This window comes from Carcharhinus amblyrhynchos, chromosome 14 (genome assembly GCF_965287045.1).
Source record: "Carcharhinus amblyrhynchos chromosome 14, sCarAmb.v2.hapA, whole genome shotgun sequence".
Classification (NCBI taxonomy): domain Eukaryota; kingdom Metazoa; phylum Chordata; class Chondrichthyes; order Carcharhiniformes; family Carcharhinidae; genus Carcharhinus; species Carcharhinus amblyrhynchos.
In genome coordinates, this window is record NC_137337.1 from 55,950,487 (window position 1) to 56,238,844 (window position 288,358).

General features: G+C 43.4%; 2 protein-coding genes across 5 annotated transcripts; one reads left to right on the top strand and one right to left on the bottom strand.

Moving 5' to 3' along the window:
• Window positions 1-272: 272 nt before the first annotated feature.
• zfyve1 (zinc finger, FYVE domain containing 1) lies at window positions 273-130,406 on the top strand. The gene is made up of 11 exons (XM_080202911.1): window positions 273-940; window positions 5,515-6,019; window positions 28,821-29,035; window positions 50,319-50,425; window positions 53,389-53,497; window positions 65,289-65,386; window positions 95,766-95,883; window positions 100,631-100,801; window positions 107,190-107,370; window positions 125,850-125,960; window positions 128,490-130,406. Exons 1-11 carry the CDS (start codon window positions 434-436, stop codon window positions 128,720-128,722), a joined length of 2,355 nt encoding a protein of 784 aa, XP_080059037.1. The 5' UTR covers window positions 273-433; the 3' UTR covers window positions 128,723-130,406.
• A 26,571-nt stretch (window positions 130,407-156,977) lies between these two features.
• Window positions 156,978-276,463, bottom strand: wdr21 (WD repeat domain 21). Of its 4 annotated transcripts, XM_080202912.1 has the most exons (15): window positions 276,381-276,444; window positions 267,734-267,837; window positions 263,411-263,519; window positions 262,364-262,467; window positions 250,713-250,867; window positions 247,395-247,477; window positions 243,689-243,785; window positions 238,817-238,963; window positions 232,949-232,998; window positions 205,538-205,617; window positions 197,859-197,954; window positions 191,527-191,624; window positions 189,506-189,682; window positions 175,273-175,387; window positions 156,978-159,573 (listed from the first exon to the last, which is right to left on the bottom strand). In XM_080202912.1, exons 3-15 carry the CDS (start codon window positions 263,515-263,517, stop codon window positions 159,332-159,334), a joined length of 1,551 nt encoding a protein of 516 aa, XP_080059038.1. In that variant the 5' UTR covers window positions 263,518-263,519; window positions 267,734-267,837; window positions 276,381-276,444; the 3' UTR covers window positions 156,978-159,331. The 4 variants fall into 4 exon arrangements, with proteins under 4 accessions (XP_080059038.1, XP_080059039.1, XP_080059040.1 ...); XM_080202913.1 differs by lacking the exon at window positions 267,734-267,837 and having other exon boundaries at window positions 276,381-276,463; XM_080202914.1 differs by lacking the exons at window positions 267,734-267,837; window positions 276,381-276,444 and adding an exon at window positions 266,826-266,844.
• Between the last annotated feature and the right edge of the window lie 11,895 nt (window positions 276,464-288,358).

Sequence of the window (288,358 nt, forward strand, 5' to 3'; positions counted from 1 at the left end):
TTCAATACCTGGTTTGGGCCACTATGTGTGCAGAGTTTACATATTGTCTCTGTGGGTTTTCTCTGGGTGCTCTTAGAACCCGAGTCCCAGCGATCAGCCGAGAGGAGCCGAACCCGAGTCCCAGCGATCAGCCGAGAGGAGCCGAACCCGAGTCCCAGCGATCAGCCGAGAGGAGCCGAACCCGAGTCCCAGCGATCAGCCGAGAGGAGCCGAACCCGAGTCCCAGCGATCAGCCGAGAGGAGCCGAACCCGAGTCCCAGCGATCAGCCGAGAGGAGCCGAACCCGAGTCCCAGCGATCAGCCGAGAGGAGCAGAACCCGAGTCGGATCGATGAGCTGAGGGAAACTGAATCCCAATTTTGATGAAGTATCTGTTGGTGGCTTCATTCAGAAGCGGAGAAGTCTGGGACTAAGTGTTTGATTGTTAAGAGAGAATGAGCGGGCAGAATTGGGCTGAGAGGCCGGGTGGAGGTTCCACTGTTTCCTCGGGCTCTACTGCGGGGACAGGCGGGCCGCTGAGGTGTCAGGAGAGTTATGCATGTAGCGGCTCGGAGGCGGCCTTCGAGTGTGATGAGTGCGGGAGCCTACAGTGTGTCCTCTGTGAGCGGGAACTGCACACACAGCCCCGATTCCGGGATCATGAGCGGAGTCGCCTGCAGCCCGGGCACGTCCCATACTGTGATCAGTGCAGCAACAACTCGAGCCCGGGGTCTGGGCCTTCTGTCCGGCACAGGGCCGCCTCCCGCTGTCTGAGCTGTAAAGTTAACCTTTGCACCGAGTGCCAACGCCGGAGCCACACCAGCAGGCGCAAACATCCTCTGAGCAGCTACCCACAGCCAGGGCCCGGAGAACAGGGAGAGGCACAGACTCAGCAACTGGACAAGAGGCTGAGCCAGGCTGTCAGCAGCTTTCTGTTGGTCGATGAGAAGGAGCAGATCCAGGTAAAGAAAATGGGGAGAAACTGTCCTGTAGGAAAGCCAAACACTTAGGGTTCATATTGGACAAATAATATAGTGAGAGTGATAATCCAGAAACTAAAAAGTAGATATTAAAATGTTTAGCGACATTAATTGGGGACAAAATTTAATTAGCACTTGGGGAAAAATAAAGGTTAAAGGTTAGTTACAAGCAGATCATGTTTGATTAACTCAATCGAGTTCTTGAAGCAACGGAGAGAGTTCATGAGGATCGGGCACTTAATGTGTATAAGGACTCTTGGATTTAAAAATACAAACCCATGGGATTCAAGGGACAATAAAATGAACGAAAGGATATAAAACAATACTGAAATGTTATTTTTCAAACTCGAATGTAGTAAACAATGAGGAGGACGGCAACAGACATCAGGAAGATGTACTGGTGAAATGGGCAGACACCTGGCAGATGAACTCGAAGGTGGAGAAATGTGAGGTGATTCACTTTGGTGTAAGGAATGAGGAGAGGCAACATAAACGAAGTGTCATAATCTTAAAGGGGCTACAGGACAGAGGCACATGGGCATATACGTTCAAAAATATTTGAAGGTGACAAGATAAAAAGGCATTATTACCTCCCCTCCCTGCCATTGAACAACCTTGTTACCTCATGTAAGTTCTCTGTAGAGTAATCCACTCAGTCCTATACCTGGCTTTGCTCCTATTACTAGGCAAATTTATTACTCTCAAGTGCCCACCCAGTTGCCTCTTGTAGGCAAGAGTTCCACATCTCTTTTCTGGGGGTGGGGGGGTGTGGTGTGTGTGTGTGTGGGGGAAGAGTGGTGCTGGTGGGGTAGTGCTTTCTCAGCCAGGCATCCCCATCTCTTGCCCACAATCTTAAATCTTTGTCCCTTAGTCTTTGTACCATTGGCTAGTGACAATAGATTTTCTTTGTCTAACGTGTCTAACCCTATCAGAATCTGTACACACCCAGTAATTGACTCCTCAATCTCATTTGCTCCACAAACAGCCTTGGTTCTATAATTTAACATTATAAAACTAAAGTCCCTCACCCATGGAATCATTCTGGCAAAGCTCCTTGTGCATTTTCAAAATGTCAACATCTTTCCTGAAGTATGGTGACCAAAATTGGATGTAATACTCTAGTTATGGCCTAGTTAGAGCTCCAGAAAGCTTTAGCATCATTTCTCACTTTTCCAATCAAGCTCAAGATCCCATTATCTTGATTTGATTACATTTATTATTGTCACGTATTAATATACAATGAAAAATATTGTTTTATGCATACCATATAGGCAAAGTATACCGTACAGAGGGAAGGAAAGGAGAGAGTGCAGAATGTAGTGTTACTGTCATAGTTAGGGTGTAGAGATAGATCAACTTAAAGCGAGGTAGGTCCATTCAAAAGTCTGATGGCAGCAGGGAAAAAGTTGTTTTTGAATTGGTTGGTACATGATCTGACTTTTCCCCAATGGAAGAAGGAGGAAGAGAATATGTCTGGGGTGTGTGGGGTCCTTGGTTATAGAACATAGAACATAGAACACTACAGCACAAACAGGCCCTTCGGCCCACAAGTTGCGCCGACCACATCACCTACCAACCTACAGACCTATCTATAACCCTCAATCTCATTAAACCCCATATACTCATCCAGAAGTCTTTTAAAAGACCCCAGCGAGTTCGCCTCCACCACCACTGACGGCAGCCGATTCCATTCACTCACCACCCTCTGAGTGAAAAACTTACCCCTAACATCACTTCTGAACCTCCCTCCCCGCACCTTAAATCTGTGTCCTCTCGTAGCGACCATTTCAAACCGGGGAAATAGCCTCTGAGAGTCCACCCTATCTATTCCTCTCAACATTTTGTAAACTTCTATCAGGTCGCCTCTCAACCTTCGTCTCTCCAGGGAAAAGAGTCCCAGCTCCCTCAACCTAACTTCATAAGGCATGCCTCCCAGTCCAGGCAACATCCTTGTAAATCTCCTCTGCACCCTTTCAATAGCTTCTACATCTTTCCTATAGTGAGGCGACCAGATGTTGACTGCTTTTCTGAGGCAACGGGAAATGTAGATGGATGACAGTCAATGGATGGGAGGCTGGTTTGAGCGATGGACTGGGCTTCATTCACGACCCTTTGTCGTTACTTGTGATCTTGAGCAGAGCAATAGCCAGTAGTCCACGGTCGTGGACGTGCCAAATTACCTTACTCTCCTGAGAAAGTGGAGGCATTGGTGGACTTTCTTAATGATAGCGTCTGTATGGATGGACCAGGGCATCTCCTTTCTTTTGTCGACATTGAGAGAGAGTTTATTGTTGTCGCACCAGTTCACCAGATTTTCTATCTCTTTTGTGTACTGTACTGTATCTCAAAAGAACTTGAGATATGTGCTTCAGCCATATCTCAAGTTCTTTGACAAGAATGACATTTGGACTATGGCAAGCAAATTCTTGAGTGCTGCCAAAAACTTGAATCTCTAAATCAACCAAAGGTGTTTAGCTAGCACCAGCTACAGGCTGTGAAGCAACAGACAAAACCATTGATGGCACCAGTTTCAAGACTGCCATGCCTTAGTAAGTGTGATCTCTAGGGGTACCACTTGATAAAAATATACATGCACACATCCAGAAAACAAGTTTTCATGTGGCTGACTCCACGTTTTTGTCTGGAAGCAATGTGGCATTAAACTGAAAACTAAAATCAAACTCGAATAGATCATTGCCCTCAATACCCTATTATATGGTGCAGAACCATGGATCTTCTCATGGTGCCACATCTGAGCTCTGCAGTGCTGCCATCAAAGACACATGAGGTCGTCATGATAATTTCATAGCAGGTTCAAAATCACAACAAGGTTCTCCATCATACTGGCTGCAACAGCATGGAGATCACCCTGCAGAATTTTCATCTTGGATGGGCAGGTCATGTTTTTTGCCTGGATGATTACAGAATCCCCAAGCAGATCTTCTATGGTGAATTGCCTTGGAACAAACATTAACAAAATGGTCAGTACAAATGATGTAAGGACACCATAAAAAGAAACCTCAAACTCCTGCATTGCAGATTGCCTCTCTTGAAGTCAAAGGTGATGGGCCTTGACAATATTCTGGCAATAATATTAAAGACTTGTGTTCCAGAACTTGCTGTGCCCCTAGCTAAGCTGTTCCATATAACTACAACACTGGTGTCCACCCGATAATGTGAAAAATTGCCCAGGTATGTATTGTACATAAGAAACTGGTCAAATCAAACACAGTCAATTACTGCCCCATCAGTCTACTCTCTATCATCAGTAAAATGCTGGAAGAGACCATCAACAGTGGTGTTGATGGCACTTACTCAGCAATAACCTGCTCACATACATTCATTTTGAGTTCTGCCAGGGTTACTCCATTCATTACCTCGTTACAGCCTTTGTTCAAGATGGACAAAAGAGTTGAACTCCAAAGGTGAGGCTCATTTGACTGAGTATGGCATCAAGGAGCCCTAGCAAAACTGGAATCAGTGGAAATCAGAGAAAATCATTAGAGTCACACCTGGCACAAAGGAAGATGGTTGTGGTGGTTGGAGGTCAATCATCTCAGCGCCAGGACATCACTGCAGGAGTTCTTCAGGGTAGTGTCCAAGTCCCAACCATCGTCAGATGCTTTATCAAAGACCTTTCTTCCATCATAATGTCAAATGGAGGTGTTCGCTGATGTTAGTACATATTCAGTACCATTTGTGACTCCTCAGATACTGAAGCAATCCTTGTCCAAATGCAGCAAGATCTGGACAATACCCAAGCTTGGGCTGACAAGTGACAACTAACATTGGCACCATACAAGTGTCAAGCAATGACCATCTCTAGCAAGAGAGGATCTAACCATTGCCCACTTGACATTCAGTGGTATTACCATTGTTGAATCCCCCGCTATCAACATCCTGGGGATTACGATTGACCAGAAATGAATAGAACTAACCATATAAAAACTGTGGCTATCAGAGCAGGTCAAAGGATAAGAATCCTGCAGAGAGTAGTTCATAATGCAGGGGATGGACAGGGTAGAGGTAGAAAGATTCTTCCAGCTTAGAAAGGATAGCAGAACTAGGGGACACAGCCTCAAGATAAGGGGGGGGTTGCGGGGGGCAGTTTAGATCGGAGTTGAGGAGGAACTTCTTCACTCAAAGGGTGGTGAATCTCTGGAATTCTCTGCCCATTGAAGTGGCTACCTCACTAAATATATTTAAGTCGCGGGTAGATAGGTTTCTGATAGACAGGGGAATTAAGGGTTATCGGGAGAAAGTGGGAAAGTGGAACTGATCCACTTCAGATCAGCCATGATCTTATTGAATGGCGAGGCAGGCTCGAAGTGCTAAATGGCCTACTTCTGCTCCTATTTCTTATGTTCTTATGATTGAAAGATTGCTGATTGGATAATTTTTTTGGGGGAAGAACAAAGGTACTGTTTTCTTCCAGAAATTAAATTGCTATGTCTGAAATGCATTTGTTCTGTATTGTTTTCTTGTCCGTGTATTAAATTTTGTAACTTTCGTTGAATTTTCCGTAATTGCAGTTTGTCAAATATTTTATTTATTAGGTGGCAGATGAAGAAGAATTTATTCAGAAACTTAATTGCAAAGCTGATGAAAACCTCAAGGTTATTTCAATCTTTGGCAACACTGGTGATGGTAAATCTCATACCCTTAATCATACATTCTTCTATGGATGCGAAGTTTTCAAGACCTCTCCAGCCCAGGAGTCATGCACTGTTGGAGTGTGGGCAGCGTATGATCCTGTTCATCATGTTGTTGTCATTGATACTGAAGGTTTACTGGGAGCGACTGTCAACCTAAGTCAAAGAACAAGATTGCTACTTAAAGTACTTGCTATATCTGATATAGTTATCTACAGAACTCATGCAGACAGATTACACAATGACCTCTTTAAGTTTCTCGGCGATGCATCTGAAGCCTACCTTAAACACTTCACAAAAGAGTTGAAAGCCACTACTGCAAGATGTGGATTGGATGTTCCGTTATCGACTCTGGGACCATCAGTTATAATTTTCCATGAGACTGTGCATACTAAATTATTGGGATCTGGTAAGTTGTACAAAACTCTTTCATGTTAATAGATCTAAATATTCAAGTGCATCACTTAACTAAATCTTGTTGTTCCCCCCCCCCCCCCCCCCGCCCACCCTGAAATGTAGTTAGTATTACTTATCTTAAAGTATCTATGCAGCAAACTAAGCACATTTGACGTAGCAGAACATTTTGATCATAAATTCTTCCTGCTCACCCCAATATTTTTGTATTACTCAATGGTTTCTGGCCTTTCTATTCTAAAGTAAAAATAAATCAACTTGAAGTAATGCGACATGCAGGGTAATTTTGAACTTCAGTCAATATGTTGTTGTATGGAAGAGAAGTTTAAATTTAAAGATACGTGAGCATATATTTTCTTTTGCTGATTTCCTGCTGTTCACTCTGGTGCAAAAGGAAAGTTGATGGCCAATTTCACAATTATCAGTTGCGTCTTGTTAGGTTCTTATGATTTGCATTTAAATCTAGAAGATGAGTATCAGTAGATTGGTTAACCACAGAGCATGCTTGAGCATTGGTCAAAGTCTTTGTACTGTTGCAGGCCCAATTTCATCTGGTCCACTAACACAAAATGCTGCACTGGCCTAGCTCCGTATTTTCTTTTCCATGTTCATTCATAATTCAATAAAAATTCAATATATAAAGTATGATGCAAGGCCCAAAGACAAGTTATCTGAGATTGGTCAAGTGTGGTGTCTCAATGTTTAGCAAGAAGGACATAATCAAGTTGCAATATCCACTCCAAGAGGACCCATCAATAAGGTCTGGAATCTAGACTGCCTTCACTAGTGACTATCAAGGGATGTAGAATGCCCAATTGACTGAACACAAATAGAACATAGAACACTACAGCACAAACAGGCCCTTCGGCCCACGAGTTGCGCCGATCACATCAACACCTATCTATAACCCCCAATCCCATAAAACCCCATATACTCATCCAGAAGTCTTTTAAAAGACCCCAGCGAGTTTGCCTCCACCACCACTGACAGCAACCGATTCCACTCACTCACCACCCTCTGAGTGAAAAACTTACCCCTAACATCACTTCTGTACTTTCCTCCCCGCACCTTAAATCTGTGTCCTCTCGTAGCGACCATTTCAACCCGGGGAAATAGCCTCTGAGAATCCACCCTATCCATTCCTCTCAACATTTTATAAACCTCTATCAGGTCGCCTCTCAACCTTCGTCTCTCCAGGGAAAAGAGACCCAGCTCCCTCAACCTAACTTCATAAGGCATGCCTCCCAGTCCAGGCAACATCCTTGTAAATCTCCTCTGTACCCTTTCAATAGCTTCTACGTCTTTCCTATAGTGAGGTGACCAGAACTGCGCACAGTACTCCAAATGAGGCCTGACAAGGGTCTTATAAAGTTGCAGCATTACCTCCCGACTCCTAAACTCAATCCCTCGATTAATGAAGGCCAGTACCCCATACGCCTTCTTGACCACCTCTTCCACCTGCGAGGCCGATTTAAGAGTCCTGTGGACCCGGACCCCAAGATCCTTCTGCTCTTCAACACTACTAAGACTCCTGCCCTTGATAGTGTACTTGTTCATCCCGTTGGTTCTGCCAAAATGGACGCATTTATCCGCGTTGAAGTCCATCTGCCACTTCTCCGCCCAGTCCTGCATCCTATTTATGTCCTGCTGCAACTTTTGACATCCTTCCAGACCATCCACAACACCACCGACCTTCGTGTCATTAGCGAACTTACTTACCCATCCCTCCACTTCCTCATCCAGGTCACTTATGAAAATGACAAACAGCAAGGGTCCTAGAACAGATCCCTGGGGCACTCCACTGGTGACTGACCTCCATTCAGAAAAAGACCCATCCACAACCACTCTCTGCCTTCTGCAGGCAAGCCAGTTCTTGATCCACAAGGCCAAAGGCCCTTGGATCCCATGCCCTCTCACCTTCTCAAGAAGTCTTGCATGGGGGACCTTATCAAACGCCTTGCTGAAGTCCATGTACACCACGTCCACGGCACTTCCTTCGTCAATGTGTTCAGTCACATTATCGAAGAACTCAACTAGGCTTGTAAGGCACGACCTGCCCTTGACAAATCCATGCTGACTATTCCTGATCATGTCAAACCTCTCCAAATGCTCGTAAATCTTGTCCCTCAGAAGCCTCTCCATCAGCTTACCAACCACTGAGGTCAGACTCACCGGTCGGTAATTTCCCGGGCTATCTCTGTTCCCTTTCTTGAAAATAGGGACTACATCCGCAATCCTCCAATCTTCCGGAACCTCTCCCGTCTCCATTGACGACGCAAAGATCATCGCCAGGGGCTCTGCAATCACTTCCCTCGCCTCCCACAGTATCCTGGGGTATATCCCATCTGGTCCCGGCGACTTATCTATCTTGATAGAATTCAAAAGTTCTAACACATCCTCCACCTTAATATCCACAAACTCAATCTTTTCCATCTGCTGCAAATCCGTAGCAAAATCTCCCAGATCAGCTTCCACCGTGAATACTGAGGCAAAGTACTCATTAAGCACCTCTGCCATTTCTTCTGGTTCCACACAGACCTTTCCCCCTTCACCTTTTATAGGTCCTATCCCTTCTCTTCTCACCCTTTTACCTTTCACATATTTATAGAAGGCCTTGGGATTCTCCTTAATCTTACCCACCAAGGTCTTCTCATGACCCCTTCTGGCTCTCCTAATTTCCCTTTTAAGCTCCTTTCTACAGTCCTTATACTCCTCAAGATCCTTAACCTCTCCTAGTTCCCTGAACCTTTTGTACACCTTCCCTTTCCTCCTGACTAGGTTCAACACAGCCTTCGTGCACCACCAATATGTCAAGTAGTGACAAATGTTTTATTCAGAATGGCCAACACTTACATCAGAGGAGTGTTCTCAACCTAACTGTCTTGAGCTGATTTTTCAACTCGTTTTCCTTCAGTACAAAGTTTCATGTGTTTAGTTCCACCAGTGCAGCAGACCAGTCAGATTGTATGAGGAGTTGACAAGTAGTTGGAAAATTTATATCAGTTAAGTGCCCGGAAATTACCATCTCAAGTGGAGAAATGTTCAGTCATCTCAACTTATTTGCACGGCACCACATCATTGAGTTTATAGATTGGAGGTTACCATTGACAAATAGCTTAACTGGACTAGCCATATCTATCCATGTTGCTACAAGGTAAGTACAGAGGCTGAACACTTCAGTGAGTGTATTACTTCCTAATGCTGCAAACTTGCATGACAATCGACAAAGATGGCATACTCACCGCTCATCTGAGTGGGTTTCTTTTATCCGTTTGTGGAATGCAAGCGTTGCTGGCAAGGCCAGCATTTGTTACTCATCCCTAATTGCCATTGAGAATGTGGTGGTTAACATCTTTTTGAATCACTGCAGTTCATTTGTTGTAGATGCACCAACAATGCTGTTAAAAAAGAAGACCCAGAATTTTGGCCGAGTGACAGTGACGTAACAGCAATTTAGGGCTGTTGATGCCACATTTGGCCAAGTGTTGCCTTGATGCTGAGGACAGTCACTCTTTCCCCTGAGCCAAAGCTGCAGCAAATCTCAGTTCTCAAAACACTGAATAGTACCTGGGATAGAGTAGTCCACTGTCTGGAGTTTGCACATTCTCCCCATGTCTGTGTGGGTTTCCTCTGGGTGCTGTGGTTTCCCCAAAATTCAGAAAGATGTTCTGGTTAGGCACATTGACCCGAACAGGGCCGAACTGTGGCAATTTGGGGAATTTCACGGTAACTTTATTACAGTGTTAATGTAAGCCTTACTTGTGACTATTAAATAAACTTTTTAACATTTTTTTGTCCCAGTGTTCCTGCTGCTCCATTAATACTTATTCCTATAGCATGTCACTAGTTGCAGAGCATTATGAACGGGGAGGGCACATATACACATACCAACGATATAGGTAGATAAAGGGGATAAGATCCTGCAAGCAGAATTTAAGAAGCTAGGAAGTACATTTAAAAAAAAGTAGAATCCAGAAGGTAGTAGTCTCTGAGTTACTTCTGGTGTCAAGTGCTAGTGAGTTTAGAAGGTTAGTCCAGTTGAATAGAAGGTTAGTCAATTGAATGTGTGGCTGGAGAGATAATGCAGGAGGAAGAGCTTTAGATTTTGGGATGTTGGGACCGTTTTTGGGGACGTTGTACAAGGTGGGTGGCTTATGCCTGAATGAAAATGGGGCCAGCATTCTTGCAGGGAGATTTGCTAGTGTTGTTGGGGACAGATTAAACTAACTTGGCAGGGGCATAGAATCCTGAGCAACAGTTCAGCAGTGGTGGATGTACAGCCAAGTGAGTCAGGAAGACATAGAAGTTATAGACCTGTTAAGGCACAATGGAATTTGGCAAGTTTGGATGATATTTATTTTAATGCAAGGAGTCTGACAAAAAACGCAGATGAGTTAAAAGCACAGATTAAAACATGGGCATATGATGTCATTGATGTCACTGAGACATGGTTGAAAGAGGGCAGGATTGACAGTGCAATATTCCAGGAGATAGGATCTTCAGGCGAGAGAGGGAAGGAGGTAAAAGAGGAGGGGATGTCACAATTTTGATCAGGGAATCAATTGCAGCAGTAGGAAAGTGCAACATCTTAGGCTGCTCAAATGAAGCCATATGGATAGAACTTAAAAACCAAAAAGGAGCAATGACATTGCTTGGAGTGTTCTACAGGTCCCCCACATTTCTGAGAGAAATAGAAGAGTAGACAAGTAGGCAAATTTCAGAGAAGAGTACAAGTAATAGGGTAGTGATCCATTATCCCCAAGAGGAAGCTTATGGATTACAGTGAGGATCAAAGTAGCAGAGGACCTGAACTTAAAAAGGAAAGTAGGAGAGCAAAAAGCGGATATGAACCAGCAGGTGGAATAAAGGAAAAATCCTAAATTGTTTACAAATACATTAAGGGTAAAAGGATAACTAGGGAAAGATCCCCAATAAGGATCACAGTGGTAATTTGTGTGTGGAGCCAGAGGACATAAGTAGGGTTCTAATTGAATACTTTGTGTCAGTGTCGACCAGTGAGAGAGGTAATCACAGAGAAGAGCTGTGATACAATTAAACAAATGCTCTGACTGATGAAGGCAGTGTACCAAATGCCGCCTTCATCAACCACCCTGTGATTCCACTTTCAAGGAACAATGTACATGCACCTCTAGGTCTCTCTGTTCGACAACAGTCCCCAGGGCCTTACCATAAATTGTGTAAGTTTCACCCTGGTTTGTCTTATCAAAATGCAACACCTCGCCTTTATCAGAATTAAACTCCATCTTCCATTCCTTGGCCCACTGGCTCAGTTGATCAAGATCCCGCTGTAGTCTTAGATAACCTTCTTCAACGTCTATATAGAAACATAGAAAATAGGAGCAGGCTGATCATCCCACTCAATAGCCTAATCCTGCTGTTTCCTCATAATCTTTGATCCCATTCGCCCCAAATACTATATCCAGCTGCCCCTTGAATATGTTCAATGTTTTGGCCTCAACTGCTTCCTGTGGTAATGAATTCCACAGGCTCACCACTCTTTGGGTGAAGAAATGTCTCTGCACCTCTGTCCTAAATGGTCTACACTGAATCCTCAAGACTGTCACTCCTGGTTCTGGACTCCCCCACCAACCTCCCTGCATCTACCCAGTCTAGTCCTGTTAGAATTTTATAAGTCCCTATGAGATTCTCCTCCTCCACCACCACCACCAAACCACCCCCCCGCCCCTCTTCATTCGTCTGAACTCCAGTGAAAACGATACTAACCTAGTCAATCTCTCCTCATACATCAGTCTCGCCATCCCTGGAATCAGCCTGTGCTGCACTCCCCCAAGAACAAGACAGCCCTTCCTCAGAAAAGGAGACCAGAACTGCTCACAATATTCTAGGTGTGGCCTCACCAAGGCCCTGCATAATTGCAACAACACATCTCTGCCGTATTTGAAACATCTTGCAATGAAAGCCAACATGCCATTTGCCTTCTTTACTGCCTGCTGCACCTGCATGCTTACTGTCAGTGACTGGTGCTCAGGAACACCCAGATCCCACTGCACACTCCCCTCTCCCAATTTACAGCCATTCAGGTAATAATCTGCCACCTTATTTTTGCTCCCAAAGTAACTAACTTCCTACTTCTCCAAATTATACTGTATCTGCCATTGATTTGTCCACTCACCCACCTGACCAGATCATTCTAAAGGATCTCTGCATCCTTGTCACAGTTTACCCTCCCACCCAACTTGGTATCATCTGCAAACTTTGAGATGTTACATTTTGTTTCCTTATCGAAATCATTAATATATATTGTGAATAACTGGGGTTGCAGCACCAATCCCTGTGGCACCCCACTAGTTACTGCCTGCCAATTTGAAGAATACCCATGAATTCCTACTTTTTGTTTCTTCTCTGCCAACCAGTTTTCTATCCACCAATTTTGGTGTCATCCACAATCTTAGTAACTGTGCCTCCTATATTCCCATCCAAATCATTTGTATAAGTGACAAATGACAGTTGATGCAGAACTGATCCCTGTGACACACTGGCCTCCAGTGTGGAAAACAGCCCTCTACCACTACCCCGTTTCTCCCAAAGGCAAGTTAATTTTGTATCTAGTTACCTAGCTCTCCCTGGATGCCATGTGATCTAACTTTATTGACCAGTCTACTATGTGGTATGCTGTCGAAGGCCTTGCTAAAGTCCATGTAGACAATGAGTACCCACTGCTCTCATCTATTTTCTTGGTCACCCTTTCATAAAACCCTTCAAAGATCAACTTTTCAAGACATGATTTCCCACACACAGAGCATGCTGACTACTCCTCTTCTGTCCTTGCCTTACCAAATGCACGTAGGTCCTACCAGTCTGTAGTTCCCTGACTTTTACCTGCCCCCTTTCTGCTGGCTCCTTTCTAGGGAATTTTGCAAGCTTACAATAAATGCTCATCTTTACCTAACTGATTCTATGTTTTGATCTTACAAACTAAGATTATTTCCCAGTACAAATCTCATCCCTTCAATAACTGGGTTACCCCACCTCTCTTTCCTTTCTGTCCTTCCAAGATGTGCAGCTTCCTCTTTTTTCCAAATCACTCTTTGAGCTTCATATTCAAATTCCTGATCTTAGCTGCTGCTTGTAGCTGTTCCTATTGGGAGACATCCTGTCATGGTATGTCACAGTGGTCTGTCTTGTGTCATCCTCACATCCACAGTAGCTTGTTTGCAACTGCATTGTAATGCCCATCGTACATTTACACCTCGGTCAACCATTCTTTCTGCTGCCCTCTGCTTTGCCTTCTGGAAGTAAATTTTACAGGTTTTCAGTTCTGATCAAATGTACTGGGAGGCTGGGAACACAAAACAAGTGTGGAGTACGAGGAAAGTAGAAAGAAACTTAAGCAAGGAATAAGGATGACTAAAAGGGGTCACGAAAAGTCATTGACTAGCAGCACTAAGGAAAATCCCAAGACTTACTATGCATACATAAAGAGCAAGATGGTAGTCAGAGAGACGGTTGGCCCACTCAAAGACAGGGGAGGGAATCTATGCATGAAGCCAGAAGAAATGGATGAAGTATTAAATGAGACTTTGCATCAGTATTCATCAAAGTGTAGGACTTGGTGAATGATGAGTCTGGGAAAGAGTGTGTAGATAGATTGTGCCATATTGAGATCAAAAAGGAGGAGGTATTGTGATTCTTGAGAAACAGTAAGATAGACAAGTCTCCAGGGCCTGATGGGATATAACCCAGAATACTGAGAGAGGCAAGGGAGGAAATTGCTGGGGCCCTGAGAAAAACCTTTGTATCCTCACTGGCTACAGAGGAGGATGTGGAGATGCTGGCGTTGGACTGGGGTAAACACAGTCATGACAGGTTTATTTGGTACAAATGCCAGTAGCTTTTGGGGCTTTTCACCTGACAAAGGGGAAAAGCCCTGAAAGCTAGTGGCGTTTGCTACCAAATAAACCAGTTAGTCTTTAACCTGGTGTTGTGGGACTTCTTATTGTACAGAGGAGGAACCAGAGGACCGGAGAATAGCCAATGTTGTTCCTTTGTTTAAGAAGGTGATCCTTATGTAAGTGGTTGGGAAATTATTGAAGAGGATTCTTCGGGACAAGATTTACTTCCGCTTGGAAATAAGTGGACATGTTAACGAGAGCCACCGTGGTTTTGTGAAGGGGAGGTTATATCTCACTAACTTGATCAGGTTTTTCGAGGAAGTGATGAAGACAATTCATGAGGGCAGTGAATGTTGTCTATATGGACTTCAGTAAGGCCTTTGACAAGGTCCCTCAGGGCAGACTGGTACAGAAGGTGAAGTCGCATGGGATCAGAGATGTGCTGGCAAGATGGATACAGAACTGGCTCGGTCATAGAAGACTGAGGGTAGCAGTGGAAGGGTGGGTTTCTAAATGGAGGGTTGTGACAAGTGGCGTTCCTCAAGGATCAGTGCTGGGACCTTTGCTGTTTGTAATATACAGAAATGATTTGGAAGAAAAAGAAAACTGGTTTGATTAGTAAGTTTGCAGACAACACAAAGGTTGGTGGAATTGCGCATAGTGATGAGGACTGTCAGAAGATATAGCAGAGTATAGATCGGTTGGAGACTAGGGCGGAGAGATGGCAGATAGAGATTAATCTGGACAAATATGAGGTCATTTTGGAAGGTCTAATACTGATAAGAAATATACAGTTAATGGCAGAACCCTTAAGAGCATTGATAGACAGAGGGATCTGGGTGTACAGGTACACAGATCACTAAAGTGGCAACGCAGGTGGAGAAGGTAGTCAAGAAGGCTTACGGCATCATTGCCTTCATCAGCCAAGGCATTGAGTTTAAAAATTGGCAAGTCATGTTGCAGCTTCATAGAACTTGGGATATAACATTCAATTGTGGTCGCCACACTACTAACAGGATGTGGAGACTTTGGAGAGGGTACAGAAAAGATTTATCAAGTTGTTGCCTGGTATGGAGAGCATAAGTTATGAGGAGAGGTTGGAGAAACTTGGTTTGTTCTCACTGGAACGATGAAGGTTGAGGGGTGACCTGATAGAAGTCTATAAGATTATGAGTGGCATGGGCACAGTAGATATTGGAAGCTTTTTCCCAGGGTGGAAGAGTCAATTACTAGGGGGCATAGGTTTACGGTGCAAGGGTTAAGGTTTTAAGGAGATGTACGAGGGAAGTTCTTTGCACAGAGGGTGTGGGTGCCTGGAACTCATTGCCGGGGGAGGTAGTGGAAGCAGATATGATAGTGACTTTTAAGGGGCATCTTGACAAATACATGAATAGGATGGGAGTGGAGTGATATGGTCCACGGAAGGGTAGGGGGTTTTAGTTCGGTCAGGCAGAGTGGCCAGTGTAGGCTTGGAAGCCCAATGGGCCTATTTCTGTGCTGTAATTTTCTTTGTTCTTTGTACAAAATACTGATATTTCCATTTCCAAGAATCATGAATAGGTATAGAATTCCTACAGTGCAGAAGGAGATCGATTGGCCCATCAAGCCTGCACTAACAAGAATCGCACCCCAGGCCCGATCCCTGTAATCCCACATATTTATCCTACTAATCTGCCTGATACTAAGGAGCAATTTAGCATGGCCAAACAACCTAACCCACACATTTTTGAACTGTGGGAGGAAACTGGAGTACCTGGAGTAAACCCACGCAGTTACAGGGAGAATGTGCAAACTCCACACAGCCACCCTATACTGGAATTGAACCCAGGTCCCTGGGGCTGTGAGGTAGCAGTGCTAACCACTGTGCCATCATGTTGCCCCGTGTCTTTTTGCTCTTGCAATTTCAAACTCCTCTTCATTTATCTTATGGACTGTATGTTGAATTTTAAACTTGTCACTTGGTATCCAGATTTCAAAGGCCTCTATTTCTTCCACAGATTTTTATTTATTGTTTACTTATTTATTGATCTTATTCACCCTAATCCAATTTGTTTGTGGCTCAGGTAGTAATCTAGAGATGATTATGTTTCTGGTCCTGCTTCTGAATTTGGCCCCAAGCTGCTCATACTCCCTCAGCAGACTCGATCATACTCCTTCTTTCTCAGTCCTCCTTAGGTCTTTTCTACCCAAATGGATCACAACAACTGCATTCTTCCCCCTCACTCCAAGTTCCTTTCTAGTTCCAAGGCACCGGACAAGCCACACAGCCTTTGGGATTCATGTTTTTGTCTGCAGAGAACAGTATCTATGCCCAAACCATACTGTCCCACACTAGAACTATATTCCTTTTAATTCTTGTCTATTCCTCCATGAATGGCCCCCTGCACTACTGTGCTGTGGTCAGTTTGTTCATCCTCCCTGCACTTTTGCTGCTCTTGTTCATACAAGCTGCAAGGACACAGAATGTGTTGGACCAACTCGTGTTGAAGAGCAGAAGGATCTTGGGGTCCGGGTCCACAGGACTCTTAAATCGGCCTCGCAGGTGGAGGAGGTGGTCAAGAAGGTGTATGGTGTACTGGCCTTCATTAATCGAGGGATTGAGTTTAGGAGTCGGGAGGTAATGCTGCAACTTTATAAGACCCTTGTCAGGCCTCATTTGGAGTACTGTGCGCAGTTCTGGTCACCTCACTATAGGAAAGACGTAGAAGCTATTGAAAGGGTACAGAGGAGATTTACAAGGATGTTGCCTGGACTGGGAGGCATGCCTTATGAAGTTAGGTTGAGGGAGCTGGGACTCTTCTCCCTGGAGAGACGAAGGTTGAGAGGCGACCTGATAGAAGTTTATAAGATGTTGAGAGGAATAGATAGGGTGGATTCTCAGAGGCTATTTCCCCGGGTTGAAATGGTCGCTACGAGAGGACACAGGTTTAAGGTGCGGGGAGGAAAGTACAGAAGTGATGTTAGGGGTAAGTTTTTCACTCAGAGGGTGGTGAATGAATGGAATCGGCTGCCGTCAGTGGTGGTGGAGGCGAACTCGCTGGGGTCTTTTAAAAGACTTCTGGATGAGTATATGGGGTTTAATGGGATTGGGGGTTATAGATAGGTCTATAGATTGGTAGGTGTTGATGTGATCGGCGCAACTCGTGGGCCAAAGGGCCTGTTTGTGCTGTAGTGTTCTATGTTCTATGTTTAACTCAGCAATCATCTGGGTCCTCTTATCTGCATCAGTGAAGTTACCCACTCCTATCCCTGACCATGAGCTAAATTTGATGTACCTACTTGAAGGAATCTGACAACTGGATAATCTTTCTCCCCCTCCATTAACATTCAGTTTTTGAGCTGCAGACGCGTACTGCTGATGTGGTTGCCGTGGATCACACTGATGTCCGCTAAGGGTGGGAGGAAGGTCAAGAAAGCAGTTGTCAGAGAAGATTAAACAGTTATCGGAACTTGCAAGTGCCTCTGCACTTAATATGGGGAGTTGGCAGCATAATGGTATTATCTCTGTGTACAAGTAATCCAGTGACCCAGGTTAATGCTCTGGGTTCGAATACATCATAACAGATGATGAAATCTGAATTCAATAAAAAATCTGTCATTAAAAGTCTGATGATAACCATGAGTCCATCGTTGTTGTTGTAAAAACCCATCTGGTTCATGAATGTCCTTTAAGGAAGGAAATCTACCACTCTTACCTTGTCTGGCCTGCATGTCCAGATCCACAGCAATGTGGGTGACTCTTAAATGCCTCTTAAAATGATCTAACAAACCACTCAAAGGGTAATAAGGGATAGGCAATAAAAGCTGGTCAGCCAACAAATAAAAAAAGTGTGTTCCTAGGATGGTATGTTGCTCCCCTGGTGTCAGAATCAAGGATGTCACTGGGTGACTTACCAGGGTGTTGCCAGGACTGGAGTGTTTTAACTATGAAGTTAGTTATGAAGAGAAGTTGGTTAGGCTGGGGTTGTTTTCCTTCGAGCAAAGAAGGCTGAGACAGGTCTTGATTGAGGTGTACAAAATTGTGAGGGACACAGGATAGTCTTTCTGTTCCTATCACACCTTTGAATGGAATATTTCCAAATTTGCACATGATACAAAGTTGGATGGGAGGGTGAGCTGTGAGGAAGATGCAGAGATGCTTCAGCGTGGTATGGACAGGCTGAGGGAGTGGGCATATGCATGGTAGATGCGGTATTATGTGAGTAAATGTGGAGTTATTCACTTTGGCAGTGGCAATAGGAAGAGAACTTGTTACTTGAATGGGTGTAGATTGACGGTGGTAGATACGTAGCGAAACCTTGGTGTCTTCATGCATCAGTTGCTGAAAGTACGTGTGCAGATACAGCAGGCAATAAAGAAGGCAAATGGTGTGTTGGCTTTCACTGCGAGAGAATTTGAGTATAGGAATACAGATGGGCCGAAGGGCCTCTTTCTGCACTGTGGGGTTCTATGATTCACTGCAAATGCATTGGCATTGGTGAGGCCACACCAATTGTGAGCAGTTTGGTATCCTTATCTGAGGAGCGATGTCCTTGCTATAGAGGGAGTATAGCGAAGGTTTACCAGGCTGATTCTTGGGATGGCAGGTCCGTCATATGAGAACAAAGTATAGCACACAAACAGGCCTTTCGGCCTCCAAGCCTGTGCTGATCATGATGCTCTAACTAAAAAAAAACCTGCCCTTATTTGTTCCACATCCCTCTACTCCCTCCCTATTCATGTCCCAATCAGATGCCTCTTAAATGTTGCTAATGTCCCTGCTTCCACAATATCCTCTGGCAGCACGTTCCAGGCACTCGCCACTCTCTATGTGAAAAACTTCCCCTATGCATTTCCCTTAAACCTTCTGCCCTCATCTGCCCTTGTAATTCTCATTTCCACCCTTGGAAAAAGCCTCTGTCTATCCATCTTGTTTATGCCACTCACAATTTTGTAAACCTCTATCAGGTCTTCCCTCAGTCTCTGTATTTCCAATGAAAACAATCCTAGTTTATTCAATGTCTCCTCATAGCCAACACCCTTGAGGCCAGGCAACATCCTTCTCAGTCAGGAGGAGCTTCGACGTCCATCTGATAGTGTGGTGTCCGGAACTCCCAAATTCAGTCTAACCAAAGTTTTATAGAGCTGCAACATGATTTCTCAGCTCCTGTACCCAGTGCTTTGGCTGATGAAGGCAAGCATACCATAAGACTTCTTAAACACCTTGGCCACCTGTGTTGCCACGTTTGGGGAACTGTGGACCTGCACGCCCAGATCCCTCTGTATGTTAATGTTCCTAAGGGTTCTGCATTTACAGTATAATTCATACCTAAATTTGATCTTCCAAAATGCAACACCTTGCATTTGTCTGGAGTAACTCCATGAAGGGAGATTAAGTCGGTTAAGACTGTATTCATTGGAGTTTAAAAAATGAGAGGAGATCTCCTAGAAACTTACAAAATTCTAACAGGATTAGACTTGCAAAATTCAGAAAGAATGTTCACCAATGGTGGGGAAGTCCAGGATTAGGGAGTTATAGTTTGAGGATAAGGGATAAACCTTAAAGAACTGAGGTGAGGAGAGGCTGAGGGATTTGGGGTTGTTTTCGCTGGAAAGAAGGCGGCTAAGAGGGGATCTTATTGAAACATCTAAGATGATTAGAGGTTTAGATAGGGTGGATAGTGATAGCCTTTTTCCTCTGATGGAGAAATCTAGCACGAGGGGGCATGGCTTTAAATTAAGGGGGGGTAGTTATAGGACGGATGTCAGGGGTAGGTTCTTTACCCGGAGGGTGGTGAGGGATTGGAATGCCCTGCCTGCTGCAGTTGTAAATGCACCTAGTTTGGGGGCGTTTAAGAGATCCGTGGATAGGTTTATGGACGAAAAGGGATTGGTTTAGGTTAGTGGGTCATTGTTTTGTAACTGGTCGGCGCAACATCGTGGGCCGAAGGGCCTGTTCTGCGCTGTAATGTTCTATGTTCACCCAGAGGGCAGTGAATGTGTGGAATTCACTACTACAGAAAGTGGTTGAGGCCAAAATGTTGTGTGATTTCAAGAAGAAATTAGATACATCTCTTGGGGGCTAAAGGGATCATGGGATATGGGGAGAAGGAGGATCAGGATATTATAGATGATCTGGAGGAGGGGGCTGAGTGTAGAGAGATGAAATTTGCTGATGACATGAAGTTGAGTGGAAAAGCAAATTGCATGGAGGGTGTAGAAAGTCTGCAGAGAGATCTGGATAGGCTGAGCGAGTGGGCGAGGACCTGGCAGATGGAGTATAATGTTAGCAAGTGTGAGGTTATCCACTTTGGCAGAAATGATAGTGGGAGGGATTATTATTTAAAAGGCGAAAAGCTGCAGCATGCTACGGTACAGAGGGACCTGGGGGTCCTTGTGCATGAGTTGCAAAAACCCAGTCTGCAGGTGCAGCAGGTGATCAAGAAGGCGAATGGAATGTTGGCCTTTATAGTGAGGGGGATAGAATATAAAAGCAGGGAGGTCTTGCTGCAACTGTACAGTGTACTGGTGAGGCAGCAGCTGGAGTACTGTGTGCAGTTTTGGTCGCCACACTTGCGCAAGGACATATTGGCCTTGAAGGGAGTGCAGAGGAGGTTTGCTAGGCTGATACCGGAGATGAGGAGGTTGGACTATGAAGAAAGGCTAAATAGACTGGGTCTGTACTCGTTGGAGTTTAGAAGGATGAGGGGGGATCTTACAGAGACATATAAGATAATGAAGGGGATGGATAGGGTAGAGGTAGAGAGATTCTTCCCGCTTAGAAAGGATAGCAGGACCACGGGGACACAGCCTCAAGATAAGGGGGGTGGTGGGGGGCAGTTTAGATCGGCGTTGAGGAGGAACTTCTTCACTCAAAGGGTGGTGAATCTCTGGAATTCTCTGCCCATTGAAGTGGTGGAGGCTACCTCGCTGAATATATTTAAGTCACGGGTAGATAGGTTTCTGATAGACAAGGGCATTAAGCGTTATAGGGAGAAAGCGGGAAAGTGGAACTGATCCACTTCAAATCAGCCATGATCTTATTGAATGGCGGGGCAGGCTCGAAGGGCTAGATGGCCTACTCCTGCTCCTATTTCTTATGTTCTTATTAAATTTGATAATCAGCCATGATCATAATGAATGGTGGAACAGGCTCGAATGGTCTGCTCCTGCCTCTAGTTTCTATCATATCTATCATGGGCGGCACGGTAGCACAGTGGTTAGCCCTGCTGCTTCACAGCTGCAGGGTCCTGGGTTCAATTCCTGGCTCGGATCACTGTCTGTGTGGAGTTTGCACATTCTCTTCGTGTCTGTGTGGGTTTCCTCTGGGTGCTTCGGTTTCCTCCCACAGTCCAAAGGTGTGCAGCTTAAGTTGATTGGTTATGTTAAGAAATTGCCCATTAGTGTCCAGGTATGTGTAGGTTAGAGAGATTAGAGGGCATAATATGTAGGGATTGTGTTCAGTGCAGACTCGATGGGCTGAAGGGCCTCATTCTGCACTGTAGGATTCTATGATATAGTAAGCTGATCTTTCTCTTCAGCCTATCTGTAAATGCAACACCATATTCTGCACTATCCTTTCTCCCTTTTGAACAATCTGTTTTGTGTGTCTAGTATGCAAGAAACAACAGTTTTCACTATATCCCAAAACGTGACAATAATAAATCAAAACTGATACGAAGGAACCTTTCAGATTCATAGAGGAATCACTAACCAAGGACCATCAAATTAAAATGAAAGCAAATTACTGTCAATTTTCTGTGAGGGGATTGTTAACAAAACAGCCTGGTCCACATTGGTACCAAATGCACAAATGGGATGAAGTTCTGCAGGCAGATTTCTGGGTGCTTGGAAAGAAATTTAAAATACCTTGAGGGTAGTAATCTCCACACAGGTGAATGCAGAAATAGGAGGATAATGCAGTTGAAAATGTGGCTGGAGAGTTCGTGCAGGTGGGAGGGATTTTGGCTTTCTGGGACTTCGGAACCAGTTCTGGAGATGGGACATGTACTCGCTGGACAAGTTCCACCTTAACAAGCCAGGACCAATGTTGTAATAGTGAGGTTTGCTGGTGTTGTTTGGGAAGATCTAAATGACTAGACAGGGGGATGGGAACCTGACCACAGACTGAAAAGGTGGAGAAGCAAAGCTTGAAATCAGAGACTTAAAATTAGTAATTGAGTGTGGTTGGCTGAGGAAATAAAGGCTGTGAAAAATAAAGGAGTTGTTTAATGGTTAACATTTGGACTCCAATGCGAGGAATCTAGTGACCAAAATGGATGAGTGGAGGACAGGTAGATGCTTTTAAGTATGATGTCATAGCTATTACTAAAACATGACTGAAGGAAAGATGGGAATGGCAGCTCCAAGTTAGAGAGTATTCAGTTGAGGTAGAGAAGGGGATGAATAAAGTTAAGAGTCATGATATTGGTTAAACAATGTCAGGAAAGATGATATGATAGAAGGAGCTGATGTCTTGTTAGTCCTCCCAAAATACAAGAGGATGCACAATGAATGGTTGGACACTAGAAAATGTGGAAGACAAATGGGACCTTGAGATGCATGTCCTGAAAGCAACAGAATTAGTAGATAAGGTGATTAAGAAGCCAAATAGGATACTTGCCTTTATTGATCAAGCCATCGGATATAAAAGCAGGGAGGTTATGAAGAAGCTGTATAAAATGCTTGCTTGGCCACAGCTAGAGTTCTATGTGTAGTTCTGGTCACCATACAACAGGAAAGATATGATTGCACTAGAAAGGGTGCAGAAGGAAGTTACCAAGATGTTGCCTGAACTGGAGTGTTTCAACTATGAAGAGAGGCTGGTTAGACTGAGGTTATTTTCCTTGAAGCAGAGAAAACTGAACAGGGGATTTGATTCACAGATCACAGAATACTACAGTGCAGAAGAGGCCCTTTGGCCCATTGAGTCTGCCCCAACACATGATAGGCCCTGACCTGACCACCTAATCCCACTTGCCAGCAGTTGGCTCATGGCCTTGAATGTTAAGGCGTGCCAAGTACTCACCCAGGTACTTTTTAAAGGATGTGAGGCATCCCTTCTTCACCACCCTCCCAGGCATTGCACTCCAGACCGTCACCACCCTCTGGGTAAAAAATGTTTTTCCTCAAATCTTCCCTAAACCTCCCAGCCCTCACTTTTAATTTGTGTCCCCTTGTAATTGACCCTTCAACTAAGAGGAACAGGTGCTCCCTATCCACTCTGTGAATCCTTCCTAAAATGTGGCGACCAGAACTGCACACAATACTTTAGCTGTGGCCTCGTTAAAGTTCTATACAACTCCATCATGACCTCTCTGGTTTTTAATCTATACCCCAATTGATATGCCTTTTTCACCACCCTATTAACCTGCCTTCTGCCTTCAGAAAGCTGTGAACAAATACGCCAAGGGTCCCTTTGTTCCTCAGAACTTCCTAGTGTCAGACCTTTCACAGTATACTTCCTTGTCAAATTACTCCTTCCAAAGTGTATCACCTGACACTTTTCAGGGTCAAGTTCCATCTGCCATTAGAGTCATAGTCATAGAGATTTACAGCATGGAAACAGGCCCATATCCCTCTATACTTATCTTACCCACATAACTGTCTAAATGTTTTTTAAAAGACAAAATTTTATCTGCTTGTTCCAGACACTCACCACCCTCTGTGAAAAAATTGCCCCGTGGATACTTTTGTATCTCTCCCCTTTCATCTTAAACCTATGCTGTCTAGTTTTAGACTCCCCTCCTTTTGAGAAAAGATATTGACTAGCTGATCTGTGCCCCTCAGTATTTTATAGACCTTTATAAGATCACCCCTCAGCCTTCTGTACTCCAGAGGAAAAAGTCTCAGTCTATCCAGCCTCTCCTTATACCTCAAACCATCAAGTCCTGGTAGCATCCTAGTGAATTTCCCTTCTGCACTCTTTCTAGTTTAATAATATTGTTTCAATAATAGGGTGATAAGAACTGTACACAGTATTCCAAGTATGGCTGTACCAATGTCTTGTACAACTGCAACAAGATATTCCAAGTCCTGCATTCAATGTTCTGACTGATGAAACCAAGCACGCTGTGTTTTCTGTGTTTCTTTTAGATTCCAGCTTCCCCTCTAATTTGCTTTTAATTTAAATCTATGTTCTCTGATTATTGATCCCCCACCAAGGGAAAAGGTTCCTTCCTATCTACCCTAAAAATTTTGTACACCCCAAGAACAGAGACTGTGAGGCTCTAGAGAAAATTATCATAGGGAGTGACAAGGCCTTTTTTTACGAGCTCTGTCCACATGACTGCATTTTCAAGGAACTATGAACATGTACCCCTGGATCTCTTTGTTCTGCAACACCCGACCATTAACTGAGTAAGTCCTACCCTGATTCAATCACTAATCCATCCATTTGACTATCTCACCTATATCTTCCTTTAACCTAAGACACTGAACCTCACTGCTAACTACCTGGCCAATCTTTATGTCATCAGCAAATTTACTCATCCTATCCTCCGAATTGTCATCTATGTCATTTATATAAATGATGGAACAATTGGGGGAGCAACACAGATCCCTGTGATATGTCATCTGTCATCACCCCCTATCTCCTACCGCTAAACCTTTGCGATCACCCTGTATCTCATGGGCATTTACCTTCTTAAAAAGTTTCCCATGTGGGACTTTGTCAAAGGCTTTGCTGAAATCCATGAACTGCACTACCCTCATGCACATGCTCGGTTACATGGTCAAAAAATTCAATCAAATTTGTTAGGCATGACCTCCCTCTGACAAAACCATGCTGATGATCTCTGATCAAACCTTGCCTCTTCAAATAGAGATAGATTCTCTCCTTCAGAGTCTTCTCCAGTAGTTTCCCAACCAGAGACATGAGACTCACCAGCCTGTAGTTTGCTGGCGTGTCTCTACAACCTTTCTTAAATAGTGGGACCGCATTAGTTGTTCCCCAGTCCTCTGGCAATTCCCTGGCCGCTGGGGAAGAATTAAAAATTTGGGTCAATTTCCTCCTTTGCCTCTTTGGGACACAATTCATCTGGACCTGAAGATTTGTCCACTTTTAAGCCCACCAATACCTTGTCACTCCATATGATGAAGCTGGAATCTAAAAGAAACACAGGAAGTGCTGGAAATGATTTAAAATATGGAGCAGGAGATTCAGAGGGCATTTAAAGAAAAACATTTTCATTCAGAGGGTGTTCAAGATCTGGAACTCGCTGCCTGAAAGGGTGGAAATAGGAACCCTCAAACATTTAAATTTCTTTGATCTTTATGGCTACAGACCAAGTGCCGAAAATGGGATTAGAGTAGATAGGTGCTTGATGGCTGGTACAGACATGATGGGCCGTGGGGCTCCTCAATGCTGTAAAACTCTATGAACATCACAATTAAGCCCTAAGGTCAAAGCGGGTTCAATTCAAAAGTCACACTTGGAGTCTTTCATATTTTTCCAGCCAAACATCTGAGGGGGCAGAAGGGCAATGTGTTGCCATATCAGCTTCTAGCACCCCACCCCAGCAACCTTTTTCGCACCTTCCCTTTGCATTCCCCCTCCCTATTAACCCAGGAGTGTTCCCCCACCCCTCCCTAGCCTGGCGTGTTCCTGCATCCCCCCCCTAGCCTGTAGTGTCGCCCCCACACCCCAGCCTGGCGTATCGTGCCCCCACACAGCCCCCCTCCAGCCTGGAGTGTCGGCTATCCTATTCTGCCCCGCCCGAAGTGTGGGGCGTGCCTCTGTGGCTTGGGGCGTGCCAGCCCCTCCCCTACCCGTTTTGAGGCGTGCCAGCCCCTCCCTTTGGCTTGGGGTGCACTGGCTCTGCCCCTGCCCCCCAGCTTTGGGTGCGTCAGGGTGCTCCAAAGGAGCTCAACCCTCTGAGAGAAGAAAATCCTTCTCATCTCAGTCTTAAATTGGTGCACATTTATTCTGAGACTCTGCTCATTTGTCCTAGATTCTTCACTGAGGGAAAACATCCTCTCAACGTTTACCATGTCAAGCCCCTTAAGAATGTTATATTTTTCAATGAGATCACCTGTCAATCTTCCGAATTCCAGTGCGTAGAATCCTAACCATTTTCCTCCTAAGACAACCCTTCCATACCAGGGATCATCAAAGAACAAAGAAAATTACAGCATAGGAACAGGCCGTTCGGTCTGTGAAGCCTGCACCGACCACGCTGCTTGACTTAACTAAAACCCTCTACCCTTCTGGGGACCATATCCCTCTATTTTCATCCTATTCGTGTACTTGCCAACTCGCCTCTTAAAAGTCAGTACTGTATCCGCTTCCACTACCTTCCCCGGCAACGGGTTCCAGCACCCACTACTCTGTGTGTAAAAAATCTGCCTTGTACATCTCCTTTAAATCTTGCTCCTTGTACCTTAAACCTATGCCCCCTTGTAATTGACTCTTCCACTCTGGGAAAAAGCTTCTGTCTCTCCACCTGTCCATGCCTCTCATAATCTTAAAGACTTCTATCAGGTCTCCCTTCAACCTCAGTTGCTCTAGTGAGGAGAAACCAAGTTTCTCCAACCTCTCCTCATCTCGAATGCCCTCCATACCAGGCAACATCCTAGTAAATCTTTTCTGTACCTTCTCCAAAGCCTCCACATCGTTCTGGTACTGTGGCAACCAGAATTGAACACTATATTCCAAGTGTGGCCTAAGTAATGTTCTATAAGGCTGCAACATGACTTGCCACTTTTTAAACTCAATACCCCGGCTGATGAAGGCAGGCATGCAGTATGCCTTCTTGACTACCTTCTCCACCTGCATGGCCACTTTCAGTGACCTATGTACCTGTACGCTCAGATTTCTTTGTCTATCAATACCCTTAAAGGTTCTGCCATTTACTGTATATATCCTATCAGTATGAGATCTTCCAGAATGCATTACCTCACATTTGTCCAGATTAAACTGCATCTGCCATCTCTCCGCCCAAGTCTCCAGCTGATGGTCCTCATCGCACTCCACAAATCCACCAACCTTTGTGTCATCTGTGAACTTACTAATCAATCCAGTTACTTCTTCCTCTAAATCATTTATGTATATATTTCACAAACAGCAAAGGTCCCGGCACTGATCCCTGAGGAACACAACTTGTCACAGCCCTCCATTCAGAAACACACTCTTCCACTGCTACTCTCTCTTTGACCGAGCCAGTTTTGTTTCCACATTGCCAGCTCGTCTCTGATCCCATGCAACTTCACCTTCTGCACCAGTCTGCTGTGAGGGATCTTGTCAAAAGCCTTACTGAAGTCCATGTAGACAACATCCACTATCCTACTGTACTCAATCATCTTTGTCACTTCCTTGAAAAACTCGATCAAGTTAATGAGACACAACGTCCCCTTCACAAAACTATGTTGCCTCTCACTAATACGTACACTTATTTCCAAGTGGGAATAAATCCTGTCTTGAAGAATCTTCTCCAATAATTTCCCTCTCACTGATGTAAAGCTCACCGGCCTGTAATTACCTGGATTATTGTTGCTACCCTTCTTAAACAGTGGAACAACACTGGCTATTCCCCAATCCTCTGGGACCTCCCCTGTAAGAAGTCTCACAACACTGGGTTTATTTGATAGTAAACCCACAAGCTTTTGGATAATATACTGGTTGGACTTTAACCTGGTGTTGTGAGACTTCTTACTGTGTTTACCTCAGTCCAACGCATCTCCACGCCATGACCTCCCCTGTAGCCAGTGAGGATACAAAGATTTCCCTCAAGGCCCCTAGTGAACCTTCTCTGAACTGCCTCCAATTAAATAATATCTTTCCTTAAATAAGGGAACCAAAACTGCTTCCTCCAGAGGTGATCTCATCAGCACCTTGTCCAGTGACCATTCCTTTTTTTTGCACATCTGTGGTGTTCTCGCATTATTGCTCCCTCTCTATTTCGAGCTCTGTGGAATCCTACCTTTCTGTTTCTTAAATCTAATCACTTGGATTCCTTTTCAAGGATATTCTACCTTTCCAACACTACAATTTCACCCCTAGTTGTTAATTTTAAATCTGTGTTTATATTCTTGTTAATCAGAGTATTAACTGATGTGAGGTAAAAGCTTATATGAAGTTAGGTCACAGATGAGCTACGATCTCACTGAATGGCAGAAGGTAAGAGGTTAACTTGATTTATGTCCGTTTGAATTGGTAGATTAAGTGATCTAAGTGTCATTTTTGGAATTGTACAGAGACATAATTGGATAGGTAGAGAGCAATTAGTTCCTCTGGCAGGGGAATCAATGATGTGGAGATGCTGGCAATGGACTGATGACTCGCATTCCAACCATATTTTGTAAATTGAGTTTTATGTCTTTATATGCTCTGTTTGTGAACTGAAATCCCACTCACCTGATGAAGGAGCAGCGCCCCATAATCTCGAGGCTTGTGTTACCAAATAAACCTATTGGACTTTAACCTGGTGTTGTGAGATTTCTTACAGGGCAATCAATAACAGGAGGGCCTAATGTGAACATTAGACCTAGGCCAACTCTCAGTTTGTGAAAAGTTAGTACAAATCTAGAACTTGTTCTTCCAAATGGAAGCTGAGACAGTTTCTGTTTGCTGTTATTAATATTTCAGGTTGGAGTGTTGAAGTCCATAAAGTTGCACTTTGTTGGAACTACAGTGCATTGTGCAAAATTTGAACCTTGAAATTTAGTTCTTCAGGCAATGTACTTAGCGCAATGTCTTGTCATTGTTCCTTGTTACGATTTAAGGACTGATTCTATTAACCTAATAATGTTTAAGGGTAAAATAAAAGCCTTCTAACTGTCTGATCTCAGTTTTGGCTACTCATAATTAGTCCAATGTGATTGCACTTTCAAAATCACTTCCTGACTATTGTACTGTTAGTTGAACTGTAAGGTGATAAATGTATGGCGACAAACCACAAACTTACTGGAATATTAAAATACTTCATTCTCTCAACATTATCACAGATAGACCTGCAGAGGTACCAGAAAAACTGCTACAGGAACGATTTCGCAAGCTAGGCAGGTTTCCTGAAGCCTTCTGTTCCATCCAATATAAAGGGACCAGAACATATAATCCTCCAACGGATTTTTCAGGACTGTTACGGATGATTGAACAGCAATTGAACAATAACACAACTCGATCACCCAGACCTCCAGCAATCATTTTCAAGGCTCTGAAAGTAAGATATTGAATTAATATGATTTAGTTGGAAGTATTAAAATCTTGTTTGATTTGGGAGGCTCAGCAGCACCTGCTATCAAAACAAGTGCAAGGATTCAGTCAGATTGGTCACTTCAGATTAGCTAGTCTCACAAGAGAATGCATTTTACTTGTGGGAGTGAATCCTGCCAAACTTTTTATTAACATATTGCAGTGGAGCATATGACACATTTGATTGTGACAAAAGGAGTTTTGAAATGTGAAAAAAACAGCCTATCATGCCACGATTGCATTGTTGATCCAGTAATGTAACTAGTATGCTACCATACTTGGTTTATATAAATTGTTTGAACAGTGCCACTCAAAGAATGTTGGTTAATTTGCTGCTATCTGGTGGAAACTTGGTCCAGATGACAACCCCCTTACCTTTGAACAAGAGGTTTGTAGGTTAAAAAATCTGCCAGTGAAGTTGAGCACTTAACATTTTGTCTTTGACCCTGTATCAAACTACCCTTCTGAACAGCTAAGTAGGAAACCCACAAAGTCACTGGAGACTTTCTTTACATAGGCAAATCAAGTCTCATTCAAGTCATTATGCTCTGATGTGCAATGTTAGTTGAAGGCTTGGGAGTGGAATGATGGCTACACTGCCAGGCAGAGATGTCATGATTCAGCTCATGGGCCAAAAGTGAGTCTTAACCTACCCTCAGCCTTGACTACAAAGACTCTGGGAATGTGTTCTAGACTAATCCAAAAACAAAAGGATAGTCCCAGTTCAATCTGGACAACTTCCAGCAAAACATACATTTACAAAACCAAAATAGCATAATTGTGGAACTATACTGCCCTTGGGCTTGACTTGTGCTTAGCTGAGAATATAGTTAGAACATTTGAGTTTCATTCACTGCATTGTTGATATTGAATAATTGCCAGGCAGCATGGGCGGTGGTGATGCTTTAATGTTTTGATTGAAAAGAAAATCTTCCTAGTCCAAATAGCCTCCTGACCAACCTCACTGTCCCAAAACTAACTGCTGGGTACCTTCCCCTCAGGTTTCCAGCTGACGTCTTCTGACACTCAATAGTTAGATACTGATTCTCGCTGGATGTTGGGCTGGCCTTCAGGAAGAGTTATTTAAACAGTGCCCTATCTTTATGGTTCATAGGGCCATCCCTGTCGTAAGTACATGTGAAATAGGAGTAGCTTGCTCTGCCATAAGTAAGATAATGGCTGATCTGATTATGGCCTTAATTTTCTTGCCTGTCACACACAATGGAGGGTGAACTGTGATGAGGATGCAGAGATCCTTCAGCATGATCTGGACAGGTTGGGTGAGTGGGCAGATCAGTGGTAGATGCAGTATAACTTGAATAATTGTGAGGTTATTCACTTCGGAAGCAAAAACAAAAAGGCAGGTTACTACCTGAATGGCTGTAAATTTGGAGAGGGAAGTGTGCAGTGGGACCTGGTTGTCCTTGTGCACCGTCACTGAAGGTAAGCATGCAGATACAGCAGGTGGTAAAGAAGGCAAATGGTATATTGGTCTGCACTGGGGGAGGTTTTGAGTACAGGAGCAGGGATGGGTTGTTGCAATTATGCAGGGCTTGATGAGGTTACACCTAGAATATTGTGTGTAGTTTTGATTTCCTTTTCTGAGGAAAGATGTTCTTGCTCTTGAGGGAGTGCAGTGAAGGTTTACCAGGCTGATTCCGGGAGTGGTGGTATGAGGAGAGATTGACTAGGTTGGGATTGTTTTCACTGGAGTTCAGATGAATGAGGGGAGAATCTCATAGAGACTTATAAAATTCTAACAGGACTAGACATGGTAGATGCAGGGAGGATGTTTACGATAGTGGGGGAGTCCTGAACCAGGAGCCACAGTCTGAGGATTTGGGGTAGACCATTTAGGATGGAAGTGAGGAGACATTTCTTCACCCAAAGAGTGGTGAGCCTATGGAATTCATTACCACAGGAAGTAGTTGATGCCAAAACGTTGAATGTATTCAAGAGGTGACTAGATATAGCACTTGGGGCGAATGGCTTCAAAAGACTAATGTGCAGAAAAAGTACTTTAGAACATCAGACAATACAAGGTTCTTGTATTGTACTCTTCCCATATCCCACATCACTGTATTAGGTATCTGAATATACAAGTTTGGTCTAACATAACTAATGGAATTATTAATGCCTGTAATTCTTGACAAAGTGAAAATCACTTCATTTAATTGAGGAAAGTAAAACAAAGCATGCAGCAACAGCTCTCATACACACAAGGGAGAAAGCAGGATTCGGCTACAGAGTTGGATGATCAGCCGTGATCATAACGAATGGCGGAGCAGTCCCAAAGAGCCATTTGGCCGCCTCCTGCTTCTATCTTCTATGCTTCTACAACCTTTAAATCCTTGTATTTCATCCTTTCATGAACGATCAAGGCAATGCTGGCTAAGCCAGTATTTATTGCCCAACACTGCCCTGGAGACAATGTTGTGAGCTGTTTTCTTGAACTGCTGCAGGCTATTTGACATATGTGCCCCAACAGTGGTGTTGGGAAGGGTATTCCAGTATTCCAGTGACAGTACCATGCTGCCTTTGTCAATCTGTCCAATGCAGCCTTGAATGTATTCAATAACCCAGCCTCCAATGCACTCTATGGAAGGGAATTCAAAACGTTCTGAGAGAAATAGTTCTCCATCTTTCTGAGAGAAATCTCCATCTTTCTGAGAGAAATAGCTCTTCATCTGCCCGTTGAAGTGGTGAAAGCTGCCTCGCTAAATATATTTAAGACGCGGGTTGATAGGTTTTTGATAGGCAAGGGGATTAAGGGTTATGGGGAGAGGGTGGGAATGTGGAACTGAGACACGACAGATCAGCCATGCTCTTATTGAATGGCGGGGCAGGCTCGAGGGGCTAGATGGCCTACTCCTGCTCCTATTTCTTATGTTCTTATTATCATTGAGCTGTGTCTTCTAGCTTTAGATTCCCTCGTGAGAGGAAACATCCTCTGTATCCACTTTGTTATGGATCTTTCAGAATTTTATTTTCATTCATTCATTTGTTCATGATATTTGGGCATCACTGGCTAGATCAGCTCATCCTTAATTGCCCTTGAGAAGGTGATGGTAAGCTGCCACCTCCAACTACCAATTCAGCCTCTGAACTTTGGGGAAGTGCTCTCCAAGGCGGCTTTCATGACACACAACAGCACAGAGTCGCTGAGCAGACTGATAGCCAATTTCTGCAAACATGAAGATGGCCTCAACTGGGATCTTGGGTTCATGTCACACTATCTGTAATTCCCACAACTTGCCTGGGTTTGCAAAATCTCACTAACTGTCCTGGCTGGAGACAATACACATCTCTTTAACCTGTGCTTAAACCTCTCTCCACTCACATTGCCTGTACCTTTAAGATTTGATTACCTGTAAAGACTAGCATTCCAACCATTATTTTGTAAATTGGGTTTGTGGCTTTATATGCCCTGTTTGTGAATTGAAATCCCACTCACTTGACGAAGGAGCAGCACTCCGAAAGCTAATGGCTTTTGCTATCAAATAAACCTTTTGGACTTTAACTGGTGTTGTGAGACTTCTTGCTGTGTTTACGTACAAGTACTGCGTCCACATGATGTAGATACACCCAGGATTTTGACCCAGCAACACTGAAAGAACAACAATATATTTCCAAGTCAGGATTATGAATGGCTTGGAGAGGAAGTTCCAAGTGGCAGTGTTCCCATTTGTTTTGCGGCCCTTGTCCTTCTAGATAGTTTGCAAGCTGTTGTTGAAAGAGCCTTCATGAGTTTCTACAGTGCATCTGACAGATGGTATAAACTGTTGCCGTTGTGTGTTGGTAGTGAATGGAGTGAATATTTGTGGGTAGGGTGCCAGTCAAGTGGACTGCTTTATCCTGGATGGTATCCAGCTTCTTGAGTATTCTTGGAGCTGCACTCATCCAGGCAAGTAGAGAGCATTCCATCACAGTCCTGACTTCTGCATTTTGATGCTGAACAGACTTTGGGGAGTCAAGAGCTGAGTTACTCACTGCAGAATTCCCAGCTTCAAACACACTCTTGTACACATTGTACACAGTATTCTGAGTGAGGCCTTACTTACACCCTGGATAATTGCAACAAAACATGCCTATTTTTAAACTCCAACTGCTCTGCCATAAAGGTCAAAATGCCATTTGCCTTTGTAACTACTTGTCGGACCTGCTTGCTAGTCTTTTTTGATTAATGCACCAGAACACCTAGGTCCCTGAGTACTTCACTCACCTGCAGTCTCTCTCCATTTCGATCATAATCTGCATTTTGATTCCTCACGTTTCTCCTGTTATACACCATACCCCATTGCAGAATCACAACGTACTCGTCACAACCTGTCCTTTCATCTACCTTCATATCCAGGTCATTAATGTAAATAGAGAACAGTTGCCGGCTAAGAACTGATCCTTACGATACTCCACTATCTTTCCACTACTCTACCTCTCTGTTTACTCTAACTCTCTGTTTACTCTAACTCTCTGTTTACTCTAACTCTCTGTTTACTCTAACTCTCTGTTTACTCTAACTCTCTGTTTACTCTAACTCTCTGTTTACTCTAACTCTCTGTTTTCTATGTGGCGCCAGTTTTCAATCCATGCTAATACACTTCCTCCAGTTCTGTAGACTTTTACTTTATGCACCAGCCTCTTTTGTGACACCTTATCAAATGCCTGCTGAAAATCTAAATACACTACATCTTCAAATTCACCTCCATCTATTCTGCCTGTTACATCCTCAAAGAATTCAAACAAATTTGTCAGATGTGATTCATCTTTCATAAAATCATGTTGACTAGGTTTGATTATGTTCATCTTTCCTAAATGATTAGCTGTTTCCTCTTTGATTATTGACTCCAGCATCTTGCCAGTAATAGATGTTAAGCTAACTGACCTATAGTTCCTTGCCTTCTGCCATTCTCCCTTTTGAACAAGGTTGTCACATTGGCTGTTTTCCAATTTCTGGTACCCTCCCGGAATTTAGTGAGTTACAAAAAAATTTAAACCAATGGGTCCACTATCTCTACAGCCATTTTCATTTAAACCCTAGCATGCAGTTTATCGGATCCTAGTGACTTGCCCACTTTTAGCACCTTGAGATTCTTTAATACTCTATCCCTTGTGATTGGGATTATTGTAAGTTCTGTTATGTTATTTGAAATCAGCCCCCCTGATAATTTAGTGGTATTTGCAATGTCTTCCACAATGAAGATTGATGCAAAAAATTTATTTAGCATTTCTGCCATTTCTTTGTTTGCTGTTATCAATTCACTTGCCTTGTCCAGTAGAGTGCCCACATTACCTTGGCCGCCTGCTTCCTATTTCTATATCCATAGAAACTCTTACAGTTTGTTTTAATGCTGCATGCAAGCTTTCTCTCAAAATTCATTTTCTTCCTTATGGACTTTTTAGTTTGATTTGAATTTTATTTGATTTCATCAAATAATTAAGTCTTTTGCTGCTAGACCCTAAAAGCTTCCGAGTCCTCTAGTTTATCACTACCCCTTGCCACTTTGTATATTGTGCTTTTCAATTTAACATTATCTTTGACTTCCTGCGTTAACTCTGGATTATGTCCCTTCCTCGTGGAATCCCTCTTTTAGATTGGGATAAACTCTTGCTGAGCATTTTGGACCAGCTGTTTGAACTTGATTTGATTTGGTTTTTGATGTAGATAGGGGCATGTCCTCCACTATGCTTTCTGACAATCTCCGTTGTTTTGTTGACATTGAGGGAAAGATTATTGTTGCACATCACTTCACAAGATTCTCTGTCTCATCATTGTTTGAGGTCCGACCCACTACATTGATGTCACCTGCAAATTTGAAAGTTGACTTGGAGGGGAGTTTGGCCGCACAGTCATAAGGAGAATAGTACAGGGCAGAGGACACAGTCTTGTGGGGCACCGGTGTTGAGAGTGATCATGGAGGAGGTGTTGTTGCCTAGGAAGTTCAGGATCCAGTCATGATTAAATGGCGGAACAGACTCGATGAGCCAAGTGGCCTAATTCTGCTGCTATGTCTTATGGTGTTTGGTTTTTGTAGTTAAGGACCCATATGATAGAATTCCAGACTCAGTTTGAGAGTGAATGCCATAGGTCCGTAACAAGTAATTTCAACTTAAATAAGGGCAATTGTAATGGTATGAGGAGGAGTTATCTGAGGTGAACTGATAAACAAGCGATAATACAGGTCTGTATATGAGCAGTGGCAGTTCTTTGGAAAGTTAGTCATGGCGCAAATCATTTCCAGCCTCCTGGATTGCCTGGATCCACTACAGTTAGCCTATCGTTGCAGTAGGTCAACAGCAGATGCCACCTCCCTGGCCCTGCACTCAACCCTGCAATATCTAAATAACAAAGACACCTATATCAGACCAAAGTTATTGACTATGGCTCAGCCTTCAACACCATTATTCCCATGAAACTCACCTCCGAACTCCATGGTCTAGGGTTCAGCAACTCTGTGACTGGATCTTGAACTTCCCAACCCACAGACCACAATCTGTAAGGATAGGCAACAAAACCTCCTCCAAGATCATCCGCAGCACTTGTGTCCCACAAGACTGTTTCCTCAGCCCCCTGCTATACTTTTTATATACCTATGACTGTGTAGCCAAATTTCTCTCCAACTAGTTTTTCAAGTTTGCTGATGACACTACCTTAGAGGGTTGGATTTCAAACAATGATGAGATGGAGTACAGGAGAGAGATGGAAAATCTGGTGAATTGGTGAATGACAATAATCTCTCCCTTGATGTCAACAAAATGAAGGAGATAGTCATCAACTTTAGGAAGCATAGTAGCGAATATGCCCGTCTACATCAATAGGGATGAAGTGGAACAGAGAACAGTAGAGTACAGGAACAGGCCCTTTGGCCCTCCAAGGTTGCACCGATCATGATGTCTACCTAAAATACAACTGTAAAACTGTCCGGAGTCCGTATCCTTCTATTACCATCCTGTTCATGTATTTGTCTAGATGCCCTTTAAATGCTGCTATCGTATCCGCTGCCACCACTTCCCCAGGCAACATGTTCCAGACATTCACCACCCTCTGAGAAGCTTAAGGAAGCTTGGCATGTCTACTACGTTCTCACCATCTTTTACAGGTACACCATGTTGTATCACAGCTTGGTCTAGCTCCTGCTCTGCCCAAGACTGCAAGAAACTACAAAAGGTCATAAATGTAGTCCAATCCATCACACAAACCAGCCTCCCATCCATTGACTCTCTTTACGCTTACTGCTGCCTCGGAAAAGCAGCCACATAATTAAGGACCCCACAGGCCCCGGAAACACACTCTTCTACCTTCTTTTGTTGGGAAAAAGATACAAAAGTCTGGGGACATATACCAACGGACTCGAGAATGGCTTCTTCCCTGCTGCCATCTGACTTTTGAATGGATTACCGTATATTAAGTTAATCTTTCCCTGCACCCTATCTATGACTGTAACACGACATTCAGTACTGTATCGTATGCTTTGTCTGTCTTGTGTGCAAGAAACAATACTTTTCACTGTATACTAATACATGTGACAATAATAAATCAAATCAAAATCAATGTCATAACTCAGCACTGCTTTGAAACCTTCCTTGATAACAACGCTACCCCATTTCGTTTCTCTTTTGGCCTCTTCTTTTGGAACATGGTATACCCTGGAATCTTGAGTACCCAGTCCAGTTCATCCTGCAAGCACGTTTCTGTGAGAGCTAATACATTGTATTCATGTGTTGCAATCGGTGCTGTCAACTCATCTATTTGTTATAAATGCTTTGAGCATTCAGATAAAGTAAATTTAGCTTTGATTTTTTACAGTTGTTTACAACTCTGGATTCTGTGTTGCATATTTTTGTTTGTTTCCTGCCCCATCCTGTCACACTGTGACAGACAAGTCTCCTGTGCTACTGCTCTCTCATATAACCCTGATTTTTAAAAAATACTTACTGTTCTTAGACCCTTCCCCCCTCCTAGTTACAGCTCTTGTATGAGCCCTTGCTGTATTGTAATGTTCATATGATCTGTTCCTACCTGTTGTTTTCTGTTGATATGCACGCAGACTGATTGCTAATATGCCGTCCTAACTTTAACTTTGATTTCCCAATTTTCTGAACAACTAAAACCTCACCCCCACTCTTTAAAGCCTCCTGTCCTTTCCCAGTTATACAGTCTGCCAGAACACTGGTTCCAGCATAATCCAGATGTAGGCTGTCCCAATAATACACCTCCCACTTTCCCCAGCACTGATGTCAATGGCCCATGAACTGATACCCACTTTCCCCACACTTGTCTTTGAGCAACACATTCATCTTTCCAATCTTACATATTCTTTGCCACTTTGCGTGGGCTCAGGTAATAATCCAGAGATTATAACCTTGGAGGTTCTGCCCTTTATTTTAGTGCCTCCCTCTTCAAACTTCCTACACGGAACATCCTTCTTCGTTCTACCTTTGTCGTTGGTGCCTGCATGGACCATGACCACTGGATCTTCCCCCTCCCACTGCAAGTTATTCGACAACTGAGAGCAGATGTCCCAAATCCCGACACCAGGCAGGGAATACAGCCTTCGAGATTCTTAATGCCGGCTACAGGGATCAGTGTCTATTCCCCTGACTGTGCTATCAGTGACTACTCCTCTTCTGCCACTTAAACCGCTCCCTGAACCATGATGCTGTAGTCAGTTTGCTCATTCTTACTACAGTACCCTCTCTCATCCACACATGGAGCAAGGATTTTGTATCTGTTGGACAATGGCTGATGCTCCTCCAGTTCAATCGGTTGGATCCCTCTACCTGCCTCACTCACAGATGCACCCTCTTGTCCCTGACCACCTGTCAAATTCGAGGTAGTTCATCTAAGGGGTGTGACTGCCTCCTGAAATAGTGTCCTAGTATTTTTTCCCCCCGCCTGATGTGTCACAGCATCTGAAGCTCCAACTGCGGCACAGCCACCCTGAGCCACAATTCCTCAAGCAACCCCACAATTGCTATAGACCTGTAGAAGTGGGACAGTCTACATCTGAATCAGAATTGGACTAACATCCTTGCTGGCAGGTTTGCTAGTACTGTTGGGAAGTGTTTAAACTAGTTTGGCAGGGAGCGGGGACCCAGACTGTTTGCAGAATGGTGACACAGTATAACATAGAAAAGCAGTCAGATCAGAGGGAATACAGCGGTAGTATGTTTCAAGGGAGTAAGATGAGGCCTGAGGGCCTCTATTTTAATGCCAAGAGTGTTAAAAGTAAAACAGATGAGTTGAAGGTGAGAATTGACACTTGTAATTATGATATAATAGCTATCACAGAAACATGGTTGAGTGAAGGGCAGGATTGGCAGCTGAACATACTGGGATATAGAATCTTCAGGCAAGAGAGAAGTGGGGGTAAAAGAGGAGGAGGCATTGCATTATTAGTTAAGGAGACAGTTACTGCATTAAAGAGAGATGATATTTTGGTGGGTGCATCAAATGAAGCTTTGTGGATAGAGCTTAGGAATAAACAAGGGACAGCTACATTGCTAGATGTTTGTTATAGACCTCCAGACAGTCAACGGGAAGTTGAAGAGCAAATATGTGCACAATTCACGGAGAGGTGTAAAAGTAATGAGGGCAATTACATTAGGTGATTTCAATTTTCCCAACATTAATTCAGATAGCCATCATGTTAAGGACTTAGATGGGGTAGGGTTCTTAAAATATATACAGGATAACTGTTAGGTCACTAAAAGAATCCAACAAGGCATGGCACAGTGCTGGACCTAATTCTGGAGAATTAAACCTGACAAGTGGTTAATGTGTTGGTGGGGAGCATTTTGGTGATAGCGATCTCAACATAGTTCAGTTCAGTTTTGTTATGGACAAAGAAATAGACAAGTTGCAGGAAAAGTTTTGGATTGGGGGAGAGTAGATTTAACAAAATAATACAGGATCTGGTCAAGGTAGACTGGAAGGAGTAACTTGTGAGGAAATCTACAGAAGAGCAGTGGGGGATGTTCAAAGATTATATCGGGAGGATACAGCCCAATATATTCCCTTTAGGGTAATAGGAAGCTGTAACAAACCCAGAGAAACATGGATGACCAGAGACATCCAGGATGGAATGAGAAGGAAAAGAGAGGCTTTTAACATGTATAAGGGGAGTAAGTTAACATGTATAAGGGGAGTAAGTCTGTGGAGACATTAATGGAGTACAGAAAGTGCAGGATGGAGCTTAAGAAATCAATTAGAGCATAGAAGTAATATGAGAAAGCTCTGGCTGGCAGAAGTAGGGAAAATTCTAAGATATTCTATAAGTATATAAATGGGAAGAGGATAACCAGAGAAAGAATAGGGCCAATTAATGATCATGGGGTAAATCTATGGGTGAAGGCAGAGGACATTGATAGGGTGTTAAACAAACATCTGTCTTCACCTATGAGAATGAGGAGGTAGTTACGGAACTCAGGGAATGAGACTGCGAGGTTCTAGGACAAATTGTCATAGGGAGTGACGAAGCATTGGAGGTGTTGGTGAGTTTAAAAGTGGACAAATCTCCAGGTCTGGATGAATTGCATCTCAGGGCATTGTGGGAGAGAAGGGAGGAAATTACAGGGACTCTGACCGAAATTTTTAATTACTCCTCTGGCCACAGAGGGGTGCAAGAGGACTGGAGAATAGCTAATGTGGTCTCACTAATTAAAAAACGTGGTGGAGACAAGCCAGGAACTACAAACCAGTGAGTCTCATGTCTGTGGTTGGGAAACTATTGGGGAAGATTCTGAAGGAGAGAATCTATCTCCATTTGGAGAGGCAAGGTTTGATCAGGGATAGTCAGCATGGTTTTGTCAGAGGAAGGTCATGCCTAACAAATTTGATTGAATTTTATGAGTAGGTGATGGTAGTGTGGTTCATATAGTTTACATGGATTTCAGCAAAGCCTTTGACAAAGTCCCTTATGGGAGATTTATGAAGAAAACAAATGCACATGGGATACAGAGTGATCTGATAAGATGGATTCATAATTGGCTTAGTGGTAGGATGATGGTAGTCATGTTTATTCCCTGTTTGTAAACACAAGTCTTCACTCGCCTATGAAGGAGTGACACTCTGAAAGCCTGTGCTGCCAAATAAATCTGTTGGACTTTAACCTGGTGTTGTGAGACTTCTTACTGTTATTAGTGGTAGGAAGATGTGGAGTTGCCGGCGTTGGGGTAAACGCAGTAAGAAGTCTCACAATACCAGGTTAAAGTCCAACACGTTTATTTGGTAGCAAAAGCCACTAGATTTTGGAGCGCTGCTCTTTCGTCAGGTAAGTGGGAGTTCTGTTCACAAACAGGGCCTATAAAGACACAAATTCAATTTACAAAATCATGGTTGGAATGCGAGCCTTTACAGGTAATCAAGACTTAAAGGTACAGACAATGTGAATGGAGAGACGGTTGAGCACAGGTTAAAGAGATGTGTATTGTCTCCAGCCGGGACAGATTTTGCAAGCCCAGGCAAGTCATGGGGTTACAGATTGTGTGACATGAACCCAAGATCCCAGTTGAGGCTGTTCTCATGTGTGCAGAACTTGGCTATCAGTCTCTGCCTAGTGACTCGGCATTGTCGTTTGTCGCGAAGGCACCTTGGAGAATGCTTACCTGAAGATCAGAGGCCGAATGCCTATGACCGCTGAAGTGTTCCCCAACAGGAGGAGAACAGCCTTGCCTGGTGATTGTCGAGCAGTGTTCATTCATCCGTTGTCATAGCGTCTGCATAATCTCCCCAGTGTACCGTGCCTTTTCTGCAGCGTATCAGGTAGACAACTTGGCTGACTTGCAAGAGTATGTACCGTGTACCTGGTGGATGGCATTCTCGTGTGAGATGATGGCATCTGTGTCGATGATCTGGCACATCTTGCAGAGGTTGCTGTGGCAGGGTTGTGTGATGTCGTGGTCACTGTTCTCCTGAAGGCTGGGTAGTTTGCTGCAGACAATGGTCTGTTTGAGGTTGTGCAGTTGTTTGAAGGCAAGAAATGGGGGTGTGGGGATGGCCTTGGCGAGATGTTCATCTTCATCAATTACATGTTGAAGGCTCCGGGGAAGTACTGGACGGCGAAGGGTACTTTGTCTGCCACGTCCTATGTTTGTATTTAGAGGAGGTTGGTGCGGTTTTTCACTATGGTGCGTCGGAACTCTCGATCGATGAGTCGAGTGCCATATCCTGTTCTAATGAGGGGATCTTTCAGCATTTGGAGATGTCTGTTGTGATCCTCCTCATCTGAGCAGATCCTGTGTATACGGAGGGCTTGTCTGTAGGGCAGAACGTGTTTAGGGCAGAAGCTGGAGAAGTGGACTATCGTGAGGTTATCCGTGGGCTTGCTGTACAGTGAAGTGCTGAGGTGACCATCCTTGGCAGAGATGTGCGTGTCCAAGAATGCAGCCGATTCCAGAGAGTAGTCCTTGGTCAGTCTGATGGTGTGATGGAGCTTGTTGATGTTATCATATAGTCGTTTGTGATTGTTCACCATGAGTCCAAAGGAAGAGGGCAGCAAGGTAACACAGTGCTTAGCACTGTTGCTTCACAGCTGCAGGAAGCTGAGTTCGAACCTCGACTAAGGTCACTGTCTCTGTGGAGTTTCCTTAAAAGAAACCAAAGGAAGAAAATGTCATCGATGTATCTAGTGTATTGCATCGGTTGAAAGTCCTGTGCGGTGAAGAGGACTTGTTCGAAGTATGCATGAAGATGTTGACATATTGAGGTGTGAATTAGATCCCAAGGGCTGTTCCGTGTGTCTGGATGAAGAACTGGTTGTTGAAGGTGAAGACATTGTGGTCCAGGATGAAGTGGATGAGTTGTAAAATTGCTTCTGAAGACTGGCAATGTCGGCTTTGAGTACTGAGGCAGTTGCAGCAATGCCATCGTTGTGGGGGATGTTGGTGTAGAATGCCGAGACATCCATTGTGACGAAGAGTGCTCCTGCTTCAACTGCTTCACATGTGCTGAGTTTCTGTAGGAAGTCCATAATGTTACGACAAAAGCTGGGGTTCTTTGTACAATGGGTTACAGAATGTCCTCAATGTAGCCAGAGAAGTTCTTGCACAGGGTCCCGTTGCCCAATGCGATGGGACGGCCGGGTGTGTTGCCTTGTGTATCTTTGGAAGGCAGTAGAGATCTTCAACGCGGGACATACGTAGGATGAGAGCACGGACGGTGCTCTGAAGGTCTGGATCAAAAGTCTTGATCATTCTGTTGAGTTGACGGCGTGTTCTTTGGTCAGATCTCTGGGTAACTGTCTGTGGTGTTCGTCATAGTTTGGTTGTCTGTACACTTTTTTGCAATAATCTGTTTTGTTCAGTATGACGATGGCCCTCCTTTGTCTGCTGGCTTGATGATAATGTTATGGTTGATCTTGAGAGCGCTTTGACGTTGCTTTGGGCTTGGGTGATGTTCGGGGCTGTCTTGTGAGTGCAATTGATGAATCTGGTGTTGATGCATCTCCTGACGGCTCGGGCATACATGTCAAGTCGAGGGCAGTGGCCTTCCAAAGAAGTCCAATTCAACTCCTTCCTCTTCAGTTGCTGCACTGCGGATTTCTCTATTGGCTGTTCTGGTTCATTGGCTGTCTCATTTTGTTCACTGTTGGCCTCTTGGGGTTTGTGGAAGAACTCCCACAGCCTCATTTGCCTGATGAATTCCTCTGTGCCTGCTGCGAGACTGATGAGGATATTTTGGTGATGGGGCAGAAGTTGAGCCATCAGCTGAGAACTTCGATTTCATCTTGTTGAAGTGTGTAGTCTAATAAGTTGACAATGGACTTCCCTGCAGTGATATTGTTTTCTACAGTGATAGGAAACAGAGGGTGATGACAGACAACTGCTTCAGTGACTGGAGGCCAGTGACCAGTGTAGCACTACAGGGATTCGTGCTGGGCCGCCTATTGTTTGTCATTTATGTAAATTACATAGATGATCACATGGGGTAGGATCAGTAAGTTTGCCGATGACACAAAGATTGGCCAGGTGGTTAAGTAAGGTCAAGTGACTTGGGTTACAGGAAGATATAGACGAGATGGTCAAATGGGCGGATAAGTAGCAGATGGAATTTAAACTTGAAAAGTGTGAGGTGACACACTTAGGAAGGAGTAATTTGACAAGGAAGTATACTATGAAAGGTTTCACACTGGGAAGTTCCAAAGAACAAAGGGACCCTTTATCTAAATGTCTCTGAAGGTGGAAAGGCAGGGTGCTGCAAAAGGCATATGGCACACTCACCTTTATCAATCGGAATATAGATTACAAAAGCAGAGAAATCATGATGGAGTTGTATAGAACTTTGGTTAGGTCACAGCTGGAGGAGGGTGTGCAGTTCTGGTCACCATGTTATGGGAAGGATGTGATTGCACTGGAAGGGATGTAGAAGAGAGTCACCAGGATGTTGCCTGGGATGGAACATCTAAGTGATAAAGAGAGATTGGATAGACTTGGGTTGTTTTCTCTGAACCGTAGAAACCATTGAAACCCTACAGTGCAGAAATAAATTTGATCCATTGAGTCTGCACTGACCACAATCCCACCCAGGCCCTATCCCGATGTCCCTACATATTTACCTGCTAATCCCTCTAACCTGTGTATCTCAGGACACTAAGGGGCAATTTTAGCATGGCCAATCAACTCTGGAGCAGTTCAAAATTATGAGGGGCTTGGACAGGGTGGATAGGGAGCAGCTGTTCCCCTTAGTTGGAGGGCCAGTTTCTTTTAACTTCAGCCCCCTCGTAAGTGGTGGGAGGTTTAGGGGGATTTGAGGAAAAGCTCTTTTACCCAGAGGGTGGTGATGGTCTGGAATGCACTGACTTGAGGGTGATGAAAGCGGGATGCCTCACATCTTTCAAAAAGTACCTGGATGAGTACTTGGCATGCCATAACTTTCAAAGCTTATTGCCAAGTGCAGGCAAGGGGGATTAGGTGGGAAGGTCAGGATCGTTCATGCATCAGTGTAGACTCGATGGGTTGAAGGGCCTCGTCTGCACTGTAGTATTCTGAGATTCTGTGTTCACTCGGAACCACAATGGGGTCCACCAGCCCCCACATCATGCAGGCACAACACATCACCTGGCCCCCCATTCCTATTTTATTCAATTAGGTTTTAATCTGGTTATTAAAAAAAAACTGGTTTTTAAACATTTTCATCTGTAAACTATTTTCCCTTATTATCTTTAATCTGAAAGCAAATTAAAGCAGGTAATTCAAATTAGCAGATACTAACCAGCCAGTTAAATTTTCATTTTCCTGTGATGTCACAGTGCGTCCCTCGCAGGTCCAGCACTGTCTGCCAGCATAAGGTGAGTCTCGTGCTCTTCACTGAAATCTCACCTCTTTCCTCAATTTTGTTACTGATATCTCGCCCCTGTCCCCGCACTCTTTTTACAGAAGTCTTACCCCTTTCCCCACGCTGTTTATTGAAGTCTTGTTTCCCTCTGCACTCTTTATTGAACCAGGCTTCTTCCTCTAGTTTGATGGTATTGGTAGAGTGGGGATTGTGCCAGGCCCCAAGATTGCAGATGATGATTATGATTCTATTGCTGCAGAAGGCCTATGGCAATGTCATAGTTGCCCAGTCTTGAGTGCTAGATCTGTTTGAAATCCATCCCATTTTGCATGGTAGTAATGCCATACACTGCAATGGATGGTATCTTCAGTGTGAGGACGGGACTTTATCTCCACAAGGTCTATGCAGTATCCTACCCCCATACTGTCAGGGACAGATGTATCTGCAGCAGGCTGGTGAGGATGAGGTCATGTATGTTTTTCCCTCTTGTTGGTTCCCTCACCACCTGCCACATGCCCAGTCTAGCAGCTTTGCCCTTCAGGACCCAGCCAGTTCAGACTGTACTGGTGTACCAAACCTCTCTTGGTGATGGATACTGAAGTTCCCCACCGATAGTACATTCTTTGCCTTTGCATCTTCAGTGTTTCCTCCAATTGATATTCAACATGCATGAGTACTGATCATCAGTTAAGGCAGACGGTACATGGTAATCTGCAGGAGGTTTCCCTGTCTATGCTTGACCTACTGCCATAAGATTTCATGCAGTTCAGAGTTGATGTTGAGGACTCCCAGGGCAAATCCCTCACGACTGTACATTACTATGCCACTGCTTCTACTGGATCTGTCCTGTAGTGGGACAGGGCAGACCCAGTGATGGTGGTACAACGTCTGGCACATTGTCTGTTGCGTATGATTCAGTAATATGCCCATATCTGGCTTTTGCTTGACTAGTCCGTGAATCTCCCACTTTCTTAATTTTGGTACAAGCCCTACCCCAGTAAGGATGATTTTGCAGGGTTGACAGGTCTAAGTTAGCTATTGTTGTCACATGTAGGCCAGATCAGGTAAGGTCAAATAGACATTAGTGAATCAGGTGGTTTTTATTAAGCTTTTAATTCTAGATTTTTATGGAATTCAAATTCCACCACCTGCCATGGTGAGATTTGAACACTCAGAATTACTGGACAATACCACTGTACCACCACCTCTGCAGGAATCATACCTGATGTTTGAATAAGATTGCCCCCCATTCTTTTAAACTCTGAAGGATATAGGCTCACGTGCTCAACCTTTTCTTGTAAGACAGCCCCTCTATCTTAGGAATCAGCTGAGTGAATCCTCCCTGAACTGCTTCCAATTTAATAATCCTTTCTTGAGTAAGGAGACAAAATTTTATATTGCACTCGAGGAAGAGTCTCACCAATGTATTGAATAGATGTAGTGAGACTTACCTGTGTTTATACTTGTTGCGGTAATCTTTTATGTGTGACCTTATCAAATGCCTTTTGGAAATTGAAATACCACTGCATCTACTGGTTTCCCTTTATATGCCATATAAAGGATCATTACATCCTCAAAGAATTCAAATAAATTAATTTTGTTAATTTGTCAAACATGATTTACCTGTCAAACTATCATGTTGATTTTGCCTGAGTGTACTATGATTTTCTGAATGTTCTGCTACTATCCATTTCATATTGGATTCTAACAATTTACCAACGACAGATTGGCCTACAGTTTCCTCCTTTCTATCTCCCTTCTCTCTTGAATAATGGTGTTTCATTTGTGGCTTTCCAATCCACTATAATCTTTATCCAATATAGGAAATTTTAGAAAATTACAACCAACACATGCACTGCCTCTGCAGTTATTTTGTTTAAGATCTTGGGTGCAGGCCATCATAGCCAGATGCACCATCTGACAGTGACACTTTGTGGCCATAATAAAGTTCTGGTCAAAAATCCTTTCTCAATTCTTGCCAATAAAAATGGATTAATTAACCACTTTTTCATTTGTGGGTCTTTCTAATTTCCTGACATAGTTACAGTGAAACTTTTGAAGTTAGATTAAAAATGCGCTAGTTGTCACATAGAGCCAAATAAGGATATTGATTAAAGGGAGGGTAAAATAATGGCAAGCATGGTTTAAGAGATATGTAACACATTTTGTGAAAATGTTTTCCTCTTCAGTTGGAAGAACATTTTTCTAGACATAGATCTTTAATGGAATTTCTGGATTGTCCTGAATCAGGCCATTGAATATGAAAGCAATGAAATCATGGCATCCTAAAATCCCTAGCGTGCAGAAGAGTCACTGTCATACCCAAAACCTTGCCCATTAGCGGAACTGTTTACTGTAAATTAAAATCCATAAAAAATAGAAGGATGACCTGACAGCATTCCTGTTCTCTCAATTAGAGAATTCACGATTGAATTTAGTGCATCGCTAACACAGATTGTCAACAAATGATATCACCTTGGCAAGTTCCCATGCAGTGGAAACATGTCACTTATAAAAGTAAATGTGCAATGGAGCAAAGGAGAAAGACACACTATTCCACAAGTGAATAGGGACGGCATAGTAACAAGTGGTTAGCACTGCTGCTTCACAGCACTGTCTGTGTGGAGTTTGCACATTCTCCTTGTGTCTGTGTGGGTTTCCTCCGAGTTCTCTGGTTTCCTCCCTCAGTCCAAAGATGTGCAGGTTAGGTCGATTGGCCATACTAAAATTGTTCCTTAATGTCCTGAGATGTGTAGGTTAGAGGGATTAGAGGGTAAATATGTAGAGAGATGGGGGAAGGACCTGGGTGGGATTGTGGTGGGAGCAGACTCAATGCGCTGAATGGTCTATTTCTGCATTGTAGGGTTTCTGTGATCTTTCTGTGATCTTCTAAGAGGCCGTTCCGTGTATCGATTTGCACTAACTCTCTTCTGACAGTGTACCTTACCCAGGCCCACACCTCTGCCCTATGCCTGTAAACCCACACATTTACTATGGCTAATCCCATCTAACCTATACATCTTGAGACACTAAGGAGCACTTTATTATGTCCAATCCAGGTAACAAGCACATTTTTGGACTGTAGGAAGAAACTGGAGCACTGGAATATAGAGAGAGCAGGAGGGAGCTGAAAAGGGGAGTTAGAAGGGCGAAAAGGGGGCATGAAATTGCTTTGGCGGATAAGATTAAGGAAAATCCAAAGGCATTTTACTCTTATATTAGGAACAAAAGGGTGGTTGGAGGGAAAATCGGTCCTCATAGGGACAAAGGAGGGGAACTGTGCATAGAGTCTGAGAGAATGGGGGAGATCGTGAATGAATACTTTGCGTCGGTATTCATGAAGGAGAGGGGCTTGGTGTCTTGTAATGTCTTGGAGGGAGTTGTAGACCAGTTGAAGGAAATATCCATTACGAGGGAGGAAGTGTTAGGGTTTTTAGGCAGCGTAAAAACAGATAAAGCTCCGGGACGTGATGGCATTTATCCCAGGCTGCTTAGGGAGGTGAGAGATGAAATTGCTGGGCCTCTGACACAAATCTTTGTCTCTTCTTTGGACACAGGTGAGGTCCCAGAGGACTGGAGGATAACTAATGTGGTACCGCTGTTTAAAAAGGGCAGTAGGGATAATCCTGGTAATTGTAGGCTGGTGAGTTTGACATCAGTGGTAGGGAAGTTGTTGGAAAAAATTCTTAGGGATAGGATGTATAAGCATTTGGAGCGTTGCGATCTGATTAGGGATACGCAGCATGGCTTTGTTCAGGGGAGGTCTTGCCTTATGAATCTGGTAGAATCTTTTGAGGAGGTGACAAAAATGGTTGACGAAGGACGAGCCGTTGATGTCAGTAAGGCGTTTGGCAAAGTCCCTGGTAGGCTGGTAGAAAAGGTTAAGGCTCATGGGATACAGGGACAGGTATCTAGATGGATAGAAAACTGGCTAGGCAACAGGAGACAGAGAGTAGTAGTGGAAGGGTCCTTTTCAAGCTGGAGGTCTGTCACCAGTAGTGTGCCGCAGGGCTCAGTACTGGGACCTCTTCTATTCGTAATATATATAAATGACTTGGAAGAGGGCGTACGTGGTGTGATCAGCAAGTTTGCAGATGACACCAAGATGGCAGGATTGGCGGATAGCGAGGATGAGTGTCAGGTGACACAGCAGGATATAGATAGGCTGGTATATTGGGCAGATAAATGGCAGATGGAATTTAATCCTGATAAATGCGAGGTGATGCATTTTGGAAGGAATAATGTAGGGAGGAGTTACATGATAAAGGGTAGACCTATTAAGAGTATAGAAACGCAGAGGGACCTGGGAGTGCAAGTGCACAAGTCTCTGAAGGTGGCAAGTCAGGTGGAGAAGGTTGCAAAGAAAGCTTACGGTATGCTAGCCTTTATAGGAAGGGGTATAGAGCATAAGAGCTGACGTCTAATGCTACAGTTGTACAGAACGTTGGTTAGACCACATTTGGAGTACTGCGTCCAGTTCTGGTCACCTTACTACCGGAAGGACGTGGAGACCCTGGAGAGAGTGCAGAGGAGGTTTACCAGGATGCTGCCTGGTATGGAAGGACTGGGTTATGAGGAAAGATTGGGTAAACTGGGGCTCTTTTCCTTAGAAAGATGGAGATTAAGGGGGGATCTGATAGAGGTGTATAAAATAATGAAGGGTATAGATACAGTAAACAGTGGCAGGCTTTTTCCTAGATTGGAGACAAATATCACGATGGGCCACGAGCTTAGGGTGAGGGGGGAGGAGTATAATTTGGATACTAGAGGGAGGTTTTTCACACAGAGGGTCGTGGGGGTATGGAATGCACTACCAAGTAAGGTGGTGGAGGCAGGCACGCTGGACTTGTTTAAGGTTTACTTAGGCACATGAGCGAAACAGGGATGGAGGGTTATAGGAGACGGTTTTAAGTAAGGGTCAGAGCCTCGGGACGCTCCTGGAAATCTAATGCTACATGTGTTGATGTTTTGTCTCTTTTACTCCGCAGGTGCGTCGGTCCACCTTGTTGTCTAATGAGGGGCATGCACACGGTGGGTCGTGCGTGGGCTGCTCTTGGATATTTCGAGAGTGGCCTAGTACTTCGTGTCGTTTGTGTATGCTTAAAACTGGACCAATAGATGGGCACCACAACAGCTCAGTGACTATCACTGCTAGCTGTGCAGATACATGGATTTGGGCCAGTGTCTGTGGGAGTTTGCGCATTCTCCCTGTGGTTGCGTGGGTTTCCTCCGGATGCTCCAGTTTCCTCCCACACCCCAAAGATGTGCTCTTAGGCTGATTGGTGTAACAAATTGTCCCTAAATTATTCTCCCCTGAATCAGGTTTCCAATGGGGGTACCATAAGCATAGACACGGGTCAAGGGAGGTGTAGGAAAAATACATTGTTAAGATGGCGGCGCGGGCTCGTTGGGCCGGAGGGCCTGTTTCCTGTGCTGTTTTGTTCTTTGTTCTTTGCACTCAGAGAAAACCCATGCAGACCCATGGAGAATGAGCAAACTCCACACAGACAGTCACCTAGAGCTAGAATTGAATCCAGGTCACTGGAAATATGAGGCAGCAGTGTTAACTATTGTGCCAGCAATACTGCCCTGTTGCTAACTTCAGTATTTGTTTGTGAAATGCTTTGTAACGTTTTGAGAAAATGAACAGGATTTGCAATTCAGGGGAGCCCAGTTAAATAAAGGATGTAGGAGAGCAATGACAAAGAGTACATTCAGATCCTGTGGATTACCATCAAGCATGGGAGTTTATTGTTGTAAATTAAAACTCAAAAAATGGAGCTATTTTTCACTAGATTCTAAAATTTTAAAACAAAAGGATCTAATAAAGGCTGTCAAACTCGTGCAAAATTTCAATTGGATAAATAATGGAAATTATTTTCACTGGTTGATGAGTTGTAACAATGGTCCAGCATTTTTGTACATCTTAGAGAGGAGAAAACCCTGCTGGAATGTTAAGTTTGCAAAATCTTCTCTTTAGGCTTTGAGTGAACGCTTTAGTGGAGAAATTGCAGATGACCAAATGGCTCATAGTTGCTTCTTCCCCGATGAATATTTTACTTGCTCCTCCACATGTCTCAGCTGTGGGTAAGTGATTTTTAAAAAAGTTGTGGTAAATTTAGAGGGGAGGCAGAACTGGTTTTTGACAATGCATGTAGAATTGTGGCCATGCACAGTAATGGAAGCTGAGTTTAGTTAACCTTTTAATAATCATGGGTGAACTGGGTAATCATGGGTTGGAGGCATAAATTATCAGGATTATATTGATTATTAGTCCTAAATGCTGTGTCACATTGATTTAAGAAAATATTAACTCCCTATTTAAATCAACATATTCACTACATATTAGTTATGTTAACACGTTTAAAATTCATAATGTAACTAGGTTGAGGACTAAACCCAGCAGAAGCTTCAACAATGGCGAGTTTGTAATATTACTATAACTGAAGTGATAAAAAAAAGTCCTGGGGAGCTGGAATTTCCTTTTTCGGCAGTCTGACAGCATCTGTGGAGTTTAATGTTTTAAAGCTTTGGATGACCTTTCATCCTTTGAGCTTGGGTGCAGTTGTTCAGTGAGCATGACAGAAATAAAATCAAAATTGCTGGGAAATATTCAGCAGGCCTGGCAGCATCTGAAGGGGGAAAACAGGGTTAACAGTTCAGAATTGGAGAAAATTAAAGATGTAACAGTTTTTAAGAAAGGCATGGAAAATAGGACAGAGTTTGTAGCAGGGTAGAGGGAGGGTCAAAATCCCTGTACCTCTACCAAAATTAATAGTGACATGGCCAAATGCATGTTAATTAAGGAAAGCCAGCATGGTTTTGTTAAGGGAAAATCATGTTAAACTACTTGCTGGAGTTTTTGAAGAGGTAATAGAGGGGGTTGATAAAAGCAATGATGTTGATGTGGTGTACATGGACTTCAAAAAGACATTTGATACAGTGTCACGCAGCAGACTTGTGTGAGTAAAGTTATAGCTCATAGAATAAAAGGGACAATGGCAACATGAATGTGAAATTCGCTGAGTGACATGAAACCAGGAGTAGTTAATGGATGTTTTGCAGGTTGGAGGAAGGTTTGTAGTGGCATTTCCTAGGTGGAGCATTGGGATCCTTGCTTTTCCTGATATGTATTAATGACCTGAACCTTGGTGTACAGGGCATTATTTCAAAGTCTGCAAATAGTACAAAGCTTGGAAGCATTGTGAACTATGAAAAGGTTAGTTCAGAACTTCAAAATGGCATAGACAGGTAGGTGAAATGGGCGGACAGGTGGCAGATGAAATTCATTGGAAGAGAAATGTGAGGTGATTCATTTTGGCATGAACATGGAGAGACAATGTAAAACAAAGGGTAAAACTCTAAAGGGGGTGAGGGACTTGGACATATATGTGCATAAGTCAATGAAGGAACAGGGCAGGTTGCAAGAATGGTTAAGAAGCTTACAGGCTTTATTAATTGGGGCATAGGATACAAGAGCAAGGATGTTGTGTTGAACCTCTATAATACATTAGTTCGGTCTCAGCTGGAGCATTGCATTCAGTTCTGCATTTCAAGCTTGAGGAAGGATGTTAAGTTAGTGGAAAGAATGCAGAGAAAATGCATGCAAATGATTCCAGGAATGAGGAATTTCAGTTATGAAGATGGATTGGAAATGTTATGACTGTTTACTTTGGAGAAATGAAGGCTGAGATTTGACAGAAGTATTCAAAATTGAGGCGTATAGACAGAGTAGATAGAAACTCATTCCATTTGCCAAAGAATCAAGAACGAAAGGGCACTGATTCAAAGTAGTTGGGAATGCACTGATGAGTGTGTGATAGGGGTAGGTTCAATTGAAACATTCAAAAGGAAATGACACCATTGTCTGAAAAGGCACGACATTCAGAGTTATGGGAAGAGTGGTACTAAGTTAATTGCTTTTTCAGCGATCAGTTTCAGATATGATGGATTGAATGATCTCCTGCAATGTAACAATTCTGTGATGCTGTGATTTTGAAATGCGAAGAGACATTATGAACTAAAATTCTAAAGGGGGAGCAGGAGCAAAAAGCCATGAAAGCATATGTGCACAAATTTTTGGCAGAGCCATTGAGAAAGTGGTTGAGATGTCTTATGGGATCCTGGGCTTTATACTAAAGAATTGGAGCACAAAAGCAAAAAAAAGATATGAACTACCTTTACAAAACATTGGTTCAGCCTCAACTGGAATGGTGTGTCAGATTCTTAGGATGAAGGCTGTAGTGAGAGTTCAGAAACTCATTATGGGCACGTTTCCAGGGATGAGGAACTTCAGCTATGTGGATGGATTGGAGAAGCTGCTGCTATCTTCCTTGGAGAAGAAAAAATAGAGAGGAGATTTGATAGTAATGTTCAAAATTGTGATGGGTCAAGACAGAATAGATTTAGAAAAACATTTCCATTAGCAGGAGGGTTGAGAACAAGAGGTGATTGGCAAAAAACCAAAGGCAATGTGAGAAAAAAGTTTATATGTAGTGAGTGGTTGAGTCTTGGAATGCATTGCCTGGGACTGTAGTGGAGGAAAGTTGAATCATGGTTTTGTGCAGAAAAATGGATGAGCACCAGAAGGGAAAAGAAATTACAGGGTTACAGAGATTAGGACTAGCTAAATTGTTCTTGCAGAGTATTGGCAGGATCTTGGCAGACAAAATGACAACTTTTGTGCTGAAAGCTGTATAAAGTTTGGAATGTATATTTCCTTGTCATGTTCTCAGGTACTATATTCTTAATTGACTTGAATTTCAAGATGGCACAGAGCGGCTCAGATGGTTGCTAAATCCAGGTTGCTGTTCAGACCGCCAAGAAAATGGTATTATACTTGTTTGGAAAGATTTTGCATTCTTCTGTATAGATGTTCAGTGTCTAGCTGTCAAGTGATGTCAAATAAATTAAAAATTGATACCTGCTGTTTCAGAATTAGTGCCCATTTCCTTCATTCTGATTATTCAAGTTCTATCCTGTCAATTTGGAATAATTTTAGTGTCTAGATTTGCTGATACTTTTGACGTTGTAATGTTGCCCTTTTTTAGGATTGGCTGCAAGAACAGTATGAATCATGCAAAGGATGGCATTCCTCATGAATCTGAAAGCCGCTGCAGCTACTCACACCAGTATGATAACAGAGTGTATACCTGCAAGGTGAGTGCATTTCATATATTGACGTTGATTTTACTACACTGATAATAAGAACATAAGAAATAGGAGCAGGAGTAGGCCATCTAGCCCTTCGAGCCTGCCCTGCCATTCAATAAGATCATGGCTGATCTGTCGTGGCTCAGTTCCACTTTCCCGCCCTCTCCCCATAACCCTTAATCCCCTCTCTTATCAAGAACCCATCAACCCGCTTCTTAAAAATATTTAGCGAGGCAGCCTCCACCACTTCAACGGGCAGAGAATTCCAGAGATTCACCACCCTTTGAGTGAAGAAGTTCCTCCTCAACTCCGTTCTAAACCGCCTCCCCTTTATCTTGAGGCTGTGCCCCCTAGTCCTACTGTCTTTTTTGAGCTGGAAGAGTCTCTCCACCTCTATCCTATCCATCCCATTCATCATCTTATACGTCTCAATGAGATCTTCCCTCATTCTTCTAAACTCTAACGAGTACAAGCCTAGTTTATTCAGCCTCTCCTCATAGCTCAACCCCCTCAACTCCGGTATCAGCCTAGTAAACCTCCTCTGCACTCCCTCCAAGACCAAAATATCCTTGCGCAGGTGCGGCGCCCAAAACTGCACACAGTACTCCAGCTGCAGCCTCACCAATGCCCTATACAGCTGCAGCAAGACCTCCCTACTTTTATATTCAATCTCCCTCGCTATGAAGGCCAGCATCCCATTCGCCTTCCTGACCACCTGCTGCACCTGCAAGCTGGGTTTTTGTGACCCATGCACAAGGACCCCGAGGTCCCTCTGCACCGTCACCTGCTGCAGTTTTTCGCCACGTAAGTAATAGTCCTTCCTACCATTCTTCCTACCAAAGTGGACCACCTCACACTTGCCAACATTAAATTCCATTTGCCATTTCCTGGCCCATTCGCCCAGCCTATCTAGATAGAACATAGAACATTACAGCGCAGAACAGGCCCTTCGGCCCACGATGTTGCGCCGACCAGTTTAAAAAAAAACAATGACCCACTAACCTAAACCAATCCCTTTTCGTCCATAAACCTGTCCACGGATCTCTTAAACGCCCCCAAACTAGGCGCATTTACAACTGCAGCAGGCAGGGCATTCCAATCCCTCACCACCCTCTGGGTAAAGAACCTACCCCTGACATCTGTCCTATAACTACCCCCCCTTAGTTTAAAGCCATGCCCCCTCGTGCTAGATTTTTCCATCAGAGGAAAAAGGCTATCACTATCCACCCTATCTAAACCTCTAATCATCTTATATGTTTCAATAAGATCCCCTCTTAGCCGCCTTCTTTCCAGCGAAAACAACCCCAAATCCCTCAGCCTCTCCTCATAGGATCTCCCCTCCATACCAGGCAACATCCTGGTAAACCTCCTCTGCACCCTCTCCAAAGCCTCCACATCCTTCCTGTAATGTGGGGACCAGAACTGCACACAATACTCCAAGTGCGGCCGCACCAGAGTTGTGTACAGTTGCAACATAACGCCACGACTCCTAAATTCAATCCCCCTACCAATAAACGCCAAGACACTGTATGCCTTCTTAACAACCTTATCTACTTGATTCCCAACTTTCAGGGATCTATGTACACATACACCTAGATCCCTCTGCTCCTCCACACTATTCAAAGTCTTCCCGTTAGCCCTATACTCAACACATCTGTTATTCCTACCAAAGTGAATTACCTCACATTTCTCTGCATTAAACTCCATCCGCCACCTCTCGGCCCAGCTCTGCAACCTGTCTAAGTCTTCCTGCAAACTGTGACACCCTTCCTCACTATCTACCACACCTCCGACTTTGGTGTCATCAGCAAATTTACTGATCCACCCAACTATACCCTCATCCAGATCATTAATAAAAATCACAAACAGCAGTGGCCCCAACACAGATCCCTGAGGCACACCACTTGTAACCGAACTCCATGATGAATATTTACCGTCAACCACTACCCTCTGTCTCCTATCCGCTAGCCAATTCCTAATCCAGTTCCCTAGATCACCCCCAATCCCATACATCTGCATTTTGTGCAGAAGCCTACCATGGTGAACCTTATCAAACGCCTTACTAAAATCCATATACACCACGTCCACTGCCTTACCCCCATCCACCTCTTTGGTCACTTTCTCAAAAAACTCAATAAGGTTAGTAAGGCACGACCTACCCGCCACAAAACCATGCTGACTATCTCCAATCAACTCATTACTCTCCAAATAACTATAAATCCTATCCCTAATAATTTTTTCCAAAACCTTGCCCACAACAGAAGTGAGACTCACCGGTCTATAATTCCCGGGGAAGTCTCTGTTCCCCTTCTTAAACAATGGGACAACATTCGCTAACCTCCAATCATCTGGTACTATACCAGAGGCCAACGATGACCTGAAGATCAGAGCCAGAGGCTCTGCAATCACTTCCCTTGCCTCCCAGAGAATCCTGGGGTAAATCCCATCCGGACCAGGGGACTTATCTATTTTCAGATCCTCCAGAATATCCAGCACATCCTCCTTATCAACTGTAACACTGTCAATTCTACTCCCCTGCAACCCAGTGTCCTCCTCAGCTATATGCATGTCCCCCCGCGTGAACACCGAAGAGAAATATTGGTTCAATGCTTCACCAATCTCCTCCGGTTCCACACATAACTTCCCTCTGCCGTCTATAACTGGCCCTAACCTTGCCCTAACCAACCTTCTGTTCTTGACATACCTATAGAACGCCTTAGGATTCTCCTTAACCCTATCAGCCAAAGTCTTCTCATGTCCTCTTTTAGCCCTTCTTAGCTCGCTCTTCAACTCCCTCCTAGCCAATCTAAAGCTCTCTAGTGCACTATCCGAGTGCTCACGTCTCATCCGAACATAAGCCTCCTTTTTCTTTTTAACCAACGAATCAACTTTTTTGGTGCACCACGGTTCCCTAGCCTTACCAATTCCACCTTGCCTGACAGGGACATACCTATCACAGACTCGCAGTAGCTGCTCCTTGAAAAAACTCCACATTTCGGACGTTCCCAATCCCTGTAATCTCCTAGTCCAACCTATGTTTCCTAATTCTCTCCTAATAGCCTCATAATTACCCTTCCCCCAGCTAAAACCACTGGCCCGAGGTTCATGCCTATCCCTTTCCATCACTAAGGTGAACGTAACCGAATTGTGGTCACTATCACCAAAATGCACACCAACTTCCAAATCCAACACCTGATCTGGCTCATTTCCCAGCACCAAATCCAATATAGCCTCACCTCTAGTTGGCCTATCTACATACTGAGTCAAAAAACCTTCCTGCACACTTTGCACAAAAACTGACCCCTCTAACGAGCTACAGCTATAACAATTCCAATCAATATTAGTAAAGTTAAAATCCCCCATAACAATTACCCTATTACTTTCACTCCTAACCAGGATCGTCTCCGCAATCCTTTCCTCAACCTCTCTAGAACTTTTAGGAGGTCTATAAAAGACTCCCAACAGGGTGACCTCTCCTCTCCTATTTCTAATCTCCTTCTGCAGACTCTCCACACCCTCCGCACAATTTGCCTTTCCCCCAATCTTGGTGTCATCAGCAAATTTCGACACCCTACACTCGGTTCCCTCCTCCAGATCATCTATATAAATGGTAAATAGCTGAGGCCCCAGCACCGACCCCTGGGGCACCCCACTAGTCACCAACCGCCAATCCGAATAGCACCCATTGACCCCCACTCTCTGTCTCCTATTTGACAACCAATCCTCTATCCATGCTAACACCCTACCCCCAACTCCATGTCCCCTGACCTTCTGCAATAACCTCTTGTGAGGTACCTTGTCAAACGCCTTCTGAAAATCCAGAAAGACCACATCACCGGCTCTCCTCTATCCACTGCCCTAGACACATCCTCATAGAACTCCAGTAAATTTGTCAGACACGACTTCCCTTTAATGAAACCATGTTGCGTCTGCCCTATCAAGCAATTCCCTTCAAGATGCCTCGCAATTTCCTCCTTAATGACGGATTCTAACATTTTACCTACCACAGACGTTAAACTAACCGACCTATAATTCCCCGCCTTTTGCCTGGCACCCTTCTTGAACAACGGCGTAACATTAGCCGTCCTGTAGTTCAAGTCTAGGAAGCATTTATAGAGAAGGCAATCCACAGTAACATAACTCTACAAGATTAGCATATTTCATCAATTCTGCTGGAAAAAAGATTTAAGTCTTAATGTATATTTGTATAACATGTTAGTGCAGCAGACATCTTAACTTTGATGGCAGACCTGAGGAATTCAGAAAGGTGGCTGAAAATGTATCAAGGTGATGGCTTTAAGAACAGTTATTGGAGGTGAGAAGTTGGTTAGGGCCTTTAGATTTAAGGGAGAAAGTTCCAGAGAATGGAGCATGGTGACTTAAAACTCGTTATTCATTGTTTAACACATTATTTCTAAATTGATTTGCACCTTACAGCAAAAGATTTTCTTTTAATTCCTTTTTTGAATTATTACAGAACCTATATTTTCATGGATTTGCAGTTTATGTCAGCTAGACTGTGGCAGCATTTGTTCACTTATCATCATTCTTGGTTAGTTAGGAGTTGATAGAAATTTTATAATTTGGATTTTATAATCCCTGCCTCTGGAGGACCATCCAGTATTATGAAGTCCATCATTACTTGAGTCAGTAGTGGACTTGGATTGAGCTGTTCTCAGATGATCTCTTGAGCTTGAAATAATTATTTCTCCATTAGATTGACCTTATGAGCCAGATTGCATCTTTGTGTAATGTTTTATGGCATATAAATTTATTGCTAACTTCCATTAATATTCTCCTTTTCAACTGGACACATTTAACTAGTGAGTTACTATTTAAGAACTCCCCTAACTATATTAATGGATAAAAAATGAAAATATTGTTGAAGTTGGAAACATTACTTACACTTTTATGAAAGCCCTTCACAGAAATCATAGAAACCCTCCAGTACAGAAAGAGGCCATTCGGCCCTTCGAGCCTGCACCGATCACAATGCCACCCAGGCCCTACCCCCATATCCCTACATATTTGCCCACTAATCCCTCTACCTTACACATCTCAGGACACAAAGGGCAATTTCTAGCATGGCCAATCAACCTAACCTGCACATCTTTGGACTGTGGGAGGAAACCGGAGCACCCGGAGGAAACACACGCAGACACGAGGAGAATGTGCAAACTCCACACAGACTCCCTTAAAAGTTGATAAAAATAAATAAGATTTGATGAAGTGTGTATTCCAATTTTAAAATTACATTTTACATGTTGCATTAAGTTTCAACGTACATAAGCAAGTTTTGGAATTGAGAAACACCAAATCAAAGGTGAAAGATGAAGGAAGGGCTCTGAATATAGTTTATAAGGACTTTAGTAAGACGTTTGGCAAGGGCCCACGTGGCAAATTAAAATCATGTGGGATTTGATGTGGGCTGGCTAGATGGATACAGAACTGGCTTGATCATAAAAGACAGAGTGGTGGTGGAAGGGTGTTTTTTTCAGGATGTAGCTAGTGCTGTTCCGGAGAGATCATTGCTGGGACCTCTGTTGTTGGTAGTATATATAAATGATCTAGAGGAAAATGTGGGTGGTCTGATTAGTAAGTTTAAACACAGAAACATGGAAATAGGAGGAGGCCATTTGGCCCTTTGAGCCTGTTCCACCAGTAAATGCAATGATGGCTGATCATCCAACTCAATAGCCTAATCCTGCTTTTTCCCCATAACTTTTGATCCCATTTTCCGTAAGTGCTATATCCATCCGCCTCCTGAATACATTCAATGTTTAGGCATCATCTACTTCCTGTAGTAATGAATTCCACAGGTTCACCACTCTTTGGGTAAAGAAATGTCTCCTCACCTCCATCCTAAATAGTGTATCCTGAACCCCCAGACTGTTACTCCTGGTTCTGGATTCCCCCCACCATCGGGAATATGCTCCCTGCATCTACCCTGTCTAGTCCTGTTAAAATTTTATAAGTCTCTGAGATCCCCCCCATTAGTCTGAACTCCAGTGAAAATAATCCTAGTCAATCTCTCCTCTTACATCAGTCCTGCCACCCCTGGAATCAACCCGGAAAACATTCATAGAAGTCATAAAAACCCTACAGTGCAAAAAGAGGCCATTTGGTCCATCGAGTCTGCACCGACCACAATCCCACCCAGGCCCTATCCCCACATATTTACCTGCTAATCCCTCTAACCTACACATCCTGGGACAGTAAGGGACAATTTAGCATGGCCAGTTAACCTAACCTGCACATCTTTGGACTGTGGGAGGAAACCCACACAGACACAGGAAGAATGTGCAAACTCCACACAGACAGTGACCCAAGCCAGGAATCGAACCCAGGTCCCTGGAGCTGTGAAGCAGCCGTGCTAACCACTGTGCTACCGTGCTGCCCAAAGAGCAAGAATATCCTTCCTCAGAAAAGGAGATCAAAACTGCGTACAATACTCTAGGTGTGACCTCACCAAGGCCCTGTATAATTGCGACAACACATCCCTGCTCTTCTACTTTAAACCTCTCACAGTGAAGGCCAACATTCCGTTTGCCTTCTTTATCACCTACTGCACCTGCATGCTTCAGTGACTGGTGCACAAGGCCACCCACGTCCCGCTGCACACTCCCCTCTCTGTTTACAGGCGTTCATCTGCCTCCTTGTTTTTGCTTCCAAGGTGAATAACCTCACGCTTCTCAAGTTATATTGCACCTGCCATTGATTTGTCCACTCATTCAACCTGTCCAGGATTCTGAAGGATCCCTGCATCCTTGTCACAGTTCACCCTCCCACCCAACTTGGTATCATCTGCAAACTTTGAGATGTTACATTATGTTCCCTTGTCCAAATCATGAATATATATTGTGAATTTGTGGATGACATGAAGATTGATGGATGTGCTGATAGTAGAAAGGATTGCCGTAGGATACAACAGGATGTACAAAACATGGAGTTATAGAATTCCTACAATACAGAAGGTCCAACAAATCTGCACCGACGACAATCCCATCTTGGCCCTTTCCCCGTAACCCCACATATTTACCCTGCTAATCCCTCTAACCTACGCATCCCAGGGCACTAAGGGGCAATTTAGCATGGCCGATGCACCTAACTTGCACATCTTTAGACTGCGGGAGGAAACCCATGCAGAAACAGGGAGAACGTGCAATCTCCACACAGACAGTGACCCAAGCTGGGAATTGAACCCTGGTCCCTGGAGCTGTGAGGCAGCAGTGCTACCTACTGTACCACTATGTTGCTCTATATATAGATAGATTGAAAACTTGGGCACAGAAATGGCAGATGCAGATTAATCTGGACAAATGCGAGATGGTACTCTTTGGAAGATCACATTTAGGTGTAAATTAGACAGTAAATGGCAGAGCCCTTAAGAACATAAAATCCCTACAACACAGAGTGGCATGGTGGCACAGTGGTTAACACTGCGGCCTCACAGCACCAGAGACCTAAGTTAGATTCCCGGCTTGGGTGACCATCTGTGTGGAGTTTGTGTGTTCCCCTCATGTTTGCATGGGTTTCCTCTGGATGTTCCAGTTTCCTCCCCCAGTCCAAATATGTGTGAGTTATTGGGTTGATTGGCCATGCTAAATTGTCTCTTTAGTGTCATGTGTTAATAGGGTAAATAAGTGGGATTATGGAGATAGGGCCTGGGTAGGAATGCAACTGGTGCAGACTTGATGGGCCAAATGGCCTCTTTCTGCACTGCAGAGATTCTATGAATATACTGAGGGATCTGGGTATGCAAGTCCACAGTTCCCTATAAGTGGCAACCCAGATGGCTAAACTGATAAAGAAGACATACGGCATGCTTGTCTTCAGCTGCGCATTGAGTATATGAGTTGGGAAATCATGTTGCAGCTACATAAAACGTTGATTTGGCTGCATTTGGAGTATTGCATGCAGTTCTGTTTGGCACACTACCAGAAGCATTGGAGAGAATGCGAAAAAGATTAACCAGGATATTGCCTGATTTCAAGGGCGTTGGCTATGAGGAGAGGTTAAATAAACTAGAATTCTTTTCATTAGAAAGACTGAGGCTGAAGAGAGATCTGTAAAATGTCTACAAAATTATGAGAGGCATAGACAGGGTGGAAGGGGGCACAGGTTCAAGGAGAGAGGGGGAAAGTTTAAGGGAGATGTCTGGGGGATGTTTTTCATGCCAAGAGTGGTGGGTGCCTCGAATGAGTAAGTGGTGGAAGCAGGCAGATTAGCAACATTTAAGAGGCACTTGTATGGGTACATGGATATGAAGGGAATAGAGGGATACAAACCGAATAAGGGCAGAAAGTATTTTTTGGAATTTAGTTAGGGCATCATGATTGGTACAGACTTGGAGAGCTGAAGGGCCTGTTCCTATGCTGTGCTTTCCTTTGTTCTTTGAATCTTATTTTCTGTACTGTATTTATCACCTGTTGTTCATTGTTATATTTTGAAGTTTATGAACGGAGTCCCCCTTTGCCCTCTATGTCTGTCATCACCTTATTTAAGAACCTTATTGAAAACCCATCTTTACAACAAAGCTTTCAGTTATGCAGTCATACAGTCATAGCTATTTACAACACAGATAATTCTCAGTGTGCTGACAACATCCACTTCTGCCTCACCACTACTTGGCTCAATTCCTCCATTATCACTAAATTATCAGACTGTGTATCCAACATTCAGTCTTGGATGAGCAGAAATGCCCTCCAGTTGAATATTAGGAAGACCCAGCTACTGACTCCATCCTCCTTCCTGCCGACTGAGGTTTAACCAGATGGTTTGCAACCATGGTATCATATTTATGCTTTTGTAAATTTGCCATTAGCACATCTGTTGCTAAAACCCTTTCTCATGCCTTTATCACCTTAAGCCTTGACTACTCTAAAGTATACTTCCTACATTCTATCCTCATTTTGTATACACAGGATCAATGCTGCTTATATCTATACTCACGGCAAGTCCAGTTCATTCATTACCCCTATGCTACATTGGCTCCAAGTTAAGCTTCAGTTTTAAAAATCTTATCTTTACATCGAAATCCCTCCAAGGTCTCCCACCTCTCTATCTCTATAATATGCTCTTATTCCACAACCCTATAAGATATCTGCATTGACTAATTATGATCTCTTGAACTGCCCTGGTCCCAAGCTCTAGAATTTCATCCCCAAACATCTCCACCTCTGTAATTTTTTTTAAGACGTTCCGTATGTAGGCGACACGGTGGCACAGTGGTAGCACTGCTGCCTCACAGGGACCTGGCTTCAATTCCTGGCGTGGGTCACTGTCTGTATGGAGTCTGTATGTTCTTCTCGTATCTATGTGGGTTTCCTCTAGGTGTCCTGCTTTCCTTCCACATTCCAAAAGACGTGCTGGTTAGGGTACATTGACCATGCTAAATTTTTCCTCAGTTTTACAGTAACTTCATTGCAGTGTTAATGTAAGCCTACTTGCGACTAATAAATAAACTTCACATTAAAGCTCAGGTAGCTAAGTGCCAATTTTTGCTTTGCAATACTTCTGCTTAAACAAAGGAGACTATAAAGGGATAAGGGAGGAGTTGGCTAAGGTAGATTGAGAGCAAAAACTTTATGGTGAGAAAAAGTGGAGGACTTTCAAAGTGATCTTTCACAGTGTTCAGCAAAAGTATATACCAGTGATAAGGACTGCAGAAAAAGAGATAATCAGCCATGAATATTAAGGAAATAAAGGAGGGTACCAAACTGAAAGAAAATGCATACAAAGTGGCAAAGATTAGTGGGACCCTAGAGGATTAGGAAACATAGCAAAAATTTCTACAAATACATAAAACGAAAAAGAGTGGTGAAAGTAAACATTGGTCCTTTAGAGATCGAGAAGGGGGATGTAATAACTGGAAATGAGGAAATGGCTGAGACATTGCACAGGTATTTTGTGTCGATCTTCACAGTGGAAGACACAAATAACATGCCAAAAATTGATGACAGGAAGGCTATGGTACGTGAGAACCTAGAAACCATCATTATCACAAAAGTGGTAGTGTTGGGCAAGTTAATGGGGCTAAAGTAGATGAGTCTCCTGGTCCTGATGGGATGCATCCCAGGGTACTAAAAGCGATGGCGGGAGAAATAGCAAATGCATTAGTGGTAATTTACCAAAATTCACTGGACTCTGGGGTGGTTCCTGCAGATTGGAAAATAGCAAATGTTTAAAAAACTATTTAAAAAAAGAGGTAGACGAAAGGTGGGTAACTATAGGCTGGTTAGCTTAACTTCTGTAGTAGGGAAAATGCTTGAATCTATTATCAAGGAAGAAATAGCAAGACATCTGAATATAAATTGTTCCATTGGTAAGACACAGCATGGGTTCATGAAGGGCAGGTCATGTTTGACTAATTTGGTGGAATTCTTTGAGAACATTACATGTGCAGTAGGCAATGGGGAACCTGTTGATGTGGTGTATCTGGATTTCCAGAAGGCATTTGACAAGCTGCCGCACCAAAGACTGATACATAAATAAAGGAACACAATGTTATGGGTAATGCATTAGCATGGATGGAAGATTGGTAAACTAACAGAAAGCAAAGAGTGGAGGTAAATGGGTGTTTTTCTGGTTTGCAATCAGTGACCAGTTGTGTGCCTCAGGGATCAGTGTTGGGACCACAATTGTTTACGATTTACATGGATGATTGGGAATTGGGGACCAAATGTAGTGTGTCAAAATTCGCAGATGATACTAAGATGGGTGGAAGAGCAAAGTGTGCAGAGGACAGTGAAAGTCTGCAAAGGGATATAGATAATCTAAGTGAGTGGGCGGGGTTCTGGCAGATGGAGTACAATGTTGGTAAATATGAAGTCATCCATTTTGGTAGGAATAACAGCAAAATGGATGATTATTTAAATGGTGAAAAATTGCAGCAGGCTGCTGTGCAGAGGGACCTGGATGTCCTTGTGCAAGAATCACAAGGAGTTGGTTTGCAGGTGCAGCAGGTAATTAAGGCAAATGGAATTTTGTCCTTCATTGCTAGAGGGATGGAGTTTAAAAACAGTGAGATTATGTTGCAGCTGTATAAGGTGCTAGTGAGGCCACACCTGGAGTACTGTGTATAGCTTTGGTCTCCTTATTTGAGAAAGATACACTGGCACTGGAGGGGATGCAGAGGAGATTCACTAAGTTGATTCCAGAGCTGAGAGGGTTGGCTTACGAGTAGACTGGGGCTATACTCGCTGGAATTCAGAAGACTGAGGGGAGATCTTATAGAAAGATGTAAGATTGTAAAGATATAGATAAGATAGAAGCAGGGAATTGTTTCCACTGGCAGGTGAATCTAGAACTAAGGGGCATAGCCTCAAAATAAGGGGGAGCAGATTTAGGACTGAATTGAGGAGGAACTTCTTCACACAAAAGGTTGTGAATCTATGAAATTCCCTGCCCAGTGAAGCAGTTGAGGCTACTTCATTGAATGTTTTTAAGGTAAGAATAGATAAATTTTTGAACAGTAAAGGAATTAAGTGTTATGGTGAGCGGGCGGGTAAGTGAAACCGAGTCCACAGAAAGATTGAATGGCGGAGCAGGCTCAAGGGGTCAGATGGCCTACTCCTGCTCCTAGTTTTGATGTGAAGCACTGTGGGATGTTTTACTTTGTTAAACACTCTATACAAGTTGATTTTGATCATTGTTGTTTGTCACCGCCTGGTCAATTTTCCCATTCAGCCATTGGAGCAGAAGAAGAGAAAGTGCCACATACACTTTTTATTGAACAGCCATGGTCTGATATTGTTTGAAACTGTATATAAATATTTAAATTCTGATTTTATTTCAGTCCTGTTATGAGCATGGAAAAGAAATGATTGTGGTCCCCAAAACCTCTGCTTCAACAGACTCTCCTTGGTTGGGTCTCGCCATATATGCATGGTCAGGGTGAGTCTCCAGCATCTTAATTACTTAACTTACAAATCAGGTGCGTAATCAGAGAGGCTTAATTAAAGATTAGTTTAAAAAATCTCTAGGAAAGAGTAATCATAACATGACATTTCATGTTCAGTTTGAGAATGAGAAATGTGGATCCATAATTCAAAAACAAAGGCAGTTAGAAGGGTATGAAGACAGAGTTTGTTAAAGTGGACTGGGAAAATAGGATAAAAAGTAAGATGGTGGTGAGGCAATGATAGGCGTTTAAGGAGATACTTCATAACTATTATCAAATACATATTCTATTGAGAAAGAAAGACTCTCCCAGAAGGATGTACAATCTACAGTTGATTAAGGAATTTAAGAGCGGTAACAAATTGAAAGAAAAGGTGTGCAATGCTGCAAAGACTCATAGTCGGGTGGAAGATTGGGAAAATTGTAGAAATCAGTAAAAGATAATGGAGTACAAGAGAAAATTAGCAAGAAGTATGAAAACAGACACTAAAACCTACAAATCTATAAAAAGAAGAGTAGCTAAAATGAACATTGGTCCCTAGTGTGAGGTAAGTGAACCATTAATGAGAAAATGGCAGAGCCTTTGAACAGGTCTTCATGGTAAAAGATGCAATGCATTCCCAAGATAGTTGAAAATGGAGAGAGGAACTTGAACTAATCAAAATCACAAGCGAAAATCTAATGGGAATTTTAATGGAAGTTGAGGTTGACAGGTCCTCTGGACCTGATAGTCTGCATCCAAGTGTATTAAAAGAAGTGACTGCATTGGTTGCAATCTTCCGAAATTCTTTGATTGTGGAAAGTCCCAGTGGATTGGAAAACAGCAAATGTAACACATCAATTCAAGAAAGGAAAGAGACCATGTTGGAAACAGAGGCCAATTAGCCTAATGTTGTCACTGGAGAAAATGCTAGGATCCATTAAAATAAGAGGAGCAGAATATTTTGAATTAGTACTGTGGTCTCAGGATTTTACAATCTATGTTAGTGACTTGGTGAAGGGACCGCTTTGTACTGTAGCTAAACTTGCTGACAGTACGATGATAGGTAACAAAGCAAATTGAGAGGAGAATACATAATGTGAGGTAATGCATTTAGAGAGGACAAACACTTATAGGGAATACTCAATAAATGGGAATATGCTAAGAAGGGTAGATGAAGTGAGAGATCTTGGCATACAAGTGGTCCCTAAAGGTTCGAGTATACAAAGTTATAAAGAAAGCACATGGAATGCTCTCATTCATTGAATATAAAATAAAAATATAATGTTGGAATTGTGTAAGACACTGGTGAGGTCACAACTGGAATTTTGAGTGCAGTTCTGGTCATCATATTACAGGAAGGACATAATTGCTCTGGAGAGAGAGCAGAGGTTTACTCAAATGTTGCCAGGGCTAGCAAAGTGCAACTATAAGGAGTGATTGGATAGATTGGGGTTATTTTTTATGGAACAATAAAGCAAAGGGATGACTTGATAGAGCTGTATAGAATTATGAAGGGAAGAGATAGAGAAGACAGGATAAAATTGTTTCGCTTGGTGAAGAAATCTAGAACCAGGGGACTTAGATTCAAGGTAAGTAGCAATAGGTATAGCGAGAACCTGAGGAAGAGCCTTTTTATGCAAAGGGTGATGGGTGTCTGGAATACACTGCTCGAGTTGGTGGTGGAGGCAGAGAACCTAAACTCTCTTAAAAAGTACCTGGATCTGCACCTTAAGTGCTGTAAGATATGGGGCTTTGGGCTGAGCGCAGGAAGGTGGGATTAGAAAGGGCACCTGGGTATTCTTGGGGCTGGCATGGACAAGCTGGGCGAATGGCTTTCTTCTGTGCTGTAACTTTTCTGTTTTGTTATAAGAATCAGGGAAGTGATATAGATGGATTAAATGAGTGGGAAAACATTTGAAAGATGGAACATAATGTGGGAAAGTGGGATTGTCTGTTTTGGCAGGAAGAATAGAAAAGCAGAGATTGTAGAATGCTGCCGTACAGAGGAACCTGGATGTTCTCGTGCTTGAATCATAAAAAGTCAGCAAGGAGATGGGGCAAATAATTAAGAAAGTAAATCTTCAGTTGACATTCATTACAAGGGGGATGACATAGAAAAGTAGGGAAGTCTTGCTACAATTACAACACATGGCATTAGTGAGACCACAGGCAGAATGTTATGTACTGTTTTGGTCACCTTACTTAGGAGTGGACATCTTTGCATTGGAGACAGTTAAAAGAAAACCCACGAGGCTAGTCCTGAGGATGAAGATATTGTCTTATAAGAGAAAATTGAACAGATTAGGCCTATGCTCATCGGAATGTGGAAGAATGGGAAGTGATCTGAATGATGCAAGGTTCTGAAGGGTAGACGAGGCAGATTTATACAGATTTATGGTCCGGATTTGTTGGCAAGCCTTCCTTTGCTGGTCAGTACCAGTGTTGATATTCCTACAGTTCTATGTGCTGTAAGATTGGCTTTATCAGCAATGTAATAAATAGCGCCCAAGCCATTTCATTGTCTTTGCCCCTGAAAAGTGTCAAGTCTACCTCAAATTATCCTAGAAATTCAAGGTATCCTAAAAATTCAAACAACAGGTTCAAATTCTATTACTGCATAATAGCTAGCTGTTTCATGCTGCTATTATGCAGTAGCAACATGAGAAAGAACAAAATCAGCCCGGGAAACAGGCCCTTCGGCCCAACGAGCCCGCGCCGCCATCTCAACACCACCAGTCCACCTCTCTACCCACGACCCCTGTCTAATGTTTTATGGCCATCCAGATTGAGGGAAACTGATTTAGGGACAATTTATTCCTGCCAATCAGCCTAACAGCACACCTTTGGGGTGTGGGAGGAAACCGGAGCACCCGGAGAAAACCCACGCAAGCACAGGGAGAATGTGCAAACTCCCACAGACACTGGCCCAAATCCATGTGTCTGCACAGCAATCAGCGATAGTCACTGAGCTGTCATCTTGCCCAGTATCTTGTCCAGTTTAGGCACACACTAACGACATGAAGCACAAGGCCAATCTCGAACAACCAAGAGCAGCCCCAGTACGACCCATCGCGTGTGTGCCCCTCGTTGGACACGAGGTGGACCGACTTAAAACCTGTGAATGAAAAGAGAAAAAACATTATCATACTATACCCATTTACATTACCAGGGACGCCCCAATGCTAATGACCCTTATTTAAAAGGATCTCCTATATCCACCCATCTCCAACTCAGTCATGTGCCTGTCTAAGTTACTCTTAAAAGACTCTCGCGTGTTTGCCTCCACCACCTTACTTGACAGAGCATTCCATACCCCCACTACCCTCTGTATGAAAAACCTCCCTCTAATATCTGTGTTGTACCTCTCCCCCCTCACCTTAAGTCCATGGCCCCTTGTCCTACGCGTCTCTATCATAGGAAATAGCTTACCTCTGTTTACTGTATCTATACCCTTCATAATCTTGTATACCTCTATTAGATCCCTCCTCAGTCGGCGTCTTTCAAGAGAAAAGAGCCCCAATTTCTTCAGTCTTTCCTCATACCCCAGTCCTTCCATACCAGGCAACATCCTGGTAAACCTCCTCTGCGCTCTCTCCAGAGTCTCCACGTCCTTCTGGTAGTAAGGTGACCAGAACTGGACGCAGTACTCCAAATGCGGCCTAACCAACGTTCTGTACAACTGCAACATTAGACTCCAGTTCTTATATTCTATACCCCTTCTTATAAAGGCTAACATACCATAGGCTTTCTTCACCACACTCTCCACTTGCACTGCCACCTTCAATGACTTGTGCACTTGCACCCCCAGGTCTCGCTGCGATTCTATACTCCTTACGGGCTTACCCTTTAGCATATAACTTCCCCCTACATTATTCCGGCCAAAATGCATCACTTCACATTTATCCGGATTAAACTCCATTTCCCACGTATCTGCCCAATCAACCAGCCTATCAATATCCCGCTGTATTGCCAGACACTGCTCCTCACTGCCTGCCAATCCAGCCATCTTGGTGTCATCAGCAAATTTGCTGATCACACCACTTCACCCTCTTCCAAATCATTTATATACACTACAAAGAGAAGAGGTCCCAGTACTGAGCCCTGTGGCACACCACTAGTGACAGACCTCCAGCTAGAAAAAGACCCCTCCACTACTACTCTCTGACTCCTCTTTGCAAAAAGTCTGACAACACCAGGTTTTAATCCAACCGATTTATTTGATAGTAAACGCACAAGCTTTCAGGGTTAGTCCCTTCGTCAGGTGAATGGAGAGTTCTGGCCTCAGACAGAGCATATAAAGCACGGACTGTTTAGAGATTACTGATTAGAATGCGAATCCTTACACCTAACCTGCTGTTCAAGACCTGAAGTGGTTGACAATGTGAGTGGAAGGAGCACTGATCACAGGTTAAAGAGATGTGTATTGTCTCCAGACAGTACAGTAAGTGAGGTTTTGCAAACCCAGGCAAGTCACGGGGGTTACAGATAGTGCGACATGAACCCAAGATCCCTGTTGAGACCGCCCTCATGTGTGCGGAACTTGGCTATCAGTCTCTGTTCAGCGACTCTGCGCTGTCGTGTGTCGTGAAGGCCACCTTGGAGAATGCTTACCCGAAGGTCAGAGGCTGAATGCCCGTGACCACTGAAGTGTTCGCCAACAGGAAGGGAACAGTCTTGCCTGGTGATTGTCGAGCGATGTTCATTCATCCGTTGTCGTAGCGTCTGCATGGTCTCCCCAATGTACCATGCTTCGGGACATCCTTTCTTGCAACGTATCAGGTAGACAATGTTGGCCGAGTTGCAAGAGTATTTACCATGTACCTGGTGGGTGGAATTCTCACGTGTGATGATGGTATCCATGTCGATGATCTGGCATGTCTTGCAGAGGTTGCTGTGGCAGGGTTGTGTGGTATTGTGGTCACTGTTCTCCTGAAGGCTGGGTAGTTTGCTGCGAACAATGGTCTGTTTGAGGTTGTGTGGTTGTCTGAAGGCAAGAAGTGGGGGTGTGGGGATAGCCCTGGCGAGATGTTCGTCTTCATCAATGATATGTTGAAGACTCCGGAGAAGATGCCGTAGCTTCTCCGCTCCGGGGAAGTACTGGACGACGAAGGGTACTCTGTCCACTGTGTCCCGTGTTTGCCTTCTGAGGAGATCGGTGCGGTTTTCATTGTTCGCAGCAAACTACCCAGCCTTCAGGAGAACAGTGACCACAATACCACACAACCATGCCACAGCAACCTCTGCAAGACATGCCGGATCATCGACATGGATACCATCATCACACGTGAGAATTCCATCCACCAGGTACATGGTAAATACTCTTTCAACTCGGCCAACATTGTCTACCTGATACGTTGCAAGAAAGGATGTCCCGAAGCATGGTACATTGGGGAGACCATGCAGACGCTACGACAACGGATGAATGAACATCGCTCGACAATCACCAGGCAAGACTGTTCCCTTCCTGTTGGCGAACACTTCAGTGGTCACGGGCATTCAGCCTCTGACCTTCGGGTAAGCATTCTCCAAGGTGGCCTTCACGACACACGACAGCGCAGAGTCGCTGAACAGAGACTGACAGCCAAGTTCCGCACACATGAGGACGGTCTCAACAGGGATCTTGGGTTCATGTCGCACTATCTGTAACCCCCGTGACTTGCCTGGGTTTGCAAAACCTCACTTACTGTACTGTCTGGAGACAATACACATCTCTTTAACCTGTGATCAGTGCTCCTTCCACTCACATTGTCAACCACTTCAAGTCTTGAACAGCAGGTTAGGTGTAAGGATTCGCATTCTAATCAGTAATCTCTAAACAGTCTGTGCTTTATATGCTCTGTCTGAGGCCAGAACTCTCCATTCACCTGACGAAGGGACTAACCCCGAAAGCTTGTGCGTTTACTATCAAATAAATCGGTTGGATTAAAACCTGGTGTTGTCAGACTTCTTACTGTGTTTACGCCAGTCCAATGCCGGCATACCCACATCATGACTACTATCGACACAAACTGCCAGATCGAAGTGGAGAGGATCTCCAAGAAGATTGCGCATATCGACACAGACATCAAGTTTTTACAGAGATGTAAGAAAGCAGACAAGATACCAAAAGGACTACAGATCACGAACCCACTCAGGGCAACCTATAACACAGACTACGCTGAGAGACTTTGCCGTCGCACCTCTCTCACACTTCTCAACCACCTCATACACCAGCTTTACAGCAAACGCCGCACCCTGGAAACTAAAATGGAATACGTTTTCTCAACTTGTGCTCAGGATGCAGACCAACTGCGAAACTCTGCCAAGCGGATGAGCCAAAGAAACTACACCACCTACATGCACACCAAGAACAGGAAACTTGAGAAACTCGGCATCGCCGCGAGCAACAACCAAGCCTCCCCTGGCACCACAGTAGAAAACAGCACTACCGCAGGGAGGTCTATTGTCAACTTGTCGGACTACACACTTCAACCAGATGAAATCGAAGTTCTCAGCCGAGGGCTCAATTTCTGCCCCACCACCAAAATGGACCCCATCAGTCTTGCAGCAGACACAGAGGAACTCATCAGGCAAATGAGGCTGCGGGAGTTTTTCCACAAACCCCAAGAGGCCAGCAGCGAACACAATGAGACAGTCGATGAACCAGAACAGCCGACACAGAGATCCGCAGTGCAACAGCCTAAGAGGAAGGAATCCGATTGGACTCCTCCGGAAGGCCGCTGCCCTCGACTGGACTTGTATGCCCAAACCATTAGGAGGTGCGTTAACACCAGATTCATCAGCCACACTCACAAGACAGCCCTGAACATCACCCAAGCACAACGCAACGCCATCCACGCTCTCAAGACAAACCGCAACATTGTCATCAAACCAGCAGACAAAAGAGGGGCCATCGTCATACTGAACAGAACGGATTACTGTAAAGAAGTGTACCGACAACTAAACAATGAGGAACACTACAGACAATTACCCACAGATCCGACCAAAGAACACACTCGTCAACTCAACAATCTGATCAAGACCTTTGATCCGGACCTTCAGAGCACCCTCCGTGCTCTCATTCCACGTACTCCCCGCATTGGAGATCTCTACTGCCTCCCAAAGATACACAAGGCAAACACACCCGGCCGTCCCATCGTATCGGGCAATGGAACTCTGTGTGAGAACCTCTCCGGCTACGTCGAGGGCATCCTGAAACCTATTGTACAAAGAACCCCCAGCTTTTGTCGCGACACTACGGACTTCCTACTGAAACTCAGCACACACGGAGCAGTTGAACCAGGGACACTCCTCGTCACAATGGATGTCTCGGCGCTCTACACCAACATCCCCCACAACGATGGCATTGCTGCGACTGCCTCAGTACTCAATGCTGACAACTGCCAGTTTCCAGATGCAATTTTACAACTCATCCGCTTTATCCTGGACCACAATGTCTTCACCTTCAACAACCAGTTTTTCATCCAGACACATGGAACAGCCATGGGGACCAAATTTGCACCTCAATATGCCAACATCTTCATGCACAGGTTCGAACAAGACTTCTTCACTGCACAGAATCTTCAACCAATGCTATACACTAGATACATCGATGACATTTTCTTCCTTTGGCTTCATGGTGAACAATCATTGAAACAACTATATGATGATATCAACAAATTCCACCCCACCATCAAACTCACCATGGACTATTCCCCAGAATCAGTTGCATTCTTGGACACACGCATCTCCATTAAGGACGGTCACCTCAGCACCTCACTGTACTGCAAGCCCACAGACAATCTCACAATGCTCCACTTCTCCAGTTTCCACCCTAAACACGTTAAAGAAGCCATTCCCTATGGACAAGCCCTCCGTATACACAGTATTTGCTCAGATGAGGAGGATCGTGACAGACACCTCCAGACCCTGAAAGATGCCCTCATAAGAACAGGATATGGTGCTCGACTCATAGATCGGCAGTTCCGATGCGCCACAGCGAAAAACCGCACCGATCTCCTCAGAAGGCAAACATGGGACACAGTGGACAGAGTACCCTTCGTCATCCAGTACTTCCCCGGAGCGGAGAAGCTACGGCATCTTCTCCGGAGTCTTCAACATATCATTGATGAAGACGAACATCTCGCCAGGGCTATCCCCACACCCCCACTTCTTGCCTTCAGACAACCACACAACCTCAAACAGACCATTGTTCGCAGCAAACTACCCAGCCTTCGGGAGAACAGTGACCACAATACCACACAACCCTGCCACAGCAACCTCTGCAAGACATGCCGGATCATCGACATGGATACCATCATCACACGTGAGAATTCCACCCACCAGGTACATGGTAAATACTCTTGCAACTCGGCCAACATTGTCTACCTGATACGTTGCAAGAAAGGATGTCCCGAAGCATGGTACATTGGGGAGACCATGCAGACGCTACGACAACGGATGAATGAACATCGCTCGACAATCACCAGGCAAGACTGTTCCCTTCCTGTTGGCGAACACTTCAGTGGTCACGGGCATTCAGCCTCTGACCTTCGGGTAAGCATTCTCCAAGGTGGCCTTCACGACACACGACAGCGCAGAGTCGCTGAACAGAGACTGATAGCCAAGTTCCGCACACATGAGGACGGTCTCAACAGGGATCTTGGGTTCATGTCGCACTATCTGTAACCCCCGTGACTTGCCTGGGTTTGCAAAACCTCACTTACTGTACTGCCTGGAGACAATACACATCTCTTTAACCTGTGATCAGTGCTCCTTCCACTCACATTGTCAACCACTTCAAGTCTTGAACAGCAGGTTAGGTGTAAGGATTCGCATTCTAATCAGTAATCTCTAAACAGTCTGTGCTTTATATGCTCTGTCTGAGGCCAGAACTCTCCATTCACCTGACGAAGGGACTAACCCTGAAAGCTTGTGCGTTTACTATCAAATAAATCGGTTGGATTAAAACCTGGTGTTGTCAGACTTTTTACTGTGTTTACGCCAGTCCAACGCCGGCATACCCACATCATGTCCTCTTTGCAAGCCAGTTCTCTACCCATCTAGATACCTGACCACATATCCCATGAGCTTTAATCTTCTGTACCAACCTACCATGAGGGACTTTGTCAAACGCCTTACTGAAATCCATATAGACGACATCAACGGCTCGTCCTTCGTCAACCGTTTTTGTCACCTCCTCAAAGAATTCTACCAGATTCATAAGGCAAGACTTCCCCTTGACAAAGCCATGCTGCGTATCCTTAATCAGATCGCAATGCTCCAAGTGCGCATACATCCTATCCCTAAGAATCCTCTCCATCAACTTACCTACCACTGACGTTAAGCTCACTGGCCTATAGTTACCCGGGCTATCCCTCCTACCTTTTTAAACAACGGTACCACATTTGCTATCCTCCAGTCCTCTGGGACCTCACCTGTGTCCAAAGAAGAGACAAAGATTTGTGTCAGAGGCCCAGCAATCTCATCCCTCGCCTCTCTAAGCAGCCTAGGATAAATGCAATCAGGCCCCGGAGATTTATCAGTTTTAATGCCCTCTAAAAGCCCTGACACCTCTTCCCTCGTAATCGATAGATCTTTCAATTGGTCTACCGCTCCCTCAATGACCGTACTAGACATCAAGCCCCTCTCCTTCGTGAATACCGACGCAAAGTATTCATTCAGGATCTCCCCATTCCCTCTGCCTCTAAGCACAATTCCCCACATCTGTCCCTGAGAGGACCGATTTTACCCCTAGCCACCCTTTTGTTCTTAAGATAGGAGTAAAACCCCTTTGGATTCTCCTTAACCCTACCTGCCAAAGCCATCTCATGCCCCCTCTTGCTCTCCTAACTCCCCGTTTGAGATCCCTCCTACTCTCTCTGTATTCCTCCAATGCTCTCTCCGTTCCCAGCTGCTTAGACCTGACATACGCCTCTTGTTTCTTCCTAACCAGGTCTTCTATATCTCTAGTAATCCACGGTTCCCTAATCCTACCTTTCCCATCCTTTCTCCTAACCGGCACATGCCTTTCCTGCACCCTTTGCAGTTTTCCCTTGAAAGACTCCCACATGCCTAACGTGGTCTTGCCTTCCAACAGCCTATCCGGTCTGTATCCCTAAGCTCCTGCCTAATCCGGCTGTATCTAGCCTTCCCCCAATTTAGCACCCTCCCCTTGGGACAGCGCTTGTCTTTTTCCATTCGTATCCTAAAGTAGACGGAGTTGTGGTCACTATTAGCCACATGTTCGCCTACCGCAACCTCAACCACCTGACCCGGCTCATTTCCCAGAACTAAATCCAGTATCGCCCCCTCTCTAGTCGAGCTATCTACATACTGTTGCAAGGATCCTTCCAATACACATCTTACGAATTCCTCCCCATCAGACCCCCCAGCTCTAGGCACCTTCCAATCCACCCCAGGGAGATTAAAATCTCCCACTACAACAACCCTATTCTTCCTACACTTATCCAAAATGTCCCTACATATACCCTCTTCCACTGCCCGTGGGCTATCGGGCGGCCTACATTACACTCCTAGCATAGTAATGGCCCCCTTCCTATTCCTCAACTCCACCCACAGAGACTCAATTCCCAACCCCTCCATGTTATCCTCCCTCTGCACCGCTGTGATCTGCTCTCTAACTAAGAGTGCCACTCCCCCTCCTCTTTTCAACCCTCCCCTATCACGCCTAAAACAGTTATACCCTGGAACATTTAGCTGCCAGTCCTGCCCCTCCTTTAACCACGTCTCTGTCACTGCCACCACATCTAAATTCCTCGCGAACATCAAGGCCCTAAGTTCATCCGACTTTCCCGTCACACTCCTCGCATTAAAACAGATGCACCTAAGACCCTCAGGCCTTCTCGGATCCTCCTTCTCCTGGGGGATTTTCCTATCAACTAGACTTACCCTGACCTCCAACTCACCCCTAGTGCCTGAGCTGTCTCTCTCCTCCCCACCCCCCCTCCATACTCGTTTAAACCCTGCCTAAACAATAGTGGTGTTGGCCACTAACAGGATGCTGTCGTCAGGTCATCAAAGAGATCTATGGGTACAGGTTCATAACTCCTTGAAAGTGGAATCACAGGTGGAAAAGAGTGGTGAAGAAGGCAATTGGCATACTTGGCTTCATTGCTCAGAACATTGAATACAGGAGTTGGGACAAGATATTGCCACACTTGGAATATTGTGTACAGTTATGGTCACCCTATTATAGAAAGGATAGTATTAAATTAGAAAGAGTGCAGAAAAGATTTACCTGGATGCTACTGGGACTTGATGGTTTGAGTTATAAGGAGAGGCTGGATAGACTGAGACTTTTTTCTTTGGAGCATAGGAGGCTTAGGGGTGATCTTATAGAGGTCTATAAAATAATGAGGGGCATAGTTCAGCTGGGTAGTTAATATTTTTTCCCAAAGGTACGGGAGACTAAAAGTAGAGGGCATAAGTTTAATGTGAGAGGGGAGAGATACAAAGAAGTCCAGAGGGGCAATTTTTTTCATGCAGAGGGTGGTGAGTATCTGGAACAAGCTGCCAGAAGTATTAGTAGAGGCGGGTACAGTTTTGTCTTTTAAAAAGCATTTAGCCAGCTACATGGGGATAAGGTTGGTATAGAGGGATATAGATCAAACATGGGCAATTGGGACTTAGCTTAAGTGGTTAAAAAAGGGCAGCATGGCCAAGTTGGGCCAAAGGGCCTGTTTCTTTGCTGCAAACCTCTATGGCTCTAAGTCAAAAAGACATTCTGCCCATCACACAAGTGAGTATGTGATCAATATATTTCAGCATCACTCTCATAAGAACATAAGAAATAGGAGCAGGAGTAGGCCATCTAGCCCTTCGAGCCTGCCCCACCATTCAATAAGATCATGGCTGATCTGTCGTGGCTCAGTTCCACATTCCCGCCCTCTCCCCATAACCCTTAATCCCCTCTCTTATCAAAAACCCATCAACCCGCGTCTTAAGAATATTTAGTGAGGTAGCCTCCACCACTTCAATGGGCAGAGAATTCCAGAGATTCACCACCCTTTGAGTGAAGAAGTTCCTCCTCAACTCCGTTCTAAACCGCCCCCCCCTTTATCTTGAGGCTGTGCCCCCTAGTCCTACTATCCTTTCTGAGCGGGAAGAGTCTCTCCACCTCTATCCTATCCATCCCATTCATCATCTTATACGTCTCAATGAGATCTCCCCTCATTCTTCTAAACTCCAGTGAGTACAAGCCTAGTTTATTCAGCCTCTCCTCATAGCTCAACCCCCTCAACTCCAGCATCAGCCTAGTAAACCTCCTCTGCACTCCCTCCAAGGCCAAAATATCCTTGCGTAAGTACGGCGCCCAAAACTGCACACAGTACTCCAGCTGCGGCCTCACCAATGCCCTATACAGCCGCAGCAAGACCTCCCTACTTTTATATTCAATCCCCCTCGCTATGAAGGCCAGCATCCCATTAGCCTTCCTGACCACCTGCTGCACCTGCAAGCTGGGTTTTTGCCACTCATGTACAAGGACCCCAAGGTCCCTCTGCACCGTCGCCTGCTGCAGTTTTTCTCCACGTAAGTAATAATCCTTCCTACCATTATTCCTACCAAAGTGGACCACCTCGCACTTGCCAACATTAAATTCCATTTGCCAGTTCCTGGCCCATTCGCCCAGCCTATCTAGATCCTTCTGTAGACTCTCCACACCCTCCGCACAATTTGCTGTTCCACCAATCTTGGTGTCATCAGCAAATTTCAACACCATACACTCAGTTCCCTCCTCCAGATCATCTATATAAATGGTAAATAGCTGAGCCCCCAGCACCGACCCCTGGGGGTCTCATGCTAGGCATGTAGGCTATATGTCCCAAAGACTGGCAAATAATATCAAATAACATGTTCCTCTGTTTGCAATAGGCAAGGTATCAATCGTACCCAGCCAGCCCATACTTGCGAAGCTGAAAACAGTGTCCAACATTATATGTGATTCTGTGATTGGACAACATTTGCTGAATAATCTTTAGCGTGTTAGGAATTATACTGACAACAATTTAAAGTTGTCTTACACTCACAGTATCACATGTACTGGAAGCTACATATATTAACACACAGGGCCCTGTTCTTTGCAGACAGAAGGAACATATACACACATTATGTCTGTTTCAGCTAAACAGAATAAGTGATAGCCATTTACTGGTTCATTTCTCAGGCCGTTTCCTTGACCAATCAGAGTCAAGCTGTGTGGTTTAAATTTTCGAACAATATATGACCGATAACTGTTAGCCACAATTAATCAGTTTATTCTCCATGACAATACCTCTACTCATAATAGTCCACTAGCCAATCAGTCAGCATTCTCTTCTCATACAGTATAAAGTTGTTTCTCCAGACATTTCTTATGATTGTCGTACTGAGTGCAAGACAGAAAGCTTCAACAAAATGTCCTTTTTAGCACTGCTCAATTCTGTACTACCAGACAAAGAAATCTTAAGAACTAGATGCAGGAGTAGGCAATTCAGCCCCTCAAGTCTGCACCATCATTCAGTACAATCATGGTTGATCTCATCTTGACCTCAACTCCATTTTCTTGCCTGTTCTCATAGTACTTCAATCAATTACTGATTAAAATTCTGACTATCTCTTTCATAAATTTACTCAGTGTCCCAGTATCCAACACAACCCTTTGAGACAAGTTATTTCACCTCAACTGTGTTTTAAATCTACTACCCCTTATCCTAAAACAATGACCTCTTGCTCTAAGATTGTCCACAAATGGAAACTTCCTCTCTACGCCTTCTTTGTCAATCCCCAGAGAAGATTGAAATATAAACAGGAATTGCTGGAAAATTGCACGACTGGCAGCTGACAGAATATATGTCAAGATGTGGGGAGAGAGAAAAACAGTTAATGATTTGAGTCCAATATGACTCTTCAGAACTGGAGAGAGATAGAAATGTGATGGGTTTTATGCCGTTGAAAAAAGGGAGGTGCATGTGGAGCAAAATAGAAGTTTGTGTATATGAGAGATTAAAAGTCAAAAATGTCTTGAAATACAAGACAAAAAGAGTGGTAATGTTGGTATTAAAGTTTAAAACTTTGATCCAAAATAGATGTCAATAGCAGATTAAAGGTCAGCATTGTCTGAAAGCAAAGCAAGTAAAAAGTCTGACAACACCAGGTTTCAGTCCAACCAATTTATTTGATAGTAAACTCACTAGCTTTTGGGTTAGTCCCTTTGTCAGGTGAATGGATTCACCTGACAAAGGGGCTAACCCGAAAGCTAGTGAGTTTACTATCAAATAAATCGGTTGGACTGAAACCTGGTGTTGTCAGACTTTTTACTGTGTTTACCCCAGTCCAACGCCGGCATATCCACATCATGAAAGCAAAGCAGCAGCATGTGTTAAGAGCAGAGAAAATGTCAGTGCTACCTGAAAGCAAGAACATGAGAACAAGATACAGACTGACACTTGGAGTGTGGGGTATGTGGTGATACATTCACAAAAGAGGACAGAGTTCATGATCTGAAACTGATGAACTTCTCCTCACCTTCCTGTCATGTGGACATCCCCAGCCTTGACCTGTGACAGCTTTCCAGTGAGATTCAATGCAAACTTGAGGAACAGCAGCATTTGATTAGGAATTCGACAGCCTTCTGGACTCAACACAAAAGTTCAGTCAATTCACAAATTGAGGAATTAAATTTGTACTTTGCTTCAGTTTTCACAAAGGAATAATGTGCCAGAAGTGCTGAGAGAAACATGTTTTAGTGAGGAGCTGAAGAAAATCAGCATTAGTAGAGGAATGGTTTGGAGGAAATTGATGAGATTAAAGGTGCATAAATCTCCAGGTCTTGACAATTTTTATCGCAGAGTACTATAGACTGGTGAGTCTAATTTCGGTACTGGGAAAGTTGCTAGGGTCTATTATCAAGGATTTCATAACTTGGCATTTGGCAGACAGTGGTATAATCAGACAAAGTCAGCATGCATTTACAAAAGGGAAATTATGCTTGATGAATCTATTGGAACATTTTTAGGATGTAACTAGTAGGGTTAACCAAGGAAAACCAGTGGTTTATTTAGACTTTTAGAAGGCTTTCGACAGGGTCTTACAAAACAGACTATTATGTAAAGTTAAAGCACAACAGATCGCAGGTAAGGTCTTGAGATGGATTGGAAGCTGGTTAGCAGACAGGAAGCAAAGAGTTGGCATAAATGATCTTTTTCTGAGTGGGAGTCAGTGACTAGCGGGGTTCTGCAAAAATCTGTGCTGGGACCTCAGCTTTTCACATTATATATTAATGATTTGGAAGAGGGAACTGAATGTGTTATCTCCAAATTTGCAGATGATACAAAGTTGGATCGGAAGGTGAGCTGCGAGGAGGATGCAGAGATGCTTCAGCATGATTTGGACAGTCTGTGTGTGTGGTCATCTGCATAGTAGATGCAGTATAATATGGATACATGTGAGGTTTTCTACTTTGGTAGCAATAAGAAGAAGACAGATTATTACTTGATTGGGTTAAATTGAGAGAGGTATGGATACTCAACGTGACCTTGGAGTCCTTGTGTATCAGTCACTGAAAGTAAGCATGCAGGTACAGAAGGCAGAAAAGAAGGCAAATATTGGCTTTCATAGCAAGAGGATTCGAGTATAGGGATAATGATGTTTTCCTGCAATTATGTAGGGCACTAGGGAGCTTATACTTCGAGTATTGTGTGCAGTTTTGGTGTCCTTATTGAGGAAGGATGTCCTTGCTACAGAGGGAATACAGCAAAGGTTTACCAGGCCAATTCCTTGAATGGCAGGTCTGTCATATGAGGAGAGACTAAGTCAGTTATGATTATATTGACTGGAGTTTAGAAAAGTAAGAGGGGATCTCATGGAAACTTATAAAATTCAAACGGTAGATTCGGAAAGAATGTTCCCAATGGTGGGGGAGTTCAGAGCTAGGAGACATAGTTTGAGGGGTAAACCTTTTAGAACTGACGTGAAGAGAAAATTCTTCACTCAGAGGATGGTGGATGTGTGAAATTCACCGAATGTTTAATTTGATTTTGATTTATTATTGTCACGTGTATTAACATACAGTGGAAACTATTGTTTCTTGCGTGCTATATAGACAAAGCATTCTTTATAGAGAAGGAAACGAGAGATTGCAGAATGTAGTGTTACAGTCAAAGCTAGAATGTAGAGAAAGATCAACTTAATGCACGGTAAGTCCATTCAAAAGTCCGACACAAGAAAGAAGCTGTTCCTGAGTTGGTTGGTACGTGATCTCAGACTTTTGATCCTTTTTCCTGATAAGATGTTTTCCTGCAGTTGTGTAGGGCGTTGGGGAGCTTACACTTGGAGTATTGTGTGCAGTTTTGGTGTCCTTATCGAGGAATGAGGTCCTTCGGGGTGCATGGGGTCCTTAGCTATGCTGGCTGCTTTGCCGAGTCATTGGGAAGTGTGGACAGTGACAATGGATGGGAGGCTGGTTTGCATGATGGATTGGGCTACGTTCACAACCTTTTGTATTTTCTTGAGGTCTTCGGAAGAGCAGGAGCCATACAAAGCTGTGCTAAAACCAGAAAGAATGCTTTCGATGGTACATCTGTAAAAGTTGGTGAGAATCGTAGCTGACGTGCCAAATTTTCTCAGTCTTCTGAGAAAGTAGAGGCATTGGTGGGCTTTCTTAACTATAATGTTGGCATGAGAGGACCAGGACAGGTTGGTGATCTGGACACCTAAGAACTTGAAGCTCCTGACCCTTTCTACTTTGTCCCCGTTGATGTAGACAGGGGCATGTTCTCCTCTGTGTCCGCAAGTCGATGACAATCTCCTTCGTTTCATTCACAAAGAACAAAGAAAGAACGAAGAATAATACAGCACAAGAACAGGCTCTTCGGCCCTCCAAGCCTGCACCGATCATGTGTTCCTAGCTAGACCATCCGTTTGTATCCCTCTATTCCCAGACTGTTCATGTGGCTATCGAAATAAGTCTTAAATGATCCCAGCGTGTCTGCCTCAACCACCTTTATTTGGTAGTGCATTCCAGGCACCACCACCACCACCACCCTCTGCGTAAAATACGTCCCCCGCATATCCATATTGAACCTTGCCCCCCTTACGTTGAACTTGTGACCCCTTGTGTTTGTCATTTCTAACCTGTTCACCCTGTCTATGCCCTTCATAATTTTATAAACCTCTATTAGGTCGCCCCTCAACTTCCGTCTTTGCAGGGAGAACAACCGTATTTTACTCGATCTCACCTCATAGCTAATCAGGCAACATCTTGGTAAACCTTTTCTGCACTCTCTCCAAAGCCTCAACGTCATCCTGGTAATGTGGCAACCAGAACTGGACACAGTATTCCACATGTGGCCTAACCAATGTTCTATGTAACTGCAACATCACATTGCCAACTTTTATATTCTGTGTCCTGTCCAGTAAAGGCAAGCATGCCATATGCCTTCTTCACCACCTTTTCCACTTGTGCTGCCATCTTTAAGGATCTGTGGGCTTGCACACCCAGATCCCCATGTGTGTCTATACTCCTGATGGTTCTGCCGTTTATTGTATAGCTCCCCCTGCATTAGATCTACCAAATTGCGTTATTTTGTGTTTATTTGGATTAAATTCCATCTACCATGTCTCCGCCCAATTTTCCAGCCTATCTATATCCTACTGTATTCTCTAACAATGTTCGTCGTTGTCCACAACTCCAGCAATCTTTGTGTCCACAAACTTACTAATCAGCTACATCATCTTCCAAATCATTTATATATATATATATCACAAACAGCAAAGGTCCCAGTACAGAGCAAAGCGGATCACTGCTAGTCACAGACCTCCAATCAGGAAAAGATCCCTCCACTGCTACCCTCTATCTTCTATGACCAAGCCAGTTCTGTGTCCACCTTGCCAACTCACCTCTGATCCCATGCGACTTCACCTACTGCGCCAGTCTGTCATGAGGGACCTTATCAAAGGCCTCAGCAAAGTCCATGTAGACAATATCCACTGCCCTACCCTCATCAATCATCTTCATCACTTCCTCAAAAAACTTGATCAACTTAGTGAGACATGACCTTCACTTCACAAAATTATGTTGCCTCTCGCAAATACATCCACTTACTTTCAAGTGGGAGTAAAGTCTGCCTGGAAGAATCCTCTCCAATAATTTCCCTACCACTGACGTAAGGCTCACCCGCCTATAATTACGTGGATCATTCTTGCTACCCTTCTTAAGTGAAGGAACAACATTGGCTATTCTTCAATCCTCTGGGACCTTCCCTGTAACCAGTGAGGATACAAAGATTTTTCTCAAGACCCCAGCAATTTTCTCCCTTGCCTCTCAGTATTCTGGGGTATATCCGATCAGGCCCTCAGGACTTGTCAACCTTAATGTTTCTCAAGAACCTCAGTACCTCCTCATTTTTGATCTCAGCACCCTTTCCCAGATTTATCACCCATGAAATCCTTCACTTTGGTGAATACTGATGAAAAGTATTCATTTAATACAATTTCATCTTGCTCCATGCATAGATTCCCTCCCTTGTCCTTGAGTGGGCCAACCGTCTCCCTGGCTACCCTCTTGCTCTCATATATGTATAAAAAGCCTTGGGGTTTTCCTTAATGCTGCTGGTCAATGATTTTTCATGACCCCTTTTAGTCGTCCTTACTCCTTGCTTAAGTTTCTTTCTACTTTCCTTGTATTCTGCACTTGCTTCATGTGTTCCTAGCCTTGACAAATGTTTCCTTTTTCTCTTTGACTAGGCTCACAATAACTCTCATTATCCAAGGTTCCCAAAACTTGCCATAGTTACCCTTTATCCTTACAGGAATGTGCTGGTCCTAAATCTCTATCAACTTGCACTTGAAAGCCTCCCACATGCCAGATGTTGATTTGCCCCCAAACATCTGTCCCCAATCTACACTCTCAGTTCCTGCCTAATGTTGTAATTAACCTTCCCCCAGTTTAGCGCCTTAACTTGAGGACTTTATCCATTGGTACCTTAAAGCTTACTGAATTGTGATCACTGTTCCCGAACAGCCCCCCTACTGAAACGTCAGCCACCTGGCCGGGCTCATTCCCAAAACCAGGTTCAGTATGGCTCCTTCTCTAGTTGGACTATCCCTCCTGAATGCTCCTTACAAACTCTGTCTGTCTTTTAGAGGAAGTTAAAATCTCCTACCACAACAACCCTGTTACTTTGACGCCTTGTCAAAATCTGCCTACATATTTGTTCCTCTATCTCCGCTGGCTGTTGGGCGGCCCATAGTAAACCCCCAATATTGTGACTACACCCTTCCTATTCTTGAGTGTTACTCGCATTGCCTCACTGTATGAGCCCTCCTGCAATACAGCTGTGATATTTTCCTTAGTCAGTTGTGCAACTCCCCCACCCCTTTTATATCCCCGCTATCCCACCTGAACCATCTGTATGCTGGAATGTTAAACTGCCAATCCTGTCCTGCACTTAACCAAAGTCTCTGTAATGTCAACAACATCATTGTTCCAAGCACAATCCAAGCTCTGCCTTACCTGTTGCACTTCTCACATTGAAACAAATTCACTTCAGTCCACCAGACTCACTTGGATTAGCAACTATGTCCTGCCTGCACTTTCTCTGAGTCTTACTGGCCCTACTCCCTGGTTCCCCTTCAGCTAATTCCCCTTTGCTTTGGTTACCATCCCCTGCCAGACTAATTTAAATCCTCCCGTGTGATACGAACAAACATCCCGGCCAGAATATTTGTGCCTTTCCGGTTTATGTGCAACCCATCTTTTTTGTACAGGTCCCGTCTACCCCAGAAGAGACCCCAATGGTCCAGATGTCTGAAACCCTCCCTCCTACATCACCTGTTTAGCCACATGTTGAGCTGCACTGTCTTCCTATTCCTAGCCTCACTGGCACATGGCACAGGGAGTAATCCAGAGAATACAACCCGAGAGGTCTTGCTTTCTAACTTTCTACCTAACGCCCTAAACCGCTGCAAGCAGGATCTAATCGCTCTTCCTAGCTATGTCATTTGTACCAATATTACCATGACCCCTGGCTGTTCACCCTCTCCCTTCAGAATGATTTCTGACTGTGCAGGGACATTGTGGACCCTGGCACCAGGGAGGCAACATACCATCCTAGAGTCTCTTCCATGTCCACAGAAGTGCCTATCTGCACCCCTAACTATAGAGTCCCCTATGACTATTGCTCTAGTGCTCTTTGGGGAAAGAAATCTGCCGCCTTACCTGGTCTGGCCTACATGTGACTCCAGAGCCACAGCAATGTGGTTAACTCTCAACTGCCCTCAGGGATGGGCAATAAATGCTGGCCAGCCAGCGACACCCACGTCCCATGAATGAATAAAAAAAAATATTCTAACCTTTCCTAAATTCATGCACCCAGATCTGTCTGCACCTCAAGAGTTCTGGAATATCTCATCATTTAAGTAATGTGCTTATTTTTTATTCTTTCTGCCAAAATGGACAATACCACATTTTCCATTTGTCAGATATTTTCTCACTCACTTAACCTAAGTTTTTTTGTGGCCTCCATTATGTCTTTGTCGCAACTTATTTTTCTACCTATCTTTGTGTTATCAACAAATTTGGCATCCATCCCTTCAATTCTTTCATTCAAGTATTTGTATAAATTGTAAACAATTGAGGTCCCAGCACTGATCCTTGTGGCCCACCATGTGTTACGTTTTGCCAACCTAAAAAGGGCCCATTTAAGCCAACTCTGTGCTCCCTGTTAGCTAGCCAGCCTACTATCCATGCCAACATATTACTCTCTATAACATGAGATTTTATTTTCTGCAATAATCTCTGGTATGGTACTTAATCAAATGTCTTCTGAAAATCTAAGTACAGTATATCCACTGGTTCTCCTTTAGTCACATCACAGGTCACTTCCTCCAAGAACTCCAATAAGTTGGTTAAAAATTTCCCTTTCATAAAACCAAATTGATTCTGCCTGACCACCTTGTGCTTATCTAAGTGCCGTGCTATAATTTCTTTCATAATAGCTTTGAACATTTTCCCTGTGGCGGATGTTAGGCTAAATAGCCTGTAGTTTCCCACTTTCTTGTTTCCCTCCAATTTTGTATATTGGCCTATATTTTGCACATTTCCCTGAATCTGCATGGGTTTTCTCCTGATGTTTCGGTTTCTTCCCACAGTCCAAAGATGAGCAGGTTGGGTGGATTGTCCGTTAGTGTCCAAGATAAACATACATAAGAAATAGGAGCAGGAGTAGGCCATCTGGCCCTTCGAGCCTGCCCCGCCATTCAATAAGATCATGGCTGATCTGTCGTGGCTCAGTTCCACATTCCCGCCCTCTCCCCATAACCCTTAATCCCCTCTCTTATCAAAAACCCATCAACCCGCGTCTTAAAAATATTTAGCGAGCTAGCCTCCTCCACTTCAACGGGCAGAGAATTCCAGAGATTCACCACCCTTTGAGTGAAGAAGTTCTTCCTCAACTCCGTTCTAAACCGCCCCCCCTTTATCTTGAGGCTGTGCCCCCTAGTCCCACTGTCCTTTCTGAGCGGGAAGAGTCTCTCCACCTCTATCGAGTGAAGGAGCAGGGAGACAGATAAGAAACTACCTGTTAAAAACCTGTTTAAATAAGTTTAAAGCACTTTGTAGTAAGAACTAACCTTGTAGAACTGTTTAAATCATTTAAAAGCATTTTTGTGGGCTTTTTGTATTTACCGCTTTAAGAATTCTGAGGGAGTGGTTAGAAGGGAGTTGAGGGGGAGCAAGCTTTAAATCAGCGCCAGGTTTAAAAGGAGGCCTGGTGTAGAAAGTGGGCAGCGTCGGAGCGGGCAGCGGAGTGAGAAGGAAGCAGAGTGAGCTATTAGGGCTTAAGATCAAAAGGGCTTGGGGGAAAAAGGGCCAGGTAAGTTCATGTGGAATTTTCAATGTTACTACAGTGAATAATGGAGGGGCATGTGATGTGTTGTTTCTGTATGATGTGGGAACTGGTGGACCCCAGGGTCCTCCCAGGTGACCACGTCTGCAGTAAGTGCAGGTTACTGGAGGAGCTCCAGCTCAAGGTAGACAAGCTGGCCTCTGAGCTACAGACACTGAGGCTCATCAGGGGGAGAGAGGGTGCCATTGTCAAGGGGTGCAAGTGACATCCACCCCCCCTAGACTGGCTAACTCTAAGGGTCAGGAACAAGAGGGGGCTGCTGAGAGGAGGAAGGGGGGTGGGGAGAGGAGGCCTCAGCCTCTCAATCTGCATAACAGGTTTGAGGTTCTTGCTTCCAGTGTGAATGACGAGGACGAGGGAGGTGAGGTCGGTGAGCAAACTGCACACGGTACAGTGGTGCAGCAGGGCATAGGCAAAGAGAAGGTGAAAAGGAACGTTGGGGATAGTGGGGTGAAGGGTATTGACACTGTCCTTTGTCACAATGACAAAGTCCACAGAAGAGTGTGTTGTCTGCCTGGTGCTCGGGTCCGGGATGTTGCATCTGGGCTGCAGAGGAACCTGGAGTGGGAGGGTGAGAATCCGGTCGTTGTGGTACATGTGGGTGCCAACGACGTAGGCAAAATGAGAACTGAGGATCTGGGGAGGGAGTATGAAAAGCTGGGAATGGAATTAAAAAGTAGAACCGACAAGGTGGTTATCTCTGAGCTACTGCCTGAACTGAGTGCAGACGGGCGTAGGGTTGACAGGATTAAGGAAGTGAATGGGTGGCTCAGGGATTGGTGTGGGAGGAATGGGTTTGAATTTATGGGGCATTGGCATCGGTACTGGGGTCGGTAGGACCTGTTCGGGCGGGATGGGGTGGGTCTGAACCGTGCTGGGACCAGAGTCCTGGCGAATCGTGTAAAGAGGACTGTAGACAGGGCTTTAAACTAATTGGGGGGGGGAGGGTGCGAGGGTAGGTGACATTAAGAGGCCTAAAGTTAAGGAGAGGGTACAGGTAAGGGTAGAGGCCGAGGATGTCCCCATAATAAAGGGAGTAGGGGGCGTGAGTATGGTTGGTGGCATTCCGGCAAATAGGGTCCAGGTGAAGGCTGGGATGAGGGCACTTTATCTGAATGCACGAAGCATTCGGAATAAAGTGGATGAGCTGGTGGCGCAGATCAGCACAAATGGATATGATCTGGTGGCCATTACAGAGACGTGGCTGCAAGGTGACAGGGACTAGGAGCTGAATGTCCAGGGGTATCAAGTGTTTAGAAAGGATAGGCGGGAGGAAAAGGGGGGGGTGTAGCTCTGCTGATTAAGGATAGCATCAGGGTGGTAGCAAGGGATGATATTGGAGCCAAAGAGCAGAAAGTGGAATCATTGTGGGTAGAGATTAGGAACAGCAAAGGGAGGAAGACGCTGGTGGGTGTTGTCTATAGGCCCCCGAATAATGATCTGGAGGTGGGGCGGGCTGTTAACGCGCAAATAAGTGCGGCGTGCAGGAATGGGACGGCCGTAATTATGGGGGATTTCAATCTGCATATTGATTGGTCGACCCATGTTGGACGTGGTGGGCTCGAGGAGGAGTTCTTGGAATGCTGCCGGGATAGTTTCCTTGAACAGTGCGTGTTGGAGCCGACGAGGGAGCGAGCTATCTTGGATCTGGTGTTATGTAATGAGGCGGGTAGAATCAGGGACCTTGCAGTGAAGGATCCTCTTGGGGAGAGTGATCATTGTATGGTGGAGTTTCTGGTGCAGATGGAGGAGGACAAAGTGGGTTCCCGGACACGCGTCCTTTGTTTGAACAGAGGGGAGTACGGTAGGATGAGAGAGGAATTGGCGAATGTGGACTGGGGGAGCGCGTTGGAAGGTAGGTCTGCTGAGGAGCAGTGGAGGATTTTTAAGGAGATTTTTCTTGGTGCTCAGCAGAAATTTATTCCAATGGTCAAAAAGGACCGTAGGAGGAGAGGTAATAAGCCGTGGATAACGAAGGAGGTGAAGGAAAGTGTTAAATTAAAAGCGGAGGCGTTTAGAGTAGCTAAGAGTAGTGGGCGAGAAGAGGCTTGGGAGAGGTTTAAATGTCAACAAAGATTGACAAAGAAATTGATAAAGAAGGGTAGGAGAAACTATGAAGCTGGGCTAGCGCTTAATATAAAAAAGGATAGCAAGAGTTTTTATAAGTATATAAAAAGGAAGAGGCTGGCTAGGGTGAACGTTGGACCCTTAGAGGATGAGAAGGGGGACTTAGTGGTAGGGGATGGGGAAATGGCTGAGGTCTTGAATAACTTTTTTGTTTCGGTCTTCACGGAGGAGGACGTGAATAATTTGCCGGGTGTTAGAGATGGAAAGGTGGTAGGACTGGAGGGTCTCAATGACATTACTGTTACTAGAGAGGCGGTGCTCGACAGACTGGAGGGGCTGATTGTGGACAAGTCCCCAGGACTGGATGGAATGCATCTGAGGGTTCTGAAAGAAATGGCGGAGGTGATAGTGGATGCCTTGGTGATTATTTTCTAGACGTCGCTGGATTCCGGGGAAGTGCCGGAAGATTGGAAAACGGCTAATGTTACGCCGTTGTTTAAGAAGGGTGCCAGGCAAAAGGCGGGGAATTATAGGCCGGTTAGTTTAACGTCTGTTGTAGGTAAAATGTTAGAATCCGTCATCAAGGAGGAAATAGCGAGGCATCTTGAGGGGAATTGCTTGATAGAGCAGACGCAGCACGGTTTCGTTAAGGGGAAGTCGTGTCTGACAAATTTACTGGAGTTCTATGAGGATGTGTCTAGGGCGGTGGATAGAGGAGAGCCGGTGGATGTGGTCTTGATTTTCAGAAGGCGTTTGACAAGGTACCTCACAAGAAGTTATTGCAGAAGGTCAGGGGACATGGAGTTGGGGGTAGGGTGTTAGCGTGGATAGAGGACTGGTTGTCAAATAGGAGGCAGAGAGTGGGGGTCAATGGGTGCTATTCGGATTGGCGGTTGGTGACTAGTGGAGTGCCCCAGGGGTCGGTGCTGGGGCCTCAGCTATTTACCATTTATATAGATGATCTGGAGGAGGGAACTGAGTGTATGGTGTCGAAATTTGCTGATGACACCAAGATTGATGGAACGGCAAATTGCGCGGAGGGTGTGGAGAGTCTGCAGAAGGATCTAGATAGGTTAAATGGATTTGATAAGGAAAATGTGTGGGTTTAGGGCAGGGGAGAAGGCCTGAGTAAGATACTCTATCAGAGAATCAGTGCAAACTCGATGGGCTGAATTGCCTCTTCTTCACTGTAGGGATTCTAGGATTCTATGATTTGCTCTCTTCCAATCTAATGGGACCTTCCTCAAAACTGTGGAGTTTTGGCAAATTAAAACCAGTGCATCAACTATCTCATTACACACGACCTCGAAGATCCTAGGTTGAAGTCCATCAGGACCCAATTTTTCTTCTTTTTGTAATTCTTTATAGTCTACTAATTTCTACACACACACTGTCTGCGTAACATGGCCTGCCTCTTATGGCTCAGCTCCTAATTAGATATACTCTCTCACCTGAATGAACTACACCTTGGACTTCAAGGGCTGAGAGCAACCACCTTCAATGTCCAAATCAAAATTCAGTCAATGATAAAAATCCTGACATTCTGAATTTGCTTTGTGGAGGAAAACAACATTGAAATGTTACCAAATACGTGTGAAATCCTGACCATGAATGAGTTACAATTTCAGTACCAATTTAAAGTTGACGTCAGCAACATCTCACTGAACTTCAATTAAAAAAAAATGATTCACTTGTGGGACATGGGTCTCGCTGGCTGACCAACATTTAATGCCCATCCCTAGGCAAATAGTAGTAAAGAGTGGGGAGGGAGCTGAGACTTGAATAAAGAGCATGGAGAGAGATGTGAGACTTGAACAAAGAGCTCGAAGGGAGAGAAGTGAGGCTTCAATAAAGAACGGAGAGGAAGGCAAGACTTTCATAATGAGTGCGGAGCAAGAGAGGTGAGCCTTCAATAAAGAACACAGAGCGAGAGGGCTGTGACTTCAATAAAGTGCGAGTTAAGACTTCAATATTGAGTGTGAAGAAAGAGAACACAATTTTAACAAAGAACGGGCAAAGAGGTGAGATTTCAATAAAGAGCTCGGAGAGAGGGGTGACACTTCAGTAAAGAGGTGAGACTTCAAAACAACAATGAGCAACAACACAGGAAAACCAAGGGAGAGCAATGCTCTTGGTAGTTAAGATCGGATGAATATTTCTACTGTCCTTAATGTTACACTTAAATTACTCCTTTTAATTTTATTTAAGTCATGGCAGGACAGCTCAGCCATGTGGAATGTTCGTCTTGTCAGGGGCACTTCATTGTTATTGGCGACCATGTGCTCAGGAGGGTCTCCAGGAAACCCCTGGTTCCTGCTCCCTCTGTAACAGATTTTCCATTTTGCATATTGTTGGGGGTGGGGGATGTGGTGTGGTGATTTCTCAGCAGAATGTAGCAAGAGCCAAGTCCATGGTACCATGAATGGCTCAACTGCACGGTAGAAAAAGAATGGGAGAGCAATGATGATTGACAGAAAAGGGGGAGGCAGAAGAAAGAAGGCCAGCAGCAAATAGGGCTATAGTACTAAAGACTGTCAAAATACTAAAAATTCAAGTCTAAAGGCATTATCTGAATTCATGGTGCATTTGCAATAGATAGATGATTTAACTGCAAATTGATACAAATATGATTGTAACTATGGATTATGCACGATGACCAAGGCTAAGAACTGAATGGGTACTGAATGTTTAGGAAGGACAAATAGAAAGGTAAAGGAGGTGGGATGGTGTTGTTGGTTAAGGATGAAATCAGTGCAATAGTGAGAGAGGACATTGGTTCATAAAATCAGTCTGAGTGGAATGAGGAAATAACAAGGAGCATGAAGTATTACTGGGAGTTGTCTGTAGGCCTCCAAACAGTAATGGTAACATAGGGGATGGCATTAACTGGAAATTAGAGATGCTTGTAACAATGGTGCTATCATGTCATCTATATATAGATTGGTCATACCAAAGTAGCAAAAATGTTTTGGAAAATGAATTCCTGGATTATGTCTGAGTTTTTTTTAGGACTAGTATGCCAAGGGTAACAATTAGGTAACATGCTAGCCTCGATTTGGTATTGTGCAATGTGAGGGGTTATTTAATGAACTTGTTGTGCGCGGTCTTTTCGGGAACAGTGACCATTACATGATAAACTTCTTCATTAGGGTAGAAAGTGAAGAAGTCCAATCTGAAACTAGGATCCTAAATCCAAACAATGGAAACTGCAAAGCTATGAAGTATGGAGGGTGTTAGCTACAATAAATTGGAGAACTTCATAAAGACATCATTGGATATGCAATGGGTAAGATTTAAGGAACAAATATTTGCATTGTATTAGTTATACAGTCCACAAAAACACAAAGAAAAGCAGCTCAACTGTGATTAACGAAGAAAGTAAGGATAGTATTGGATCCAAAGTGTAGTCATATAAAGATGCTAGAAAAAGTAGCAAGTCTTGAGAAATGGAACAGTTCAGAATTCAACAAAGGGGACCTAGATATTGATTAAAAGGGGAAAATTAGAATACAAGAGTAAATTTGCAAGCAACAAAAAAAAGGACTATGAAAGCTTCTGCAAGTATGTAAAAAGAAAAAGACGTATGTCTAGTCCGAAACAGGAGAATTTATAATGGAGAACAAGGAAATGGTAGAGCAATAAAAACAACTATATTTCACAGAGGAATAATTTCCCAGAAATGCTAAGGAACCAAGGGTCTAGTGAGAAGGAGGAATTAAAGGAAATTAGTATTACAAAAAAAAACTGCTGGAGAAATTCATGGGACTGAAAGCCGATAAATCCCAAAGCCTGATAATCTACATTCCAGGCCACTACAATAGAATACCGTGGAAATAGTGGATGCATTGGTTGTCATCTTCTAAAATTCAGTAGATTTTGGAGCAGTCTCAGCTGACTGGAGGGTGACAAATGTAACCCTTCTGCTTAAGAAAGGAGGGAGGAGAAAACGGAATTACAGACCAGTTAGCCCAACATCAGCAGAGGGAAATGCTCGAGTCTGTTATAAAGGATATGATAACAGGACACTTAGAAAATATCAATGGGATTAGCCAAAGTCTTATAAAAGAGAAATCATGTTTGACAAACCTACTGGAGGGGTCACAGATTCAAGGTGAGGGGGGCGAGGTTTAACTCAGATATCAGAGGGACGTATTTTACACAGAGGGTGGTGGGGACCTGGAATGCAGTGCCAAGCAGGGTGGTGGAGGCGGACACGCTGGGATCGTTTAAGACTTATCTGAATAGTCACGTGAGCAGACTGGGAATGGAGGGATACAAAAGAATGGTCTAGTTGGACAAATGAGCGGCGCAGGCTTGGAGGGCCAAAAGGCCTATTTCCCGTGCTGTTTTGTTCTTCGGAGTTTTTTGAGGGCAAAATTAGTCGAATAGATAAGGATGATTGGTGGTGGTGGTTTATTTAGATTTTCAGAAAACTTGTAAAGTTCCACATAAGAGATTCATGTGTAACATCAAACTATGTGGGACTGAGGGTAATACATTGGCATAGATTGAGAATTGGTTAGCAGGCTTGAAAGAGAGATTCAGAATAAATGGGCCAAGTTGCAGCTGGTGACTGCAGGATTCTGCAGAGATTATTCACAATATAGTTCGATGATTTGGATGAGGAAACCAAATGTAATATTTCCAAGTTTATTGACGATACAACTTATGAAGTTACCCACGCAGATGGAGAAACAGGATGACAAGACTATTGTTTCAGTGGTGATAAGTTGGGAAATGTTGACATACAAAGGGACCCCAGTCTCCTTGTACACCAGTCATTGAAAGCAAACATGCAGGTACAGCGAGCAGTTAGGAAGGCAAATGATGTCTTGACCTTTATTGCAAAAGGACTTAAGTATAGGAGCAAGGCTTATTGCAACTGTACCATGCTTTGGTGAAATCACACCTGGAGTAAGTATAGTGTGCAGTTTCGACCTCCTAGTCTAAGAAAGGATATATTTGCGGTAGAAGGAGTGCAGCAAAGGTTCACCAAACTGATCCCTGGATGGCAGAATTATCATATGAGAAGTTGGGTTGACTGGGCCTGTATTCAGTGGAATTTAGAAGAATGAGAGGGGATTGCATTGAAAGATATAAAATTCTGACAGGATGCAGGAATGTTGTTTCCTCTGACTGGGGGAAGTGGATATGGGGTAGGCCATTTCGGATTGAGATGAGGAGACGGCAGGAGAATGGCATGGAGGATCAGCTATGCCCAGATTGAATGGCAGAGTAGGCTTGAAGAGCTGAATGGCCTACCACTGCTCCAATTTTCTACGTATCTATGAATTGTTGAGACAATTTGGTGTTTGAGAGAAAATGACCCATAGAGTCTACTTCATTTCTTTTTTTGTGCTGCAGTACCTATTCTGTAAGAGAACCAGATGACTTCCTGAATGCCTCAAGTGGTTCAAATTTGAGTTCCAGCAACAACAGTGACTGAGTTGCAGGTCCAGTTGTGGGAGGGATCGCCAAATTCTCAGATAGGGCCATTGATGCTTTGATTTTTTTTTACCAGAACTATAACTTGTGTAGCTCTTCCTCAGTCTCTGGAATGATATCCAAGTATTGTGTGTAACTGTATACACAACTGTGTGCAATTCTGGTCACCTCACTATAAGAAGGATGTGATAGCACCAGAAGGGGAACAAAGGAGGTTCACCAGGATGTTGCCTGGGATGGAGCATTTGAGCTATAGGAGAGACTAGATAGGCTTGGATTGTTTTCTTTAGAGCAGTGAAGGCTAAGGGGGGATATGATTGAAGTGTATAAGATTGTGAGGTTATGGAAAGGATGAATAAGGAGTGGCTGTTCCCATTGGCTGAGGGGGCAATCATGAAGGAGCATAGTTTTAGGGTAGGGGGTGTGACATTAAGAAAGGATTTGAGGAAAACTTTTTCACACACAGTTGTGGGAGTCTGGAATGCACTGCCTGGGAAGGTACCAAGGTCAGAAACCTTACAACCTTTTAAAAAATATTTGAATGACTACTTGAAATATCATAATATTCAAGGATATGGGGCAAGTACAGTAAAATAGGATGAGTGCGCCTTTAGTGGTAGATATTGTCAATGAAGACTTGATGGACCGAAGAGTGCTTTCTGCAATGCGTGACTCTATAACACTTCAAGACATAAACTATCATTTATCATCCCAAACATTATGTGTCAACGCTGGAACAAACAAATGCATCTACCATGTAAGAGATGAGCAATATTTTAAGCGATTGTTTTAAATCTGTATTATTTTGTCCAATGCATGGGTATTAATGGGATTAAAGTATCAAACCTGATATTGCTGAGGTATACCGGCAGCTCATTAATTCCCAAATTACACTTCCAGAATTGATGTGCTACAAGAGGGATAGGATGCACATTTTTAATGTATTGAATTGGTTTAAAGAATTATTGGTTTAAAAACCTGTTGCATCTTGCAGGTATGTGATTGAGTGCCCAAATTGTGGAATAATTTATCGTAGTCGGCAATATTGGTTTGGAAACCAGGATCCAGTGGACACTGTGGTGAGAACAGAAATTGAACACGTTTGGCTTGGAGTGAGTAATGAAAATCACATTTCTCATGTAGATATTAGGTGTTTATACCTGTTTGTTTTCCATATTTTATTGGCAGAACAACAGTAGAAACATAGGAGCAGACTTCCAAGCTGGGGGGGGGGGCCGGTGGGGAGGGGGATGGGAGGGGTGGGTTGGAGAGAGGGAGTTGGGGGGGGTTGGAGGGAGGGAGTTGGGGGGGGTTGGAGGGAGGGAGTGGGGGGGGGTTGGGGGGGAGGGAGTGGGGGGGGTTTGGGGGGGAGGGAGTGGGGGGGGTTTGGGGGGGAGGGAGTGGGGGGGGTTTGGGGGGGAGGGAGTGGGGGGGGTTTGGGGGGGAGGGAGTGGGGGGGGTTTGGGGGGGAGGGAGTGGGGGGGGTTTGGGGGGGAGGGAGTGGGGGGGGTTGGAGGGAGGGAGGGGTTGGGGGGGTTTGTTGGGAGGGTTGGAGGGAGGGGAGGTGGGGTGGGGGGTTGGGGATGGGTTTGGGGGGTTGGAGGGTGGGGAGTGGGGGGGTTGGAGGGGAGGGGGTTGAGGGAGGTTGGAGGAAGGTTGGGGTTCAGGGGGTTGGGTTGGGTGTTTGGGTTGGGGGGTCGGGGGATGTCGGTGGGAGTGGGCCGGGGGTTTGGGGGGTTGGAGGGAGGGGGTTTGGGGAGGGTGGTGGGGTCAGAGGGAGAGGGTTTGGGGAGGGTGGTGGGGTCAGAGGGAGAGGGTTAGAGTGTTTGGGGGGGGTGGTGGGGTCGGAGAAATGGGGGGTCAGAGGGATGGGGGGTTGGGCGGGTCAGGGGGTCAGAGGGATGGGGGTTTGTGTACTTCAGGTAAGTACACAAGAACTACTGGAAGTCTATGACTCTTACCTCAGAACCTGAACCTTTACAGAGGTTCTGGGAGAACCTTTGGAAGTCCTGCTATCCTTTCTAAGCGGGAAGAATCTCTCTACCTCTACCCTATCCATCCACTTCATTATCTTATATGTCTCTATAAGATCCCCCCTCAGCCTTCTAAACTCCAACGAGTACAGACCCAGTCTATTCAGTCTCTCTTCATAGGCTAACCCCCTCATCTCCGTTATCAGCCTAGTGAACCTTCTCTGCACTCCCTCCAAGGCCAATATATCCTTCCGCAAGTGCGGCGACCAAAATTGCACACAGTACTCCAGCTGCGGCCTCACCTGTACAGTTGCAGCAAGACCTCCCTGCTTTTATATTCTATCCCCCTCACTATAAAGGCCAACATTCCATTCGCCTCCTTGATCACCTGCTGCACCTGCAGACTGGGTTTTTGCGATTCGTGCACAAGGACCCCCAGGTCCCTCTGCACCGTAGCATGCTGCAGCTTTTCGCCTTTTAAATAATAATTCCTCCTATTATTTTTACCAAAGTGGATAACCTCACACTTGCCAACATTATACTCCATCTGCCAGGTCCTCGCCCACTCGCTCAGCCTATCTAGATCTCTCTGCAGATTTTCCACACCCTCCACACAATTTGCTTTTCCACTCATCTTCGTGTCATCAGCAAATTTCGTCACCCTACACTCAGCCCCCTCCTCCAGATCATCAATGGGATCAAAGGGATAGAATATGGCTCCCCTGCCACACTGCTCCCAGGCTGGATAATGCTTCCCCCGGGCCCCACTGACATTGTCCCACCCCCACAACATTACTGGCCCCCCCCTTATTCCCCCACCTGCACTGTGGCCCAGACCGATCACAGGCCCCTCCCTCCCTCCCTCCCCCTCACTGATTAGAAGTAGAGTGGCAGCAGACTTCCCCCCTTCCCCCTCACTGATCACAGGCAGAGTGGCAGCGGAATTGCCCCCCCTTCCCCCTCACTGATCACAGGCAGAGTGGCAGCGGAATTGCCCCCCTTCCCCCTCACTGATCAGTGCATTTAAGTGGTCATCGTGCTTGTTTCGGGTGCTGTCCGAATTGTGGCCATTTTCAGGCCTTGGTAAAGGGGAAGCAACACGGAAGTGAGCGCAGATTGTGCTACTTGCCTCACGCCCAACTTTACCAGGTTTTCGCAACATGATAGTAAAATCGGGTCCAAGGTATTTAATTAAGTAAGTGACTGATTTGTCTCTCTGTCCTCATTGTGCAGGTTAGGTTGTTTGGCCATCGTAAATTGCCCCATACTATCAGAATATGTAAGATATCCCCATACATGGAGTTATGGGAATAGGGCCTGGATGGAATTGTGGCTGGTGCAGACTCAGTGGGCCAAATGGCCTCATTCTGCACTGTATGGATTCTATGATCGAAGAGAGAAAAAGCAATCTGGCTAATTAGCTGTAACTTTACTCTTATTTTGGAGTTGGGAGTGGACACTAACTGCTACTGAATACTGACTTAGGAATTCGGAACTAGCACATTCCTGAAAGAATGAAGGATAGGTATGGCAAGCTTCAGAAACCTTGGATAACGAGAGATATTGAGAGCCTAGTTAAAGAGAAAAAGGAAGCATTTGTCAAGTGTAGGAGGCTAGGAACACACAAAGCAAGTGCATAATACAAAGAAAGTAAAAAGAAACTTCACCAAAGAGTAAAGAGGGCTAAAAGGGATCACACAAAGTCATTGGCCAGCAGGATTAAGGAAAATCCCAAGGCTTTTTATACATATATAAAGGGCAAGAGGGTAGCCAGGGAGACAGTTGGCCCACTCAAGGACAGGGAAGGGAATCTATACATGGAGCCAGAGGAAATGGGCGAGGTAGTAGATGAGAACTTTGCATCAGTATTCACCAAAATGAACAACTTGGTGGATGATGAGTGTGGGGAAGGGTGTGTAGATATTTTGGGTCATGTTGATATGAAAATGGGGGTGGTATTGGGGTTCTTGAGAAACATTTAAGGTAGACAAGTCGCCAGGGCCTGATGGGATATACGTCAAAATACTGAGAGATGCAAGGGAGGAATTGCTGGGGTCTTGAGAGAAACCTTTGTATCCTGGCTGGCTACAGAGGAGGTCCCAGAAGATTGGAGAGTAGCCAGTGAGCCAATATTGTTTGAAATGGGTAGCAAGGATAATCCAGGTAATTACAGGCCAGTGAGCCTTACGTAGGTAGGAAAATTATTGGAGAGAGTCCTTCAAGACAGGATTTACTCCCATTTGGAAATAAGTAGACGTGTTAAGAGGCAGCATGATTTTGCGAAGGGGAGGTCGTGTTTCACAAGCTTGATTGAGCTTTTCGAGGAAGTGACGAAGGTGATTGATGAGGGTAGGGCAGTGGACGTTCTCTACGTGGATTTCTTTGACATGGTCCCTCGTGGACAGACTGGTACAGAAGGTGTAGTCGCACAGGATCAGAGGTGAGCTGGCAAGATGGATACAGAACTGCCTCGGTCTTAGAAGACAGAGGGTGGCAGTGGAAGGATGCGTTTCTGAACAGAGGGCTGTGACAAGTGTGTTCCTCACAGATCAGTATTGGGACCTTTGCTGTTTGTAATATATGTAAATGATTTAGAGGAAAATGTAACTGATTTGATTAGTAAGTTTGCAGACGACATAAAGGTTGGTGGAATTGTGCGTAGTGATGAGGACCGTCAGAGGATGCAGCAGGATATAGATCGGTTGGAGACTTGGGTGGAGAGATGGCAAATGGAGATTAATCTGGACAAATGTGAGGTAATGTATTTTGGAATACAGATAGGAAATATATAGTAAATGGCAGAACCCTTAACAGTATTGATCAGCAGAGGGATCTGGGTGTACAGGTACATAGGTCATTGTAAATGGCAACACAGGTGGAAAAGGAGTGCAGCATGCTTGACTTCATCGGCCAGGGCATTGAGTTTGAAAATTGACAAGTCATGTTGCAGCTTTATAGAACCTTAGTTAGGTTGCACTTGGTTGTCACACTACTAAAAAAATGTGGAGGCTTTGGAGAGAGTACAGAAAAGATTTACCAGGATATTGCCTGTTATGGAGAGCTATGAGGAGAGGTTGGAGAAACTTTGTTTGTTCTCACTGGAATGACGAAGGTTGAGGAGCGACCTGATAGAAGTCAGGTTAAACAAGGTTGTGAGAGGCATGGACAGAGTGGATAGATAGAAGCTTTTTCCCAGAGTGTAAGAGTCAATTATTAGGGGGCACAGGTTTAAGATGCGAGGGGCAAGGTTTAAAAGAGATGTATGAGGCAGATTTTTTAAGTAGAGGGTGGTGAGTGCCTGGAACTCGCTGCCAAGGGTGATAGTGATGATGTGGAGTTGCAGGTGTTGGACTGGTGGTAGGCACAGTAAGTAGTCTCACAACACCAGATTCAATTGCAACAGGTTTGTTTGGCAGCATGAACTTTCAGAGCGTTGCCCCGTCATTAGGTGGTAATGGAAGCAGATATGATAGTGACTTTTAAGGGGTGTCTTGACAAATACATGATGTGGAACTGCCAGCGTTGGACTGGGGTAGGCACAATACTTAGTCTCACAACACCAGATTAAAGTCCAACCTGCTGGACTTTCACCTGGTGTTGTGAGACTACTTACTTGACAAATACATGAATAGGATGAGAATAGAGGGTCCCCAGAAGGGTAGGGAGTTTTAGTTCAGTCAGGCAGCATGGTCATTGCAGGCTTAAGAGGGCTGAAGGGCCTGTTCTTGTGCTGAAATTTTCTTTGTTTGTTTGCTGCTGGCAATATCTTCAAATAGCGCAGGTTATCTAGTAACTGACAGAGGATCGCAAGCACAAACCTGTCCTGTCATTACTTGTAATTTTTAATAAATAGTGTTACGCAAAATGGCACTTCTCTCTTTTTCAGAGTGATGGGTTTCTGAAGGACAATAACAATGCTGCGCAACGATTGCTGGATGGCATGAATTTGATGGCACAGTCAGTTTCAGAATTTGGCGCAAAACCAACCAAAGCTGTGACAGCCTGGCTAACAGATCAGATTGCACCTGCCTATTGGAGACCCAATTCTCAGATTATTGTAAGTGTTATCTCTTGGGATTTTCTATTGCAGCTCTACCCTTCTCTTCTGTTACACAACATTCCTGCCACATGGACAGATAACAGCTTTATTTTTCCCTTCTCAAGTCATCAGTTATGGCACGGAAGTAGGCCATTTGTTTCAGAGTCTTTGCTATCTCTCTATGGAGCTATCCCATCTGTCATCTCTGCTTCAGACACCCTCATGAGAGTGAGTTCCACTTGCTGCGTAAAGAAGTTCTTCCTCACATCTCCCTGCATTTCAGCAAGACCTATTCCTTGTACCATCAGCTAATGGATACAGTTTCTCCTTGTCTACCTGATTCAAACCTGTCATAATCTTGTACACCTCCATTAAATCTCCCCACAATCTCCTTTACTCGAAGAAGATAATCGCCAACTTCTCCAATATAACCCTGTGGCTAAAATCCCCCAATACTGGAATAATTTTGATAAATCTCCTCTACACTTCTTAAGGACCGATGCATTCTTCTAAGTTGCAGTGACCAGAGCTAGACGCAATACTTGAACTTCATATAGGTTCATCATATCTTCCCTGCGTTTATATTCAGTGCCTCTATTTATGAAGCCCAAGATCTCATACGCATTCTAATATATTCTGCCACCTTCAGTGATTCATGCACATGCACCACCAGATCCCTCTGTCCTGCACACTCTTTCGTCTACATTGCCTCTGTTTATCTCACACTTCTTTGTGTTAAATTCCATCTGCCACTTGTCTGCCCATTCAACTAGCCTACTTGGACAGGTGACTCTACTGTTGCTGTACCCTTCCCTTTGAATTCAAAACAATGCTGGCGCATGGAAAGATGAAGCAGTTGTGTGTTTTTGCCAGTAGCACACTCTCTGATCCCGAAGGGCTCCCTGAGTGGCAGAATTGAACTTGTTACCTTTTGTTCTGCCCATCAAGGGACAGTTTCTTGTTTGCATGGCGTCTCCTTAAAGATTTGGTTCATGTCAGAATCTATCTGACCAATGGGAGACTAATATGACCATCTCCTGACACAGAACATGCTTGATGGGTGTGAGGAGAGACCAATGTGCAAACTGGTGCCTCTTACTCTTCAGCTTCACGTCAGCCATGTTTCGCTCCAGTGTAGTTATGAATTTGAGTGCTATTATGATATCCCTCGAAGGTAAATTAAAATCACGGTGCACCTATTCTATTAAGGTTATCATTTTGTTCAAGCCAAATTCTGGTACAGGAACATTATTTTGGAATTAGTTTGATGATTGAAGCACGATTTGTTTGGTTAGGAATTCTTCTCTCGCTCAGTAACAAGGAGAGATGGAATTTAAAAATAAGGAGGTTATGTTGCAACTGTGTAAGATGCTGGTGCGACCACAAAACTGTGTACAGTTTTGGTCTCCTTATTTGAGAAAGGATATACTGGCACGGGAGGAGGTGGGGTACAAAGGAGATTCACGGTTTGATTCTAGAGTTGAGAAGGTTGGCTTATGAAGAGAGACTGAATGGACTGGGGCTATTCTCATTGGAATTCAGAAGAGTGAGGGGAGATCTCATGAAAGCATATAAGATTATGAAGGGTATAGATACGATGGAAGCGGGGGAGTTGTTTCCGCTGGCAGGTGAAACCAGAACTAGGAGGCATGGCCTCAAAATAAGGGGGAGCAGATCTAGGACTCAGTTGAGGAGGAACTTCTTCACACAAAGAGTTGTGAATCTGTGGAATTCCCTGCCCAGTGAAGCAGTTGAGGCTATCTCATTGAATGTTTTTGAGACAAGGATAGATAAATTTTTGAACAGTAAAGGAGTTAAGTGAATGGGTGGGTAAGTAGAGCTGAGTCCACAAAAGAATCAGCCATGATCTTATTGAATGGTGGAGCAGTCTTGAGGGGCCAGATGGCCTACTCCTGCTTCTAGTTGTTATGCTCTTATATATTGTCTGAGATGCTCACTCATCCCTATGTGAGTGACCTCACTGCAATATAGCTCCTTACACACATGCTTAACAGACCAAGTCATGGTGTTCTCTTAAACAGCTGTTTTAATCAAGGTAGCAAGGGGAGGGAATTGAAATGAAGTGACTGGGAGAGAGATTGCTAAAAGAGAGAGATTGTCAACAGTGTAAGAGGGAGGATAGGCAAGTGATGGAGAAGGGAAATGCTCAGGCCGAAGGTTTGAGATGTGTCTATTTTAACGCTAGGAGTGTTGTGAACAAAGTGGATGAGCTTAGAGCATGGATTGCTGCTTGGAGATGTGATGTGGTGGCCACTATAGAGACTTGGATGACTCAGGGACAGGACTGGATACTTCAAGTGCCAGGTTTCAAATATTTCAGGAGGGACAGGGAGGGAGGTAAAAGAGGTAGGGGAGTGACACTGTTGATCAGGGATAGTGTCACGACTGTAGAGAAGGTGGACGCCGTGGAGGGATTGTCTACAGAGTCTCTGTGGGTGGAGGTTCGGAACAGGAAAGGGTCAATAACTTTACCGGGTGTTTTCTATAGGCCGCCCAATAGTAACAGGAATGTTGAGGAGCAGATCGGGAAACAGATCCTGGAGAGATGTAATAATAAGAGTTGTCATGATGGGAGATTTTAATTTCCCAAACATCAATTGGAACCTCCCTAGGTTAAGGGGTTTGGATGGGGAGGAGTTGGTTAGGTGTGTTCTGGGGAGTTTTTGATACAGTATGTTGATAAGCCTATAAGAGGAGAGGCTGTATTTGATTTGGTATTGGGTAATGAACCTGGACAGGTGTCAGATCTCTCGTTGGGAGAGCATTTTGGAGATAGTGATCATAACTCCTTTACACTAGCATTGGAGAGAGATAGGATCAGGCAAGATAGGAAAGTGTTTATCTGGAGTAAGGGGAATTATGAAGCCATCAGGCAGGGAATTAGAGGCACAATTTGGAAGGAGGGATTCTCGGGGAAATGTATAGAAGTAATGTGGCAGATTTTCAAGGAATGTTTGAGTGGAGTTCTGCATGACAACGTTGTGATGAGACAGGGAAGTTTTGGTACGTTACAGGAACTGTGGTGCACAAAAGTTGTAATGAATCTAGTCAAAAAGAAAAGAAAAGTGTACAGAAAAGAAAAGATCTAGAGGAGTATACAACTTGTAGGAAGGAATTTAGGAAGGAAATTAGGAGAGCCAGAAGGGGTCATGAGAAGGCCTTGGCAAGTAAGATTAAGGAAAACACTAAGGCGTTCTACAAGTATGTGAAGAGCAAAAGGATGAGATGTAAAGGAATAGGACCTATAAAATGTAATGATGGGAAAGTTTGTACAGAACCGGTAGAAATACCAAAGGTGCTCAATGAATACTTTACTTCAGTATTCACGTTGGAAAAAGATCTTGGTGGTTGTAGTGCAGGCTTACGATGGACTGAAAAGTTTGAGTACGTGGACAAAGAACAACGCAGCACGGGAAACAGGCCCTTTGGCCCAACGAGTCCGCGCCGCCATCTTAACAATGTGTTTTTCCTCCTCCACCCTTGACCCATGTCTATGCTTATGGTACCCCCATTAGAAACCAGATTAAAGGGAGAATAATTTAGGGACAATTTGTTACACCAATCAGCCTAAGAGCACATCTTTGGGGTGTGGGAGGAAACCCATGCATCCACAGGGAGAATGCGCAAACTCCCACAGACACTGGCCCAAATCCATGTATCTGCACGGCTAACAGTGATAGTCACTGAGCTGTTGTGATGCCCATCTGCTGATCCAGTTTTAAGCATACACAAACGACACGAGGTACTAGGCTACTCTCGAAACATCCAAGAGCAGCCCACGCACGACCCACCGTGTGCATGCCCCTCGTTAGACAACAAGGTGGACCGACGTACCTGCAGAGTAATAGAGACAAAACGTCAACACATGTAACAGCAGATTTCCAGGAACGTCCCGAGGCTCTGATCCTTATTTAAAACAGTCTCCTATAACCCTCCATCCCTGTTTTGCTCATGTGTCTATCCAAGTAAACCTTAAACAAGTCCAGCGTGCCTGCCTCCACCACCTTACTTGGCAGTGCATTCCATACCCCCACGACCCTCTGTGTGAAACATAGAGAAAGAGAATGTGTTGGAGCTTTTGAAAAGCATCAAGTTAGATAAGTTGCTGGGACTGGATAGAATGTACTCCAGGTTAATGTGGGAGGCAAGGGAAGAGATTGCAGAGCCTCTGGCAATGATCTTTGCGTCATCGATGGAGATGGGAGAGATTCTGGAGGATTGCGGATGTGGTTCCTCTATTCAAGAAAGGGCGTAGAGATAGCCCAGGAAATTATCAACCGGTGAATCTAATGTCAATGGTTAGTGAGTTGATGGTGAAGATCCTGAGAGACAGGATTTATGAACATTTGGAGAAGTATAATATGATCAAAAATATTCCGCACAGCTTTGTCAAAGGCAGATCATGCTTTTTGAGCCTGGTTGAGTTTTTTGAAGATGTGACTAAACACATTGACGAAGGAAGAGCGGTAGATGTGGTTTATATGGACTTCAGCAAGGCATTTGTTAAGGTCCCCCATGCAAGGCTTATTGAGGGGGCATGGGATCCAAGGGGACATTCCTTTGTGGATCCAGAACTGGCTTGCCCGCAGAAGGCAAAGAGTGGTTGTAGATGGGTCTTTTTCTGTATGGAGGTCAGTCACCAGTGGAGTGCCCCAGGGATCTGTTCTAGGATCCTTGCTGTTTGTGATTTTTATAAATGACCTGGATGAGGAAGTGGAGGGATGGGTTGGTACGTTTGTCAATGACACCAAGGTTGGAGGTGTTGTGGATAGCGTGGAGGGATATCAGAAGTTGCAGCGAGACATAGATAGGATGCAAGACTGGGTGGAAAAGTGGCAGATGGACTTCAACCCAGATAAGTGTGTGGTGGTTCATTTTGGCAGGTCAAATGGGATGAAGGAATATAATATTAAGGGTAAGACTCTTAGCAGTGTGGAAGATCAGAAGGATCTTGGGGCCTGGGTTCATAGGACTCTCAAATTGGCTTTGCAGGTAGAGGATATGGTTAAGAAGGCGTATGGTGTACTGGCTTTCATCAGTTGAGGAATTGAGTTTAGGAGTCGGGAGATAATGCTGCAGCTGTATAAGGCCCCACTTGGAGTACTGTGTTCAGTTCCGGTCACCCCATTACAGGAAGGATGTGGAAGCCGTTGAAAGGGTGCAGAGGAGATTTACAAGGATGTTGCCTGGATTGGGTGGCATGCCTTATGAGGATAGATTGAGAGAGCTCAGTCTTTTCCCCTTGGAGAGAAGGATGAGGGGTGACCTGATAGAGGTGTATAAGATGTTGAGAGGTATTGATCGGGTGGATTCTCAGAGGCTTTTTCCCAGGGCTGAAATGGCTGCCACATGAGGATACAGGTTTAGGGTGCTGGGGAGTAGGTACAGAGGAGATGTCAGGGGTAAATTTTTCACTCAGAGGATGGTGGGTGCGTGGAATTGGCTGCCGTCGGTGGTGACGGAGGCAGATTCGATAGGGTCTTTTAAGAGACTTCTGGATGAGTACATGGGACTTAGTAGGATTGAGGGTTATAGGTAAGCCTAGTAGGTAGAGTTGTTCAGTGTAACTTGTGGGCCGAAGGGCCTGTTTGTGCTGTAGTTTTTCTATGTTCTATCACTCTGGAAAGTCACAGGTCGGTGTCAGTAACTAGCCAGAGCCCAGAATTTAGGTATACATGAGCAGTTATAGTTTTAAATTTGATTACAAAAATTAGCAAATACCAATCAAGGTATCAGAGTTATCTCTATTCACACAGTTATTGATTAAGATTACATCATTCATAATTCATCATTCTGCTCACACTCGTTTCCTTCTCTATGAACGGAATGCTTTGTCTGCACAGTACACAAGAAACAATACTTTTCACTGTATTGTCACATGTGACAATAATAAACCAAATCAAGGTACAGGTTTTAAAATCAATCACATTTCTGCTCCAGGAAAAAGCTTCCAACTGTTCACCCAATCTATATCCCTTATAATTTTATAAACTTCTATCAGGCCGCCTGTCAGCCTCCGTATTTCCAGGAGAGCAATCCCAGTTTATTCAGTCTCTCCTCATAGCTAACACCCTCCTCTGTACCAGGCAACATGACAGTTGTCCTAATTGGTCCTTTTTTTATCATACTTTTACCTGCCTATTCAGTGAGTATTTTGTTATTTCAAACACTAATTATAGCAAAGTACAAACCTCTAAATTCTGCGTGGTTGTTTTTAATGAAGGAAATATATAAAGCTACTCCAGTCTCCCAGGGACAAGGTCAGTCTGCTGTGTGTCAGAAAGTTGAAATGTTGTAAAATGAGTTGCACTGTGTAGTATAAGGCAAATGCAAGCCCATCTGATAGTGAGAAATTATTTTAATGGGTATTGCATTTGTTTCACAGAACTGTCAAAAGTGCAATAAACCCTTTGAAGATCAGGAAACAAAGCACCACTGTAGAGCCTGTGGCGAAGGTTTCTGTGACCATTGCTCTTCAAAATCCAAGCCTGTTCCAGAACGTGGTTGGGGTTCAGCTCCTGTTCGGGTGTGTGACGAATGCTATGAGGATGCAGTAATCAGAACAGGTAATCCTAATCTGTACACCATCTCCCACCTCTTTACAAAGCTGCCGACATTGCATTCCTGCTCCATCTTGCAGTTTTTTAGATAAAGCTCTGATGAAGCACCATGGACATTTACTATGTTAAGGGTGCTATCATCAATCTAACTTGTAGTTGTCCTTATTTAAAATATCTGCTGATTTCAGACAAAGTCAAGACTTCTAGTAATACCAGCAAGCTGTTCGCACTTGATTATGGCCCGGCTAACCTTGGCAGTGAGATTTTGGGTGCAAATGACTGACAGTAATTAGGTGAGACAGTTGCTGGCTGGATATAGACTTTTTTACTACTGTCTCACCTGTAGAGACCTCTTTTACACAAGCTCCTTTATCTTGTACTCTCCGTCTCAATAAATTCTAGAATACTATATGCTTTTTTGGAAATATTGAGTATTTTTTTTAAACAAAACACACCTGTAAAACTGGTACAGTACAGCTCACCACACAGAAAAAAACAAAATTTAGAAAAATGAACAAAAAGATGAAGAGAGAAAGAATAAAATACAGAGAGAGTGAGAAAGGGAACACACCTTCGCATGTGTTATACTTTAGAGACTGTACTGCATGTTCTACAGAAAGCCTATGGAAGTGAATCTGATACTGTGGAATCTGTACATTTAAAAAAAAGATAGGGCCCATATCTTTTGGAACAAGTCTGATTCAGATCGAAGTATACAAGTTAGAAATTCCATTGGAATACACTTCATAATAATTTTGTGCCAAATCTGTACACAAGGTGACTTGTCATTGATCCAGGAGCAGAAAATAATGTTCCACGTTGCAAATGTTAGAATATTGTACAACCTTTTCTCGTTTACATTAATCATACATTTATCTGGAAGCCTGAGAATCAAAAACACAGGCTCCATCCCCAAGCTCATATCAAATATTTCTTTCAGCTCTTTAAGTATATCTGACCAATAGTTTTTTATTTTTACACAAGACTAGATACAGTGGGCCCTGTTTTACCATGTTGATTTGAAGTGCTGGGTGGACTTGAAACTGGGACTGTTTCAGGCCCAACTTTAGACCGTTCACAGGTGCCCCCATAGGCACTCTGCTTGCAAAAATATTAGCAATTCTGGATTGCACTGCATATGCCTGTGGACGGGACTTAATGTGCCTGAAATCCTGCAGCTCCAATCGGCACCTCGAAATGCACATGTGCAGACAAAAAAAGGATAGAATAATGCTCCCCTGCCGCATCCTTCCCAGGCCGGATAATGCCTCCCTCTGGCTCCCACAGAAAATGCCCCTCCCCCACAACATTACTCCCGCCCCCTGCCCCTGCCATCCAGATTGATAGCGGGCCCCTCTCCCCCACTGATATCAGGCAGACTGGCAGCAGACCCCCATCTTCCCTCACTGATCTCAAGCAGTGTGGCAATGGAACACCCTTTTCTCCATTGATCTCAGGCAGAGAGATACACTCTCCTCCCATTCAGGCCCAGATGGAATGCATCCCAGGGTACTGAAAGAAATGGCAGAAGTAATAGCAGATGCGTTAGTTGTAATTTATCAAAATTCGCTGGACTCTGGGGAAGTGCCAGCTGATTGGAAAACAGCTAATGTTACGCCGCTGTTTAAGAAAGGAAGTAGACAAAAGGTGGGTAACTACAGGCCGGTTAGCTTAACATCCATAGTTGGGAAAATGCTGGAATCCATCATTAAAGAAGAAATAGCAGGACACCTGGAAAAGAATGGTTCGATCAAGCAGATGCAGCATGGATTCATGAAGGGAAAGTCGTGTTTGATGAATTTACTGGATTTTTATGAAGATGTAACGAATGCGGTTGACAGAGGGGATGTGGGTGTTTGATAAAGTGCCTCACAAAAGGTTGCTGCAGAAGATTAAGGTACACAGAGTTGGGGTAAAGTTAGTGTGAATTAAGGATTGGCTATCTAACAGGAAGCAGAGAGTTGTAATAAATGGGTGCTTTTCTGGTTGGCAGTTGGTGACTAGTGGCGTGACGCAGGGATTGGTACTGGGGCCTCAACTGTTTACCATATACATAGACGATCTGGAGGAGGGGACTGAGTGTAGGGTAACAAAGTTTGCTGATGACACAAAGATGAGTGGGAAAGCAAATTGCGTGGAGGACGCGGGAAGTCTGCAGAGAGATTTGGATAGGCTGAGTGAGTGGGCGAGGATCGAGCAGATGGAGTATAACATTGGCAAGTCTGATGGATATGTGACCCCTCCCTCTTTCTCCCCTGTCTCCAATTATTGAGGCACTAATCCACCACTCCTCCCTTGGACTTGTCAGATGCCTCCGGGATGTCCGAGCTCTTGACAATGAAGCTGTCATGCACACTACCTGGATGTCTTGCACAGACATGCATAATGTTCATGTTATGATTGTACACTAGTTGAACATTCAGGGAGTGGAACAACCCCTTTCTGTTGATAAATCTCCACAAATTCTGTAGGGGAGCCTTGAGGGTGAGGTGTGTGCAGTCGATAGCCCCTTGTATGATAAGCACCTCTGCAATGCCTGTGAACCCTGATGGGGCTGGTCCAGGTTAAATTTGATAGACTGCCCAACCCGGGCAGTACATCAGGGCTTCTGTGACCTGCTTGACACAGGCGTGCACAGCTGATTGGGAAATGCCACGGACATCTCTGCTAGAGGTCCAGAAGGAGCCAGTCGCGTAAAAGTTAAGATCAGCCATCAATTTGACAGCCACAGCCTCTAGGTGTCAGGTCCTGCAACAGGTTTGCGTAGGTGTTGCACTGTCTGCTTTTAGAGGCACTTGTGCACAGAACTGCCAGGGTCTCTGTTCCCTCCTTCTGCACCCCCTCTCAGGGTGAATGGCGGCCACCTCCCATCTGTGGTGGTCATCTTCCTCTACTCCTGCAAGTGGTAAGGCCCGGGCATCCTGCACCCGCAATTCTTCCTCCAGCTCTTCCTCCTCAGCTCGAGTAGCAACCAAAAGAACAGCAAGATCAATTGGTTGCATCGCAAAATTCATCTCATTACTCTGAAGGGCGGTGGTTTGGGGGGAGACGGGGATGGAAATGGAGAGGAATGTAGAGGTTAAAGAATGCTACTTGCCCCTAACACACCAATAGTCACTGCCCATACCTCCCAGTTTCCCCAGCCACATGTCCCCCACAACACAGTCCCCTCAATTCTCCTAGCCACGTGCTCCCTGCAATCCCAGCTGCACCCAATTCCTTCAGCCACTTGCTCCCCACAATCCTTGCAAAGTTGAGAGGCTGCAGCAGTGCAATTTGCAAGAGCTTTGTACACATCCTTCAGCTGGAAATGAGTTGAGTATGCTAGGATCCAGCAGCACTACAAGACCCAAGGTCAGTGCTGAGACCGGGTCTGTGCGTCAAATCGGACATCGGAGACCTTGCAGAGCAACAGCCCCTCACGTACTCATAGAGCTGCCACCAACCCAAGACAGAAAATGGCTGCATCCGTGAGTAGCAGAGCGCCTTCGGACACTATGTACTTTCCTCCTTACTTTTTCGGACTTTTATGGAGTGTGTTTGTTTTGCGCGATTCAGATAAAGGGGGAAATGTCAGTAAAGTTGTGCATGCAGCCCGTTAATTCAACTTGTTTCGGGTGCGGTTCCAATCGTGTTCATTTTTGGGCCTTGATAAAGGGGGAACTGGCGCAGAGGTGAGTGCAGATCGCGCTACTCGCCTCACGCCTGACTTTACCAATTTTTCATGCCCAAAAACGGGTGCAAAAACAGATGGTAAAATCAGGCCCAGTAAGTGTGGTCCCCTATTATAAATTTACTTTTTTTGCACAGTGGGGATATGACATCTTGTATCTTAGATTTGGCGTAATGTGCAACCTATATAAAATTTTTGGTTGCATCTCTTTCGCTCTATCATAGACCAGAATTTTAAATTGCATTCTTCCAGATAAACGCCCCTATCCCCCCAGGATCTCTTCATTAATATTCACCACAAGACCCTTTTTCCAAATCTGCAGTACTTCTTACATGCTCAGATTGAACCTAAAACAGAATATGTTAAAGCTTACTGATAAATCATTTTAGTTCTGTAAACAGTAATATTTTTCTGCAGCGGAGACACTGGCAAAGTTGTTTTATTAAGAATAAAGGAAGAGATTCTCCCATCGCGACCTGCAAATTTTCTGGCGGATCAGAAGGGAGAGGTGCATGTCGGCCATTTCGCAGGTTCCCCCCGAGCGTTTATGATCCGCACACATCCAACTGGAAAAACGTTGGGACTGCAGAAAACCGGCGTGCATTACTTTCCATACCTTAGCATGCCATTATCGGGATCCACCCATGTTAGCATCTCCCATCTCTTTGGTGTAATGTCACTTTGGCGTGAATCAGTGTAGGTATATAAAAATCTGAATCTGACATGGCGGCCTTGAACTGGCATGAGGAGGTAAGTGCTGCTAGCAGAATGTGGGAGATGTGGCAGGCAGGCCGTGGAGATGTCTGGTGGGCTTCTTCCTGCTGTCTTCAGGTGCTGGCTCATGGACCGGTGATATCTGGAGTGGGAGGCTTGGGGGGGCTTCTATTTTCATAGTGCTCAGTGCGGGAGGCCCCATCAAGGAGTCCTGCTACCCTTCCACTCCAGGGTAGCGCTGTAGCTCAGTGTGGGAGGCCCCATCAAGGAGTCCTGCTACCCTTCCACTCCAGGGTAGCGCTGTAGATCAGTGTGGGAGGACCCATCAAGGAGCCATTCTTACCCTTCGTCTCCAGGGCACCTTGAAGTGGCATTGTTTTACTGTGGGATGTGGTCAGGGACTTGATTGAGTGCTGGTATCCCGGGGTGGGGGAGGAGTGCACAATGTGCTGACTAAGGCCTAACCAGATGAAGCAGCTGCTGTTCCATGCCAGGATGCAGAGGTTCAGACATGGACTGCACGGAATCTGCTGTCACTTGGCACACTTCTGGTGCTGATTTACAGTCCGTGCCTGCTCTGTGACATGGTCCAGCAACATATGCCTGTAACAGATGCTGCAGTTGCACACATAGCAATGGCTCAAGGGTGGACACTGCCCATGGCTGCATACCAACCTGCATAATTTGTCACAATGGGAATCTCACACAATCCTAATTGGGTCACGCATGGCGCCATGTGTGTATTGCCAGCACCCACAAGTGGGATGGTGCTGGGTCTATGCAGCCAATGATAATAATCCACTATTCTATGCTCTTTCCAAACCCTACTGTGCCAATGGATCTTTATCTGCTCCATTTGGAGCTGGCCATTATGGTGGCAGCAGGGGAAGAGGAGGAGGTGGCTTAGGCTGTGATAAGCGTGGAGAGACCACCACAGGAGCAGCCACTACCAGTGTCTCAGGAAGGAAGGGCAGGGGTTGTGACTAAGGGCCAGGAGGTGGGTGAGCAGGCTCCCAAGAGGGTGCCGAGACCAAGGAGATGTAGGCCCCGCAATTGATTCGAGGCACCCTTGGAGAAGATGTACCATCGCCGGCTGTGGCTCTCCAAGACCACGGTGCAACAACTTTGTGAGGTGCTTGCACATTTGGCACCTCAGGGGAGGGGCTCTTGGCTTTGCTTCCATTGCTGGGATTCCCAATGTCCAGGGAGCAGTGGATGGGACACAGATCACCTTGTGGGCCCCACATGCAAGACCGCAGCAATTTGAACAGGGAAGGGTTTCACTCCCTGAACGTCCAAATTGTATGCGACTATCAAATGAAGATCGTGCAGGTCGACGCACGCCAAGCAGGGAATGTCCACAACAGCTTTGTGCTCAGTCATTCGGACATCTCTGGGCTACTTTGAAGAACAGCCCAGGCTTTTGAGATGGCTACTAGGTGATACCTGCTGAGGTCATGGCTGATGAGGCCTGTACAGAGGCCTGAGACCAAGGCGGAGACCCACTACAATGAGGCCCATGCAGCCACCCAGTCCATTGCAGAGCAGTACATTGGCCTGTTTAAGATGCAGTTCCACTGCTTGGACTGCTCTGGGGCGGGACCCTCCAGTATGACGTTGTGCATGCTTCATACATCATCATCATTTGCTGCGCTCTGCACAACATCACCCAGCAGCAGGGAGACTAGCTGGAGCAGGAGGTGAAGGAGCGAAGTAGATGTCCCGTCACATGAAGAGTCGAGGAAAGAGGGCGGACAGCGATGGCAAGTGTCCAGCAGGGAAGGGCAGCAAGGGACACCTTGATTATATCCCGCTTCACCTAGCTGGTGCTGTGCACTGAGGGAGCCGCAACCACCATACATCCACCACACCCCAAGAGCAAGTGCAGCCACTATTCCTCTTCCAAACCGACCTGGGCCCTCAAAAAGTGAGAGATCTGGATATAAGTTGTCCCATTGATAAGACGCAGCATGGGTTCATAAAGGGCAGGTCATGTTTGATTAATTTGGTGGAACTTTTTGAGAACATTTCATGTGCAGTGGACAATGGGGAACCTGTGGATGTGGTGTATCTGGATTTCCAGAAGGCATTTGACAAGGCGCCGCTCCAAAGACTGCCAGATTAGATGAAGGTGCGCGGTGTTATGGGTAATGTATTAGCATGGATAGAGGATTGGTAAGCTAACAGAAAGCAAAGAGTGGGGGTAAATGGGTATTTTTCTGGTTGGTGATCAGTGATTAGTGGTGTGCCTCAGGGATCAGTGTTGGCACTGCAATTGTTTACGATTTATTTAGATGATTGGGAGTTGGGGACCAAGTGTAGTATGTCAAAATTCTCAGATAACATTAAAATGGGTGGAAGAGCAAAGTGTGCAGAGGACACAAAGTCTGCAAAGGGATATAGATAATCTAAGTGAGTGGGCAAGGATCTAGCAGATGGAGTACAATGTTGGTAAATGTGAGATCATCCATTTTCACGCAGGAAAAAGTCAGTGTAGTCGAGGATGATACTGCGATACAGGGTTGCAGACTAGACGGGATTGAGGTTCAGAAGGAAGAGGTGTTAGTAATTCTTGAGAGTATGAAAATAGATAAGTCCCCTGGGCCGGATGGGATTTACCCTAGGATTCTCTGGGAGGCTAGGGAGGAGATTGCAGAGCCTTTGGCTTTGATCTTCATGTCGTCATTGGCTACAGGTATAGTGCCAGAAGACTGGAGGATAGCAAATGTTGTCCCCTTGTTCAAGAAGGGGAGTAGAGATCATCCTGGGAATTATAGACCGGTGAGCCTTACTTCTGTTGTGGGCAAAGTTTTGGAAAGAATTATAAGGGGTAGGATTTATAATCATCTAGAGAGAAATAAATTGATTAGGGATAGTCAACACGGTTTTGTGAAGGTTAGGTCGTGTCTTATCGAGGTTTTTGAAAAGGTGACCAAAGAGGTGGATAAGGGTAAGGCAGTTGACGTGGTGTGTATGGATTTTAGCAAAGCGTTTGATAAGGTTCCCCATGGTAGGCTACTGCAGAAAATGCAGATGCATGGGATTGAGGATGATTTAGCAGTTTGGATCAGGCATTGGCTAGCTGATAGAAGACAGAGGGTGGTGGTTGATGGGAAATATTCAACCTGGAGTTCAGTTACAAGTGGTGTACCTCAAGGATCTGTTTTGGGGCCACTGCTGTTTGTCATTTTTATAAATGACCTAGTTGAGGGTGTAGAAGGATGGATTAGTAAATTTGCTGATGACACCAAAGTCGGAGGAGTTGTAGACAGTGAGGATGGATGTTACAGTTTGCAGAGGGACGTAGATAAGCTGCAGAACTGGGCTGAGAGGTGGCAAATGGAGTTTAATGCGGAAAAGTGTGAGGTGATTCACTTTGGTAAGAGGAACAGGAATACAGAATATAGGGCTAATGGAAGGACTCTTAGTAGTGTCAATGAGCAGAGAGATCTCGGTGTACATGTGCATAGCTTCCTGAAAGTTGGCACCCAGGTTGATAAGGTTGTACGGTGTGTTAGCTTTTGTTGGTAGAGGGATTGAAATTCGGAGCTGTAAGGTCATATTGCAACTGTACAAAACTCTGGTGTGGCCGCAATTGGAGTATTGTGTACAGTTCTGGTCGCCGCATTATAAGAAAGATGTGGAGGCATTGGAAAGGATGCAGAGGAGGTTTACCAGAATGTTGCCTGGTATGGTGGGAAGGTCTTATGAGGAGAGGCTGAGGGACTTGAGGTTATTTTCATTAGAAAGAAGAAGGTTACGAGGTGACCTAATTGAGGCATACAAGATGATCAGAGGGTTAGATAGGGTGGACAGTGAGAGCCTTTTTCCTCGGATGGTGATGGCTAACACAAGGGGACATAGCTTTAAATTGAAGGGCGATAATTATAGGACGGATGTCAGAGGTAGGTTCTTTACTCAGAGGGTAGTAAGGGCATGGAATGCCCTGCCTGCAGCAGTTGTGGACTCGCCAACTTTAAGGGCATTCAAATGGTCAGTGGATAGGCTTATGGATAACATTGGAATAGTTTAGGTTAGAGGGTCACTAGATTGGTTCCACTGGTCGGCGCAACATCGAGGGCCGCAGGGCCTGTCCTGCACTGTAATGTTCTATGTTCTGTGTTCTATTTTGGTAGGAATAACAGCAAAATGGACTATTACTTAAATGGTATAAAAAAATTGCAGCATGCTGCTGTGCAGAGGGACCTGGCTGTCCTTGTGCAGGAATCTCGAGGATTTGCAGGTGCAGCAAGTAATTAAGAAGGCAAATGGAATTTTGTCCTTCATTGCTAGAGGGATGGAGTTTAATAACAGCGAGATTATGTTGCAGCTGTATAAGGTGCTGGTGAGGCTACATCTGGAGTATTGTGTACAGTTTTGCTCTGCTTACTTGAGAAAGGATATACTGGCACTGGAGAGGTTGCAGAGCAGATTCATTCGTTGATTCTGGAGTTGAGAGGATTGGTTTGTGAGGAGAGACTGAGTAGGCTGTGGCTATACTCATTGGAATTCAGAAGAATGAGGTGAGATCTCATAGAAACATACAAAATAATGAGGGGACTAGATAAGATAGAAGCAAGGAAGTTGTTTCCACTGGCGGATGAAACTGGAACTAGGGGGCATAGCCTCAAAATAAGGGGAAGCAGATTTAGGACTGAGTTGAGGAGGAACTTCTTAACACAAAGGGTTGTGAATCTGTGGAATTCCTTGCCAAGTGAATCAGTTGAGGCTACCTCACTGAATGTTTTTAAGGCAAGTTTAGATAAATTTTTGAACAGTAAAGGAATTAAGGGTTATGGTGAGCAAGCGGGTAAGTGGAACTGAGTCCACAAAAAGATCCATGATCTTATTGAATGGTGGAGCAGGCTTGAGGGGCCAGTTCTCATCACCTTATGTTCTTTAAACCACTACATCACCCTTCCCCAGCCTCTGTCATCCCACCACCCTATTCCGCAGAAACATCTGAACCTGTTAAGGTGCCTGGGCTGGCGATGGTTACGAGTCTTGGTTGAAGGCTGGAGGATGATGACGACTCGCTGTTGTGCATACTGGGATCCTACCCCTGGTGCCAGTCAAGCCTAACTCCTACCTGTATTCGGAATGCATGCTGCCACCCTGGCCCACGTAGCTGTAAGAGTTGGGAACATGTGTTTTTTTGGCCAATGGGGGGAGAGGGAGCACTTGCACCAATGGTCTGGTGGATGTTGCAGAAGGTAGGGCAGGCACTCTGTAACGTGGCTGAGCCTCATGGCAGACAAAACTTCTGCATAGGAATGGGGACCACTCAGCCCTGAGGAAAGGGGGGGAAATCGGATACACATTAGTCACAGCTGTGAGGTACAATTAACAGTCTTATTGTGTTCTTAACATTATTAATTAATAAACCCTGACTACTGGTGACTTTCACCCAGACCCTCTTAATGAACACAACTTTCTTATTACTGCTTCTTTAGGTGCTAGCCCAGGATGCACATCAGAGGTGCAGATGTCCAGCTGTGGTGCACACTGCATCCCCTTGGCAGATGTCCCCTGGATGGCCAGGACCTGGAGGGCCCTGGCTGACTTGTGAATGGCACTGTTTCGGTGCCACCGTGTTCATCTCACTGGCCCTGAGATGCTCCAGTGTGAGGAAGGAGGGATTGCATGTACCACAGAACCCACCAAATGATAAATGAAGCATGCTTATCTCATGCTACCAAATAAACCTAAATAACAGGTTTATTCGGTAGCATGAGTTTTCAGAGCACTCACCTGATGAAGGAGCAGCGCTCCGAAAGCTCATTCTACCAGATAAACCTGTTGGACTTTAACCTGGTGTGGGGCCAGAGAGGGAATATCCGTGCACCTAACTATGGGATAAGGGAGCTGAGGATAAATCCCTAACTGAGTTTGAGAATGGACCGCCATGCTTTTGTAATCTCCATTTGAAAGTTGGATATTTCATATTCACAGAGGCATACAGTCTTGGCTCTTCAGTCAGAATCTCTTCTCCAGATTGACAGTCAGAGTCTTTTTCCCAGAGTTGAAATGTCTAATACTAGGGGACATGTGCTTAAGATGAAAGGGGGAAAGTTCAAATAAGATGTGAGGGGCAAGTTTTTTGCAGAGTGGTTGATGTCTGAAATACGCTGCCAGAGGTGGTGGTGCAGGCAGATACAAAAGGGACGTGTAAGGGGTTTTTAGATAACCACATGAATATGCAAGGAATAGACAGATATGGACCAAGAAGGGATTAATTTAATTTGATGTCATGTTCTGCACAACACCATGGGCCAAAGGGCCTGCTCCTATGTTGAAATGTTCTACGTTCTGTGCATCCAGGGGAGGTATACCCCGATCACTGGTCTTATATTATCTTGACCTTGGTGTTTGTAGAGAAAGGTTGGAAGTGGCCCGACCTGATGGGGACCTCGTCACCTGCTGGGTGTCTGTCTGTCAGAATTTCTGAGCAACGATACGACAGAGTTGTGGAGACCTCAGTGGAATTACAGACAGATATTGCTTGATATTGCTTAAATCCTGCCAAGGTCTTGGCCTTTTCAAGCTCTGTGGATGTTTATATTATCTTGCATAAAAGATCAATTTAACAATCTGTACGTCTGTTCTGCCTTTCATAGATTCTGATCACTCAATGGACACTTCTGGCACCTCAGCCTTCCGTATCCTTATTTACATTCCCTTTGTCCCATTCTACCTCCCCCAACCTAATAATATAAACCTTCGCTGATTCTCTTTGCTCTCAGCTCTGATGAACAGTCATCTAGACACAACATCCCCACAGATGCTGTCAGACCTGCTGAGATTTTCCAGCATTTTCTGACTGTGTCTGTTTTTGTGTGTATTATCTTGCAGTTTATCATTAGTTCTGAGGTACTCCCCTTGTAATTATAGTCCTGATTTTGTGGTCTTGTCCTCTATCCTGAAAAAGGGTTTGACATATGATCACTGAGGCACATGTTATTCTTTGAAGCCAGGGATATTTAGTCTTACTGGAACTTATCCACCAGTATGCTCTGGCAGAGGAATGACCTCAGTTTAGAGTGTGTTACCATTTACATTCAATCTTGGTCTTTCCTTGAGGTACCGGGGAGCAGGATGAGTGGCATGCAGGTGACACAGTGGCCAGCACTACTGCCTCTGAGCACCAACGAAACAGGTTTGATTCCTGGTTTGGGTCACTATCTTTGCAGGGTTTGTACATTCTCCCCATGTCTGCATGGGTCTTCTCTGGATATTCTGGTTTCCTCCCACAGTCTGAAAGACGTGCTGGTTAGGTGCATTGGCCATGCTGAATTCTCTCTGTGTACCCAAACAGGTGCCGGAGTGTGGCAACTAGGGGATTTTCACAGTAACTTCATTGTAGCAAGCCTACATGTGACATTAATAAATAAACAAAATTTTAAACTTCTGGACCTGTGTCAAATTCAGATTAGTAGGGTCTTGTGTTTGTAATATGCAAACATTTCCTTTGCTTGTGGATTGATAACGGGTCCCCATTGTTCTACTGCGGAGCAGCTGGGATTGTTGATCAGGGTTGTGCGACATTTTCTTAACCTTTGTTTTGCAATGTTGGCATTTATAATGGAGGATTACATCAGATTTACTTTATTTAAGTATGGCTAGTATGAGTAGCACCACAGCAGTGGATAAGCAGTTTAATATACATAGAGCTGGTGGGTATGGCCTTATAAATTCTCATAGAAAATCCCCTTCAGAACTACTGGTGTTGTGTTTATCTTTTGTATTTCTGTTATTTCGAAGTTAAAGATTCCTCATTGGTCTCCTGTGAAGGTACAGACAAATCAAGTGGGAGGCTTTCAAAATTGTGTTAATCAGGGTTCATTCTGTTTAGAGTGAAGAGCAAGGCTGGTAGAAGTAGGGAATCCTGGGTGACTTGGGATATTGAGGCCCTGGTCAAAAAGGAAAAGGAAGTATATAACACGCATAGGCAGCTGGGATCAAGTGCAAACTTTTGGAAGTATAGAGGGTGTCAGAATAGAGCTAAGAAAGAAATCAAAAATGCATAAAGGGGACACGAGATTGCTTTGGCAGATAAGGTAAAAAAGTATCCAAAGAGCTCCTACAAATGTATAAAGGGCAAAAGAGTAACTAGGGAAAAAAGGATCTCTTAAGAATCAACAAGGTCATCTCTGTGCAGATCCACAAGAGATGGGTGAGATCCTAGATGAATATTTCTCATCATCATTTACTGTTGAGAAAGGCCTGGATGTTAGGAATTTGGGGAAATAAATAATGATATCTTGGGGAGTGTACATATTATAGAGAAGGAGCTTTTGGAAGTCTTAAAGTGCACCAAGGTAGACCCTGGAACCTGATGAAGTGTATCCCAGGACGTTATGGGAGACGTGGGAAGAAATTGCAGATCCCCTAATAGAGATATTTGAATCACCAGCAACCACAGGGGAAGTGTCCAAAGATTGGAGAGTGGCAAATGTTGTGCCTTTGTTTAAGAAGGGCTGCATGGAAAAGCCTGGGAACTACAGACTGGTGAGACTAATGTCTTTAGTGTGTAAATTGTTAGAAGACATTATGAGAGACAAAATCTACAGGCATTTAGAGAGGCAAAACAGTCAACATGGCTTTGTGACTGGAAGATCATGTCTCACAAATTTCATTGAGCTTTTTGAAGGGGTAACCAAAAAAGTAGATGAGGATGGTGCAGTTGGCATTGTCTACATGGATTTTAGCAAGGCCTTTGACAAGGTATTGCATGGTAGATGGTTGCATAAGGTTAAATCTCATGAGATCCAGGTTGGGGTAACCAATTAGATACAAAATTGGCTTAATGACAGAAGACAGAGGGTGGTTGTAGAGAATTGTTCTTCAAATTGGAGGCCTGTGACTGGCGGTGGGCCTCAGGGACCAGTGCTGCGTCCACTGTTATTTGTCACTTATTTGATTTGGATGGGAATTTAGGCAGCATGTTAATAAGTTTGCAGATGACACCAAGATTGGTGACATAGTGGATAGTGAAGGAGGTTATCAAGGATTGCAACGGGAACTTGATCAATTGGACCAGTGCTCTGATGAATGGCAGTTGAGTTTAATTTAGATAAATGCAAGGTGATGCATTTTGATAGATCAAACCAGGGCAAGACTTAATCTGTTAATGGTAGGGCGTTGGTGAGAGGTATAGAACAAAGAGATCTATGGGTTCATAACTCTTTGAAAGTGAAGTTGTGGGTGGTCAGGGTGGTGAAGAAGGCATTCGGCATACTTGATTTCATTGGTCAGAACATTGAATACAGGAGTTGGAACATCTTGTTGAAGTTGTATAAGGGATTAGTAAGGACATGCTTGGAATACTGTGTATAGCTCTGGTCACCCTATTATAGAAAGGAAGTTATTAAACTAGAAAGAATGCAGAAAAGATTTACTAGGATGTTACTGGGACTTGATGGTTTGAGTTATAAGGAGAGACTGGATAGACTGGGACTTTTTTCTCTGGAGCGTAGGAGGCTGAGGGGTGATCTTACAGAGGTCTGTAAAATGATGAGGGGCATAGATCAACTAGATGGTCAACATCTTTTCCCAAAGTTAGGAGAGTCTGAAACTAGAGGGCATAGGTTTAAGGTGAGAGGGGAGAGATACAAAAGGGCCCAGAGGTGCAGTTTTTTCACACATAGGGTGATGAATGTTTGAAACAAGCTGCCAGAGGTTTTAGTAGAGGCGGGTAATATTTTGTCTTTTAAAAAGCATTTAGCCAGTTACTTGGGCAAGATTGATGTAGAGGGATATGGGCCAAATGCGGGCAATTAGGACTAGCTTAATGGTAAAAACTGGGTAGCATGGACAGGCTGGGCCGAAGGGCCTGTTTCCATGCTTGAAATATTTATAACTATGTATCCTGGAAAAGACTAGGTTTTATTGTCATTGGCACCTCCGACATAGCTGGAATATGGCGTCATTGTTGCACAGTGGTTAGCACTGCTGTCTCACAGTGCCAGGGTTTGATTCCCAGCTTGAGAGACTGCCTGTGTGGAGTTTGCACATTCTCCCTGTGTCTGTGTGGGTTTCCTTCGGGTGTTCTGGCTTCCTCCCACAGGCCAAAGATGTGCGGGTTCGGTGAATTGGCTGTGCTAAATTGCCCCTTAGTGTCAGGGGAACTAGCCAGGTTAAATGCATGGGGTTGTGGGGATAGGGCCTGGGTAGGATTCTGGTTGGTGCAGACTCGATGGGCCCAAATGGACTCCTCCTGCACTGTAGGATTCTATGAAGTATTTACTGATGTACACCCATGGTTGTGGAATCCTTGGTTTTTTTGGATTGGTTTTCTGTATTTTCCTTGGCTACTTGGTAGTTTGGATCCTAAATATACATCATCCTGTGGGGAGGGGGAGATTCCTGTCCCATCCCAAGATATGCTGACTGGATGTCTGGTTGATAAGAACATAAGAACATAAGAAATAGGAGCAGGAGTAGGCCATCTAGCCCCTTGAGCCTGCCCCGCCATTCAATAAGATCATGGCTGATCTGTCGTGTCTCAGTTCCACATTCCCGCCCTCTCCCCATAACCCTTAATCCCCTTGCCTATCAAAAACCTATCAACCCGCGTCTTAAATATATTTAGCGAGGCAGCCTCCACCACTTCAACGGGCAGAGAATTCCAGAGATTCACCACCCTTTGAGTGAAGAAGTTCCTCCTCAACTCCGTTCTAAACGGCCCCCCCTTTATCTTGAGGCTATGCCCCCTAGTCCTACTGTCCTTTCTGAGCGGGAAGAGCCTCTCCACCTCTATCCCATCCGTCCCATTCATCATCTTACATGTCTCAATGAGATCTCCCCTCATTCTTCTAAACTCTAACGAATACCAGCCTAGTTTATTCAGCCTCTCCTCATAGCTCAACCCCCTCAACTCCGGTATCAGCCTAGTAAACCTCCTCTGCACTCCCTCCAAGGCCAAAATATCCTTGCGTAAGTGCGGCGACCAAAACTGCACACAGTACTCCAGCTGCGGCCTCACCAGTGCCCTATACAGCTGCAGCAAGACCTCCCTACTTTTATATTCAATCCCCCTCGCTATGAAGGCCAGCATCCCATTTGCCTTCCTGACCACCTGCTGCACCTGCAGGCTGGGTTTTTGCGACTCATGCACAAGGACCCCGAGGTCCCTCTGCACCATCGCATGCTGCAATTTTTCGCCATGTAAGTAATAATCCTTCCTACCATTATTCCTACCAAAGTTGGCAACTTCACATTTGCCAACATTAAATTCCATTTGCCAGTTCCTGGCCCATTCACCCAGCCTATCTAGATCCTTCTGCAGACTTTCCACACCCTCCGCACAATTTGCCATTCCACCAATCTTGATGTCATCAGCAAATTTCGACACCATACACTCAGTTCCCTCCTCCAGATCATCTATATAAATGGTAAATAGCTGAGGCCCCAGTACCGACCCCTGGGGCACTCCACTAGTCACCAACCGCCAATCCGAATAGCACCCATTGACCCCCACTCTCTTCCTATTTGACAGCCAATCCCCTATCCACGCTAACACCCTACCCCCAACTCCATGTTCCCTGACGTTCTGTAATAACCTCTTGTGAGGCACCTTATCAAATGCCTTCTGAAAATCAAGAAACACCACATCCACCGGCTCTCCTCTATCCAGCGCCCTAGACACATGCTCATAGAATTCCAATAAATTCGTCAGACACGACTTCCCCTTAACAAAACCATGCTGCGTCTGCTCTATCAAACAATTCTCCTCAAGATGCCTTGCTATTTTCTCCTTGATCACGGATTCTAACATCCTGATAACTCCTGTTGCTTGGCTTTCCTTGATCGGAGAAAATGGGTGGAATGCTGTTGAGGGTGGGGCCTGAGTAGTGCCTCTAGTTTGACTTTGAAGCCCAGGGGTGATGTAAAATACTGTTCCTGTCCTGTAGGCCCTTTTAATTGTGTAGATGCTTATCTTGGCTGGGTAGGTTAAGGCAGCGACTACTTTGATTACCTTTTTCCAGAACCAGTGGAGAATATATTAGATAAGAGAATAAGTTGTCCTCCCCTGAGATTTTATCTCTTGGACAACTTTCCTTGAGGATTAGGTTCCACTGGGAGGGTTTCCTTTCGTCATCTGGGTAAATGAGTTGGTAATATAAGTTTTGACTTGTTATGTTTAGTCCCTAATGGGCTTCCCTCATCTTGTTGGAAAGAAGGGGATTGTATATCCCCGTGATAACCTGTCTGTGGGTGTCTTGGCAGTTTTCATCCTCCTAGTTAGTTGGGTCTCATTTGGTGGAAACTGGATTAAATTTTCTGGCTAGTGGTGGGGCTCGAGCAGCACTTCCGATATGCCTGGAGATAAGTGAGGCTTGTTTTGTTCTAAATCCAAATGTGATTTGAGAATCTTTGGCATATTGGCTCTTCTTTTATCTGTCTCAGTATCCCTTCCTTTCTTGGACTTGTGTAGGAAAGAGTAGCAGCTATTTTGAAAACTAATTTTTGGAAGGTGTGGAGATTATACTCCTAGTGGGAGATATCTTCTTATATGTGGGCCCAAGGGTGCATTTAGATACCTGGAGTCTATGCACACTCTTCCCTTAAGGTTGTGTAGCTCTGCACCTGTTATCCTGCCAACTTTAAAGTGTGCCAACTTTAAGGGCGTTCAGATGGTCAGTGGATAGGCATATGGATAACATTGGATTAGTTTAGGTTAGAGGGTCATTAGATTCGTTCCACTGGTCGGCGCAACATCGAGGGCCGAAGGGCCTGTGCTGTGCTGTAATGTTCTATGTTCTATCCTGTGTGTAAGAGTATGTACAATAATACTGCGTCTGAGGTTTTGAGTTGTATCCTGATGTTATCCTCTTTCTGGAGTATTGTTTTGTTTGGAGGTTTTGCTGTGCTGTTTTAGGCTCTGGTTGTATTGGCCCATCGGGTCTCCCTAATGGGTGTAGCTAGGCCCTTACTATCCTGTGGGCAAGGGTATGCACCATTGTGCTATGTGCCTTTGGCTTAACTCTGTTATCCTGATTCCCTCCACTCTGTAATATCCTTTCACCATTCATGCAGAGGGAGGTACCATTTAATCTGAATCATATATCTGTTATGATGAGTTGCCATCTTGAACCAGAAGGATATCCTTTGGAAGGATATATTTACCACAGAGATATTGCAACAAAGGTTCAGCAGACTGATTCTCAGGATGACAGGCTTGTCCTATGAAGAAAAATTGAGGACACTGGGCCTTTATTCTCTAGAGTAAACATAGATTTTAATTTGATTTAATTTATTATTGTCACATGTACAGAGAAAAGTATTGCTTGTCATGCACTATAAAGACAAAGCATACCGTTCATAGAGAAGGAAAAGAGAGAATGCAGAATGTAGTGTTACAGTCATAGCTAGGATATAGAGAAAGTTCAGTTTAATGCAAGGTAGGTCCATTCAAAAGTCTGACATCAGCAGGGAAGTACCCATTCTTGAGTTGGTTAATACATGCCCTTAGACTTTTGTATCTTCTTCCCGATGGAAGAAGGTGGAAGAGAGTATGCCCGGGCTGTGTGGGATTCTTAATTATGCTGGCTACTTTTCAGAAGCAGTGGGAAATGTAGACAGTGTAAGTGGATGGGAGGCTGGTTTGAGTGATGGATTGTGCTTTGTTCATGACCCTCTGGTTTCTTGTGGTCTTGGCTAGAGCAGGAGCCATACCAAGCTGTGATGCAACCAGAAAGAATGCTTTCTGTAAAAGTTGGTGAGAATCGTAGTGGACGTATCACATTTCCTTCATCTTCTGAGAAAGTAGAGGCACTAGTGGGCTATAGTGTTGGCATGGGGAGATCTGGACACCTAAAAACTTGAAGCTCCCAAGTGTGTTGGGCATTGAGATAAATGATTAGCCATGACCTAATTGAATAAGAGAGGGGGCATGACAGGCCAAATGTCATGCCAGCTCCTATTTCCTGTGTTTCTATATTTAATCACTAATATCCTTTTGCTCTTGCTGTTTCTCACCACCTTTTTCAACCCCACCTCCCCATCTTGTGCATTTTATATCAATGAAGAAAAAGTATGCTGCTATTATCATAACTTCAAATCTTTAATTATGTTCTGATTTTAACACTATTTGAAGATGTTGTACATGAAGAAGGTGATGAAAGCGGAACAATTATAGCACGGAAGGTTGGGGAAGCTGTGCAGAACACCTTCGGAGCAGTGGCTACAGCAATAGATTTTCCATTAGGTAAGAGGTTTATAAAGTAAGCCAATTATTTCAAGGGCAGGTATTGTTTGCTCCTGTGAAATTTTAAAGCAGACTTCTTTACATGTTTCTATCTTCCGTTTTGATCGTTCTTGGCCACTTATCTGGGCATAGCACAACTCCTTGAGCTTGCAAAAAAAACCAACACAGCTCCTTGAGCTGACAAAAATGAGGGTTTAAAAAAAATTATGCATCACCATCCTTACTCAATTTGTAAATAGAAAGCAGAAATCAACACTGGTCAATTTAATCAACTATGGAGGCTTGTGGATGGTGACTTTTTTGGCAGATTGTCTGTTCCTTAATAGTTATACATTTCCATTATAGTCTGCTAGAGTGTGCTAACCAAGCCAGAAAAACATTTGCAGCATGTTGTGTTGCCATCTAAGCATTTCTATTGCACATAGTTTCCACTGGCACTCCAGTAGGGATTGGGGCAGCATGTACTATAGTAACTAATGACATTTTTAGTACAGAGCAAGAATGCTATGATCCATTATTACTTAGTAGACACACTGAGATGGAAACAAAAACCTGGATGATGCCACATCTGGCTGTTCTGGGGTATTATCCAAATCGTTTGCTTATTTTCCTGGCCATTTAAACACTGCTGCCCCTTTTTATTCATAGAACTCTGTCCTCACACTGGCATCATACTCCCCCATGCCTTAAATTTAAAATAGTCATTCTTGTGTTTAAATCCCTTAATAATCTCACTCCTCATGATCTCTCACAATTCTTTCAGCTGCACAACCCCTTTTTCTCTGTGCTCCCCCCACTCCTTCTCCGAACTGTCCATTTCTTCACTTCTGCCTGGTTGTCCATCTCCTCTCTTTTCAACCCACCTTGGGTAGCTATGATGTTAGCTGACTAGGTGCCACGCTCTGGAATTCGCTCCCTAAATCTTCTAACCTTCCTCTTGTCCTTTAAGATTTTCCTAAAACCCATCTGTGACCAAGCATTAACTCCATTTCTTGGCTTAACATTCAGTACTCACAAGTGCTACAGAACTTTTTTCAGCATTAAAGCTAAGTGGGTGCCAATTATTTCCAGTGCATTTTGAAACTAGTGTTCAGACTTCAATGACCAAACAGCAATCTAATCTTTTTTCTGCTGTGAAAAAGCTGGCAGTAACCCATTTTTATATCAATGTAGGAATGTAATAATGTGTGCATCTATGCATGTTGTCTGGTTTTCAATATCCTTTGGCAAAAAGGTATTTCAGTGAATTTTGAAGGGGAAGTGGGGAGGTGTCACTGTTTCTTTTTAAAAATTGCCACTCCAATCACTTCATCAGTTCAGGTAACACACCACTGCTGGGAATTGGATATTTTAACCATAGCTAGGTCATTTGTCAGTAGATGGCAGCTGTAATCTGTGTGAGCAAGTTATAGAGTAGTTGAGATTTGAAAACTTGTTAATGTTCATTGCTTACTGAAATTATCTAGCAGCATTTAACAATTTTGTGGGATAGTAGAAACTTGTCTTCCACGATCTGCTTGTGCTCAGGACACTAGAAATCTCATGCAGACTTTTCCAGATGTTGCCATACTTAACGTCATATGATCTGTATCAATTAAAAATAATTCAAAACCTAATTCTGCTTTACTGCTGCTAACTATATCATTTCTGTGTTTTCTTCAAAAAAACACATTTTAAAAGTTCATTCTTGAAATGTGGGCTTTGCTGGCTAGGCCAGCATTTATTGCTCACCCCTAATTGCCCATGAGAAGTTGCCTTCTTGAACCATACATGGGTGTACCACAGTAGTACATCCACTGGCTTGTTGAGGAGGGAGTTACAGGACAGAGAAGGACAGTGATATGTTTCCAAGTCAGGATGGTGGAATCTTCAAGTGATGGTGTTCTCATGCAATCATAATGTATACATTTTCCATAAAATTTGGAACTATGCACAATTTTAATCGTAATCTCTTGAGGGTGTGTTCCTATGTATGTCTTCTGTTGCGTTATGAACAATTTTGGATGCTCTGCATATTTAGAAATGAGCTTCAATACAATGTTGATTTTGATCATTTAATATGACAGTCATTTCCAAAGACATTCAAGCATAGGCACCTTGCTGAAATGGATGTGTATGAGGGACACCTCAAAATTATCAGATACATCAGTTGTATGTTTATAAGAAGGCAATGGGTAATGACTTCTCCACGTCATTCGATCAATGCCCAGCCCTGTATGGGAAAAGACTGTGCAAACCAAGTTCTTTTGCTACTATTATAACCAGTTAATCTCAGCTGGATAATCATTGACTGCTGTATCCCTGCACCTCTGAACTAAGAAGGAAGAAAATCAGTCTGGCTGCCTTTCTGAAATATATATGAAATATAGTCTGACTCTAGCTGTCTCGACATTGACATGACAAATGTTGAGATGAAGGAACTTCCAATTCTTTGAAGAAGTGTGTTTGAGAAGGGATCTAAGCATGTAGAAATGAGTATTTTGTGCATTTTAATTTAGATTGACAACTCATGAATCATGTCTTTGTTAGGTCTAGTGAAAGATGCAGCCAGACCGTCATACTGGGTACCTGACCATAAGATCACTAATTGCTGCTATTGTCGGAAAGAATTTACAACAAAAATGTCAAAGCATCACTGCCGAGCCTGTGGGCAGGGTTTCTGCAATGAATGCTCTCAGGATAGGCGAACAGTCTCTTCACGTGGATGGGACCATCCTGTACGGGTCTGTATAAACTGTAATAAAAAACCAGGTGATCTTTGAATAGCACACTTGAAAAATACAATATTGATCTAACATTGAATTTTAATCCAAATTATTCATTTATTAATTATCACACATGCATGACATTTAAAAAGTGAAATAAAATTGTTGAAATAGTTCTGAACACTTCATATTCAAAAAAAACAAACTCCTAAGAAGTATATTTTTAAAAGGTTATGGACAATAACCAGAATTGAATAGGGAGTTGGTAACATTACATTTTTCCCTGTAGACTATCATATTCTAATTGAACTCACTGCTCTTACTCATGATTTTACTCACTAGAACTGACCTAGGTATTATGTTTGTATGTATTGTATGGAGTGTGTTGCCAAGTTCACTTGTAATTATATACAGATTACAAGAACTGGGTTCTGCTCACATGGAGAATGCCTCCGGTTTTACTGTCAAACACTATGGGTATTCGTGTGTGTAGCATGATTTGTACTTTTTTCCAGTGATATCAGTCAGTGTAGAAGCTCTCAAGTCGATGTAAACCTACAATGATACTGGCACAAATTTCTCCACACCTCCCTGTTTCTTTTGGAACCTACTCCTCAGTGACATTTTGTTTTCTAAATATTATGTATGTTAGTATGTTTTTAAAAAAGCTTCTGTTTATTTAAAAAGGCAAATCATGTTTTTGTTGATGCTGTTATTGGAATCCAAATCACTTGTTACCGTGAACAAATGTATAGTTCAGCTCATCAAATAATGTAAATTAGTGGTTATGAATAATTGATGTAAATAAAATGTTGGATGTCCTTTATACTGTTTCTGCTGCTTGCAAATCCTTTAAGTATATAATGTGTAATTTCACATGATTTGCTGTAGTAGATGAGACAACAAAGTTGATTATACAAACCTGTATTATGTATTGTATCTATGTGTAATGTATTATGTATTATAAAACATTACTATGTGAAAATAAATGTATTAGATATAAGAACATAAGAGGTAGGAACAGGATACTTCCATACAGACTGTTAAGCTTGCTCCACTATGGTCAAGACTTCAGCTCCAATTTCCTGCCCACTTCCTGTATCCCTTGATTCCCTGAGAGATGACAAATGTGTCTTTTTGAACCTTATATATTTAATGATGGTGGATCCACAGTCCTCTGGGCAGAGAATCCCAAAGATTCATAAAGCTTTGAGTGAAGAAATTTCTCCTCATCTCAGTCTTAAATGATTGGTCCCAAATGCTGAAACTGTGCTTTCTTGTTCTGGATTCCCCATCCAGGGAAAACAAAGAAACAAGTAACTACCTTGTCTAGCACCTTCATAGCATAGAATATTTCAGTTAGATCATCTTATTCTTCTAAACTTCAGCGAATATAGACACAGGTTACTCAGCCTCTCATCATAGGATAACCCTGCCATCCCAGGGACTAATCTAATGAATGTTCACTGTGCTGCCTCCAATGCAAGTATTTCTTTCTCTAAATATGGTGACCAAAATACGATAGTGAGTTTGAAGGGGTGTCTGGACAAATACATGAATAGGATGGGAATAGAAGGATATGATCCCCGGAAGGGTAGGGGGTTTTAGTTCACTCTGGCAGCCTGATTGGTGCAGGGCCTGTTCCTGTGCTGTAATTTTCTTTGTCCTAACACTGCATATTATACCAGATGTGGCCTCATCAAAACACTACAATGTAGCAAGCCTTTTTTATTCTTGTATTCCTAATGGTAAAGACCAGCATACAATTTTCTTTCATAATTGCCCGCTGTCTGTATACTAAAGTTTTATGTTCTTTGTATAACCACACCAAAGTCTCTCTGAACATCAGCATTTACAAGTTTTATGCCTTTTTAGAACAGATCTTTTCTATTCTTATAATTAAGTGAATAACCTCACACTTTTCCATTTAATCTCCATCTGCTATCTTGTTGTCTACTCACTTAATCTGACCCACTCATCTACCTACCCAATCACTCACTCACCTACCTACTCACCCACTCATTCACCAAACAACTCACCTATCACTCACTAATTCTCTTACCCACTTCTGACTCAACCACTCACCTACCCTAACACTCATCCATCAGACCACTCAATCACTCAGCATTACTCACCCACCCACTCCCTCAATTTTATTCATGCATTCACTCACTCACACACAATCACTCACTTGCCCAACTATCGCACTGCCACCCCATGCTCACTTAGTCATGCACTCATACACAAAGAGCATGAGAGGAGCCAGGAGTTCTAAACAAGTGAGAGAGGAGACAGGAGGACAAAAGAGCTTTTGACAGAGCACTAAGAGCAGAGAATGGAGTTTGGAAACAGCGTAAGTGGAGAGACAGTTGGGAGATTGAAAACAACACAGAGAGACAGTTGGGAAATTAAAAACAGCACAAGTGTGCAGTCAGAAATCTATGAGCGCTAGTTTGGATTTCCTGAGATGCTGTCAGTATTCAAAAGTGACATGGGGTAAGTGGGAGCAGCCGATGGATGAGTACAGTTGGGTATTGCTTATAGTTTGTAAGTCTTTATTTTGTAGTCTATAGTTTGTAAGAATTACATTCTGAAGTAATGAGGATTAGGGATGGAGGGCCCTAGATTAATTGATATTTTTGATACTAAGAATCTTCCAAAAAGTTTAAAGGGGTAAGTCATGACTGGAGAGCTCAAAATCATGATAGATGCCTCCTGTTCTATGTGGAAAGCCGAGAACACTTCCAATGCCTGGGACCAGCGCAGGAAGTGTTTCCAACTCCAGATTAAGGATGTCCAGGTTTTGGATCAACAACGGCATCCGTGAGCCGGAGAGTATCATGATAACACGTATTGAGAGGCTAAAACTCCACATGCAGGAAGGTGACCAGCAGGCAGAGCAAGAAGAGAGTGCAGCAATCTCCTCCAGCTGTTCTTCTGCAAAACAGACTGGATACTAGTGGAGGAAATGACCTTTCAAGAGAAAGCAGCACCATGATTGGAAGAGGAGTAAGAAGTGCGAGAATGCAACAGTTATTGGGGAATTTAATTTTAAGGAGAATAAGTGTTTTTATGGCTGCAAATGCAATGCCAGGATTGGTGTCCCTGGTGCTCAGGACAAGGATGTCTCAGAGCAGCTATAGGATGTTCTGGAGGGGAGGGTGAACAGCTAGTGTTCATAGTACACAATGGTATAAACTACATAGGTTAAAAAAAGCAGAATATAGGATGTTAGGAAATAAGTTGAAAAGAACCTTAAAGGTGATCTCAGAAATATTACTAGTATCACATGCTAGTCAGAGCAGAGAAAGCAGGATATATCAAATGAACATGTGGCTGAAGAGATGATACAAGGAGGCGGTTTCAAATTCCTTGGACATTGGGACCAATTCTGGGGGAGGTCGTACCAGTACAAACTGGACAGTTACACCTGATTAGGACCGGGACTGATGATAAAGGGGGAGTATTTGCTCATGTGATTAGGGAGGGTTTAAACTTTAATGGTTGGCTGAGTGGGTGAGTAGTTGGCTGAGTGATTAACTGGTTGAGTGAGTGAGAGTGGTTGGCTGAGTGGGTGAGTGACTGACTAGTTAGGTGAATGAATGAGTGTTTGGCTGAGTGAATATAGAGTCAGAGGTTTACAACATGAAAACAGGCCCTTCAGCCCAACTTGTCCATGCCACCCAGTTTTTACCATTAAGCTAGTTCCAGTTGCCCACGTTAGGCCCATATCCCTCTATACCCATGTAACTAGCTAAATGCTAAAACAAAATTATACTGGCCTCTACTACTACTTCTGGAAACTCATTCCAGACACTCACCACCCTTGGTGAAAAAATTGCCCCTCTGGACCCTTTCGTATCTTTTGCCTCCCACCTTAAACCTCTAGTTTTACACTTCCCTATCTTTGGGAAAAGATATTGACTACCTAGTTGATCTATGCTCCTCATTTTATAGACCTCTATAACATCACTTTTAAGCCTTCTACGCTCCAGGGAAAAAGTGCCAGTTATCTAGCCTCTCCTTATAACTCAGACCATCAAGTCCCAGTAGCAACTGAGTAAATCTGTTCTGCACTCTTTCTAGTTTAATAATATCCTTTCTATAATAGGGTGGCTAGAGCTATATACAGTATTCCAAATATGGCCTTACCAATGTTTTATACAACTTCAACAAGACGTCCTATCTCCTCTGGTCAGAATAATGAAACCAAGCATGCCAGATACCACCTTCACCATCCTGTTCTTTTGTTACTCCACTTTCAAGGAGCTTTGAACCTGTACCCTTAGGTCTCTTTGTTTTATAACTCTCCCCAATGCCCTATTGTTAACTAAGTCCTGCCCTAGCTCAGTCTACCAAAATGCATCACTTTGCATTTATCCAAGGTGGCACAGTGGTTAGCACTGCTGCCTCACAGTGCCAGGGACCTGGGTTCAATTCCTGCCTCTGGTTACCGTCTGTGTGGAGTTTGCACAATCTCCCTGTGTTTGTGTGGATTTCCTCTTGGTCCTCCGATTTCCTCCCACAGTCCAAAGATGTGTGGGTTAGGTTCCTTCACCATGCTAAATTGACCCTAGTGTCAGGGGGATTAGGAGGGTAAATATGTGTGGTTACAAGGCCTGGGTGGGAATGTGGTCGGTACAGGCTCAATGGGCCGAATGCAGTGTAGGGTTTCTATTCTGTCTGCCATTCATTGGCCCATGGCCTAGTTGATTGTTGCAATCTTAACCTTCACTATCCGCTTTGCCACCAATCTTGATGTCGTCTACAAACTTACTAACCGTGCCTCCTAAATCCCATCTAAATCATTAATATAAATGACATAACAGTGAACAAGCACCAATCCCTGAGGCACACTGTTGGTCACAGGTCTCCTGTTTGAAAAACCACCCTCTGCCTCTGTCATCAAGCCAACTTTGTATCTAATTGACTACCTCACCATGGATCCCATGAGATTTAATCCTATGCAACAAATATCATGCAGTACCTTGTCAAAGGCCTTGCTAAAGTCCATGTAGACAACATCAACTATGTTGCCCTCATCTATCTTGGTTACCTCTTCAAAAAACTCAATGAAATTTGTGAGACACGATCTTCCACTCACAAAGCTATGCTGACTGCCCCTAATCATTCTTACCTGTCTAAATGTCTGTTGATCCTGTCTCAGAATACATTCCAAAAGCTTACACGCTACAGACGTTCGGCTCACTGGCCAGTAGTTCCCAGGCTTTTCCCTGCAGCCCTTCTTAAACAAAGGCACAACATTTGCCACCCTGCAATTTTCAGGCATCTCAGCTGTGGCTGTCGATGATTTAAATGTCTCTGCAAGGTGACCCGCAATTTCTTCCCTAGCCTCACACATGTCCTGGGATACGCTTCATTAGGTCCTGGAGATTTATCTACTTTGATGCACTTTAAGACTTCTCGCACCTCCTTCTCTATAATATGTACACTCCTCAAGGTGTCACTATTTATTTCCCAAGTTCTCTAACACCCTTGCCTTTCTCAATTGTTATAATCTGTTTTTCTAGATGATCTTATTGTGAACATTTAGCTAAGGTCCAAGCTGATTAGTGTTATTATTAATAATAATTGTCTTAAACAATTCAATCGGTTTGTCCTTCAAGGAAGGTAAATTATTAGTTCTCCAATTTACCTGGATTCCTCTTAACCTGCTCCTTATCAGTTACATGAACTCAATTCTAAACCTGCATGTGTGTTATAGAAACATAGAACATTACAGCACAGTACAGGCCCTTCGGCCCTCAATGTTGTGCCGAGCTATGTCCAATCCCAAGATCAAACTATCCCCTTCCTATAATTCTGGTGTGCTCCATGTGCCTATCCAATAACCACTTGAAAGTTCCTAAAGTGTCTGACTCCACTATCACAGCAGGCTGTCTATTCTACACCCCAACCACTCTGAGTAAAGAATCTATGTAAAAAGTCTGACAACACCAGGTTTTAGTCCAACCTATTTATTTGATAATATTCTCACTAGCTTTCGAGGGGACAGCCTCTTCGTCAGGTGTCACCTGACGAAGAGGCTGTCCCCTCGAAAGCTAGTGAGAATATTATCAAATAAATAGGTTGGACTAAAACCTGGTGTTGTCAGACTTTTTACTGTGTTTACGCCAGTCCAACGCCGGCATACCCACATCATAAAGAATCTATGTCAGACATCCTATGAACCTTATGGTTATGACCCTTGGTAACAGCTACATCCACCCGAGGATGGCATTTGGAGCAAAGAGTCCAAATACTATTCACCTTCCAAGTGTCTCCAACTCTCATAGCAGCCTGAGTAAGAGTCGTCTACTGCAATTCAGAGACAGCTGGAGGGTGATTTAAATGGCATTAGTAAACCAGTTGGGTTTTTAAGGCAGTCATTACTGGTGCTAGCTTTTTACTCCGGATTTCTTTAATTTACTAATTTTGAATTCTCCAGCAGCTTTGGTGGCATTTAAACTTACGCATAACTGGTTCAGACCTCAGGTCATTAGTCCTGTAACATAAGCATTATGTGACCACTTATGGGATCCAATTTATTATAGAATCATACAGTGCAGAGGAGACCATTTGGCCCATCAAGTGTGCACCAACATATGAGAAATACCAGAGCACCCACCTAATACCATTTTCTAGAACTTGGCCCAAAGTCGTGACTGTTAAGGGGCCTCTAGAAGAATACATGAATAGGATGGGAATGGAAGGGTAGAGAGTCCGTTAGTGCGTAAGGTTTTCATTTAGGCAGGCATCATGATCAGTGCAGGCTTGGAGGGCCGAAGGGCCTGTTCATGTGCAATATTCTTTGCACTGGAAGGGATACAATCACGTCCTTCCAATAACATGGTGACCAGAGCTACACACAGTGCTCTAGCTTTGGCCTTACCAAAGTTCTATAACTCCAACATGACTTTGCTGCTTTTGTAATCTATGCCTCGATTAATAAAGGCAAATGTCTCAAATGTCTTTTTCACTATCCTATGAACGTGCCAAAGTCCCTTTGTTCCATAGAACTTCCTATTGTCGTACCATTCATTGAATACTTCTTTGTCAAATTATTCTTTCCAAAGTGTAATCCAATCATCTCACACTTTTCAGGATTAAATTCAATCTGCAACTTATCTGCCCATTTGATCATCCCATCCAAATCTTCTTGCAGCCCAAGACACTCAGCCTTACTGTTAACCACATGGCAAATCTTTTGTTATCTGCAAATTCACTAATCCTAATCCTTACATAGTTATATATGTTATTTATATAAATGACGAATAATTGGGGACCCTGCACATATCCCTGTGTTATGCCACTGGACACTGGCTTCTGATCACTAAAGCAACATTCTGTCGTCATCATCCTCTGTCTCCTACAACTGAACCAATTTTGAATCCACTTCATCAAAATACCCTGTGTTCCATGTGCACTTACCTTATAAGCCACCTATATGGGACCTTGTCAAAGGCTTTGCTGAAATCCTTATAAACTATGTCAACTGCACTACTCTCATCCACACACCTGGTCACCATCTCAAAAAATTTGATCAAATTTGTTGGGCATGAACTCCATCTGACAAAGCCATGCCAACCATCCCTGACAAGCCTTGCTTCTCCAAGTAGAGATAGTTGCACTTCTTAATGATTTTCTCCAATATCTCTTGCTCCATGAGACTGGGAGCTCCCAACTTCCTATAGCCGTCGATAGTTTTGTGCATGTGTTGGCTGGGATCAGGTAGTGACATTGCAATGTAATGGCACACCCATTCTGACATCAGTGTACTTGCATAAAAAGAGGAAAAAGGAAACAGTTTGAAAGCCCCAGTCACATGATCAGGGGCAGTGTACCATAATTGGAGAAGAAAGCCAAGCAGGAGCACAAAATGGGACGTGGAGAAGTCCTAAAAGTAGCAGACATGAAACAGAGACAAGGGCCAAGGAAAGTTGCTGAAGTTAAGAAAGGAGCAGAGAAAGAGGCTCCAAACAAAAAAAGTGTTTGGCTTACTTTAAGTGGAGGGGGATCAGAAGAAGTCCTGGTGATCAAATGAAGCAACTAAAGGTGGAGATGCCATGCTGTGGGACACTTGGGCAAAGATTATCTTTTTGAGCAGCAGTAATTTGCTCTTGGGTGAGGTGATTGAAGAGCTGAAGTTGTGCTCATTATTTGATGCTTGAATGGATTCTTGGGAGCCAAGATTGAAACCCTGTGAAGTGGGCCATTATTGATGCTGATTGAGTTAGAGTGACTCTTGGAGAGAATGCCAAAGCAAGATCTTCAAAGAAGAAGACCCTTGTGAGAGAGATTATTTCAATGATTTCCACAGAAAAGATTAATATGCAAAATAAAGGCTCATGAAGTTAAATGTAATATATTGTCATAGATGAAACATTGGTTAATGGGTAGGAAGTAGTGAGTAAGGATAAGCAGTGCATTTTCAAGTTACCAGGCTGTAACTAGTGCAGTGCCACAAAAATCAGTGCCAGACTCAGCTCAATAGAGAGAAAGAAAAAGTTGCAAATCTGATGCAGTCATAGAGATGTGTAGTAACTATAGAGTGGTATTTTTGTAAAACTTTAATTATCTAAATATCAATTAGGACATTGTTAGAGTAAGGGGTTTGGGTGGAGCAGGGAGAGGAATTTCTGAAATGCCTTCAGGACAACTGTCTTGACCAACATATCCATGATCCAACTAGAAAGGAGAGAATCTTGGAGCTGGTGCTAGGAAATCTAGGCTGATGCCAGAGTTGAGGGGGTTGAGCTATGAGGAGAGGCTGAATAAATTAGGCTTGAACTCGTTAGAGTTTAGAAGAATGAGGGGAGATCTCATTGAGACGTATAAGATGATGAATGGGATGGATAGGATAGAGGTGGAGAGACTCTTCCCGCTCAGAAAGGATAGTAGGACTAGGGGGCACAGCCTCAAGATAAAGGGGGGGCGGTTTAGAACAGAGTTGAGGAACTTCTTCACTCAAAGGGTGGTGAATCTCTGGAATTCTCTGCCCGTTGAAGTAGTGGAGGCTACCTCGCTAAATATTTTTAAGACGCGGTTTGATGGGTTTTTGATAAGAGAGGGGATTAAGGGTTATGGGGAGAGGGCGGGAATGTGGAACTGAGCCACGACAGATCAGTCATGATCTTATTGAATGGCGGGGCAGGCTCGAAGGGCTAGTTGGCCTACTCCTGCTCCTATTTCTTATGTTCTTATGTAAATCAGATGGGTCATGTTGACCGAGTGTCTGTGGGGGACCTTTTATGATTCAGTGATCACCTGTTTCAGGTGATCACTAGTAATGGTGAAGAGCAAGGAACAATCAAAAGTAGAATGTCCAAATTAGAAGAAAGCTAATTTCAATGGGATGAGAAGCCAGGGTAAAACATAACCAAAGACTGACAGAAAAAACTAATAGAATAGTGGGTAAGCTTTAAGGAAAATATCCTTTAGATATAGACTCAGAAAAAGATGAAAACATCCAAGGCTAGAGCTCCTTGGATGATGAGGGAGATAAAGAATAGATAATTTTTTTTGAAAGGTGAATGCTACATGTTAGATGAATTCTTCAAGTGAAAACTTGGACAAATACAGTCGATCAAGCGGGAAACCTAGGAGGAGTAGACCATTTCATCCCCAAAGTGAAGAGAAAAAAAGGTGGCGCTTAGAAATAAAAAGGAAATGGGTTATCAATTTGCTGGGATTATACTATGGGCCTTTCAACAGTCAAAAGAAGTTAAAGGAGCAGGTATTTTGGCAAACCACGGATAGGTGATATATAGGGTTATAGTTCTAGGGGATTTCAACTTGGCCAATGTTAACATGCGTCGCCTTAGTGTGAAAGGATTAGACTGGGTGGAATTTTTAAAGTGCATAGAACATAGACCATAGAACATTACAGGTTAGTACAGGCCCTTCGGCCCTTGATGTTGTGCCGACCTGTGAAACCATTCTGAAGCCCACCTAACCTACACTATTCCAATATCATCCATATGTTTATCCGATGACCATTCAAATGCCCTTAATGTTGGCAAATCCACTACTGTTGCAGGCAGGGCATTCCATGCCCTTACTACTCTCTGAGTAATGAACTTACCTCTGATGTCTGTCCTATATCTATCACCCCTCAATTTAAAGCCATGTCCCCTTGTGCTAGTCACCTCCATCTGAGGGAAAAGGCTCTCACTATCCACCCTATTTAATCCTCTGATCATCTTACATGCCTCTATTAAGTAACCTTTTAACCTTCTTCTCTCTAACAAAAACAGCATCGGGTCCCTCAGCCTTTCCTCATAATATCTTCCCACTATACCAGGCAACATCCTGGTAAATCTCCTCTGCGCCCTTTCCAATGCTTCCACATCCTTCCTATAATGCAGCGACCAGAACAACACAATACTCCAAGTGCAGCCGCACCAGAGTTTTGTACAGCTGCAACGTGACCTCATGACTCCTAAACTCAATCCCTCTACCAATAAAAGCTAATACACCATACGCCTTCTTAACAACCTATCGACCTGGGTGCCAACTTTCAGGGATCTATACACATGAACACCGAGATCTCTCTGCTCAACCACATTACCAAGTAACTTACCATTAGCCCATGAGTACCATACTATGAATACTCTGTATTCCTGTTACTCCTTCCAAAGTGAATCACTTCACACTTTTCCACATTAAACCATCTCTCAGCCCAGATCTGCAGCTTATTTAAGTCCCTCTGTAACCTGCAACATCTTTCCGCACTGAACACAGCTCCATGGACTTACGTGTCATCCACAAATTTACTAACCCATCCTTCTATGCCCTCATCCAGGTAATTTATAACAATGACAAACAGCAGTGGCCCCAAAACAGATCCTTGCAGTACACCAATATTAACTGAACTCCAGGATGAACATTCCCCATCAACTACCACCCTCTGCCTTCTATCAGCTAGCCAATTTCTGATCTAAAAGGCTAAATCATCCTCAATCCTATGCCTCCTTATCTTCTACAACAGCTTACCATGGGGAACCTTATCAAACGCTTTACTGAAACCCATCAACTGCTTTACCCTCATCCACCTCTTTGGTTACCTTCTCAAAGAACTCAATAAAATTTGTGAGACATGATTGGCCTTCACAAAACCGTGCTGTCCCTAATCAAATTATCCCTTTCTAGATGATTATAAATCCTAGCTCTTGCAATCTTTCCAAAACTTTGCACACAACAGAAGTAAGGCTCACTGGTCTATAATTACCAGGGCTGTCTCTACTCCCCTTCTTGAACAAGGGGACAACATTTGCTATCCTCCAGTCTTCTGGCACTATTCCTGTAAACAATGATGACGTAAAGGTCAAAGCCAAAGGCTCTGCAATCCCCTCACTAGCCTCCTGGAGAATCCTAGGATAAATCCCATCTGGCCCAGGGGACTTACCTGCTTTCATACTTTCCAGAATTGCTAACACCTCCTCCTTATGAACCTCAATCCAGTCTAGCCTAATAGCCTGTATCGCACTATTCTCCTTGACAACATTGTCTTTTTCCTCTGTGAATACTGACGAAAAAAAATCCTTTAGCATCTCTTCGGACTCCACGCACAACTTCCCACTACTCTCCTTGATTGGCCCTAATCTTACCCTAGTCATTCTTTTATTCCTGACATACTTATATAAAGCTTTAGGGTTTTCCTTGATCCTACCTGCCAAAGGCTTTTCAAGTCCTCTCCTGTGCATCAAGGAAAGATATTTGTGCCATTATGTAGATAGCCCTATTAGGAATGGGGCAGTGCTAGATCTAATCCTAGGAAAGGAAGCGCCAAAGTGTCATTTAGTCCAAAAATCAAGTGTATAAATTGGGGGCAGATTGATTTCAGTATCATTAGACAGGATCTGGCAAATGTAGTCTGGGAGCAGCTACTTGCTGGTAATTTGTAAAGGTTTTTTTATGAGTGAAGTAGAGTTCAAGGTGTGCCTCTAAGAGTGAAGGCCAAAGGCAGCAAGGCCAGGAAACCCTAGCTGTCAAGGGATATCAAGGGTTTGATAAAGAACAAAAAGGAAGTATATACTATATGGTATATGGCAGTTGTACACTAAAAATGGGTGAGACCCTTCAGGAGAATAGAGAGTGGAGGGAGGCGCTTTAAAAAAGAAATTAGGAAGGCAAAGAGGGCCACGAAATGTCATTGGCAGATAAGATTAAGGAAATTCCAAGGCATTTTATGAGGCATCTTATAAGTATATTAAGAACGAGAAAATGAACAGGGAAAGAATGGGCCCATTAGAGACCAAAGGGGCAATCTGTGTGTGGAGCCAGAGGATGTGGACAAGGTCTTAAATGAATACTTTGCATCTATATTCACTAAGAAGAAAGATATTGTAGCTGGAAATTTCATTTGGAACAGTGAAATTCTAGAGCATGTTAAACAGGCAGCATTAGATATTTTAGTGGGCATAAAGGACACAGGGTAATTTGATAAAGTGGATTCAAAATTGGCTCAGTTGTAGGAGACAGAGGGTAATGGCAAGAAGGCCCCTTCAGAGACTAGAAGCCAGTGTCCAGTGGTGTACCACAGGGACCTGTGTTGGTCCCCTTATTATTCATCATTTATATAAATGACATCGATGACCAGGTAGGGGATAGGATTAGTAAGTTTGTGGATGACACAAAGATTGTGGATGGGTGATTAGCAGTGAGGTGGAGTGTCTTGGGCTACAAAAGATATAAACGGAATGGTCAAATGGTTAGATAAGTGGCAGATGGAATTTAACCCTAGAAAGTGTCAAGTGATACACTTTGGAAGGAATAATTGGACAAAAAAAAGTATACAATGAATGGTAGGAAACGAGAAAGTTCTGTGGAACAAAGACACCTTTGTGTGTTTGTCCACAGAGCTCTGAAAGCAGAAGGGCATTTTAATAGGGTGGTTAAAAAGGCATTTGGGACACTTGCCTTTATCAATCAAGGCATAAATTACAAAAGCAGGAGATCATGTTGGAGTTGTATAGAACTTTGGTGAGGCCACAGCTTGAATACTATGTGCAATCCTGGTCACCAGATTATCAGAAGGATGTGATTGCAGTGGTGGGGTCCAGAGGAGATCTACCAGGCTACTGCCTGGGATGAAACATTTAAGTTATACAGAGTGGTTGGATAGGCTTGGGTTGTTTTTGTTGGAGCAGAGCAGACTGAGGGGCAAGCTGATCGAGGGGTACAAGGTTATGAGAAACATGGATAGAGTGGATAAGGAGCAACTGTTTCCATTAGTTGAAGGATTAGTCATGAGGGGACATATGTTCAAGGTGAGGGACTAGCTGATCTGTGCCCCTCATTATTTTATAGACCTCTATAAGATCATCCCTCAGCCTCCTATGCTCCAGAGAAAAAGTCGCAGTCTATCCAACCTCTCCTTATAATTCAATCCATCAAGTCCCGGTAGCATCCCAGTAAATATTTTCTGCACTCTTTCTAGTTTAATAATATTCTTTCCATAATAAGATGACCAGAATTGCACACAGTATTCCAAGTGTGGTCTTAGCAATGTCTTGTACAACTTCAGCAAGACATTCCAATTCCTGTATTCAATGATGAAACCAAGCGAGCCAAATGGCTTCTTCACCATTCTGTCCACCTGTGACTCCACTTTCAAGGAGCTATGAACATGTACTCCGAGATCTGTTTGTTCTGTAACTCTCCCCAGGGCCCTACCATTAACTGAGTAAGACCTGCCTTGGTTCAATCTACCAAAATGCACCACCTCACATTTGTCTAAATTAAACTCTGTCTGCCATTCGTCAGCCCACTGACCCAATTGATCAAGATCCCGTTGTAATTGGAGATAACTTTATTCACTGTCCATTATGTCACCAATTTTAATTTGCATGTTCTCCCCGTGTCTGCATGGATTTCCTTCCACATTCTGAAAGATGTGCTGGTTAGGTGCATTGACCTGACCAGTGCGCTGGACTGTGGCGACTAGGGGAATTTCACAGCAACTTCATTGCAGTGTTAATGTAAACCTTACTTGTGACTAATAAATAAACTTTACTTTGAAAAATACATTTGACAAGATTCCACATAAGAGGTTGGTGCGTAAAGTAAAAGCCCATGGAATTGGAGGGAGTGTGTTAGTATGGATTGAAATCTGGCTGCCAAATAGAAAATAAAGTGTTGAAATAAATAAGTCCTTTTCAGAGTGGAAAGATGTAACTAGGATAGGATTGCAGGGATCAGCTTTTAGCTCGCAATTGTTCACTATTTACGTTAATGACCTGCAGTAAGGAACAAAATGTTTCCAAATATGCTGATGATATGAAAAAAGGTGGAAAGACATATTGTGATGAGGATATTGTGGTTTTGTAATGGGATACAGATTAACAAAGAACAAAGATAGATTGGGTGAAAACGTGACAAATGCAGTTTAATGTGGGGATGTATGAGGTCATGCACCTAAGTAGGAGGAATCAAAAGGCAGATTATTATCTAAATGGAGAGGGACTGCAGATGAGTGAAGTACAGAGGGATCTTTCAGGAAGGAACTCTGCCATCCTTACCTGGTCTGGCCTATTTGTGACTCCATTCTGTTCAATTTTCTGACCTTCCACCTCTCTTTGCTCTTGAATATTTTTTCTCTTTCAGTTTGATACTGTCTTTAAGCTTTCCTTTTAACCAATGATGGTGGGTCTTGTACTTTGGACATTTTCTTAATTGTTGGAATGTACCTAATTCTGTGTATTCTTTTAATGTTTGCTAATGCATATAAACTGACTTATTTCTTAATCTTATTTGCCAGCTCATTTTCGCCAATTCTGCTATCATGCCCTAATAATTATCCTTCTTCAGGTTTAGAGTTTAGAAGGAGCTGGAGTTTAGAACTAGACAGATTAAATGTAAGAGGATGTTCCTGATGGTAGATTGTGAGGAAGGGTGTCATAGTCTGCAGGGAGACTTAGATAGGTTGCAGAGCTGGGCCAAGAGGTGGCGGATGGAATTTAATGCGGAGAAGTGTGAGGTAATTCACTTTGGTAGGAGCAACAGATGTGTCGAGTATAGGGCTAACGGGAGGACTTTGAATAGTGTGGATGAACAGAGGGATCTAGGTGTGTGTGTACATAGATCCCTGAAAGTTGGGAATCAAGTAGATAAGGTTGTCAAGAAGGCGTACGGTGTCTTGGCGTTTATTGGTAGGGGGATTGAATTTAGGAGTCGCAGTGTAATGTTGCAACTGTACACTACTCTAGTGCGGCCGCACTTGGAGTACTGTGTGCAGTTCTGGTCCCCGCATTACAAGAAGGATGTGGAGGCGTTGGAGAGGGTGCAGAGGAGGTTTACTAGGATGTTGCCTGGTATGGTGGGGAGGTCCTATGAGGAGAGACTGAGGGATCTAGGGTTGTTTTCGTTGGAAAGAAGGCGGCTAAGAGGGGATCTTATTGAAACATATAAGATGATTAGAGGTTTAGATAGGGTGGATAGTGATAGCCTTTTTCCTCGGATGGAGAAAGCTAGCATGAGGGGGCATGGCTTTAAATTAAGGGGGGGTAGCTACAGGACGGATGTCAGGGGTAAGTTCTTTACCCAGCGGGTGGTGAGGGATTGGAATGCCCTGCCTGCTGCAGTTGTAAATGCGTCTAGTTTGGGGGCGTTTAAGAGATCTCTGGATAGGTTTATGGACGAAAAGGGATTGGTATAGGCTAGTGGGTCATTGTTTTTGTAACTGGTCGGCGCAACATCGTGGGCCGAAGGGCCTGTTCTGCGCTGTAATGTTCTATGTTCTATGTTCTATGTTCTATTTAGGACTAAGATGAGGAGAAATTTTGTCACCTAGAGAGTGGTGAATCTGTGGAATTCATTAACACATTAACAATTAGAAAAATTAAGATAAGAAAGCACCTTCTCCGTCTTCTATATCTTCATTTACATTCCCTTTATCCAATTCCACACCCCCTCTCCCCCCATCCCAATACTATAAATCTCTGCTGATTCTCTTCGCTCTTAGCTCTGACGTAGGGTAATTTAGGCTCAAAACATTGGCTCTTTTCTCTCTAGCTCCACAGACCTGCTGAGATTTTCCAGCATTTTCTGTTTTGGAGGCCTAAACATTTGTATGTTTTCTAGAAGGAGTAAGATATATTTCTTGGGGCTAAAGGGATCAAAGGTTATGAGGGAGAAAGCGGAAACAAGTTGCTGAGTTGGATGATCAGCCATGATCAGAATGAGCGGTGAAGCCAGCTCAAAGGGCCAAATGGCCTTTTCAATGCTCCTATTTGCAAAGTTTCTATGTTTAAAAATACAGTTTTGGATCATCTCCTCTTCCCCTCAAACAGAATATAAAATTCAAACATGTGGCCATTGCTACTTAGGGGCAGCTTTAATGTGAGGTCATTAATTAGTTCTACCTCATTGTAGAATAGGTGTTTTATATAGCTTGCTGCCTGGTTGGTTTCAAGATATGTTATTCTAAGAAACCATCCCAAAAACATTCTATGATCATTATATGAAACTATCCCTTGGTCCCCAAAACTACTTACATTTTACCTGAACTCTGATGTACATAGTCAAATACAGATCAATTATAGTTTTTCCTAATCAATAATTCCACTTTCATTAGCTTAAAATCAATTTCATTTAGTATCATACATCAATACAAGTCTCTGTCAAGTACCTCAGTCGACCATGTGATACGTGGTGATGTTTTATTTGCCTGTCAAGTCGGGACATGACCACCCATCTTGGCTCAACTTACATCCCTGTTGTCTGGTCAAAGTAAACATTCCCACCAGCTCACTGCCAAGTTAAATAAACATGTGTGCCTGCATTCAAGGGCATTTCTAGCCTTATGTCTGGGCAGTGAATGCATCTATTCATTAATGTTGCAGAATACGTTCCCTCTTAGGAATTCCCAATATCATTACTGCTGACTAGTCAGTGATGTGGAGATGTAGATGTTGGACTGGAGTAAGCACAGTAAGAAGTCTCACAACACCAGGTTAAAGTTCAACAGTTCTATTTGGTAGCACAAGCTTTCGGAGCGCTGCTCCTTCTTTAGGTGAGTGAAGTGAAGTGAGTGAGTGTTCTTCATCATCCAGTACTTCCCCGGAACAGAGAAGCTACAACATCTTCTCCGGAACTTACAACATGTCATCAATGAAGGTGAACATCTCACCAAGACCATCCCCACACCCCCACTTCTTGCCCTCAAATAACTGCACAACCTGAAACAGACAGCAGCAAATTACCCAGTCTTCAGCAGAACAATGACGACACCACACAAGCTTGCCATAGCAATCTCTGCTAGATGTGCCAGATCATCGACACACACTTATCTATATTGAAATCCATCTGCTACTCCTTGGCCCACTTCCCTAACTGATCCCCTGTAATTTTTGACACCTTCTTTGCTATCATCAATACCTCCTAATTTAGTATCATCTGCAAACTTACTAACCATTGCCTTGTACACTCACAACCAAATAATTGATATAATGAATGTCAAGAGTCCCAATACTGACCCTGAGACAAACTACTAGTCACAGGCCTCCAATCCGAGAAACAATCTTCAACCATCAGCCTCTGCTTCCAACCATCAAGCTAATTTTGATTCCAATCTGTTAGCTCTTCCTGGATCTCATGCAACCTAACCTTCCGGACCAGCTTGCCATAGGGACCTTCTCAAAGGCCTTGCTAAAGTCCAATATAAACAACATCTACTGCCCTACCCTCATCCATTCTCTTGGTTATCTCCTCAAAAAATTCAAAGATTCTTCAGACATGACTTCCCATGCACAAAGCCATGCTGACAACCTTGACTACCCAAATGTTGATAGATCCTGTCCTTCAAAATCCCCTTCAGTATCTTATTCACCATGATGTCAGGCTCACCGGCCTATATTCTCTTATAGAACATAGAACATTACAGCGCAGAACAGGCCCTTCGGCCCACGATGTTGCGCCGACCAGTTAAAAAGCAATGACCCTCTAACCTAAACCAAACCCTTTCCATCCATAAACCTATCCACGGATCTCTTAAACGCCCCCAAATTAGGCGCATTTACAACTGCAGCAGGCAGGGCATTCCAATCCCATACCACCCTCTGGGTAAAGAACCCACCCCTGACATCCATCCTTGTCTTTGTTCTTAAACAATGGAACAACTTTAGCCACCCTCCAGTTTTCCAGTGGAAAGAGATGAAATAAATATCTCTGCAATGGCCTCTGCAATTTCTTCCCTAGCCTCCCACAAAACCCAAGGATGCACTTGATGAGGCCCAGGGGATTTTTCCATGTAATGCACTTCAAGGCTGCAGATAATTCTTCCTTAGTAAGATGCATGTGGCCCAAGATATCAGTTGTTTTCCTGCATTTCTTTAGCACCCATGATGTACTCTGCAAATAAAACCAAGGAGAAATATTCATTAAAAATCTCACTCATCTCTTGTGGCTCTACACACAGACAGCTATGCTGATCTTTAAGGGGACCCATTCACTCTCTAGCCTCCCTTTCACTCTTAATAAGGCGATGGAACCTGTTGAGATTTTCTTTAACCTTACCTGCCAGATCCACTTCATACCCTCTTTTTGTTGTCTCGATTTCCCTCTTACATTTTTTTATAGTCATCAAGGATTCACTTGTGCCCGATTGCCTAAACTATGTGCTTCCTTTTTCCAGACCAGAACCTCAAATACTGTTGATATTTGTTTCATGATATTGTATTCTGGGAAATTATGTACATGTACCATTTTATATTTTAATGTAAAGGTTTTTTAAATGGGGAGGGAGTGTTAAGTACTGCAAGATCTGAGCTGTTTGGTATATTTGTCCTCTCTGCTGCTGTCTTCTGTTCGGATGGTGTAAAAAGTAATGTCTGCCTGCAGTTAAGCATGTGCCAGTCTTGCTCAGTGCGATACAGGGTGGGCAAATGAAAAAGGAAGGAAAATAAACTGTTCCTGCAATGAAAGGTTCCCTGCATCTTGCCCTTGCTGCTCCTCCAAGTATAGCATCTGCCTTTAGAGAGCACAAGTAAAGGAGGCAGCAAACTTGTCACTGGAGAAACTGAAACAGCATCATTCAAGACAGAATCTGTGGTTGGAAGTAGCTCTTCACAGATTGTTATCTCCATGACCTACTCACTACTGCTCCTTCATTTCAATGAACATGGTTTTCAGGCTTTCTGCACTTTGGATATCTTGGTCACTTGAAGAGGTAGGTTATATGCAAATACAGAACAGTGCTTCTCCATTTCAACTGAAAGTTGTTTTATTGCACCTGCATCATCATTCATTCAATTCAATGTGGAGAAGCCAAATATCTAAGCCCGTTTCTTACGGGAGTGACACATTTAAGAAAGGTCTTGACATTTTCAATAGAGATTGAGGTGGCCCTGGGGTGGCCCTGGGGTGGGGGGGGGGGGGGGGGGGGGGGGGGGGAGGGTGGTGAGGTGGTTGGATGTGGGAAGGAACATATAAGAAATATTTTCTGAGGTATCTCGCTAGGGTGTCTTGTACTGAGTGATCCCACTCAATCAATAAGGTTCACCATGGTAGGCTTCTGCAGAAAATGCAGATGTATGGGATTGGTGGTAATTTAGGTACTTGGATCAGGAATTGGTTAGCAGATAGGAGACAGAGGGTGGTGGTTGATGGTAATTATTCATCATGGAGTTCGGTTACGAGTGGTGTGCCTCAGGGATCTGTTTTGGGGCCACTGCTGTTTGTAATCTTTATTAATGATCTGGATGAGGGTATAGTTGGGTGGATTAGTAAGTTTGCTGATGACACCAAAGTCGGAGGTGTGGTAGATTGTGAGGAAGGGTGTCGAAGTTTGCAGGGTGACTTGGACAGGTTGCAGAGCTGGGCCGCGAGGTGGCGGATGGAGTTTAATGCGGAGAAGTGTGAGGTAATCCATTTCGGTAGGAATAACAGATGTGTTGAGTATAGGGCTAACGGGAGGACTTTGAATAGAGTGGAGGAGCAGAGGGATCTAGGTGTATGTGTACATAGATCCCTGAAAGTTGGGAATCAAGTAGATAAGGTTGTTAAGAAGGCGTACGGTGTCTTGGCATTTATTGGTAGGGGGATTGAATTTAGGAGTCGCAGCGTCATGTTGCAACTGTACACAACTCTGGTGCGGCCGCACTTGGAGTACTGTGTGCAGTTCTGGTCCCCACATTACAGGAAGGATGTGGAGGCTTTGGAGAGGGTGCAGAGGAGGTTTACCAGGATGTTGCCTGGTATGCAGGGGAGGTCCTATGAGGAGAGACTGAGGGATTTGGGGTTGTTTTCACTGGAAAGAAGGCGGCTAAGAGGGGATCTTATAGAAACACATAAGATGATTAGAGGTTTAGATAGGGTGGATGGTGATAGCCTTTTTCCTCGGATGGAGAAATCTAGCACGAGGGGGCATGGCTTTAAATTAAGGACGGATGTCAGGGGCAGGTTTAGTTATAGGACGGATGTCAGGGGCAGGTTCTTTACCCAGAGGGTGGTGAGGGACTGGAATGCCCTGCCTGCTGCAGTTGTAAATGCGCCTAGTTTGGGGGCGTTTAAGAGATTGGTGGATAGGTTTATGGACGAAAAGGGATTGGTTTAGATTAGTGGGTCAATGTTTTTTTTTAAAAATAAGACTGGTCGGCGCAACATTGTGGGCCGAAGGGCCTGTTCCGCGCTGTAATGTTCTATGTTCTATGTTCTAATACACACACTACGAAGTCAGCATGTAGTTAAAGAATGAAAAGGAATTTATTTGCTAATGCATACATCAGGAGTGTGTGGGAAATTAACTGCCCTTTGATAGAATTTATACAGTGAATATAGAACATAGAACATAGAACATTACAGCGCAGAACAGGCCCTTCGGCCCACGATGTTGCGCCGACCAGTTACAAAAACAATGACCCACTAGCCTATACCAATCCCTTTTCGTCCATAAACCTATCCAGAGATCTCTTAAACGCCCCCAAACTAGACGCATTTACAACTGCAGCAGGCAGGGCATTCCAATCCCTCACCACCCGCTGGGTAAAGAACCTACCCCTGACATCCGTCCTGTAGCTACCCCCCCTTAATTTAAAGCCATGCCCCCTCGTGCTAGCTTTCTCCATCCGAGGAAAAAGGCTATCACTATCCACCCTATCTAAACCTCTAATCATCTTATATGTTTCAATAAGATCCCCTCTTAGCCGCCTTCTTTCCAACGAAAACAACCCTAGATCCCTCAGTCTCTCCTCATAGGACCTCCCCACCATACCAGGCAACATCCTAGTAAACCTCCTCTGCACCCTCTCCAACGCCTCCACATCATGAGGGGCATAGATTGGATGAACACATGTAGTCTTTTTCCCAGGGTAGGGGAATTGAGGGCATAGGTTTAAGGTGAGAGGGGAAAGATTTAAAAGAAACCTGAGGAGCAACTTTCTCCACATGTGGTGCATGTATGGAATGAGCTGCCAGAGAAAGTGGTTGAAGGAAGTTTAATAACAACATTTAAAAAGCATTCTAATAAGCATATGGATGGGAAAAGATTAGAGTGATATGGGCCAAACGCGGGCAATTAGAGCTAGCTGGGAGGGCACCATGGGCCAGCTGGGGTGAAGTGTCTGTCTCTGTTAGCGCGAGTGGGCGGACACGACCACAATGGACTCAAGGTCAGATTCAACAGTAGTACAGCTTTATTTTTTTTAAACATTGATGGAGGTGCAGTCAGGATGTACAAACGGAACTGTCCCAAAAGCACTCTAAAGACCCACTGCAACGGGCTACAGTTATACCTGAACTTCGATACATCGTACAATTCAAATGCTAATGTTTTGTTTACAGTATTCGACTCTGACCATCCTGTTTCAATGTCTTCAAGTATTGTAACGATGGTTTTAAGTATGTGTTAATCGTTTCTGTCTGATGGGTTTATTAATGGTCTAGAATCTCCGGGGTTTGAACAATGGGTGTTTGACTATTCTCAGGAAGTTTGTAGGGCCAGGGATGCTTCCTTAGTTATGCTAATCTTTAGGTGTCTCCATAGAGGGTTGCTTGATTAGATCAGAGGTGCTGATTTGGCTGGATGGGGTTATACTTTTTAATTTAGTTCCTGTAGGTGCCATCCTGTCTGGTTCCCTTTGTGTGCTAGCCCTCATTTGCATTTTAAAAGCATGTCCTCGCCTGCTAGTCTGTGTCTGTTCCCTTGTGACCTTTAGTGGGGAGGCTCTGAGTGCAGCTTTAGTCTGCTTCCATATTGCGTACCCAATTTCATAAAATTTGTGTATCTGATAACAGTCTCCATGCTGTATTGCTACTCTAATATCTGAAACTTAACAAGGTGGGTTGCATATTTGTTTTCATTGTAATCTCAGTCAAAATATATGACAAAAATATGAAATTTTTTTTCTGAACACCTATACGTGTTTAACAAAAATATCATTTGCAAGAAATAAAGAACATTTTTTCTTCTGCCTTCCTATATAATTTCAATTTAGCTATCTGGCTCCATTTCTACATTTCCACCTGTTTGACTTTGCTCTCTCTCATCATCTTTGACTACCTACTTCATTTAATGGTTGGGACTATGACATTGATTTGTCCTAATCAAAAAACAGACTTGCTTTGCTCTATTGATGTATTTTGTAATATCCACAAACTTTAGTTTCTTTTGGACTTTCACTTGCTTTAAAACAGTTGCTTTGGATGAAGACATTTCTCTTGTTCTCCTTTTGTCAGATTTCTTTCAAACAAATGACACTTGTTTACAGTATTCGACTCTGACCATCCTGTTTCAATGTCTTCAAGTATTGTAACGATGGTTTTAAGTATGTGTTAATCGTTTCTGTCTGATGGGTTTATTAATGGTCTAGAATCTCCGGGGTTTGAACAATGGGTGTTTGACTATTCTCAGGAAGTTTGTAGGGCCAGGGATGCTTCCTTAGTTATGCTAATCTGACACTTGTCTCTTTAATCTTCACTAGATATACAAATGTGCCTAGTCCCTTTCCAACAACTCCAATCACAAACTTCTCACCACCATGATGATTTTTCACCATGATCTTCTGACTAGCACTGTACTCATGAAGTTTCATGCCTAGTGCATCATGGCTTATCTTCACATTGTCTTACTTTTCTATTATTTTGCTGTTGACATCAGGCTCAAGCAAATTAAATCTCATCCCAGGAGCATGTTTAAGCATTAAATAGTAAGGTGGATAGTCTGCAATTCTGTACGAAGGCAGGAAATTATCTAGCTTGTGTCAAAGAGAAGGATGAAATGACTGCCTGGCTTCACTTAGCAAATATTTCTGTAAAGATCACTTCATATTCTGTACACTTCTTTCTGCAGCATGATGCTGGGTGATAGAATGGTATTAGAGTGTGTTTGACTCCACTTTTCCTCAAAAATATTTCAAACACTTCTGATGTAAACTGTAAACCGTTATCTGACGCCAACTGGCAACTTAGAAATTACAAATCAACTTCTCAAAATCTCAGTAGCTTTAGTATTGGGCATAGCCTCAATATTTATCCACTTGCTATGGTTTTTGACCAAAACAAGGCACTCTTTTCCTTCCACTTCAAACATATTAACATGCATTCTATAAACTCCACATTATCACTATAAATTTGGTTTTCCCAGTCTACATGAAGATTAAAGACCTTCATGATTTTTATAATATCATAGAATCTCTACAGTGCAGAAGGGGGCCATTTGGCCCAACGAGTCTACACTGACCAGAATTCCACCCAGGCCATATTCCTGTAACCCTCAGATTTATCCTGCTAATCCCCTGACACTAGGGTCAATTTAGCATGGCCAATCAACCTAACCTTTGGATGGAGGGAGGAAACAGGAGCACCAGGAAGAAACTCACACAGACAGAGGGAGAATGTAAAAACTCTACACGGTGACCTGAGGCCGAAATTGAACCCGAGTGCTACGAGCCAGCTGTGCTAACCACTGTGCCACCGTGCCAATTTTCTAATGTTTAGCCATGGAAAGATAGGAACTTTGTTCAAATCCTTTCTCATTCAGAGACACATTTCACAATTTTTCACTAACTGTTCAATATCTATCTTTGGACACCAAAGATTCTTGCTGTTGTTTTCATACAGACCATCCCTATGAGTTCATGATAAAGTTTCTCTAACCTTTTCTTAACCTTGATGGAATAATCACATTTAAACCCTACAGGAAGGACGAGCCGTGGATGTCGTCTATGTGGATTTCAGTAAGGTGTTTGACAAAGTCCCTCATGGTAGGTTGGTAGAAAAGATTAAGGCTCATAGGATACGAGGCCAGGTATCTAGATGGGTTGAGAACTGGCTTGCTAAGAGGAGACAGATAGTATAGTGGAGGGGTCCTTTTCTAGCTGGAGGTCTGTCACTAGTGGTGTGCCGCAGGGCTCAGTACTGGGACCCTCCTCTTTGTAGTATATATAAATGACTTGGAAGAGGGAGTAAGTGGTGTGATCAGCAAATTTGCAGATGACACTAAGATGGCTGGATTGGCAGGCAGTGAGGAGCAGTGTCTGGTAATACAACGGGATATTGATAGGCTGGTATATTGGGCAGATACATGGCTAATGGAGTTTAATCCGGATAAATGTGAGGTGATGCATTTTGGCCGGAATAATGTGGGGGGGAGTTATATGATAAAGGGTAAGCCCATAAAGAGCATTAGAAACACAGCAAGACCTGGGGCTGCAAGTGCACAAGTCTTTGAAGGTGGCAGTACAAGTGGAGAAGGTTATGAAGAAAGCCTATGGTATGTTAGCCTTTATAGGAAGGGGTATAGAATATAAGAGCTGGAGTCTAATGTTGCAGTTGTATAGAACATTGGTTAGGCTGCATTTGGAGTACTGCGTCCAGTTCTGGTCGCCTTACTATCGGAAGGACGTGGAGACTCTGGAGAGAGTGCAGAGGAGGTTTACCAAGATGTTGCCCGGTATGGAAGGACTGGGTTATGAGGAAAGATTGAGCAAACTGGGGCTGTTTTCCCTTGAAAGACGGCGACTGAGGGGGGGATCTAATAGAGGTATATAAGATTATGAAGGGTATAGATAAACAGAGGTAAGCTATTTCCTATGTTAGAGACACACAGTACGAGGGGCCACGGGCTTAGGGTGAGTGGGGAGAGGTATAACTCGGATATTAGAGGGAGGTTTTTCACACAGAGGGTAGTGGGGGTATGGAATGCTCTGCCAAGTAAGGTGGTGGAGGCAGGCACGCTGGAGTTGTTTAAGAGTAACTTAGACAGGCATGAGTGGGTCGGAGATGGGTGGATATAGGAGATTGTTTTAAATAAGGTTCATTAGCATTGGGACATCCCTGGTAATTTGAAAGGATGTGGTGTGATAATAATGTTTTTCTCTTTTAATTCACAGGTTTTAAGTCGGTCCGCCTTGTTGTCCAACAAGGGGCATACACGCGATGGATCGTACTTGGGCTGCTCTTGAATGTTCGAGATTGGCCTTGTGCTTCATGTTGTTAGTGTGTGCCTAAACTGGACCAGATGCTGGGCAAGACGACAGCTCAGTGACTATCACTGTTTGCTGTGCAGACACATGGATTTGGGCCAGTGTCTGTGGGAGTTTGTGCATTCTCCCCATGCTTGCGTGGGTTTTCTCCAGGTGCTCCGGTTTCCTCCCACACCCCAAAGATGTGCTATTAGGCTGATTGGAAGTAATAAATTGTCCCTAGTTTCCCTGAATGTGGATTGCCATAAAACAATAGATAAGGGTCGTGGGTGGAGGGGGGGACTGGTAATGTTAAGGTGGCGGCGCGGGCTCGTTGGGCCTGTTTCCTGGACTGTTTTTGTTCTTTGTTCACACACAATTCATTTCCACATATTAAATATTGCAACAATTTCTCAAGACATTCATAATTGGCCTAGAATTAAATAGTTGAATCTAAGAATAAGGTCCTGAATATAAATAAAGAAAACTACAATGGTTATAAAGCATGAGTTGGCTAATCAGTTGATGGAAAATTGAAAAAAATTGTTGATGGAGGATTGGCAATGGCAAACACTGAAACATGGATGAACCGCAACAATTGTTCATTCCTGCCTGGTAATAGATAAGTCCCCTGGTCCGGATGGGATCTACCCTAGGATTCTCTGGGAGGCTAGAGAGGTGATTGCAGAGCCTCTGGCTCAGATCTTCAGGTCGTCATTGGTCTCTGGTGTAGTCCCGGAGGATTGGAGGATAGCGAATGTTGTCCCATTGTTTAAGAAGGGGAACAGAGACTTTGCCGGGAATTATAGACCGGTGAGTCTTACTTCTGTTGTGGGCAAGGTTTTAGAAAAAATTATTAGGGATAGGATTTATAGTTATTTGGAGTGTAATGAATTGATTAGAAATAGTCAGCATGGTTTTGTAGCAGGTAGGTCGTGCCTTACTAACCTTATTGAGTTTTTTTGAGAAGGTGACCAAAGAGGTGGATGGGGGTAAGGCAGTTGACGTGGTATACATGGATTTTAGTAAGGCGTTCGATAAGGTTCACCATGGTAGGCTTCTGCAGAAAATGCAGATGTATGGGATTGTGGGTAATCTAGGAAGTTGGATCAGGAATTGGCTATCAGATAGGAGACAGAGGGTGGTGGTGGATGGTAAATATTCATCATGGAGTGCAGTTACGAGTGGTGTGCCTCAGGGATCTGTTTTGGGGCCACTGTTGTTTGTAATTTTTATTAATGATCTGGATGAGGGTATAGTTGGGTGGATTAGTAAATTTGCTGATGACACCAAAGTTGGAGGTGTGGTAGATTGTGAGGAAGGGTGTCATAGTCTGCAGGGAGACTTAGATAGGTTGCAGAGCTGGGCCAAGAGGTGGCGGATGGAATTTAATGCGGAGAAGTGTGAGGTAATTCACTTTGGTAGGAGCAACAGATGTGTCGAGTATAGGGCTAACGGGAGGACTTTGAATAGTGTGGATGAACAGAGGGATCTAGGTGTGTGTGTACATAGATCCCTGAAAGTTGGGAATCAAGTAGATAAGGTTGTCAAGAAGGCGTACGGTGTCTTGGCGTTTATTGGTAGGGGGATTGAATTTAGGAGTCGCAGTGTAATGTTGCAACTGTACACTACTCTAGTGCGGCCGCACTTGGAGTACTGTGTGCAGTTCTGGTCCCCGCATTACAAGAAGGATGTGGAGGCGTTGGAGAGGGTGCAGAGGAGGTTTACTAGGATGTTGCCTGGTATGGTGGGGAGGTCCTATGAGGAGAGACTGAGGGATCTAGGGTTGTTTTCGTTGGAAAGAAGGCGGCTAAGAGGGGATCTTATTGAAACATATAAGATGATTAGAGGTTTAGATAGGGTGGATAGTGATAGCCTTTTTCCTCGGATGGAGAAAGCTAGCACGAGGGGGCATGGCTTTAAATTAAGGGGGGGTAGCTACAGGACGGATGTCAGGGGTAGGTTCTTTACCCAGCGGGTGGTGAGGGATTGGAATGCCCTGCCTGCTGCAGTTGTAAATGCGCCTGGTTTGGGGGTGTTTAAGAGATCTCTGGATAGGTTTATGGACGAAAAGGGATTGGTATAGGCTAGTGGGTCATTGTTTTTGTAACTGGTCGGCGCAACATCGTGGGCCGAAGGGCCTGTTCTGCGCTGTAATGTTCTATGTTCTATGGTGCAAAAGTAAGACGGGAAAGGTGGCCAAACCATGTCTTATTAGGGAAATTAGGGATGGTATGAGATCCAAAGAATTGGCTAGAAAAAAAACAGCAGGCCTGAGGATTAGAAGCAGTTTAGAATTCAGCAAAAGAGGATAAATGGAGGAGAGGAAAACAGAATATGAAAGTAAGCTTGTGGGGAACATAAAAACTGACTGTAAAAGCTTTCACAGGTATCTGAGTAGAAAAAGACAGAAAAAAAAAACAAATGTAGGGCCCTTACAGTCAGAAACAAGGGAAGTTATAATGGGGAACAATAAAATGGCTGACCAAGTAAATACATAGTTTTGTTCTGTATTCACAAAGAACACAAATAACATGCCAGTAATTTTGGGGAACACAGGGCTTAGTGAGAGGGAGGAACTGAGGAAATCAGTATTAATAGGTAATGGGAAATTGATGAGATTGTGAAGTATCCTGTTCCTGTCTGACCTACTCTACTCACAAAGTGTCACTCTACTCGAGACTTAACACTGCTCTGATTACATTTGCATTTACTCTTTCTTGAACTCTCCAACTCGCTTCATAAGTTTGTTACAATAAGGCTGTTAGTTCCTGGTGTTACCTTGCAGAACTCTGTTTGCCTGTTGATGAAATTCTGAAATTTCAAACTGATTTTTTAAAAAACAAGTTGGTATGCAGCTTTAATTTAAACACCTTCCAAGCATTCCAGTTTAATGAGACAAACAAAGACAGTAATTCAATTATTCCTTTATTTGACACTTCTAGTACCAACTCAAACATAAACAGTTGCAACACATCAACGCTCGCCAAACAGCAACTTGAACTATTTAGCTGAAAATAGGTATGACCGAGTTTAGGGAAACTTTGGCCAAGAAATATCCTCAATATAGAATCTATCTTTTCCTTCTCTGAAGCATCCTTCAGGTGGAGGTCTTATTGTGATGGCTGGTCTCTTTGAGTTGTCGCTGCCAAACAAACGTTCACGTCTCTTATCCATAATTCTCCACTCATTTCTGGAAGATTCTCTGTCGTCCAGCCAACTACGTAAACAGAAACTGATCACACTGCTTGAACATCCAATGAAGTTACTTTTCAATGATGCCATTAGAGTCATAGAGGTTTACAGCATGGAAATAACCCTTCAACCCAACTTGTCCATGCCGTCCTTTTTTTTAAACCCTTAAGCAATTGTCCACATTTGGCCCATATCCCTCTATACCCATCTTACCCATGTAACAGTCTAAATGTTTTTTAAAAGACAAAATCGTACCCACCTCTACTACAACCTCTGGCAGCTTGTTCCAGACACTCACCACCCTCTGAAAAAAATTGCCCTTCTGGACCCTTTTGTATCTCTCCCCTCTCACCTTAAAACTATGCCCTCTAATTTTTGACTCCCTTATCTTTGGGAAAAGATATTGACTATCTAGCTGATTTATGCCCCTCATTATTTTCTAGACCTCTACAAGATCACCTCTCAGCCTTCTATGCTCCAGAGGGAAAAAAATCCCAGTCTATCCAGCCTCTCCTTATAACTCAATCCATCAAGTCCCAGTAGCATCCTAGCAAATCTTTTCTGCATTCTTTCTAGTTTCTATAATAGGGTGACCAGAACTGTACACAGTATCCCAAGTGTGGCCTTATCAATGTCTTGTAAATCTTCAAAAGATGTCCCAACTCCTGTATTCAATGTTCTGACCAATGAAACCAAGCATGCTGAATGCCTTCTTCACCATTCTGTCCATCTGTGATTCCACTTTCAAGGAGCATTGAATCTGTAGCCCTAGATCTCTTTGTTCTGTAACTCTCCCCAAAACCCTACCATTAACTGACCAAGGCCTGCCCCAGTTCAATCTACCAAAATGCATTACCTCGCATTTATCAAAATTAAAATCCACCTGACATTCATCAGCCCACTGGCCCAATTGATCAAGATCCTCTTGCAATCCGAGATAACCTTCTTCACTGCCACCAACCTTGGTGTCATCTGCAAACTTACTAACCATGCCTCCTATATTCTCATCCAAATCATTAATAAGTGACAAATAACATAGGACCCACCACCGATTCCTGAGGCACATTGTTTTTCAAACTGGAGACCTGTGACCAGCAATCTTCTACAATCACCCTCTGGTTTTTGTCATCAAGCTACTTTTATATCCATTTGGCTACCTCGCCCTGGAACGCGTGAGATTTAACCTTCTGCAACAAGCTACCTTGTCAAAGGCTTTTTACGCTTAGTTCATTTGACATGTACCATATATAGCAGCCATATGGTCTTGGTTAATATAAACAACTTCCCTTCTCTGGGAAGCTTCAGATCACAGATCATAGCTCCCAGACCAGAGCCTCTTTACAATCTGCACCTGTTTTTAATCTATAAAAGTTGATCAAAATCCCAGCATGCTTCACTCTTATCCAGAATAGCCATTGTAAAGCCACTATCGCCATTATTGTTACTAAACTATTGCTGCAGCCGTTCTTTCTCCATCCACAAAGTTGGAAAAAAAAGTAGGAAAAGTCTACAATAAATCAAAAGCAAAATACTGCAGATGCTGAAAATCTGAAATATAAACAACAAATGCTGGAAATACTCAACAGGTCTAGTAAGATTTGTGGAGAGAGAAACAGTTGTTGTCTGGAGTCAAATAGGACTCTTCTTCAGAGCTTTCCACAGTATTTTGTTTTTATGCAACATTCACATTCCCCCACTCAATCCTTAAGCAGAAACTATATGCAGATTACACAAATTTCATTGAACTTTAAGATTTGCTGTGTGCAATATGTTTAATTACACTGACTGAATCTGTACAATCTGCTAAAATATTAACAAACTTGTTATAATCCACTAATATTTAACCAAAATGGTTTAGTTTAATTTACAACTAACCAGCATAACAAAATATTCCATTAAGAACATCATTTTAAATCACTAGCTGTGCATCCTCTTGTAAACATAACATGCTCATCTTACTGATATTTTTAAAAAAAACATTTAATTGTCACTGTTGGGGTAAGGGTAGAAAAAGCACAGAAGTTTGCAACCTTCTTTCTTCAATGTACTGATTAAGCTATCAAATCACTTGTTATTTATGGATTGGCCTTGGAATAGGTGAAATGTGATCATCCTTCTTGGAGCTATATGAGAAGTGGTACAGATCTTGTCTGACTGCCATCAATAGTCCAGGTACACCACCTCTCCCTCCCAATTGTGAAGAAAAAGCAACATTAGGAATTGAGTCATTGGAAGCAGAGTGAGGAGATGGAATTGTTCGAAGGAGACAGCCATCATGTAGACTCCAGATTCGTGTGTAGCAATCCTGTCCAACTGAAAAATAACCAGAAATAATTAAATAAATTAATGCTATCGGGTGGAACAGATAAATAGAAAAGAATCTGGGAAGCTGATCTGGGAGATTTTGCTACGGATTTGCAGCAGATGGAAAAGATTGAGTTTGTGGATATTAAGGTGGAGGATGTGTTAGAACTTTTGAATTCTATCAAGATAGATAAGTCGCCGGGACCAGATGGGATATACCCCAGGATACTGTGGGCGGCGAGGGAAGTGATTGCAGAGCCCCTGGCGATGATCTTTGCGTCGTCAGTGGAGACGGGAGAGGTTCCAGAAGATTGGAGGATTGCGGATGTAGTCCCTATTTTCAAGAAAGGGAACAGAGATAGCCCGGGAAATTACCGACCGGTGAGTCTGACCTCAGTGGTTGGTAAGCTGATGGAAAGGCTTCTGAGGGACAAGATTTACGACCATTTGGAGAGGTTTGACATGAGCAGGAATAGTCAGCATGGATTTGTCAAGGGCAGGTCGTGCCTTACGAGCCTAGTTGAGTTCTTCGATAATGTGACTGAACACATTGACGAAGGAAGTGCCGTGGACGTGGTGTACATGGACTTCAGCAAGGCGTTTGATAAGGTCCCCCATGCAAGACTTCTTGAGAAGGTGAGAGGGCATGGGATCCAAGGGCCTTTGGCCTTGTGGATCAAGAACTGGCTTGCCTGCAGAAGGCAGAGAGTGGTTGTGGATGGGTCTTTTTCTGAATGGAGGTCAGTCACCAGTGGAGTGCCCCAGGGATCTGTTCTAGGACCCTTGCTGTTTGTCATTTTCATAAATGACCTGGATGAGGAAGTGGAAGGACGGGTAAGTAAGTTTGCTGATGACACGAAGGTCGGTGGTGTTGTGGATGGTCTGGAAGGATGGCAAAAGTTGCAGCAGGACATAAATAGGATGCAGGACTGGGCAGAGAAGTGGCAGATGGACTTCAACGCGGATAAATGCGTAGTCGTCCATTTTGGCAGAACCAACGGGATGAACGAGTACACTATCAAGGGCAGGAGTCTTGGTAGTGTTGAGGAGCAGAAGGATCTTGGGGTCCGGGTCCACAGGACTCTTAAATCGGCCTCGCAGGTGGAAGAGGTGGTCAAGAAGGCGTATGGTGTACTGGCCTTCATAAATCGAGGGATTGAGTTTAGGAGTCGGGAGGTAATGCTGCAACTTTATAAGACCCTTGTCAGGCCTCATTTGGAGTACTGTGCGCAGTTCTGGTCGCCTCACTATAGGAAAGACGTAGAAGCTATTGAAAGGGTACAGAGGAGATTTACAAGGATGTTGCCTGGACTGCCTTATGAAGTTAGGTTGAGGGAACTGGGTCTCTTTTCCCTGGAGAGACGTAGGTTGAGAGGCGACCTGATAGAGGTTTATAAAATGTTGAGAGGAATAGATAGGGTGGATTCTCAGAGGCTATTTCCCCGGGTTGAAATGGTCGCTACGAGAGGACACAGGTTTAAGGTGCGGGGAGGAAAGTACAGAAGTGATGTTAGGGGTAAGTTTTTCACTCAGAGGGTGGTGAGTGAATGGAATCGGCTGCCGTCAGTGGTGGTGGAGGCGAACTCGCTGGGGTCTTTTAAAAGACTTCTGGATGAGTATATGGGGTTTTATGGGATTGGGGGTTATAGATAGGTGTTGATGTGATCGGTGCAACTCGTGGGCCGAAGGGCCTGTTTGTGCTGTAGTGTTCTATGTTCTATTAATTGCTTTTCCCCTAGCTACTATAGATAAATCCAGAGCAGCAAGGTGTTCGTTAAATTTTTCTAAAATATTTCTTAGTTACAATTTCTATATCAAAATACGTTGTAATTTTATTGATTGTGGAGTTTTGTTTGGGGCATTGTCTTTTGGAATAAAAACAGAAAATGCTGGAAATACTCAGTGGATCATCAGTATATCTGTGGGATGGAAATACTAAAGATCAGTGACGTTTTATTAAAATGAATCGTCATCAACTTGAAATGTTAACTATATTTTTCTCTTCATAAATGCTGTCTAACCTGTTAAATATGTCCAGCATTTTGTGTTTTATTACAAATTTCCAGTTTCCGCGTGCAATCTTTTGTTTTTGCATTGCCTTTGGTTCTGGGCCCTTGCTGGGAGATATCTGCTGCTGGAAATGTCTGATTGGCAGGAGTTGTGTATCCTAATTCTATGAAATAAACTAAGAGCCTGTATAGTACTCTCTTAGGATCTCAAACATCTAAAATTATTTTTACATTTTAAATAATTTGTAGATAAAGTCAAAGTAAGTGCTGAATGGTAAGTAACCAATTTTTACGTGCAACAAACCTTACACATGCACTTGTCGATCAGTTTATTTTTATTTCACTAGCCCAGGGAAAAATGTGAAGTTGGTAGAATCCTGGTTAGAATTAGCTTCAGCACCAGTAATCAAGTATGGTCCTTTTGTGTAGGGCTCAATACAATTCACTGTTATCAGGGAGCTAGAGCAGCACTGTCAAATTAGACTCAGACCCAACGGACTGTAAAATTGAAAGAGGAGGCGGCACAGATGGCCAGTCCTGTAGCCATAATGCAGGAGGGCTAAACGATGGCAATGGGGACATAGCAAGCTTAAGTGACCATTGATTACCTAATACAGCAGGTGTGCTTCTGCTGTCAGCCCCTATCCACTTGCAGGGATCACAGTCTAAGGATATTTGGGTAAACATTTTAGAACTGAAATGAGCAGATAATTCTTCACCCACAGAGTGATCAGCCTGTGCAATTCACTACCAAAGAAAGCAGTTGAGGCCAAAACATTGAATGTTTTCAAGGACTTAGATATAATTCTTGGGCAAAAGGAATCAAAGGATTTGCAGCATAATCAAAGACTCCATGCACCCTGGACATACTTTCTTCTACCTTCTTCAGGAAAAAAGATACAAAAGTCTGAGATCACGTACCAAATGACTCAAAAACAGCTTCTTCCCTGCTGCCATCAGACTTTTGAATGGACCTACCTCACATTAAGTTGACTATGACTGTAACACTATATTCTGCACTCTCTCCTTTCTTTCGCTATGTTTTGTCTGCATAGCATGTAAGAAACAATACTTTTCACTGTATACTAATATATGTGACAATAATAATAAATTAAATTCTACATTTTCCTGTCTATTGTATTCTATTGTATTCTCTGACAATGTTCATCACTATCTGCAACTCCAGCAATCTTTGTGTCGCCCACAAACTTACTAATCAGGCCAGCTACATCATCTTCCAAATCATTTACGTACATCACAAACAGCAGAGGTCCCAGTATGGAGTCCTGCGGAACACCACTAGTCACTGACCTCCAATCAGGAAAAGACTCCGCCACTGGAACCCTGTCTTCTATGGCCAAGCCAGTTCTGTAGCCATCTAGGTAGTTCACCTTTGATCCCATGAGATTTAACCTTTTGCACCAGACTGCCATGAAGGGCCTTGTCAAATGCATGTAGACGACATCCACAGCCCTTCCCTCGTCAATCATTTTTGTCACCTCCTCAAAAAACTCAATCAAATTTGTGAGGCATGACCTCCCTCGTACAAAACCATGTTGTCTATTGCTAATGAGACTATTCAGTTCTAAATGTTTATAGATCCTATCTCTAAGAAACTTCTCCAACAATTTCCCTAGCACGGACATCAAGCCCACTGGCCTATAATTATTTGGGTTATGCTTGCTATCCTTCTTAAATAACTGGGCCACATTTGCTATCCTCCAATCCTCTGGGACCTCACCTATGTTCAACGAAGAAACAAAAATTTCTGTTAGAGGCCCAGAAATTTCATCTCTTGTCTCTCTCTTGTAATTGTGATTTGTTCTAACAGGTCTACACATCCCTCTCCGAGACATTACCAATCAACATGTCCCTCTCCTTTGTGAATACTGATACAAAGTATTCATTTAGGATCTCACCTACTTCCTTGGGTTCTAAGTATAATTCCCCTCCTTTGTGCTTGAGCGTCTGACTCTTTCTCTGACGATCCTCTTGTTCCTAACGTATGTATAAAATGCCTTGGGATTCTCTTTAATCCTGTTTGCCAAGGGCATTTCATGACCCCTTTTTGCCCTTCTAACTCCCTTTTTGAGTTCTTTTCTACGCTCTCCGTATTCCTCCATTGCTTCATCTGTTTTTAGCTGCCTGGACCTTACGTATGCCTCTTTTTTCTTTTTGATTAGACCCAAAATTTCCTTGGTTATCCATGGTTCTCAAATCCTACCTTTCCTGTCCTTCCTTTCTACAGACACATGCCTGTCCTGCACTCCTACCAACTGCTTCTTAAAAGACTCCCACATGCCAGATGTGGATTTACCCTCGAACAGCCTCTCCCAATCAACAGCCACCAAATCCTGCCTAATCTGGCTGTAATTAGCCTTCCCCCAATTCAGCACCTTACCCATAGGGCAACACTCATCCTTTTCCATGACTATTCGAAAGTTTACAGAATTGTGGTCACTGTTCATGACATATTGGAAAGCGGCTAATGTTACGCCGTTGTTTAAGAAGGGTGCCAGGCAAAAGGCGGGGAATTATAGGCCGGTTAGTTTAACGTCTGTTGTACGTAAAACGTTGGAATCCGTCATCGAGGAGGAAACAGCGAGGCATCTTGAGAGGAATTGCTTGATAGAGGAGACACAGCACGGTTTCGTTAAGGGGAAGTCGTGTCTGACAAATTTACTGGAGTTCTATGAGGATGTGTCTAGGGCGGTGGATAGAGGAGAGCCGGTGGATGTGGTCTTTCTTGATTTTCAGAAGGCGTTTGACGAAGTACCTCACAAGAGGTTATTGCAGAAGGTCAGGGGACATGGAGTTGGGGGTAGGGTGTTAGCGTGGATAGAGGACTGGTTGTCAAATAGGAGGCAGAGAGTGGGGGTCTATGGGTGCTATTCGGATTGGTGGTTGGTGACTAGTGGAGTGCCTCAGGGGTCGGTGCTGGGGCCTCAGCTATTTACCATTTATATAGATGGTCTGGAGGAGGGAACTGAGTGTATGGTGTCTAAATTTGCTGATGACACCAATATTGGTGGAAAGGTAAATTGTGCGGAGGGTGTGGAGAGTCTGCAGAAGGATCTAGATAGGCTGGGCGAATGGGCCAGGAACTGGCAAATGGAATTTAATGTTGGCAAGTGTGAGGTGGTCCACTTTGGTAGGAATAATGGTAGGAAGGATTATTACTTACGTGGAGAAAAACTGCAGCAGGCGACGGTGCAGAGGGACCTCAGGGTCCTTGTGCATGAGTCGCAAAAACCCAGCTTGCAGGTGCAGCAGGTGGTCAGGAAGGCGAATGGGATGCTGGCCTTCATAGCGAGGGGGATTGAATATAAAAGTAGGGAGGTCTTGCTGCGGCTATATAGGGCATTGGTGAGACCGCAGCTGGAGTACTGTGTGCAGTTTTGGGCACCATACTTACTCAAGGATATTTTGGCCTTGGAGGGAGTGCAGAGGAGGTTTACTAGGCTGATGCCGGAGTTGAGGGGGTTGAGCTATGAGGAGAGGCTGAATAAACTAGGCTTGTACTCGTTGAGGGGAGATCTCATTGAGACGTATAAGATGATGAATGGGATGGATAGGATAGAGGTGGAGAGACTCTTCCCGCTCAAAAAGGACAGTAGGACTAGGGGGCACAGCCTCAAGATAAAGGGGGGGCGGTTTAGAACGGAGTTGAGGAGGAACTTCTTCACTCAAAGGGTGGTGAATCTCTGGAATTCTCTGCCCGTTGAAGTGGTGGAGGCTACCTCGCTAAATGTTTTTAAGACGCGGGTTGATGGGTTTTTGATAAGAGAGGGGATTAAGGGTTATGGGGAGAGGGCGGGAATGTGGAACTGAGCCACAACAGATCAGCCATGATCTTATTGAATGGCGGGGCAGGCTCGAGGGGCCAGATGGCCTACTCCTGCTCCTATTTCTTATGTTCTTATGTTCTTATTTCCCCACTGAAACTTTGATGACCTGACTGGGATCATTCCCCAGTATTAGGTCTAGTACAGCTTCCTCTCTAGTTAGACTATCAACATACTGTTCCAAAGAACCTTCCTGGACACATTATACAAATTCCTCCCTGTCTGGACCCCCAGCCCTAAGGGATTTTCATAATGGAGTTTGCACATTCTCCCTGTATTTGCATGGGTTTCCTCCGAGTGCTCCAGTCTCCTCCTAGGTTAGGTTAACTGGCCATGCTAAATTGCCCCTTAATGTCAGGATAAATATGAGAGGTTATGGGAATAGGGCCTGGGAGGGATTGTTGTTGGTGCAGACATGATGGGTCAAATGGCCTCCTTCTGCACTATAGGGATTCTATGATCTCTTTATTCTATAACTCTCCCCTACCATTAACCGAGTGAGTTCTGCCCTGGTTGGATCTACCAAAATGCATCATCTCGCATTTATCTAAAATAAACTCCATCTACCATTCATCACCCCACTGGTCCAATTGATCAAGATCCCATTGCAATCCTAAATAACCTTCTTCACTGTCCACTATACCACCAATCTTAATGTCATCTGCAAACTTACTAACCATGCCTCTTAAATTCCCATCCAAATCATTAATATAAATAACAAACTTCAGTCGACCCAGCACCAATCCTTGAGGCACCACTGGTCACAGGCCTCCAACTTGAAAAACAACCCTCTACAACAACCCCCTGTCTTTGGTCGTCAAGCCAATTTTATATCGAATTGTCTATCTCACCTTGGATCCTATGAGGTTTAATCTTGTGGAACAATCTACCATGTGTTACCTTGTCAAACCTCATCTACCTTCTTGGTTGCCTCTTAAAAGAACTCAATCAAATTCATGTGACATTATCTTCCAGTCACAAAGTCATGCTGACTGTCCCTAGATTGTTATCCTCCAATCTTCAGGCACCTCACCAGTGGCTGTTGATTATTCAAATATCTCTGCTAGAGGACCCACAATTTCCTTCCTAGCCTCCCACAAATCCTGGGGTACACTTCATTAGGTCCCAAGGATTTATCTATCTTGATGCGCTTTAAAACTTACAGCAGACTTCCCCTATAATTTGTACACTCCTCGAGATATCACTTTTTATTTCTCTAAGTTCCCTCTCTCAACAGTAAATACTCATGAGAAATATTCATTTAGGACCTCACCCATCTCTTCTGGATCTGACTAAGAACAAAGAACAAAGTCAAGTACAGCAACACAACAGTGCCCTTCGGCCCTCCAAGCCTGTGCCGATCATGATGCCTGCCTAAACTAAAACCGCATGCACTTAGAGTCCGTATCCTTCCATTCCCATCCTATTCATGTTTTTGTTGAGTTGCCCCTAAAATGACACTATTGTATCTGATTCTACCAGCTCCCCATCTGAATATCCATCTGTCCATATCACTCAATCTTGTAGACCTCAATCTGGTCACCTTTCAACCTTCGACGTTCCAGAAATTATGAACCGAGTTTATCCAACCTCTCCTCATAGGTAATACCCTCCATACCAGGCAATATCCTGGTAAACCTCTACTGTACCCTTTCTAAAGCATCCACAACCTTCTTGTAGTGTGAAGACCAGAATTGTACGCAATATTCAAAATGAGGCATAATTAAGATTCTGTACAGCTGCAGCATGACCTGCCAATTTTTATATTCAACGTCCCAGCCAATGCCATATGCTTTCCTTTCCTTAACCACCTGTCGCTTTCAGTAATTGGTGAACATGTAATGCCTAGATCTCTCTGTCTGTCAATACTCCTAAGCGTTCTACCATTTACTGTATATTTTCTCTATGCATTGAACCTTCCAAATTTCATTACCTCACACTTATCTGGATTAAACCCCATCTGCCTTTCTCCGCCCAAGTCTCAATATCTTGCTGTATCCTCTGACAATCCTCTTCACTATCCGTAATTCCGCCAATTTTTGAATCATTTGCGAACTTACTAATCAGACGAGCTACATTTTCCTCCAAATCATTTATATATACTACAAACAACAAAGGTCCCAGAACTGATCCCTGTGGAACACCGCTAGTTACAGCCTTCTATTCAAAAAAGCACCCATCTACTGCTACCTTCTGCCTTCTGTGGCCAAGCCAGCTCTGTACTCATCTTACCAGCTCTCCTCTCATCCCATGTGATTTAACCTTTTGTACCAGTCTACCATTGAGTACTTTGTCAAAGGCTTTACTGACGTTCATGTATGTAACACCCACTGGCTTTCCCTCATCGATCATCTTCCTCACTTCCTCGAAAACTCAATCAAGTTAGTGAGACACAACATTCTCTTCACAAAACCAAGTTGTCTTTCACTATGTCCAGTTGTTTCCAAATGTGAGTAAATCCTGTCCCTAAGAATCTTTTCCAATAATTTCCTTACTACTGACATAAGAACATAAGAACATAAGAAATAGGAGCAGGAGTAGGCCATCTGGCCCTTCGAGCCTGCCCCGCCATTCAATAAGATCATGGCTGATCTGTCGTGGCTCAGTTCCACTTTCCCGCCCTCTCCCCATAACCCTTAATCCCCTCTCTTATCAAAAACCCATCAACCCGCTTCTTAAAAATATTTAGCGAGGCAGCCTCCACCACTTCAACGGGCAGAGAATTCCAGAGATTCACCACCCTTTGAGTGAAGAAGTTCCTCCTCAACTCCGTTCTGAACTGCCCCCCCTTTATCTTGAGGCTGTGCCCCCTAGTCCTACTGTCTTTTTTGAGCGGGAAGAGTCTTTCCACCTCTATCCTATCCATCCCATTCATCATCTTATATGTCTCAATGAGATCTCCCCTCATTCTTCTAAACTCTAACGAGTACAAGCCTAGTTTATTCAGCCTCTCCTCATAGCTCAACCCCCTCAACTCCGGTATCAGCCTAGTAAACCTCCTCTGCACTCCCTCCAAGGCCAAAATATCCTTGCGCAGGTGCGGCGCCCAAAACTGCACACAGTACTCCAGCTGCGGCCTCACCAATGCCCTATACAGCTGCAGCAAGACCTCCCTACTCTTATATTCAATCCCCCTCGCTATGAAGGCCAGCATCCCATTCGCCTTCCTGACCACCTGCTGCACCTGCAGGCTGGGTTTTTGCGACTCATGCACAAGGACCCCGAGGTCCCTCTGCACCGTCGCCTGCTGCAGTTTTTCGCCACGTAAGTAATAGTCCTTCCTACCATTCTTCCTACCAAAGTGGACCACCTCACACTTGCCAACATTAAATTCCATTTGCCATTTCCTGGCCCATTCGCCCAGCCTATCTAGATCCTTCTGCAGACTCTCCACACCCTCCGCACAATTTGCCTTTCCCCCAATCTTGGTGTCATCAGCAAATTTCGACACCCTACACTCGGTTCCCTCCTCCAGATCATCAACAATTTTCTATTTTGGCATTAGTGTGAGAATATGATGTTTCACTCCAGATGTGATTCAACTGTCAAACTAGGAAGCTTTTACCAAAACAAACTTTAGTGAACAACAAGGAATTAGCTTAACTTTAAACAATTGACAAGGTATAATTCTTACGAGTTCCAATTCAACCAAGATTCCTTTTATAGACTTAAACACCTCTTTAAAATTAGTTAGCAAAATTCAGGAATACTTTCTTGTCTTAGGTTAATAGACCCAGAGCTCTCAGCAAGCTCATTTCAGAGAGAGAGAAAGCCATTGCTTTCTTCTGGAAGACCAGGCAACAAGTGCTTGTATTTTAAAATGAAACTGAAACGCTCTCTTTCCTGCAAGTTTAACTCTTCCCATTAATCACATGACTCTATCTCTGTCAATCAAACTAATCAAAACTTGACTCTTGAAACCTCAGAGGGAACCCAAGCAAAGATAAATACATTAGATCTGCTTAAACAAATACCTCAGGTACATTCTCACGAAAAAGATCTCAGTGCTGAGTGAGCAACAAAACAGGAGAGTTTCAGATCTGTTTTTTGAATGAGTTTGAAAATACAGTCTTATGACACTCTGTCACTTGTTTGGGCAGAAGCGCAATTCTCACTATTATTGGGTGGGATGGAGGGTAGGATTGCTGGTGAAACGGCTACAGACTGCTTGGGGCAGCATTGCATAGGTGCCCCAACTTTCCAGTGAACTATGACCATGGCTGATCATGCATTTTACTCCACTCCCATTTTCTTTCCATACTCCTTGATCCCTTTGCTGCAACGGCCACGTCTAGCTCCCTCTTGAACATATTTAACGAACTGACCACAACAGCTTTCTGTGGTAGAGAATTCCACAGGGCCACAATTCTGAGTGAATAAGTTCTTCCTCATCTCAGCCCTGAATGGCTTACCCATTATTCTTAGACTGTGACCCCTAATTCTGCACTTCCCTAACATCAGGAACATTCTTCCCATATCTAGCCTGTCCAGTCCAATCAGGATTTTATATGTTTCTAGGAGATCATAGATCACAGAAGCTTACAGTGCAGGAGGAGGCCCTTCGGCCCATTGGGTCTGCACCAACCACGATCCCACCCAGGCTTTACCCCCATATCCCTACATATTTTACCCACTAATCCCTCTAACCTAAGCATCCCAGGATACTAAGGGGCAATTTTAGCATGGCCAATCAATCTAACCCGCACATCTTTGGACCGTGGGAGGAAACCAGAGCACCTGGAGGAAACCCAGGCAGACACGAGGAGAACATGCAAACTCCACACAGGCAGTGACCTGAGCCGAGAATTGAACCCAGGTCCCTGGAGCTGTGAAGCAGCAGTGCTAACCACTTGTGCTACCGTGCCGCCCCCTCTCATTCTTCTAAATTCCAATAAGTACAAGCCTAGTCCATCCAGTCTCTCTTCATATGCCAGCCCTGCAATTCCATGAATCAGTATTTGCTGGACACCCTCAATAGCTAGAATGTCCTTCTTCTGACTAGGAGTTCAAAACTGCACACAATACTCAAGGTGTAGTCTTAACAAGGCCCTGTATAACTACAGCAAGATATCTTCACTTCTATACTCAAATCCTCTTGCTATAAAAGCCAGCATGCAATTAGCTTTCCTCACCGCCTGCTGTACCTGCATGTGACCTTCAGCCACTGTTCCACCATGACAATAAGTCTCACAGCATGAGGTTAAAGTCCAACACGTTTATTTGATAGCACAAGCTTTCGGAGTGTCGCTCCTTCTTCAGCTAAGTGAGGAGTTGTGTTCACAAACAGAGCATATATAGACATGAACTCAATTTACAAAATAATGGTTGGAATACACATCTTTGCAGGTAATCAAGTCTTAAAGGTACATGCAATGTGAATGGAGAGAGAGTTAAGCACAAGTTAAAGAGGTGTGTATTGTCTCCAGCCAGGACAGTTAGTGAGATTTTGTAAGCACAGGCAAGTCATGGGGGTTACAGATAGTATGATATGAACCCAAGATCCTGGTTGGGCCTTCCTCATGTGTGCAGAACTTGGCTATCAGTTTCTGCTCAGCAATTCTGCTTTGTCATGTGTCGTGACGACCACCTTGGAAAACGAGGATCAGAGGCGGAATGCTGAATGTACTTTTAAGACTTGATTACCTGTGAAGACTCACATTCCAACCGTTACCTTGTAAATTGAGTTTGTGTCTATATAAGCCCTGTTTGTGAACACTCCTCACTCACCTGAAGAAGTGACACTCTGAAAGCTTGTGCTATCAAATAAACCTGTTGGACTTTAACCTGGTGTTGTGAGATTGCCTACTGCGCTTACCCCTAGTCCAATGCAGGCATCTCCACTGTCACCATTCAGATAATAACCTTTCTTCCTGTTTTTGCCACCAAATGGAGTAACCTCACATTTATCCATATTATATTGCATTTACTAAGTATTTCCCACTCAGCCAGACTGTCCAAGTCATCTTGTAGCCTAACACACACTAACACCCAGCTTAATGTCATCTGCTAATCTGAAGATATTGCATTCAATTCCTTCATCCAAATCATTAATGTATATTGTGAATAGCTGAGGTCCCAGCATTGAACTCTGCAGTACCCCACTAATCACTGCCTGCCAAACTGAAAAGGATTCATTTATTCCCACACTCTGCTTCCTGTCTGCCAACGAGTTTTCTATCCATGTCAATACATTATCCCCAAACCATGAGCTTTACTTTTGCCCATTAATCTCCTGTGTGGGACCTTGTCAAAAGCCTTTTGAAAGTCAATATACACAACATACACTGGTTCACCTTTGTTCACTCTACTGGTCACATCCTCAAAAAATTACAGATTTGTCAAGCACGATTCGTCATTGCTTTCTATATGTTCAGTTATTGCATCATTAATAATTGACTCCAGCATTTTGCCCACCACCGATGTCAAGCTAACCAGTCTATAATACCCTGTTTTTTCTCTCCCTTCTTTTTAAAAAGTGGGGTTATATCAGCTACCCTCCAATCCATTGGAACTCTTCCAGACTGCTGGAAAATTATCAACAATGCGTTCACTTTTTCTAGGGCCACTTCCTTGGGTATTCTGGGATACAGAGCATCATGCTCGGGGATTTATTGGGTTTTAATCCCAGCAATTTCCCCAATACAATTTCCTGACTAATAAGGATTTCCTTCAGTTCCTCTTTCATGCTAGGCCCTCTGTCCCCTAGATTGCGTGCAGGTGCAAACTGGATTTTTGCCTTGCATGCAATCTTCCTGGCTTGCCACACTAATGGACCGCGCAGCTCCCCCAAGTCTAAAATGAGTACTTCGTTCCTCAGTTACAAATTTAAAGGTTTTCCCAGACAAACTGCCAACATGCAAAAGAGCTCAATTTTAAACATACTTACAAGAAACATGATATAAATGTATTTTGTAAAGGCACAGTTTCATCACACTATCCACATCCATGCTGTCAAGACCCCTTAGGGTCTTGTATGTTCCAATTAAGTAGCTTCTTCTCCTTCTAAACTCTGGTGGAGTCTAAGCTTAGATGTCCTTCCTTTCCTCATAAGAGGATCCTTCCATTCCAAGTATTTGTCAGGTAAACCTTCGCTGAACTGCAATAACAGTCTTTCTTAAACAAGGTGACCGATGCTGTACACACTCCAACTGTGGTTTTTGTATAGCTACAGTTTTTGTACAACCTCTCTACTGTTATAAAGCAGAGGTTAATCCTCCCTTTGAAAACTGACACCGAAATACCCAAAGAGGAGTACCTCGCCTTATAATCTGTAAAAAATGAGAGAAGTGGCATGACCTACTCTTCAGCAACTCCTAATAGTTAAATATAAAACAAATCTCTGACACTCACTCTAAAATCAACACGTAACAATTCATTTATCTAACAAACTGTTAATAGTTTAGTTTGTTCACTAACTGAATAAATCCCTTCTAACTATTAATTATTCCTGAATAAAATCTTGTTCAAACAAATATAATTCCCACTCATTAACAAAAATAGAACTTAGTCACTAAATTAAAACCAGGTTTTATGTCTTCCAGAATATTCTGGGCCTTCTCTGTAGATTCTTCTGTCTCAAACTTCTTTCTTCCTGGTATCTAGGTGGTGCTTTCTCAAAGACATAGATGAAGCTATGAGAGCTAATGATTTTCTGAGAGTTGAGGGCTGTTATCTCTGACAAGTGGCAGTTGCTCTCTCTTTTTGCCCTATTTTTTCATATTTGTGATGACGTAACAACATTTCCCAAATAGGATTGGTCCTAGGTTGTCAAAGCCATCAAATTTAAATTTAATAGGTTCTCAGTAGGTACCTAAGTGCCTGACTAAAATTGATTGGCTGAATTCAAAAGCCTTTGTAAAAACTGCTGCTCGGCCTTTTAATACAAATGTTTCAGTTTGGGACTCCCTACGTACTTGCATTTTTTAAAAACTCACTAAGCAGAGAAAAAGCACCACCTTTTAAAAGGACCAGGCAATGTTCTCCCCCTAGCAATTTTCTCATTCTTACAAACACCAAATTCTAACTTCCTACCTCCCAATCTACAATTACTCTACCCAACTTTGCAACACTACTTATTTATTCAATTTCCCTTGCAATAAATGATAACATTCTATTAGCTTTCCTAATTACTTGCTGTACCTGCACATTAGCCTTTTGCGATTCATGCACTAGGGCACCCAGATCCTTCTGCACCTCAGAGCTCTACAATCTCTCACCATTTAGGTAAAATGCTTCTTTTTCGTTCTTCTTTCCAAAATTGATAATTTCACATGTTTGCACATTATACTCTTTTTGCAAGATCTTTCTGCACTCACTTAACTATCCATATCTTTTTGGAGCTTTCTTATGTCTGCTCATTTTCCTACCTATCTTTGTGTCAACAGCAAAATTTGGCAACCATCCCTTCATCCAAGCCATTTACGTAAATTGAAAACAAATGAAATCCCAGCATTGATCCTTGTGACACAGTACCTGTTACATTTTGCCAACCTGAAAAACTCTTACGTCAACTCTCTACTTCCCGTTAATCATTCTAGCCGATCATCTTTCCACGCCAAAATGTTGCCCCCTATAACACGAGCTTTCATTTTCACAATAACCTTAGATGTGGCACTTTATCAAATGTCTTCTGGAAAGTTTACGTAGCATTCCTGTGCAAGTTGACCTAATTGGGTCTCAGTTAAGCAATTAATATAATAAGACCTTAAAACTTCTGTTCTTGTTTTCAAATCCCTCCATGATCTCATTCTTACTATTTGTCGTCTGTTCTAGTTCCATAAGCCGACAATAGTAGTTCTGCTGCAATTTTGGCTTCTTGAGCATCCGTGGTTGTAATCACTCCTGTAACGGTAGCTGTGTCTGTGACCTGGTCCCTAGGCTCTGCAATTCCTTCCATTTACCTCTCTGGCTCTCTATCTTGCTTTCCTCCTTTAAGACTCTTCTTACCTCTTTGAAGAAGCTTTTGATTATATTCACTATTATTGTCTTATTTGGCTTGCTGTCGAATTTTGCCCATGAAGTAGGTGCCTTGGGTTATTTCAATATATTAAAAGTGCAATATAAATATAACGTTTTGTGATTGAACAAAGAGCAAAGAAAATTACAGCACAGGAATAGGCCCTTTGGCCCTCCACGCTTCACTGACCTGAATAAGCTAAAACCCTCTACCCTTCTGGGGACCATATCCCTCCATTCCCATCCTATTCAATTATTTGTCCAGGTGCCCCCTTAAAAGTCACTATCGTATCTGCTTCCACTACCTCCCCTGGTAATGAGTTCTTGGCACCCACCACCCTCTGTGTAAAAAAACTAGCCTTGTACATCTCCTTTAAACCTTGCCCCTCGCACCTCAAACCTATGTCCCCTAGTAATTTATTCTTCCACCCTGGGAAAAAGGCTTTGTCCCAGGGATTGCTTTTAATACTTCTTTTGTCAGACAGTCCTTTCATTCAGAAATTATAGAGAGGATGTTCTGTCTACTGCTACTGTATGGCACGGTAGCACAGTGGCTTGGGATGGGGCTAGGTGGGATGCTCTTTCGGAGAGTTGGTGCAGACTCAATGAGCTGATTGGGCACCATAGGGATTCTATGGCTATTGTGCAAACTAGGTTTTACTGCTGCACCAATTCTTCCACAAATTATTGTGGATTAACAGTATCATGGTTTGATACATTTTTCAATTTTATTTAAAATTTACACACCGTAGTGGCACTTCAGAAAAAATTTACATTGAGCTAGCTCTATTGAACATTGGATTCTAACAAAGATTTGGTTGGCAGAATACACTCCATACACATAGATTTTTCAGCAAATCTTTAAAAACTCTCCTTTACCAGAGGGAGAGGGCACTTACCAGCTAAAAGAATACCCTCTTCTTCATGAACATGGATCGGGAGATAAGCATGTTCATTATGGTGACCTTCGTATTGTTTAACACATCTTGCAGTTCTCAAGTCCCAAAGCTTAATCTGAAAGAGGCAGTACATGATGAATAAAAAGTTGCCATGGTCTCAGATGACCACAGGCTGCCCCCTCCTTTGAGGGGGACAACTGACTGGTGGTGACCACACCTCAGGCGAGGCACCAGGTTGAGAAGGAGGGCCTTCGTGAATAACCTCAGCCGGTATGGGAATTGAACCCATCCTATTGGCGTCACTTTGCATCACGAACTAACCAACCCCCAATAATGAACATCAAATTAATGATTGCTAGTACCACAAGCCATGTTAACAGTGAAACATATTACCATGTCAGCGTTTGGTGAAATATTTTGCTATGTCAGGATTTTGCGAGCGCACAAGATTTAATTTTAAACCTACTCAAAGTAAATGAGTAAGATACTTTGTCAGAGTCAGTGGAGGCTTAAGGGCCAAATAGCCTCCTTCTGCACTGTAGGGATTCTATGATTTCATAGATTAGAGAAGAGTTCAAGCGGGTCATGAAGAAAATAGCACAAGGCTATAACTCAGAGGTCTAGTATAATTTCCTGATGTGAATAGGTTTTGGTTAAAGCGCCAAAAAATGGCACTTTCCAGCAAGAAAACTGCAGTGTTTCTCTCCAGTCAGTTTACGCTCAAGATCTAATCATACTGTGCCAAAAAAAATCAAGAGGCGTGTTTCAAACCATCATCTGGAAGGGTGGGCATGCCTAAACACGCAGACAAAATCCAGCTGCTTAGTGATTGGGGAGCCATCTCCAAAGGGTGCCCCAATCAGAATCGTAATAAACCTCCCTCCAAACCCACTATAGAGGTCTCAGTGACCTCCCTCCGCACCTCAATATGAGTCGGCACTTCTCTACCAATTCCTTCTCGTCAAAAGCTATCCCTGGCATCCCCTGCTCCTCTGTCCAATCCCAGCGCACAAACAAATCTGAATAAATTCCGCTCCCCCAAGAGGCTCCCAATGAGGTCAGACCCCTGCCACTACCAGGTTGGCATGGTGTCAACCTGGCAATACCAGCCTGTGCCAGGACATTGCCAGCCCACTTGCCTGCCATGTCCCTCTCCTCTGTGGGCTATACTCACCTTTGCAGCCCCAGAGAGGTTCCCACGACAGGTTTACATCATTAAAACAAGCTTTCTGCAGTCCCAAGGTGTTTCAAGCCATTCCACGTTGGTAAAATTGGAACTCGGAAACTCGTCAGCGCAATGTGTACTCTCCAGAGTTTGAGCACGTGTCACTGTTCCTGCAGATAAAGAGTGCAGGCAAAAAATCGCCCCCAGTATTCCAGATCTGGCCTCACCAAAGCCCTGTATAACTGCAGCAAGTCATCCCTGTTTCTGTATGTTGAAAGTTTGCAAAGGGATATAAATAATCTAAGTGAGAGGGCGAGGGTCTGGCAGATGGAGTACAATGTTGGTAAATGTGAGGTCATCCATTTTGGTAGGAATAACAGCAAAATGGACTATTATTTAAATGCTAAAAAATTGCAGCATGCTGCTGTGCAGAGGGACCTGGGTGTCCTTTGCAGGAATCTCAAGGAGTTGGTTTGCAGGTGCAGCAGATAATTAAGAAGGCAAGTGGAATTTTATCTTTCATTGCTACAGGGATGAAGTTTAAAAACAGCAAGATTATGTTGCAGCTGTATAAGGTGCTGGTGAGGCCACACTTGGAGTACTGTGTACAGTTTTGGTCTCCTTACTTGAGAAAGGATATACTGGCACTGGAAGGGGTGCAGAGGAGATTCACTACATTGATTCCAGACTTGAGAGGGTTGACTTATGAGGAGAAACTGAGTAGACTGGGGCTATACTCATTGGAATTCAGAAGCATGAGGGGAGATTTTATAGAAACATAAGGTTATGAAGGGAGTAGATAAGATAGAAGTGGGGAAGTTGGTTCCACTGGCAGGTGAAACGAGAACTAAGGGGCATAGCCTCAAAATAAGGGGAAGCAGATTTAGGACTGAGTTGAGGAGGAACTTTTTCACACATAGAGTTATGAATCTGTGGAATTCCCTGCCCAGTGAAGCAGTTGAGGCTATCTCATAGAACATAGAATAAAACTACAGCACAAACAGGCCTTTCGGTCCACAAGTTGCGCTGATCATATCCCTCCCTACTTGGCTTACCTATAACTCTCAATCCTATTAAGTCCCATGCACTCATCCAGAAGTCTCTTAAAAGACCCCATCGAATTTGCCTCCACCACTACCAATGGCAGCTGATTCCACTCACTCACCACCCTCTGAGTGAAAAACTTACCCCTGACATCTCCTCTGCACCTACTCTCCAGCACCTTAAACCTGTGTCCTCTCATAGCGACCATTTCAGCCCTGGGAAATGGCCTCTGAGAATCCACCTGATCTATACCTCTCAACATCTTATACACTTCTATCAGGTCACCTCTCATCCTTCGTCCCTCCAGGGAGAAAAGACCAAGCTCCCTCAACCTAAGGCATGCCACCCAATCCAGGCAACATCCTTGTAAGGCTCCTTCTGCACCCTTTCAATAGCTTCCACAACCATCTCATTGAATATTTTTAAGACAAGGATAGATAAATTTTTGAACAGTAAAGGAATTAACGGTTATGGTGAGCGGGCAGGTAATCGGAGCTGAATCCACATAATGATCAGCCATGATCTTATTGAATGGCAGAGCAGGCTCCAGGGGCCAGATGGCCTACTCCTGCTCCTAGTTCCTACGTCGTTACGTTCCTACGTACTCAAATCCTCTTGGTCCAATCCTTGGGACTGCCATTTGGATAAAGACCCATTTATTCCTACTTGGTTTCCTGTTTGTCAGCAAGTTTTCTACCTTGTGATCACCAACATTTCGGGTGTTATTTGTGTCCTCCATTATGAAGGCCTTTAGTTGGTTAGCCATTTCTTTGTTCCCCATCATAAATTCCACTGTTAGAGCCAACATTTGTCCTCACATACCTGTAGAAACTTTTAGTCAGTTTTTATGTTCCTACAAGCTTACTCTCATCTCCTATTTTCTTCTTCTTCTTAATCAATCTCTTTGGCCTTCTTTGCTGATTCTTAAATTGCTCCCAATCCCCTTTTATCTGGCCAATTTGCATGCCTCTTCCTTGGATTTAATACTATCTCCAATTTCTCTTCTAAGCCCTGGTTTGGCCAACTTGCCCATTGTACTTTTGCACCAGACAGGAATGAACAATTGTTGCAGTTCGTCCATGCGCTCTTTGAATGTTTGTCATTGCCAATCCACCATCATCCCTTTAATAATGTTCCCCAATCCACCTGAGTCAGCTCACTGCAGTTTCTTTTATTAAGATTCCGGACCCTGGTCTCAGAATTGTTCATCAAGGTGTAGAGTGACATAGTTGATTCCATCATATTATGGCTGCTCCTCCTCAAGGGCCACACACAACTAGACTGCCAATTCTTTCTCTCTCATTACACAATACCTTGGATGGACACAAAATTTCTTTTTCTGTAATGTCTGCTATGTGCTTGCTGGACATTTACATTTTATTAATGTAACCCTCATTTCTACTTCCATAATTTCAGCCAAACATTTGTTTGCTATGTTATTTTCAAATTGTTTTCCAAGCACGTGAATCTTTCCATTTGGCTCAATGGTTCTCAGTAGATCAAAACATCCAGCGGTTTTTTTTCCCGGCTTCTCTCTGTCTTCTCTTTGTCTGCAATATTACTTTGTCCCTTCCTTCATTTTAGATTCACTGCTGACTGGGTCTGTCTCTGACAAAGTCTTAACTTCATTCAATTCTGCAATGGTTTTACTTCATTATCCAATCTCAGCTTGTAAAGTTCTACACTTTTTCTTTCAATGCATTATTTTCATTCAACTGCTCAGCGCTTCGGTCTGTTTCTTGTAGATTTTGACTTCCCCCTGAAATATTGAACATTGCCAACTGGTTCTTCAGTTTGTTCAGAGTGAGGTTAAATTAATTTTGCTTCTTTTCATAATGCCCTAGAGAAATACACTTTGATCTCAGGAGCTCTTGTAACAAGTGAAGATTTTTCAATGGATTTTCTTTTCTTTATGAAGCTTGCTCACTTAATCTCGAGATTTCCTCTAATTCAACAGTCTTGAGTTTCTTTGGAGAAATAACATGCTATGAGGAGCCAGAAACCATTTGATAAGGTGCCACATCAAAGGTTATTACAAAAAATAAACGCTTAAAGTGTCGAGGATAACATTGTTAGGAATTTGGGAAGTTAACAGGGTTAATGAGTGAATGTGAGATGATATCAAAATAATAGACAAGTAACAAGATTAGCAAGCTTCTATAGGAATGAGATGTGATTTGCAAAAAGATTAGCAGGCAGAAATTGAGGCGCAAATTGCCACTTCAGAAAAACTGTGTCCCAGAGATCAAAGGGCTATACAAATGATAATTTCTAAAAGTGGTGATTTTGATAGATATAATCAGCCAAATCTACAAGGTGGAATATAGAATCCTACAGTTCAGAAGGTGGCCATTCGGCCCATCAAGTCTGCACTGACCACAGTTCCACCCAGTCCTATCCCCACAACCCCATGTAAGGGGTAATTTAGCATGGTCAATCCACCTAATCCGCACATCTTTGAACTGTGGGAGGAAACTGCAGCACCTGGAGGAAACCCATGTAGACATGGAGAGAATGTGCAAACTCCACAGACAGTGACCCAAGCCAGGAATCGAACCCAGGTCCCTGGCACTGAGGCAACAGTGCAAACCACTGTGCCACCGTGCTGCCCAGTCAAAGAGACTGAAGAATATAACTGTTGGCACCGCCACTGGGGAAGAAATCCAGTTTTCCATCAATCAGTCAGGCAGTTTCTCCACTAAAAAACGCAGTTTTGTGCCTTTGCTGAATCAGGAAAAGGTACTTTCATAGACTTGGTCATCCAAGTTGTTTTGTGTGGTAACCAATTGCTGGAATAGACTAATAGCATTATTAAATTGGATGCTGATTGGGAAAAGGGATGTCTCTGAGTTCAGAGAACATGGGTACATTTTGGGAACAAGAGGTAATTTCAGATAAAACGGTGTGTTTAGCTATTATTACCCTTAACTGTCTTTCTTGTCATGTGCTTTCCTTTTCTCTTACTTTAATAAATATTCTTTATTAATTGTTTACACAACGGCTGGACTGGCTCTTCACTGGGTTGTACATGGTTCCTCACATTATACTAAACAAATATAGGTAACATCAGCAGGGTTCTTAACAAAATATTAGCTTTGGACTGAAGAGTGGCCAGCAGAAAACACTGCACGCAAAATGGGTCTTTGTCTGATTAGCAAGATATGTGAATGGAGTCTCACAGGGGTCTGTGGTGGTCCTCAACTTTTTACAATTTACATTAGTAACACATGCCAAAGATGTGCGGGTTAGGTTGATTGCCCATGCTAAATTGTCTCTTAACATCGGGGGATTAGCAAGGTTATGGGGATGAGGCCTGGGTGGGATTGTTGTTGGCACAGGCTCAATGGGTTGAATGGCGACCTACTATATCCCACTATAGGGATTCCATGAGGGGAGCAAAGGCATGGCAGCTAAATTTGCAGATGACACATGATAGGTACGAAAGTATGTTGCAAAGAGACATGCAGATGGATATAAATAGATTGAGCGAATGGGCAAAACTCTGGTAGATGGAAAATAATGTGGGAAAATTTGAAGCTGTTCACTTTGGAAGGAAGAATAAAAACAATATTACTTAACTGGGGAATATTGCAAAATGCTGAGGTGCAGGATGATTGAGGTGCATGAGTCACAAAGTTAATATGCAGGCGCAACATATATTCAAAAATGCTGATGAAATGCTGTTGTTTATTATGAGAAGAATTGAACACAAATGTGATGCTTCAGTTATGATGTGGAGATGCCAGTGTTGGACTGGGGTAAACATGTAAGATGTCTCACAACACCAGGTTAGAGTCCAACAGTTTATTTGGTAGCAGAAGTTTTCGGAGCGCTGCTCCTTCATCAGGTAAGTGGGAGTTCTATTCCTGTACAGGGCATATAAAGACACAAACTTTTATCTTTATGCCCTATGTCTTTACATGCCCTGTTAGTGAACAGAACTCTCACTTACCTGATGAAGGAGCAGCACTCTGAAAGCTAGGGGCTTGTGCTACCAAATAAACCTGTTGGGCTTTAACTTGGTGTTGTGAGACTTCTTACTATACTTCAGTTATACAGGGCATTGGTGAGATCGCATCTCAAATACTGTGTGCTGTTTTGTGCCCTTATGTAAGGGAGGATGCAAATGTGTCAGAGGCAATTCAGAGGTTAACTAGATTGATACCTGGAATGAATGGGCTGCCTTATGAGGATAGGCTAGGCTCATCTCCATTGGAGATTAGAAGAGCAAGGGCTTACTTGACTGAAGTACAGAAGATCCTGAACTTTATTGAAAGGTGGACCTTGAAAGAATATTTCGTCTTGTGGCTGAGTCCAGAACTGGGGGAACTGTTTTAAAATTAGGGATTTCCCTTGTAGGATAAGGAAATTTTTTTCTCAGACGATTGTGCGAGTTTGGAATTGGAAGGTAGTGAGGGAGCAGTTGCTGAATATTATTAAAGCAGAAGTAGAAAGATTCCCTTGGCCAACAAGAATCTAAGATTAACACAAAATATTGCAGATGCTGAAATCTGAAACAAAAACAGAAAAATGCTAGAAAATCTCAGCAGGTCCGATAGCATCTAAGATTATCAGAGGTAGATAAGGAACATGGAACTCAACACAAACTGATTAGTCACAATCTTATTGAATGGCAGAGTAGGCTTGACAGGCCGAATGGTCTACTTCTGCTCCTATTCTTGTGCTTCCATTTACGCATTTGATCTTGAAGGAAGGAAAGAAAATCAACTTCTCTTTCAACTGTTTGTTTCCTTGTTGATCTCTTACAAACTCACTTGGTTTCAGTGCATTGTCTTTTTGACTCAGCTTGAATCCTGCAGGACGGCATGATCTTTTCGCACACGTTGCTTCTTTTGTTACCAAAGATAGCTTTCCTTCAGTCACAGCCATCAGCACATTCTGCACTGCCAGCTATAGTTGCAGTTTGGGTATTTTGTCAGCATGTTCAAGAAACTGTTGTTTTTGAGCTTTTTGGCTGCTTCTCAGCCATTTCTTTCTTCTGCACTAAACTCTTGGCTTGTGCCTATCAATGTACTGTCATGGACAGTTAAAACCTGGTGGTTTACTTGAATGTTGTCTCACTCACTCTGGAGTCTTCTGTTTCTCTCCCCCTGGAGTGTTATGGTTTCCTCGCTCTGGGTCTTTTGTTGCCCTGATTCTGGGATCTTGTGCTGCCCTCGCTTTCAGGTCCTTTGCTTCACATGGTGCTTGAGAGTTGCATTCTCCTGGGGTGTCTTGCTGTCCCTGGCGCTTTACTGGGAATTGCTCTCTCTCTCTGGGGTCTTTTGTTGCCCATGGTACTTTATTGGGAGCTGCCTTCTCTTTGGGGTCTTATTGTGTTTTACTGGGAGTGTGCTATGCCACCATGGTGTCTGGTATAGGCATGTACTCATCCAAAACTTTCTGACTCTTCTAATTTTCTGTCCATGGCCATTTGTGTTTTCTTATAATTACACCTTAAAGTGTTGTTACTGCTTTTAGGGCAGTAACTGTTTTTTCACACTGAGGCTCTGCAGCTGTTTTTGTTGGGGGTTTCCTGCGTTTTCCAAGTTTTGGTATGCTTTCTGGCAATTGTGAGCTTTTTATTTTTAAACTCGTTAAAACTTCAAAAGAGCAGCATATGTTTTATGGACAATTATTTTCTTACTCTTCTTTTCAATGTCCCGTATTGTGGGAGTTTTGATGTGTCTGACATGACTTTTTTTTTTGAAGCTGCAGGGCTGCTTTTTTAAACTCTACAGGTTTTTTCTGTTCTGCAGATTCTTCTTTTCAGCTTTAACAGCACTCTGCAGGTGTTTCCTCTTCTATGCCTGACTTTTTTTAAAACAGGTTTTTTTTAAAACTTGCAGCTGTCTTCCAGCTTCTTGATGGACATGCAGTGCTGTAGGACTGCCATCATGCTTTTCTATGGATGTGCAGTGCTGTAGGACTGCCATCTATTCTTTATCTACATACAGTTTCTGTTTTTATCATTTTTGCTGTCTCTAGAACTGTCTAGCATTCTTCACACTGCATCACTCAGGACCTTGCAATTTTGTAGTTTTTCTTGCCATCTTGTGATCTATGTGCATTAACTCAGGGTCTTGCAATTTTTGTTGTGTTGTTCATCTATACTGTAACGAAGGCAATTTTGGTGCTCTGTGTCTCTCATCAGTCTTGCAGTTATTGTAGTTGCACTCACTGTGCTTTTCTACTGTGCATCAGTCAGAAGACTCGCAACGGATGTACACTCACTCTGATGGATTCCTCAATTTCTAAGACTGTAGGAAGTTCCATCAACATTTGCTTCAATTTTTTTGTCTTAGGAATATGTTTCTTTAGTCTGGCTTCGTTTTCTTCACATTGTGGGACACCATTCTGGGTTCATTGTTTAAAATGCCACTTTTCATATATATTCACCATGATCATGAAATCTAATCAGTAATAAACAGTCTCAACTATTTCAGTAGAAAATGATAATAGAGTCATAGAGGTTTACAGCTTGAAACCATGATCACCATGTTTTTGGCGATTCCACTGCTGCCAGCCATGTTGTATTATGATGGCCTGTTCTGCGCTGTAATGTTCTATGTTCTATGTTCTATGAGGAGCTTAAACATGAGCCATTTATTACAAGTCTTTAACAATTTACAGATTACTATCATGTATGGTGCTGCTTCCATGCAGGTAGGCAGCTTCCAGAGTGTTTTCTTTAAGTTTCTTACCCTGTGACTCTTGTGGGCTGTGCTATTTTTCAGTCCCAGATTAAGCCTTGATTAAGCCACCTTTCATTAGAATGGCATGCAGGCACATAACATAACATTCATCCTTTGAGCCATTCTTGTGAATCTTTCCTGTGCCATTCCTAACGCCTCTGCATGTCTGAAGTGTGAAGCTCAGAACTAGGCAGTGCTTCAGCTGCAGCTGGATTAGTATGCTCTGCACATTTATTATGACTTCCCTGCTATTTTATCCTATGCCTCCATTGCTAAAGCTCTGATCATAGATGGTTAGATAATCCATTTGTTTGTTCTGTCAACTGCCTGACATTTAAAAATAATTAAAATTGACTTCATTTGTCAGGATTAATAACGAACATGACATTTCATACATGGAAAGAAAGCCCTGTCAAACACCATATGGTTGCAAGTACCCAATGGGTTCAATCATCACTCAAGGCACAGTTTGAAATCTAATCAGCAATAAACAGTCTTAGTAAAAAATGATAATAGTCATAAGACCATAAGACCATAAGAAATAGGAGCAGGAGTAGGCCATCCAGAGGTTTACAGCTTGAAAACAGGCCCTTCAGCCCAACTTGTCCATGCCACCTTTTGTTTTTAAACCCCCAAGCTAATCCCAATTGCCCACATTTGGCCCATATCCCTCTATACCCATCTTACCCATGTAACTGTCTAAATGCTTTTTAAAAGACAAAATTGTGCCTGCCTCTACTACTACCTCTGGCAGCTTGTTCCAGACACTTGCTACTCTCTATCTGAAAAAATTGTTCTTCTGGACCCTAGTAAATCTTTTCTGCACTCTTTTTAGTTTTATAATATCCTTTCTATAATAGGGTGACCAGAACCATACACAGTACTCCAAGTGTGGCCTTATCACTGTCTTGTACAACTTCAACAAAATGTCCCAACTCCTGTATTCAATGTTCTGACCAATGAAACCAAGCATGATGAATGTCTTCTTCACTACTCTGTCCACCTATGACTCCACTTTCAAGGAGCTATAAACACGTACTCCTAGATCTCTTTGTTCTGTAATTCTCCCCTTTCTAGTGCAGAAAAGATTTACTAGGATGCTACTGGGACTTGATGGATTGAGTTATAAGGACAGGCTGGATACACTGGGACTTTTTTCTCTGGAGCATAGGAGGCTAAGGGGTGATCTTATAGAGATCTATAAGATAATGAGGGGCATAGATCAGCTGGATAATCAATATCTTTCCTCAAAGGTAGGGGAGTCTAAAACTAGAGGGCAAAGGTTTAAGGTAAGAGGGGAGAGATACAAAAGTGTCCAGACGGGCAATTTTTTCACAGAGGATGGTGAGTGTCTGAAACAAGCTGCTGGAGGTAGTAGTAGAGGCAGGTACAATTTTGTCTTTTAAAAAGCACTTAGATAGTTACATGGATACGATGGATATGGAGGGATATGGGCCAAATGCGGGAATGGGGATTAGCTTAGGGTTTTTTTTAAAAAAATGGCGACATGGGCAAGTTGGACCGAAGGGCTTGTTTCCATGCCGTAAGCCTTTATGACTTTCCAATGCCCTACCATTAGCTGAGTAAGTCTTGCCCTGGTTCAATCTACCAAAATGCATCACCTCACATTTATCTAAATTAAACTCCATCTACCATTCGTCAGCCCACTGACCCAATTGATCAAGGTCCCATTGCAATCAGGGATAAATTTTCCTCACTACACACTACGCCACCAATCTTGGTGTCATCTGCAATCTTACTAAACATGCCTCATAAATTCTCATCCAAATCATTAATATAAAAGACAAATAACAGTAGATCCAGCACTGATCCCTGAGGCACATTTCTGGTCACACGCCTCCAGTTTGAAAAACAATCTTCTACAACCATTCTCTGGTTTCTGTCAAGAAGTCAATTTTGTATCCATTTAGATACCTCACCCTGGATCCTGTGAACTTTAACTTTATGCTACCATGTCGTACCTTTTCAAAAGCCTTGCTGAAGTCCACGTAAACAACATCAACTGCACTGCCCTCATCTACCTTCTTGGTTACTCCTTCAAAAAACTCGATCAAATTTGTGAGACACGATTTTCATTATTTTCATAATGATAGTCATTAAACAGAATCACAGTATCGTTACAGCGCAGGAGGAGCACATGTGGTCCATCATATCTGAGCATGATGACTTAGTCCTATTCTCCTACTTTTTCCCTACCCTTGCACATTAGGTGACTATTTGAAAATAAATAATGAAGGGTTCTTCAAACTTTTCCAGCCATGTAACACTTTTGATCTTCCAAGAGTATTGAAGAACCCAAGAAACATTCTATTAATATTGAAAAATTAAACCACAAAAATTGATTATTGTGCAATAAGTACAAACATACATGTGGTAACTTGAGATTACAATAAAGGTAGTCAAATGCATTGTTTAAAGGAGGATATTCTTCATATAATAATGAAATTTAACAATAACAGCAATCAGCTGAACAGTAATAACAGAAATAACTCTGAAGACAGGACCAACTAGTGAAACAGGTATTGTTGCAAAGCTCTTGCAGACTGGAAACCCATCCAATATTTAGATGTCACTTAAACAATTATATAGGAGAAAAGGCTTATTAGAACACTCTCTACTCAAAATGCAATTCCATAACCAGATAAAAACAAACTTAGAATATGTTACTGTGACTTATATGTATATTTACTTATTATATGACTGTAATCTGCATATAGACTGTGCAAATGAAATTAGCAACAAAGCTATAGAGGAGGAATTCCTGGAGCGTATACGGATTGGTGTTCTGGACCAACATATTGAGGAACCAACCAGAGAACAGGCCATCCTAGTCTGGGCACTGTCTAATGAGAAAGGAATAATTGACAATCTAGTTGTCAGGACCTTTTGGAGATTCTATGGTAGAATTTTTATCAAGGTGGTGAGTGACATAATTTATTCTGAGAGTAGGGTTCTGAACCTTAATAAACGATGGTATGAGGCATCAGTTGGCTATGATGGGTTGTGAAACATTACTTAAAGGAATGACGGTGAACAGACAATGGCAAACATTCAAAGAGCGCATGGGTGAACTGCAACAATTGTTTATTCCTGTCTGGCTCAACAGTAAAATGGGAAAGGTGGCTAAATCCTGGCTTACAATAAAAATTAGGTTCAGCATTAGCTCCAAGGATGAGATGTACAAATTGGCAAGAAAAAAACCCACAAGACTTTAGAATTGGGAGCAGTTTAAGATTCAGCAAAGGAGATTCAAGGGAATGACTAAGAAGGGGAAAATAAGCATGAGAACAAGCTCGCAGGGAACATAAAATCCAACTGTAAAGGTGCCCATTAGGCTGTGAAGAGAAAAAGATTCAAGACAAATGTATGTCTCCTATAATTATAAACAGGAAAATTTATTAAGGAAACAAAGAAATTGCTGACCAACTAAATACACACTTTGGTTCTGTCATCACAGAGGTGGACATGAATAACATCAGAAATATTGGGGAACACAGGGTTTACTGAGATGGAGGAACTGAAGAAAGTCAATATATTTCAAGAGAAATGGTGTTGAGGAAATTGATAAGATTGAAGGCTGATAAATCCCTAGGACCTGATAATCTACATCCCAGGGTGTTTAAGGAAATGGCCCTAGAAATAGTGGAAGCATTTGTGGTCATCTTCCAAGATTCTAAAGATTCTGGAATAGTTCCTACAGTTGGAAGGTAGCTAATGTAACCCCACTATTTAAAAAGGAAGGTAGAGAGACACAAGGGGATTATAGACCAGTCAGCCTGACATCAGAAGTGATGAGAATTCTAGAGACCATTATAAAAGATTATATAGCAAAGTACTTGGTAAGGTGGTAGAATTGAATGGTCAACATGGATTTACGAAAGGGGAATCATGAGATGGATAGAAAACTGGTTGACAGACAGGAAACAAAGAGTAGGAATAAATGGGTCCTTTTCCAAATGGCAGACAGTGACTAGTGAGGTATTGGAGGTATCAGTGCTGGTATCTCAAATATTCACAATATATATTAATGGACAAAACATTTTGGTTCTTCTAATTTTCAGTCTATTAAACTAGTATGACTGATACACCTCCTGATCCATTTACAAAATACCCAAATATAACCTGCGTATTCAGCGGCTGTGGACCAAGCCGCTAAACTTAATATCTTTGGGCAATGGATCCTGGCTGAGAAAAGGTCTCTATGTAATCTAATCACTTCAAACCGTGGACCTGGAATAAGAGTTCCGCAGTTTGCTGTGACTATATTTGCCTAGTTGTGATTGGAGGTCATGTGCTAAGCAAGCTAACCCTTTGTTTTAACAAACTGATTTCCAGGGTCAATGTGCAGAGAGAACAGGAGTTGGTGACAGCAGGAAGATGACTTGTTATCTGTTTTCTTTCTATCCAACCATTTTGCAAGAATGCCTTGCCTGTACTCTGGCCAGTCAAGCTGTAAAAGTTGGTGAAAGTCGTAGCTAACATGCCAAATTTCCTTAGTCTTCTGAGAAAGTAGAGGCATTGGTGGGCATTCTTAACTACAGCACCGGCATGGGGAGACCAGGACAGGTTGTTGGTGATCTAGACACCTAAAAACTCAAAGCTCTCAATCCCATGCCGACACTACATTCTTTTTGTTTCCTTCTCTATGAAGCGCATGTTTTGTCTGTACAACACGTAAGAAACAATACTTTTCACTGTATGTTAATACATGTGACAGTAATAAACAAAATAAAATCAACATAGTGTCCTGCGACTGCTGTGGAAAACATGGATGGGGAAATCAACAGCGACACCACGTGGACAGCAGCAGTTCAAAAAAGCAGTCCACCAGCACCTCAAGGGCAATTTAGAATGGGCAATAAATGTGTGGCCTGGCCAGTGACATTTATGCCCCGTCAATGAATTAATTAAAATTAACATCCCTCTGATGCAATCCTGTTGAGCTAACATATGGTGTTAGTCATTTTGCCTAAGAACTTGAGATTTCCAGTAGCCTGGAAACTGAACAACATTCATCAGGAAAGAAGGGGGTAAAATGAGGGGAAAAATATGTGCAGATTTATGGTTAAAAAATGGGTGGCAATTGGAGGCGTCAGGCAAAATTACGTTGAAGTACCATCCACATCCCAAGGGAAGTTGAAGGGATCATAACAAAACTAACAAATTTAATTGCGACAGAAGGGAAAATTTCAATAGTAATGCACACTATCATATTGTTTCTATAGTTAACACAACAAAGCACATCATTCAGAAGCTATTGTAAATCTCTGTGAACTTGATTCTGAATTGAAGAATATTGGTAGCATACCTTTCCAATCATGTCTGCAGCCATTAGATAATTTTCATCCTGCAAGAGCCGGATGGAGATCACAGCAGAGTTATGGAAGATTGCAGCACCTCTCCAACTTGTCCCTTTTGGTGTTCGTTGTCTGATATCTATGCCGAAAATCTCCCCTGATCGGCAGCCATTATACAACATGGGGACCTGCAGAGACACCACATTTCAATACTTCTAATTAGTAAGTGTAACTTTGATTTCCATCAACCAGTCAAATAAATCCTAATAACATTTCATGTTTGTATTTGTGATACAAAGCTCACTGTAGTCAAAATTATAGTAGTTGATTGTAGTTGTTTTCCAATGCTGTCACACCAGATCAAAACACAAGATATGATGATCAGCAAAACATCTACACATTATTATATAGAATAACACTCTCAGAACTTGGAGGTTGAAAGAATTTACCATTTGCAGACAACTATGCAGCTAATTTGTGTAAAGTACTATCCGACAAACAAGATGATTGATCTATTGTACATTTTTAGTGATGCTGGCTGAGGGATACACGCCTTCAAATAATTAATTGGATAAACCAAGAATTGTACCTCAATTATCAACTAATCCAAAAGCCTACAATCAATGCTAGAGTGTGGTGCTCACAAGTGACCAGCCATATAAATATTGTGGTTACAGGAGCAGGTCAGAGTCTGGGAATTCCGCAGAAGTAACTCACTTATCAACTCCCTAAAACCTGTTCATCATTTCTTAGGCATACATCAGGAGTGTGACGGAATGCTCTCCACTTGTCTGGATGATTACAGCTCCAACAACACTCAAGGAGTTCAACATCATCCAGAACAAGGCAGCCCACTTGATTGGCATTCCTTAAACATACATTCCCTCCACCACTGCTGCACAGTGGCTCCAGTGGGTGCCATCTGCAAATTGCAGACCACTCACCAAGCATCTTCCAAACCCACAACCCCTATCACCCAGGACAAAAGGTGTCAGTGTGTTAGAACATCACCACTTGCCAGCACCCATGAAAGTCACAAATTCTCCTGACCTGGAACTATATTGCCATTCCTTCACTGTCGCTGAGTCAAAAACTTTGAACTTCTCCATAACTGCACAATGGGTGTATCTACACCACATGAAGACGTGTATTTGAAGAAAATGGCTTACGATAACATTTTAAGGAAAACAAACATGGTAAATGACCCAGCAGACAAGAACAAGAACAAAACAAAAGATAGGTGTTATACCTATCAGCGTGTATGAAAATTACAAAAGGTTCTTTGCCACTTGTTAGCTGTGAATTGTGAACGGGCAAGAAAGCAGAATTTACCACTTAGACACACAAATGCTAAAAACCTGAAATAAAAATGGAAAATCATTGAAATATATAGATGATAGATAATAGACAAAAAACCTATGAAAGGTTTTGCTGAAGTTTCAATTGCACATTTTTTACTACTGAAAAGATTAACTAGACTGCTACTGGAACTTGATGGATTCAGTTATAAGGAGGCTGAATAGACTGGGACATTTTTCTCTGGAGCGTAGGAGGCTGAGAGGTGATCTTATAGAGATCTGTTAAATAATGAGGGGCATAGACAAGGTAGTCAATATCTTTTCCCATAGGTAGGGGAGTCTAAAACTAGAGGGTTTAAGTGAGAGTGGAGAGATACAAAAGTGTCTAGAGGGGCAATCTTTTCATACAAAGGGTGGTGAGTGTCTGGAACAAGCTGCCAGAGGTAGTAGTAGAGGCGGGTACAATTTTATCTTTTAAAAAACATCTAGATAGTTTCATGGGTATGATGGGTATACAGGGGGATATGGGCCAAATGCGGGCAATTGGGATTAGTTTAAGGGTTTGAAAAAAAGGATGGCATAGACAAGTTGGGATGGAGGGCCTGTTTCCATGCTGTAAACCGCTATGACTCTAAGACTACAGAACATAACTATTTCAAACGTTATCTTTTCACTTCATATGTTAGCTGATCCTTTTCTGTATTTCCTTTTCAATATCTTAAATCTTTGCTTACCCTGCGAGCAAACTGCTGAGCGAGAACACTGCTGTTTGTTCTAAATGTCTGTTTTTGACCAGTTACAGCATCAGTCACAAAGACACAGTCCAACAAACCTAAGAAACATAATGCAACAGATATGATTGTGATTTACCTAGTGAAAACCTAGCAGCCTCTCTACCAAAGCAGAATTTTAGAGTACACAGACATTGTTACCATTACAAGTTTGGGGAATAAGTTGGAACTGAGAGTGTATTTCATATTGTTGCTAAGTTATTGAAATGGTAAAACAAATATAGCACAGATAAAGCAGGCCTCTTTCCATTGTATCGTTCTATCTTTACACAATTAAAGAAGTTAGCTGAGTAAGTTAATTGCCTGATCGTAACAGTGCAATCTCTGTGGGCTTTAGCACAAATCTGACTCCTAATTTTTCTAAAAAAATCTACTTATCAAACCAAATCAGGTTTAAAGCTGACTGTATTTGCCTGAGCAGATGGATAACTTATTTTCAGTCCTCCAACATAACTTTATGACTATTCAGTAAGTATGTTTGAGTGTAGCAAATGTCCATCTTTCAATTCTTTTGAAATGTATTCCAAGGGAAACAAACAAACATCCTCAGGATGTCTCAAAATGCATCACGTGATGGCACAGTGGCCTTGCAGCATCACGGATTGGGTTCAATTCCAGCTTTTGATAACTGTCTGATTCTCCCTGTGTTTGCATGGGTTTCCTCCCACACTCCAAAGATGTGCAGGTTAGGTGGATTAGCTATGCTAAAAAAAATTCTCTTTACTGTCTGGGGGATTAGCAGAGTAAGTAGAGTCTGGGTGAGACTGTTGTCAGTGCAAACTCAACGGGCTGAAAGTCCCCCTTCTGTACTGTAGAAATTATATGACTGTTTTTTTTGAAGTTAGATATATATCTTCTAGTTGAACATGAAATCCGAATTACAATAGCCCGAATCTTCCATGAAGAGGCAATCACCATCAGGAACGGCAGTTAGCAGTGCTGCCTCACAGTGTCAGGCTCAATTCCGGCCTCAGATCTCTGTCTGTGTGAAGTTTGCACATTCTACCCATGTCTGCATGGGTTTCCTCCGTGTGCTCCAATTTTCACCCACAGTCCAAAGATGTGCAGATAAGGTGGATTGGCCATAATAAATCATCCCATAGTGTCAGAGGGATTAACAAGGTAAATGTGTGGGGTTATAGGGATGGAGCCTGGGTGGGATTGTTGTCAGTTCAGGTCTGCAGTGTAGGGTTTCTATGATTCTATGATTCCTTGCTCCACTCTTAATTTTCTGCACTGCAATGGAGCTTCCTATTTCTGGCCAGAAGATTTGGGGTGGGAGTGGTCAGTTATATAGTTACCAGGGAGTTAGACTAGATTTTGCCATCTAACATTTCCTGAGTAACTATTCAGTAAGTAAGTCCAACCTTCTGAAGTCTCTGGCTCTAACTCAGAGTCAGAGACTTTTGCAGAGGGTCTTAAGGGAATTTCCCATCAGAAGTTCCAACTTCCCGGGCAATTTTCATGGACTCAATATCAGAACTTCTTTGGGGGCCAAAGCACATGTTGGCCAGTATGTCTGGACTCTGACTACTCAATAAGATCATGGTTAATCTGAATATGCCTTAACTGCACTTTCCTGCCTGCCGCCTATAACCCTTGACTCCAATGTCTATCAAAAATCTCTCTGAGTCCTGAATGGATTCAATAATGCAGCCTCCATTGAGAAAGAGATTTCCAAACACCACTAACCCCTCAAAGAAACTGCTCAACTTCATCATACATGGGAGACCCACTTTTTTGAAATTGTGCTCCCTAGTTCTAGACTCTCCACAAGGACAAATGGTCTCTCAGAATGTTCCCTCAGAATCTTGTATGTTTCAATGAGATCACCTCTAATTCTTCTAAACTCCAGCAAATATAGGCCCTCCCTGCTCAACCTTTCCTTATTAGGCAAACCAGGACATCAATGTCCACAAACAGCACAAAAGGTAATAAACTGGTGAAATTGTTTTTCCATTTGCATTATTTGTAATGGATGGCGAGCGGTGGAAATGTTTCACCAGGGTCCAGTGGAAATACTCACTGTTTTTCATCACACAGCAACACCATCTAACTAGCAGGTGGGGCCTTGTGTTAACATTTCATCTGAAAGACTGCACCTCTGACAAGACAGCAATCCCAGTGATTGCGTGTTGAAATTGTGGAATTCTAATCTCCTGACCCTGGGGGTAAATTTGCTAAGGCTATGCAGGGAGGTTTAAACTGATTCGGAGGGGGGGTGGGATCCTGAGTAGAGGGGGTGAAAGTGAGGGGGGCATAGATGGGGACTGCAATGCACGGCATCGTGGGGCTGGGTCGGAGCAGGGTTTGAAATGCGTATACTTTAATGCGAGGAGTATTTGCAATAAAGTGGATGAACTTGCAGCGTGGATCAGTACCTGGGACTTTGATGTTGTGGCCATTTCAGAGACATGGATAGAGCAGGGTCAGGAAAGGTTGTTGCAGGTCCCAGGGTTCAAATGCTTTAGTCGGAGTAGAGAAGGAGGTAGAAGGGGGGGAGGGGTAGCATTATTGGTCAAGGACTGTATCACAGTGTCAGAGAGGAAGTTTGATGAGGACTTGTCTGTTGAGGTAGTATGGGCGGAGATTAGAAATAGGAGAGGAGAGGTCACCCTGTTGGGAGTCTTTTATAGACCTCCTAAAAGTTCTAGAGAGGTTGAGGAAAGGATTGCGGAGACGATCCTGGTTAGGAGTGAAAGTAATAGGGTAATTGTTATGGGGGACTTTAACTTTACTAATATTGATTGGAATTGCTATAGCTCTAGCTCGTTAGAGGGGTCAGTTTTTGTACAAAGCGTGCAGGAGGGTTTTTTGAGTCAGTATGTAGATAAGCCAACTAGAGGTGAGGCTATATTGGATTTGGTGCTGGGAAATGAGCCAGACCAGGTGCTAGACTTGGAAGTTGGTGTGCATTTTGGTGATAGTGACCACAATTCGGTTACGTTCACCTTAGTGATGGAAAGGGATAGGCATGAACCTCGGGTCAGTAGTTTTAGCTGGGGGAAGGGTAATTATGAGGCTGTTAGGAGAGAATTAGGAAGCATAGGTTGGACTAGGAGATTACAGGGACTGGGAACGTCCGAAATGTGGAGTTTTTTCAAGGAGCAGCTACTGCGAGTCCGTGATAGGTATGTCCCTGTCAGGCAAGGAGGAATTGGTAGGGCTAGGGAACCGTGGTGCACTAATAAAGTTGATTCGTTGGTTAAAAAGAAAAAGGAGGCTTATGTTCGGATGAGACTTGAGGGCTCGGGTAGTGCACTAGAAAACTTTAGATTGGCTAGGAGGGAGTTGAAGAGTGAGTTAAGAAGGGCTAAAAGAGGACATGAGAAGACTTTGGCTGATAGGATTAAGGAGAATCCTAAGGCGTTCTATAGGTATGTCAAGAACAGAAGGTTGGTTAGGGCAAGATTAGGGCCAGTTATAGACAGCAGAGGGAAGTTATGTGTGGAACCGGAAGAGATTGGAGAGGCATTGAACCAATATTTCTCTTCGGTGTTCATGCAGGGGGACAAGAATATAGCTGAGGAGGACACTGGGTTGCAGGGGAGTAGAATAGACAGTATTACAGTTGATAAGGAGGATGTGCTGGATATTCTTGAGGGATTGAAAATAGATAAGTCCCCTGGTCCGGATGGGATTTACCCTAGGATTCTCTGGGAGGCAAGAGAAGTGATTGCAGAGCCTCTGGCTCTGATCTTCAGGTCGTCGTTGGCCTCTGGTATAGTACCGGAAGATTGGAGGTTAGCGAATGTTGTCCCATTGTTTAAGAAGGGGAACAGAGACTTCCCCGGGAATTATAGACCGGTGAGTCTCACTTCTGTTGTGGGCAAGGTTTTAGAAAAAATTATTAGGGATAGGATTTATAGTTATTTGGAGAGTAATGAATTGATTGGAGATAGTCAGCATGGTTTTGTAGCGGGTAGGTCGTGCCTTACTAACCTTATTGAGTTTTTTGAAAAAGTGACCAAAGAGGTGGATGGGGGTAAGGCAGTTGACGTGGTATATATGGATTTTAGTAAGGCGTTTGATAAGGTTCACCATGGTAGGCTTCTGCAGAAAATGCAGATGTATGGGATTGAGGGTGATCTAGGAAATTGGATCAGGAATTGGCTAGCAGATAGGAGACAGAGGGTGGTGGTTGATGGTAAATATTCGTCATGGAGTTCGGTTACGAGTGGTGTGCCTCAGGGATCTGTTTTGGGGCCACTGCTGTTTGTAATTTTTATTAATGATCTGGATGAGGGTATAGTTGGGTGGATTAGTAAATTTGCTGATGACACCAAAGTCGGAGGTGTGGTAGATTGTGAGGAAGGGTGTCATTGTTTGCAGGAAGACTTGGACAGGTTGCAGAGCTGGGCCGAGAGGTGGCAGATGGAGTTTAATGCGGAGAAGTGTGAGGTAATTCACTTTGGTAGGAATAACAGATGTGTTGAGTATAGGGCTAACGGGAGGACTTTGAATAGTGTGGATGAACAGAGGGATCTAGGTGTATGTGTACATAGATCCCTGAAAGTTGGGAATCAAGTAGATAGGGTTGTTAAGAAGGCATACGGTGTCTTGGCGTTTATTGGTAGGGGGATTGAACTTAGGAGTCGCAGCGTCATGTTGCAACTGTACACAACTCTGGTGCGGCCACACTTGGAGTACTGTGTGCAGTTCTGGTCCCCACATTACAGGAAGGATGTGGAGGCTTTGGAGAGGGTGCAGAGGAGGTTTACCAGGATGTTGCCTGGTATGGAGGGGAGGTCCTATGAGGAGAGGCTGAGGGATTTGGGGTTGTTTTCGCTGGAAAGGCGGCGGCTAAGAGGGGATCTTATTGAAACATATAAGATGATTAGAGGTTTAGATAGGGTGGACAGTGACAGCCTTTTTCCTCGGATGGAGAAAGCTAGCATGAGGGGGCATGGCTTTAAATTAAGGGGGGGTAGTTATAGGACGGATGTCAGGGGTAGGTTCTTTACCCAGAGGGTAGTGAGGGATTAGAATGCCCTGCCTGCTGCAGTTGTAAATGCGCCTAGTTTGGGGGCGTTTAAGAGATCCGTGGATAGGTTTATGGACGAAAAGGGATTGGTTTAGGTTAGTGGGTCATTGTTTTTTAACTGGTCGGCGCAACGTCGTGGGCCGAAGGGCCTGTTCTGCGCTGTAATGTTCTATGTTCTATATGACCCAGGACAGTGTGCGCTAGCGACTAGACAAAACCAATTCAGCCAAAGTGTCTGAGATGGCCATGAAAAGTTCCAAAAGAACAAGCAAATGAATTTAGTGACAGCATCAAATTACAGCTAAAAATCAGCCAACATTCACTGTATTATTAGCCAGATTAAAACAAATTTTTGTCACTATTTAACACTTAGGAATGGGGAGCAAATTCTAGCTTTGCCAGTGATACCGACAATCCATAAAAGAGTAAAGAAAAAAATCATTCTCTAAATAATTTCCCTACCTTGTGGGTGGATTGTGGATGGCACAGTAGCACAGTGGTTAGCACTGCTGCTTCACAGCTCCAGGGACGTGGGTTCGATTCTCAGCTTGGGGCACTGTCTGTGTGGAGTTTGCACATTGTCCTTGTGTCTGCGTGGGTTTCCCCCGCGTACTCCAGTTTTCTCCCACAGTCCAAAGATGTGCGGATTAGGTTGATTGGCCATGCTAAAAATTGCCTTAGTATCCTGAGATCCGTAGGTTAGAGAGATTAGTGGGTAAACATGTAGGGATAGAGCCTGGATGGGATTGTGGTCGGTGCCAGCATGATGGGCTGAATGGCCTCTTCCTGTACTGTAGGGTTTCCATGATTCTATGATACCTCAACCCTCTTCTTAAAGAGGCTGACTAATAGTTGAGTACAGTTCCATTGTTGCAGCAATATTCCAGTATTTAGTCATTGTCTGCACATTTGCTTCAACATTTACTATGTGTGCTATGTGAGGTCCATCACAGCTGAGAGGCTCAATTAAGTCCTCTTTGGGCTTCCATATGGAGATAGCAGAGAGGGAGACGTAAACTATTAATTGGTGGTCAATTACAGTAAATTGTAACTAAGCACAGAGCAGTGATTTACTGAACAGCTTTGCTTCTCAGTAAACCAACTGAATATAAATGTTAGCCTGGAAAGTTTAGTCACATTGATTTCAATTATGGAACAGAATGTTCTTAGGATGGAAAAATCTTCACAGATTTGAATATAAGTAAAATGGTTAAAATACACAAAGAAAAATAGATTTGTTTCCAAAAACTAAGAGGAGCTGCTTCACTCCCTAATGATTTGCTGACTCTACCTGTACTGAAGCACTTGTCAGCTTGAGGGTTGAAGCACCAAGCACAAGACCAAACTGTTGAACTCCTAAAATTACACTGCATACTCAAGTGATCCTCTGTAGGTGGAATAAAACAGGAGTTCATATCAATATTAGAAACACTTACATAGCTGTTGCCAATTAAAATATAAAGCAGCTAAACACATGGAAAAGTGCAGCCTCAAGTAATAAATCTTTACGGAGGAGATAGTTACAATATTCTTAGCCAAGTAGTAGCTTTTACCAAAAGCAAACAGCTTTCACATTAAAGCATCTTGAATCATCTGTTGTTGTATACTAATTATATGTGCTGGGGTGGGAAATGAGCCTGCAAAAATATTGAGTGGTGCTGTGTAGCCAGAACACCACTTCTTCTCCCTTTGACTCCACATTGAGGCAGGTAAAAAGAAAACTGATGTTGCAGGCTCTAGCAGTCTCTTTAAGGACCACATATTATGTCATCGAGGTCCTAAAACAAAAACATAATTTTAGAATGGGGCTCTTGAAAAGAAAGTTAGCATATGCAAATGCCCCAATGTCCCAGTGAGCTTTACACACAAACAGTGGGACAGAAGACCCACTGGAGTGAGACACAGCCAAAGTGAGTGTAGGTATCAGAAACTTGGAGCTGAGTTGGATTTCTGCGCAGTGGAAACAGGTGCTTTTTGCTTTTACTCCTCACTTTTAAATCTTCAGACAGTGATCTTGCTCTGCTGCAGCAGTAGGGAACATAAGGGAGAAAACTGATCGGTAAATAGTAGATAAAGTTGGATAAATATTTGATATTTTTATCACATATAGCTTCAGAGGTCATTTTGTGGTTTATAGTTTGTAAGGGTATATTTGGTAGTAACGAGAAGCAGTAAAGAAGGGCCCTAGAGAATTGGATACGATCTAAAATCAAGCATCTGCAAAGGAGTTAAGTCATGGCAGGAGAGCCTTGGGTGTGCTCCACATGGGAAGCTGCAAACATTTTCAGTGCATGGGGCCAGCATGTGTGCAGCAAATTGTCTCCAGCTACAGCTCCTTAAAGCCCAGGTTTCAGAACAGGAGCGCCAGATGGGATACTGTGAAGCATCCGTGAGGTTGAGAGTATCGTGGATAACGCATATAGAGAGGAAGGGAATTAGTAACCACCAAGTGTAGCAAGAGGACAAGATAGGTAGTGCAGGAATTCCCTGTGGCCATTTCCCTGAAAAACAGATATACCGCTTATATATTGTTGAGGGAAACGATGCCTCAGGGGAAAGCAGCAAAGAACCAAAGTAGTTACACCATGGTTAGTTCTGCAGCAGAGAGGAGGATTAAAAAGTATGGGAATGTAATAGTTACAGGGCATTCAATTGTAAGGTGAATAGCCACAAACGAGACTCCAGAATGCTATATTGCCTCCCTGGTGTTAGGATTAAGGATGTCTTGGAGTGATTAGGGGACATTATGGAGTGGGAGGGTGAACAGCCAATGGCCATGATACACATTGGTACTAATAATATGGGTTAAAAAAAAGGCTCCTAAAAGCAGTCAGACCTCAAAGATAGTAATCTCAAGATTACTGCCAGTGCCACATGCTAGTCAGAGTTGAGATATCAGGATATTTCAGATGAATATGTTACTGAAGGAATGGTGTTAGGGTGAAGAGGTAGAACCAGTTCAAACTAGATAGATTACACCTTTGCAAGACGGGGACTGATGTCATGGGGGATTATTTGCTGGTGTGGGTGCGGAGGGTTTAAATCAAATGGCAAGGGGGATGGGAACCTATGCAAGAGTCTGAGGAGAGGACGTTAAGTACAAAAACCAAAGACAGGGGAATGAGAAAAGTGGTTGGCAGAGAAACCCAAGGGCCAGATTCAAATAGTGAAAAATAGTCACAATACCTTAGGGGAAGAATTCCTGATGTCAATATGGGAAAGTTTACTGGATCAATACATTCAGGAACCAACTGGAGAGCAGGTCATTCCAGAATGGGTATTGTGTAATGAGAAAGCAATAAATGGGAATCTCATTGTGAAAGACTCCTTGGGGATGAGCAACCACAACATAATAGAATTTCTCATCAAGATGGAGAGTGACATAGTTGATTCTGAGACTAGGGATCTGAAGTATAATAAACCAAACTACAACGATATGAGCTGTGAGTTGGCAATGATAAATGGGAAACATTACTTAAAGGAATGATTGTGGATAGGTAATGCAAGCATTCAAGAAGTGCATGGGTGAACTGCAACAATTGTTCACTTCTGTCTAGCACAAAAGTAAAATGGAAAAGGTGGCTAAACCATGGCTTACAAGGGAAATTAAAGGTAATATTACAGGCAAGTGAGAGGTATAAAAATGGGCCAAGGAAAATAAGAGACTTGAGGATTGGAAGCAGGGTAGACTTCAGCAAAGATGGACCAAGGCACTAATTAAGAAGAGGAAAAGAGTATGAGAGTAAACCTGGAGGGAACTTAAAATCTGATTACAAAGACACCTATAGGCATGTGAAGAGAAAAAGATTGAAGACAACTGTAGGTCCTCTACAGTCAAAAATAGGGGAATTTGTAATGGGAACAAAGAAATTGCTGACCAATTAAATACACACTTTGGTTCTGTCATCATAAAGGAGAACGCAAATGACAGCAGAAATGTTGGGGAACCTAGGGGTTACTGCGATGAAGGAACTGAAGAAATATATTTCAAGAGAAATGGTGTTGGGGAAATTGATAGGATTGAAAGCTGATAATCTACATTGCAAAAATGCCCCAAGAAATAATGGATGTATTGGTAGACATTTTCAAAGATTCTATAAATTCTGAATCAGTTTCTACAAATTGGAGGGTAGCTAACGTAACCCCATTACTTAGAAAGGGAGATAGAGAGAAACCAAGGAATTATAGACCAGTAAGCCTGACTTTGATAGTGGGGAAAATTCTAGAATCAATTGCCAAAGATATTACTGGAAAACAGTAACAGGATTGGATAGAGTCAGTGTAGATTTACGAAAGGGAAATCATGCTTGACAAATCAATTGGAATTCTTTAAGAATGTAACTAGGAGAGTTGATGAGGAGGAGCCAGTGGATGTGGTTTATTTGGACTTTCAGAAGGCTTTCAACAAAGTCCCACATAAGAGGTTAGCATGTAAAATCAAAAACGTGTGGGATTGGGGTAGTGTATTGAGATGGATAGAAAACTAGTTGACAGACAGGAAACAAAGAATAGAAATAAATGAGTCTTTTTCTAAATGGCAGGCAGTGACTATGGGTACCATAGGGTCAATGTTAGAACTTCAGCTACATAATATTTAGGGGTGGCACGTGGCACAGTGGTTAGCAGTGCTGCCTCACAGCGCCAGGGTCCTGGGTTTGAATCCCAGCTTGGGTCAATGTCTGTGTGGGTTTCCTCCGGACGCTCCAATTTCCTCCCACAGTCCAAAGATGCGTGGTTTGGGTGAACTGGCCATGCTAAATTGCCCCTTTATGTCAGGGGGACTAGCTAGGGTAAATGCATGGGGTTATGGGGATAGGGCCTGAATGGGATTATGGTCGGTGCAGACTCGATGGGCCAAATGGCCTCCTTCTGCACTTTAGGGATTCTATGATTAATGATTTAAATGAGGAAACTAAATGTAATAGCTCCAAATTTGCAGATGACACAAAGCTGGATGGGAGGGTGAGCTGTAAGGAAGATGCAGCAATCCTTCAGTGTGATTTGGACAATTGGGAGAGTGGGCAAACGAATGGCAGATGCAGTGTAATTGGGATAAATGCAAAGTTATCCACTTTGATAGCAAAAACGAGTAGACAGATTACTATGAATGGCCATAAGTTAGGAGAGGGTAATGTACAATGAGATCTGGGTGTCCTCATATACCAGTCACTGAAGGTCAGCATGCAGGTGCAGCAGGCAGTAAAAAAGGCAAATAACGTGTTGGCCTTCGTAATGAGAGGATTAGAGCACAGCAGCAGGGATGCCTTGAGGCAATTATGCAGGACCTTGGTGCGAGTACACCTGGAATATCATGTGCAGTTTTGATCTCCTTATCTGAGGAAGGATATTGTTGCTGTAGAGGAACTGCAGAGAAAGTTTACCAGGCTGATTCCTGGAATGACATAACTGACATATGAGAGATAGAGTTGGTTAGGATTATATTCACTGGAATTCAGAAGAATGAGGTGAAATCTCATAAAAACTTATAATATTCTAACAGGACTAGACAAGACACAAGAAAGATGTTTCCAATAGTGGGGTGCCCGGACCCAGAGGTCAAAGTCTGAGGATACAGGGTAGGCAGTTTAGGATATAGCTGAGGAGAAATTCTGTTATGCAGAGAATGGTTATCCTGTAGAAGTCGCTGCTACAGAACGAAGTTGAGACCAAAACATTGTATGTTTTCGAGAAGCAGTTTGGGCCAAAGGGGATTAAAGTATGAGGAGAAGGTGGGATGAAACTATTGAGTTGGATGACAGCCATGATTATAATGAATGACACTAGAGGCCAAATGGCCTCCTCCTGCTCCTATTTCCTATGTTTCTCTAATGCCAGTGAGATACTCATCATGGATTCCTGAACATCACCAAAGCCAATATAAGGTCGAGTGCAATTTAAGCTACCTATTTTGGGGAAATGGGACATTGTCTTCATTAATTGAATATTTTTATCCCCATTTTGCACCGAAGATAGTGGTAAAACAAAATCTAATTCCACTTCCCTTTCCTCCATCCCCATTGCCCTCGCTGGTAGAATTATGAATTCTACCTGCTTGATTAATAAAAGGGTCGGGGTTTGGGGAAAAGGCAGAAGAATGGGGATGAGAAAAATATCAGCCATGATTGAATGGTGGGCCGAGTGGCCTAATTCTGTTTCTATGATTCAAAAATCCTAGGCATTGTGTGGTATTAATTAGTTCATCAATCCATATGGGGTCAACCATTGGTCATGGTGCCTCTGAGGTTCTCAATTCACCACTGCATTTCTGGGGTGAATTCCAATTACTTTTTCATGAGATTATGGAATAAGTTTGCAGCAGGAAAACTGGACGGGTGGGACTGAGTAATTATGGTATAAATCACAAGGAACTTTTGTTCATTCTTGGAGTGATTTTACCAATTATTTATTTTCGAAAAAAGTGATCTGCAGCTTGGAGGCAATTAGATTGACAACATGTACAATTGAAGGAACAGCAGTCAAACATGTGACTTAACAGAAACAGCTTTTTAGGCAAAATCCAGATTCTCCATTACATGGTATGATGCAGACTTTCCAAAGCAGGGCATCATGAAACTTACTGTGAACCTCACCTTTGGAGATTCAGTAATAGTGCACAGAAATAAAACTGAACACACAATTTTAGGATTTAAAATATATTTTTTAAAATTAAAAGTTTATCCTTATTTGCAGTCTTCAAATTGTGTTTCTTGAAGCGCAAAAAAACATAGGCGGTTTCAATAATTATAAATTCTAGGTAGAAAAATTACTCTTTTTAAAGAAATGTTAAGATTTTTGGAAAATTATTTGTTCTTGCAGACTCTCCTGGACTAGAAGGCAGTTCAAAACTCAGCGAGGAATAATTTGATAAAGATGAAAAAAGCTCAGAGAAACAAAACAAATTTATATGCACTATTACTGAATCTCCAAAGGTAGTGTTCACAGTAAGTTTCATGATGCCCTGCTTTGGAAAATCTGCATTATACCATGGAATGCAGAATCTGTATTTTGCCTAAAAAGCTGTCTCTGTTAAGTCACATGCTTGACTGCTGTTCCTTCAATTGTACATGCTGTCAATTTAATTGCCTCCAAGCTGCAGATCACTTTTTTCAAAAATAAATAATTGACAAGATCACTCAACTTCAAAAACAGCCATTCAACATGATCATGGATATGGGACAAGTGCTGGAAAATAGGATTAGTGCAACTTCAGTGATAGTTATTATTGGTGCAGATTCAATGGGCCAAAGGACCTTTTCTGCACTTTGCAGTTCTAGGGCTGATCCTCGGTCTCGATGTTATATTCCCAGTTTCTCCATGCCCCTGGATGCCATTAAAATCTTCCCTGAATTCACTTAAAAAGGCTGGAAAATCAGAAACTACAAGCCTACGATTTTCTAACCAGTAGTTTCTACAAGCATCAGTCCATGTGGAATATGGTAAGAAGTCTCACAACACCAGGTTAAAGTCCAACAGGTTTATTTGGTAGCAAATGCCACTAGCTTTCGGAGCTCTGCCCCTTCGTCAGATGAGCACACACATTATGTGGAATATGTCCACATCATGTGGAATGTGGCCAGGGAAACAAGCTCTTTACCAAAGACAGCTTGCCAGAAAGTAGGTAATTGAAGAAGCTGCCTACTAATTTCCAAGTCCCAACATTCTCTCAAGATTTGACAACACCTTCAGAATTTATGAATACCAGAAAACAACTCAAACCATTATATTCATATTGACAAATATTTCAGCATCAAATTGAGACTATTCCCCCTTGTTTGTACCCATGGAGGGATCAGGTTAGTGCAGGTTGTTCATTAATATTGATTTTCTTTCAAACCATATGACGGTTTCCTTGAAAGCAAGCTCTTTCTAATTCATTAACATAGCCATCTGTTTGGATCAAGTCTGTCCCCATTTCATCATAGAATCCCTATCGTGCAGGAGGAGGCCATTCAACCCATTGAGTCTGCACTGATCACAATCCCACCCAGGCCTTATCCCTGCAACCCCACATATTTACTTTGTTAATCCACTGACATGTCCTGGTACATTACACCACATTGATACCATTACTGATACCACCTGTGGGGAACTTAGAAACATAGGAATTAGGGGCAGAAGTAGGCAATTCAGCCCTTTGAATGGCAGAGCAAGCCCAATCAGATCATAGCTGCTCACATCCTGGTCTCAAATCCAACCCCCTACTTGTTCTTCATATCCCTTTCACGCATTTTTTTTGTCAGAAATATAGCCATCTCCTTCTTGAAACCATTTAACAATTCAGACTTTATTGCACTGTGGGGCAGCTAGTTTCACAAATTCATCACCCTCTGCAAGTAGTTCCTCCTCATCTCTGTTTAAACCTACCTCCTCTGTGACCTCTTGTTCTAGACTACTCCACAAGGGGAAACATTTAGTCTACGTTTATTTTATCAATCCCTTTAATTATATTTTAGACATACTATATTGCACATGCATGTGCTCAGCTCACTAATTAGTGTGATGACAGTTGCTATGTATTCTTTCCATTCAAATATGCCAATTCACAGCTAATTTTTATTGGTACTTCAGCATCAGGTAGCAAGGGTGGAAATCTCACTGGCAAATTAGAGCTGAACAAGCAGATGGGAAATGCTCAGATCCGATCACAGAGCTGAGTTCAGTTAAGTTATCATAAAGATCAAACATAATTTTGTGGAGGCACCCTTATCCAATGCCATGGAATATTTTTTCAGATTGTTAAAATAGTGAATCCAATTCTTTTTTAAACACAAGTTCAGGGAAAAATTCCAAATTAAAGCGAGACTCTGGTTTCACTGGTTATGAGGCTTCGCACCCACATTCTTCACCAGACAGTGTGCAGCACACAAAATACTACAATAAGAAAAGAATAGTGAAAGAGTGAAACAGCTCTTGAAAAAAAATACAATTTATAATGTTCCCAGCAGGTAAACATGTGGATATAATCCCTACCTGAGCTTGAATTACTGAATATTGAAGCTGGAAGTAGGCTAATACATCCTGGGATGTCTGCATGGCCTGAAAGGCAAAGCCTGGCATTGCACAGTTTAAGGAAAATTACCAAGCAAATCGTTTAATGAATGACAAAAGGTTCTATTGGAGATTAATCCCCAATAGAAAAATACGTACTGATAATCCTCAATTTGTCAGTCACCACAAAACACTGCTTTATTCTGCCCCTCATTCTACATTCCTCCTTATTTAGCAGATAGCCACCTCTTTAAGATCTGTACAGCCCAGCCTGTTTTTGCTGAACATAATTGGGGGGGAAAATGCCTTTGTTCATTTGCTCACATCAGCACTTCAACATGTCACTTTGTCCATCCAACTGATCCTTTCTATCCTCCTCCAAACTCACATTTCCACAAGACCATAAGACATAGGATCAGAATTAGGCCATTCAGCCCATCGAGTCTGCTTTGCCATTTAAGCATGGCTGATATTTTTCTCATTTCCATTCTCCTCCCTTTTCCCCATAACCCCAATCCCCTTATTAATCAAGAATCTATCTATCTATCTCTGTCTTAAAGATGCTCAATGACCTGGCCTCCACAGCCTGCTGCGGCAAAAAGTTCCACAGATTCGCCACTCTCTGGCTGAAGAAATTCTTCCTTATTCCTGTTCTAAAGGATCGTCCCTTTAGTGAGACGTTGGGGTCTCTGGTTCAGCTTTTCCTACTAGTCCACTCTCCACATCCACTCTATCCAGGCCTCACAGTATCCTACACGTTTCAGTAAGATCCTCCCTTATCCTTCTAAACTTCAACGAGTGCAGACCCAGAGTCCTCAACCGTTCCTCATATGACAAGCTCTTCATTCCAGAGGTCATTCTTGTGAACCTCCTCTGGACCCTTTCCAAGGCCAGCACATCCTTCCTTAGATATGGGGCCCAAAACTGCTCACAGTACTCCAAATGGGGTCTGACCATAGCCTTATACAGCCTCCCTGCTCTTGTATTCCGGCCTCTAGGCATGAATGTTAACATTGCATTTGCCGTTCTAACTGCCGACTGAACCTGAACATTAGCCTTAAGAGAATCTTGAGCAAACATGCCCAAATCTCTTTGTACTTCTGATTTCCTAAGCATTTTCCCATTTAGAAAATACCCTATGCCTTCATTCCTCCTTCCAAAGTGCATAACCTCACACTTTTCCACATTGTATTCCATTTGTCACTCTTTGCTCACTCTCCTAGCTTGTCCAAATCCTTCTGCAGCTCTCCTGCTTCCCCAATATTATCTGTCCCTCTACATATCTTTGCATCTTCTGCAAACTTAGCAACAGTGCCTTCAGTTCTTTCTTCCAAATCATTAACGTATATTGTGAAAAGCTGTGGGCCCAGCACTGACCCCTGAGGCACACCACTAGTCACCAGCTGCCACTCTAAAAAAGACCTCTTTATCGCACTTTTTGCCTTCTGCCAGTCAGCCAATCCTCTATTCATGTCTACCCTTACCACCATGGACTCTTAACTTATTTAACAGTCTCTGATACGGCACCTTGTCAAAGGCCTTCTGGAAATCTAAATAAATCATGTCCACTGGTTCTCCTTTATCTCACCTCGTTGTTATCTCCTCAAAGATCTTTAACAGATTTGTCCGACATGGCTCCCCTTGATGAAGTCATGCTGACTAAGGCCTATCTTGTTATGCACCTCCAAGATCTCATCTTTAATAATGGACTCTAAAATCTTGCCAATGACCAAAGTCAGGCCAACCGGCTTACAATTTCCCGTCTGCTGCCTCCCTCCTTCCTTAAACAGCCATGTTACATTAGCTACTTTCCAGTACTCAGACATTCCCTGCCTCCCAGTGATTCCTGAAAGATCACCACCAATGCCACCACAATTTCCTCAGCTATCTCTTTTATAACCCTGGGGTGCGGTCCATCTGGTCCAGGTGATTTATCCACCTTCAGACCTTTGTTTCTCCAGATCTTTCTCCTTAGTGATGGCCACTACATTCATCTGTGCCCCCTGATTCTCCTGGAACTCTGGCATCCCATTCATGTCTTCCACCATGAAGACTGATGCAAAGTAACTATTCAGTTCCTCTGCCATTTCTTTGCTTCAAAGCTTTTTAAGAGTTATTCTCCTCTAATAACCTAGACTGTGATGTTCAGGGCAGAATTTCAAAATATGCAGATGAGATAAAGATTGGGAGCATTATTCTCATCATGCTTCACAATCTTGAACTTGAAAAGGACATAGCTATGTTGGTGCAGACAAGTGGCAGATGAAGTTCAATGCAAGGAAGTATGAGATGATTCATCTTGGCAGCAAGAGTATTGAGAAACAGTATAAAACAAAGGGAGAAACTTAAGAGGTGCAGAAACAAAGGGACTTTGGTGTATATGATCTGGGCAGGTTGGGTGACTGGGCAAATCAATGGCAGATGCAGTATAATTTGGATAAATGTGAGGTTATTCACTTTGGAACCAAGAATGAAGACCAAAGAATAGTACATCACAGGAACAGGCCCTTTGGCCTCCAAGCCTGTGCCAATCATGGTGCCTGCCTAAACTAAAACCAAATGCACTTATCCTTCTATTCCCATCCTATTCATGTATTTGTCTCAATGCCCCTCAGATGCCGCTATCATACCTGCTCCCACCACCTCCCCGGGCAGCGTGTTCCAGACATTCACCCCCTCTGTAAAAAAAAACTTGCCTCGCCCATCCCCTCTAAACTTTTCCCAACGCACCTTAAACCTATGTGCCCTAGTGTCTACCCTAGGATATCCTTATCCATCTGCATTGCCACGTTCAGTGACCTGTGTACCTGTACATCCAGATCCCTCTGCCCTTTACTCACAAGGGTTCTGCCATTTATTGCATATTTCCCATCTGTATTAGAACTTCCACAATGCATTACCTGACATTTGTCTGGATTAAACTCCATCTGCCAGTTCTCTGCCCAAGTCTCCAAGCAGTCTGTGTCTGAACCCTCTGACAAGCATCTACACTATCCACAACTCCACCAATTTTGTGTCGTCTGCGAGCTTACTAATCAGACCAGCTACATTTTTCTCCAAATCATTTATATATACTCTGAACAACAAAGGTCTCAAAACTGATCCCTGTGGAACACCACTAGAAACAGCCTTCCATTCAGAAAAGCACTCCTCTACTGCTACCCTGTCTTTTATGGCCAAGCCAGTTCTCTATCCATCTTGCCAGCTGTCTCTGATCATACGTGACTTCACCTTTCGTACCAGTCTACCATGAGGTTCCTTATCCAAGGCTTCACTGAAGTCCATGTATATAACAGCCACTGCTTTTCCCTCATCTATCATCTTCATCACTTCCTTGAAAAACTCAATGAGGCGCAACCTCCCCTTCACAAAACTATGTTTTCTATCACTAATGAGTCTATTTGTTTCCAAATGTAAGTAAATCCTGTCCCTAAAAATCTTTTCCAACAATTTCCCTACCATTGACGTAAGGCTCACCAGCCTATAATTTCCTGCATTATTACTGCTGTTCTTCTCCAGTTCTCTGGGACTTTATTTGTAGTAAAAAGTCTGACAACACCAGGTTTTAGTCCAACCGATTTATTTGATAATAGACTCACAAGCTTTCAGGGTTACCACATCATGACTTTATTTGTAGCCAATGGGGATAAAAAGACTTCTGTCAAGGTCCCAGTAATTTCCGTCCTTGCCTCCCTCATTATTCTGGGTAAATCCCATCAGGCCTGGGGACTTGCATGCTTTACTGCTTTGTAAGATGCCCAACACCTCCTTTTTGATATCAACATGATATGGAATATCTACACACCCTGCCCTAGGCTCCTCATCCACCAAGTCCTCCTCTTTGCTGAATACTGATGCAAAGTATTCATTTGGTATCTTACCCCATTTCCTCTGGTTCTATGCATAGATTTCCTCTACTATCCTCGAGTGACCAACACTTTCCCAAGCTATCCTCTTGCTCTTTACATACGTATAAAATGCCTGAGGATTTTCCTAAATCCTGTTTGCCAAGCACTTATGACCCCTTTTAGCCTTCCTAACTCCTTCCATAGGTTCCCTCCTTCTTTCTTTATATTCTTCAAGGGCTTCAACCGTCTTTTAGACCTTACGAATGCTTCCGTTTTCTTTTTGACAAGGCTCATAATATCCCTCCTTATCCAGGGTTCCGAATACTTACCACACTTGTCCTTCATCCTCACAGGTACATGCCGGTCCTGAATTCCAATCACCTGATATTTGAAAGACTTCCACGTGTCGGATGCTGATTTAACCGCAAACAGCCTCCTCCAATCTACACTCTGCAGATCCTGCCTAACATTGTTGTTGTTAGTCTTCCCCCAGTTTAACACCTTCACCCAAGAACCACTCTTGTCCTTATCCACAAGTTATAGTTCGGATGGGACACTTTTTGTACAGTGTGTGCAGGGGAGTTTCCTGACACAATATGTAGATAAGCCGACAAGAGGTGGGGCCACATTGGACTTGGTACTGGGTAATGAACTGGGCCAAGTGTTAGATTTGTTTGTGGGAAAGTACTTTGGAGATAGTGACCACAATTCAGTGTCCTTCATTATTGCAATGGAGAGGGATAGGGTCACACGACAGGGCAAGGTTTATAATAGGGGCAGGAGTAATTAGGATGCGATTAGGCAAGAATTAGAGAGCATAAGATGGGAGCAGAAACTGTCAGGTATGGGCACAAACAAAAAGTGGAGCTTTTTCAAGGAACAAATACTGCGTGTCCTTGATAGATATGTCCCTGGCAGGCAGGGAGAAAATGGCTGAGTGAGGGAACCATGGTTCACAAAGGAGGTTGAATGTCTTGTTAAGAGGAAAAAGGAAGCATATGTAAGGATGAAAAAGCAAGGTTCAGTTGGGTCGCTTGAGTGTTACAAGGCAGCTAGGAATGAGTTAAAAAAAAGGGCTTAGGAGAGCTAGGAGGGAGCATGAGAAGTCCTTGGTGGGTCAGATAAAGGAAAACCCCAAGGCTTTTTACTCTTATGTGAGAAATAAAAGAATGACCAGGGTGAGGTTAGAGCCAGTCAAGGATAGTAGTGCAAACTTAAGCATGGAGTCAGAAGAGATAGGTGAGGCATTGTTCTTATGAATACTTTTCTTCAGTGTTCACTAAGGAGACCGGCCATGTTTTTGAGGATGAGTGTGTGATACAGGCTGATAGGATGGAGGAGGTAGATGGTCTGAGGTAAGATGAATTAGGAATTTTGAAAAACCTGAGGGTGGATAAGCCCCCTGGGCCAGATGCGATACATCCCAGGATACTTTGGGAGGCAAGGGTGAGATTGCAGAGCCTTTAGCTTCGAGTACTCACTGTCCACAGGGATTGTGCCAGAGGACTGGAGAGTGGCAATTGTTGTTCCTCTCCAAGAAAGGAAACAGGAATGACCCTGGTAATTATAGGCCAGTTAGTCTTACTTCGGTGGTCGATAAGTTAATGGAAAGGGGCCTGAGAGATAGGATTTATGACCATTTGGAAAGAAGCAGTTTAATCCAGGATAATCAGCACAGTTTCATGTGGGGTAAGTCCTGCCTCACAAATTTGATTGAATACTTTCAGGAGGTAACTAAGTGTGTAGATGAAGGTAGAGCAGTTGATGTCACATACATGGATTTTAATAAGGCATTTGATAAGGTTTCCCATGGTAGGCTCACGAAGAAGGTGAGGAGGTGTGGGATAGAAGGAAATTTGGCCGATTGGATAAGTAACTGGTTGTCTCATAGAAGACAGAGGATGGTGGTGGAAGGAAATTTTTCAGACTGGAGGCCAGTTACCAGCAGTGTACTACAGGGGTCAGTGCTGGGTCCTCGGCTATTTGTGATTTTTATCAATGACTTGGAAGTCAATGACTTGGAAGGGTAGGCTGGTAAATTTGCTGATGACACCAAGATTGGTGGAGTAGTGGATGAGGTGGAGGGGTCTTGTAGGCTGCAAAGAGACATTGATAGGATGCAGAGCTGGGCCGAAAAGTGGCAGATGGAGTTTAACCCTGATAAAAGTATGAGATGATTCATTTTGGTAGGGCAAACTTGAATGCAGATTACAGGGTCAATGGCAGAGTTCTAGGGAATGTGGAGGAACAGACAGATCTTGGGGTTTATATCCTCAGATCTCTGAAGGTTGCCATTTAAGTGGATGGCGCCGTGAAGGCGGCTTATAGTGTGTTAGCATTTATCAACAGGGGCTTTGAGTTTAAGAGCCATGGGGTTATGCTGCAACTATACCAGACCTTGGTGAGACCACATTTGGAATAGTGTGTGCAATTCTGGTCACCTCACAATAAGAAGGATGTGGAAGCATTGGACAGAATGCAGAGGAGATTTACCAGGATGCTGCCTAGTTTGGAGGGTAGGTCTTATGAGGAAAGGTTTTCTCTTCACAGCAGAGGAGGAAAAGAGGTGACTTAATAGAGATTTATAAGATGGTAAGACATGCAGAGACCTCAGGTGGATGTAGCTGTTACTGGGGGCATAACTATAAGGTTCACGTGGGATATATAGGAGGGATGTCCGAGGTAGATTCTTCACTCCGAGTGGTTGGGGTGTGGAATAGACTGCCTGCTGTGATAGTGGAGTCAGATACTTTAGGAACTTTCAAGCGGTTATTGGATAGGCACATGGAGCACACCAGAATTATAGGAAGGGGACAGCTTGATCTTGGGATTGGACATAGCTCGGCACAACATTGAGGGTCGAAGGGCCTGTACTGTGCTGTAATGTTCTATGTTCACAAGCACCTTAAAATCTATGGGATTACAATCACGGTTCCCGAAATGTTCTCCTACTGAAACTTCAGTCACCTGCTGGGCATGTTCCCCAACACTAGGTCTAATATAACTCCTTCCCGAGTTGGGCTATTCACATTCTGTGTCAAGAAATCCTGCTGGACGATCCTTACAAATCCATCCAAGCCCTTACCAATAAGTGAGTCTCAGTCATACAGAGAAAGTTAAAATCACCCACCACAACAACCCAATTGTTTTGCATGTTTCCAAAATCTGTCTGCATATCTGCTCCTCTATCTCCCACTGGCTTTTGCGAGGCTTGTAATAAACCCCCATCATTTTGACTGCACCCTTTCTATTCCTAAACTCTATCCATATTGACTTGCTGCCTGAACGCTCCGAGGCGTCCTCCCTTGTACAGCTGTTATGTTTTCCTTTCCGAGTAATATTTTCCTTCACCCCTTTTACATCCCCCTCTATCCTGCCTGAAGAATCAAAATCCTGGAATGTTTAGCTGCCAATCCTGTCCCTCTTTTAACCAAGTCTCTGTAATACCAACATCTTTGTTCCAAGTACTAATCCAAGCTCTAGGTTCATCTGTCTTACCTGTTATACTCCTTGCCTTGAAACAAATGCACTTGAGGTCACCAGTCCGCTGTGTTCATCAACTATTACCTGCTCTTCCTCTTAAACTTACTGGGCTTAGTTTGTAACTCTCCCTCAGTCATTTCTCCTGCTGACTTACTGCTCTGGTTCCCACCCGCCTGCCATACTAGTTCAAATCCTCCTGACTGACTCTAGCAAATTTACCTGCCAGGATATTGGTGCACCTCAGGTCCCACCTGTCCCAGAAGAGATCCCAAAGATCAAGGTATCTGAACCCCTCCCTCCTACACCAGCACATTAGCCACATGTTTAGTTGCACTATCTTCCTATTCCTAGCCTCAATGCCACGTGACACAGGAAGTAATCCTGAGATTACAACCTTCGAGGTCCTCATTTTTAATTCATTACCGAATTTCCTTTCCAGGACCTTGCCACTCTTCCTGCCTATGAAATTAATACCAATGTGTACCTCTGGCTGTTCACCGTCCCCTTTCAGAATGTCCCATGCCTGTTCAGCGACATCCTTGGCCCTAGCCACAGAAACTATCACTGACCTGCACCTCGACTCTCTCTGTTGAGCAACAGAGCCAGTTGTGGTGCAGCTGCCCTGGCTGTTATTCTTTTCCCGTTAGGCCATCCCACTCAACAGTATCCTAAACAGTATATCTGTTAGAGAGGAGGATAGCCACTGACTGCCTACCCTTGCTAGCAGCCATCCAACAATCTGCCTATAACTTGGGTGTAACCAATTCTGTAAAGCTCCTGTCTCTGACGCTTTCCGCCATCTGCATGCTCCAACCGATGCATGGTCTGTGAGGAGCAGCAATTGGGCACACTTCCTGCAGATTTAGTTGTTGGGGAGGCAGAAGGCAGATTATGACCTGAATGGCTGTAAATTGGGAGAGGGGAGTGTACAGCAGGACCTGGGTGTCCTTGTGCACCAGTCACTGAAGGTAAGCGTGCAGGTGCAGTGGTTGGTAAAGGTGGCAAGTGGTATGTTGGCTTTCATTGTGAGAAGTTTTGAGTACAGGAGCAGGAATGTGTTGTTGCAACTATACAGGGTCTTGGTGAGGCCAAGCTTAGAATATTGTGTGCAGTTTTGCTCTCCTTTACTGAAGGAGGATGTTCTTGTTCTCAAGGGAGTGCAGTGAAGGTTTACCAGGCTGATGCCGGGATGGCGAGATTGATGTATGAGAAGAGATTGTTTTCGCTGGAGTTCAGGTGAATGGGGTGGGGGGGGGGGGGGGGGGGGGGGAGGAATTCAAACAAGACTAGACAGGACAGATGCAATGAGGATGTTCCCGATGGTGGGTGTGTCCAGAACCTCTCAGGCTGAGGATTCGGAGGAGACATTTCTTTACCCAAAGAGTGGTAAGCCTGTGGAATTCATTACCACAGGAAGTAATTGGTGCCAAAACATTGCACGTATTCAAGAGGTGGCTAGATATAGCACTTGGGGCAAATGGGATCAAAGGTTATGGAGAGAAAGGAGGATTAGGCTACTGAATTGGACAATCGGCCATGATCATGATGAATGGCGAGCAGCTCCTATCTTCTATGTTTCTATATGTACCTAAGTCATTGAAGTTGGCAGGAATATTGAGAGAGTAGATAATAAAGCACAGAGTATCCTGGGCTTTATTAATAGGGACACTGAGTCCGAAACTAAAGAGGCCTGTTGAACATGATACTAGTTAGGCCTCATCTGGAGTACTAAGTACAGTTCTGGATGTCATACATCCAGAAAAAATGTGAAGTAATTGAAAAGGGAACAGAGGAGATCCACAAGAATGACTCCAGGGACAAATAACTGTTGCTATGAGGATAGGTTACAGAGGTTGGGAACTCCTTGGAGAGAAGGTGGCTGAAGGGAGATGATGTATTCACAATCCCAAGGGGTATGGAAAGAGTAAATACTGAGAAATAGTTCCCACTCAAAAGAGCATCTAGAAATAAAGGGAACAGATTCAAAGTAATTGGCAAAAGGAGAGAGAAAAAAGGATGTGAGGAAGGTTTCTTTCACCCAGAGGATGGTTGGCGTCTGAAACAAACTTCCTGAGGATAGTGGAGGCAGGTTGGATCTCAAAGGGAGTTGAATTGCTATCAGAAAAGAAAATATGTTCACGGTTATGGGGATAAGGCAGGAGACTAGAATTAAGTACCAGGATGTTGCCTGATATGGTGGGAAGGTCTTATGAGGAAAGGCTGAGGGACTTGAGGTTATTTTCATTAGAGAGGAGGAGGTTACGAAGTGACCTAATTGAGGCATACAAGATGATCAGAGGGTTAGATAGGGTGGACAGCGAGAGCCTTTTTCCTCAGATGGTGTTGGCTAACACGAGGGGACATAGCTTTAAATTAAGGGGTGGTAGTTATAGGACAGATGTCAGAGGTAGGTTCTTCAGAGGGTAGTAAAGGCGTGGAATGCCCTGCCTGTAGCAGTTGTGGACTTGCCAACTTTAAGGGCGTTCAAATGGTCAGTGGATAGGCATACAGATAACATTGGAATAGTTTAGGTTAGAGGGTCATTAGATTGGTTCCACTGGTTGGCACAACATCGAGGGCTAAAGGGCCTGTACTGCGCTGTAATGTTCCATGTTCTAAGTAGGAAAGCCAGTACAGACTCGATGGGCTGAATGATCTTTTGCACTTTAAAGATACTCATACAAAACAACACTTCAAATTAAGATTTTTACAAATCGCTTCTGGAGTTGTTCACTGAGCTTTCCGGTTAATAACTGTCTTCTTACAAAATGTAAGCTTTCCCTCTGCTACCTTTGTTTTTTTGTTATTTTACCTTACATCTGCAGATAGTATGCTTCCTAAATAATTGAATTATTGTACACAGAATCCTACAGTGCAGAAGGCGGCCATTGAGGATAGTAATAGGGGACCCACTAGTTAGAGGCACAGACAGGCATTTCTGTGGTCGCAATCGAGATTCCAGAATGGTGTGTTGCCTCCCTGGTGCCAGGGTCAAAGAGGCCTCTGAGCAGTTGCAGGACATTCTTAAGGGGAAGGATGAGCAGCCAGAGGTAGTTGTACATATTGGTACCAACGACATAGGTAGGAAAACAGATGAGGTCCTGAAGTGTGAATAGAGAGAGTCAGGCAGAAGGCTAAAGTGCAGGACCACAAAGCTAATAATTTCAGGACCACTACTGCTGCCATGTGCTAGTGAGAATATTAATAGGTGGATTAGGCAGATGAATGCGTGGCTTGACAGCTCCCTGCAGGAGGCAGGGATTTAGATTTTTCGATCATTTGGATTTTTTCTGGGGAAGGTCTGACCTGTTCAAGAGGGTTGGGTTACATCTGAATTGGAGGGGAACTAACATTCTGGTGGGAAGATTTGCTAGAGTCACTTGGGAGAGTTTAAACTAGTTTGGTAGGGGGGTATGATCCAAAGCAGTAGAGAGGCAGAAGAGAAGTTTGAGGACAGCACAGAAGTTGACAGCACATTAAGTAGTAAAGGCAGCGTCAGTAACCCCAGTACCAGATAGATCAGGCAAAAGCAGGACAGAGAGCAAGGGAAGTCCAGATTAAACTGCATTTATTTCAATGCACGAGGTCTATTGGATAACGCAGACGAACTCAGGACATGAATGGGTACAGGGGACTGGGATAGTATAACAATAACTGAAACATGGCTTAAGGGAGGCGCAGGATTGGCAGCTCAATGTTCCAGAGTACAGATGCTATTGGAAAGACACATATGGGTAAGAGAGGAGGGAAAGCATCATGGCCGTACTGAGAGGGGATAGATCCAAGGGTTCGGCCACTGAGTCTATAAGAGTAGAACTGAGAAATAAGAAGGGGGAAATAACTTTGACAGGGTGATATAGGCCCCCAACTAGTTGGTGTGAAATTGAGGAGCAAATGTAAGGAGATGACAGATATCATTAAGAAAAATAGGGTAGTTGTAGTCGGAGATTTTAACTTTCCCAACATTGACTGGGACAGCCATAGGATTAGATGGTTGGATAGACAGAAATTTCTTGAGTACATTCAGGAGGAATTTCTCATTCAGTATGTGAACGGCCGACTAGAGAGGGGGCAAAACTTGACCTCCTCTTAGGAAATAAGGAAGGGCAGGTGACAGAAGTGTTAGTGAGAGATCACTTTGGGACCAGTGTCCATAATTCTATTGGTTTTAAGATAGCCATGAGAATGATAGGTCTGGCCCAAAAGTTAAAATTCTAAATTGGACAAGACCAATTTTGATTGCATCAGGCAGGAACTTTCAAAAGTTAATTGAGGGAGTCTGTGGGAAGGCAAAGGGATGTCTGGTAAGTGGCACGCTTTCAAAAGTGTGTTATCCAGGGTTCAGGGTAAACATATTCCTCTTAAGAGTGAAGGGCAAGACTGGCAGAAGTAGGGAACCCTGAATGACTCGGGATAGAGGCGCCCTGGTCAAGAAGAAGAAAGAGGCACATGACATGCATAAGCAGCTGGAATTCCTTGAAGAGTATAGGAGTGGAGTTAAGAGAGAAATCAGGAGGGCAAAAAGGGGACACAAAATTGTTTTGACAGATAAGGCAAAGGAGAATCCAAAGAGTTTCTACAAATACATAAAGGGCAAAAGAATAACAAGGGAGAGAGTAGGGCCTCTTGAGGATCAGAAAGGTCATCTATGTGCAGATCCACAAAAGATGGGCAAGATCCTAAACTAATGATTCTCATCAGTATTTACTGTTGAAAAAGGCACGGATGTTAGGGAACTTGGAGAAATAGTGATGTCTTGAGGAGTGTACATATTACAGAGGAAGTGGTGCTGGATGTCTTAAAAGCACATCATACATAGAACATAGAACATAACAGCGCAGAACAGGCCCTTCGGCCCACGATGTTGCGCCGACCAGTTGAAAAAAAACAATGACCCTCTAACCTAAACCAATCCCTTTTCGTCCATAAACCTATCCACGGAAATCTTAAACGCCCCCAAACTAGGCGCATTTACAACCGCAGCAGGCAGGGCATTCCAATCCCTCACCACCCTCTGGGTAAAGAACCTACCCCTGACATCCGTCCTATAACTACCCCCCCTTAATTTAAACGTAGGGGAATTTAAAACTAAAGGGCATAGGTTTAAGGTGAGAGACACAAAAGTGTCCAGAGGGGCAACTGTTTCACACAGAGGGTAGTGAGCGTGTGGGACAAGCTGCCAGAGATAGTAGTAGAGGTGGATACAATTTTAAAAAGCATTTAGATAGTTACATGGGTACAGTGGGTATAGAGGAAATATGGGCCAAATGTGGGATTAGATTAGGGATTTTAAAAAAAAGAGCGGCATGGGCAAGTTGGGCCGAAAGGCCTGTTTCCAAGTTGTAGACCTCTATGACTCTCTGCGCCCATCGAATCTGCACCAACCACAATCCCACGCAGGTCCTATCCCCATAAGCTCATGCATTTAACCTAGCTAGTCCCCCCGACACAAAAAGACAATTTAACATGGCCAATACACCTAACCTACACGTCTTTGGACTGTGGGAGGAAACCAGAGCACCTGGAGGAAACCCACACAGATGCGGGCAGAACTCTACAGTGACCCAAGCCAGGAATCGAACTGGGTCCCTGGTGTTTGAGGCAGCAGTGTTAACCACTGCGCTACCATGCCATCCTGTTCTGGTTCTTTCCCTTCTATATTTTTTGGTGATTTTAAGATATGAATCACTTTGGTTTTGCTGATGCTCACTTTGACTCAAGTACTTGCCTGTTGTTACTAGTCTATTAGTTAGTCTACTAGTGATTTGCTCTTCGTGCTCCACGTGGGAGGCCGGGAACATTTCCAGTGCCTGGCACTAGCACGTGTGCAGGAAGTGTTTCCAGCTGAAGATCCTAGAAGCCCACGCTTTGGAGCTAGAGCAGCGGCTGGGGACACTGTGGAGAATCTGTGAGGCAGAGATCCATGTGTGCTATCCATGGATAGCACATATAGAGGGGTGGTCACACCGCAGGCTCACAGTCCACAGGCAGGATGGGAATGGGTGATCACCAGGCAGAGCAAGAGAGCTAGGCAGGCACTGCAGCAATTTCCTGTTGCTAGTCCACTGCAAAATAGATGAACAATTTTGGATACTGTTGAGAGGAATCTGCTGCATCACGGTTGGTTCTGCTGCAGAGGGGAGGAGTAAAAAGTGTGGGAATGCAATAGTTATAGGGGATTTAATTGCAAGGGGAATAGATAGGCGTTTCTGTGGCTGCAAACAAAACTCCAGGAAAGTATGTTGCCTCCCTGGTGCTATGGTCAAGGATGATCTCGGAGTGGCTGCAAGACATTCTGAAGGAAGTGGGCAAACAACCAGTGGTCGTAATACATGTTGGTACAAACAACATAGGTAAAAAGAGGGATGATATCCACAAAGCAGGATATAGGGAGCTAGGAAGCAAGCTGAAAAGTATAACCTCAAAGGCAGTGATTTCAGGATTATTACCTGTGCCATGTGCTAGTCAGAGAAGAAACAGCAAGATGCATAGGATGAATATGTGGCTGAAAAGATAGTGCGAGGGGGAGGGTTTCAGGTTCCTAGATCATTGTATAGATCCCACCTCCCCCAGAACCAGTCTCAAACTGGAAGGGTTGCACCAATTGGAACTCTCGTTCTTGGGGTGGGGTATTTGGTAGAATGATTGGGGAGCATGGGAATCTTTATAAGGATTCAGAAGAGAGGGAATTAAGAACAAGAGGAAAAGACAGTAGGAGAAAAGGGGAAGTGATAAGCAGAGAAATCAAGGGCCAGAGTCAGATAAGGACTGAATAAAACATAGTAGGAAAGGGAAAAGAAATGTTCAAGGTGCCCACCTTAAGGTTTTGTACCTGAATGCTTGGAGTACTCGAAACAAGATGGATAAATTAGATGCACAGTTAGATGTAAAGGAATATAATATAGTTGGCTTTATGGAGACATGGCTCCAAGATGAGCAAGGATGGGAACTAAACATTGAGGGCCATTCAGTGTTTAGGAAGGACAGACAAAGGAAAAGATGGTTTAGTTGTACTGTTGATTAAGGATGATATTGATACGATGTTGGGGAAAGGTATTAGCATAGGTGATGTGGACTCTGTACAGGTCAAGTTAAGAAAAAAAGAGGCAAAAAACGTTGGTGGGGTTGGTGTGCAGACCACAAAACTGTAGTGGTAATGTGGGAAAAGCGTTTGGGGCAGCATGGTGGCACTGTGGTTAGCACTGCTCCCTCACAGCACCAGGGACCTGGGTTCGATTCCAGCTCCGGGTCACTGACTGTTTACAGTTTGCAAATTCTCCCAATGTTGGTGTGGGTTTCCTCCAGGTGCTCCGGTTTCCTCCCACAGTCCAAGAGCAATTTTGTCTTTTAAAAAGCATTTAGACAGTTACATGGGTAAGATGGGTATAGAGGGATATGGGCCAAATGTGGGCAATTGGGTTTTAAAATAAAGAGCAGCATGGACAAGTTGGGCCAAAGGGCCTGTTTCTATGCTGTAAACCTCTATGGCTCTGTGTGGGTTAGGTTGATTGATCCTTAGTATCAGAGGGATTAACAACATAAATATGAGAGTTGCAGGAATAAGGCCTGGGTGGGACTGTGGTCGGTGCAGACTTGATGGGCTGAAGGGCCTCTCTGCACTGTAGGGATTCTATGGAACCAACAAGGGAGCAGGCCATATTGGATTGTGTGTTATGCAATGAGAAAGGTTAAATTGGCAATCTAGTTGAGAGAGAACCCTTGGGGACGAGTGACCAGCTTTCAATCTATCTTGTCGAAAGTCTAAATAAACCACAACCATTGGTTCTCCACAATGGGCAGCACAGTAACACAGTGGTTAACACTGCTGCTTCACAGCTAAAGGGACGTGGGTTCGATTCATGGTTTGGGTCACTGTATGGAGTTTATACATTCTCATGTCTGCATGGGTTTCCTCCGGGTGCTCCGGTTTCCTCCCACAGTCCAAAGATGTGCGGGTTAGGTTGATTGGCCATGCTAAAAATTGCCCCTAGTTGTGAGATGTCTAGGTTAGAGGGATTAGGGGTAAATATGTAGGGATATGGGGGTAGGGCCTGGGTGGGATAGTGGTCGGTGCAGACTCGATGGGCCAAATGGCCTCCTTCTGCACTGTAGAGTTTCTACAATTCTATGAACTCTACTAGCTACATCCTCAAAAATTCCAATAGTTTCATTAAACATGATTTCCCTTTTGCAAATTTGTGCTGTCTTTGCCTGATTGTACCGCTGCCTTCAAATGCTGAGTTATGACATCCTTGGTGATAGACTCTAACAGCTTCCCCAGTGCCGACATTAAGCTCACTGGTCCACAATTCCCTGTTATATCTCCACCTCCCTTTCTGAATAACGGGTTTACATTAGCTACCTTCCAATCTATGGGAGCTATTCCAGAGTCCAAAGAATTTTGGAAAGTAACCATCAATGGATCTACTACTTCCAGGGCCACTTCCTTAAGTACTTCAATCCCATCATTTTCCCCAAAAGCATTCCTCTAGTAATGTTTCTTTCAGCTCCTCACTAAAACATGTTTCTCTCAGCACTTCTGGCACATTGCTTCAGTCTTCACAAAGAAAGACTTGAATAAAGTACAAATTTAATTCCTTGGCCATTTCTTCATTCCCCATTATGAATTCTCCTGTTTCTGACTGTAAGCGGCTTATGTTTGTTTTGGTCAATCCTTTTTCCTTTACAAATCTATAGAAACTTTTACAATCATTTCTTATATTCCCTGCCTGCTTACTTTCATATTCTAATTTTCCCTTCTTAATCAATCACTTAGTCCTCTTTTGCTGAATTTTAAACTGCTTCCAATCCTTGAGCCTATTACTTTATCTTGTCAATTTGTATGCTTCTTCCTTGAATCTGATACGATCTCTAATTTCCCTTGTAAGCCATGGTTTGGCCACAATTCCCTGATCACATGTGCCAAAAAGGAATAAACAGCTTCTGGAGTTCACCTATTCCTTCTATAAATGCCTGCCATTGCCTGTCTACTGTCTTTCCTTTCAGTACTGTTTCCCAGCCCATGATGGCCAATTTACGCCTCGCACCACTATAGTTATCTTGTAGTTGACAAGGTCTCAAAAGCAAAGAATTGGCATAAATAGGTGTTTTTCTGATTGGCAGGCAGTGACTAGTGGGGTTCTGCAGGGATCTGTGCTAGGATCCCAACTGTTCACATTATATATTAATGCTTTGAAAGAGGGAACTGACTCTGTTATCTCCAAATTTGGAGATGATACAAAGTTGGCTGGGAGGGTGAGCTGTGAGGAGGATGCAGAGATGTTTCAGCATGATTTGGACAGGCTGTGTGTGGGGGCATCTGTATGGTAGATGCAGTATAATACAGATAAATGTGAGTTTATCCACTTTGGCAGCAATAATAGGGAGACAGATTATAACTTGAATGAGTGTAAATTGAGAGAGGTGGGTACTCAACGTGACCTTGGAGTCCTCGTGCATCAGTCACAGAAAGTAAGAACATAGGTACAGCAGGCAGTAAAGAAGGCAAATGGTATGTTGGCCTTCATAGTGAGAGGAAGTGAATTTAGGGATAGGGATGTTTTGTACAGGGCGTTAGTGAGGCTACATCTAGAGTATTATGTGCAGTTTTGGTGTCCTTATCTGAGGAAGGATGCCCTTGCTGTAGAGGGAGTACAGCAAAGGTTTACCAGACTAATTCCTGGGATGGTAGGTCTGTCACATGAGGAGAGAGTAAATTGGTTAGGATTATGTTCATTGGAGTTTAGAGGAGTGAGAGAGGATCTCATAGAAACCTCTAAAATTCCAACAGGGTAGGTTCAGAAAGAATGTCCCCAGTGTTGGGGGGAATCCAGAACCAGGGGTCAAAGTTTGAGGAAAAGGGGTAAACCATTTAGAACCAAGGGGAGGAGAAATTTCTTCATCCAGAGGGTGGTGAATGTGTGGAATTCACTACCAAAGAAAGTAGTTGAGACCAAAACATTGTCCGATATCAAGAAGGAATTAGTTTTAACTCTTGGGGCTAAAAGGATCAAGGGATAAGGGAGGAAAGGGGGAAATCAGGATATTGAATTCGATGATCGGCCATGATCAAGATGAATGGCAGAGCAGCTCGAAGGGCTGAATGGCCTACTCCTGCTTCTAGTTTCTATGCTTTTTATTCTACTTCTGTTCTTGCTCCAAATGTTTATCATTTGCAAATCTAACTGAAGTTGGACCCTGGAGTTCAGGTGCACAGTTCTTAAAAGGTGAAGTCACAGGTAGATAAGGCAGTGAAGGAGGTTTTTGGCCTGCTGGCCTTCCTCTGTCAGGGCAGTGAGTATAGAATGTTGGGAAGTTATGTTGCAGTTGTACAGGACAGTGGTGAGGCTGCACCTGGAGTATTGTATTCAATTTTGGTCGTCTTGCTATAGGAAAGCTGTTACTAAACTGGAGGGAGGACAGACAGCATTTACAAGGACTTGCCAGGCCTCAAGGGACTGAGTTATAGGGAGAGGTTGGAAAGCTAGGACTCTTTTTTGGCATGCAAGGGGCTGAGGGGTAATCTTACAGAGATGTGTAAGATCATTAGACATGGATAGGGTGAATGCACTCAATCTTTTTTCCAGGGTTGGGGAATCGAGAACTAGAGGGTATAGGTTTAAGAGGGGAAACAATTAATGGGAACCTGAAGATCAACTACTTTTGCAGAGCGGTGGTACATATGTGGAATGAGCTGCCAGAGGAACTTGTTGAGGCAGAGACATTAACAACATTTAAAAGGACATTTGGACAGATACATGGATAGAAAGGTTTAGAAGGATATGGGTCAAGTCCAGGCAAATGGCTGCTTAGATGGCATTTTGGTCGACATGTACCAGTTTCGGCCAAAGGGCCTGTCTCTGTGCCACTGATTCTATGATTCAATATTTAGCATCCCAACCTTAACACCAGATTCTGTGTCTTAAACTTATTTAATCACTGCTTCTGCATAGGATTGCTGATAAATAATATGTATGTCAGACTCCTCTTCCAATTACAGTTGGCTTTCTCACTGTTGCTGCTTGTTCCATGTACAGGCTTATGTGTCATCTGTCTCTCCAGTCTTTCCAATACCTTTCAGCTCTATCAAGATCTTAATCCAGTTAACTTAATCACATGCCTTTTCAAAATTAAAACTTTGTATCCAAACTCTAAACTACACTCACTCATTTATCTGATAATGTCAATTGTTTCTCTTGTTCACCTTCCTTTCTGGAATCTAAACTGGTAATCTCTGATGTAGGCTTCCCACCCTCTCTGTAAGAATTCTCAACACCAACCTTCTATGCAAAAACAATCAGAACATTACTATTTTCTGCAGGAAGTCCTCAAGTCATTCTTTTGATCAGCAAACACTTGTTCAAGTGAGGAAACAGTGATGTTTTGTTCTTTTACATTTTTAAAAAAATCAACTCTTGATAATTCAGCTATTCCAGTTTTAATCAAATTTGTTGCTAATCTTATTTCATTCTCTCACAATCCTGGTCCGATTAAATCGATGTCTATATTACTGCATTCTAGCTCAGTCATTTCAAATTTTTAATTTTTCATATCTAGCTTTTTAATGTGCTCTTCCATCTTGTTTTTGTTTCACTGGGGTTTGCTAATGAAATATCTTCTTTACTTTCTATTGCTGTTGTGTCTAGTCCTTTGTGCTGAGTGCCACTAATCTCATATAAAGGAAGAATATTGCGGATGCTGGAATCTGAAACAAAAACAGAAAATGCTTATAATCTCAGCAGGTCTGACAGTATCATGTGGAGAGGGAATAGAGCCAATGTTTTGAGTCAGAATGACCCTTCATCAGAGCTGACGAAATGACAGGATATAAAATAATTAAATGAGGGTTTGAGCTAACATTCCTGACTTGATCAGTGAAAAGCATTTGCTAGTTAAATGCTTACACAGCCAGTCACCAATGAATCTTACACACTTTAAGAACCCATATCAACAGAACTTTCCAGAAAAACCTTGGGAACCAACTGTTTACTACTGTTGGGACAGGAGTTAAGACGAAACAGATTAACCACAGTCTTTAGAAAATAAATAGTATCTAGTCAAGAGGAGATAACGAGCCTGGTTGTAGACAAGATTTAAACAATGTTCTGTGTACACGACCAATAATAAAGTGAACATTTGTGATTTGGCAGAGTGCGGTATTTGGGATCTCTGGGCCCTCCCTACGGGCCCAGAATAAATGAATCAACAATCTCGAACGGCACCTTGGTGTCGTGTGACTAGTTTGCAGAAGTCCTTCACAACAGTATATTTTTGCATAGATATAGTTGATATAGATGACATAGATGAGTTGAGGATGAACTTCTTCACACAAAGGGTTGTGAATCTGTGGAATTCCCTGCCCAGTGAAGCAGTTGAGACTACCTCAGTGAGTATTTTTAAGGCAAGGATAGATAAATTTTTGAACAGTAAAGGAATTAAGGGTTATGGTGAGTGGGCAGGTAAGTGGAGCTGAGTCCACAAAAAGATCAGCCATGATCTTATTGAATGGTGGAGCAGGCTCGAGCGGCCAGATGGCCTGCTCCTAGATCTTATGTTCTTATACTTTCTCCCTCAGATTTAAAATATGCAAGCTTCGATGTACTGAAGAGAACAATGCAATTTTCTGAGTCTCCTGTCGTGTCATTTTTCTATCTGTGACAGTGTATGAATAAAAGAGATAATGGATAGATTCACATAGATTCAAGGTATTTACTGAAAAAAAGCTTAATGCTTGCATTGAACATCGATGTTAATTCACATTAAAGGCAAGAACATAGGAATTGGCAGCAGGAGGCAGCAAATTCATCCTTCGAGCCTGCTCCACTATTCAATCAGATCATGGCTGATCTCCCTTCACTCAGTTGTGAACCTATGGAATTCTCTATCACAGAAATCAGTTGGGGCCAGTTAGATAGATAATATTCAAGAGGGAGCTGGACATGGCCCTTGTGGCTAAAGGGATCATAGAACATAGAACAGGACAGCACAGTACAGTACAGGCCCTTCGACCCTTGATGTTGTGCCGAGCTATGCCTGAACCCAAGATCAAGCAATTGCACTCCCTATCGTTCTGGTGTGCTCCACGTGCCTATCCGATAATTGTTTGGAAGTTCCTAAAGTGTCCGACTCCACTATTACAGCAGGCAGTGCATTCCACACCCCAACCACTGAGTAAAGAGCATACCCTGGACATCTCTCCTATATCTCCCACCATGAGCTTTAAAGTTATACCCCCTAGTAACAGCTACATCCACCCAAGGAAATAGTCTCTGCACGTTCACTCTATCTATCCCCCTCATCACCTTCTAAACCTCTATTAAGTCGTCTCTCATCCTCCTCTGCTCTAAAGAGAAAAGCCCCAGCTCCCTCAACCTTTCCTCATAAGACCTACCCTCCAAACCAGGCAGCATCCTGGTAAATCTTCTCTGCACTCTCTCCAATGCTTCCACATCCTTCTTATTGTGAGGTGACCAGAACTGCACACAATATTCCAAATGTGGTCTCACCAAGGTCCTGTATAGTTGCAGCATAAACCCACAGCTCTTAACTCAAACGCCCTGTTATAAACACTAACACACTATAAGTCTTCTTCATGGCTCTATGCACTTGAGTGGCAACCTTCAGAGATCTGTGGATATGAACCCCAAGATCTCTCTGTTCCTCCACATTCTTCAGAACTCTGCTGTTGGCCCTGTAATCCACATTCAAGTTTGTCCTACCAAAATGAATCAGCTCGCACTTATCAGGGTTAAACTCCATCTGCCACTTTGCTGCCCAGCTCTGCATCCTATCAATGTCTCTTTGCAGCCTACAAGAGTCCTCCACCTCGTCCACTACCCCATCAATCTCGGTGTCATCAGCAAATTTACCTTCAGCCCGCTCTTCCAAGTCATTGATAAAAATCACAAATAGCAGAGGGCCCAACACTGATCCCTGTGGTACACTGCCGGTAACTGGCTTCCAGTCTGAAAAACTCTCCCTCCACCACCACCTTCTGTCGTCTATGAGACAGCCAGTTACTTATCCAATCAGCCAAATTTCCTTCTATCCCACACTTCTTCACCTTCTTCATGAGCCTTCCATGGGGAACCTTATCAAATGCCTTACTAAAATCCGTGTATATGACATCAACTGCTCTACCTTCATCTACACACTTAATTACCTCCTCAAAGAATTCAATCAAATTTGAGAGGCAGGACTTACCCCTCATGAAATCGTACCATCCCAGATTAAGCTGCATCTTTCCAAATGGTCATAAATCCCATCTCTCAGGCCCCTTTCCATTAATTTACCAACCACCAAAGTAAGACTAATTGGCCTATAATTACCAAGGTCATTCCTATTTCCTTTCTTGAAGAGAGGAACAACATTTGCCACTTTCCAGTCCTCTGGCACAATCCCTGTGGACAGAGGACCCAAAGATCAAAGCTAAAGGCTCCGCAATCTCATCCCTTGCCTCTCAAAGTATCCTAGGATGTATCCCATCAGGCCCAAGGGACTCATCGACCCTTGGGTTTTTCAAAATTGCTAATACATCTTCCCTCAGAACATCTACCTCCTCCATCTATCAGCCTGTATCACACACTCATCCTCAAAAACATGGTCCCTCTCCTTAGTTGGACACTGAAGAGAAGTATTCATTCAATGCCTCACCTATCTCTTCTGACTCCATGCACAAGTTTCCACTACCATCCTCGACTGGCCCTAACCTCACCCTAGTCATTCTTTTATTTCTCACATAAGAGTAAAAAGCCTTGGGGTTTCCCTTTATCCAACCCGCCAAGGACTTCTCATGTCCCCTCCTTGCTCTCCTAATCCCTTTTTTTAAACTCATTGCTAGCTACCTTGTAACCCTCAAGTGACCCAACTGAACCTTAACTTTTCATCCTTACTTACGCTTCCTTTTTCCTCTTAACAAGACATTCAACCTCCCTTGTGAACCATGGTTCCCTCACTCGGCCATTTCCTCCCTACCTGACAGGGACATACCTATTAAGAACATGCAGTATTTGTTCCTTGAACAAGCTCCACTTTTCATTTGTGCCCATACTTGACAGTTTCCGTTCCCATCTTATGCTCCCTAATTCTTGCCTAATCACATCATAATTACCCCGTCCCAATTATAAACCTTGCCCCACCATGTGACCTTATCCCTCTCCATTGCAATAATGAAGGAAACTGAATTGTGGTCACTATCTCCGAAGTGCTCTCCCACAAACAAATCTAACACTTTGCTCGGTTCATTACCCAGTACCAAGTCCAATGTGGTCCCACCTCTTGTCGGCTTATCCAAATATTGTGTCAGGAAACCCTCCTGCACACGCTGTACAAAAAGTGTCCCATCCGAACTACTCAACCTACCAAGGTTCCAATCAATATTTGGAAAGTTAAAGTCACCCATGATAACTACCCTGTGACCTCCACACCTATCCATAATCTGCTTTGCCATTTCCTTCTCCATGTCTCTATTATTATTTAGGGGCCTATAGAAAACTCCTAACAACTTGACCGATCCTTTCCTATTTCTAACTTCAGCCCATATTACCTCAGTAGGCAGATCCCCCTCGAAATGCCTTTCAGAAGCCGTTAAACTATCCATGAGTAACAATGCTAGTCCTCCACCTCTTTTACCGCTTTCCCTACTCTTACTGAAACATCTATATCCCGGAACTGCCAACAATCATTCCTGTCCCTGTTCTAACCATGTCTCCGTAATGGCCACAACATCAAGCACTAATCCACGCTCCAAGTTCACCTACCTTATTCTGGATGCTCCTTGCATTGAAGTAGATACACTTCAAACCTGCAACCTTGATACCTTCCTTAGTACTTAACAACCCTCAACCCTGGCCTTTGGACTACAGCTCATTTTCCCATCCCCCTGACAAATTAGTTTAAACGCCCACCCCCTCCCCCCTCCCACGCGAAGAGCCGTAGCAAATTTCCCTCCCAGGATATTAATGCCCCTCTGGTTCAGGTGCAAACCCTCTTGTTTGTACAGGACGGTTTGCATCTGATCAAAGGGCATGGAAAGCAGGAATGGGATACTGAGAGCACATGATCAGCCATGATCATATTGAATGGTGCTGCAGGCTCAAAGACAAATGACCTACTCCTGCACTATTTTCTATGTTTCTCTTCCCGGTCTCAAATCCACCTCCCCACCTGTTCTCCCGCTTTTCTTATCCCTTTTTTATTAGATATATATCTATCTCCTTCTTAAAATTATTCAATGGTTCAGAATCTACTGCACTATGGGACAGCAAGTTCCCCAAATTTACCATCTTCTGCGAGAAATAGTTTCTCCTCATCTCAGTTTTAAATCTATCGCCTCTCAACCTATACTTGAGATCCTATGTTCTAGATTACCCCATAAGGGAAAACATTTGGTCTACATTTACTTTATCAATACCTTTTAAAATTTTATTTACCTCGATTAGATCCCCTCTCACCTTTCTAAACTCCAGCAAGTGCACAAACTGTTTCATCTCTCCTCATACATCAACCTTTTCATCTCCAGAATCAATCTGGTGAACTTCCTCCGAACTGCCTCCAATGCCACCACATTGGTCCTCAAATAAGGAGGCCAAAACTGGGCACAATATTCCAGATATGGTCTCAGCAGTACCCTATACAATTGCAACAACACTTCTCTACTTTCATACTCCAACCCCTTTGCAATAAATTCCAACGTTTCATTTGCCTTTTTTATTACATGTTGCCCCTGCAAACCGACTTTGTGATTCATGAAAATTGCATCCAGGCAAAGGGATCTGGGTGTCTTTTTGAATGTGTTTTCCACTTAGATAATAATTTGCCTTTCTCTTTTTTCTACCAAAATGGACAACCTCACACATTCACATTAAATGCCATCTGCCAAATTTTGGCAGATTGTCTTTTCCATCTATAAAATCTTTATATCATAATCACTGCTTGCTTTCCCACCTATTTTGGTATCATCCGCAAATTTTGCTATGTTACACTGTCCCTGCCTGCAGATCATTTATATGGATTGTTAAACAATCCGGAGAAAGGAATACTGACCCCTGTGGCATCCTGCTAGTTACATTTCGCCAGCCAGTGAATGAACCATTTATCCTGACTCTGAGCGTGAACTGAATATCATTATTATTAGGTAACAATATGAAAAATGAAGGCTTGCCCACAAAGTCATCACAAAGTGCAATCATAATAATTTACAAAATTACATTTCACAAGGGGAACTGTGATGAAGAGGTTATGTATAATCATTTAATTGAATGTTTTGAGGAGATCACTGATGTCTCTGTGAATGTCATCTAAATGGACTTCCAGAAGGCTCCGGACAGATTTTTGAAAAAAAGTGAAAGCACTTGGAATTCGAGGTATCACAGAATCCCTATGGTGCAGGAGGACCGATCTATTTGGCCCATCGAGTCTGCACTGAGTCTCCAACAGAGCATACCACCCAGGCCCACCCCTTGCCCTATCCCTGTAACCCCACACATTTACGTTGCTATTCTCCCTAATCTACACATCTTTGGACACTAAGCAGTAACTTAGCATAGCCAATCCACCAAACCAGCACATCTTTGGATTGTGAGGGAGCATCCGGAGGAAACACGTGCAGACACAGGAAGAATATGCAAACTCCACACAGATCCATCCAAGGCTGGAACTGAACCCAGGTCCCTGGTGCAGTGAGGTAGCAGTGTTAACCAATCAGTAATCTTTTGTCTGGGAGGTGGAAGGGGAATTCAGGATAAAGGGTTTGGAGTACATGACTAGCAGTGTTTCCCATGGCACTGCACAGTGGCATCAACATTTTTGACATATTTATTAATGAAAACTCTGTGTATAAGAACATAAGAAATAGGAGCAGGAGTAGGCCATCTGGCCCTTCGAGCCTGCCCCGCCATTCAATAAGATCATGGCTGATCTGTCGTGGCTCAGTTCCACATTCCCGCCCTCTCCCCATAACCCTTAATCCCCTCTCATCAAAAACCCATCAACCCGCGTCTTAAAAATATTTAGCGAGGCAGCCTCCACCACCTCAACGGGCAGAGAATTCCAGAGATTCACCACCCTTTGAGTGAAGAAGTTCCTCCTCAACTCCGTTCTAAACCGCCCCCCCTTTATCTTGAGGCTGTGCCCCCTAGTCCTACTATCCTTTCTGAGCGGGAAGAGCCTCTCCACCTCTATCCTATCCATCCCATTCATTATCTTACATGTCTCAATGAGATCTCCCCTCATTCTTCTAAACTCTAACGAGTACAAGCCTAGTTTATTCAGCCTCTCCTCATAGCTCAACCCCCTCAACTCCGGCATCAGCCTAGTAAACCACCTCTGCACTCCCTCCAAGGCCAAAATATCCTTGCGTAAGTACGGCGCCCAAAACTGCACACAGCACTCCAGCTGCGGTCTCACCAATGCCCTACACAGCTGCAGCAAGACCTCCCTACTTTTATATTCAATCCCCCTCGCTATGAAGGCCAGCATCCCATTTGCCTTCCTGACCACCTGCTGTACCTGCAAGCTGGGTTTTTGCGATTCATGCATAAGGACCCCGAGGTCCCTCTGCACCATCGCATGCTGCAGTTTTTCTCCACGTAAGTAATAATCCTTCCTACCATTATTCCTACCAAAGTGGACCACCTTGCACTTGCCAACATTAAATTCCATTTGCCAGTTCCTGGCCCATTCGCCCAGCCTATCTAGATCCTTCTGCAGACTCTCCACACCCTCTGCGCAATTTGCCGTTCCACCAATCTTGGTGTCATCAGCAAATTTCGACACCATACACTCGGTTCCCTCCTCCAGATCATCCATATAAATGGTAAATAGCTGAGGCCCCAGCACTGACCCCTGGGGCACTCCACTAGTCACCAACCGCCAATCCGAATAGCACCCATTGACCCCCACTCTCTGCCTCCTATTTGACAACCAGTCCTCTATCCACGCTAACACCCTACCCCCAACTCCATGTCCCTTGACCTTCTGTAATAATCTCTTGTGAGGTACTTTGTCAAACGCCTTCTGAAAATCAAGAAAGACCACATCCACCGGCTCTCCTCTATCCACTGCCCTAGACACATCCTCATAGAACTCCAGTAAATTTGTCAGACACGACTTCCCCTTAACGAAACCGTGCTGCGTCTGCTCTATCAAGCAATTCCCCTCAAGATGCCTCGTTATTTCCTCCTTGATGACGGATTCTAACATTTTACCTACAGCAGACGTTAAACTAACCGGCCTATAATTCCCTGCCTTTTGCCTGCCACCCTTCTTAAACAACGGCGTAACATTAGCCGTTTTCCAATCTTCCGGCACTTCCCCGGAATCCAGCGACGTCTGGAAAATAACTACCAAGGCATCCACTATCACCTCCGCCATTTCTTTCAGAACCCTCGGATGCATTCCATCCGGTCCTGGCGACTTGTCCACAATCAGCCCCTCCAGTCTGTCGAGCACCGCCTCTCTAGTAACAGTAATGTCATTGAGACCCTCCAGTCCTACCACCTTTCCATCTCTAACACCCGGCAAATTATTCACGTCCTCCTCCGTGAAGACCGAAACAAAATAGTTATTCAAGACCCCAACCATTTCCCCATCCCCTACCACTAAGTCCCCTTTCTCATCCTCTAAGGGTCCAGCGTTCACCCTAGCCAGCCTCTTCCTTTTTATATACTTATAAAAACTCTTGCTATCTCTTGTATGATCCTGTGTCAGTTGTAAATTTGGATGTGCAATTGCCATCAAAGATGCTAGGGGGCAAATCAAGTTGCATAGGAAAGCCAGACATGAATAGGCTGATTGATCTACTCCACTTCCTATGGTACACAGTTCAAGCTCAGCATCCTATAATTTTAAATCTTACCTTCTTGAAGCAAAAAAAAGTGACAATTAAAAACAATAAATTGTTGTGGAATGCTTTACCTGTTGCATATACAAACTTGAGCTCTCACAAATATTACAAAACTGTCACAATGAACACAGATCAATTAATATTACAGGCGGCCAAATCGGAAAATTTTGCCCATCAATTCAAAGCGCATTACTCAGCCGAAAATATTTTAAAGGATACATGATGTGAGAATCGCAGCCAGATAGAGATGCCCAGCAGATTGAGGTCCCCTGAAAAATTAGAATAATAAATTTAAAACATTCGATTTTTATTAACTTTGTTAAATAGCCTCCCACAACACAGGTTAGAGTGCAACATTCAATTTACTATCTGGAACAGGTGTAATAGGATGATCAGAATACTTGGCACTATTTCTGCTATCCACTAAATCTGTTGGATTATCCACGCATCAACCCACCTATACTACTGTTTGGGAGATGATCAATTATGCAGTATCATAAAGTCATTCTATACAAGCTGCAATTTCCATGACGAGACCGTATGTATTATCATAACATTCAAATGATCAAACCCAATGCCGATCCTCCCTTGTCCAGTTTGATCATGGTTTAGTTCCTCCCTAAATGGTAAAAGTGACTGGGTAAACCACTGAATTCCAAACCAGGATGACAGCTTTAATCTGAAAATGAAGGCTAAGAAAGCTGACTAGTCAGGGACCAACCATCACAGTTGAGATTTCAACCTACCAGAAAACGATTGGGATAATAACTTCTTGTGTTATCAATGCACGGATGAAAGAATTCGGAGCCATTTTCCAAATTTGCTAAGAACTCAAGGTAATGTAATAAGCAGAACGTTGCAAAGGGGGTTACAATTTGGTTGGAAATTGAGAGGTTGATCACGAAAACTTAGTGGTAACCTACAAAAATAATTTCAAATCTTCATAGAATGTTAGCCTTCATCTCAAAGGGACTAGAAAACAAAAGGCGTTTGTTTTGATGTTATAGCAGCACAGAACTCTGGTGAGACCTCATCTATAATAATGCATTAGTCTCAGGACACCACAACTCAGTCACAATGATGTCAGGACTAAACAGATTAAATTATGATGGTAGGTTAGTTCTTTATGATGATTGAAGAATTTGAAATGATAGATAGAGAGAAATTATTTTCTTGAGGGAACATTTACAGCGGCATGGTGCACAGTGGTTAGCACTGCTGCTTCACAGCTCCAGGGACCTGGGTTCGATTCCCGGCTTGGGTCACTGTCTATGTGGAGTTTGCACATTCTCCTCATGTCTGCGTGGGTTTCCTCCCACAGTCCAAAGATGTGCGGGTTAGGTTCATTGGCCATGCTAAAAAAATTGCGTTTAGTTCCCTGAGAGGCGTAGGTTAAAGGGATTAGTGTGTAAATATTAGAGATATGGGGGTAGGGCCTGGGTAGGATTATGGTTGGTGCAGACTCCATGGGCCAAATGGCCTCTTTCTATACTGTAGGGTTTCTATGATTTCAATGATCTGGAACAAGAGATATAACCTTAAAATAGAACTGAGTCATTTAGGACTGATGTAAGGAAGCATTTCTTACACAAAGGGTGGTGGTGTTTGGAACTTCCTCTCCCAGTGAAGCTGTTCAGACTGGGGATCAATTGAACATTTCAAAACAGAGATAGATTTTTTTCAGTTCTAATGAAAAACCTGAACCATTAACTCTGTTGCTCTTCCTATAAATGCAAATTGGCATGCTGAACATTTCCAGCATTTCCTATTTTTAATTTCAGACATCTCAAATCTGCCTTGAGAAAGTGCTGGTCAGCTAGCTCTTGAACCACTGGAGTCCATGTGGTGCAGATACACTCACTGTGATTAGGAAGGGTTATTGACCCAGCGACGTGAAAAAATAGCGATACAGTTCCAAGTCAAAATGATGAGTGACTTGGAGGGGGACATGCAGGTACTGGTGTTCCCATGCATCTGCTGCACTGTCCTTCTAGGTAGTAATGAGTTTGACGAGTTGCTGCAGTGCATCTTGTCGTGGTAGACACTGCTGCCACTGTGCATTGGTGGTGGAGGGAATAGATTTTGAAAGTGGTGGATGGGTGCTAAGAACCCTGCTGATGTTATCTGTTATGTTAAGTATGTAAATACCTTAACAGACCATTTTATCTGAAACTAACACTCGTTCCCGAAATATAACCATGTTCCTTGTACTCACTAAGACACCCCTTTCCCAAGTAACATCCAATAATTGGCACGCTATTTGTCAAACCTAGCTAACAGTTACCAGACAATACAGTTTAGAAGACCCAAGAGTGGGAAACTGTCTTTCCTGGTTCAAAGGCACAAAACTGTGTCTTTTAGTAATCTGCGGGGCTCTAAATGTTAAATGGAACAGGTGTCCATGGCTTTGATCATAGATTGATTGGCCTCTCTAAAGATTACATGGAGCTGGCCTGTCTGACAGTTGGATAGAAAATCAGCCTGCTACCCCAATGAGGGCGCTAGCAATTATATTGTTCAGTCTCTTATTATTCCACCTTGTGGATTTGGCTGCTCAAATTCCTTGCCTTTACAAGTTATCAATTGTATAGCTCCATTGATCTCATAGTCATAGCATGGAAACAGGCCATTCAGCCCAACTTGTCCATGTGGCCTTTTTTTAAACCCCTAAACTAATCCCAATCGCCTGCATTTGGCCCATATCCCTCTATACCCACCTTACCCATGTAACTATCTAAATGCTTCTTAAAAGACAACACCTCTATTGCTACCTCTGGCAGCTTGTTCCAGACACTCACCACCCTGTGTGAAAAAAATTGCCCCTCTGGACAATTTTGTATCTCTCTCCTCTCACCTTAAACCTATGCCCTCTAGTTTTAGACTCCCGTACTTTTGGGAAAAGATATTGACTATCCAGCTGATCTGTGCCCCTCATTTATAATTATTTATACTCTATAAGATCACCCAGCCTCATATGCTCCAGAGAAAAAAGTCCCAATCTATCCAGCTACTCCTTTTAATCCAAACCATCAAGTCCCGGTAGCATCTTTTCTGCACTCTTTCTAGTTTAATAATATTCTTTCAAAAATAGGGTGACTGTACAGTATTCCAAGTGTGGCCTTACCAATGTCTTGTACAAACTTCAACATCCCAATTTCTGTATTGAATGTTCTGACCAATGAAACGAATGCCTTCTTCACCACTCTGTCAATCTGTGATTCTACTTTCAAGGAACTATTAACATTTACCTCTAGATCACTTTCTTCTGTAACTCTCCCCAACGCCTTACCATTAACTGAGTAAGTCCTACCCTGGTTCAATCTACCAAAATGCATCACCTCACACTTGTCTAAAGTAAACACCAACTGCCATTTGTCAGCCCACTGGCCCAATTGATCAATATCCTATTGCAATCGTAGATAACTTTTTTCACGGTCCACTACGCCACCAATCTTGGTGTCATCTGCAAACTTATTAACCATGCCTCCTATATTCTCATCCAAATCATTAATATAAATGACAAATAACAGTGGACCCAGCACTGATCCCTGAGGCACACTGCTGATCGCAGGCCTCCAGATTGAAAAACAACACTCTAGAGCCACCCTCTGGCTTCTGTCAAGAAAAAGTCTGACAACACCAGGTTTTAGTCCAACCGATTTATTTGATAATAGATTTATTTGATAATAGATGTGTGAGTCTATTATCAAATAAATCGGTTGGACTAAAACCTGGTGTTGTCAGACTTTTTACTGTGTTTACGCCAGTCCAATGCCGGCATACCCACATTCTGTCAAGAAGCCAATTTTATATCCATTTGACTACCTCATCCTGGATCCCGTGAGACTTAACCTTTTGCAAGAACCTATCATGCAGTACCTCATCAAAGGCCTTGCTAAAGTCCATGTAGACAGCATCAAATGCACTGCCCTCATCTACCTTCTTGGTTACCCCTTCAAAAAACCCAATCAAATTTGTGAGACATGATTTTCCACTCAAAAAGCCATGCTGACTGTCCCTAATCAGTCCTTGCATCTCTAAATGCCTGTCAATCCTGTCTCTCAAAATACTTCCAACAATTTACCCACCACAGGTGTGAAGCCTATATTTCTCAGGCTTTTCCCTGCAACCCTTTTTAAAAAGAGGCACAACATTTGCCACTCTCCAATCTTCAGGCATCTCACCCGTGGCTATCGATGATTCAAATATCTCGGCTAGGGGATCCGCAATTTCCTTCTCAGTCTTCCACAATGTCCTGGGATACACTTCATTAGATCCCGGGAATTTATCTACCTAGATGCCGTTTAAGACTTCCAGTACCTCTGTAATACGTACACTCCTCAATACATCACTATTTATTTCCCCAAGTTCCCCAACAATAAATACTGATGAGAAATATTCATTTAGGATCTCACCCATCCCTTATGGATTCGCACATAGATGACCCTGTTGATCCTTAAGAGGCCCTACTTTCTCCCATGTTCCTCTTTTGCCCTTTATGTATTTATAGAAGCTCTTTGGGTTCTCCTTTGCCTTATCTGCCAAAACAATCTTGTGTCCCCTTTTTGCCCACCTGATTTCTCTCTTAACCTCCTACACTCTTCATGGGAGTCACTTGCATGTCACGTGCCTCTTTCTCCTTCTTGACCAGGGCCTCACTATCCTGAGTCATCCAGGGTTCCCTACTTCTGCCAGCCTTGCCCTTCACTTTAAGAGAAATGTGTTTACCCTGAACCCAGGATGATAGGCTTTTGCCACTTACTAGACATCCCTTTGCCTTCCCACAGACTCCCCCAGTTAACTTTTGAAAGTTCTTGCCTGATACCATCAAAATTAGTCTCGCCCCAATTTAGGATTTTAACTTTTGGGCCAGACCTATCATCCTCCATAGCTATCTTAAAACCAACAGAATTATGGTCACTGATCCCAAACTGATGCCTCACTAACTGTCACCTGCCCTTCCTTATTTCCCAAGAGGTCAAGTTTTGCCCCCTCTCTAGTCGAGCCATCCACATACTGAATGAGAAATTCCTCCTAAGTACACTTAAATTTCTCTCCATCCAGCCCCCTAATCCAATGGCTGTCCCAGTCAATGTTGGGAAAATTAAAATCTCCAATTACAACCACCCTATTTTTCTTGGAGCTATCTGTAATCTCCTTACATATTTGCTCCTCAATTTCCTGCCGACTATTTGGGGGCCTATAGTACAACTCTATCAAAGTGATTTCCTCCTCCTTATTTCTCAGTTCTACCCATATAGTGGCTGAGCCCTTGGATATATCCCCTCACAGTACGGCCGTGATGCTTTCTCTAATCAAAAGTGCAACTCGCCCCTCTCTTATCTCCTGTTCTATCTCTCCTATAGCATCTGTACCCTGGAACATTGAGCTGCCAGTCCTGCCCCTCCCTTAGCCGTGTTTCAGTAATTGCTGTCACATCCCAATCCTACATACCCATCCATGCCAAGTTCATCTGCCTTGCCCATCATCTCTGGTGAACAGTTTTACTGATATGGTCATTCACATCTTAATTTCTCTAGATGCCTCCTAATCTTGTTACTTGTCTGTTCTTTTGTTTTAATTCCAAGTTCAACTTGAAACCTTGTTAACTTCCCAAATTCCTAACAATGGGGTGCCAAGCAAGTGAGCTGAACTCCAGAGGTGAGGTGAAAGTGAATGTCCTTGATATCTGGACAAAATTTGTTTGAACCAAGACTATAATGAGGTCAGGAGCAGAGTGGCTCCCTGGAAGAACCCAAACTGATCGTCAGTGAGCAGGTTATTGCTGAGTGTAGTTCGACAGCATTGTCGACAACTCTTTTCATCACTTTGCTGTCATCCTTCATCAGCTGACATCAGAGTGTTGGGAATTTATCTGCAAGGCTATCCTCTTGATCAGGGAAGTAGTGAGGTGTGAAAGGTCCCAAGGAGGAGAAAATCCCTACTGTCCTCTTATTTTCCTTTTATGTGCAAATTTAAAAAGCCACAGAGTATTCTGCATGTATTACTCAAATTTTTGAAGTTATGAATTGCCATTTCAATAGTTCACAAACACATTTTAAACTGATTTAAAAAGTAGCAACGAACCTTGCGATGTGTGAAGTAGAGATTGTCGTACATATCCACAGAAATAAGTTGGGATTCTTTCCTATGTCCATCAAGATTTAGAATTCCATATTTGTAGCCAGTTTCATCATTTTTTACTGAAAATATCCGTTTACAGTTTGTATCTGCCTATCAAAAATAGCATATCAGCAATTATGAGTTAGATATATTACTCGGCAGGTAAACAGAGTCATAGAAGCATTGAAATTAAAAGCAAAATGCTGCAGATGCTGAAATCTGGAACAAAAGCAGAGCATGCTGGATAAACTCAGCAGATCTGGCAGCATCTGTGGAGAGAAACAGAGTTAACGTTTCAGATATAAACGGCCCTTGTACAGAATTATATAGTACAGAATTATATAGTTGGAAAAGAGGCAGAGGAGGTGGAACAGAATAGAAGTCTAGGGATAAGTCAGGATAAAGGAGATATGGACGAATTTGTTCTGGATATAGAGCATAGAATATTACAGCGCAGTACAGGCCCTTCGGCCCTGATGTTGCGTCGACCAGTGGAACCAATCTAATGGCCCTCTAACCTAAACTGTTATCCATATGCCTATCCACTGACCATTTGAACGCCCTTAAAGTTGGCGAGTCCACAACTGCTGCAGGCAGGGCATTCCACGCCCCTACTACCCTCTGAGTAAAGTACTTACCTCTGACATCCATCCTATAATTACCACCCCTTAATTTAAAGCTACGTCCCCTCGTGTTAGCCATCACCATCCGAGGAAAAAGGCTCTCACTGTCTACCCTATCTAACCCTCTGATCATCTTGTATGCCTCAATTAGGTCACCTCGTAACCTTCTTCTTTCTAATGAAAATAACCTCAAGTCCCTCAGCCTCTCCTCATAAGACCTTCCCACCATACCAGGCAACATCCTGGTAAACCTCCTCTGCACCCTTTCCAATGCCTCCACATCCTTCTTATAATGTGGCGACCAGGACTGTACGCAGTACTCCAAGTGCGGCCGCACAAGAGTTTTGTACAGTTGCAACATGACCTCACAGCTCCGAAATTCAATCCCTCTACCAATAAAAGCTAACATACCATACGCCTTCTTAACAACCTTATCAACCTGGGTGCATATAAGACAAAGGGGAGTGCTATTGGTGCCATTAAGGGATGAAGAGTGCTAATAGTGGCAAAAGCTGAGAGAGTAGAATGTGTTCATGGGAGCAAATCTGAACAACAATGGATAGGTGGCCATGTGGAGGAGGGGTAGATTCTGTGAACAGTATTGCTTTGTCTGTATAGTGAGCAAGAAACAATAATTTGCACTACATACACATGACAATAATAAAATCAATCGTCCTTCAAGATAGAATTCAAAAACAATACATAACCCTTCAGCAGCTCAAAGGAATAAAATCTACCTTAAGCAGCAGAATGGAGGTACATCAGAACCATATGAATTACAGTTAAATTACAAGAAAACTCAAGATGAAATAATTGAGCTTCACTAAGAAATGGAAAACCTGCTAAAGGGCTACAAAAATCTCTGTCAAAATTTATGCCATTGGAAAATTACAAAGTGAAGCAAAATGAATTCAATGTCACTCTGAAGGAAAAGATGAACCAGTTGTCAGAGAAGATTAGGAATGTTCTATATTCCAGGAGGAAGCTAAGAGGTAAAAGAATAAGACTACAGAGCTGAAGAAAATGGTCAAATATTTGGAAGAAATCTACAAAAATATTGCATCCCCCAAAAAATGAAGAGATAAAATTTAAGGACTTAGAATGGCACGTGTAAGTTGAATTTCTCACTAAAAAACATTAAGTGTCTCAGAAACAAGATTGTTTTGGCAATAAGGTGAAAGATGTGGAAGCTATTGAAAGGGTGCAGAGGAGATTTACAAGGATGTTGCCTGGATTGGGTGGCATGCCTTATGAGGATAGGTTGAGGGAGCTTGGTCTTTTCTCCCTGGAGAGACGAAGGGTGAGAGGTGACCTGATAGAGGTTTATAAGATGTTGAGAGGTATAGATCGGGTGGATTCTCAGAGGCTATTTCCCAGGGCTGAAATGGTCGCTATAAGAGGACAGAGGTTTAAGGTGCTGGGGTGTAGGTACAGAGGAGATGTCAGAGGTAAGTTTTTCACTCAGAGGGTGGTGGGTGAATGGAATCAGCTGCCGTCGGTGGTGGTGGAGGCGAACTCGCTGGGGTCTTTTAAGAGACTTCTGGATGAGTACATGGGATTTAATGGGATTGAGGGTTATAGATAGGCCTAATAGGTAGGGATAAGATCAGCGCAACTTATGGGCCGAAGAGCCTTTTTGTGCTGTAGTGTTCTATGAATTCCCAGCCTATGAACTAAAGCAGTCAAATATTTCACCAAAGGAAAAATGAGAATTGATTAGAACATCTGAATGACGCTCAAAGGCAGTGGAACACTTGGAAGAAAATTTGAAATGTGTCAGACAGAGCTGAGTGTGCCAGCAAGCATGAAGGCAACTTGCACTTAACCCAAGTATGACTATGAATACCTCTTCAGACCTACCAAGCTGTAACCAAAACCCTCAGTGATAACGACCTGGAACCTGCTGCCCATGAGTGTGGTGGAAACAGAAGTGATGAATCTTTTCAAATGGAAATAGAAAGAAATAAATTTTCAGAGATACAGAGACCAAGCAGGGGAACAGGAGCCCTCTGCAGAGTTGAAAAAAATTGATGGGCTGAATGGCCTACCTTTGCTCTATAAATGAGTAGGGTTGTAGCAGTTCTTATAAATACAATACTGACTGATCACTAATGACATCACTTAAAAGTTAGTTTCAGTTCAGCTTGGAATGCGACAGAAACCATGGTCTAGTTAGTTTTTGGGTGTCAGCCTATCAGTGCTTCTCATCTATCAGTTTCTTTGGGTGATACATAATGATGAATCCATGACACACTAACATGGTAGTCCAATTTCATATTGCAGATAGAAGTTATGAAGAGACAGCAATAATGGGAAGGAGATCTCTGCTGCACTGAGCCATAATACTTTGATACTATTCACAACTCCTTGTGAATCATAAAACAGACAACACATTTCTCATCAGATAGCCAGATGACCCCCTGCAAGGTGAAACACCAGATACAAACTCAGGCCAATTAGGAGAGAAAAAGATGAAAACTTCCTCTCTGATCCAGGAGTTCACATTGGCTTGTATTATTATTAGACAGAATCTATCTTTTGTGTGGTAATCTGCACCCCAGCCTTGAACAGGTCTAGCTCTTGTTGGAAGGAAATTAGAGAATCCATGTCCAGTGCACAAGCTTTGGCCTTGTTCCTTATCTTATTTCATAGGATGAGCATGTTACTAGAAAGTCCAACATTTGTTGCCCATCCCCAACTGCCACTGGTAAAAGAGCCACCCTGACATTGAACCCAAGCCTAGCCTTATATAATTTGTTTTATTTAGTGGGAACAAACCGTCTATACAATCTATTGCCTTCTACCCTAATTCTCTAAGGGTAGGATTTTAGTTATTCATTGCCTAGATAGGCTCAAAGTTGTTTTAAACTGGAAATTAGTCTTGTAATCCATCACTGCACATTTTCTAAAACTTTAATATCAATCTGTACCCAAAATTGGACACAATATCCCAAGATCTAGTACAAGGCCAAAATAATACAGTCAATTCTTCAATGTATACCTGTTCACTCCATTTTTGTTTCACAATATTGTTCATGAGAGCCCTCCACTGGAACATCCATACCTCTCCTTGTTTTAATGCTTTTTAATGTAATGTGTTGAAAAGACTTGCCCAGCATTCTTCATCCCAATATGTATAACATCTTTCAAAACTAAACATCATCTGCCAGCCAGAGGCCCAATTCCCAACACATCAAGATATGTTGAACATTTGTCTACACTCCCACAGTTCTTAGCAACGTTTGAAAATATCTTATATCTAAATCATTAACATAAATAGCAACAGCCCAACATCAATTCCTGCAGGACATCACTAATGAATGGTCTCTAATAGATTCCAATATATTTATAATAATTTTCTGCCTTTAGGCCTTCCAGCCAGTTCTGAATTCAGTACATAAATTATTGTCGTTACCAGAACCTCCAATCTGTTGGCAAATCTCCTGTATCCAATCAAAAGATTTTTTTTAATTCTAAATAGATTTTTTTTAACCAAAGTCTGGTTATGAAAACTGGAAATCCTTTTTTTGAATGGAAGCAAAGTACCATGGATGCTGAAAATCTGAAGCAAGAGCAAAAAGTGCTGGAAAAATTCAGCAAGTCTAACTGCATCTCTGGAGAGAGAGAAATAGAGTTAGTGTTTCGAGTCCAACGTGTCTCTTTTTTGAGCTCTAACCTACTAAACCTTCTTTTAAAATCATTTTGGATGCCCCTAATGTGTGTTTCCCTGTTTAGGCAGTTCTATACCACATTCCTAATAACTCCCTGAAGTTGCTTCCCTAATTACCAATGCCAAACTAATGGGTCTGTATTCACCCAGATTTGCCTGCACACTGTTTTAAAGATTAGAGTTACATTATTCCCAAATTATTGGGAGTAATGGGCAAAAAAAAACGATGTTTTATTATTTTTGAAGAACTTCACAAATGTAGCCCATTCATCTGTTGAACAAGTCTACCAATAAATATCCTCGCTAAGAACACTCAATTATCTTCCACCCCCCACGTTTGAATTGAAATGCAGTGATATAGGACAGAGCAAACCTGTATCATACAGGTAAATATGTCCCGTTTGTTCAATAAAGCCCAATCCAATTCTTAACCACACTGGTGTCATTCAAAGCATTTTGTTAGCTGCTACCTTCCAATTATGAAAGTTTAGACAACCACTTCGGAGTTAGAAAACAAAAAAAAAATTTCTGTCTCATACTTACCAAAATCATTTTGAAACTGCCGTTGTTGGAAGAATCGGAACTGTAAACCTCCAATTTATTCCTTCTCATTCCACTGACCTTCAGTTCTTGAGCAAATCTGTACATGTTTTTGTGGTGGAAATAGTTAAATATATATTTTAAAAATGATTACTGTCAAATCTCAATATTATGAGCTCATTTCATGGAAATACCTAAAAAGGATTGACATAATTAATTAAAAGGTCATGAACAAAAAATTACCAAAAAGGGCAATTGGAATGCTGCCTGTATAGTCAAAAGAACTAGAATTTAAGGGGATAGAAGTCATGCATCAGTACACTGAAAGCAATGTGAGCAGTTCTAGGCATCGCACTTTGGGAAGGACGTATTGGCCTTGGAGGAAGTGATTTACAAGAATCATACATGATCTCCAAGGATAAAATTTATGTTAAACCAACACACATCTTGCACTTCCGATGAGAGTACAAATGGTTGAAAATGTAAAATGTGAAATGCATCTTTCCTAACACGTATCACCTAAATTTCTTGTGTTTGCACTAATTCTGAATGCCCTCTTGCCATGTTTGACTGGCTGCTCCAGACTAATTCTCACATTGTACTTCTAAAAGGCATTTGATTAAGTGCCACACCACAGATTTATGAGCAAAATTATCGGTCATGAAATAAAAGGGGCAGTTGAAATTATTGATATGAAATTGGCTGAGTGATGGAAAACTGAGCAATAATGATGTTTTTCAAGCTAGAGAAAGGTTTGCGGTGGAATTCCCAGGGTTCAGTGTTAGGACCCTTTCTTTTCCTATTATATGTTAATGACCAAGATTTTGATGTACAGGGCACAATTTCAACATTTGCAGATGATACAAAACTTGGACACACTGCAAACTGTGAAGAGGATAGCATAGAACATCAAAAGGATGTAGACAAGTTAGTGGAACAGGCAGGTCATAGAGTCATAAAGCTTTGTAGCATGGGAAAAGGCCCTTCAGCCCAACTTGTCCATGCTGCCCCTCTTCTTTAATTACTAAGCTAGTCCCAATTGCCCGCGTTTGGCCCATACCCCTCTATCCCCATCTTACCCATGTAACTGTCTAAATGCTTTTTAAAAGACAAAATTCTACCCGCTTTGCTACTACCTCTGGCAGGTTGTTCCAGACATTCATCACCCTCTGTGTGAAAAAATTGCCCCTTTTGTATCTCTCCCCTCTCACCATAAACCTATGCCTGCTAGTTTTAGACTCCCCTACCTTTGGGAAAAGATGTTGACTATCCAGCTGATAAAGCAATGTGGCCCCTCATTATTTTATAGACCTCTATAAGATCACTCCTAAGCTTCCTACATTTCAGGGAAAAAAGTCCCAGTCGATCCAGCCTCTCCTTACAGCTCAAACCATCAAGTGCCTAGTAAATCTTTTTTGCACTCTTTCTAGTTTAATATCTTTTCTATAATAGGTGACAGGTGAAATTCAGTGAAGGGAATTGGGAAGTAATTTATTTCAGTAAAAAGAACCACAATATCAAGTCACAATATGAAACAAAGAGTACAACTCAAATGCAGTTTTGGAGTAGACAGATCTCAGTGTATACATGTGTAAATCACTGAAGACAGCAGGACATATCAAGAGCACAGTTAATAAAGCATGCAGATTCTTAGGTTTCATTAATAGGGGCACTGAGTACAGAGCAGGGTGTTAGCTGGAGTACTCCATTCAGTTCTGGGTACCATCATTTAGGAAGGATGTGAAGGAACTAGAGAAAGTGCAGAAAACATTCACAAGAATGGCTCCAGGAATCAAGCACTTTGCTTATAAAGATAGACTGGAGACGCTAGGGCTGTTTCCCTCGGAGAAAAGAGTGCTGAGAACACAGAGAAAAATTATTTTGAGTCATCAAAGGATTGAGAATGACAGTAATTGGCAACAAAAAAGTGATGAGAAAAAATATTTGCACACACAGTGGTTAGGATCTGGAATGCACTGCCTGTGATGGAGGTAGGTTCAATTGAGGCATTCAAAAGAGAATCAGGTTGTTATCTGAAAAGGAAGAATGTGCAGGATTATGGTGAGAAAGCGGCACAGTGACACTAAGTGAATTGCTTATTCAGAGAAATGCTACAGACATGATGGACTGAATGGTCTCCTTCCACACTAAGAAATCAATGATCATACACTGTGTATTGTGTAGTGTACAGACCTTATACAATACACAGATGATGCAGAACTGTTGCTCTTACTTCACGAAGAGCAGTGATCTTGGCACAGTTGACACCAAAGTCACCTCACTGTCACGACATGAAGAGTTCAAGGCTCACTCAGATCTAACTAGACATAACACGACATGAAACATTCCCAGCCTATCTGCTCAGATGGACATTGAAAAACTCAAAACTATTTGCTGAACGGGGGTTACTCAAGCATAGCAGCCAATCTATATCACCAAAACACGAACTAAGGATGTGGAGGCATTGTAGAGAGTGCAGAGGAGATTTACCAGGATGCTGCCTGGCTTGGAGGGTAGGTCTTATGAGGAAAGGTTGAGGGAGGGGGACGTTTCTCTTTGGAGCAGAGGAAGATGAGAGGCAACTTTATAAGAGGTTTATAAGATGATGAGGGAGATTGATAGAGTGGATGTGCAGAAACTATTTCCTCAGGTGGGTGTAGATATTACTAGGGGGCATAACTACAGGTTCATGGAAGGAGATTCAGGAGGGATGTCTGAGGTAGATTCTTTACTCAGAGTGTGGTTGGGGTGTGAAATAGACAGCCAGCTGTGATACTTTAGGAACTTTCAAGCGTTTATTGGATAGGCACATGGAGCACACCAGAATTATAGGAAGGGGACAGCTTGATCTTGGGATTGGACATAGCTCGGCACAACATTGAGGGCTGAAGGGCCTGTACTATGCTGTAATGTTCTCTGTTCTATGGTTGCTCATCTCATTTTCACACATGGGACCTCAATCTGCACATGCAATTTTCTTATTTGTTACCATCTAAATAACTTCAATCATCAAAATACATAAGATTTTTAAATATTTATTTTCTGCGCATATGGTATTATTGGAATGGTTGGACTTCTCAGGAACGTGATGGGGCTGCCATCATAGTTTGATACGTCGGAATGTCCAGCCTGAAACATTCCTGGTAGCTAAAAGTCAACTACGTTAGTTTGGGACTGTCGCCCAAACCTGGTTAGGGGATTATTGAAATTTTTACAACAATCTGACAGCTTCATAGCTAGTATTTAAACAAAAACCTAATTTAAAATTAAGTCAGGGGAGAGATTCAAAAGTTTCCAGAGGAGCAATTTTTTCACACAGACAGTGGTGTATGTCTGAAACAAGCTGCCAGAGTAGTAGTAGTACAATTTTGTCTTTTAAAAAACATTTAAAGAGTTATATGGGTAAGATGGGTATAGAGGGATATGGACCAAATGCAGGTAATTGTGACTAGCGTAGGGGTTTAAAGAAAAGGCAGCATGGACACATTGGGTCAAAGGACCTGCTTCCATGCTGCAAACCTCTATGACTCTATGCTTTTACAGGAAAGCTAGATAAACACACGGGGAGAGAAAGAAATAGAAACATACGTTGATAAGATTAGAGGAAGTATGATGGGAGGAAGTTCAACTGGTGTGGATTTGCTGGCTAAACAACTGTATCTGTGTTACTGTGTGTACTATGTGAATTGTTTTAATATAACCTACTTACCGCAAATATGATGCCGAGTTCATTAATCCAAAATGTCTTTTCAGTAGAAGCTTTGTGAAGTCCATACCTATTCTAGCCACCCGCTGTTTTAAAAAAAAGTTCGGACTCAAATGATCAAGCAGATCGTCACATATGGTTTCATTAGAGAGCTAAGAACCTGGTCAATTGACAAATATATTTTACCTGAGCAAGGCTGAGACAGGTAGACAAACTTTGTGTCATTGGGAAGTCTAAAGTTCACATCCTGAGAATAATTATAACACACTGGGGGGCACGGTAGCACAGTGGTGCTTTCCAGCTCCAGGGACCTGGGTTTGATTCCCGGCCTGGGTCACTGTCTGTGTGGAGTTTGCACATTCTCCTCGTGTCTGCATGGGTTTCCTCCACGCACTCCAGTTTCTTCCCACAGTCCAAAGATGCACAGGTTAGGTTGACTGGCCATACTAAATTGACCGTAGATGCATACATTAGAGGATTAGTGGGTAAAATGTGTACGGATATGGGGGTAGGGCCTGGGTGGGATTGTGGTCAGTGCAGACTCGATGGGCCGAATGGCCTCTTTCTGTACTGTAGGATTTCTATGACCTTCTATGACCCTGAACTCAAGAATAAAATGCCAACATAAATAGGACTTGGAGTCAGCCATTTGAGTCTCCGAGCGATCCTGCCATGAGATAAGGTCATGGTAGATTTCTACCATCGCCTTCCCACAACATTCCCATTCCTCTCAGTGCCAAATTTACCAACCTCTGTCCCGTCTCCACTCAGTAAGAAGTCTCAAACATTAGGTTAAAGTCCAACAGGTCCAAAATCCACTAGTTTTCAGAGCACTGCCCCTTCGTCAGGTGGGAGCTCTATTCACAAACGGGGCATATAAAGACACAAACTCAATTTACAAAATGACGATTGGTATGCGAGTCTTCACAGATAATGAAGTCTTAAAGATACAGACAATGTGAGTGAAGAAAGCATGAAGCACAGGTTAAAGAGATGTGTGTTGTCTCCAGACAGGACAGTTAATGAGATTTTGCAAGTCCAGGCAAGTCGTTATGGGGCTTACAAATAGTGTGACATGAACCCAAGATCCCGGTTGAGGCCACCCTCACGTGTGCGGAACTTGGCTATCAGTCTCTGCTCACTGACTCCGCACTGTTAAGTGTTGTGAAGGCAGCCTTGGAGAATGCTTATCCGAAGATCAGAGGCTGAATGCCCATGACCACTGAAGTGTTCCCCAACAGGAGGAGAACACTCTTGCCTGGTGATTGCCAAGTGGCGTTCATTCATCCGTTGTCGTAGCGACTGCATGGTCTCCCCAATGTACCATGCCTCGGGACATCCTTTACTGCAGCGTATCACGTAGATTATAGATCACAGATCATAGAACCCTACAATGCAGAAAGAGGCCCTTCAGCCCATCGAGTCTGCACCGAACACAATCCCACCCAGGCCCTACCCCCATATCCCTACATATTATAACTACTAATCCCTCTAACCTCCGCTACCCTGGACACTAAGGGCAATGTTGTTGACCATCCTTCCTGCATTTATCCAGGCAAGTGGAGAGTATTGCATAACACTCCTGACTTGTGCCATGTAGATGGTAGACAGTCTTTGGGGAATCAGGAGGTGAGGTACTTACCTCAGGATTCCTAACCTCTGACCTACTCTTGCAGCCACAGTGTTTATGTGGCTGGTCTAATTCAGTATATGGTCAATGGTGACCTCCAGAATATTGATAGTAGGGGACTCAGCAATGATGATAAATGTCAAGGGGCAGTGGTTAGGTTCCCTCTTGTTAAAGATGATTATTCCTGGCACTTGTATGGCATGAATGTTTCTTGTCACTTGTCTGGATGTTGTCCAGGTCTTGCTGCATTTGAGGAGTTGCAAATGGTGCTGAACATTGCACAATCACCAGCGAATGATGTGCAATCATCAGTGAATGTCCCCACTTCTGACCTATGATGGAAAGAATTTCATTGATGAAGCTTAGGACACTACTCTCAGGGTGATCTGGGACCATAAGATATAGAACATAAAACATAACAGCACAGAACAGGCCCTTCGGCCCACGATGTTGCGCCGACCAGTTACAAAACAATGACCCACTAACCTAAACCAATCCCTTTTCGTCCATAAACCTATCCACGGATCTCTTAAACGCCCCCAAACTAGGCGCATTTACAACTGCAGCAGGCAGGGCATTCCACTCCCTCACCACCCTCTGGGTAAAGAACCTACCCCTGACATCCGTCCTATTTTTTTTTGTTTTGTTTTTTCTTGTTTTTTTTTCTTGTTTTGTTTTTTGTTTTGGGGCCACTGCTGTTTGTAATTTTTATTAATGATCTGGATGAGGGTATAGTTGGGTGGATTAGTAAATTTGCTGATGACACCAAAGTCGGAGGTGTGGTAGATAGTGATGAAGGGTGTCATAGTTTGCAGGAAGACTTAGACAGGTTGCAGAGAGGGTGCAGAGGAGGTTTACCAGGATGTTGCCTGGTATGGAGGGGAGGTCCTATGAGGAGAGGCTGAGGGATTTGGGGTTGTTTTCGCTGGAAAGAAGGCGGCTAAGAGGGGATCTTATTGAAACATATAAGGTGATTAGAGGTTTAGATAGGGTGGATAGTAATAGCCTTTTTCCTCTGATGGAGAAATCTAGCACGAGGGGGCATGGCTTTAAATTAAGGGGTGGTAGTTATAGGACGGATGTCAGGGGTAGGTTCTTTACCCAGAGGGTGGTGAGGGATTGGAATGCCCTGCCTGCTGCAGTTGTAAATGCGCCTAGTTTGGGGGCGTTTAAGAGATCCATGGATAGGTTTATGGACGAAAAGGGATTGGTTTAGGTTAGTGGGTCATTGTTTTGTAACTGGTCGGCGCAACATCATGGGCCGAAGGGCCTGTTCTGCGCTGTAATGTTCTATGTTCTATAACTACCCCCCCTTAATTTAAAGCCATGCCCCCTCGTGCCAGATTTCTCCATCCGAGGAAAAAGGCTATCACTATCCACCCTATCTATAACCTCTAATCATCTTATATGTTTCAATAAGATCCCCTCTTAGCCGCCTTCTTTCCAGCGAAAACAACCCCAAATCCCTCAGCCTCTCCTCATAGGACCTCCAGAAGTATATAGAAGCAGAAGTAAGCCATTCAGCCCATCAAGTCTGCTTCTCCATTCAATGAGATCATGACTGATCTGATATAATCCTCAACTCCATTTTCCCACCTTATCCCCATAACCCTTGATTGCCTTATTGATTACATATCTGTCTCAGACTTGAACATACTTAAAAGCATTTTGTAAAATGCATGTCTAATTACCCCAGTTTTAGCATCCTCCTCCAACATCTTCAATCTTTTTTCTTCCATTTCCTTTTGCTTAATTGTTTCCCAGGTAAGAGGGTTGCAATTGTTGTGTCCAGGCAATAGTCTAAAATATCTGTTCTTTTTTTGATCATAGTAAAATCCAGGTAGCTCTAAAAATAAGACAGACTCATTACTAAACAGTATGGACAGTTCCATTTACACACCCAAACATGCACAGTTTTTCAAAACCAATTGGCATTCAACCAATGTCCTTGCAAGGCATCCCGAGGAGAAATAAAAACAGAAAATGCTGGAAAAACTCAGCAGGTCTGGCAGCACCTGTGGAGAGAGAAACAGAATTAACGTTCAGTCCGTATGACTCTTCTTCAGAGCTCAGACCTGCTGAGTTTTTCCAGTATTTTCTAATTTTATTTCAGATTCCAACATCACAGTATTTTGTTTTTATTAATCTGAGGAGAAAGCTTGGTGGTATCAATACGATCATTTGAAGAAATGGAAAACTGACTGAGGAATGTGAATGAAGGAGGACTGGTGAAATTGGCTGACATGTGGCAGGTGGAATGTGACACAGAGAAGTGCGAAGTAATTCATTGTAGATCGAAGAATGAGAAAAGGCAATAAGAACTAAATTGTGCCATTTTAATCAGGCACAAGGATAGAGAAACAATTTTCATAAAAGCAAAATAATGTTTATGTTGAAATCCTAAAACTTTGCAAAAGAGGAAGTGAATCAGGCTTAGACTCATCAACGTTGTGGTCAGGATCAATGGGATATCTGAGGGGCATTCAATCAAGAAGGGAAATAAAAATAAACACAGGAGGATGATAGAATCAATTGAGGTGACAGATGAATTTCATGAGGCACTGCACCTTGAATTTGTTACAGATCAAAAAGTTCAAATGCAATGGAGGGGGTTTCAATGACTTAAACTTGCTGGGAAGCCTCAGCAACTTCAAATCAAAGCAGCGTGCACATGTATTGCGGCTGAATGTAATGCGGCTGCGCAGATGAACCCTCACTCCCCTCCTTCCCCTCCCCCTCCCTGTCCCTTATGCCCACCCTTCATTACTCCTCCCTCTCACCCGCACCCCCCCTCCATTTCATTCCCATAACCCCACATATTTACCATGCTAATCCCACTAACCTACATATCTTGGGTCACGGGGCAATTTAGCATGGCCTCAATCAACATAACCCATACATCTTTGGACTGTGGGAGGGAACTTGAACACCTGGAGGAAACCCAGGCAGACACAATGAGAATCTTCCTTCATTACCAAATCCAAATCTAAAATAGCCCATTCCTGAGTAGGTTAGAACCATAGAACTCTACAGTGCAGAAAGAGGCCCTTTGGCCCATCAAGTCTGCACCGAACAATATCCCACCCAGGCCCTACCCACACATCCCTACACATTATACCCATCAATCCCTCTATCCTATGCATCCCTGGACACTAAGGAGCAATTTCTTAGCACGGCCAATCAACCTAACCCGCACGTCTTTGGACTGTGGGAGGAAACCGGAGTATTCAGAGGTTCCACAACATAGTACTCTAAAAAGCAATCCCTAATGCACTCCACAAATTCTTCTATGCTACCCTTGTTGATTTGGTTTATCCAATCAATGTGCTAATTAAAATCTCCCATGATAAGTGCAGTTCCCTTCAAACATGCCCTTGATATTTCCCCATTTATCAAAGGGTGGTGAATCTCTGGAATTCTCTGCCCGTTGAAGTGGTGGAGGCTGCCTCGCTAAATATTTTTAAGAAGCGGGTTGATGGGTTCTTGATAAGAGAGGGGATTAAGGGTTATAGGGAGAGGGCGGGAAAGTGGAACTGAGCTACAACAGATCAGCCATGATCTTATTGAATGGCGGGGCAGGCTCGAAGGGCTAGATGGCCTACTCCTGCTCCTATTTCTTATGTTCTTATGCTGACTTCCTGAGGTCACATTTTGGGGGTCCATAGACTATCCCCACCCTTGTCATCTTACCCCTTCTATTCATGATTAAACCAATTATAAGGATAAAGGTGATTTAATCTGAGGATACCAGATCTCAGACTAGCAATAAGGTTGAGAAGGCGGACCTTCATGAACAACTTCAGGCGGTACAGGAATTGGCATCGCTCTACATCACTAACCAGCTGTCCAGCCAATTGAGCTAAACTGACCCAATTCTTTATATCATGACTTTATACCAAGCCTTTATATCATGACTCAACGCTGCTCTGAAATCTTCCTTGATTAACAATGCTACCCCAACTCCTTTCCTCTGTTCTTTTGGAACATTGCATACCCTGGAATGTTGAGCACCAGTCCTGTTCATTCTGCAACCACATTTCTGTAACAGCTAATACTCATATGTTGCAGTCAGTGCTATCAACTCATTTATCTTGTTGCATATCATAAAATGATAGAATCCTATAATGCAGAAGGAGGCCATTCAGCCCACTGACCACAATCCCACCCAGGCCCTATCCCCAAAAACCTATGCATTTATCCTAACTAGTCTCCTTGACACTAAGGGGCAACTTAGCATGATTTGTGGAAGGAAACTGGAGCAATGGAGGAAAACCACACAGACACAGGGAGAACGTGCAAATTCCACACAGACAGTGACCTGAGGCAGGAACTGAACCCGCGTCCTTGGCGCAGTGAGGCAGCAATGCTAACCACTGTGCCATCATGCCACCGAAATAGAACATAGAACATAACAGCGCAGAACAGGCCCTTCGGCCCACGATGTTGCGCCAACCAGTTAAAAAACAATGACCCTCTAACCTAAACCAATCCCTTTTCATCCATAAACCTATCCACGGATCTCTTAAACGCCCCCAAACTAGGCGCATTTACAACTGCAGCAGGCAGGGCATTCCAATCCCTCACCACCCTCTGTGTAAAGAACTTACCCCTGACATCCGTTTTGTTTTGTGTTTTATTTTTTATTTTGTGTATTAGATAAAGTACATTTAGCTTTGACTTTTTACAGACGTTTACAATTTTGGATTTGTTCTCTGTTGCATATTTTTATTTGTGTTTACTGCCCTGGCCTGTCGGATTATGACAGTCAAGTTCCCCCTCACTATCCTGTGCCACTGCTCCCTCATATACCCTTGATTTTTTTAAATCTTCTGTTCTTGGAACACCCCTCCGCCGCACCCACCCACCCAATCAGGGCTCTTGTATGAATCCTTAGTGTAAAAAAAATGCTCATATGGTCTGTCTCAACCTGTAGTTTTTTGTTTACACTCAAACTGCTCAATATCTTGCATTCCTACCTTAACTCTGACTTCCCAATTTTCCAAGCTATTGAATACGCTCCCATTCTTTTGTTTAAAGCCCTCTCTACTTTCCTAGTTACACGATCCTCAAGGACCCAGCATAGTTCAGCTGCAGGCCGCCCAACAGTACAGCCCCCACTTTCCCCAGTACTGATGTCAATGTCCTCCGAACAGGTATCTACTTCTCCCATACCTGTCTTTGAGTCATGTATTCATCTCTCTAATTTTATGTACCCTTTGCCAACTTGCATGTGGCTCAGCTATAATCCAGAGACTACATCCTTGTAACGTCCATCTTTGTTTCATCATATTCAGTCTCTCACTTGTCATCCAAGGCACATTGGTTTTGGATCCCCAGCTTTCACTGTTGAAGCGTACCTACATCTAGCCAAAACACCTTCTTTTTAATCATAGAACCCCACAGTGCTGAAGTATAGCCCAGCGAGTCGGCAACAATTCTTCGAAAGAGCATCTTACCCATCCCCGTAACCTCATGCATTAACCCTAATCCCCCTAACCTACACATCTTTAGATATTAAAGGGCAATTTAATATGGCCAATGCACCTAACCTGCACATCTTTGGAATGATCACTGATCTTGACAGTAAAATCTGTAACACTTCAGTTCTTTTTGAAACTGACTTGATCCCATCTCAGAAGAAAATAAGAAATTGCAGCAAGCATAGGCACTTCAGCTTCTTGAGCTTGTGGCTCCCATTTGATAAGATCATGGTTGCTCTGCTGGGTCCTCACTTCCACTTTCTTGCCTGCCTTCTTAATTCTAAACTCCCTTGTAGATCAACAATCAGTCTAACTTAGCCTTGAATGTATACTGTGCTCTGGGATAGAGAATTCCAAATACTCTCAGATCAGGAACAGCAGCAAGAAGAAGCGGAGCATCTGAAGAAGTCCCCAGTGGTAGCGACAAATACGGAGACTTTAAAGTAAGAATGGAGAGTGGGAAAAAGGAACATAGATAAGAGAGACTTGAATACTGAGGATGGGAGCAGAATCACTGGGGAAAAGTCATGTGCACATGCAGGCCCCAGAAAAAGAAATGGCAAACGACACTCATATGAAACTTGGCATGTTAAACAGATATGCTGTCGTTACTTTAACGACATTAAAGTAAAACAATGTTGAGAGTCAATGGGGGTCTTACTGTACTCTTATGTACAACTTCACTAGTACCCTGCACCTTTGTAGTACTAAATCTTCCCTGCTTTTATACTCTTGCAGTAAAGGCTAACATTCTATTTGCCTACTTGCTTTACCTGGATGCTAACTTTTTTGTAATTCAGGTATGAAGTCACCCAGATCCATCTGCACCATAGAGTTCTGTAGACTCTCTCCATTCAAATAATATTTTGCATTTCTATTCTTCCTACCAACATAGATAATCTCATATTTCCCACAATTGGTTAAAAAATTTAGATTTGTAATGCCAAAGAACAAGGAACAAACAAAAATAGAACATCTAAATTGGAAGAGGGCTAACTTTAATGGGAGGAGTCCTGAGTCAACACCCGATTCAAGGAAGGAGAAAGAAGCAATGTCCTTACGTGGCCTTGTGAGGGTACTAAGACATTACTCTGTATTTTCTTTATAAAATAGATATAGATATCCTGAAAGCTATTTCTAAAAATTTTAAAAATGGACAATGTCAAAAATAGCTTAATCTATATCTGTCTGTGACCCTTGAATTAAAGAAGGGACAGTATCAGGGAAACTCACAACTTATCTCTGACCAGCCACGAACAACTCCCTGTGGGCTACACAGACCAAATTCAAAGAGAGCTATACAAAGATCATCTGTATTTTTCAGTCCAGATCAGCCAACTGGAGTCTGCTTGTCTGCTAAGACAGGGGCCCTGCAACCTTTTATTCAATTCTTAATGGTTGAGTCATCGAACAATTTCAGGGTCCCAGATGAAGGATACACATCTTTTGTGAAAGACAGCGCGAAGAAGTGGAAGTTATGTGCTATAGGCCACTAGCTTGTTTGATAAGAAATGCTGCCTCGCTATGAAAATCTCAATTTGCCATTTTACCAAACAAACAGCAGGACAGAAAAGGAGCTATGTCTAGATTGAACACTTGGCTCCCATCTACCCTGTTTCTGCTGGAACTTCCATACCATTGCCTACATGTCCCTACATGTTTATCTCATTGTATGAAGTCAACACCACCAGAAAAGTGAATTATCCAGCATTTCTTTTCAGCTCACAGACACTCTACCCTGTGAAGGAATACTTCAATGAACTTTGATATTCAACTCTGGAACCCATGTTAAACACACTTTATTTTCTCTGTGATCTCTGCAACGTGAACCTTTTTTTTCCTCTGTCCTTACTTTACTACATGAATGCAAAGGAGACAACGTTGCAACCGTCCTCCCATGTTTGAGTATGTGGCAAGTAAACTGACTCTCATATCTCTTTGCTGTGGGGTTATGAATAGCAATAAGGTCACACTAAAGCCAAGGGGTTGAAAAACACACCAATGCTTTAAGAGGGAGGCAACCCAAAATACCTTTCTGTGTACACATGGGTAGTAAGAGAAATTAGTGCTGTTTAAATCAACCCACACACCCTTCTGCAACAGGCCTGTTAAATTTTATCTGATAACACGATTATCACAGTATAAAAATGCCTCTTGCCAAAGTCACAAGTGACGTGATTGTGACAAAAAAACTATTTTCACTCATCCTTCTCAATCTGTCTGCAGCCTTCAATACAATTGACCACATCATCACCCTCCAACATTTCTGCACAATTATTCAAAATTATCAGACTGCTTATCCATCAGCAGTTGAAGATAAGTAGTAATTTTCTCCAATTAAACGATGGGAAACTGAAGCCATTGTCCTTGGTTCCTGATCCAAATTCCACTGCCCCACTACCAACTTCAACCCTAGCAACTGTCTGAGACCAAACACAGTTTGTTCACAATCTTGGTGTCATATTTGACCCAAGATGAGCTTCTAACCAAATATTATTAAGACTATTATTATTATTAAGACTACCTATGTTCATCTGCCCCATATCACCCAAATTCACCCCTGCCTCAATTCTTTCGCTGATACATGTTGAATGTTAATTGTGTTTAATTTTATTCATATCATCGGTATTAATTTGGGATCCACTTGAAGCCCTATAAATCAACACAGACTAAAACTATGGTTATTGGGTCAGACCACAGAATCCTTACAGTGCAGAAGGAGGTCACTCAGCCCATTGAGCTTACACAGACAACAATCCCACCCAGGCCCTATCCCCATAACCCCACTTGGTAGAAGTAGGAGTATTAGCAACATTTAAGAGGCATCTGAATGGGTATACGAATAGGAAGGAAAGGGGGGGATCCGGACCGAGTAGGATAAGAGATTTTTTTCTCTAGTTAGGGTATCATGATTGGCAGGTCGAAGTGCCGTTCCTCTGCTGTACTTTTCTTTGTTCTTTGTATTTACCCTGCTGGTCCCCCAACACGTTGTAATTTAGCATGACTGATCAACCTAGTCTGCACATCTTTGGACTGAGAGGGGAAACCGGAGCACTGGGAGGAAACCCATGCAGACAAGGGAAGAACGTGCAAACGCCACATAGACAGTCACCCAAGGCCAGAATTGAACACCGGTACCTGGTGTGTGAGGTAGTGGTGCTACCATGCCATCCTATAGTGTTTCCTTGTATTGCGTAACTAAGTAATTATAGAAATTGTAAAGATGGACTCCAGTATTATCCTGGAGTAGACAGCTGAAACCCTAATTCACACCTTTGTCACCTCTGAACTTGATTATGGGAATGCACTTCTGGCTGGCTCCCCACATTCTATCCTCTGGAAATTGAGTTTATCAAAAACGCTGTGACCTAACCCGCTGAATGTCCTGTTCATCTACCACCCTGTGCTATCTGATCTACACAGATTCTTAGCCAAGAAGTGATTCAAGTTTAAAATTATCTTAATTATTTTCAATCCACCTCCACATCTCTGCAATGTCCCCAACCCCTATAATCTTCCAAAAGACATGGACTCATCTAATTTTGCCATTTGAAAATTCCTGATTTTAATCAAAGGATTGCCACAGTTCCAGGCGACCATAGTTACTCTCCCTTTTGTGGGGAAGGGTGGTGATGATATAACCAGAGAATCACTTCACCTCAGGTGAGGGACAAGATTGAGAGGGTGGGCCTTCATGAGTAATCTCAACCAATTCTGGAATTGAAGCCATGCTGCTGGCGTCACTCTGCATCATGAACCAGCCACCCAGTCAACTGAGTTAACCGACTCCCTGATGTTAATCACTCCACTAGAGGTAGCCCATGCCTCTAATTGCCTTGGCCCCGAGCTTTGGCATTCTCCAATTCTCTTTTTCCTTTAAAGATGCACCCTGAACTTACCACTTTGACTGAAGGTTTGGACATCTGCCCTAATGTCAACTATGTAACTTGGTGTCAAATTTTGCATTATAACACTCAAAAAACAAAGAACAGTACAGCACAGGAACAGGCCCTTCAGTCCAACAAGACTGCACCGATTATGATCCCTGCCTAAACTAAAACCGCATGCACTTACTGAGTCCGTATCCTTCCATTCCCATCCTATTCATGGATTTGTCGAGATTCCCCTTAAATGCTGCTATTGTACCTGCTCCCACCAGCTCCCTGGGTAGCACACTCCAGGCATTCATAAAAAACTTGCCTCTCACATCTCTTCTAAACTTTTCCCCATGCACCTTAAATCTATGTCCCGTAGTATTTGGCTTTTCCAGCCTAGGAAAGAGCATCTGACTATCCACTCTGTCCATGCCACTCAATGTTGTGGACTTCGATCAGATCACCCCTCAATCTCCGTCATTCCAGTGACAACAAACCAAGTTTATCCAGCCTCTCCTCATAGCTAATACCTTCCAGACCAGGCAACGTTTTGGTAAACCTCTTCTGTACCCGGTCCAAATGATCCACATCCTTCTGTTAGTGTGACGACCAGAATTGTACACAATGTTCCAAATGAGGCCTAACGAAGGTTCTGTACAGCTGCAGCATGACCTGCAAAATATTATACCTCAATGCCCTGACCAATGAAGGCATGGATGCCGTATGCCTTCTTGACTACTTTATCCACCTGTGTTGCCACTTTCAGTGATCGGTGGACATGTATACCGAGATCTCTCTGCCTGTCAATACTCCTAGGGTTCTACCGTTTATTGTATAATTCCAATATGCATTGGACCTTCCAAAATTCATTACCTCACATTTGTTCAGATTAAGCTCCATCTGCCATTTCTCCGCCCAAGTCTTCAACCAGTCTACACCTTGCTGTATCCTCTGACAATCCTCTTCACTATCCACAATTCCACCAATTTTTGTGATGTTTGCGAACTTACTAATCAGACCAGCTATGTTTTCCTCCAAATCATTTATATATATTACAAACAACAAAGGTCCCAGAACTGATCCCTGTGGAATAGCCTTCCATTCAAAAAAACCATCCCACTACTGCTACCCTCAGGCTTTGATGGTCAAGCCAGTTCTGTACCCAGCTTGCCTGCTCTCCTCTGATCCCATGTGTTTTCATACTCAATCAAGTTAGTGAGACACGACCTCCCCTTCACAAAGCCATGCTGTCTATCACCAATGAGTCCACTTGTTCCCAAATGTGAATAAATCCTGTCCCTAAGAGTCTTTTCCAATAATTTCCCTACCATTGACGTAAGGCTCACCAGCCTATAATTTCCGGGATTATCCCTGCTGCCCTTCTTAAACAATGGAAGAACATTGGCTACCCTTCAGTCCTCTGGGATATCACCTGTGGCCAATGAGAATAAAAAGATTTCTGTCAAGGTCCCAGCAATTTCCACCCTTGCCTCCTCAGTATTCTGAGGTAAATCCCATCAGGCCCTGGGGACCTATCAATTTAATGCCTTTTAAGGACCCAACACCTCCTTTTTGATATCGATGTGACCCAGAATCTCAACACACCCTATCCTAGGCTCTTCATCCACTAAGTCCTTCTCTTTGGTGAATACTGAGGCAAACTGTTCATTTAGTATCTTGCTCATAGATTCATAGGTCCATAGATTGCCTCCACTATCCTTGAGTGGACCAACCCTTTCCCTGGTTACCTTCTTGCTCTTTACATATAAATTGCCACAGGATTTTCCTAAATCTTGTTTGCCAAGGACTTTTACCAGGATTCTACTGCTGTTTCAAACTTGCTCTCCTAACTCCTTCCTACATTCTTTGTACCCTCAAGGGCTTCATCCGGCCTAAGCATTTTAGGCCTTATAATTGTCTCCTTTCTCTTTTTGACACGGCTCAAAATATCCCTTGTTATCCAGGATTCCTGATACTTGCCACACTTATCCTTCATCCCCAGGAGGTACGTGCGGCCCTGAATTCCAATCAACTGATGCTAGAAAGACTCCCACGTGCCTGATGTTGATTTACCCTCAATCAGCCTCCCCAAATCTACACTCTCCAGATCCTGCCTAATGTTGTCGTTAGTCTTCCCCTAATTTAACACCTTCACCTAAAGACCATTCTTGTCCTCATCCCACAAGCACTTCACACTGTTCTCGAAATGCTCTTCTACTGAAACTTCGATCATCTGGCTGGGCTCATTCCCCAATACCAGATCTACTATGGCTCCTTCCCGAGTTGGGTTATTTACATTCTGTTTCAACAAACCCTCCTGGATGCTCCTTACAAATTCTGCTCCATCCAAGCCCTTATCAGTAAGTGAGTTTCAGTCAATATAGGGAAAGTTAAAATCACCCACCATAACAACCTGTTGTTTTTGCATCTTTCCAAAATCTGTTTGCATATCTGCTCCTCCATCTCCCACTGGCTGTTGGAAAGCCAACAATAATCCTTCAACATTGTGACTGCACCCTTCCATTTCTGAGCTCTATATTACCTCACTGCCTGAGCCATCCGAGGTGTCCTTCATCAGTACAGCTGTGATATTCTCCTTAACCAGTAATGCAACTACCCCACTCCCTCTACATCCCCTATTCCTGTCTGAAATATCTAAATCCTGGAATGTTTAGCTAACAAACCTGTCCCTCTTTCAACCAAGTCTCTGTAATAGCAACAACATCATTGTTCCAAGTACTAATCCAAGCTCTAAGTTCATCTATCTTACCTGTTATACTTCTGTGAAGCATCTGAAGTTTTATTACATTAAAGGCACTATATGAACACAACTTTTTCCCACTTAATTGTCATCCCTTTCCTTTTCCCTTCAAGGTACTAATGGCTGGCAGGATAGTAATGTACAAACAACTGCAGATCTTTAGCATCTGATTCAAACAAGCTGCCAGAGGTAATAGGAGAGGTGGGTACAATTTTGTCTTTGAAAAAGCATTTAGATAGTTACATGAGTAAGATGGGTATACAGGGATATAGGCTAAGCATGGGCAATTGGGACTAGCTTAGTGGACAAGTTGGGCCAAAGAGCCTTTTTCCATTCTGTTAACCTCAATGACTCTAAACAGTCAAGAGTTTTGTTTGAACCCTGGCAGAGTGTCACTGGACTATAGGTGAATATGGAGGGCACTGATGCTGAGCCCTGTCCTGACCATGGTGAAATGCACATTTTCCTGCAGAATGAATGAAACTAGTTTAAAATGGAAACACTGACTGATTTTTCCTGTTCCCTGATTATTACAAGGTCCTTACTAAGAACAGCAGCCATAGCACAAGCTAGGATCAAAACTAGAACAATTTCAATTGGTATACAATGAGTGGTGCATGCGTTACTATGCCATCAGGAAAATGACTGTGAAATTGTGCTCAATTTCAGATGACTCATGAGTTGTCAAAAACTAATATGGCATTACAATATTTAAGGAATGCAAGGTAAGAGATTAGAAAGTGAGATAGTCCTTCTCAGTCAAATAACACACCTATTGTTATTGAATATTATGCAAAGCAATCCACAGATTAAATACATAGGCGGTTTGCCAGGATTCCACTGCTGTTTCAAACTAGTCTGAGGTCAGCTCTTGCTAATGCCTATGTATTACGTTAAAATACTTTCCCACTTTAAATTAATCAGAAAGAGAGCAAACTCAAGATTCTCCACGGGACAAGAAAACAGATGTCCTGTTTCAACAAAATCTTTATGGCGCCATGACTAGAGTAGTATTCATAAATTGTGCATGGAATATTTTTACAGATCACCCTTAATTTAAGGTTATTCAGTTCAAGTATTTGAAAATTCAATGCTTTAGCAGTTTTTATTTCCCACTTTTCTGTGTTATTTACATTACCAGATTCTTGGTCAACACAACAAACAACTTTGAATTAACTGTAGACAGTGTAACAACACACAATATTGCCACAAGTGTTTGTACTTACCTGGCACACCAGTTGACACAGAAGCACCGCTAGTTGATTCAACTGCTGAACTACTCAGTTCACTCAGCTCACTTAATGATGCATCACGTTCAGATCTCTCGTTCCTAAACGTAATGATAAATTTCCTAAATTTAGTAATAAGTACTGTGTCTTCATAGAATTGCATCAAATCTTCAAATTTAACCCTTTTGACATGTCAGTCTAAACCTCAAAGAAATATGCACAGCAACAGGTCACTACAATGGCCTTTCTTCAAGCAAAATCCAAAACAAACTTAGTTTAAAAACACACAACTGACTGGCTGTCCAGTCAGCCAACACATTTGCCGATCTCCAGACACTTGGATGCGAAAGCTCTTCAACAGTAAAGAATCAATTCCTGCAAATGGGATTCTTATCTGCTGCAAATCTTTCACTAGCAGTTGATCAGGCTTCAACTCTAACACATCATTTTGGGGGAAAAAGGAAAAGAAGGAAATAGTACTTCCCTAACATGTACTGCTCTTTATTCAAACAAAAAACATTATAGAAACATGGACCATTTGCACCCATTGTTCTCTGCCACAGCAACTCAGCTAGTGCCACCCTCTCCTCTTTCCTCTAACGCTGAAATTAATTTTCTCTGAAGATAATTATCCAATTCCTTTTAAAGAAAAAACCACAGTTAAGTTTGCCGCCACTACACTTTCAGACTGTGCATTCCAATATCCAAAAGGGTGATGGAAGGAGGTCATACAATAACTTTTATAAGGAATCAGATAATAGCTTTTAGAAAGTAAAAAGAGAGAGCAGGGCACTAGGAATAATTGGAACACCCTTTCAAAGTACGGTTACATGCAAAATTGGCTGAATGGCCTCCCTCTGTGCTGTATCATTCTTTGATGCCAAGAAACTGATTTGACTAACTGAGTTATTGTCCTCATTATCAGCACAGCAGTTCTTACACAAGCAACCAGGGACAAACTATAGTTTTAAAGTCTGACTAAAAATGCCAGTCTTTTGAGGCCAATTCTCCCCATTATGGCAACAAGCAGTAGCAAAGTTTTACCTTTCTCTTGACATGCGATTATTGTGCCCTCGATATCTCTGTGAATTATGTCGCTGGCGACCTTGCCATCCAAATTGGCTACCACAATGCCACTTATTTCTCTTCATTTCTGTAAATATATGAAAAATTCTTGGTTATGCACCAATAACAGCAATGGCATTGCACCAATATTCACCTCCTGCCTGAATTACTCTCCAATGTTTGATGATTTTACCTATTTGAAATGCAAGGACCATGTCCTCAATGATCAAGTAGATTGGATGTGGGTGTATATATACTTAATTGTTTGAGAAAAATGGTGGTGAACTGTCTTCTTGAACTGCTGCCATCCATGTGGCATAGATACACATACTGTTTAAGAGGGAGTGACAGGATTTTTAATACATTGTAGATTGTCTGCTGGTGCCAGGGTGAGAGACATTGCCAAAGGGCAGGAAAGGGTATTGAAGAGGGAGGGAAAGGATCCAACTGTTATGGTCCATGTTGGGAATTTTGGGAATCCCAGGAACCAGAAGCTCAATTGGACAGCAGGATATCCATGGTTATAATTTCTGGATTACGACTTGAACCATACAAATTAGTGCAAGAATAAGCAGATTCAGGAGCTGAACATATATGGGGAAGTAGGATTCCATTTCATGGGACACTAATTCCAGCACTGAGTCAGGGAGGAATTGTACTGTTGGGACAGGCTCTACCTGAACTGAGCTTGGACCAGGGTCCAATTGTAAAAGATAAATAATACTGAGCTAGGATGTGGCCAAACAGGCCACCTAAGATGGCGATTTACAAAACATGCTGGGATAGTTGGCCAAGTAGAAACAGCCTTAAATGACAAAGATAAACAGGCTGCAGCTCTAGAATACACAGCAAATAGGCCAATTCGAAGACAATGGACACTCTCTGGTCAAACATATTTGTTTGCCAGACAAAATGGAGCCTTAACCCCTTATTTGGGAGGGAGGTATGTGACCAATGTGCCTTCAGCACTTACAGGCATGGCTGTTGGGTACAAACCCAGAGAACGGTAATGACAGCACTTGATTGGATTCTATCAGGGTGATAAAACACTGATTGATTGATTGGTAATTACCAAGAGGCTGCCCAAAAGGGCAGGAAACCAGTAAGGAATAAAACATGCTGCCCAACAGAACTCTCTGTCTCTCTCACAAATGACACGATCATGAGGGTGAGGAAGAGACAGGCACAGAACCACCACGAGGAAGAGCCACCACACCAACAAGAGCCAGCAGAACCAGTATCAGACCAGATCGAAGGACCACAGAGACCAACACACGGATAAAGGACAATATCTGCCTGGATACTTGCCAGTCACATAAAAGTTGAGTCAAGATCTGAACTTGAATTTTAGTATTCCAAAAAATAACTTATATATCGATTGTGTGGTTGATTACCATTAATTGTGCGTATGAATAAACATTACTGTGTTAACAAGAAGTTGATTCAATTTTTTGTCCACCGTTTAAGGGTTAAAACACACTATGTAGCAGGCACAACAGAGCCTAAAAAAAGTATTGTACAATAATAGAAGTGTTTGGTAAGAAACAAGGTGCCTAATTAACATAAATAAGGCCCCTAGCTAACATGTATTTTTTTCAAAAAGGGATTAACTAGTTTAATCAAGGGGGACGTCATGGAAGGAGACTTCAGACCTATGGCATACACCGTCCACACAATGTGGAAAATGATGACCACGTGAGCAGAAGGTGAGTCTAAATGCAGCTTCGAGCTAATCAGATTTCAGAGCTGGAGCAGTGGGTGAACTTACTGGAGCATCTGCAATGCTAAATGAGTTGTGGATAGCTCATTTTATGAGGTGGTCACACCGCAGATGAGGATTGTACAGACAGAAAGGGGATGGGTGACAAACCATCAGGAACAGTAAAAGACCAGACAAGGTGGTGCAGGAGTCCACTGTGGTCATCCCTCTCTCAAACAGATATACCACTCTGGATACTGTTGGGGAAATGGTCTTTCAAGAGAAAGCCACAGCAGCTAAGTTCATGGAACCACAGTCGGCTCTGCTGCTCAGAGTGGCAAGAGGAAAACAAATGGCAGGGCTGAAGTAATTGGGGATTCAATAGTTCAGGGCACGGACAAGTGCTTCTGTGGACGCAAACGTGAATCAATGATGGCATGTTGCCTTGCTGATGCTAGGTTCTAGGATGTTGCAGAGTGGCTGCAGGGCATTCTGGGGAGGGAAGCTGAACAGCCAGTGGTCCTGGTACACTTTGGTACCAGCAACATAGATAAATTAAAGGATATGGAGCTGCGAGCTGAGTACAGGAAATTAGGGATGAATTAAAATGTAGGACCTCAAATATAGTAATCTCAGGATTACTCCCAGGTCCACTTGAGAGAGTAGGAACAAGAGGATAGACCAAATGAACATGTGGCTAGAGAGATGGTATAGCCGGGAGTGATTCAGTTCTGTTTGGGAGTATTTGAATGAGAGTGGCAGAGAGGGTACGATCCCAGCAGCGGGATCAGATAGGTCAGATTCAGATCAGGAAAATGGAGTTTGCGATAGTCATTAGCTAGTGATGTTGCAGTTAGGCCACATATGGAAGACTGTGTCCAGTTCTGGTCGCCACAATACCAAAAGGACGTGGAGACTTTGGAGAGAGTGCAGAAAAGGTTTACCAGGATTTTGCCTGGTATGGAGGCGATTAGCTACAAGGTGAGATTGAGTAAACTAGGGCTGTTCTCCCTGGAAAGATGGAGGTTAAGGGGTGATCTAATAGAAGTTTATAAAATTATGAAGGGCATAGAGAGGGTGAATAGTTGGAAGCTTTTTCCCCAGGTCAGAAATGCCAAACACAAGGGATCACAAGTTCAAGGTAAGGAGGGGGCAAGATTCAATACAGATATATGAGGGACGTATTTTACACAGAGGGTAGTGGGGGCCTGGAATGCACTGCCAAGTAAGGTGGTTGAGGCAGACACGCTAGGGTCATTTAAGACTTATTTAGATAGCCACATAAACAGACTGGGAATAGAAGGACACAAATGGATGGTCTAGTTAGGAACATACGATGGGTGCAGGCTTGGCGGGCCGAAAGGCCTATTCCTGTGCTGTATTGTTCTTTGTTCTTTAAACTCCATCTGCTATCTCTCTGCCCAAGTCGCCAACTAATCTATATCCTGCTGTATCCTCCAATGGTCCTCATCGCTATCCGCAAATCCACCAACTTTTGTGTCATCGTAAACATTTTCCACCAAATCATATATATATACATACACACCTTATTTATACATACAAACAGCAAAAGTCCCAGCACTGATCCTGGAGGAACACCACTTGCCATAGCCCTTCATTCAGAAATGCATCTTTCCGCTGCTACCCTCTGTCTTCTTTGACCAAGCCAGTTATGTATCCACCTTGCCAGCTCACCTCTGATCCCATGCGACTTCACCTTCTGTACCAGTCTGCCATAAGGGATCTTCTCAAAGGCCTTACTGAAGGCCTTTTAGAGATGCGAGGACTGATTAGGGACAGTCATCCTGGTTTTGTGAGTTGAGTATCACATCTCACAAATTTGATTGTGTTTTTTTGAAGGAGTAGCCAAGAATGTAGATGAGGGCAGTGCAGTTGATGTTGCCTACATGGGCTTCAGGGAGGCCTATGACAATGTATCGCACAGTAGGTTGTTGCATAAGGTTAAATTTCACAGGATCTAAAGTGAGGTAGCCAAATGGATACAAAATTGGCTTGATGACAGAAGACAGAGGACAGAGGGTGGTTATAGAGGGTTGATTTTCAAACTGAAGGCCTGTGACCAGCGGTGTGCCAGAGGGATCAGCGCTGGGTCCACTGTTATCTGTCATTTATATTAACGATTTGGATGAGAATATAGGGGGCTTGATTAGTAAATTTGAAGATGACACCAAGATTGGTGGCATAGTGGCCAGTGAAGGTTATCTAGGGTTGCAGCGGGACCTTGATCAATTGGGCTGACGAATGTCAGATGGAGTTTAATTTAGATAAATGCGAGGTGATGCATTCTGATAGATCAAACCAGGGCAGGACTTACTCAGTTAATGGTAGGGCAATCGGGAGAGTTATAGAACAAAGATCTTTGGGGATACAGGTTCATAACTCCTTGAAAGTGGAGTTACAGGTGGACAGAGTGGTGAAGAAGGCATTCAGCATGCTTGGTTTCCTTGGTCAGAACATTGGGACGTTTTGTTGAAGTTGTACAAGACAATGGTAAGACCACACTTGGAATACTGTGTACAGTTCTGGTCACCCTATTATAGGAAGGATATTATTAAATTAGAAAGAGTGCAGAAAATAGTTACTAGGGCACTACTGGGGCTTGATGTTTGCATCATAAGCAGAGAGTGGATAGACTGGAACCTTTTCCTCTGAAGCGTAGAAGGCAGACGGGTGATCTTATAGAGGTCTATAAAATAATGAGGGCATAGATCAGCTACATAGTCAACATCTTTTCCCAAAGGTAGGGAATCTAAAACTAGAGGGCATAGGTTTAAGAACAGGGGAGAGATGCAAAAGGATCCAGAGGGACATTTTGTTCCCCCACACAGAGGGTGGCGAGCGTCAGGAACAAGCCGCTAGAGGCAGTAATAGAGACAGGTACAATTTTGTCTTTTAAAAAGCATTTCAGTTACATGGGTAAGATGGGTATAGAGGGACGTGGGCCAAATGCAGACAACTGGGACTAGCTTTGGGGTTTAATAAAAAGGGCGGCATGGAAAGTTGAGCCGAAGGGCCTATTTCCATGCTGTAATCCTCTATGAATCTATGACACTCCAATCTGCGCCAATCATGTTGTCCTACCTAGACCAACCATCTGAATCTCTCTATTCCCCATCTGTTCGTACGTTGATCCAGATAAATCTTAAATGTCACTAACGTGTCTGCCTCAACCACCTCACTTGGCAGTGCATTCCAGACCCCCACCACTCTGTGTGTAAGGGGCCTCTCCCACACATCTCCACTTATCCTTCCGCCCGAAACTTTGAACTTGTGCCCCTTTGTAATTGCCATTTCTGCTCTGGAGAAAAGTTTCTAACTGTTCACCCTATCTATATCCCTCATAACTTTCAGCCTCTGTCTTTCTAGGGAGAACAATTCCAGTTCATTCAATCTCTCCTCATAGCCAATACTCTCCATACTAGCCAACATCCTGGTAAACCTTTTCTGTACTCTCTCCAAAGCTTCCACATCCTTCTGGTAGTGCGGTGGCCAGAACTGAACACAGTATTCCGAATGTGGTCTAACCAATGTTTTGTATAACTGTAACATAATTTGCCAAATTTTATACTCAATGTCCTGGGAGAGCGCAAGAGAGACACGACCAGGACAGGTTGTTGGCGATCTGGACAACCTAAAAACTTGAAGCTCTCAACCCTATTTCGCCCCCATTGATGTAGACAGGGGCATGTTCTCCTTTAAGCTTCCTGAAGTCAATAACAATCTCCTTCATTTTGTTGACATTGAGGGAGAGATTATTGTTGCTGCACCAGTTCACCAGATTCTCTATCTCATTCCTGTACTTCGTCTCTATCTCACTACAGTGGTGCCATCAGCAAACTTGAAAATCGAGTTGGAAGGGAATTTGGCCACATAGTTGTAGGTGTATAAGGAGCCCCTTTTTGCACCTCTTTCAATTTGGTCCATTGCATTCGCTGCTCCAATGTGGTCTCCTCTATTGGAGAGACCAAGCATAGACTGGGTGATCGCTTTGCTGAGCACCTTTGGTTTGTGCGCAATCAAGACTCTGACCTTCCTGTTGCTTGCCATTTTAATACATGATCCTGCTCCCATCTTCCATGGCCTGCTGCAGTGTTCCAGTGAAGCTCAACGCAAACTGGAACATAACATAAGCACAGAAGAACAGTAAGCAGGCATAGGCCATCTGACTGCTTGAGTCTGCTCCACCATTCAATAAGATCATGGTTGATCTTTTTGTGGACTCAGCTCCACTTACCTACTCACTCACCATAATCCTTAATTCCTTTACTGTTCAAGAATTTATCTATCCTTGCCTTAAAAAAAGTTCTATGGCATTACCATTGACGAATCCCCTACCATCAACACACCGGAAGCTACCACCGACCAGAAACTGAACTGGACTAACCACACAATTACTATAAGGACATGGTCAGAGTGCCAGAATTCTGCAGCAAGCACCTTAACTCCCGATTCTTCAAAGCCAGTCCACCATTCACAAGGCACAAGTCTGGAGCGCAACAGAACGCTCTCCACCTTCACGGACAAGTACAGCTCCAACAACAGAAGCAGCTCAACCCCATCCAGGACAAAGCAGCCCATCTGACTGGCATCCCTCAACCACAAAATGCACAGCAAGATACATTGCAGCAACTCCCCAGGGCTCCCTGGACAGCAGCTTCCAAATCCACCTACCAATTAGAAGGACATGAGCAGCATGGGAACATCATCATCTGACCCCTCAAAATCACACATCATCCTGATTTGGAACTCCCTCCAATATTTGCAGATATAGTTGTGCCACATGGACTGCAGCTGTTCAAGGAACAGTTTATCACCACCTTAAGGGCAACTAAGGACAGGAGAACAAATGCCGACACAGCCAATAATGCACATGTCCAGCGAACAAAATTTTTAAAAAATTACTTCTCAAGGAAATTAACATAGAGCTATCACTGTGCATATCAGGGAAATTTGTCGTCGGAATCCCCCAAAAAATCTGAGAAAATTCAATCATGGAGATAACCAATGGAAGAAAAGTCACCCCAGAGAAACAGAATCTGCTTCTCCAATTACAGATTTTGTTCCTCCCTTCCTTATGCTCCATCTTCTCCAGTCACAAGTTTTCAATCTTGCTGATCATCCAGAGACAGATTGGAGAAGCAATAAGACTTGGGGTCCAGAAACAGAATACAATCAACTGGGGCAACAGAAAACACAAGCAAACATATCAGAAATGGTCACTCCACCATTACAATAAGTCCATCTCTCTTGGCTTCCTCTGGCACCAAGAACATAAGAAATAGGAGCAGGAGTAGGCCATCTAGCCCTTCGAGCCTGCCCCGCCATTCAATAAGATCATGGCTGATCATGGCTGTCAGTTCCACATTCCCGCCCTCTCCCCATAACCCTTAATCCCCTCTCTTATCAAAAACCCATCAACCCACGTCTTAAAAATATTTAGCGAGGTAGCCTCCACCACTTCAACGGGCAGAGAATTCCAGAGATTCACCACCCTTTGAGTGAAGAAGTTCCTCCTCAACTCCGTTCTAAACCGCCCCCCCTTTATCTTGAGGCTGTGCCCCCTCGTCCTACTATCCTTTCCGAGTGGGAAGAGTGTCTCCACCTCTATCCTATCCATCCCATTCATCATCTTATACGATTCAATGAGATCTCCCCTCATTCTTCTAAACTCTAACGAGTACAAGCCTAGTTTATTCAGCCTCTCCTCATAGCTCAAGCCCCTCAACTCCAGCATCAGCCTAGTAAACCTCCTCTGCACTCCCCCCAAGGCCAAAATATCCTTGCGTAAGTACGGCGCCCAAACTGCACACAGTACTCCAACTGTGGCCTCACCAATGCCCTATACAGCCGCAGCAAGACCTCCCTACTTTTATATTCAATCCCCCTCGCTATGAAGGCCAGCATCCCATTCGCCTTCCAGACCACCTGCAAGCTGGGTTTTTGCGACTCATGCACAAGGACCGCAAGGTCCCTCTGCACCGGCGCCTGCTGCAGTTTTTCGCCACGTAAGTAATAATCCTTCCTACCATTATTCCTACCAAAGTGGACCACCTCGCACTTGCCAACATTAAATTCCATTTGCCATTTCCTGACCCATTCGCCCAGCCTACCTAGATCCTTCTGTAGACTCTCCACACCCTCCGCGCAATTTGCCATTCCACCAATCTTGGTGTCATCAGCAAATTTCGACACCCTACACTCGGTTCCCTCCTCCAGATCATCTATATAAATGGTAAATAGCTGAGGCCCCAGCACCGACCCCTGGGGCGCTCCACTAGTCACCATCCGCCAATCCGCATAGCACCCATTGACCCCCACTCTCTGCCTCCTATTTGACAACCAGTCCTCTATCCACGCTAACACCCTACCCCCAACTCCATGTCCCCTGACCTTCTGCAATAACCTCTTGTGAGGTGCCTTGTCAAACGCCTTCTGAAAATCAAGAAAGACCACATCCACCGGCTCTCCTCTATCCACCGCCCTAGACACATCCTCATAGAACTCCAGTAAATTTGTCAGACACGACTTCCCTTTAACGAAACCGTGCTGCGTCTGCTCTATCAAGCAATTCCTCTCAAGATGCCTCGCAATTTCCTCCTTGATGACGGATTCTAACATTTTACCTACAACAGACGTTAAACTAACCGGCCTATAATTCCCTGCCTTTTGCCTGGCACCCTTCTTAAACAACGGCGTAACATTAGCCGTTTTCCAATCTTCCGGCACTTCCCCGGAATCCAGCGACGTCTGGAAAATAACCACCAAGGCATCCACTATCACCTCCGCCATTTCTTTCAGAACCCTCGGATGCATTCCATCCGGTCCTGGCGACTTGTCCACAATCAGCCCCTCCAGTCTGTCGAGCACCGCCTCTCTAGTAACAGTAACGTCATTAAGACCCTCCAGTCCTACCACCTTTCCATCACAAACACCCGGCAAATTATTCACGCCCTCCTCCGTGAAGACAGAAACAAAATAGTTATTCAGGACCTCAGCCATATCCCCATCCCCTACCACTAAGTCCCCCTTCTCATCCTCTAAGGGGCCAACGTTCACCCTAGCCAGCCTCTTCCTTTTTATATATTTATAAAAACTCTTGCTATCCTTTTTTATATTAAGCACTAGCCCAGCTTCATAGTTTCTCCTACCCTTCTTTATCAACTTATCGCCTCACTATAGGAAAGATGTAGAAGCTATTGAAAGGGTACAGAGGAGATTTACAAGGATGTTGCCTGGACTGGGAGGCATGCCTTATGAAGTTAGGTTGAGGGAGCTGGGACTCTTTTCCCTGGAGAGACGAAGGTTGAGAGGCGACCTGATAGAAGTTTGTAAAATGTTGAGAGGAATAGATGGGGTGGATTCTCAGAGGCTATTTCCCTGGGTTGAAATGGTCGCTATGAGAGGACACAGATTTAAGGTGCGGGGAGGAAAGTACAGAAGTGATGTTAGGGGTAAGTTTTTCACTCAGAGGGTGGTGAGTGAATGGAATCGGCTGCCGTCAGTGGTGGCGGAGGCGAACTCGCTGGGGTCTTTTAAAAGACTTCTGGATGAGTATATGGGGTTTAATGGGATTGGGGGTTATAGATAGGTCTATAGATTGGTAGGTGTTGATGTGTTCGGCGCAACTCGGGGGCCGAAGGGCCTGTTTGTGCTGTAGTGTTCTATGTTCTAACTTCTTTGTCAATCTTTGTTGACATTTAAACCTCTCCCAATCCTCTTCTCGCCCACTACTCTTAGCTACTCTAAACGCCTCCACTTTTAATTTAACACTTTCCTTCACCTCCTTTGTTATCCACGGCTTATTACCTCTCCTCCTACTGTCCTTTTTGACCATCGGAATAAATTTCCGCTGAGCACCAAGAAAGATCTCCTTAAAGATCCTCCACTGCTCCTCAGCAGACCTACCTTCCAACATGCTCCCCCAGTCCACATTCGCCAATTCTTCTCTCATCCTACCGTACTCCCCTCTGTTCAAACAAAGGACGCGTGTCCGGGAACCCACTTTCTCCTCCTCCATCTGCACCAGAAACTCTACCATACAATGATCACTCTCCCCAAGAGGATCCTTCACCGCAAGGTCCCTAATTCTACCCGCCTCATTACACAACACCAGATCCAAGATAGCTCGCTCCCTCGTCGGCTCCAACACACACTGATCCAGGAAACTATCCCGGCAGCATTCCAAGAATTCCTCCTCGAGCCCACCACGTCCAACATGGGTCGACCAATCTATATGTAGATTGAAATCCCTCATAACTACAATAGCTACAGATCTCCTGTCTAAAAAACACCTTTCCACCACTACTGTCTTGTCTCCTATGACCAAGCCAGTTCTGTATCCATCTAGCCAGCCCACCCTGAATCCCATGTGATTTTAGTTTTTGTACCAGTCTGCCATGTGGGACCTTGTTAAACACCTTACTAAAGTCCATATAAATGACGTGCACAGCCTTCCCTCAACAGTTATCTTTGTCATCTCTTCAAAAAACTCAGTCAAGTTGGTGAGACATGACCTTCTCTATACAGAACCATACGGAGCTGCTGTATTTGATGTTGAGACTGGAAGGCCAGAAGTTGAAGGCCGTCCCATTCCTGCACGCCGCACTTATCTGCGCGTTAACAGCCCGCCCCACCTCCAGATCATTACTCGGAGGCCTATAGACGACACCCACTAGCGTCTTCCTCCCTTTGCTGTTCCTAATCTCTACCCACAATGATTCCGCTTTCTGCTCCTTGGCTCCAATATCATCCCTTGCTACCACCCTGATGCTCTCCTTAATCAGCAGAGCTACCCCCCACCCGCCCCCCCCACCCCCCCCACCCACCCACCCCCCCCCCACCCCCCCACCCACCCCCCCACCCCCACCCCACCCCACCCACCCCCCCACCCCCACCCCACCCCACCCACCCCCCCACCCCACCCACCCACCCCCCCACCCCCACCCCACCCCACCCACCCCACCCACCCCCACCCCACCCACCCCCCCCCCCCCCCACACCCCCCCCACCCCCACCCCACCCACCCCCACCCCACCCACCCCCCCCCCCCCCCCACACCCCCCCCACCCCCCGCCTATCCTTCCTAAACATTTGATACTCCTGGACATTCAGCTCCCAGTCCCTGTCACCTTGCAGCCACGTCTCTGTAATGGCCACCAGGTCATATCCATTTGTGCTGATCTGCGCCACCAGCTCATCCACTTTATTCCGAATGCTTCGTGCATTCAGATAAAGCGCCTTCATCCCTGCCTTCACCCGGACCCTATTTGCCGTAACGCCACCAACCATACTCACGCCCCCTACTCCCTCTATTATTGGGACATCCTCGGCCTCTTCCCTTACCCGTACCCTCTCCTCAACTTTAGACCCTGTAATGTCACCTACCCTCGCACCCTCTCTCTACGCCCCCCCCCCCCCCCCCAATTAGTTTAAAGCCCTGTCTACAGTCCTCTTTACTCTATTTGCCAGCACTGTGGTCCCAGCACAGTTCAGACCAACCCCATCCCGCCCGACCTTTCAAAGAAGCCCTTTCAATGGGTTTTGTGGGTGACTCCGAAAGAGCCTTTGGATTATTAGATTTTCATCTTGCTCATTCTGTGCTGGTGGAACAGCATCTCAACTTCTGGCTAGGCACATTATAGCCTTCCAGTCTCAGCATCAAATACAGCAGCTCCATATGGTTCTGTATAGGGAAGGTCATGTCTCACCAACTTGACTGAGTTTTTTGAAGAGATGACAAAGATAACTGTTGAGGGAAGGCTGTGCACGTCATTTATATGGACTTTAGTAAGGTGTTTAACAAGGTCCCACATGGCAGACTGGTACGAAAACTAAAATCACATGGGATTCAGGGTGGGCTGATTAGATGGATACAGAACTGGCTTGGTCATAGGAGACAAGACAGTAGTGGTGGAAAGGTGTTTTTTAGACAGGAGATCTGTAGCTATTGTGTTCTGCAGTGATCAGTGCTAGGACCTCTGTTGTTTGTAGTACATATAAATGATATAGAGGTAAAAAAGGAAGGGTCTGATTATTACGTTTGCAGAAGACACAAAGATTGGTAGAGTTGCTGATATTGCTGGGATTTTCACAGGATACATCAGGATATAAATAAATTTGAGACTTGGGCACAGAAATAGCAGTTTAATCCGAACAAATGTGAGCTGATGCATTTCAGAGGATCAAATTTAGATATGAATTATACTGTAAATGGCAAGACCCTTAGGAACATTAACATACAGAGACCTGAGTGTGCAAGACTACATTCCCTGAAAACGACAACACAGGCGGCCAAGGTGATTAAGAAAGCATTTTGCATGCTTGCTTTCATCAGCCAGGGCACTGAGTAGTTGGCAAATCATGTTGCAACCATGTAAAATCTTGGTTAAGCTGCATTTGGAGTACTGCGTGCAGTTTTGGTCACCACACTATCAGAAGGATGTGGAAGCTTTGGAGAGAGTGCAAAGAAGGTTCACCAGGATGCTGCCTGGTCTTGAGGGCGTTGATTACGAGGAGAGGTTGAATAAACTAGGATTGTTTTCACTGGAAAGACAAAGGCTGAGGGGAGACCTGATAGAGGTCTGCAAAATAAAAAGAGGCATAGGCAGGGTGAATAGTCACTTCCCAGGCTGGAAGTGTCAGCTACAAGTGGGCACAGGTTCAAGGTGAGAAGAGAGAAGTTTAAGAGAGATGTGTGGAGAGGGCTTTTTCACACAGGGAGCATGTCTGGGTACCTGGAACAGTGGTAGAAACTGGCATATTAGCAATATTTAAAAAGCATCTGGATGAATACACGAATAGGGAGGAAATGGAGGGATACAGACCAAGCAAAGGCAGAGGTCTGTGTTTAGTTCGAGCATCATGATTGGCACAGCTTGGCGTACTGAAGGGCCTGTTCCTGTGCTGTACCTTTGTGTTTCTACATTCTTGTCATTTAACCTCACCTGACCTCTACCCTATCACAGATCTTCTCCTTGGGCCTTTCTTCAGTTGCTCAAAAACGATTACATTTCTAACTTCCCCACAAAGGGGAGTTTTTTCTCTCTATTTCTCTGTCTGATTATGTTATCGGACTTGCTAATTCTTCTCAGCATTTTCTATGTCTATTTTAGATTTCTATAATAGCATCTGTAAATTGTGTGTAAACCATCCGGAACTGCCCTTTCTCGAACTATCTAATCCCGACTTCCTAACTACCGGCCGGTGACTCTTTCATCATCAGTGTCTCACCTCCTTCCCCTGACAACCAGCACTCGCCACCTCGCGATTCCAAACCTTCACAACCCCTTCAAAATGGCCGCTTTCAGTTCCGGGGTGAGTGCGCATGCTCCGCGCTTTGAACGCCGCGCGCATGCGCGAACATGTTTGGCGCCGCAACTTGAAGTCAATAAATAAAAGCAAATCACTGTGGATGCTGGAACCAAAAGTGAAAATGCTGCAAAATCTCAGCAGGTCTGGCAATATTTGTAAGGAGAGGAAAGTTTGGAGGCCAGATGATTTTTTGTCAAAGGCATGGAAATATTTTATACTGCAGGATGAGGGAATGAAAGATGAGCCATAGCCACAGAAACCAAGGGAAAAGAATGTGCACAAAATGGCTGTTCACAGAGTGAATAAAGGGTGTGAATGGCCAAATGGCAGAGAAGCTGAGGGGCAGCATGGTAGCACAGTAATTAGCAGTGCTGCTTCATAGCTCCAGGGATCTGGGTTTGATTCCTGGCTTGGGTTACTTTGGGGAGTTTGCACGTTCTCCTCATGTCTGTGTGGATTTCTTCTGGGTGCTCTGGTTTCCTCCCACAGTCCAAAGATGTGCAGGTTAGTTAGATTGGCCATGCTAAAATTGCCGTTAGTATCATGAGATGCGTAGGTTAAGGGAATTAGTGAGTAAAGGTATAGAGGTGCTGGGGACAGGGCCTGGGTGGGATTGTGGTAGGTGCAGACTCGATGGGCTGAATGGCCTCTTTCTGTGCTGTAGGGATTCTATGATAAGCTAAAATCAGAGGGTAAACTGACAGATGGAAGCGAGAGATAAAAGTTGCAAAGGGGGTGAAAAGGTAAGGGAAGAGGGATAAAGTAGTGGGAAGAGTGGGGAGGAAGAAAAATGAAGAAAGACAATAAAGAAATAAAAGATAGAGAACAGTAAAAATAATTAAAATAGAATGAAAACAAAGGGGTCAAGGTGGGGTAGAGCATATCATCTGAAGTTGTTGAATCTGCTGTAAAGCACTTAACCGGAAGATTGCTGTTCCTGTAGTTTGCATTGAGCTTCATTGGAATGTTGCAGCAGGCCAAGGACAAACATAGGCATGGGAGCAGAATCGTGTGTTAAAATGGCAAGCAATCGGAAAATCGGGGTCCTGATTGCACGCAATTAAACTAAATCAAATTAACTGAGGGATAAGCCCCAAAAGGTCAGGAACCGCCCAAAAGAACAAGGAGGAAAGGAAACTTAAAACATAAAACTGTAGGATATAGGAGCAGAATTAGGCCACAGCCCATCGAGTCTGCTCTGCCATTCAATCATGGCTGAGATTTTTCTTAACCCCATTCTCCTGCCTTTCCCCCATCAGCCCTGACCCCCTTATTAATCAAGAACCTATCTATCTCTGTCTTAAAGACACTCAATGACCTAGACTCCGCAGCCTCCTGCAGCAAAGATTCACCACAGTCTGGCTGAAGAAATTTCTCCTCATTTCTGTTCTAAAGGATTGTTTCTTTAGCCTGAGATTGTGCTCTCTGGTTCCAGTTTTTTCCTACTGGTAGAAACATCCTCTCCACATCCATTGTATCCAGGCCTCATAGTATTCTGTAAGTTTCAATAAAATCCCTCCTCATCCTGGTACAGACCCAGAATCCTCAATCGTTCCTTATATGACAAGCTCTTCATTCCAGGAATCATTTCTGTGATCCTCCTCTGGACCTTTTCCAAGACCTTTCCATCCTTCCTTAGATATGGGGCCCAAAACTACTCACAATACCCCAAATAGGGTCTGACCAGAACCTTATACAGGCCTCAGAAGTATATCCCTGCTCTTGCATTCTAGCTCTCTCAACATGAACGCTAATATTGCGTTTGACTTCCTAGCTGCTGACTGAACTTGCACGTTAACCTTAAGAGTCTTGAACAATGATTCCCAAGTCCCTTTGTGTTTCTGATTTTTTTCAACATTTTCCCATTTAGAAAATAATCTATGCCTCCATTTCTCCTTCCAAAATCCATAACCTTACACTTTCCCACATTGTATTCCACCTGCCACTTCTTTGCCCACTCTCCTAACCTGTCCAAGTCCTTCTGTAGCCCTCTTGCTTCCTCAATACTACCTGTCCCTCTACATATCTTTGTTTCATCTGAAAACTTAGCAACGGTGCCTTCAGTTCCTTGTTCCAAATCATTAATGTATATTATAGAAAGTTGAGGTTCCCAGACTGACTCCTGAGACACACCACTAGTCACCAGCTGCTATCCTGGAAAAGCCCCCTTTATCCCTACTCTCTGCCTTCTGTCAGTCAGCCAATCCTCTATCCATGCCAGGATCTTACCCTTAACACCATGGGCACTTATTTAACAGTCTCCCATGTGGCACTATGTCAAAGGCCATCTGCAAATCCAAATAAATCATGTCTACTGGTTCTCCTTTATCTACCTTCCTTGTTACCTCCTTAAAGAACTCTAACAGATTTCTTAGACATGACCTCCCCTTGACAAAGCCATGCTGACTCAATCCTACTTAATCATACCCTTTCAAGTACTCTGAGATCTCAACTTTAATAACGGACTCTAAAATCTTGCCAGTGACCAAAAGTCAGGCTACCTGGCCTATGATTTCCTGTCTGCTGCCTCCCTCACTTCTTAAATAGCAGTGTTACATTAGCAAATTAAAATGTGATTAAAGGTGTTGATTATACACTGCTGCCCCTGCAGTGCCCAGTGGACATGGAAGGCCTCCACAGTGTCCTTGGACACCGCATGCTCCCTCTTCAGGGACACCTGGCAGTGAATGTAGCCGCAGTAGAGGGCAGACTGCCTGGTCGGACGATGTCCTCGGTCGCCTGCTGCCTGGACTTGTTCATGGCAAGTTTTGTTTGGCTCAGGAGCAGATTCATGAGGAGGTCCTTCATCTCCCCCGAGCCCCTACCCTCCGCACCGGGTGTCCATAGATCAGGAGCACGGGACTGAAGTGCAAACAAAACACGAATAAAAGATTTTTGAGGAAACTGAAAAGCAAGTGTAGTCTATAACGTGAAACATATACATGGTCCACGGACTCCACAAGATTGCAAAAAGGACATGTCTCTTGGGAGCCCGTGAACCAGTGCAATCTACGATTGTACGATACTGCTTTGTGCACCAGTTTCCACCCCAGGTACCCCAGTGGGGGAGGATCCTTCCATAAAGGGACCTCCACTGAGGACTTCCACTGCCAGATGGCGGCAACTTGGAGTCCGTGATTAAAACAGAGAATACTGGAAATGTTCAAATAGCCTGGCAGCATCTGTGGGCAGAGAAATAGAGTTTACATTTCAGATCTGTGGAACTGGTGTAACAGTTCGGAGCAAGTAAAAGCGTGGAGAGCAGGAGAGACTAAGTAACAAAAGGCTGAATCTGTGGAGTGATCATCATTGCTGGATTGCCAGCCATCCCACTTCTATTTTGTTGAAACTTCCTGGGCAAATCCCGTGGAGTCCTTGTGTTGAAACTTCCAAGTTGTTCCTCAGCCCATTTTCAAGGCTACAATCATCCAGAGACTGGATGGTGCAAAACCAAAGGGAGTGCTAATGGGACAAGTAAAGATATGTCTAGAGGAAGCTATAGAGTTATACAGTACAGAAGAGGCTCTTCAGCCCATTGAGTCTGTACCAATTTTAAAAACTACACTAATCCCATTTTCCAGTACTCGGCTCTTAACCTTGAATGCTATGACATTTCACGATCTCATCCACATACTTTGAATTGATTTGATTTGATTTATTATTGTCACATGTATTAACATACAGTGAAAAGTATTGTTTCTTGTGCACTGTACAGACAAAACATACCATTCATAGAGAAGGAAACGAGAGAGTGCAGAATGTAGTGTTACAGTCATAGCTAGGGTGTAGAGAAAGGTCAACTTAATGCAAGGTAAGTCCATTCAAAAGTCTGACAGCAGCATGGAAGAAGCTGTTCTTGAATCATTTGGTATGTGACCTCAGGTTTTTGTATCTTTTTCCCGAAGGAAGAAGGTGGAAGAGAGAATGTCCAGGGTGCTTGGAGTCCTTGATTATGCTGGCTGCTTTGCCGAGGCAGTGGGAAGTATAGACAGAGTCAATGGATGGGAGGCTGGTTTGCTTGATAAATTGGGCTACATTCATGAGCTTTTGTAGTTTCTTGAGGTCTTGGGCAGAGCAGGAGCCATACCAAGTTGTGATACAACCAGAAAGAATGCTTTCTATGGCAAATCTGTAAAAGTTTTTGAGAGTCATAGCTGACATGCCAAATTTCCTTAGTCTTCTGAGAAAGTAGGGACTTTCTTAACCATAGAGTCAGCATGAAGGGACCAGGACAGGTTGTTGGTGATCTGGACACCTAAAAACGTGAAGCTCTTGACCCGTTCTGCTTTGTCCCTGTTGATGTAGACAGGGGCATGTTCGCCTTTACCCTTCCTGAAGTCAGTGACAATCTCCTTCATTTGTTGACATTGACAATCTCCTTCATTTGTTGACATTGAAGAAGAGATTATTCATGCCATGCCACTTCATCACATTCTCTATCGCATTCCTGTACTCTGTCTCGTCATTGTTTGAGATCCGACCTACTATAGTGGTGTCGTCAGCAAACTTGAAAACTGAATTGGAGGGGAATTTGACCGCACAGTCATAGGTGACTGGGGGCTGAGAACACAGCTCTGTGGGACACTGTTGTTGAGGAATATCACAGAGGAAGTGTAGTTGTCTATCTTTACTGATTGTGGTCTATGAGTTAGGAAGTTCAGGATCCAGTCACAGAGGGAGGTGCCGAGGCCCAGGCCACAGAATTTGGAGATGAGTTTCATGGGAATAATGGTGTTCAAGGCTGAGCTGTAGTCAATAAATAAAGTCTGACATAGGTGTCCTTGTTGTCAGGGTTGAGTGCAGAGACAGGGAAATGACGTATGTTGTGGACTCGTTGTGGCAGTAGGCAAACTGCAGTGGATCCACATAGTCCGGGAGGCTGGAATTGATTCATGCCACGATTAACTTTTCGAAACACTTCTTAATGATAGATGTCAGAGCCACCGGGTGGTAGTCATTAAGGCACTTTGCTTGGTTTATCTTAGATACTGGGATAATGGTCATCTTCTTGAAGCAGATAGGGACCTCAGATTGTTGTAAAGAGAGGTTGAAGATGTCTGTGAATACCTCCACCAACTCATCCACGCAGGATATGAATGCACGTCCGAGTACCCCATCTGGGCGAGTTGCTTTCCGTAGAATGACCTTCAAGAAAGCTGCCCTGATATCTGCAGTGGTGACCCCAAATAGAGGTTTATCTAGAGCTTCCAGGGTAGAGGGCATGCTCTCATTGACCTCTTGCTCAAAATGGGCGTAGAATGCATTAAGCTCATTTACTTTGTAAAGGTTGTGAAGTTTCCTGCCTCTACTACTCTCCCAAGTAGTGCATTCCAGATTCCCACTACCCTCTGAATGAAAAAAAATCCTAAAATCCCCTCTAAATCTTCTGCCTATCACCCTAAAACCATGCCCCGTTATTGACACTTCAGCTATGGGAACAGCTGCTTCCTATCCATTCTGTCCATACCCCTCATAAACTTATATACCTCAATAAAGTACTCCCTCAGCCTTCTCTGGTCAAAAGAAAACAACCTGAGCCTTTCTTCATAGCAGTGTGAATGACAGGATAGCTGCCGTTGAAAACAAGGTTAAAAAAAGATATAAAGAGAAAATTAAACCAGCAAAGAAAAGCTAAACCAAATGAGGGCAGAAGTTACAATCGATGTTCAGTCCAAGACATAGCTAGTGCTGAACTCCATTTGAACAAAGCAAGTAGAACATAGAAATCTATGGCACAAACAGGCCCTTCGGCCCACAAGTTGCGCCGATCACATCTATACCTACCAAGCCATAGAACTATCTGTAACTTCCAATGCCATTAGATCCCATATACTCATCCAGAAGTCTTTTAAAAGACCCCAGTGAGTTCGCCTCTACCACCACCGATGACAGCCAATTCCACTCACTCACCACCCTCTGAGTGAAAAACTTTCCCCTAACATCTCCTCTGTACTTGCTTCCCAGCACCTTAAACCTGTGTCCTCTCATAGCAACCATTTCAGCCCTGGGAAATAACCTCCGAGAATCCACCCTATCTATTCCTCTCAACATTTTATAAACCTCTATCAGGTCGCCTCTCAACCTTCGTCTCTCCAGGGAGAAGAGTCCTAGCTCCCTCAAGCTATCTTCATAAGGCATGCCTCCCGATCCAGGCAACATCCTTGTAAATCTCCTCTGCACCCTCTCAATAGCTTCCACATCCTTCCTGTAGTGAGGCAACCAGAACTGCGCACAGTACTCCAAGTGGGGTCTGACTAAAGTTGCAGCATTACCTCCTGACTCCTAAACTCAATCCCTCGATTAATGAAGGCCAGTACACCATACGCCTTCTTGACCACATCCTCCACCTGCGAGGCCGATTTAAGAGTCCTATGGACCCGGACCCCAAGATCCTTCTGCTCTTCAACCCAGCTAAGACTCCTACCCTTGATATAGTACTCCTGCATCCTGTTGGTCCTGCCAAAATGGACCACTACACATTTATCCGCGTTGAAGTCCATCTGCCACTTCTCTGTCCAGTCTTGCATCCTGTCTATGTCACGCTGCAACTTCTGATATCCTTCCAGACTATCCACAACACCACCAACCTTCGAATCGTCGGCGAACTTACTAACCCATCCCTCCACTTCCTCATCTAGGTCATTTATGAAAATGACAAACAGCAAGGATCCTCGAACAGATCCCGGAGGCACTCCACTGGTGACCGACCTCAATGCAGAAGAAGACCCATCCACAACCACTCTCTGCCTTCTGCAGGCAAGCCAGTTCTGGATCCACAAGGCCAAAGCCCCTTAGATCCCATGCCCTCTCACCTTCTCAAGAAGTCTTGCATGGGGGACCTTATCAAATGCCTTGCTGAAGTCCATGTAAACCACATCCACTGCTCTTCCTTCGTCAACGTGTTCAGTCACATTTTCAAAGAACTCAACTAGGCTTGTAAGGCACGACCTGCCCTTGACAAAGCCGTGCTGACTATTCCTGATCATTCTAAACTCTAAATGCTCATAAATCTTGTCCCTCAGAATCCTCTCCATCAACTTGCCAACCACTGAGGTCAGACTCACCGGTCGGTAATTTCCCGGGCTATCTCTGTTCCCTTTCTTGAAAATAGGAACCACCTAAAGAGAAGTAGCAGAGGACTAAAGGGTCAGAGCGCGAGCGAGGTGACTGGAAGCTAGAGCTTAAGCTTGAAAACTTAACGGTGTCCTCCAAAGTGATGTTTGGTCTTTCCAGTGTACAGCATGAGCAGTGAATTCAGTGTACGAAATTGAATGAAGCACAATGCTGTTTCACCTGGGATGAGAATGTGGGGCTTGGATGGTGAGAAGGGACTGCTTGGGAAGATGCTGTGGGTAGGGCATGAGGTATTGAGAGTAATTGAAAACTGCACCAGGTCTTGAGGGAATGTTCCTTTTGGAATGCTAAAAGTTTAAAGGAAGAGCCACGTTGTGTTTGTTGTCAGAATTATGGCTAAGATGCTTGATGATCTGTTGAATGTGGAGGCTAGTGGGCTAGAAGGTGAGAATTATATGAACTGTATTATGGCTCTGAAGGAGTGAGAGCAGAAAGTGCGTGAAGTAGAGTGGACTAATTTGCAGATCTCATAATTGTGGTGGGGGGGGATGTCGGTGCAGGAGAAATGATTCCTCAGTTGATGTTCTGAGATGGTCCTTCTATGTAGATTCTAGGTATGATACTTGGTTAGCAGACAGTGTTACAAGTCAGGTTGGATATTTCAGGGTATTCTATGAAGTTCACCTGACCTGTAACGTTTTACGTTGAATTTGACTAGGATGAACATGAGACGTTTTACTTCAGGTGAGATTCCGCTGATCCATGAGGAGCTTTTGTCAAAAACAAAGTTTAATTAGGAATATTGTTGACATGTATAGTAAGACAATTAGTAAGAACTTTTAACAATCACAGACAAGAAACACAACAACCACAATAATGTACAACTCTTAAGGAATATCTCTAATGTGTTCCAACCAAAGCCAATAGCCAATACACAAAACCCTCCAAATAAGGACAATATAGCATAGATTAATGCCCACTTATTACAGGAATTCAGCCTCTTCGGTTGAATGCTGAAAATTTCCTGTGAAGAAACTCAAGAAAAGTTGTAGTTGAATCTGTTTCCTGAAACATAGCTTCCTTAAGGCCGGATGGCAATAAGTCTCTACTTCAGCTAACTGATAATAGTTTCAGAACCAAACAAAGAGAAGAACAGAGAGAGAGAGACTGCTTCTTAGCTTGCTGTTAAACTGTTTCCAACATACTCCCCAAAATGAAACTGAAAGCCCAAAGGAAAAAACCTTATCACCTGACTGCCACAAACAAAACTGAAAGCCCTATCACCTGACTGCCAGAGCTTACTCCACCTTGACACCCCTGAAGCTATAAGCTGCATGATTTTTTAAAAAACTTTCTTAAACATACATGACAACAGACTATACATACTCTGGTATCTGCTTGATACTCGTTTATTAGTAAGACTTCTAGACAGATTACAGAGTATGCATAGAGTCATACAGTGCAGAAAAGGCCCTTCAGCCCATCAAGTCAGCACCGACAATAGCATGTTACTCCTAAGCATGGTGTTCCAACTTCACTCTCTCTTGTCTAACCTTTCCTCATAAGGCAACCTGCCCATTCCTGGTATTGGTCTAGTATACCTCTGAACTGCTTCTAACCCATTTGCAACTTTCCTTAAAAAGGAGGCCAGTACTGTACAGAGTAATAAAAATGTGGCCTCACCAAAGCATAACCTCCTACTTTTGTTAGTTAATCTCTCCCGTTTCACCCCCCGCCCAACCCTACAACTTTAAGCAAAGAATTCCAAAGATTCACTGTGAGTGAAGAAATTCCTCCTAATCTCAATTTTAAAGAGCCTACCCTTTATTCTGGAACTGTGTCCCCTGTTTCAAAACTGCCAGGGAAAACATGCTATATACAAATATCCTGTCAAACACTAATAATTTTGTAAGTTTCAATAAGATCGCCGGTTATTCTTTGAAATGCTAGAAAATACAGGCCCCTCAATCTTTCCTTATAAATTAATTGCCATCCATGCATTAGCCTAATGAACTTGTACTCCCTCAATGGTAACTCTTGCCTTGGGCAAGAAGACCAAAACTATACACAATACTTCAGGTGTGGTACCCCAAGGTTTTATACAATTTTAGCAAGACATCTTTACTCATATACACAGATACTTTGAACTTCTCACTCGAATCTTCTGCAGCAGAATTCCTCTGTGACCTCACCCTTTGTGGAGTTAGTTCACAGTAAAGGGATTTTCTGGGGGCTTCCTACTGATGTCATGTATTGAGCTGAACTCAGCTAATACAAAGACTCATAAAAGACAGTATGCAGTTAAAAACGTTCTTTATTGACCAGGGTGCATTGGGAGATAGACAGCCTGGAGATTTCAAATTCTGTTTGATGTTACAGTATGTGTAAAACAGATATAATTTTTCAAAGGTTTGTTTCTCCTGCCCAACCCTGTCATCCAAACTGGATGATCTAATTACATTAATATACATTATTTACCTTGGCCAATTGCATTCGACATTCTAGTAGAATTGGGAATTCATTGGTCAGCCAGACCCAGAAGTTCTTCCCCCCATTGCCTAGCAATCTATCTACACAATTCCAGCAGGTTCAAGGATCACTCTCATCACCTGTAAACCATGAGAATGGAGAGGAAGCCATTTCCCTCTGTCTGCTCGCTACCTATCCCTTATCAGTAGAAGCTGCATACTTTTATTTACTGCAACTAGAAGCCAAATACCTACATTCATTTCAAAACTTTGGTAGCGTGCAGCTGCATGGTCTCCTACCGGTAATACAAAATATATTCTATACCTTATTGTTTCCAAAGAATGTGAACTGTCTAGTTCTGCTTGTTTCCCGTTATTTTTTGGGGCAAGCTACATCTTGGCCAAAGCTTACAAGACATCTGAAAATACGTTTTAAATCTACAATATGTAATCAAAATTCTCTACCAATGATTATATATGTGCCAATGCAGACAATACCTTTGTATGATATATGTGTATGTGAGGCACTTTGTGATTCCTTACGGTATATATAAGACGCCTTCCTAGTTCAGATCTCTATTCTAAACTAGGAACAAGTGTCACATCACCAGGTTAGAGTCCAACAGGTTTATTTGGAATCACGAGCTTTAGGAGCACTGCTTCTTCATCAGGTGCGTCATACTCTAAAGTAGTCTACTTTGTTTTAATTGTCTTCAAAATCCTAGGAGTCTCACATACAAACATTTCCCTTTGGGTTCACACCAGTTACTTGCTTACAATTCTTTGCAATAAAATGCTTGAAATGTCAAGAGATTAAATGACCTTGCAAAATCCTCATCACCAACGTCTGTGTATTTCGTGCCATGATTGAAAGAACTGACTCACAGACTAGTTACGCAACAGAGTGATACCAAATCATACTTTACAGCCAACGTTCCAGACTCCTGCATCACCGGCTATACAGACCCACTACAGATGGTGGCACAGTAATATAGTCGGGAGGGAGTTGTCCTAGAATTCCTCAAAATGAGAGTCAGATCAAACATGATATAAAACCTCTTCTTTCTACCTCCTTCAGCTGATGAGTTAATACTTCTCCCCATTACTTGGAAGAAACATTAAGGGTAGCAAAGGCACAGATTGTACTCTGGGTGGGCTTCTTCAATGTCCATCACCAACAATGGCTTTGTAGTGCCAGAACTCACTGATCTGGTTGATTCCTGAAGGAGTTAGAACATAGAACATTACAGCGCAGAACAGGCCCTTCGGCCCACGATGTTGCGCCGACCAGTTACAAAAACAATGACCCACTAGCCTATACCAATCCCTTTTCGTCCATAAACCTATCCAGAGATCTCTTAAACGCCCCCAAACTAGACGCATTTACAACTGCAGCAGGCAGGGCATTCCAATCCCTCACCACCCGCTGGGTAAAGAACCTGCCCCTGACATCCGTCCTGTAGCTACCCCCCCTTAATTTAAAGCCATGCCTCCTCGTGCTAGCTTTCTCCATCCGAGGAAAAAGGCTATCACTATCCACCCTATCTAAACCTCTAATCATCTTATATGTTTCAATAAGATCCCCTCTTAGCCGCCTTCTTTCCAACGAAAACAACCCTAAATCCCTCAGTCTCTCCTCATAGGACCTCCCCACCATACCAGGCAACATCCTAGAAAACCTCCTCTGCACCCTCTCCAACGCCTCCACATCCTTCTTGTAATGCGGGGACCAGAACTGCACACAGTACTCCAAGTGCGGCCGCACCAGAGTTGTGTACAGTTGCAACATGACGCTGCGACTCCTAAATTCAATCCCCCTACCAATAAACGCCAAGACACCATACGCCTTCTTAACAACCTTATCTACTTGATTCCCAACTTTCAGGGATCTATGTACACATACACCTAGATCCCTCTGCTCATCCACACTATTCAAAGTCCTCCCGTTAGCCCTATACTCGACACATCTGTTGCTCCTACCAAAGTGAATTACCTCACACTTCTCCGCATTAAATTCCATCCGCCACCTCTCGGCCCAGCTCTGCAACCTATCTAAGTCTCCCTGCAGACTATGACACCCTTCCTCACAATCTACCACACCTCCAACTTTGGTGTCATCAGCAAATTTACTAATCCACCCAACTATACCCTCATCCAGATCATTAATAAAAATTACAAACAACAGTGGCCCCAAAACAGATCCCTGAGGCACACCACTCGTAACTGAACTCCATGATGAATATTTACCATCAACCACCACCCTCTGTCTCCTATCTGATAGCCAATTCCTGATCCAACTTCCTAGATTACCCACAATCCCATACATCTGCATTTTCTGCAGAAGCCTACCATGGT

Bases quoted from the DNA above. Each gene is read 5' to 3' on its own strand.
- zfyve1 (XM_080202911.1), top strand. From the start codon at position 434: ATGAGCGGGCAGAATTGGGCTGAGAGGCCGGGTGGAGGTTCCACTGTT. The intron at 29,036-50,318 runs GTAAGATATTGA...TCTTCTCTTTAG, and splicing joins TCATTTTCAAGGCTCTGAAA to GCTTTGAGTGAACGCTTTAG. The intron at 65,387-95,765 runs GTGAGTCTCCAG...TGCATCTTGCAG, and splicing joins GCCATATATGCATGGTCAGG to GTATGTGATTGAGTGCCCAA.
- wdr21 (XM_080202913.1), bottom strand. From the start codon at position 263,517: ATGAAGAGAAATAAGTGGCATTGTGGTAGCCAATTTGGATGGCAAGGT. The intron at 197,955-205,537 runs GTAGGGATTATA...TTCCACCTACAG, and splicing joins ATTCAGTAATTCAAGCTCAG to AGGATCACTTGAGTATGCAG. The intron at 159,574-175,272 runs GTAAGTGCCCTC...GTTATTTTTCAG, and splicing joins AGAGGGTATTCTTTTAGCTG to TTGGACAGGATTGCTACACA.